Source organism: Apus apus, chromosome 13 (genome assembly GCF_020740795.1).
Source record: "Apus apus isolate bApuApu2 chromosome 13, bApuApu2.pri.cur, whole genome shotgun sequence".
Classification (NCBI taxonomy): domain Eukaryota; kingdom Metazoa; phylum Chordata; class Aves; order Apodiformes; family Apodidae; genus Apus; species Apus apus.
Window position 1 is genome coordinate 17,769,775 of NC_067294.1, and position 242,865 is coordinate 18,012,639.

Here is a 242,865-nt window from a genome sequence, read left to right on the forward strand (position 1 = left end):
GGATGAAATGCCTCAGAAATGCCTATTCCTGTAAATGTTATTGATCAGAGAACTATTTTTACAGCTAAGATGCTTGGCAGGGCCCTCTCCATGAAGGGTGATGATTCTGCCATCGCTTGCTGATGCTCCTTCTGGAAGCATCTCCTCCTGTGTCACCTGCCAGTGCCTGAGCTGAGGCTCCTTCCTTCTCCTCAGCTCCTGGAACCCTGTAAGTTCATTCCTGGCCATGATAAAAGTACACATGGTCTGAGATCTTCTAAAGAGGGGGGATTGAAATGAGACATGAGGAAGAAACTCTTTGCTGTGAGGGTGGTGAGAGCCTGGCCCAGGTTGACCAGGGAAGCTGTGGCTGCCCCATCCCTGGCAGTGTTGAAGGGCAGGTTGGATGGGGCTTGGAGCAGCCTGGGCTGGTGGGAGGTGTCCCTGCCCATGCAGGGAGGTTGGGACTAGATGATCTTTAAGTCCCTCCCAACCCAAACCAGTCTGGGATTTCATGGTTGTCCTTCCCAAGAGCTTGCCCAAGGGTGGGATCTGAACACAAAACTGCTCTGGAGGCAGAACCTGCCTGTTCAGGGAACTGTTCTGGTTGCTGCAGCAGGCTGGGAAGCAGCACATGTCACCAGCAGCTGCTTTTCAATAACTGGCTGTATTCAGTCCTGTGGGAGTCCAAGAAGCAGAAGGTCCTGCCTAGGAAGAGGCTTCAGAGCCAACCCCGTGGTGCTGCAGGGCCCTGTGTCATGGACATGGTGATGGTCCCTTGAGACTCCTCCCAGGGAGCATCCCTACATTGTTCTGCCTCTTCCTCCTGCTGGTTGCTGTGCTTGTCACTGACGGACTCTGGCTCAGGTCAGCAGGAAATAAGTGCTTGATAGAATCCCAGGCTGGTTTGGGTTGGAAGAGACCTCAAAGATCATCCAACCCCCTGCATGGGCAGGGACACCTCCCACCAGCCCAGGCTGCTCCAAGCCCCATCCAACCTGCCCTTCAACACTGCCAGGGATGGGGCAGCCACAGCTTCCCTGGGCAACCTGGGCCAGGCTCTCCCCACCCTCACAGCCCAGAATTCCCTCCTCATGTCTAATCTAATAGGTTTGAGGTCTGTGGGACCAGAGACACCACTTCGGTGGTTGCTGCAGTTGATCTCACAAGCAGGAGCTGGTGATGGCAAAGAAGAATCTTGCTTCCTGGCAGCCCTGGTGCCTGCACGTGTGCTGCCCCTGCCCCCTTCCCTGCTGCCCCTGCCCCCTTCCCTGCTGCCCCTGCCACCAACACTTAATCAGCTTTCCTTGCTTAGAAGAGTGGTCCTGAGCATGGCACGGGTGGTGGGCTCCATCTCCAGGTACAAGCAGGACCTAACTGGGGGGGTCTCCAAGAAGATATTGTTCTGGGAAACCCTGGGACCTGTGGAGTGGGTCTGTACCCTGTCCCTGGTAACAAAAGGGGTGATGGGTTCAAACTGAGAGGGAGGAGAGAACTAAGGAAGAAATTGTTTGCAATGAGGGGGGGAGACACTGGCCCAGGTTGCCCAGAGAGGAGGTAGATGTTCCCATGCCTGGAAACATTCCAGGTCAGGTTGGACTGGGCTCTGAGCAGCCCTATCTAGTTGCAGATGTCCCAGCTCGCTGCAGGGGAGTGGGACTAGCTGGCCTTTAAAAGTCCCTTCCCACCCAAACCAGGCTGTGATTCTGGGTACAGAACCAGAGAAACCAGCGCTCTGCAAGGTGAGGACTTTCCCATGGGCATCTTGGTCCCTTCTGGATTTATTTCCCAGCCATTTGCATGTGGCTGGCTGGGAAATAACATCCAGAGGATTTCCAGCACCTGCACTCCCTGCTGGCTGAGCTCCCAACACCTTCTGTACCTCCTGCTTCTCTGAGCAGCTTTTCCCACGAGCAGCTCCGAGGCACAAAGTTCTTGGATCAGAACTGGTCCCAACAAAGGTGAGATCCTTGCTGTGGCTTTGGGGATGGGGGTTTGGGTCTTGGCTCTTTCCAACTCAGGCAGCTTGGGCTCCTTCCTGTGGCTCCATCCCCCAGATTTGTGGGGATGTTTTTATTTCTCACGGCTGCACTGCCCGGGGTGGTGGAGGAAAGAGCCATGGCTGGAAGGTGCTGATGTGATGCCTGGCAGGAAGGACAGGGATTGTTGTGTCCTGGTGGTGCTGAGTCAGTGTCCTTGGAGGAAGGAAAGCAGAGGCAGGAGCAGGATGTGGGCTGCAGATGTATCCGTCCCTTGCACAGAGGATGAAGGCTCTGGCTGCTGCTCCCCTGTGCTCTGCTCTTTGCCCCACCTTGGCCAACATTTACCTTCCTCTGACATCCAGTGCCACCTCCAGGATGACTCCATTCCACCCAGGGCTGAGCCAGCCCTGCTGTGCTCCAGGTCACTCCAGGTGCCTTTGCCCCCTGCTCAGTCTTTAAACAGCTTGAAATGATGGGTCCAAACTCAGCTTTTTCTCTCCTTTTAGAGGCTGGAGCTGGTTGGATCCTTCCTGTCCTGCTCCATCCCTTACCAAGATACTGCAAGAATAATCATAATTTAAAAAAAAGGAAATAGAGGGTAATGCTTGGGGGGTGTTTATACCCAGACCTCTGACATCAGCCCATGTGAGGGTGGGGGTGAGCAAGGTTCATAGGATCATGGGATGGTTTGAGTGGGAAAGACCTTGAAGATCATCTAGATCCACCCCCCTGCATGGGCAGGGACACCTCCCACCAGCCCAGGCTGCTCCAAGCCCCATCCAACCTGCCCTTCAACACTGCCAGGGATGGGGCAGCCACAGCTTCCCTGGGCAACCTGGGCCAGGCTCTCACCACCCTCACAGCAAAGAATTTCCTCCTCATGTCTCACCTCAATCTCCCTCTTCCAGTTTTGATCCATCCCCCCTTGTCCTCTCACTCCCTCCCTTGTCCCAAGTCCTTCCCCAAGCTTTGCCCTTGGTCTGAGCACACAGACCATCCAGGAGCAGAAAGGACCATATTTCCTGGGAGATCTTCAGCTGAGGGAGCACTGAGATGTGCCTGAAGTGACTTCCCTGGATCTGAGCAGGGAGGATCCACACTGCTGGCATCTTCAGAGGAGGGATGTCTGGAGTTCTGGTGACAGTTGCAGGGTAGAAACTCTGCTCCTGCTTAAAGCAAATATTTTAGGAATGTCCTTCTGTCTTTTTATGTTTTGTTGTGTGGTTTTTTTCTCTTTTAGTGTCTGCTGAGAACTCCAAGAAAAGCTGGAGCAGGACAGAAGTGCAGCTGGGGAATGTGCAGTGTAGGATTCAGGACTCTCCAGCCAACACAGAGGAGAGTGACAAATCTGTGGGCAAAAAAAAAAGGACAATGTCCTTTTGCTTTTAGGAAGAAACACGTTTCAAAGTGGAAGGTGAGCTGTGGCTGAAGGGATTCATGGGTGGCAGCAAAGTGTGGAGAGGGAGGGAAAGGGTCCCTGATGTGGGAAAAGGCTTTTTGGTTGTGGTGTGGACCGTGGAGGACTCCTCTGCAACTGGGAGGGATCCTGCAGAGCTTTTTGCTGTCGTCAGGGGATCTCTGACATTCTGAGCCTTCTTGACAGATGCACATTCCTTCTTTTGGCCTTTGGGGCAGGAGGTGTGAGGCCCAAACCCTGAGCCAGGGAGGCTGGATTCACCTCAGCCTGGTGATGGTGGTGCCTTGGAGCAGAGAGGAACCACAGACAGAGCTGGATGTTGCCATGCTTGGTGGTCTGATGCTCACTCTGATGTTTTCACATGATGGTTGTTTATGGTCCTTGATTTCTGGGGTTTGCACCTTTCTTAGGGATGCCAAGTTACAAGGAACAAGGAACCTCTGGATGGAATGGAGCCAGGACCTTCTGTTTGACCCCCAGGAAATGGCTGCTGGCACCTTCTTCCTGGGACTGAGCAACTTCAGAAATAAGTTCCTGGTGAGCAAGATGTCCTTTCCTCTTCTTATTCTTAACTGTTTCCTTCACTGCTCAGACTGCCATGCTTCTTACCCCCCCTCTTCCACAGAGGGATGTTAATTGTGTGGTTTTCCCCCCACCCCCTCCATCCTGCAGCCCCTCAGCAGTTGTTTCTCCTGTTCTCCAGGAAGCTGTCAAGGAGAATCAGAAGCAGCACGAAGCAGGTGATACATGGTGCACAGCTGGCAAAGGAGGAGACAGGAGCAGAGAGAGCAGCTGAGACATGAGTGCAGGTATGAGGTGCAACTGGGTGCTTGGGAGAGCTGGAGTTTTGGACTGAATCTTTGAGTGGTTTGGGGTGGAAGGGACCTTAAAGATCATCCAGTTCCAAACACCAGGCAGGGACACCTCCCACCAGCCCAGGTTGCTCCAAGCCCCATCCAACCTGCCCTTCAACACTGCCAGGGATGGGGCAGCCACAGCTTCCCTGGGCAACCTGGGCCAGGCTCTCACCACCCTCACAGCAAAGAATTTCCTCCTCATGTCTCACCCAAATCTCCCTCTTCCAGTTTTAATCCATCCCCCTCATCCCAGCCCTCCCTGCCCTTGTCCCCAGTCCCTCCCCAGCTTTCCTGGAGCCCCTTCAGGCACTGGAAGCTGCTCTAAGGTCTCCCTGGAGCCTTCTCTTCTCCAGGCTGAACACCCCAACTCTCCCAGCCTGGCTCCAGAGCAGAGCTGCTCCAGCCCTGGGATCATCTCCGTGGCCTGAAGTGCCTGCACAGCCCTGCTCATACCTTGTGTGGAGAGCTAGAGGCAAAGAGAGGGATTCTGTGGAGCTGCATCCCCAGGGCTGCAGGCTGGGGCCAGCATGGGCAGCTCTGCTCTGCTGAGAGGGTGAGTCCTGAGAGCAGCAATCTGCAGATTTCCCTGCAGAGCTTTACACTGGGCTGTTGTAACCAGACCCACCTGGACCAATAAACCCATCTTCAGTGATGTGCAAAGCTACTGAGAGGCTGGGAACCTTGCCAGGCCTGAGGGCCACCTCGAGAGGGCTTGTGCCTGTATGAAATGCAGCAGGTTGCATGTCCCACCAGAAGCCTGTGCTGCCTGGCACTGCTGTGGCCCTGCTCTCCATCTCCTCCCTTGTTTTCTTGGGAGGCCTGGTGGGTATGAGCCACAGAGCTCTTCTGCTCCCTTCCCAAAAAGCAGCCCAGCTCTGTTGGTGCAGCAGTCTGGTATTGGGCTCCTCTCTGCCAACCACACATGTTTCCAATTTATTTGTAAACACGTTGTAAAAGGGGGAGGGAGATGGTCCATGGATTAAAACTGAAAGAGGGGTGATTTAGATGAGGCATTAGGAGGAAATCCTTTGCTGTGAGGGTGGTGAGAGCCTGGCCCAGGTTGCCCAGGGAAGCTGTGGCTGCCCCATCCCTGGCAGTGTTGAAGGGCAGGTTGGATGGGGCTTGGAGCAGCCTGGGCTGGTGGGAGGTGTCCCTGCCTGGTGTTTGGAACTGGATGATCTTTAAGGTCCCTCCAACCCAAACTGTTCTGTGATATAAACAGTCTGATGACCTTTCCCAGCGCTGTACCCTGAACCTGGGAGCACCAAAACCAGTGGGACAACCTCTGTGGGGTCACCTTGAGATGGTTGTGATGCCCCAGGTTCCTCAGGCTGTGCCCTTACCCCTGAGTGAATCCTACAACAGCAGTGAAGGATTTGGGGAGCAGAAGGGGCCTGACACCCCTCCCTTGGCCAGATGAATGGCAAAGCCACCTTCTCATGTCACTGCTGTCCCCTTTCCAACACGGGTGTAGATCCAACCATCTCCCTTTGTAACAAAACTGCCATTTCCTTCACCTTTTTCCCCCATTCCATTAGGACTTTGATGACTTTAAGGCAGGAATTCTCCTGACCTGCTGCTACTGCAGGCGCAGCCCCTGCTGCCCCCAGCAGTGACAAGTGACCCCTCTCAGCAGTGGGGTTTGAATTCAACCTTCTGCTTGGCCCAGGAGGTTAATGTGGCTCTGAGAACACCCTGTGCTGTCCCCACAGCGTGGCCTTTCTCCCTCAGGCTGCTCCCTGCTGCCAGACACATTCTTCACTTCCAACATATGGACTCAATTACTGTCCCTCTCCCATCATTTCCTGCCTCTTTGCCTTTCCTGCAACACATCCCCTCCTCCTGGCAGCTTGAACTCCCGTGGTGAGATGCTCTGCAAGGCTCTCACATTCCTCCCTGCCTCCCTCCCACTGCTTTGCTGCCTCTGACGGGGTGATCCTGATCCAGAGAAGGCTGCAGACCCCCCCACTGTCCCTAGAGCAGAGCTCAGGAACCTCCAGGGCTTGGCTTCCCACAGCAAAACTAGCCAGCCCCCTGAGTGCAGGTCCCAGCTCCCCCGGGTGGAGATCCCCACCCTGCCCCAGCATCGTTCCTACATCACCCTGTAGTTCTCAGCCAAGGCTTTAGGCTTTTTTTTTCCCTCTTCCCTTTTGAGGCTGGTGCCTTTCTGAGCCTCCATGCTTGGAAAGGAGCATCCAGCCACTCTGGGTTTCTCCTGTTGGCTTCTTTCCTGGGCATCATGTCCTGCAGAAAAGCCCCATGGCCCACAGCTTCTGCCTTCTCCATCAGTGCTCCTCTCCAGCCCTGCTCTGGGGGAGCCCTGGGTCCCTGTTGCTTTGGGGTGCTGGGAGTTTCACAGCAATCTGGGCTGATTGGAGGGGCAGGGGGAGATGGAAACAGTTAAATCACACAAAGGAACCAGCTAATGATTCCCAGCCCCTCGCTGGCAGGTCTCAGCTTTCGGAAGGGGGTCTGGCCAGCAGCTGTGCCAGCAATTGTAGCTCCAAAAGCATGTTTTCTTTCTGTGTCAGCTTTCATCCCTGGCCCCTCTGGATTCCCCTGGCTCCCACGGATGCCAGAGTTTCCAGGGCTCCTGCTGCTACGAGGCCCTGTGACTGTTTTCCTCCAACGATGGAGTTAGATCATGGAGGGGATGAGGAAGGCACTGTTCCCTCCCTGCCTGCTTCCTGCCCCATCCTTCCCCAAGGATCCAAGAGATGCAGCAGCTCTTGCAAATGGAAAGAAAAGCTGCAGCTTCTGCACCTTTGGACCCTGGAGCAGCTTGGGGTGAAGCTCGGGGCAAGATCCAACAAGTATCTGTGGCTGAGCAGCTTCACCTGCAGGAGCCTGGTGGTGTCATAAGACTGACATGGTTAAATAGATGTGGCCTTTATATATAGTATAATCATAATAATCCATGTTATAATAAGCCTGGCTGCTCTGTGTCCAGGTTCTGGCATCTAAGGTCACCGAGCCCCAGCAACAGCCACATGAGAACTGGTTTTCCCTGTGGCTGTGGTTTGTGGGCTGGTGTTCAGTTCTTTCCCAGCCCACTGCCCCCCCAAGGAGCAGGAATTCCTGGGGACCTCCGGAGTGCCAGGGCCCTGCTGCCCAGTTCCCAGGGAGCCCCTTGCGTGACCCCAGACTAACTCGGCGCTGCTTTTCCTGCCCACAGCAGGAGCACGTCGGGGGGAGCTCTGCCCTCAGGAGCATCACCTGGAACATGTAGCACCTCCCTCCCTTCTTCCTCCTCTTCTCCTGATGCCTTTTCCTATCGCAGGCAGTGGTGGCAGCACCGAGAGGGAAAGCCTGAACTTCCCAGATCAGGTAAAGTATAAAGGAAAAGAACAAACCCAGAGGCAGTGAAAGCAGAGGTGAGGCAGGGACCCCAACTTCAGTGTCCTGGCATCCTTCCTCAGCCTTCCAGTCCCCTTGTCTGCCTCGGGCTGGGGTCAATCTGAAGTCCCCATTGGGCCACCACCCTGTCTCTTCCTTGGAGACCCTTCCCAGCAGCTCAGACACCCTCCCTGGCCTTGGCACCAGTGGGTGGGTAAGTGGAAGAAATCAGAGAGTCCTGCTGGAGCCTGTGACTTGCTGCTGCCGTTCAGACAAGCCCCCAAAGCTCCCAGAGCCCCCACGGGTGAATCTGGACTGGTTTGCTCCCAGAGGAGCACCTCAGCCAGCCAGAGTCACGGTGATGGGTGTCAACTCCCCTCCATGGAGCCCCCCTCTGACCTGTGGGGCTGTCTGCCCCCCCCTCCATCCTCACGGGCTCCTTTCACTACCCAAAAGCTGGGTCTGGTAGCCAGGCTTCCTCCCCCAGGCTGCCCTTCCCCAGCCTGCTGGTGCTGTCCCTGCCCTCTCAGCCATGTTCCAAGGGTGCTGGGTGCCCAGGGGTGCTGGGTGTTCAGGGGTGCTGGGTGTTCCACGTGTGCGGGGTGTTCCAGGAGTGCTGGGTTTTCAGGGGTGCTGGGTGCTCAGGGGTGCTGGGTGTTCCAGGGGCCCTGGGTGCCCAGGGGTGCTGGGTGTTCCAGGGGTGCTGGGTGCCCAGGGGTGCTGGGTGTTCAGGGGTGCTGGGTGTTCCACGTGTGCTGGCTGCCCAGGGGTGCTGGGTGTTCCAGGGGCACTGGATGTTCCACGTGTGCTGGGTGCCCAGGGGCGCTGGATGTTCCAGGGGTGCTGGGTGCTCAGGAATGCTGGGTGTTCCAGGGGTGCTGGGTGCCCAGGGATGCTGGGTGTCCAGGGGTGCTGGGTGTCCAGGGGTGCTGGGTGCCCAGGGGTGCTGGGTGTCCAAGGGTGCTGGGTGTTCAGGGGTGCTGGATGTTCCAGGGATGCTGGGTGTTCCAGGGGCTCTGGATGTCCAGGGGTGCTGGCTGCCCAGGGGCACTGGGTGTTCAGGGGTGCTGGGTGCCCAGGGGTGCTGGGTGTCCAGGGGTGCTGGGTGTCCAAGGGTGCTGGGTGTTCAGGGGTGCTGGGCGCCCAGGGGTGCCGGCAGGTGGCAGCGCGCGCAGGCAGCACGGGCGGGCAGGAAAGGCTCTCGCAGATGTTTAACGGGATTTTACAGCTCTGGGTTTCATCAGGAGCTTCTGTCAGGGAAACCGGCTCTGCCGACATCCCGGCCTTAACCCCCTGGGTGCCGGCAGAGGCTGCGAGCCCCGGGGAGCTCCAGTTCCAGGCTGGTGGGAGGGACCTGTGTCTGGAGCTGACAACCTCTGCCTGGCTTGGCAGGCCCGAACGGGCTGGGTTCTTTAGCTGTGGGGTTTTGGGGACCTTTGGGAACCTGCTCCTGTGCTGTTGGAGCACAAGGCTGTGGCCCCGGGGGTGTGTGTGTGGGGGTTTCCATCTTCCAGCTGAGTGTCCTGTGCTCCTGTTCCAGCTTGGAAGGCTCCACACAAAGAGGGATCAGCAGGCAAGGATGGGTGCAAGTCTCCCGGGTTCCCAGCCAGGGGGAGAAGATGTCCTGCACACCCCTGCTCCCAGCCAGGGGGAGAAGATGTCCTGCACACCCCTGCTCCCAGCCAGGGGGAGAAGATGTCCTGCACACCCCTGCTCCCAGCACGTCTCGTCCTAAGCTGCGGCAGCACCTCCCTTGGGGCTGAGGCTGGACAGGAGAGGCCAGGGGAGCTGCACTGCCCCTGGGGGGTGGCAGCAGGTGGGTCAGCCCTGCACATGGCTCCCCCGGGGGTGACATCCCCTTGTTGCTAGGCAGGGCGAGCAGCTGAGCCCGGGCTAATCTGCTTAGCGGCCTGAGCAGCATCAGGAGAGTGAAAGGGAGATTAGAGAGCAGGGCGGTGGCAGCAACCCGGGCTGCTCATTGGAGGGGAGCAAGGAGACAAATGGGCCAAGCAGAGAGGGGAGAAGAGCCTGGGGGAGATCAGCAGAGGAGCCAGCCAGGTCTCCGTCGGCAGCAGAGAGCCCAACAGCTGGGATCTCTGGGGAAGTGAAAGGCATTCGACAACATGCCCAAAAATCCCGGCAGAGCAGCCCCCACCCCCTCCTCCTCCTCGGGAGGAAGATGTTGCCAGGCAGTTTGGGTCCTAATCCGTTCCCTCCCGTCCAGAGGGGGGGAGGTGGGTGCCTCCCCACCCCCTGTCATACCCGTGGGGCATGGAAACGTTCCCTCAAAGCATCTAGACTGGAAAACGCTGGGTTTACCCTGAGAGAAACGGAGGAGCAGGATATGGAATATTTATTGTCCCCTTTCCATGAGACAAGATGCTGGTTTCTGCAGCAGAGCAGGGGGTGAGGCTGGTGCTCACAAAGCCTCCGTGAAGGAGTCCAGGTCCTGGGCTTTGTTCCCAGTTCCTGTTTCACAAGGTCTTGTGGTTTCTTTTGCAGGTGACAGACAGGACCAGAGTGATGGATGTTTTACAGGAAGCCTCCTGGGAGCAGGGGAGGGTGACAGGGTGGGTGCTGCTCACCAGGCTTTGCCACCTCTGCATTTCCTCCTGCAGGGCTGGAAAAAATAAATGGTGCCTGCTATTGCTACTTGGTGTTTGTTCCCTCCTCTCAGCTGTCAAGGAAACCATGGCATGGTTCACATACCCAGCTGGTATTGCTGCACTTGCTGACGTGTTCCATCCTTTTCATCTACATCCAAAATAGCTTCTCCAGCCCTCTCTGCTGGCTCACACAGCTCCTTTCACTGTGCTCTCCCCCCTCTTCTTCTGCCCGGTGATGGGGACTGGGACACCAGACTTTCCCAGAATCATAAAAATCACAGAACAGTTTGGGTTGGAAGGGACTCCTTGTCAAACCTGACACCTCCAGGGAGGCATTCCTGCTCTCTGAGCAACCTGTTCTGGTGTTTCACCCCCCTGATCGTAAACATTTCTTCCTTATTTTTCATCCAGATCTCCCCTCTTCTGGTTTAGAGCCATCACCCCTCGTCCTGTCACTGCAGACCCTGCAAAAAAGTCTTCACTCAGGCTCAGGAGGCAGAATTGTGCCTTTTAAGTGTCATCAAAACTGGACTGGATACACTTCTCCAGAAAGACTCACAGGGATGGGACAAGCTGAGGTGGTAGTGGGATCTACAGGGATACCCCCAGCTACAGGAAAAGAGAGAGATGGGGCTTGTACCATGGTAGGGGTGGAAGGGAGAGAGATCAGGAAGGTCTGGAAAAGGAGGCAGCTTGGAAGTAGGTTCAGAGATGATGTGGTTTGAGGAGATAAGAGTGTGAAGGAGATCTTAGAGCAGCTTATGTGCTGCTGGAAGGCCCTGAATGGGAGACTCTGGGTACAGGAGATGTGATGGGCTCAGGGTGGAAAAGAAAACAGAGGAAAACAAGACCCAAAGTGGGATGGAGGACACGTGGTGCTGAATCAGAGGTGGCTGCAAGCCAGTGACCAGATGAGAAGAGTGGGGCAGGAAGTTCAGCCAAGCATTTGGAAAAAGAAAACCCGTGTAAAGATGTAAAAAAGACGAAGCTACAACTTTTTTTGTTTCAAATACAGGAGGAGCTGGGTCAGGAGAAGCATGGAGAGAAGCCTCCAACTCAGGTTCAGCAGCCTGGGGTGGCACTGGGGTGTTGGCTCATCTTGTACCTGCAGGAAGGGGCAGGGATTGGGAGGAACAGCCTGCTCTGCCCCTTGGTCTCAGCAGGGTCCAAGGCTGAGGTGTGGTTAGTACAGCTCTGCAGCCCCACAAGCCCCTGGTGCCCACCTGGGAATGTGTCTGGGGGCTGTTGGACTTGCAGGATGTCTGTGTTCCCCCACGAGTGACAGGACCACAGCCATGAGCAGCTCCACGGGTGCTCCTAGGCCACCTCAGCTGCTGGTGACATGCCCTGTGTCCCCTTGACATCTCCCTGACTTGGCTTCACCCTTCAGGCCCTTCCCTTAGGTCTGCTCTGGTGGCAGGAAGCTCTGCTGCCGTGACCCAAACCCGGGGGGCACTCACAGCCACCTCAGACCCAGCTGCCCAGGCAGGGGGGGTTTCCCTGCCCACAGCTACAAAAACAAGAGGCCCTGACTCTCTGCCTGCAGGGCCCAAGGGCTGGGGGGGGGGTCTCTGACCCCTTTTTTCCTAGAAGGTGGTTTCTGTTCAGTGTGGCATCCATGTGGTCCTGTTGTGGTTTCACCTTGGGGAAGGGGGGGGCAGCTAAACACCCCCAGCCACGAAGCAGCTGAACAGATGGGAAGTGGGGAATGAATTCCTCCCTTTCCTTTGCTTGCAGGCTCAGCTGCTGCTTCCCCTCTTCCACTGCCTTTATCTCAACCCTTCTGACCTGAGGGGAGGTGGAGCTGCCCACCAGGGTCCTCAGCAGGTCCCAAAGCCTGTGCTGGTTTCACCATGGCCACACTCTGCTCTGCCAGCCTGGATTTGCAGAGGACCCTGCTGGATCCAACGTTTTTCCAAACCCTTGTCCCCGGGAGCCTCCTGCCTGCTGCTGTGCAGTCCCCGGGAGCTTTTCCCAGCGGGATGTGTGGTGCTTCTCCAGCTGTCAGGACATTTCTCCATCCCCTGTCACGGCTGCCGAGGAGCAGGGGTGGGAGCTCAGCCTGAGCCTTGTCAGCTCTGATCTCCAGCTCCCCTCCTGCCCAGGCAGCTGGTGGCAATTCAGCCACGAGCAGCTCTATTCATGCAGTCTCAAGGAATGGGAAAAACCACCAGGCTTCTGCTTAACAGCTTAAAAGGGGGGGGGGCAAGGTCAGTGAAAGGGGAGCAGAGTGAGAAAGGCATGGGGAACTCAGCAGGGCACACAGACACACACAAGAGCTCAAAGTCCTTCTCCAGCCCGGCCCAGCACTTGTCCTACCCCCAGAGCTTCAGCCAGAGGGTTCCAAATTGGTTTGTGGTTGGAGTGACTCAACCAGTGTCCTTTTCTGTCACCCCGACGTCACCCGTGTGCCGTCTGCTCCCGGCCAGGCAGCAGGGTGCCAGCAGGAAATCCATTGGGAACCCATCCCTCCCTCCCCGAGCTCCCTGAGGCCCCGAGATTCCAAAGGGAAGAGCGAGGGTTGAGCCAGGCTGGGTGCAAGGGGTTGCTCAGCCTGGAGAAGAGAAGGCTCCAGGGAGACCTGAGAGCACCTGCCAGTGCCTGAAGGGGCTCCAGGAAAGCTGGGGAGGGGCTTGGGACAGGGAGGGAGAGGACAAGGGGCAATGGTTTCAAGCTGGAAGAGGGGAGATTTAGGGGAGATAAGGAAGAAATTCTTGAGTGTGAGGGTGGTGAGAGCCTGGCCCAGGTTGCCCAGGGAAGCTGTGGCTGCCCCATCCCTGGCAGTGTTGAAGGGCAGGTTGGATGGGGCTTGGAGCAGCCTGGGCTGGTGGGAGGTGTCCCTGCCCATGCAGGGGGTTGGATCCTGATGATCTTTTAGGTCCCTTCCAAGCTGAACCAGTCTGTGATTCTTCTTCCTCACACAGGATGAAGCAGGGATGCACAGAGCAGAGACATCTTCCCCATTGTCCCATTGCTCAGGCTGCTCCTGGTTTGTGGGGGATGATGATGATGGTCACCTAACCCCCAGCCTAGGCCAGGCTGCAGCCTTTGCCACTGGGTGCAGTCATCACACCAGGCAAAAACCTGCATGTCCCAGGTAGGAGGCAGCAATTTCTGAGCCTTCCTGGAATGTTTTTGCCAGTTCCCCATAAAGCCACTGCAATCCCAGGTCAGGTCTGCTGGGGATGACCAAAAACTGGCATCTTTGGGCATGGGTCTCTAGCCTTGGTCAAGCCATAACTACTCATTGCTCAAAATACTCTTAATGTTTGGTAGCTCCAGAGTTTTCCTTTTCCCTGCTGCTGATGGCATGAGATGGCAGTTGATAAAACCCACCTGGATTTCCAAAGAGGTCTCCTAAAGGAGCTAAGAGGCCATGGGAGGAGTGGGGAGGTTCCTGCCTGCCTGCCAACCCCTCCTCTAACAGGCTGAAAAGGCAGAGAGCAAAATACATCAGGAGGAGAGCGAAGAGCAGGAATATTCCTGACAATATTTCAGTAGGAAAAAAACCAAAGGCCGTGGAGAGCTGGAGAAAGAGCTCACCTGGTGCTTGGTGGTTTGCAGCACCTCGGAGGGGTTGTCTTTGCTTCTGTGTCTTTCCCTTTTACCTCCAGGAGCTGGAGGATGCTCCCAGCTCATCACAAACCCCAACATTTCCATCCAATGTCTAGGAATCTCTGGGAAAGGAAGGAAAAGCAACCCTACCCATGGCTTTTATATTTCATTTCATTTCATTTTCTGTGCTGAGCTGCCTGCAGCTGGGGCTCCCCTGCCTGCAGAGGGACATGACAAGCTGGGAAAGGTGCAGAGGGAGGCAGCAGGGATGGTTGGTTTGACCCGGGGCTGCTTAAACCCCAGAAAAGGGGGGTGAAATGACAAGCTGGAGATGTTTGTGTCTCTTCCACAAGAAGAGGGGAGGGATTTCAGCTTCACAGCTCTTCCCTGCACAGGGTGTTGGGGGGGGGGGAGGGGGGGGGGAGTTGACAGGGGTTGAAAGAAAGCAACGGGATGTGTTTATAGGAGGAACAGGTGGGAGGATGTGAGAAGATTCACTGGTTGAGGAAGATGAGAGTGTTGGCGGGGGTGAGAGGGAATATTTGGGATCTGTGAGGAGTGGAGGGAGGAAGGGAGGGAAGGAAGGAAGGAAGGAAGGAAGGAAGGAAGGAAGGAAGGAAGGAAGGAAGGAAGGAAGGAAGGAAGGAAGGAAGGAAGGAAGGAAGGAAGGAAGGAAGGAAGGAAGGAAGGAAGGAAGGAAGGAAGGAAGGAAGGAAGGAAGGAAGGAAGGAAGGAAGGAAGGAAGGAAGGAAGGAAGGAAGGAAGGAAGGAAGGAAGGAAGGAAGGAAGGAGGCTGCTGGGGTGGTGCTGGGTGCTGAGAAGAGGTTCAGCCGGGAGGAGGAGCAGGATGGCTCTGCCCGGGGGAAGGGAGAAGCTGGTGCTGCGGGTTGGGGCTCAGGAGAGGGGGACGCGGGAGAGCCCTGGGGGGCTGCGGGGTCAGCGGGGGTGGCAGAGGAAGGAGGACAAGAGGTGCATTGAGCCCGGGCTCCTGCTCTCAGCCCTGTAGCTGCGCTCCGGTCCAGCTGGCGGGAGGGAGGGGACATCGCTCTGCTTTCTGCGGGAGCCCCGAGGGGATCAGAGCGCAGAGCCCGGCAGCTCTGAATGCTGCCTGTGTTGGCTGCACAAACCCAACGCTTCTTCATCCCCGAAATGCTTCGTCCCCACAGGCTGCCAGACCACAAACGGGGGGGGGGGGGGACCCGAGACCATCCGGAGGGGCTGAGCCAGCAACAGCAGCACCCACGCAGGCTGCACACACCAGGGTCCTGCAACCACAAACACCCACCCTGCCCAGGGGACATCTTGCTAGCAGAGCTGGAAGGGGACAGGAATCACAGAATCACAGAATCTTGGGGGTTGGAAGGGACCTGGAAAGATCATCCAGCCCAGCCCCCCTGCCAGAGCAGGGGCACCCAGAGCACAGCACACAGGAACGTGTCCAGGGGGGTGGAATGTCTGCAGAGAAGGAGACTCCACAGCCTCTCTGGGCAGCCTGGCCCAGGGCTCTGTCACCCTCACAGGAAAGAAATTCTTCCTGATATTCCCATGGAACCTCCTGTGCTCCAGTTTGCACCCACTGCCCCTTGTCCTGTCACTGGACATCACTGAACAAAGCCTGGCTCTGTCCTCCTGACACTGCCCTTTACACATCTGTAACCATGGGTGAGGTCTCCCCTCAGCCTCCTCTTCTCCAAGCTCAAGAGCCCCAGCTCCCTCAGCCTTTCCTCAGCAGGGAGGTGTTCCACTCCCTCCAGCATCTCTGTGGCTCTGCCCTGGCCTCTTTCCAGCAGTTCCCTGTCCTGCTGGAACTGAGGGGCCCAGAACTGGACACCATATTCCAGATGTGGCCTCACCAGGGCAGATGGTTGGTGTCTGGATTTGGAGGCTGTGGGTCCCTTCCCAGCCAGGTTCTGCTTGTGATCTGAGTCAGCTGTGCAGAGGGGCTGTCCTGTCCTTCACCTCTGCACAGCTCACGTTTCTCTTGCTCTTCTGGTTTGGACATGAGGGACAGACACATAAATGATGGCTCCTGCCCACTGTGCTGCTGGTGAAAGAGGCTTTGCATGGAGCAGGGAGAGGCAGCAGGGAGAGGTGAAGGGCATTTTCAGGGCACAGAAAGGGTGAGAGGGGTGCTGGGTTTGCCATAGGTATTTAGCAGAGTCCCCAAAATGCTTTTAAATCCTGCTCAGGAACCTTTAGTTGGTCTCTGCACCCTTTCACATGCCTGCTCCTTGGTATTTCAGGAGCCTGAGCTGACAGCAGGAAAGATTTTCAGTCCTGAAAGAGTTAATTCCTCCTGCCTGCAGCGTCTGGGCAGTAATTCAGCTGCTGCTTTATATTCCTGAGCCCTTTACACTCCCTCCCTTCTGCCCTCCCCTCCCAGTCACGAGAAGAAATGCATCTTCCCAGGCTCTGAGGCAGGAGCTGGTGAGACAGCAGCAGTCCCTGCCCCAGCAGGTCCCTGCCTGTGCCCTTCTCCTCCCAGGGCCCTGGTGGTGTCTGCTCTAATTCGGGGCTTTCAGCTTGAGCTGGATGAGCTCAGCCCTTAAGCTATAAAGGTTTCTTAAGGGCAGGCACTGCCTGGGCCTCCATACTGGGACACCAGCACCAGCCCTGGCTGGAAGGCAACACCAGGCTTAGATGGATAAGGCCAAAGCTGGGAGCCCTGGGCGGGGGGCTCTGAGGGGCTGGAATCCCCTGCCAGCACAGCCCCACAAGAGCCTGGTGGGCAGTAGCTTCCTTGCACTCTTGCTGTCCTCTCCCATGGGGGGCACAGGGGCCTCTAGGGGAGGTGATGTCCCCTGGGTGGAAGGTGGGGAGTCCCATTTGGGTCCAGGTGCTGCCCATAGGGGAGCTGGGCCTGCTCTCTGGGCTTGGGGGGGAATGCAAACAGAGGTTTGAAGCCTTAATGTGGTGGGTTTTGCAGCCCTGAACCTTGTGGTGGGAACTCCTTGGTTCCCCCATGTCCTACTCCATGGTTCCCCAGTGTTTCGAGGTCAGAGAGCTCCTCCAGCCCAGCTGGCCTCTGTCCCCAAGGAAGATGGTCTGTACCAGAGCTGGCCTGGGGTGCCTCTCCCCCTTGTTTTTAACAGCACCTTGTTCTCAGAACCAGGCAAGACCAGCAAAGCTGAGGAGATCAAGGCATCCTTGAGGAGACCACAGAGATCATCAGCTGCTTGAGCTGGATGTTACCCCTGGACAAAGGCAGAAAACTGCTGGACCTGTGGGGGCTTCAGTGAGTAAAACACAATTCCCCTCTGGGGTCTGGACATGGTTATGAAGGGCAATTTAATTCCCTTCTTGCTCTTGGGACCATTTGTGCCAGTTTGGTGGTGTTTCAGCTCTCTTGTCCATCTTCTGGCCTGTCCTTGTAGACAACTGAAGAGTCAAAGGTTTGAGCCAAGGTGGAGGGGACATCATCTGGAGCAGATGGCAGGAAGGCAGGGGCAGAGGGTGGAGCCACAGCCCCGTGGCCCTGGGAAGGCTGAGGGAGTCAAAAAAGGGCGTGTAGGACACTTCAGGCATGTGTTCCTCTGCCTTCTCCATGCCTGGGGCATCACCAGGCTCCTCACAGAGCTGAGAGCTGGGTTCCCCTCACACCAGACCCTGGTCCAGGCTGGCCAGGGCAGGGGGGGAGTCCCCATCCCTGGAGGGGTTTCCAAGCCCTGGAGATGGTGCTGAGGGACGTGGGGCAGGGGTGGCCTTGGCAGGGCTGGGGGAAGGGTTGGACTTGATGGTCTGAAAGTTCTTTTCCAACCAAAAGTGGTTCCATGAGTCTGTGACCAGGGTGGGCTCTGCCAGGCTGAGGGCTGGGAGCACAGAGAGGAGCTGCCTCTGCAGCCAAGTGCCCAGGGCTGTGCTCAGCAGCCCCAGGAAGCTGCAAAATGAAAGAGAAATGGGGACATGAGCTGCACCTGGGCCAGCCTGGAGCTTTGCCCAAGAGTTTTGCTTCTCCTCTAACAGTTCCCTTAACAAAAATCCTTTTTTTCTTGGCTTTGCAGCTGTGGGCAAGTGATGTTCTGGTGGCCCCAAGTTGCCATGGCAGTTTGGATGTACAAGAGATGGGAAAACAAACGTTATTTTTGGTGCAAAAGAGAAAAATAAAATAAAAATAAAATGCAATCTTGACTTTCTTTGCTTCCATAATGGAACTTCAGTGGTGCAAAGATGAACCTGGAGCCTGGTGGCCACTGAGCAGGGACCTGGGCTGGGCTGGGGAGCTGGAGCAGCCTTGTCCTGCTGGTGGGCTGGGCCCTGCCACCATATCCCAGGAGGAGGCTGCAAGTCCTGTCCCCTGCACAGAAGATCCACCTTGGCAAACCTGGTCTGGTTTGGAGTGGGCTCTGAGTGGTGGAGCTGTCACCCCTGCCCAAATGTCACCCTGGGGGTGGGAAGCTGGTGGGGGCAGGAGCCACCTTCAGTGTCCAGACACTTGCCATGATGGATGCTCCCCAGTAAGCAGAGCCCAGGTCACACTGCTCCAGCCGTTCTTGTCCCCAGGGGTGTCCATGCCCATGTGGCAGCTCTGTGCCAGCAGTGTCCCTCCTGGTGACACCAGGGGTCCTCCTGCCCTTGCTCTCATGTGAGCAGCACCAGCCTGGCCAAGTTTAGAGGTCGATCCAGCCAGAAGTGGGCAGGGCTGCAGATCCCTGCTGGCTGCTGGGATGAAGGTCTGGTGCTCCCAGATGGCCACGTTGGAGGGACAAATGCTTTGTCACATGCTGGTGGCCCTGGCTTGGTGACACGGGTGGAGTTTGTCCTTCAGACTGGTTCTGTGGCTTGGGCTGGAGCTGGGGGTGGAAGGCTGCATCCTTCACGTGTGGACAACCCAGCTGGGGTTGCTCCTCATCCTGGGGCCAAATGCAGACTGGAGCAGCCCTTCTGCTGCTGAGGTCGTGCTGGCATCTCATGGTAGGTTCCCCACTGAGCACCTGAATGCTCCCTGTGGCCAAACCCCACCCCCACCTGCCACCACGGGTTTGGAAAAAGGGTGATGGGACATCACCAGGGGGTCCTTGGTGTCCCTTGGAGCTGGTCCAGCCCTTCTAGCTGCAGCCACCTCCCACCAGCACCTCCTCCTCACCCTCAGCCCTCTCCCATGCCTTTCCCTTCCCCCACAGGCCCACTCGTGTGGGGGGGACACGTCCACCAGCCAGGCCTGCGCCCCAAAATCCCCCTGTCTTTCCCAACCCCCTTTCCCTCTTCCAGGTGCCCCCGTTGCTGCAGCAGGTGTGGGATGGGGACAGCTGATGGCGCTGGCTCCACGGGGCTTTTGGGAGCTGGTCCCCATGGACACGGACACAGAGGGAGCTGCTGGGATATTTGCAGAACGAGGACAGGGACCTGATTATTGCCCTAGTTTGTGTCAAACCTCAGCTCTTTTTTATTATTTAATTTGTTAATTTTTTTTAGCAGCCTTTTGATGAGCTCGGCAATGACAAGTTGCTAATTGGGGAGTGGGAGGCCCCAAACTGGGGGAGCGGGGCAGGGAGTGGGGGCTCCTGGGGTGCCCCACGGCTCAATCCACCCGTGTTGTCCTGGGAAAAATGGGGGAGGAAGAAAGAGCTGGGATAAAATAATGCTCTGAACCTGGCACTGGGCCTGACCAGAGGGACCAGGGAAGGGAGCCCAGCTGGGCTGGGGTGGCCTCTCTGGGATCAGCCAGGGGGTGGGGACACCCCAAAGCTCAGCAAAAGGGCCAGCAGGGACCTTGTGGGGTTCCTCAGGGAGAGGTGCCCCAGCACCCAGGGCTGGGGGAGGACACCTGGATCCCACCACCCTGGGACACCCACCAGCAGGGCAGCAGGCTCCACGGGTTTTTTTTTTTCCTTCCAAACCCCCTGATGTTCTTATTGATGGAGAAATTCCCTGCAGGTCCTGCCGGGCTCACACCTGCTCTGCCGAGCACGGACTGAACCAGAATTTGAAAAAGGATGGGGTAGGGGTGGAAAATCCCTGGGTTTAAAGTCTTCTCTTGCTTTATTAACAGTACAAAAATTGTTGTCTTCCCACATCCCAGGGGCTGCCTCCTGCACCCCCACTTTGGGGCCCATGTGGGCAGAGGGAGCCAGCCCAGCCCCCCCCCCCCCCCATCTGACACCCCTTCCCCACACACCCCCTTTCCCAACCCCCCTCCCCAGACTCTGCCCTTCACAAAGCAGCTTTGTCTGCCTCTTCCTCTTCCTCTCCTCCCATCTGGCTGCTCTCCCTTCCCTGGCACCCATTCCATCTCCCTCTGCAGCACAAGGACCCTCCTGCTCTGTTTCCCTCCGGAGAGGGGGGGGTCCAAGCCCCCCTGTTGCCCCATTGCAGCTTGTGGGGACACCCCTGGCCCTGCTCCAGAGATGATGGGGATGATGGCAGAGTCCCCACGTCACCAGCCCTGGCACCCATCTACATTCTGGGGACTGGTCGTGCAGCTGCCACCAGGGTGAGGGGTGGGTGCTGCCTCCTGAACCCCTCTGGAGCTGGAATGGCATGGGGAGGGGGGGAGACTTTCCCTCTGGCACAGCTTCACCAGCTGCTTTCTGTTCCATGAGCTCTGTCATAGAAACAGACAATCCCAGACTTGTTCTGGTTGGAAAAGACCTTTCAGACCATCAAGTCTTACCGTTCCCCCAGCCCTGCCCAGGCCACCCCTGCCCCATGTCCCTCAGCACCATCTCCAGGGCTTGGAAACCCCTCCAGGGATGGAGACTGCCCCCCTGCCCTGGGCAGCCTGGGCCAGGGCCTGACAACCCTTCCATGAAGATCTTGTTCCCAATATCCAATCTCAACCTCCCCTGAGCAACTTGAGGCTGTTTCCTCTTGTTCTGCTGCTTGTTCCTTGGGAAAAGAGACTGACACCAAGAGGTGTCTGCCAAAACCCCACATGTTGTGAGCCCTGTAAGAGAAGAGGGGAGGTCCCTGGGACGTTTCTGTGCTCCCCCATCCAAAACAGGCAGCACCTTCCAAACCTTGGCAGCAGGATGTCCATGTCACTGGGCCACCCACATCCCTGCACAGGGAACATGCCCCATCAAGGCCACCTTCACTCCCCTTCCTGCTCCCAGCCACCCCATTGAGGCCCTGGGTGGTACAGCTCAGCATCCCTGCTCGCTGGAGTGGAGAGGGTCCCAAAACCTCCTCCCCACCCTGAGCACATCCCCTTTTGGCAGCCCCTTCCCGCTGCCACGTGTGCTGCCAGGGGGACACGATGGCCACGAGGGGCTTGTCTGGACTGGTTTTGTTTGCCTGAGGGTTTCCCAAAGTGCTGCCTCTGCCCAAAACCCTTGGGGGCTGACGGGGGGTCCATCCCCAAGGGAATCAGCCCTGCCTGGCTCTGTGTCCCCAGACACCCCCTGGGGGCAGGTCTGGGGGTCCAGCCCTGGGCTCCAGGGGGTACAGAGGGTGTCCCTGCCTGCAGAGGCAGCGTCAGACCCAGGGACCCAGCGTGTGGGCTGGTTCCTCCCCCCTGGGGACAGTGGCCCTGCCAGGTGCCACCCACAGCATCTCAGGGGCCACCACAAGTTCCAGTGGAGCGTGTGGGCTCCAGGGGTGGGGAGGACTGCAGTGTCCCCTTGGAGCTGAGCCCCTCCAGCCACACGGTGGCCTGGTGGCAGTGCCCACAGCACCTCCCTGGCTTGCCTCCATCCTGCCTGGCCTCCCCATCCTCCCCCCTGTCCAGTTCCATGACTTCAGGTCTTGGCTGCAGTTGCTGTTGGGTCCCCAGGGCCAGGCCAAGCTCCTCCATCACCAGCACAGCTGAGGAGAGAGCTCTGCCCCGTGGGGGAGGAGGGACAGACAGACAGACAGCAGGCCCCAAGCAGCTCATGCCACTGCCTGGCAGAGACCACCACAGGGTCACCAAAAGGTGAAATCCCACCCCACCCTATTTTGCCTGGTCTCCTGCAGCTGAGGGCTGGCCTGGCTCCTCAGAGTGATGGAGGAGCTCTTGGCAGCCACCAAGTGCCCTCCCACCACCTTTGCCTTCGCTGCAGTCACAAGAGTTCAGCCAGTTTTAGTCTGTTCCTGCACATCGGGCTGAAGCTGTTTGGAAAAGCAATCAATCCAATAAATCCAAGTGGATTTATGGAGCAGGAAGGATGGTGAAATACCTCTCGTTCCACCCTGGGAATGTCAGGCTGGGAGAGCAGCAAGCTGCTTCCAGGGAAATCGAGTCCCAGGGGATCTTGTGGTGAGGGGCTGGTGGGGAACTGGGTGGCCATGGCTGGGGGAAGGACTCCCCCCCAATCCCACTCTGGGATGGACCTCCCACTCCTCTCCCATTTGCACCCACTGCCCCGACGAGGCCCTTTTTGACCTTTCCTATCCCGAGCACCAGGATTTTGAAGAGCTTTTTGTTGGGATTGGCTGCCCCTCTCTCCCCGATGTGTTTATTGGAGAAGCCTCCCCAGTGCTGCCAGCTCCCAGGGGTTCCTTTTGCTCCAGGCAGGCTCACAATCCTGCTGCAGGCTCAGAATCCAGCTGCAGGCTCAGAATCCTGCTGCAGGCTCTTGGCACTGCACCAGGTCCTGCCTAGCCCTGCAGCTCCCAGTGTCAGACCCAGGGTGACCTCCCAGCTCCCTTCAGGAACCCCGAAGGAGAGGGCAAGAGGGAGTTGGGTGAAAATTCAGCTTTTGGGGTGTTTTTTTCCACATTCCCCCCCCCCCCCCCCACTTCAACTCATTGCTGGGTGAGGTCATGGCTGGAGGAGCTGCCTGGTGGGACTCAGGCCATGACCACAGCCCATGCCAAGGAGCACGTCAGCGAGCAGGGTGCCAGCCCCACCCAGCCCTCCCCAGGGCCCAGCCACCCCGAGCCAGCTCAGAGCTCACACATCTAATGGAAAAACTGGGTTGGCTCAATCCCATTTTGTTGTTGTTGTTGTTGATGATGTTTTGCTTGGGTTTTCAAGGTCAACCGGCCCCCCAAAAAGTGACTGCTGCTCACAAGGACCCTCGAGCTGGTGACACAGGGTCACCACAGCATCCACAGCATCCGCAGGCTCCAGCCCTGCCAGGAGCTGGCAGTGAGGTGGGACAGTTCCTGGGGGAACAGGCTGCAGACCTGGTGTGACTGGTCCCTGCACCACCAAGGTCTTCCAGTTGAGCTGCCTACAGAGGAGCCCAGGGCTGCCCTGGTCCCATGGATGTACCTGGGAGGGTGACAAGGGACAGCAGGAAGGGGGGACGAGGAACTGAGTCCCCCCTCAAGGAGGGGGGAGGAAGGAGATGGAGAATCAGGGGGAAGCAGCAGCAGGAGAGGACCAGGGTGGAGAAGGTTATGAGCCCCTTCTGGCTGTTGAGGAATGTTCAGAGCACCTCAGCACAGCCCCTTGCCTGCTTCATACCCTGGCCCAGCCCTCTCTGCTGGGCTGGACCACCTCAAAGTTTGCTGGTGAATACAGGTGCAGACCCCCCCCACACACCCCTGGGTTGGGGGAGAGGGGGAACACAGCCCCTCAGGCCCCACCAGGCACACGGGCTGCAGCCCACAGAGCCCCTCAGTCCCCCCTACAGCTGGAGCTGGAAACCCCCCTGACCTGCTCACTCGCTCCCATCCCCCATCCAGGATCATCCCCTCCTTTCCAAGGTGAAGTTTCCCCTCCTGGGAGCGATGCCTCCAACCCCCCCAGGGTGTCTCAGCCCGAGGGGCTGCTGGGGGCTCCATCTTGTCACCCTCTTTGCATCCCTCCCGGCAGGGCTGTGACTCAGCCCCTCCTCCTGCAGCTTCTCCATCGGCTCACCGTGCTGCCACCAGCATCTTCCCACTCCCCGGTGTCCCTGCTAATCAGCACGGCTGACCGAGTTCCCTTCCTCAAGCGCTTAACTGGGCAGGTCTGCAGCTCCGCGCCTTTCCCTTCCCGCTCCTCGCGGTGCCCTGGGGAGATGTCCGTGCACCAGAGAGAGGGGATGCAAGGAAAGGAAAAGCGCATCCTCCTCCTGGCGCTGACACCAGCAGATGGGGACACGGGGACACCGCGGGCCGCAGGGCTCCCGAAGCTCCACAAAGCCTCTTTGCTCCCTACCCCTGGTGGGGCTTGACCATCCCCATCTCCTCCCTCCCGCAGCCCCCAGCGCCCGGCTGGCATCACTGGCAGGGTGGGCAGCAGTGCCCAGTGCCCTGAGACCATCTCACCCTGGCTAGGGGGGGGTTGCTGGGGACGGCCCCCCGGGTGGCACCTGGATGGGAGTCCAGGGCAGAGCCACAGAGATGCTGGAGGGAGTGGAACATCTCCCTGCTGAGGAAAGGCTGAGGGAGCTGGGGCTCTTGAGCTTGGAGAAGAGGAGGCTGAGGGGAGACCTCACCCATGGTTACAGATGTGTAAAGGGCAGTGTCAGGAGGACAGAGCCAGGCTTTGTTCAGTGATGTCCAGTGACAGGACAAGGGGCAGTGGGTGCAAACTGGAGCACAGGAGGTTCCATGGGAACATCAGGAAGAACTTCTTTCCTGTGAGGGTGGCAGAGCCCTGGGACAGGCTGCCCAGAGAGGCTGTGGAGTCTCCTTCTCTGCAGACATTCCACCCCCCCTGGACACGTTCCTGTGTGATGTGCTCTGGGTGCCCCTGCTCTGGCAGGGGGGTTGGACTGGATGATCTTTCCAGGTCCCTTCCAACCCCTGTGATTCTGCGATTCTATGATTCTGCTCCTCACCGGTGCCGGGTCGATGTGGTTGATCCCCATCATTGTCCCTCTGGAGCTGCCCCTCCAGGTGTCCCAGCACAGGAGGAACGGTGGCCCCGGGGCTGGGGACAGAGGGCACAGCGTGACAGGGGCCACACAGCACCAGGACCCTGCCTTGTCACCGCCCGGACCAAACCACCTCCCCCCCCGTGCTCTGGTCGGCAGCCCCTCCCGTGTGTGCATGTGTGTGTGTCTGCACACGTGTGCGTGCACATGGACACACGTGTGTGTGAGCAGGGCTGGCCCCATGGGGGGGGGGGGCAGAGGGTTGGGTCTCAGGGCTACAGGGGATTTTTTTGGGGGGGAGGGAGGGTGGATTTCCAGGGGTCTCTGGGGGAGTGCAGCAGGACTGGGGGGAGGTGCCTCTTTGTGGGGTGCAGGAAGATTTGGGTCTGTTGGTCTGTAAAGGGGTTCGGGGGGTGGTCTCTGGGTGTGAGGGAAGTCTCTGGGGGGTTTGGGGGGGCAGGGAGGGGCGGGGTGGGGGGTGTCGGAGGCCGTGTAGCTGCAGCCCAGACGGAGGCACCGGAGGGGGGGCAGGAGATGAGGGAGAGGGTCCGTGCCTTGGGCTCCTGGAGCTCCTGCCAGCTGCTAACACGGGGAGCAGACACCCCCGCACCTCCCCAGCCCCCTCCCCGGGCTGTGTGTGGATCTTTCTGTCTGTCTGTTCCTCTCTTGAGGCTGCTCCGCTCCCGCTCCCCCCTCCACATCCCCCCCCCCCCGCACACACACACACATCTGGGCAACAGCCGCTTATTTTTCCCTCCGCGGTTGCGACACTTCGAGTCACGGGACGTTCCCCCCCGGAGTGTCACAACCCCCTGAAGGGACAGGGCGGGGGCTCAGGAACAACCCATGTCCACCCCCCAAGCACAGAGAGGGGAGCCCGGGCACCCCCAAAAGCAAATCGCACCGGGGCTGCTGGTGATGGGTGAGCAGATTCCCCTAGAACTGGGGGAGGGTGGTTGGATCCCCCCGGGGCTGGGAAAGGGCTTCTGGATCCCCCAGGGATTGAGGAAGGGTGATCAGATCCCCTCGGGATTCACAGAATCACAGAATCCCCAAGGCCGGAAAAGACCTCTCAGATCATCAAGTCCAGCCCATGACCAACACCACCACATCTCCAGACCATGGCACTAAGTGTCACATCCAGCCTTTCCTGGGATGGTGCCTCCACCTCTGCCCTGGGCAGTCCATCCCAATGTCTGATCACCCTCTCCATGAGGAAGTGCTTCCTGATATCCAACCTAACCCTCCCCTGGAGCAGCTTCAGGCCAGGCCCTCTTGTCCTGTCACAAGGTGCCTGGGAGAAGAGTCCAACCCCACCTGAGCACAACCTCCCTTCAGGTAGTAGATTGATAAAGGGAGGACTTGCTAATGATGAGAAGGATGATTAGATCCCCTAGGGACTGAGGAAGGGTGACAGGATCTCTCCAGGATTGAGGAAGGGCAATCAGATCCCCTCGGGGGCTGTAGCCACGGATACTTGTTCTCTTTGGTGGGATGTGCCAGGACCTGCCCTGCCCTTCCCCAGAAACACCAGCCAGGAGCACACCAGTGCCACCCATGTCACCCATGGCCATGTCACCCTGTGCCCAAAGGCCTGGGGGACCCGAGGACAGGGATGCCCCAAGAAGGGGCTCCTGCTGCCAGAGCCACCTCCCCACCAGCAGCCTCACCACAGCAGCAGCATCGGGATGGACAAGCCCCCCTCCTCCCCCCCTCTTCCCATCACAATAAAACACCATTTCTTCAGAAGAAACCGTTTTATTATTTTTTTTTTTTCCCAAAGAAAAAAAAGCAATATAAATATTAGAGTATAAAACTTGCGTGTAACACATCGACGTTGGTCTATATGGGTATAAGAAGGATATAAGCATATATATAATATATAAGTATAATTCAATATTAGACACATTGAAAGGGCAAACGTGGTTTCATTTCACGTACACTCGGAGCACAGACCACATGGAAAAGAAGATAGAGAGGAAATGGAAAATACTGGTGTCCACGAGTTAGTTACCAAAGATTAAAAATAACACGCCACTAAATGCACGACACTCAACTAGGCTACCTCAGATTGCAGGTTAAAAAGAAATATAAAGACTACGATTCAGCTACGGCATTTCTAGAGGGGTGGGAGGGGGGCAGGTGGCAGCTGCAGGGGACAGGGGACAGGGTGGGAACCCTCCCAGCGCAGCCAGTGCAGAAGGTGACTGGATCCAGGATGAAAACAAGGTGGCTGCTCCTGCTGCCCTGGGTTTGGGGAGTTGGGGGGGTCGTGGGGGGGGGGGCTGCTGCCATGGCCCAGAGGGCTGGATCTTGGGTGAGTTACGTGTTAGTGATTAAAAAGGGGAATAAAACAACACACAACCCCTGGGAAAGCTGGCGTGGTCCCTTCCTGGCCACCCTGCAGCTCCCCACTACTCCCCCCTGGCTACACGACCTGCTCCCCCCCCACACACACACCTCCCTGGGGAGGACATGGAACTGCTTTTGATGAAGCTGATCTGGTGCAAGGGTGATGGGCACCTGGAGAAACTCCATTCCTCATCCTTCGATTCCCTCTGTGCAGAAGAAAGCCCAAAGCCAGTGGGAAGGAGCAATCACCTCCTCCGGGCTGGCCCGGTGTGGTCCCACACAATGTCCCCCCCCTTGTCACCCCATCCCACTGGCTTTGCAGCTTCACCCTGTACTCATTTCCAGCTCTCGGGTCCCTCCTGCAGGCTCGGTCCCCAAGTGCCACCAAACCAACTGTCACTTCCTCAGTCACCAACTCTGCACCAAATCCACGTGCTGGCAGCTCCATGGATCTCAGCCCGTTGGCTGAGACCCCCGAACAACCCCCATTTCCTGGGGTCCAGACCCCAACTAAGAAGCCACGAGTCTCCCAATCCCGTCGTGACCCATCCCACCCTACTTTTCCCCCCCCACCCCACCCCCCCAACCCTGGGCAGCCCCAGCTGGGCTGCACTCACCCCACACTGCGTGGGCATGTGGGGGCTGCTCGTGGGGCTCAACTGTGCGAGTGCAGGGGTGGGGGTGAAGGCTGAACATGCAGACACGGTGTGCAGGGCAGGGACACACTGTCCCCTCTGCCCCTCGTAGGGGGACTGGGCCAGATGGCCACCTGGCCGCAGGGGAACGAGACTCTCTTAGCTTGAATTCCAGAAGAACAAGGACTGTACATATAAATATTTACTGCAAGGGAGGGATGAGATGTGTCTGCTCTTCGGAGACCCCTAGAACCCCCCGGGCAGCCGCCGTGCACCTCGGCAGGCTTCTCATTGCATTCCTTACCCCTCAAACATCACAAGGGTTGTTTTTCTTTTCTCTCTCTTATTTCAGGCCATCAGTGGTTGTACTTTAAAGAAGACAAAAAAAACAATGTTTAGGGTGCAGCTTTGCCATATTCCCTTTGACTCATGCAAAACAAACACTATATTTTTTCTGGGGAACAGGTAAGCAGGAACTGAAGCACTCCCTACCAACTTCTCAGCAACAAAACCATCACTATAATCAACTGGGGAAGTGGGTTTTACCAACGGGAAGTTTCAGAGCAAAGATCTGGGCTCTAAGCTAGGAACTGCCTTTCCCTTTCCAAAAAGAAATCAAAAGAATGATTGAAGGTCTATAAATTAAAAGATCCACATTAAAACTATTTACACTGGGCAAAACTGAGCACAAGCCTTGTGCCTTCCTCAGACCATCTGGAAGCAAATCAGATCCAAAGAGGTGGCAGAAAACCTTCTGCCCTTGCATATTCTAATACCCGAGGGATCGTATAAAACATGAGCAAGTATTCACAGGGCACTTGTTTGCTTTCAGTTCAGCTCCCAGGTTGGTTTGCATCACGAGATCTAACAGCAGCAGGACCCCTGCTCCTAGCTCTGATGATGACAAGATACATTCGCAGGTTTCCTACTTTTTGCGTCACCGAAATTAACACTAATAATTCAAAACAACCCAACAAACAATCAATTGACATTCGTCCTCCGGCCTGGGCTGTGGTTTTGGGGGAGGGGGGTGGGGAGTGCTGGAGCCGGCTGCCCTGTAGTTCTAAGGTCTCCTTCTCTACTTCTTCTCCTTCTTCCCGGATTTCTTCTTGTTGCCCCCGGAGGGGTTGGTGGCCTTGGCGTCGCGTTTGCCGGCGGCGTTGGTGAGGGTGGCGGTGCTGCCCGGGATGTAAACGTTCTGCCGGTAATCGGGGACGTGCTGCAGGGTGAACTGGGGGCCGTAGCGGGCGCTCAGCCCCATGGTGCCCGTCCCGCCGCCCAGGGTCGAGTTGGCATCAGCAGCTTCTGTGGGAGGGGAAGGGGGAAGAGAAGCTGTTGGTGGCGGTCAGAGCTCCCCCCACGAAAAGCCCCGACGGCACCAAAAGGTGCTCACCAGCCCAGGGTGTCAAACCTGGACCTTGGTGTCACAGAATCACAGAACAGTTTGGGTTGGAAGGGACCTTAAAGATCATCCAGTTCCAACCCCCTGCATGGGCAGGGACACCTCCCACCAGCCCAGGTTGCTCCAAGCCCCATCCAACCTGCCCTTCAACACTGCCAGGGATGGGGCAGCCACAGCTTCCCTGGGCAACCTGGGCCAGGCTCTCACCACCCTCACAGCCAAGAATTTCCTCCTCATGTCACCTCAATCTCCCTCTTCCAGTTTTAATCCCTTCCCCCTTGTCCTCTCCCTCCCTGCCCTTGTCCCACGTCCCTCCCCAGCTTTCCTGGAGCCCCTTCAGGCACTAGAAGGTGCTCTCAGGTCTCCCTGATCACCAACCTTCACCCCCACCCCTCACTGCCCTCCGGTGCCATCACTCCACAGATCAGCTCTAACTCGTGTGCAGGGGAACACGGCTCCGAAACCCCTTCTTTCCATCTCACACCATCGGATTGGGGGCTGGAAGCTGCCCAGGGCAGGAGGGCAACCTCTGCCCAGCCCCGGGCAGCGATGGGGCTGCGTGTCCCTCCCGGCGCCTTCTGCTCTGCCCCGCACAAAAACATCCCCCCCCGTCCCCCCCTTTTCTAGAGCCACCCATGACAAACATTCTGCTGAGCCACGACCATTAACAACGCATTCGGGGACATCCAATATGATTCTTCTTCTTCTTCTATTATTATTATTATTATTATTATTATTATTATTATTATTATTATTATTATTAGTAATATTAATATTATATAATATAGTATATATTATATAATATATTATATATTATATATAATATATTATATTAATATATAATATAATATATAATATATTATGTATTATATAATATATATTTTATATATAATATATATATTATTTATAATTATATAATATTTAATTATATAGTATATATAATTATATAATAATCATTAGTAATAATTATTATATAATTATTATATATTATAATTATTATATATACTATATACATTATATACATACATATATATGTATATATGTATATACATACATATATATACATACATATATACATATATATACATTATATATACTATATACTATATAATATATAATTATATAATAATTATTATTAATAATAATTATTATATATATTAATATTATATATACTATATAATATATTATATAAGATATAATATATACTATATAATATATAATATCAATAATATCAATAATAATAATAATAATAATAATAATAATAATAATAATAATAATAATAATAATAATAATAATAATAATAATAATTTTCCTCCCCATTTCAAACCCTGCCCCCCGTGCCTCCCCAGCCGGGTTCATTCAGGGAGCAAAGCACACGAGATGAGGCAGAAAAAAAAAAATCCCCTCCCCTGCAATACCCCAAAATGGCTCTAGGAAGCCGAGCACGAAGGAAATCGATGCTAAATCTGATGCTCCGGATCCGCGAGCAGGGGGGAGGGGAAGGAAAATTCATCCCTGCCGCGCTGCAAAGCTCCAGCACCGAGAGAGCAAGCGTGGAGGTGGGGAAGGGAGCCGGGCCCACCCCCCCCCTTATCCTCCATCCCCCATCCCCCCCCGGGTTGCTGGAGGGTAGAGACCAGATGGAGACAGGATGGATGGAGAAAGGAGGAGAAATGAGCACCGGGGGGAGGAGGGGGTTGGAGAGCAGGGCAGGAGCGGTGCTGCTGCCGTGAGCTGCTGCCTGATCTGCCCCGGTGCGACCACCCGTGCACGGCTCAGGGGGGTGTCCTTGCCCAGCCCTGCTCAGGAATGGTTTGCCAAAGCCCTGCCTCTGCCCTGGGTGCTGCGGATCCCATCTCAGCCTTTGCACTGCTCGGCGTGTGTGGCTGCGGAGGGTGAAGAGACCCAGCAAGGGCACCCGGAGGGCCCGAGGGAGAGTCCAGGGCTGCTCCTCCCTCCTTCCTCACGCTGGGAGACTGAGGGAACACAGGAAAACCAGCAGCAGAAAACCTGGGCTGGTCCCCTCGTGTTCCTCCTCGCTCCAGACCAAAATCCGTGCACACCTCCCTGTTGCCTCAGCCTCCCCCCCGAGCAGAGGGGGCTCAGCCAGTCAGAAAGCTCCACAAAAAGCTGGGCCCCATCCCACCAACCCCCTGAAATGTCACTGCGTGCACATCCCCTGGCAGAGGGCGGAAGGATGAAGCAGCTGCACGTTGAAAAGCTCCAGCTGCTGCTGGACAGGCAGAGGAAAACACACAGCACAGGCAGGATATTGTGCACCAAGGTCCAGGGACACACAGGGCGGTGTCCAAACCCGGGGTGGGAAATACCATTTGGCTTTTCTGCTATGGAAGCATCCACCAGCAGGAGGATTGTTCTATAGTCCCTATTAAATAAGTCCCAGACCTGGTGGAGCTTTGAGGACCTTGCTCTGGAACAGGGCTGGAGGAGATGGGCAGATAAAATCATAGAATCACAGAAAGGTTTGGGTTGGAAGGGACCTTAAAGATCATCTAGATCCAACCCCCCTGCATGGGCAGGGACACCTCCCACCAGCCCAGGCTGCTCCAAGCCCCATCCAACCTGCCCTTCAACACTGCCAGGGATGGGGCAGCCACAGCTTCCCTGGGCAACCTGGGCCAGGCTCTCACCACCCTCACAGCAAAGAATTTCCTCCTCATGTCTCACCCAAATCTCCCCTCTTCCAATTTAAAGCCATTCCCCTCGTCCCATCCCTCCCTGCCCTTGCCCCAAGCCCCTCCCCAGCTTTCCTGGAGCCCCTTCAGGCACTGGAAGGTGCTCTCAGGTCTCCCTGGAGCCTTCTCTTCTCCAGGCTGAACACCCCAACTCTCCCAGCCTGGCTCCAGAGCAGAGCTGCTCCAGCCCTCCCATCATCTCCGGGGCCTCCTCTGGACTCACTCCAGGAGCTCCATGTTTTTTCAGGAGCTTGTTTCATTACCAACTAACTCAATCCCAGCCCCTTCGGGGTGTCAGAAACGGGGAGGGGATGGTTGGAGATGTGTTGTCAGGCCAGGCTGTAGCCAGGGACCTGCTCACAGGGGACTGTGGCCTCTGGCAGTGGTAGAGATTTTTTTTTCTGGGCTCTCCCAGCTGGAAACATCCCAGCTAGGAGCTTGGGCACCTTCTCCTGGGTGCCTCTGATCTGCTTTCCCTCTGGACCATCCCAGCTGCAGCAGCACCCAGGACAACTGGTCCCCAGGAACTGGTTTGCAGTCACAGCACAGCTTCCATGGGGGGGGGGGGAAAACTGCCTGTGAAGTTCCCAGCCTGCTGTTTGGTGCAGGGTAAAGAGCAAAGGGTTGTTTCTAGGTAACAGGGACATTCAGGCTGAAAAGAAGAGAGAACAGGGACAATAAAGGTTTATAAATGGGCACCGAGCTGCTCTTGCCAAGCAGAGCCCTTCAGCTCTTGTTGCTGGAAAGGTGACACAGCCTGTACCAGCAGCCAGCCACCATCCCCAGCAGTCCTGAGGAGGGAAAGAAAAACCCCAAGAATTTGGTCTTTGGCAGAAATAACCAGCTAGTGGCTCCATCACCCTCCTCAGCAGAGGGGAGGAGAGGCCAACAGGAGCCAGCCCATGAGCACCAGCTGCTGCAGCTGCTGGTGGAGCTTCCAGGAGAACCCAACACAGCATGTCTGCCCCTGCCTGCAGGAGCTGGGGGCAAGGACCTCCTCGGGCTGCCTTTCTGTCTGCTCTCCCACCATCTCGTGGCACCCCCATACATTCTCACTGGAAGCCAGAGTATTTTAAGGACAGGACGTCTGCCCTGCAGTGTCTGGTGTCCTGGAGCATCTGTGCTGCCTGGTCTGTCTGAGCAGCTGCCTCTGTCCCTTCAGATGGCTCAAAACACTGGCTTTTCTTGTTGTTCCCAGCTCCAGAGGAGGCCTCTGGGGAGACCTTAGAGCACCTTCCAGTACCTGAAGAGGCTACAGGAAAGCTGGGGAAGGAATGTTTCCAAGGGCAGGGAGTGAGAGGACAAGGGGGGATGGATTAAAACTGGAAGCATCAAAGGAGCTTCTGGTGCAGACTCAAGCATGGGAGTGATGCCCTTCAAGTCAGCATTGGCTGCTCCATGCAGGAGCAGCTCACACACAGAGTGGATGAGCAAAAGGCACAGTGCCATTGTCACCTGGGTCACTGTGTCCCACCTGCCACCCCAGACCACCAACAGAGCTCAGCAGAGATAAGGATCATTTAAATGGCCAGGAAACATTACTCTAGGATGGGCAGCACAAAGATTAAGGGGCAATTAGCACCGCCCCTAATCAAAGCCTGCTCCAATTAACACTGTTAGCTTAATGAGTGAGAGCTTGAAAGAAGGGAACAGAGGGCAGGGGGGGCATGGAAACACAGTGCTGGTTGAAACAGTTTGTGCTGTGTCTCCATCTACCCATCCACCCATCCACCCACCCATCCACGCATCCACCTATCCATCCATCTACCTATCCACCCATCTACCCATCCACCCATCCATCCATCCATCCATCCATCCATCCATCCACCCATCCATCCACCCATCCACCTATCCATCCATCTACCTATCCACCCATCTACCCATCCATCCATCCATCCATCCATCCATCCATCCATCCATCCACCCATCCACCTATCCACCCACCCATCCACCCATCCACCTATCCATCCATCCATCCATCTACCTATCCACCCATCCATCCATCCATCCATCCATCCATCCATCCATCCATCCATCCACCCATCCATCCACCCATCCACCTATCCACCCACCCATCCACCCATCCACCTATCCATCCATCCACCCATCCACCTATCCATCCATCCATCCATCTACCTATCCACCCATCTACCCATCCACCCATCCACCCACCCATCCATCCATCCATCCATCCATCCATCCATCCATCCATCCATCCATCCATCCACCCATCTACCTACCCATCCACCCATCCACCTATCCACCCACCCATCCACCCATCCACCCATCCACCTATCCATCCATCCACCCATCTACCTATCCATCCATCCATCCACCCATCCACCCATCCACCCATCCATCCATCCATCCATCCATCCATCCATCCATCCATCCACCCATCTACCTACCCATCCACCCATCCACCCACCCACCCATCCACCCATCCACCCACCCATCCATCCATCCCTCCATCCATCCACCCACCCAGTGCAGCAAAGGACCAGCAAGGGCAAGAAGAGCGTGCAGTGCAGGGAGCCCCCCCCTCCCTGGGAAAGCCCCTTCCTAGGGGGTGGATCTGATTCAAATGAAGCCCCTGGGCAGACTGAAGCCGTGGGAGAGGTTAAGGGCTGGTTGAGACCTGTGGACTGGGGAAGATTTGCTGCAACAGGGGCCGGGGGCTACAGGGAAGTTGGTGCTTAACCTGGAAGGGACCTGCTCAGCCCTCAGACCCTGGGGGCTGCTGGAGAGCTGGTCAGAACAACATCTTGATTTGTGAGCAAGGAAACCGGATCCGGAGGCACAGGGTGATAATATCCACATGCATTCCCAGAGGCTGTTTTTCCATGGACCTTTTTTTTTTTTTGGAGCAGAGACACATTTTCACATTGTTTCTTCCCCTTGAGTGTAAACAAGTCCCTTGGCCAAGACCTTGGTCCCCTTCCCTGGCTGGGGCTGCTGTCTCCAGGCTGCCTGGAGGCTGCAGAGCAGCAAAGTTCAGCTGCAGCAGCTTTCCAAGAAAGCAACACCAAAGCCTTCCCTCCTCCCCCAGATTCCTTCTCTCCCAAAAGCTCAAAGGAAACATCCCAAGCATTTTGCAGAGTGTTTTATGGCTGTGTTGTTGCTTCTATTTTTAAATCAAGAGGGGAAAAGACTTGGAGGTATTTATAAATAAAGGCTGCATGAAAACCAGGCTCTTTATCCTTACCCTGTGCAGTGATAATTGCACTTCTCTTCTACAAAGCCATGGGGACAGTGGGTGTGTGGGAACACCCCTCTCTGCCCACACAGCAGAGCCATAAACCAGAACAAACCAACCCAAAATGACTCCAGACTAAGCCATGGTGCTTAAAACTGCCAAGAGCCAGCAGCAGCTGGGAGAGAAGCCCACAGCTGGGTGGAGGGACCCAGCGTGATAAGGAGATCACACCAGTGTCTCTGGACACAGGGTTTGTTGGGGATCCTGAGTCAGGCAGTTCCTGTGTCCCTGAACAGCCTCTAGTCACCTGCAAATCTCCAGGCTTCCTCCCCCCTCACCTTACAGCAAGCTGCAACACAGCAAATCCTTCATCTACCTTCTGGAAACCAACTCTTTCATAGAACCACAACCACATCACGAGCCAGATAAGGTCCTGTCCAGTACCCAGATAACACGGGGGGGTGGAAGAGGAACCCCTGTTCCTGCTGCTGGTGCCTACCTGGCACCTCCTCTGCTTCAATCCTTCCTAACCCCTCTCCCCTGTAACAGGCAGCACTGCTTTCCCACCAGCAGCTGTGGCAGAAGGACCTTTGAAGCCACCCCAGCTCACTCAGAAACACAAGTCCCACCAGCAGCTTATCTAGCACCCGAGGTGGGGTCTTCCCACACGTCATGGAAACCAACCATTTGCTGAGGCCAGGATCATGGCTTGGAGCATCTCCGTGTCAAACTGGTTGTTGGGCCAGGCTCCACCTTCCTCTCCATTCTGGGAGCTATGGGAAAAGAAAAAAAAACAACAAAGAAGGTTACTAGAGCTTGTTCAGGAGTCAGAGAGCATGAGAAGCCAAGGCTGGGGGTTTGCTCCCTGGTGAGGAGGAGTTTGCAGGCTTTAAATCCTACTATTAAATAACACTCAAGAGTCAAGACACTTTCAGAGGTCTCCATCCCTCTCCAGGCTTTTGAAGAATAACTACAAATACCAAAGGCACTTGAGGGCTCCGTGGTGCTTCCAGCTTCCACCTAACTCCTGCTGACTTCAGATACAGCACCTCCTCATCTCAAAATCCCACCAATAAAATGTGACATCACAGGAAATGCTGGTCTTAGAGCCCGGAGATCATAGAATCATAGAATGGCTTGTGTTGGAAGGGACCTTAAAGATCACCCAGTTCCAACACCCCCTGCATGGGCAGGGACACCTCCCACCAGCCCAGGTTGCTCCAAGCCCCATCCAACCTGCCCTTCAACACTGCCAGGGATGGGGCAGCCACAGCTTCCCTGGGCAACCTGGGCCAGGCTCTCACCACCCTCACAGCAAAGAATCTCCTGGCACCTTTTACACAATCAGACCCTCTGTTCCTCTGGCAGACCATGGGAGTGGATGAACCTTTCCAGCTGCTTCAGGCTACAACTCTGCTCTGCAGCTTCATTCCTAAGATGGAGGGTGAGAAAACCCTGTGGTGTGTTGGGCTTTGGGTTCAGCATGGAGCCAGCTGCCCAGCACCACAAAACCTGCTCTGAAGGGAGGCCAAGAGCAGCCACCAGCTCTGCAGAGCCAGCAGGGAACAGTCCTGGAGAGCCTGGAGCAACACGGAGAGGAGAGAAGGGAGGTGGGTACCCATCCTGGTTCCCTGGGGCTGGCTGACGGAGGGGCTGAGCTCCACCAGTCTGCCTGGGAAACCTCTGGGGATGCCACCAGGCTTTGATAAAGGAGTTTTTGTGACTGAGGTAACAATCTGCAGTCTGTGCTCAGGCTCACAAGCCCTGCATTCATGTTTGCCAGGTGCCAGCTGAGCTCAGCCACTGCTCACTGGTGGGGGCACTTCCCCTTTGGACAGGTCAGGGCTGGGCTCCCAGAGCCCTCCAGACCCTCCCCACTTCCAGCAGAGAGACCTAAACTTCTCACCAGCTTCCTGGGTCCCCCTCTGCTCTGACCCTAAGTGCCCACATCACTCAGCCCACCAATGCCCCTCTCCCAGCTCTTCACCACCCACAGCTCTTGCTGCCCACTGGGGTGCCAGGCTCTGCCCAGGAGCTGTGGGCTGGCTTGCTTGGGACCAGGGCTGCCCCTCTCTTACAGCTGGAAGCTCTTCAGAAGTAAGATGGGGCTGTTTGAAAGCCCTTCCCCTTGAAGAGAGCTGAGCCTGTTCCTCAGACAAGTGGTCAAACCCCCAGGCACGGAGGTCCCAGCCCTCACACCAGGAGCTGCCAGAGCCAGCAGCCCTGCTCAGAGCCCAAAGCCCAGCTCAGACATACTGAAGCAGCCAAGATCTCCCCCAGCTTTGGGGTCTCCTGCCAGCAGCTCCATGCCTGAGCACTCAGCACCCCACATGCTGCAAATGCCAGTGTGGGCACTGCTGGTGCCAACTCAGCAGCACGTGCTGGGTGGCAGATGGGTCCTTCACCACCATCCCGAGCATCCTGCTGCCCAAGTGTCCCCACCAGCTGTGCCTGCTGCAGCCCTCACACACAGGACAGGCTCAATATGGCCATTCTGGAAACGGGATGGATCCCAGGCACATCCTTGAAGGTTGTATCTGCTGTGGTGACCTTGAAGTGTGGGCAGGTGCTGCCCCAGCTGCATCACAGCTCTGCAAGGAGGGAAGCCCTGAAGGCACATGAGCTTTCTGTGTCCTCCCTGTGCAAGGAAGAAAAACTGGAGATGCACAGGATGGGTAAGGGTGTCCATGGGCCCCACGTGGCCCTGCTTGGTCACACAGCTTGGTATGGATCCAGTGAGGGGAGCATGTGGGCAAATTCCCTTTGAAACACAGGATCACAGAATCATAGAATAGTTTTGGTTGGAAAAGACCTTTCAGATCATTGAGTCCAACCATTCACCCAACTCTGTGGAGTATTGTGCTAACCCATGTCCCTCAGCACCACATCTCCAGGGCTTGGAAACCCCTCCAGGGATGGGGACTCCCCCCCTGCCCTGGGCAGCCTGGGCCAGGCCCTGACAACCCTTGCCAAGAAGAAATTGTTCCCAAGATCCAATCTCAACCTGCCTTGGGCAACTTGAGGCCACTTCCTCTGGTCCTGTCCCTTGTTCCTGGGGAGCAGAGCCCGACCCCCCCTGGCTCCAACCTCCTCTCAGGCAGCTGCAGAGCCAGCAGGTCTCCCCTCACCTCCTGGTCTCCAGGCTGGACACCCCCAGCTCCCTCAGCTGCTCCTCACACTTGTGCTCCAGCCCCTTCCCCAGCTCCCTTGCCCTTCCCTGGACACGCTCCAGCCCCTCCATGTCCTTCTTGTCCCCAGGGGCCCAGAACTGACCCAGGATTTGAGGTGATCCGAGTGTAAGGATGTGTGTATGGACACTCCCAAGTTCTCTGCAGAAAATCTGGTCTCAAGCAACTTGCCCTTGTGCCAGGACCACCCATCCTGACCCTTCTGGTACCAGCTGCCTGGTCCATCCCCAGGCAGGTGCAGGGCTCTGCTCTCCCACCAGTTCACCCACAGAGGATGCAAACAACCCCCTAAGGTAGCAGAGGCTGCCCTGGAATGACCCTGCCAGCAGCACCACTCCTGAGATACCTGCTGTCTGCTGCAAGCCAGGGCATCCCAAAAACTATTTATATCCATCCTCGGCACTGTGGGTGGTGGCACAGTTTCAAGAAGGCCAGAAGCAAGGCTTGCAAATTGATTTCAGAGCTTGTGTGATGGCTGTGCTGAGGCTGGTGCTGCTGCCCTGCCTCGTGTTGTGCCAGCCAGCATGCAGACATGCCCTGGCAGTGGGGACACTCTGGGACAGCCCTGGGGCTGCAGTGACCTGTTAATGTCACAAGCAGGGCTGGAAATAAAGCCCTGGGCTAGATCCAATAAAGGACTTAGGAACCTAAACCCATTGGAAACCACAACCCATTCAGCTGCCAGTTAACCCCAGCAACTCCTTTTCCCCCCTGCTGTCCCCCCACGGCAACTGAGGGAGGTTCCCAGGTTTTTCAGGGTTGCAGGAAAGCTGCCCAGGAACATCCCAGAGCTTTCCAGCCACTGCTCCAGGATCTGGGGGCTGCCCTGGCATGTGGATGGGATCTGGGGAGAGGGAAAGGGAAAGTACAAGGAAGGACCAAGTCCATCTTCATTTATCTTTGTAAAAATTGCAACATTCCAGAGGTTTGAACTCTGTTTTGAAATCAGAGGCCCAGGTTCAACTCCCTCTTTAACATGGCAGTGCCAGCATCATGTTTTCCACCTCCTGAAAGACTCTTCTCTCCCATCCCTCCTTTGGGTGATGGACTGAAGCTCCTCCTGCCTTGGTCAAAGCCATGCCATGCCTGCATGCCCTAGGACAGCGGGAAGGCATGGAAGGAAAGGCCCATCCTACTGCCAGGGCATTCACCTTGGAGCTGGCACCAAGACCCCCAACCTCACGGAGCTCCTAATCAGGTCCTCCTGCTCCCCCCCCACCATGGCCCTTGGCCCCAGGGCTGCACAGGCACAAGCAGGAGCTCTGGCCACCACCAGCAGCCAACTTGCCAGGGGAATCTGGTGTTGGAAAGGGGGGGGAACGGGCTGTAGTTAGTCCCTGCAGCCTGAGGGGGGCTGAGCAGCACAGCCCAACCCCTCTGGTGCACAGCCCAAGAGGAGCAGCTGTACCTGGAACAGGGAATCATCGGATGGTTTGAGTTGGAGGAGACCTTAGAAGTCATTCAGATCCAACCCCCTGCATGGGCAGGGACACCTCCCACCAGTCCAGGCTGCTCCAAGCCCCATCCAACCTGCCCTTCAACACTGCCAGGGATGGGGCAGCCACAGCTTCTCTGGGCAACCTGGCCCAGGCTCTCACCACCCTCACACTCCACAATTCCCTCCTCATGTCTCACCTAAATCTCCCTTCTTCCAGTTTTCATCCCTTCCCCCTGCTCCCATCCCTCCCTGCCCTTGTCCCAAGTCCCTCCCCAACTTTCTTGGAGCCCCTTCAGGCACTGGAAGGTGCTCTCAGGTCTCCCTGGAGCCTTCTCTTCTCCAGGCTGAACACCCCAACTCTCCCAGCCTGGCTCCAGAGCAGAGCTGCTCCAGCCTTCCCATCATCTCCAGGGCCTCCTCTGGACTGAGTCCTGTCTTGTTGCAACATGTGCCCATTGCCCCTCTCACTGTGCACCTCTGAAGACAGCAACAAGACCCTTCTCCTAGCTCTCACTCCTCCAACCTGAAGGGACCCTCAGCCTCTCCTCCCCTGCCTCAGGCTCCAGCCTTCGGATCATTTTGGTGGCCCCCATATGTTCATGTCTTTGCTGCAGTGGGGAGCCCAAAACCAGGCATGATGCTCCCAGCATGGTCCCCTAAGTGCCAAACTGAGGGCAACCATCCCTTCCCATGACCTGCTGACTACCATCTTACCAGTACAACCCAGTCAACTGTGGATCTTCACCACAGTCAGGGTTCACTGGTGACTCACGTTCAACCTGCTGCCCCCCCCAGCTACTTTTCTGCAAACCTCCTGCACTCAGCATTCCCAATTTCTGCACGAACAGCCCCAAAGCTGTGTGCCTGCTCCCCACCACACCAGGCAGGAAAGCTATTTTAGAAAACCCCTTAGGGCTGCAAAACCCTGGTATTGAGCTCACTTCTCCAAGCAGGAAATTCAAATGCCTCAATTACTCACAGCACAATCATCCAGAATTCAGAGGCACATTTAAAAAAATAAATAAATAAACAAAAATGTGCTGTCATCTTAAAATGCCCCCAAAATAACTTCTTGTGTTGGAAATAAAGGCACTCAGCTGATGACCAGATCTGGATGTCTTCCACCAGGCTGGAGCCGTGAATCAGAGCTGTGAATCACCCACCCACCCCAGGGCAGCCTGCCCTGCTCCCCCCTCCTGGGGTGGGGGCAGATTTGGGGACCCCCCTCCCAACCCCCCAGCCCTGCTCCCTGCTCAGCCACAACCTTGGGTGCTGCTGGGGGGTTGGGGGGGTTGCTGGTTCCTATGGAAATGACTCCAAGGACTCGCTGGTTTTAATACAAAAACGCTGTTGATTAAATAGGGCTGTGTTGGTGGGTTTTTTTTTTTCTGAAACCCCATCCCCCACAGGATAGATTGAATTTATTTCTTTTTTTTTTTTTTTTTCCCTCTGTTCAATTCTACTCCACACTTCAAAGCTCAGCAAAGAGCTGGCTTGCATTTTTGGGAACATTTCCAGTGTAGCTAGGACTGGAAAGGAGGGAACAAACCCACGCTGGAGACAAACGCAGGGAAGCAGCAGCTTAGGGGGGGGTTCTGGGATGGTGGGCAAGGAGCACTGGGACAAGGACAGGTCCTCCAGGACCTGCAAACACCCCCATTAAACCTAGCTCCTTGAAAATCAGGGAATGCTGAAACAAAAGCCTTTTCCTTGAACCCTTGACACGGCCCCCCAGTGAAGCTGCCCCAGGACCCAGGGCTCGCAGCAGGACCCGTCTGGAGCAGCACAGGGTGGACCTTGCTCTTTGCTGACCAGCTCCTTTGCAGCCCCCCCCCCACTCCCAGCCACCATATCCCTTTTGAACTTCCCTTCCGAGCTCCGAATTATTCATTTCCTTGCGGGGTTGCTATGGAGCTCGTCTCCATGGCAGCCGAAGGGCTCGCAAACATTTCGTTGCACAACTGCCCGATGGAGGCTGGAAAAAAAAAAATTGTTTTCCTCCTTCTGCAGCTGGGAAGAGGAGCCACAGCAGTGCCACAACAAACCGAAGGAGGTTTTTCGTGCTGTCAGAGCCCCGGGGGCTGGGGAGGACAGCCCAGCCCTCTGTGGATGACACCCCGGCACCCCCGGGGGTGTCTGGGGGCAGTGGCTGGGATGTGCTTTCCTGGGATACCCTCAGTATCCTCCCTCCTGTCTCATTTGGGGTTTTCTGGCTCCTATCGCAGCGTTTCCCCCCAACCCCCCCAACCCCCCCAACTAGCACTGCTCCCACCTCCCGGTACCAGCTGCTCCCAGGCTTCCCCCGTCCAAAGAGGAGGTGACTGGGGTTTGTTTCTCCTCTCAGCCTCCTCCCATTTCATTCCCGTTTGCTCCTGGTTGCTGCTCCCACTCTCCCATCACCTCCCCCAGCAGCCTGGCTGGGACAAACACTCCGTCTCCCCCCCCACACCCCAGCTCCCAGGCTGGTATCTTCAAGCCCGTTCCTCCAGCCCCATCCCCAGGCAGCCCTTGGTGCGTCCCCCCGGGCTGCTCCCCTTGCCCGAACCCCCCTGCGCTGCCGTTTCCCCTCTCCCAGCTTCCTCTGGGCCCTCCCTGCCCCCCCCTGCCTCCCACAAACAGCTCCAGCCGGAGGCAGCAGCAGAAATAAAACCTCAGCCTGCGCGTTTCTCAGCTGGCACAAGGACAAGGAGGAGGGGACGGATCCGTCCCTGCCGGGGCTGAGCCTCTGCCCCGCTCCAGGCGTGCTGTGGGGACAAGCCCCACGGCTGAGGATGCAGCCCCAGGGCCAGAACCCCTCTGTCCCACCGCCTCTGAGAAACCAGAACCAGCTCCCCAGGTTGCCACGATCCCTTTCACAGCTTCCACCAACCGCCTCCTCTCCTCCTCAGCGAGGATGCTGCTCGCCCTTCCCCCGCGCTCCCCTGGCTCCACATTCCCTGCTGCTCCTCTGATGCAATTCCGAGGGCTGGAGAAGCCTGGACGAGGCCCAGCTTTTAAGATCATGCCTTTGCAAAGCCAGGATTGAAAAATGTTAACAGGCAAGGAGGGGGGAAGATTTACAGCCTCCCGAAGCACCAGCAAGTCTGATGAACCCAAGTGAAAGGTCCTGCACCTGGAGCAGGGCAATCCCCAGCACAGACACAGGTTGGGCAGAGAATGGGTTGAAAACAGCCCTGAGAAGGACCTGGGGGTGCTGGGTGATGAGAAGCTCACCATGACCCAGCACCATGTGCTGGAGCCCAGAAACCACCCGTGTCCTGGGCTGTGTCACCAGCAGAGTGACCAGCAGGGCCAGGGAGGGGATTATCCCCTCTGCTCTGCTCTGCTGAGACCCCCTGCAGGGCTGGGAACAGCTCTGGGGTCCCCAGCACAGGAAGGACATGGAGCTGTTGGAGAGAGGCCAGAGAAGGGCCACCAAGATGATCCCAGGGCTGGAGCAGCTCTGCTCTGGAGACAGGCTGGGAGAGTTGGGGTGTTCAGCCTGGAGAAGAGAAGGCTCCAGGGAGACCTGAGAGCACCTTCCAGTGCCTGAAGGGGCTCCAGGAAAGCTGGAGAGGGACTTGGGACAAGGGCAGGGAGGGAGAGGACAAGGGGGGATGGATAAAAATTGGAAGAGGGGAGATTGAGGTTGGAGATGAGGAGGAAATCCTTTGCTGTGAGGGTGGTGAGAGCCTGGCCCAGGTTGCCCAGGGAAGCTGTGGCTGCCCCATCCCTGGCAGTGTTGAAGGGCAGGTTGGATGCGGCTTGGAGCAGCCTGGGCTGGTGGGAGGTGTCCCTGCCCATGCAGGGGGGTTGGAACTGGATGGTCTTTAAGGTCCCTTCCCACCCAAACCCATCAGGGATTCTATGATTCCGAGTCCTTACTTCCAGCCAGCAGTGCTGCTGGGACACTCCCCTGCCAGGAAGAGGCAAAACAAAAGGCCACAATGTCTCAAAAAGTAGGACAAGGGGCAGTGCCCCCCCATCCCAGGGATTTTTCCAGCCCTCCAGGTTGAGCTGGAGCTGAAACCAATATTGTTTCACCCAGCCCATCCTGCTGCCATCGCTGCCCCAAACATGCTGGGAGGGATATTTTGAGAAATTCTTTTTAAAGTTGATTGTGCTTATTTTTTCAGATCCCTGTGCCCCTGCAGCAGCCGTGGCACGTGCTCAGCTGCCCAGGAAGCAGATGGAGAGAGAAAAATTAAACTTACACATGTAACACCTGCTAAATGACCTAAAATAGCATTTCTGTGCATAACACTGGGATGACGAAATCTGTGGTATTTTGGGCTCTTTCCAGAACAAGAAATACATCCCATCACTAGGATATTTCCCTTTCTCCATCAAAGACTCTCCAGCTTTCATCCCACCTGGCAGGATCTGGATAACTCAGACTTCAAGGACTGTGACAAATGCAGATAAAGGGATTATTGGGCCAGGATGGTCAATTAGGGAAGGAAACACGTAGCTGAAGAGGTGATCTAGAAAGGAGCCCAAATACTGAATCTGCTGAGTTTGTGGCTGTTAGTAGACAAAAGGATGAACCCTGCAAGCAGGAGTGCTCACAGGAATCATGCAGGGCACAGGGGATCAGCTCTGTGGTCTCCTAGCTGAGGAAGGGTTGGTGAGGTGGGACCAGGACACATCACTGCAAAACCTTCAGCTTCCAGGCCCAGGGTCAGCTAAGTTCCACAGGGAGAAGTGAAAGGAGAGCAGTTAACCAGGGAACACCCTTGCTCCCAACATCAGAACTGCTCCTGCCTGGCCCAGCACCCTAAATCCACTCCAGAATTGCACCATGGGGTTGCAGCCCGTGCTCAGAGCAAAGCCAGGCTCAGAGCAGCCTCCTAAGGCTTTGCAGGAACATTTACTCTGCAGCATTCGATAGGAAACCACAGTCACAGAAACACTGTGGTGGAAAAAGACCTTTAAGACCATCAAGCCCAACTGTTCCCCCAGCCCTGCCCAGGCCACCACTGCCCCATGTCCCTCAGCACCATCTCCAGGGCTTGGAAACCCCTCCAGGGATGGGGACTCCCCCCCTGCCCTGGGCAGCCTGGGCCAGGCTCTGGTGTGAAGAAGAAATTTCCATGAAGAAATTGTTCCAAATATCCAACTTAAACCTCCCCTGGGCAACTTGAGGCCATTTCCTCTGGTCCCATCCCTTGTTCCTGGGGAGCAGAGCCCGACCCCCCCCAGCTCCAACCTCCTCTCAGGCAGCTGCAGAGCCAGCAGGTCTCCCCTCACCTCCTTGTCTCCAGGCTGGACACCCCCAGCTCCCTCAGCTGCTCCTCCTAAGACATGAACTTGCTGTAGTGGGCACAGAGATCACAGACATGGCCAGAGAGCTGGAACAGCTCTGCTGTGGAGGGAGGCTGAGAGAGTTGGGGTTGTTCATCCCAGGAGAACAGGAAGCTCCAGGGAGACCTCACTGAAGCTTTTCAGTACATAAAAGGAAATTAAAAGAGAGATGGGGAAATACTTTTTTACCAGGGCCTGCAGGGATAGGACGAGGGGCAACAGTTTTAACCTGGAAGGGGGGAGATTGAGGTGAGACATGAGGAGGAAATTCTGGGCTGAGAGGGTGGTGAGAGCCTGGCCCAGGTTGCCCAGGGAAGCTGTGGCTGCCCCATCCCTGGCAGTGTTGAAGGGCAGGTTGGATGGGGCTTGGAGCAGCCTGGGCTGGTGGGAGGTGTCCCTGCCCATGCAGGAACTAGATGATCTTTAAGGTTCCTCCAACACAAACTGTTTGATGATTCTGTGACTCTATGAAAAAGTGCCAGAACATCTCAGTGGGGCATGACAGGGACAGAAAGGTCACAGCCACGATGCCCTGGCTCTGCAGCCCAGTGGTAGCACTGGAGGGGAAGGGACAGGACTGCTGCAGCCTGCAGCTTGGCCAGGGTTCTCCCTGGAAGAATGAGCAGGAGGTAAATCCACCAGCCCCCACCCCAACAACCCCCCTGCTGCTCCTGAGCATGTGCTTTGCTACACACTGGCTACTGTGTCCACTACAAGGGTACACAAACTTGCAATGTCAATTCCTGGGGCGGGGGTGGGGGTCTGGGGGGGAGTTACAACACCCCCAGACACCCCTGTGGCTGCTGGGTTAGCAAATATTTGGGTTGTTTGGGTTTTTTTTTTAGGAAGGAGGTGGTAAAGGCTGCATCTGTGGGCAGCTGTTTTTCTGCTGTGTATCTGCCCCCGTGCTGCCTAATCCCAGGGACATTTGTGTCTCTCTCAGTCCCTGTCCCTTTCTGCTGCCTGCTCTGGGGTGGCCCACCCAGACACACACACACATGGGGTCCCCTTGGCCAGAGCATGTCCTGGGAAATGGGAGTGCTTTCATCATGCAGGACCTCCTGACCACCAGAAGCCCCCTGAGCTGCACCCACCCTTTGGCAGCACCTACATGCTCTGAGCCCCAAGAATGCTCCCAAGAGCTTTAAGGACTACTCCTGGGACACCTTTTATCCCTTCCCTGTCCCCCACCACACAAAGGCAGACTGCCATTCATCCAGTGAGCCCAACTTTTGGGACTCAGGTGTGAAAATGGCATAAAGAATGAAAAGAAACACAGAACCCCTCCTTTCCTCCACAGCTCTGCTGTGGGCCCTGCTGCAGTATCTCACTGTCAGAGCCAAACTCTTGCTGCTGTCCCCCCCCTTCCTGCCTCAGCACAGCCAGGGATGGCCAGGGTCAGACAAGGCAGCCCTGGTGCTGTTTAACAGATGAGTGAAGGGAACATCACTCTAGGCTGTGCTCAGCCTAGAGCTTTGGAAAGTATCAACACAGGGAGATTCAGGACTGGGGAAAGTACAGGAGGTGTGAAATGGCATGCTCTGTCTTCTTTGCAGGCTTTGCTTCTCCCTCCCCAGGGGATTCCCACAGTGCTCCCCACCTCTTTGTGAGCCCCACACCACAGTTCTGGGGTTCCTCCTGCCTGGGATCTCCTTCCAGCCTGCCCACACAGCCACCAGACTGTCCTCACTCCTCCCACGAGCTGCCCAGGACATGCCAGCTCTTCCTAAGCAGGGATGGCTCAGCCTCCTGTGCCCACCTGTGAGCAGCATGGAGCCCTCCCCACTCCTTCAGGAAAGAAATCCTGACTTGAACCCTGGGTTTTCCTGCACAAACCATCACACAGAGATCAAAACAACACATCAGGCAAGTCCCATGACCCTGCAGGGCACACACCCTGTCGCTGTTGCTTTGGCAACTAGTGAAGAAGCAGCAGGACGGGTCCCTCCCAGCAGCCCCCATCCCTGCAGTCTCTCCCCACACATCCCCCCTCCCAGGGAATCCCCATGCTGATGATCCCACAGGAATGCCCAGCAACACCACTGGACTGCCTGTCTCCTCCACATTGGAGAAATCAGTGTAATCTCCTTGACAGCCACTGATCTGATTTGTCTGGGAACAGCATCTGCTGCTCAGTATCCTTCTCTAGTCCATTCCATTTGCCCAGAGACAAGACGGGTGCTTTTTGTTTGGTTGGGTTTTTTTAGAAAACAAAATACAAACAACACTAAATGAATTAATCCATCTTCCTGTTTCTCCCAAACAAGATTATTTGAGAATCACTCTGCTCAGGTCTGACTCCCTCCCGCACTTTCAGAGGCTATTGTCTGAGCTCTTAATTCCTGAGCATGTGCACCAGGGCTCTCCTGTGCCTCAGAACAAAGAATAAATTCTCTTTGTTGTCCTGGAACAGATACATATGAGATCAAGAAAGAGTCTCAGCTTGTTGAGCTTTCCCTCAGTTTGCCTAGTTCCAGGTGCTCAGAGACATGTGGGATTTCACAGAACCACAGAATATCAGGGGTTGGAAGGGGCCTCCTAAGATCATCAAGTCCAACCCCCCTGCCAGAGCAGGACCAAAACTAGGGCAGGTCACTCAGAAAGGCATCCAGGCAGGTCTGGAAAGTCTCCAGAGAAGGACACTCCACAATCTCACTGGGCAGCCTGTCCCAGGGCTCTGTCACCCTCACAGCAAAGAAGTTCTGCCTCATGTTGAGGTGGAACCTCCTGGGCTCCAGTTTGAATCCATTGCCCCTCGTCCTGTCCCAGAGCTTGTCCTGCCTTCTTGATGCCCTCATGTCTTGATAGACATTCATTAGATCCCCCCTCAGTCTTCTCCTCTCTAGACCAAACAGCCCCAGGTCTCTCAGCCTTTCCTCATCAGGCAGGTGTTCCAGTCCCTTCATCATCCTCGTAGCCTCCCTTGGACTCTCTCCAGTAGATCCCTGTCCCTCTGGAACTGGGGAGCCCAGAACTGGACACAACACTCCAAGTGAGGTCTCACCAGGGTGAGTAGAGGGGGAGAAGAACCTCCCTTGATCTGCTGGACACACTCCTCCTGATGCACCCCAAGACACCACTGGCCTTCTTGGCCACAAGGGCACATGGCTGTCCCATGGATAACTTGTTGTCTACCAGGTCCTTCTCCACTGAGCTGCTCTCTAGCACATCACCTCCTCGCCTGTACTGGTGCATTTTGTTACTCCTTCCCAGGTGCAGGATTTGTTTTTGTGGGCAGGGCTATGCTGAGAAGACACAGGATTGTCCCTTCTCCACCTCTCATGGAGGCAGCAAAGGAGAAACCACAACCTGGTTTAAGTCTGCATCCTGGCTTAGGGTCCATGCTGGACTCCCTCCTGGATCCTTTCAAACCACTGGTCTAAGCTGCCTTGGCTTTATTGCTATTTAACTTGAGCCAGACAAATGCAGGCAAGAGCACATCCCTTTTGATGTTTTCTTTTCATTTAAGAGGTGGCCTGTGCTGAAGAGGCTGGTCTGTCACCAGGAGGCACAGTTGTGTGTGAGCTAACCTGGGAGAGAGCAACAGCAGGCAGGGCTCAGGCAGCTGCCCTTGCACCCTCTAACACCTCTACTACCAACCAGAGCCTGGGGAATTCCCACTCCAGACATCAAAACGTTGTGAAGAGCATGGGAAGAGCACAGTGGGGAGCAGAGGGCTCTCCAGAATTTGCCTGTTTGATCACCAGAGCCATGTCAGGCTCACTGAACACAGGGGAGCACTTGGTGTCCCCATCCTTCAGCACTGCAACACAGGCTTGGAATAAAAGCAGCTCCTGTGATTTTAACTTAAAGCAGGATAAAAGAAACAGGAGAGGGGAAAAAAAAATCAGCAGGAGCTGTTTCATTGCCAATGTGGAGCCTGCACGTGGGCAGGCAGGGAAAACCAGCAGGAATGGAAACCCACAGAGTTAGCTCAGCACCAGCCTGGGCCTGGGCAAAGCTTCTCTGCAAACCTGGGGTCAGCCCAGGCAGCCCCTCTGGGAGCTGGGAAGCCAGTCACAGCAGACCCTGGTACCAGCCACCTGGGGTGGTTTCAGGGACTGCCCTGGGCAACCAGGTCACAGACCATCAGGAGTAACATCACGGCTGATGCACGAGAACCCACATGTTGGGCGAGTAACAGAGCCTGAGGCTGCCTTTCCTCTCTCCTCCCACCCCACATGCTGCTGCTCCCACTTGAGGCACTGGGAAGGGGCTGGAGCTTGTGAAGAGCTTCAGGCAGAGGCTGAGGTGAGGATCACTGTTGCATGACCTGAGAAAAGGTCCCTGTCCTTGAGTTAAGTAGGTCTGAACCACATCAGCTCAGTGCCTTGAAGAGCTCCAGCATGATGCTAGAAGAAGGAGCAATAGAGCTTGCTCTGGTGGGGCTCATTTACTCACTGCTTGTAACACAACTATTACAGCAGCTCTGGTGCACTCCTACATTAACAGAGCTTTGCTAATTGCCATCTGAGCTAGAGCACAAATGGTTAGACTGATCTTTCTTGATTAAAATGTTGTCAGTGATGGGGAATTCAACAGACCTCTGAGAAAACTGCTCCAGCAATAGCCTTATTTTAAAGTCCATGGCTGGTTTCTGGAAGGAATGCTTTAGCTACTTTACATCAAACCCTCACTCCATTTTAGCTTTGTCAGCTGGAAGAGCCTAGGAACAATGTTTAATCACCACAACAAGTTGGTTATAACAGCCTCTTAATTTCCTGCTAAGCTAAATTATCAAGCCAGAGCCAGAGAAAGTCTCATACACAACCAGCTGCTGCAGATGTTTAACTACAAGCTCCCACACCAAAATCTGGGACTCAGTGCTCCCCGTGGCACCACTGAAACCTCCACAGGAGCTGTCTGAGTGATCACTGGGATTGACAGAGCACAGAGGCATCTCTCTTCTGCAGGGAAACAGTGCCTGACCCAGCCAGCCAAGGAAGCACAGCATCCAAATTTACTCCTGGTTGCTCCAAGGTTATAGGCTTTGGCTGTGCCCCAAAATGTATCATCTTTTCACACATAAACAGTCCTGGAGCCAGTCTCCTCATACACAATAACCTCTGCTTGGGGTATTCGGTGAGGAAGGTGGACTCCCAGTTTAAGTCCTTTCTGACCCTGATGCTACTCAAGGAAGTTCACCCTCTGAAGAGGATCCTGGTCCCTGCTTATGAACCAGGAGGGAAGATGGGAGAGGTGATGGGCACCTGCTCAACCTTTTCATATCACTGGCGACCAAGAAAAGCACATCTTGTTGGGCCAGAGATAAGAGAGAGGTACTTCCTTGGGAGGCAGGTCTCTGCCCTGCTCCAGGGCTTCCTAGCTTTGTGACATCACACACAAACTGGCAAAACTTCAACCATGGTTTTGATAGAAAGACCAGACTTTTGGAGACATCCTTCCAGTGAGACTTCTGACCTATTATTAGGTTTAATTTCTTCTTCCTTGGTCTCCCTCTGCCCAGTTGCCCAGCTCCAATGGGAAGCTTGTAGAAGGCTCCTCACCTTGCTGAACCACCCTGTGTTGGTGATGTCACTTCACAAGGAATGCAAGAAAGGTTCCAAACTCCCCCATAAGTGGAGTTGGTTCCAGGGTTCCCAACCCTGATTCAGCCAGAGTGGCCCACAGGAGATAGCACATACAGTGGCATTTCATGAGGCACCTGCTCCTGCTGAGTTAGATGTGGCTGGGACACATTTCTCTAGCAGGTTCTCGGGGGACCTGAGGTTCATCCACTCAACTTCTGGCAGCCACAGGGGCTTACAGAGTGGTTTAGTTGAAGTGCTTAAGCCAGAGCAGATAATACACTTCAGCAGCACAGAGCCTGAGGCTGCACGGCTGGTAAAGGCACTGGCCTTCATGCAGGGACATGAATCAAGATCTCACCCAAAACCTAGTCTAAATGCTCGAAATATGCTTTAGAGAAGAAGACTTCCTCTGTGAAGCATATTTTCCAGTCCTTTAACCATTTCACAACTTCACCTGGATTCCCCCCCTGTTCCTGACTGTCCTCCTTGAGCTGAGGACACCAAAACCCAACACACCATTGCAAACAACAGCTCTCACACCCCCACCCAACCAAGCTGACCCAGAAGCAGCCCTATTTCTGACTCCTTGGCTCGACAATTCTAACAATGACAGGGAGCACCCCTGTCCTCAGAGCTGCCAATCAAGAACATTCCAGCACTGGAAGTTGCATGCAAAGGAAAGGAACCTTCCCCAGACACATGGAGAAAGAGGCACTTACCCACTGGTTCCAGGTCTCTGGGTCTGAGAGAAGCGCCAGTCTGTGTTGGGCTGAGCTTGCTGCAGAGAAAACAGAAGAGTTTTAATACCTCCATTCTTGTCTTTGAAAATGAAAGTGAACTGATCCTGGATTATTTCAGCCTGGAATATCAGTGTCTTCTTTCCAAGTAAAACAAATCCATTAGAAGAAAAAGAAAGCTTCCCCCGCCCCCTTTCTTGAGTATTTCTGAACCAGCAGGAATGCTAAAAAGCATGACAAAAAACTGTTCAGTGAATAATCTTCCAAAGCAGCTCAGGAAACCAGGCTGTGAAAGAAATGAAGCATGAAATAAACTGATAAGGGCAGAGGCAATGGTACCAGAGCAATGAGCTTGGGGGAGTGTGGGGGTGGCAGAGTTAATTGATACTGAGAAAGATGCTCTTAATGCCAGAAGGTAAAACGATAACAGACCTTGCTAATCTGTCTTCCTTCTGCCCTTAAAAAGGCCTGCCTGAGATCTTGATTTCACACATTGTATCTGAATGACTTTTCCTAAGTGCTGAGACCTCAGAGCACTACAATATTTTTCTGTTTGCAGAGTCAAGAATAAACTTCCGAGAGCAAAAGAAAAAGGCATCATTTGTTTGGGAGACACGATGAACTCGGGACACAGCAGAACCCTTTGTAACTTCATTAATAAGCCCCCGTATCACTTTCTGCCCGTGTTATTTCACCATCAGACAATGGACATTTTGTAAATAAGGAAGGACATGAAGCAGGCTCGTATATTCCTGTTTGAATCAGGCCTTTGTGAAGAGCACCAAACAGCAGAACTCTGTCCTGTCTGGAAGACACATACTTCCGAAAATCATAATCTGCTTAATTAACTCCAGGATGATAAGATGCTACCTGGAAAGGCCAACACTTCTCTCGGTCACCTTAGGAATGAACAGTTCCTAGTCCATGGAGTGGAACATCAGTTTTATAGGATTATTCTGCTTGTACATGCAATTACTGAGGAAAAGTGAAGGCGGGTACAGCTGACCTAGATTTTAATTTAGTAGATGCGATTTCACTCATTTCTCCACAGCTTTGATGACTCTGATGAAAGAATATGGTAGAATTAATTACTCCCCTACAACACAGGCCTCACTGGTACACTTGCTGCATGCAAACCAAGCTGTTTAAACACTTGCCCTCCAGATTTCAGATACATTTTTGCACACACAGACACACAACCCCGTGCTAAATGAGCCCTTTCCAATCTGTATTTTGAACTCCTGTCACAATTACCACTTTCAAATTTAGGGCAGGTGTTTCTGACACAAGATTGCTTTGCTTTTTATATCCCAAAGTAATAAAAGCTACAGCTAAACACAGTCACCTACATCCATATTTAGCCATCTAAGTGCAAGTGGCTGGAGTTTTCCAAGCACGCCCCTGCCTCAGTCTCTGCAAGCCCAAGGGCACGTAAGGTCACCAGGATCTTTGCAAAAAATGTCACTGTGATCTACAGTGAATTCAGCCCCTCACTCAAAATGACCAAGCTGGAAAATGATCCCCTGCCAAGGCACAATCAGTAATTAATAACACCTGAGGGTTAAGAAGTAATTTCTACAGAGCACCTCTGAAACAGAGCAAAAGAAACACCAACAAACTTTGCTGTCAGATCCCCTCCTCCCATGTCAGGGATCGTTTGCCGTGCAGAATAAAGGGGTTAAATGAGATCAAGAAGTTTAAACACCCAAACCCCATGTTCCTGACCATGCTACGAATCACTTTTACAAAAGAGAACGAACGAGGCCAAGGAAAAACTCTTCACTTCTACAAACACACAGTCTTTGGTTTTATAGTGCTGCCCGGCCCCTTCCCCCACCTCCATCACACCAGCCAAAGCTTTCACCTGCCACCTCCCAGGAGGTGATGGGGACACGCGTTCCCTCAAGGCACCTTCCTACTTGGAAGGACAGACAGAGAACAGCCAACTGGCTCGGATATTATGGACTGTATTACAGGACAGTAAGAAACACCCCCATCTTACCCCATCGCAGGGACTCGCTAAGGTGCTGGTCACCTGCTCATAGGCAGCCACGGTCTCCGCAGTGCTAGAATGGCTGAAAGGTTTTACAAAGAGGAAATCGCTCTGGTCAGACATGGGTGAGAAACAAGAGGTGTAGTTCTGTGCTTGGGAGGTCAAGCCTGCTCCTCCCACATCCAGGTACTTGATGAAGCCATCTGGCTTCATCTGCCCGCGGAAATGGGAAGCGGGTTTGCGGCCAGTCCCTCGGCAGCAACCAGCAAAGGTCCAGCTGGCAGTGCCAGCTTTGAGACACCGGGCAACCACCAGAGCTAACACGACACAGGACACGAGGGAAATGGACACCAGGGAGATGATGAGATAAAGCGTTAGGTTGGTATCCTTGGGAGAAGATTTGGGGAGGTCCAAGGACTTGGCGAATTCCTGCATGCTGTCTTCCTCTGGAGAAAGGACTATTACCACGGAGGCCGAGAGGGACGGTGTCCCATTGTCCCTCACTTCAACCACCAGCCTGTGGGGATCTTCTGACTCCCTGAGAGCCTGTGCAACCCTTATCTCTCCAGAGCGGCGTTCCACTTGGAAAGGCAAAGCCTCAGCACTCTCCTGCAGTTGGTAGGACAGCCAAGCATTATGGCCACTATCAGCATCAACAGCTACAATTTTGGTGACCAGATAGCCAGGTTCTGCCAAGGCCGGGATGGTTTGGTGGAAGGCAGAGCCCTTGGGGACTGGGGGGTAGACAATGGTAGGGGCATTGTCGTTCTCATCCAGGACAAACACATGGACCACAGCAGTGCTACTCAGCGCAGGAGACCCAGCATCCTTCACTTCCACAGGCACCTGGAACACCTTGTCCTGCTCATAGTCCAGAGCTCTCGTAGTGTAGATGGTGCCATTATCCTGGTCTATCCGGAAGTAGGTTGAGATGGGTACCTCCTGCATCCCGTTGTCCAAGATGGAGTAAGACAGCTTGGCATTGCTACCTTCATCAGGATCAAACACTGACACTGAAAAGACAGAAGTTCCAGGAAGGGAGTTTTCCTGAACATGAGCTGTATCAAAAGGGCTGGAGAAATTTGGTGCATTGTCATTCACGTCAGCAATTCGGAGGTAAAAGGTCTTTTGTGTGGCCCTCTGTGGGAACCCTGAATCCACAGCCCTCACTGTGATGTTGTATCCACTGGCCTTCTCCCGATCAAGGGGACCATTTGTGACCAGGGAGAAATGCTCCTTAAAAGATGACACCAGTTTAAAGGGGAGCTCTTTCGTGATCTGCAGGCGGACCTGCCCGTTGTCACCAGAGTCGCTGTCCTTCACACCAATGAGGGCAATCACAGTGCCCGGGGTTGCATCCTCCTGCACTGGGCTGGAGAGAGAGGTCAGCACAATCTCTGGGCTGTTATCATTGATATCAATTAATTCCACTCGCAGGTGACAGTGTCCTTCCATGGCTGGGGATCCCTTGTCCCTGGCTCGAACCGCAATCTCGTAAGCACTGGATTCCTCATAATCCAGAGGAGCTTTGGTTCTGATCTCCCCTGTCCGAGGGTCTAAGGAGAACAGCTTGGTGAATTTACCAGGTGCATTATTGCTAACTTTGAAAGAATATTCCACGTCCCCGTTGGGACCTTCATCCAGATCAGTGACATTCAGTTTGGTGACCAGAGTGCCCACGGGCACGTTCTCCTCCAGATGTACCTTGGATATGGGTGGGTCGCAGACAGGAGGGTTGTCATTTGCATCCAGGACATGGATGGTGACCTTGGCTGTGCCAGACTTCACTGGATTCCCTCCATCCAGGGCTGTCAGCGTCAGGTGATGAACAGCCACTTTCTCTCTATCCAACGCTTTTTCAAGTACAATCTCAGGCATTTTAACACCATCTCCTCTCACGTTGATGCTCAGGGCAAAATGCTGACTGGGGCTGAGCTCATAGGTGGAGATGGAGTTGGAGCCCATATCTGGGTCTTCTGCTACCTCCAGGGGTAGCCGAGTCCCAGGGTTGGCTACCTCAGTGATCTCCAAGACCACCTCTGGCTTGGGGAACTGAGGCGCGTTGTCATTGACGTCGAGGACATCCACCTCGACCCGGTGGAGCTGAAGGGGATGCTCCATAACGAGTTGGAGGTGCAGGGAGCACGTGGGGCTCTGCCCACACAGTGCCTCCCGGTCCAGCCTGCTGTCGAGGAGCAGCATGCCTGCTGCAAGGTCCACCTTGAAGTGCCTCTGCCCACCCTCGCTCACCAGGCGCAGGTTGCGGGTGGCCAAGCTCCGCAAATCCACCCCAAGGTCTTTGGCCAGGTCGCCCACCCAGGAGCCCGGCTCCCGGTCCTCGGGCACGGAATAACGGAGCTGGGAGCTGCCGGGAGCCGGCAGGCAGGAGAAGGCTGCGAGCAGCAGCGGCAGCTGCCACGGCAAACTCCGTCCCCGGATCATCCCGTGCCGGGGGTTGCGAGCGGAGCGGCGCGGAGCGGCGCGGAGCGGCGGCGGGTCCGTGCAGCCTCCCCCGCCTGCCCCCGGGGAGCCGCCGGTGCGCCGGAACCCCCGCGGCCCCGGGGGGGTCCGAGAGGTGTGCGCAGGCACCGGGAGGAAGCCGGAGCAGGGCAGGGAAGGATGAAGGGGGGCGGGGGTGGGGGGGGGGAAGGAAGGGGGACGATCACAAACCGGCCGGCTGAGCCGCTCCTCGGCAAGCAAAAAGCACACAAAGTCAGCGAGCTGAGGGGATGGACCGAGTGACAGTTTTACGTCTCTCCACAGCCCCCTCCTCCTCCTCCTCCCCCTCCTTTTTCTCCCTCCTCCTCCCCCTCTCCCTTCTCCACCGCCTTTCCCAAAATACGCACAGCGTAGCACCCCCCCCCCCCACACACACACACACCCGCCACTCCATCCCCGCAGCGCCGGGAGGGCTCCGGGGGCTCCCAGCAGCGGGAACCCCCCCCCGCCCCCCACCTTCCCCGTCCACCCGGCTGCCGGGAACGGGGACCGGCGGTCACCCCCTTCCCAAAACCGGCTGCGCGGGGGGAGTTGCCGAGCCCGAGGGCTGCGGTCAGGCTGGGGGACACGCTCCTGAGCTCACCTCGCTGCGGGTGGGATCCGGCGGGTTGGCTGCACCCGCCGAGGGTTTCACAAACATGAACTCGCTGATGTCCGAGACCGGCGAAAAGCAGGAGCGGTAACGCGGGGCGGGGGGGGGCCGTGGCGGTCACCTGGACGCCCATCACCGTGTCCCCTTGCTTTGGTTCATAGTGCAAATGCCCAAAAATGTGGCTGGGAGGGGGCTGAAGGGTGTTTACGCTCTCCACGCAGCAGCCCTGGTTGGCAGAAGAGCCCTTCCGGAGGCACCGCACGCCCAGCACGGCCAGTCCCACCAGCGAGACCGTGGAGATGAGCACCAGGGACACAATCAGATAAAGGGTAACCGTGGGTAAGCCCCCCATATCGGTGGCCCGAGCCTCGGAGCCCTGCAAAGCCTCTGGACCCTTCTCCTCCACGAGAACCACCAGCATGATGGCTGCGGAGAGGGGTGGGTCCCCAGCATCCCGGACCACCACCTGCAGTTCATGTGCAGAGGGATCCGTCTCCTGCAGGACCCGAGTGATCCGGACCTCCCCGGAGCGCAGGGCCACGCTGAAAAGCCCCGGGTCTGTGGCTTCCACGAGGTGGTAGGAGAGCCAGGCATTGAGCCCCGAGTCCGCATCTATTGCCATCACCTTGGTGATGAGAGCAGGAGGGGTGATGGAAGGGGAGATTCGGAACTGGGTAGCAGAGTCCTCCCCGGCCCTGGGGAAATGCACCTGTGGGGCATTGTCATTCTGGTCCACTATGAAAACATGAACCAGTGTCCTGTTCCTCAGGGCCGGGGAGCCACCATCAGAGACCTCTACATGGAACTGGAGATAAGTGGTTTGCTCATAGTCAAAAGGAAGTTTGGCAGAGACCTGCCCACTTGTGGGATGTATGGAGAGGTAGCGAGTCGGATCCAGGCCTGGATCTGTCCCACCAGCTCGCAGGATGGAGTAGGAGAGGCGGGAATTCTGCTCTGAATCCGGGTCAGTAGCAGAAACTGTAACCAGCATACTGCCCACAGGGTTGTTTTCTGCCACCAGCACCTCATAGGATGCTTGCTCAAATTGGGGCACGTTGTCATTGACATCTGCCAGAGTGATTGGCAAAGTGGTGTAGCGGGAGAGTGGGGGACTGCCCAGGTCCGAGGCAGAGATGGTGACATTGTAGTAGGCAACATGCTCCCGGTCCAAACGGGTGCTGGTTAGCAGTGAGTACTGGTGCTCGTAGTCCTTACGCAGCCGGAAGGGAAGATCTGGAGGCACGTGGCACTGGACCTTGCCCTGATCACCAGAGTCCCTGTCTCTGACGTGTATCACGGCCACCACTGTGCCTGGGGGTGCATCCTCACTCAGGGAGCTGGAGAAGGAGGTAAGAATGACCTCAGGGGCGTTGTCATTCACATCGGTGATTTCCACCAACACGCTGCAGTGCTCCTCCATCGTGGGTGATCCCATGTCCTTGGCCTCCACTTCAATCTCATACACTGTTGCCTCCTCAAAGTCCAGGTTACCCTGGACACGAATCTCCCCAGTTTGCTCATCGATGGCGAAGATCTGGCGTAGGGCAGCTGAGTTGTGACTGCTGAGGGAGTAGCGGATGTCTCCGTTGGGCCCTTCATCCACGTCGGTGGCATTTAACTTCACCACGAGGGTGCCCAGTGGTGAGTTCTCCACCAAGCGGGCTCCATATGATGGTCTGTCAAAGACAGGGTGGTTGTCGTTGGCATCCAGGACCTGAATAGTAATGCGTATCTTACTGGACTGAGGAGGAGAACCCCCGTCTTCAGCAGTCAGAACCAGATGGTGGAAAGCTCTGAGCTCTCGATCCAGGGCCTTCTCCAGCACCAGCTCAGGGAATTTGCCACCATCTGTGCGTGCCTTCACATTGAGGTTGAAGTTCTCGTTGGCACTCAGGTGATAGGTCTGCAAGGTGTTGGTGCCCACATCGGGGTCCTGGGCAGGCTGGATGGGGAAGCGGGCACCCAGGGAGGCCAGCTCGTAGATGCGCAAGGAAACCTCATCACTGGGGAACTCCGGGGGGTTGTCATTGACATCCAGGATCTCCACCTCAATGCGATAAAACTCCACCGGGTTCTCGATGGCAAGTTTCAGGTGGAGGAAGCAGCGGGGGTTCTGCCCACAGAGCTGCTCCCGGTCTATCCGCTCGCTGACCATTATCACCCCGGTGTTCACATTGACGGAGAAGTACTGGGAATCCGAATCGGACAGTACCTGCAGGTTGGCTGCCGCCAGTTTCCCCACATCAGTGCCCAGGTCCTTCGCAATATTGCCCACGAAGGCGCCCCGGGTGAGCTCCTCCGGGATGCTGTACCGGATCTGAGCCGAGGAGCTGTGCAAGAACAAACAGAAGGAGAAGACACGCGGCAGTCCCAGGGACCGGCCAGCCTTCCCTACCCTCGGCATCCTGGCCGGGTGGGCGGCCGGGGAGCGATGCCCTCCGCGCTGCGGGGCCGCGCTCAGCGCTCGCCGCTCCCATTCATTGTTTGGGGCGGACACGGTTTGAGGGGGGGGGGAGTTGAGGGGGGGGGCTCCGGGTCTCCGCGCAACCGCCTCGCCATTGGCTCCGAGAGCCGCTCCGCTCCTCCAATCGCCGCGCTCCTTCCTCAGGACAGCAACACCGGCGCCAATCGTAACCCGACGGTCGTTGCCGCGCGGCGCGAACCGACGGCGCTTCCCCGAGCGGCGGCCGCGGCCCCGCACCCCCCCGCGCAGAGCGGGACCGGCCCCGAGGAGCCGAGCGAGCCCCTGTCCCCGCCCCTGGGCTCTCACCTGGCCGGAGTCCCGCAGGGTACCGGTAGCCGAGAGGAAAGCCCTGGTTTCCCTCGGGAGGGTGGCGGGGGGTGGGCAGGGCCGCAGGAAGGTGAAGTCGCTGCGTTCAGAGTCGGGGGAGAAGCAGGTGCTGTAGCACTGGGACTGGGAGTCGGTGGGTCGCAAGGTGACCTCCATGTACTTCAGGGTGCCATCGGAGCTGAGCTGGAGCTTGGGGCTGGAGTGCTTGAAGAAGTCCCGGGAGGGCGACTCGCTGAGCCAGCAGCAGCAGTAGGGGGAGGCAGCGGCACGGCCTCTTCGACGGAGGCACCGGGCAGCCAGGACGGTGACAGTGGCAAGTGCCACAGTGCTAACAGCTGCCAGCGCGATGATCAGGTAGAGGGTCAGGTCTGGCTTCTCCTTGGCACCAGCCAGGAAATCCCGAGGGTTGTAGGTTTCTTCCAGGGCCGTCTCCTCCAGGGCCACAGCAATGGTGACAGTGGTGGAGAGTGGTGGATCACCATTGTCTGTCACCTGGATGACAAGCTGCTGTGCTGCCACGTCGGTGTCCCGGAGGGCACGTGCCGTCCGCACCTCCCCAGTGTACAGTGACACGTGGAACAAGGAGGGGTCAGTGGACTGTGGCAGCAGTCGGTACGAGAGCCAGGCGTTGTGCCCAGCATCCGCATCCACTGCTGTCACCTTGGTGACCAGGTAGCCCGGTGGGACTGACAGTGGGACCCTCTGAGGTGCTGGGACATCGCTGTCGCTGGCAGGGTGCAGGATGGTGGGGGGGTGGTCATTCTGGTCCAGCACAAAGATGTAGACGGTAACATTGGCATGGAGTGGGGGGGACCCTGAGTCCCGCACAGCCACAGAGACTGGCAGAACTTGCAGCAGCTCAAAGTCAAAGGTGCGCTGAGCGTAGAGGTTGCCATTGTCAGGGTTGATGTGGACAAAGGAAGAGGTAGGGGCACCCTGAACTTGGCTGCTCTCTATGGAGTAAACGAGACGGGAGTTATCCCCATCATCAGGGTCTGAGGCAGAGACAGTGCACAGCAGTGAGCCAGGTGGGTTGTTCTCTGGGAGGAAGGCATCGTAGGAGGGCTGCAAGAAGTGTGGAGGGTTGTCATTCACATCAGATATGTTGAGGAGCAGTGTGAGCGTTGTGGTGAGGGCAGGAGACCCACCATCCTGGGCAATCAGCTCCACTACATACTGTGAGGTGGACTCTCGGTCCAGGCTCTCCCGGGTGACCAGGGAGAAGTGGTTCTGAAGGGACTTGATGGTGAAAGGCACATTGGGGGAGATCTCCAAGCTCACATCCCCATTGGCCCCTGCATCTCGGTCCCGTACGTTGAAGAGCCCAATGACAGTCGCTGGTGGGGTGTCTTCTGGCACTGGGTTCAGTAGGGAGGTGAGCAGCACCTCTGGGGGGTTGTCATTGACATCCACCACTTCCACCTGTAGCACACAGTGGCCCTCCATCTCTGGGACCCCTCCATCGTGGACTCGCACGTAGATCTCATAGGAAGCTGACTCCTCAAAGTCCAGGGCCCCCTTCACCCGGACCTCACCGCTGCGGGGATCCAGGGTAAAGAGCCTTCGGACCGAGTCGGAGGTTTGAACCCCAAAGGAGTACTGTGTCTCCCCATTGGGACCCTCATCGGGGTCAGACGCGTTGAGCTGGAGGAGCAGGGCCCCCACAGGTGTGTTTTCCAGGACTTGCACCTTGTATGTGGAGCGGTCAAAGGTGGGTGCATTGTCATTGACATCCAGCACCAAGACCGTTATCTGCGCTGTGCCCGAGCGGGGTGGGCTTCCCCCATCCATGGCCGTCAGCACCAGCTGCAGTTCTGGCTGCTCTTCCCTGTCCAGGGCACGCTCCAGCACCAGCTCCGGGAAGAGTTTGCCATCCTGCTGCTGCTTGACGTCCAGGGAGAAGTGGGAGTTGGGGCTCAGCCGGTAGAAGCCCACAGCATTGGTGCCCACATCAGGGTCCTGCGCGCTCTCCAGGGGGAAGCGCGTGGCCACCGTGGCAGACTCGGCGACCCGCAGGGAGCGGTGAGCAGTGGAGAAGCTCGGGGAGTTGTCATTCAGGTCCAGGATCTCCACTTCCAGGCGGAAGAGCTGCAGGGGGTTCTCTGCCACCACCTGCACCGACAGCACACAGCTGGCAGCTGCTCCACACAGACGCTCCCGGTCCAGCTGCTGGCTCACCACCAGCTCACCACTGTCCAGGCGCACGGCGAAGTGGCTCAGGCTCTCCTCTGAGCCCAGGCGCAGCCTACGACCCGGCAACTCCTCCACCTTCAAGCCCAGGTCCCGGGCCACATTCCCCACCACGGTTCCCACCTCTGATTCCTCAACTACCGAGTAGCGGATCTGCCCGGAGACCCAGCCCCAGAGCGAAAACAAACTCAGTACTTGCCATTTCCAGGCGGGTCGCTGGAGGCTGACACTCTCCATGTCCGTGCGCGTCCGGCCCGGGACGCAGCAGGTACTGGGGAGCTGCTAAAAAATCCCTGGATCTCTCTTCCACGGCTTGGAAAACAGCTCCGGGGCTCCGGCAGGCAGCAGCTCCGGCTGTCAGCCTCCGAGCAGAGGGGGTGGGCTGGGGGAGGGGAACTGAATCACAGGCCCAGCGCGGAGGTGGAAAGGAGGGGGGGGGGGGGCAAATCTGCTCCCCCCCCCCAGCTTCAGATCAGCGCCCAATTGGCCGAGAGCTCCATCCCCTCTCATCCAGCACTGGCTCCCTGGAGCTGGGGGAAGCAGGGGCCTGAGCCCGCATCAGTGGGGCTGCCACCCCCGGCCTCCCCTTCGCCAGCCTGAGTCACTTGCTCCGACAGCTCTCTTCCCGTTCGCAGGGAAACTGCACGTCCTGGCAGCCTGGAAGCTTAGGTACAAGCCCTCCCTGTGAGCTCCCCCTTCCACAATGGTGGCTTCACATCGCGCCCACAGACAAAGGGCAGCTGTCATGAGCGCGGGCTAAAGGACTTTTCATGCCTGATGAAAAGGTGCTTGTTAGAGCCCCGAGGTGCCAGGGGCTCTTCTCCCACCTCTTTTCTCCCCCCTCAGCTAATGCTTTGGCTGCTGCCTGGACCCCAGCATTGCCTCTTTAAGTGAGGCATCACTGCCACCAGTACCACCATGAGCTGCGCCCACCCCTCTCAGCCCCCTGTGGGTGTTGGAGGCAGAAGGTGGGAAAACAGAGATGAGTGAACCATTCAAAGCTGGAACCAAATTGCTCCCCACTCACAGCAGGCTGATGCCCCTTCCCCACCCTGAGACAAGAAAAGGATCAGTCTTCACAGTACCCGAGTCACTGCAAACACACAGCCACCAAGCCCACTAGACTGCCACCAGCTCACAACATCAGGTCAGGAGATCAGAGTGGGAAGGAGGCCTGAGCCTGCCTCCTGGCAGACACACATACTGAGATTCTGCAGCAGACACAGGTTTGTAGGCAAGTGATTCCCAGAGGCCAGAAGCAGGGGGCTCAGCTTCCCCAGGGGGAAGCAAAGCAGTCATGTCCCTCTCTTCCCATCCTGGAGGATGGTGGCAAGCTGCAGGGTGTTAGCTCGGTTCACATCCCTGCAGAAGCCTGGTGCAGTCATGCCCTGCAGTCCTGTCCTTGGTGCACAGCACTCTGACCTCCTTTGGGTGCATGCAGACCCTGTGGGCTGAGGTCCACAGCGGTGTGACAGGCAGGGGAGCCAGCTCCTGCCGGACACCCTGCCCATCCCCACCACCCAGGCAGCACAAGGGAACCTGGGGGAATAGGCGAGAGAGGCTGGGGGCACCCGTGCCTGGCAGGGTGGACCGTGTCCCTGTCACCGTCCACCCTGGACGAGGTAAGAACCGGTAGCGGTGCTGCCATCGGGGGCCTCCCTCCCCTCTGCAGCCCCCCTTGCCCGTTCCATGAGCCACGGGGTGGGACCATCATGCTGCCTGTCAGGGAGAGACGGAGCAAGGAACCTCATGATTGGCGCAAAACACCGCCTGGGTCCCACCTACTGCCTGCTCCAGGAGAAGGGAGAGGCAATTCTTAAAGAGACAAGCCAGGAAAATGCTGCACAAGTGGATTTCCTAGCACCCAGAAACCCGGACCTGTTTGGATGTACTCATTCCCTAAGGGCTTCCCACAGTTTCACCAGCAGGAAGCTGTCACAGTAACCTTGACTGCGGGATGTACCCTGTCCACACTCCAGGCAGGGCCCCAGGCAGCTCAGTCAGGTGACAGACATTGCCACCGGCAACATGGGGTGCTGCACCCCTGGGAATGGGTTTGGTGCTGCTGCAGTGCCTCAGCAGAAGCACCCTGTGAAGCTCACACAGTCTAGGTGAATCCATGCAGTGTCCCGAGGTGACTCAGTCACCAGGGAACTGGAGCAAGGGATGGGCTTCACATGGGGGATTCTGCTGCTGCTTGGGTCTGCCAAAGCCCAGGATGAGGGTGGCAAGGCAGGAAGGGTATGGGTTGTCTAGGATGGATAAGAATATGTTCCCGTTCCAGGGGGCAAGAGCTTATGCTGTGGAAAGGCTCTGACCCATATGACCCAGGGAGCTGAGAGATCACTGGAGATCCTTCAGGGCAAGATCCCTCATGGCAGGACACATCACCTGCCACAGATGGGACCAACACCATCCCCACTGCATTGGTTTTGGGGTCTGGGTGTTGCCCTGCAGAGCAAAGAGGTGTGAGGCCTTTGCAGGCTTGATACAGTCTGTGGCATTAGGCTGGATCTTCTGTCACAAGAAAGACTGAAAATCCAGGGCCCAGTGCCAGCCCAGCTGGATTCTCACTGCCAGTGCCTTTCCAGTGTAGTACTGAGGAGTATGAGAGAGCCATGGCTAGGATTCGGGCTTCCTGCCTGCTTGTTATCACCTCCTTCTATCCCCACTCTCAAACCATTTACTGTCCCATCCCCAGAGGCATCTTGCCAGGACCCTTTAATAGAGGGGACATCCCTGTCCCCAGCTGTAGCATGACTCACAACCGCAGAGGAGCATTTGCTCCTGCAGCTGCTGCAGCCATTCCCACCTGCCACAGACCAGAAATGCTGAGTCTGAGCAGCAACGCAAGGCGGGGGGGGGGGGCAGGGAGGGAAGACATAAAATAAGTCTGGGAGGTTTCTGCCTCTGCCTATGATTTGGCCACAGCAAACAGGCAGCACACGCAGCCCCACACCCGTGCACAGCTCACTTCCTCACTGCACCTCACTTCCTTCTGCTCCAAGGAGCCCATCACTCCTACTCACAGCCTGCCAGGACCATTACCAGCACCAACCATCTTGGAAATCCATCAGATCCCCTCCCTGCTTCTGCTGGATCCACCACCCAGCCTCGCCTCTGAGGATCAAAGCATTCCTGTAATGGAAAGCTCTCAAATTGAGATGCACAATTCCCACCGGGGGAGAAGCACAGAAGCTGCCTGAGATGCACAGACGCCTCCCTGGCTGCAGCCAGGACACCAGGCATCACCCAGAGATAGCATCTTACGAACCGTGCGGGGCTTGTTACGAGGTTGTTAAACAACACCTGGATGGAGGACTCACCGTGCTGCTCAGAGCCACAGCCCAGCTCAGTGGAGCCCTGCAAATGTCTGCAATCCCACCCTGAAGCAAACATAATCACAAAGCTTCCATGGAAACAGAACCATCGGGCATCAAACATCGGGACTGCTCTGTGACCAGGATCTGTTAGAAGCACCAGCACCATCCTTCAGCTTCACATATTACACTGTGGGAAATTATGATGAGCCACAGGCAGCTGGTGGCTCCCAGCCCCATTTGCACCATCACCTCCCCAGCCCACACCAGAGCAGGACGCAAAGAGGCCACGTTCCCCTCCCAGTGCCTGACCCCACAACTGCCCCCCTCGGCTCTCATTTTGCAAGTGGAAGAAAATACCAGTAGCAGCAAACATTCTGCCAAGGATTTGCAAGTGGTTGCAAGCTGACCTCGGCCTCCACCGGTTACTCACACAAGGCACAGCCAAAACTGCATCAGAAAGATGTATGTTTGACAACTTGAGCAAACTGACTCACTTGGTCCTGGCTCACCACAGTGCAAATATCATCGACACTCAGGATGGCTCATTTGACCCTGAAGAAGACCTAATCAGCTACAGCTAACCCCTTGTCAGAGACTTGGCACGACCGGACACCCACCCAAGCCCAAATCCACTACCATATGTGTCTGGTATAAAGGAACCACGACTCTGCCTGGCACTGGGACAGGCCAAGGAAGAAGCTACGTTACCTCAGCAGGCGTGGGAAGCCGGCTGGCAGTGCCCACGATCTGGTGGTACAGCCCTGGCTCACCATTCCTCATGGTGCTCTGGCGGCTCCCTAGGGGGCTGGAGGTGAAGGGCTTTTTAGACAGGAGATCACTCTGGCGAGAGTCCGTGGTAAGATAGACCTGGTGGTAGAAGTTGGGTGGTGTGTAGCCACCCCGCACGGCGTCAATGTGGTGGAAGGGCCCTGGTGTCCTGTACAAAGTGCTCCTGGAGGTGTTGTACATCTCCTTTGATTGTCTCCACTTGTAGCACTTGAAGATGCCCACTGATAACATGGAGATGAAGAAAGCTGCTGACACCAAAATCACAGCCAGGATGAGATAGAAAGTCACATGCCTTCTGGGATCGTTGGCAGGTGTCATGTCAGTGAGATCAGTGAGCACCTCCTTGATCATCTCAGCCACAGAGATGGAGACAGTGGCACTGCTGGACAGCACAGGCTCCCCATGGTCTTTCAGCAAGATGACTAGTGTGTGCTGGGGAGCATCATCCTCCCGGAGCTGGCGGGCTGTGAAGATCTCCCCACTGTGTAGCCCAACTGAGAAGAGGCTGGTGTCAGTGGCCTGCAAGAGGGTATAGGAGATCCAGGCATTGTACCCTGCATCTGCATCCACTGCCACCACCTTGGTGACCATGTGCCCGGCAGGAGTGCCTGGTGCCACCACATCAGTATAAGTGGCAGTGGTGTTGGGAAGAGGGTACAGCACAGTTGGAGCATTGTCATTGAGGTCAGTGACAAACACACTGACTGAAACATTAGTGGCCAGAGGTGGAGAGCCACCATCCTGGACCTGCACCATCATGCTGAACTCCACCTGGTCCTCATGGTCCAGGGAAGTGAGCAGGTAGAGGGTGCCATTCTCCTGGTTGATGGAGAAGAGGTGGCCTACAGTGGGGTCACTCTGAAAGAGAGTATAGGAGAGATGGGCATTGCGCCCAAGGTCCGGGTCTGTGGCGCTCACATTAAGGATGGGAATGCCAGGCACATTGTTCTCCAGCACATACACATCGTAGGACTCCTGGGAATACTTGGGTGCATTGTCATTGACATCTGACACCTGCACCAGGATATGTTTTACTGCAGACAAAGATGGTGACCCCGAGTCCTTGGCTGTGATAGTGATGTTATATTCCGACTCCTTTTCCCGGTCCAGGGCTCCTTTTGTTTTCAACGTGTAGTAGTTTTTGAGAGAGGAGCTGAGCATGAACGGGATCCCAGGAGAAATGAAGCAGTTCACCAGACCGTTGTCATGGGAGTCCAAGTCTGTTACACTCAGCAGAGCTACAACTGTCCCAGGGGCTGCATCTTCAGGCACGGGGCTGTACACCGAAGTCACTGTCACCTCTGGAGCGTTGTCATTCACATCCACAACTTCCACCAGCACTTTGCAATGGGCCACACCAGGAACGACACCCTTGTCTTTAGCCTGTAAGTAAATCTCGTACAGCTTCGTTTCCTCGTAGTCCAGCTGCCCTTTGACCCTCAACTCCCCTGTGGCTGAGTTGAGAGCAAAGAGTTCTCGTACCTTGGCAGGCGTGTGGCTGCTGAAGGAATAGACGATGTCTCCGTTGGGCCCATCATCCAGATCATATGCACTGATCCTGGCGACCAGGGTACCACTGGGCGTGTTCTCCCTCACACTTGCCTTGTAGCTTGACTGGTTGAAGACCGGGGTGTTATCATTGGCGTCCACGATGTCAATGTGGATCTGCACATGGGCTGACCGAGGCGGGCTGCCTCCATCCAGCGCGGTCAAGACCAAGCGCAGCTCCTGTTGCTCCTCCCTGTCCAGCTCCTTCTCTAGCACTAGCTCCGCGTACTTGCTGCCATCCACCCTGGTCTGCACGTCGAGGGCAAAGTGCGGGTTGGCGCTGAGCTGGTAGGTCTGCAAAGAGTTAATCCCCACATCGGGGTCTTGCGCGCTCTCTAGCGGGAAGCGCGCTCCGGCCGCCACCGACTCGCTGATTTCCAACTTCGCCTGGCTGTTGGGAAAAACCGGGTCGTTGTCATTGATGTCCTGGATCTCCACAGTGCCGCTGTACAGCTCCAACGGGTTTTCCACCACTATCTCAAAGCTGAGGGAGCAGGGGGAGAGCGCTCCGCAGAGCTCCTCCCGGTCTATCCGCTCGCTCACTAGCAGAGCGCCGCTCGTCAGATCCACCCCGAAGTACTTCTTGTTGCCGCCGGACACCACCCGCAACCGGCGCTCCGGCAGCCGCCCGAGGTCCAGAGCCAGGTCGGCTACCACGTTCCCCACCGCCGAGCCTCTCTGCGCCTCCTCGGGAATCGCATAGCGAATGGCGGCGGAAACCCAGTCGGAAACGCCGAACAAAAGCAAGAGGCTCAGTACCTGCCCCGTCGTCACCCCGCGGCTCCTTACAGCAACGCCGTTCATCGCACAGGACAGCCGCGCTCCCCGCTTCCCCCCCCCGGCCCCAGCTAAAAATCCTCAGCTCGCCCCGTCATGCCGCTGCCCAAGCCGGGAAGCGGCGACCGGCGGGGAAAGGGGCATCGCTTTGCGGGCTCCGCCGTGACTCACTCCCCGGCTCTCTCTGAGACCGTCTGCGCCTCATCCCGGCTCCGAGCGGGGCCGGGCCGCCAGATCCCCCCCGCTCCATCATTGGCCGACAGCGGCACACAGAGTTCCGGCCAATAACTGCACAGAGCGCGGGGCTACCGGAGCCCCGCGGGGCTACCGGAACCCCGCCGAGCACCGCCCGGAGGGAGCGCGGCCACCACAGCCCCAAGGCAGTGGGGCTCAAGCCGGCTGACCCTGAAGGAAGAGCACAGCCCCGCCAAAAACCTAGCGACAAGGACAGCCGGGCTGGGAGAGCCCTGGCAGGGGCAGCGTAGATGGGACACGCGTGCGGGCAGGAAGGTACAAGAGTTGAAGCAAGAGGATGACGCCAAAAGGGGCGAGACAGAAACAGGGTGGGGGTGTCCCCCACGAAAACCTCGTTGGAAAGAGGCAGCGAGAGCAAAGAGGGAAGGTGGAGGGGGCGGGAAGGGAGGTGGGGAGGGTCGCCCGGGGCACGCAGTGAGCCGGAGAGAGTCAGCCCCGGCACAACGCGCCAGCTCCGAGTGTCCCTCGGGTCGCCCGCCCTCCCACCCAAGTGGGATGTCAGCGCCTTCCTAACATCGCGACGTCGCGCCTCTGTGTGCCACCAAAGCAGCGTCGCCGGCAAAAACCGAGGCGGATTCCGCGCTGCCGTGTTACGAGCAGCTCCTCCAGCCGCAGCACACATTGCCCCCCGGGGCAGCTCCTGCCTCAGGGCTCCCAGGAGCACGGCCCCTCCCGCTCCCCACCGCCACCACTCTCCCAGCAGGCATCTTCCCCGACATATCCTAGAAAATCCCAGTCTAATGCGCCCTCTTGCACTCGCCACCTCCCAGCTTGCTCCCCAGTACTTGCTTCCACCAACCAGGCGCAGGGAAATCATGGGCTGTGTCGTGCTGCCTGGCCCAGGGGCGGAGCAGTTCCCGTTCCCGTGCAGGTCCCGGCACTGCGCAGATCACAGCCCCGGCAGCGCCTGGGCGACAAGCAGCCAGATCCCGGGCTGCCTGCCTGCGTTCGGGGTTGTTGCTGAAGGCAACAACTCGCGATACGTCGGCTTTTCCGACGTTTCGAGCGCCCACACAGCTGAAACGACCGCAATTTCGGCGTTCGTCTCCCGTCACCCGCGCAACTACTCTGCGCAATGGGAAGGGAGCGCCAGGAGCCCTGTCAAAACCTGTTAACAGCCGTGAGCACACGGGATCCACCCAGAAAGCCAATATGTGAAGAGAAAAGGATATCAAACGTGTCGGCACAGTCTTTCCTCTCTGCATGTTCAGTTATTTCCTTTCCTACCGAAAAATCGTTGCTGAAATAGATCAGAGCTGCTTATCATTTCCATCATTTTAATCACAGGAAGGGATAGAAGTACGGGCTTTACACCGAGAACACCTTATCGATTGCAATAGGATCTCATTCTGGAGTAATTTGAAGACTGAGAAGGAATACGATATGCTTCACCCCCCCGCAGCTGCATCGTGCACGTAAGTACAAACGGTTGTGATTCTCTGGTCTGGAGAGCTTCTGCAGCAGCCCCTGCCTGCAGGCTCGCCGTGCTGACAGCGGATTTCATTTCTCACAGGCTCTCACGCAAACAAATCCCAATTACCTTTCTCTCTTTACATATAATCTAAAAAGAAGAAAACCCACGGCTCCCTTCGAGATAAATCTTCAAACAGCCTTCAGCCACTTTTTTTTTTCTCTGAAATAGGCTCTGAGGCTTTTTTTCCCCCAGCCACCGCCCACTTAATGTCTTTCCTAAACCATGTTTACTGAGCAATTTCTCTAACGTTCATATAAAGACTGTTTATTAAAGAGTTTATGAGTCCACACAAAACCTGTGTCCAGAGTATCTTGTCCACTTAATCCCAGCAGCAGTAGGATGGCCAAGCAGCGGACAGCTAAGTACAGAGAAGTCGGGAAAGGCATGGAAGACTGAACATTTCCGTCTCCCAGATTTCGACTGATCTGGGGACATTACGACTCTCTCACTTTGACTGGAAACCCGAATATTAAAGGTGACTCCTCAGAGCTCCTGAAAGCACCGTTTAGTGGGAGAGGAGGGGAAACGTGGGATAGCTAAGGGGAAAGGCGCCTTTCCCCTGCGCCTGGAATTCATTCCAAACCCTCAGCCAGAGCCAGTCTGGCGCTATTCCCGGCTCTGCCGGGGCTCCAGGAAAGCCGGTGGCAGCAGACGACTCAAAGCACTTTCCGTTAAGTTCCGGGCTCGGAGCTGCAGTGAGGCACCAGCTCCGGCTTCCCAGGCGAAGGGGAAATGTTAAGCCACGGATGTACCCAGTATTTCCGTTTTGAGAGGCTCAGAGTGGGAAAGAACAGAGCTGGAAGGGAGAACAGAGGACTACACGGACGTTGTCCACGCTGAGTGAACAGCTCGGGATAGATCACACATCACTACCACAGGAAAGAAGAGACAATAAACGAAGTAGTCATTGACCAAGATGAAAGGATTGTCTCAAATTAGGACCCCATGACACTTTTGCCCCTGCTCCACCCCATGTCCACACCACCCACCCCAGCTCAGCACCTGGAGTAGGTCAGACAGCAGTACTGACAAAAGAGTGGCTTCTAGAGTGCAACGAACAATTCCTGGATAAAACCGGGCAGGTAAAAGGGAAGACTCAAGATCACACACTCCCAACCCCCGAGCTATTGAGCGGTGCGCGCGGACACGACGTTGAGCTCTGCTAGTTCCCCAGTGATCCCTGGTGAAAGAGCAAGAGAAGAGAACGAATTCTCTCAAGTCCACAGAAAGGGACCCCGGGACAGAAGCTCACCTGTGCCGAGTTCCCAGGGCTGGGAGGGTCCTTCCCGGAGCGAGTACCTAATCTAGAAGATTCCCCGGCCAGGAGTCGGTCAGACAGCGCTACCGTCCCTGGTCTCAGAAATGTGAAGTCCTTCTGGCCCGGCTCGGAGGCTAAACACACCTCGTAGGAGTAGGGCAAGGGCAGCGTGCTGCTGCAGTAGTTGTACGGTGCTTTTGAGCCCAGGCTGGAATATAGTTCCTTATCAGAAGTTACAAAAATAGGAGGACTCCTCGAACGCCGGCATTTAAAGAATATAAAAATGACTGTCACAACGAATAACAAGGACACGGCCGCGAGCGCCACCACAAGTATGATGTTTAGATCAGACGTCAGCTCGGACACAGAGTCTCTGTCGCTCAACTCCGGCAGCGCCTCCTGCAAGCTCTCGGCCAGCACCACGTGCAGCGTGGCCGTGGCCGACAGCGCCGGCTGCCCGTGGTCCTTCACCACGGCCACCAGCCGCTGCTTGGCCGCGTCCCGCTCCGACACGGCCCGCGCCGTGCGCACCTCGCCGCTGTGCAGCCCCACGCGGAACAGCGCCGGCTCCGCCGCCGCCACCAGCTCGTACGACAGCCACGCGTTGCGCCCCGCGTCCGCGTCCACCGCCACCACCTTGGCCACCAGGTAGCCGGCCTCGGCCGAGCGCGGCACCACCTCGAACGGCGCCGCCGCCGCCCCGCCCGCCTCCCCCGGGCCCGCCGCCGGCCACAGCACCCGCGGCGCGTTGTCGTTGCGGTCCAGCACGAAGACGCGCACCGTGGCCGTCGAGCTCCGCGCCGGCGCCCCCGCCGTCCTGCGCCCGCACCGCCACCGCGAACTCGCGGCACTGCTCGTAGTCGAACGAGCGCTGCGCGTACACCGCGCCGCTCCGCGCCTCCACCGACACGTAGGGCGCCGCGCCCGCGCTGCCGCCCGCCAGCCAGTAGCTCACGCGCCCGTTGGCGCCCGCGTCCGCGTCCCGCGCGCGCACGCGCAGCACCGCCGCGCCCGCCGCGTTGTTCTCCGCCACGTAGGCGCTGTAGGCCGCCTCCTCGAACACCGGCGCGTTGTCGTTCACGTCCGACACCTCCAGCACCAGCGCCGCGCGGCTCCACAGCGACGGGCTGCCCCGGTCCCTGCCCACCACCCACACGCGGTGCTCCGCCGCCTGCTCCCGGTCCAGCGCGCTCGCCGTCACCACCTTGTACGAGCCGCCCGACGACGCCACCAGCGACAGCGGCGCCTCGCCCGACAGCTCCAGCCACACGGCGCCGTTCTCGCCCGAGTCCGGGTCGGTCACCTTCACCAGCGCCACCACCGTGCCGACTGCCGCGTCCTCGGGCACCGGGCTCGACACCGACAGTATCGTGATTTCGGGGGCGTTGTCGTTCATGTCCACTACTTCCACCTCCACCTTACAGTGAGCCGTGCGCCCGCCGCCGTCCCTCGCCTCCACCAGCAGCGTGTAGCCTCGAGTGTCCTCAAAGTCCAACGTCTCCTTCAGAGCGATAGTGCCGCTCTCCGCGTCCACCACGAACTTCTCAAGCACCTTGGCCGGCATTTTCCCGAAGCCGTAGGTGATGCGCGCGTTGCTGCCGGCGTCGGCGTCCGAGGCGGAGACGTTCAGCACCGTGGATCCCGACGGCGCGTCCTCCCGCACGCTCACCCGGTACCGGTCCTGCGCGAACACGGGCGCGTTGTCGTTGGCGTCCGTGACGTTGATGCAGAGCTGGGCGGTGCCGCTGCGGGGCGGGTCGCCGCCGTCCAGCGCCGTCAGCACCAGCCGCAGGCTCTGCTCGCTCTCCCGATCCAGCGCTCGGCGCAGCACCAGCTCCGCGAACTTGCTCCCGTCCTCGCTCTCCTTCACCTCCACCGCCAAGTATTTGTTGTCCTCCAGCTCGTAGCCCTGCAGCGCGTTGCTGCCCACGTCCGGGTCTTCTGCCACGCCCAAGGCAAAGCGGGCGCCGGGAGGGGTCAATTCGCTGATCTCAAGCTGGAAATTATCTTGCAGGAAGCGCGGTGCGTTGTCGTTGACGTCGTGGATGTCGACCTGGACGTGGAAGACGTTGAGCGGGTTGTGCAGCAGCGCCTCGAAGCTGACGGAGCAGGACGCCGCCTCGCCGCACATCTCCTCCCGGTCCAGCCGCTCGCTCACGTACAGCTGCCCGCTCTCCCCGCTCACGCCGAAGTATTGCTTCTCGGCGCTGAGCCGCAGCTTGCGTGCCGGCAGCTCCGCCGGGCTCAGCCCCAGGTCCCGCGCCAGCGGCCCCACCAGCGAGCCTCTGCCCAGCTCCTCGGGGATGGCGTAGCGGATCCGCTCCGGCGCCGCCCGGCAGCACAAGCCCAGCAGCAGCAAGGCGGCCAGCAGCACTCGCCCGCCTGCTCGCCGCCGCCTCGGCCTCTGCCTGCCCGCCATGCTCGCCAGCGCTCGCCGCGCTCCTCCCTCCTGCCGCTGCCCTCGCTCGCTCCCTGCCAGCCCCTCTCCGCAGCCCGCGCAGGGGCCGCCGGACGGCAGCGAGCTCGGCGCCGCCTCGGACGCCGCTGCTCTCGCCTCTCTCTGCTGCCCGTGCCGCTGCCGCTCTGCCCGGCGCCGGCCGAGCGAGCAGCCTGCGGGGGCAGGACGCTGCGGCGGCTGCGGCTGCGGCTCCAGCGCCGCTCCTTGTCGGCCAACAGCGGCACCCGGAGGCGCCGCCACGACACCGCAGCCGCTCCCCGCGCCCCCAGCCTCGCTGCCGGCAGCTGCCGCGAGTCGGCGCCGTCCGCCTCCGAAATGCTCCAGTCGCACTCCGGTCCGGACAGATTTCTCATTCCCTCTATACGCGCGAACCAAGGCGCTCTGATCACCAGTGGAAATCAGGATTCTGTCTGGGAACGTGTACCCGAGCGGTGGAGGAGCGCGCAGACAGTGTGCAGCAGAGCGGCGATCAGTACAGGTAAGTACAGCCGGGTATGTTGTACAGCCGATGTCTGACATTCTCACAGCTGCGGGTTGTCTTTCCTCGGCTGTTTTCTGCCATTTCTACGAGCTCCGAGAAGCATCGGCTACGAAGTACCTCGCAGGATAAGCTGTGGTAGAATTGCAGCTCCAGAGCCGTCACTTCCTTTGAGGAGATACATGTTTGTACCCTTTTTATTTCCTGTACCTCTGGTACTGAATCTCTGGGAGAACACGTCAAGCCTCACTCTCTACAAGACCACTATCAACATATGCTGCTAGTCTTAGAAATCACGGAGATCACCACAGCATCTTGCTCTAAAACTGTGAACACAAACCTACTAAAACATATTTTTTTTCAAATACCGCTTCTTTCAGTCAATGAGGTAAGTTCGTTCTCAGAACATAAAAGTTCCCGAGAGCCTCAGATACTTCAATTACTAATGGGCTATTTCGAAAATTGGAAAGAGGAGCTGTTTGCAACGTGTGAGCTGCTTTTCCCAGGCCAGTCGGGACTTCCAGGGAAAAGAAAAAAAAAGTCAACCAACACAAAACCACAAGAACCAAATGTGGACTGTTCTTCAAAAGAAGAAAAGGCAGAATGTCAGCCCCACAGAAGGCAGTTTGCCCGTGATACAAACACAGCGACGTGCACTTTGGATCCGTCCAAACTTCAGGTGTGGGCTGGTCTGACAATGGAAAGAGTAAAACCCTTTTCCTTGAGAATAAAGTAGCTCAGTTCCTGATGCTCCTCAGGGCCTGTTTGCACACTGACACCACCTCTCAGCAACGCTCAAAGGAAAGAGCGGAAATCAAGACCTTGTAGAAACCGACAGACCTTAGCTGGTCACCACGGGGAGAAGGGGGCACACTGTGACCCACTGAATTCTTTCAAGCTCTACACAGGGGTTGGGAACTACAGGTACTGCAGATTTTCTCAACACTCCTGTTGCTCCAAACAAGAAACAGCTCCATGGATGACCCATGCTTGTTCACAGGGTCTTGCTGATAACTCAGTTCCCAGTTATGTCCTCACACTGCTCCCTCAAAACATAATCCCTCAAAAACACCCCTCACGTATTCACCCTCCTTTGGCAGAAGAGACCACAAAGTTCCAGTGGGAACAGGTTTCTCATGGCCAGCAGGGTCTTTCCAGCTGCAGTGGGACTCTGGATGTGCTCACCGACTGAGAAAACTTCTCTAACCACTGTCACTGTTAAGGTAACACTGCTCTGACAGTTTGTCTCGATTGTGAACACTAAAACATCAATTTTAAACACCGAGCATGTAAAAATTAAGCCCTGCTGCACGAGTCAATGATATGAAACAAGCCAGGATTTCTTGCCATTTCTTGAAGTGTCGTGTCATCTGCAACACATTCCTGAAGAAACTGCCACAATATTGTCTACTTTCTAGCACTTCTCCCATAGTTTGAAGGCCTTATAGACTATAATAGTGCAACATCCAGTCTGGAAACATGGAGTTCTTCCACTTCACTCCATCTTTGGAAGGGCACAGCAGTGGCTCAACACCGAGGTTGTCAAGCACTGCTCACATACTGACGTGTGCTTCATAATTTAACACGTATCAACAATGAAGTTTGCTCCTCTTCCATCCACTTCCTCTCTGGAGGGAGTTCCCTCCTGGAGCTCCCTTTGACCCGAACAAGGAAATTCCCACAAACAACAAGAAATTTACCAAAACAGCTGGGAATTGTCTCTCGGTTGAAGAAGTGCCTCTAGCATGGGAAACACACAGCATCCTGGCACCCAAGGTTGAGGCAGCTGTCACCACCGGCTGAGGAACACGCTGTGCAAGGAACTTCCACAAAAGACGAGCACTAAAGCAGGCACAGGCACCTCTATGTCCATTCCAAACCATGGCTTACATTCACCCTGAATCATGGCTGGTAATGAAAAAGATGTGTAGCAAGGGTGATAATTCAGTGAACCAAAGACGGGCTTGAAAAAAAAATCTCACTTAACGCGCTGTTCATGATTAAAACTATTATGTATTTCTAATAGATCCATCACACGGGTCAAACTGGTTGCCCTGCCTGGTCAGGAGCACAGAAGGAGAAGATGAACTGTCTAATCATTAGCACTATAGGAATAGTAGTTCCCACTTCCTCACACACGGCCCTCAGCGACCATCAAGAATGAAGGACACAAGAGCAAGGGCTGCTACACGCGCGAGCAAGAAATTACACAAAAGTAGCAGAAAGGCTGCATACAAGGGACGAATTATTTATCTGCAACGACAGGTTATACACGGGGCTGCTAACGCTCCATTTCTGATCCTACTCAAACACAATTGCTGCCAATTGATGCCGGGCCCTGCTCGTACAGCAAACGGCCATTTGCTATCAACGCATCCATTCAGAAGAGCTAATGCTGACTGGAAAATTAGTACTAAACATGCCAGGGGACGGAATGAGAAACGATCTGGGAGCTGATTACACCACAAAACCCAGCTCTAACGAAATTCCAGCTACCAGCTGACTCCCTTCTCCTGCCTTGTTGCCATTGATCATCATCACTTGACAGACTCCACGGAAAGAAAAGGTGCACAGACAACGTCTGCTTACCATACATAATATTTGATTTCTTAGCATGTGAATGTGACAAACAAGAGCATTTCTACCAGTACCACTGTAAGGAAACATGTCTATGAAAGTCTTTCTCTTCACAGCTGTAAACATGAAAGGCACGTTAGGACACTCAGACAAATGGAAAAGGTAAGATCTTCCACCATCATGAGAGACAAAGGCACATCTCCTCATCAGCACAACCTGCCTTTGACAGGGACATCATTAAGGTGTTACTTAGGCACTCAATACATAGTTTGCTCTTCCTAAGGCTCCCATTACGGTATTTGTCAGAAGTACATACTTAAGCTGTTAGTTTAGAACCGATAAGGACGTGCAGACACAGAAAAAGAACCTCCCAGGTCTCCCAAAACACCTGGAGTAACCTGAATCTCTCCTCTCCCCATCTCGTAAGACTCCTGCCATTGTGCATACTTTCAAGCCAAGGCAAATCCACTACCCTTATGAATTAGTTTGCCTTAAAAGATTGAAAATCAGCAAAATACACCTCGAGGTTCCTGCAATTGCCCTTCACACACAGCCACCTAAACACCTATAAAATACAACTTTTACTATCTTATTTCATATTTATGAACTGCAAACAGACACCGTCAAGGGACCAGTTCTTGCCCAGCCCCTTCCACGACCCGAGGGAAAAAGATGGCAGCATAAACCAATATAAATACATTTCATTCCTCGCCACGTTTTCATGGAGAAACAGGAAAGCTGAGAAGAGCGGAAACCACAAGTAGAAAAATTAAACACCAGGGCATTAATGCTCCGACTCTGATACTAATGAAACACAATCGGTTCAGGAAGGTACCGTGCACTCCTAATAGTGCAGACCGCCCTTTGTTAACACTGCAACACTTCCGTGCAGAAGAGCTAATGACGGCAGGAAACCCGTTATGACAAACGGCCTGACACGGACTAAGAACAAAAAGCTCCGCTCTAACGAAGCCCTACCGACCAGCAGCGTCCAAGTTCATGCCGCCCGCACCAGCGGTTCCGCTGAGCAACCGCCCGACGGTCCCTTCCTCTGCAGCAAGAGCGGCCCACAAAGAGCGCGCTGCTGAGCAACGCTCCGAATTGCCCGTTAACGAAAGAACCTCCCCACGGCAAAAGGGCGGAAACCTAGGGACAGGGAGGCGAAGGAAGAGAGGAGCAAGGAGGGTCAGAGGCACTCACCGGGGGGGGCAGCAGCAGCGGCGGGGTCGGCGCCGGCAGGGTCCTCCCCGAGCAGCGGCGCGGGCTCGGCGGGCGGCGGGCGGGCCGGGAGGGTGTCGCAGCAGCTGCCGCCCGACAAGCCGAGCTGGCTCTTGCGCGAGTCGGCGGTGAGCGACACCTCGTGCGAGTAGGAGTGCAGGAAGGCGCGGACGCCGTCGATGCCCACGAAGTGCGAGGCCGGCACGCCGCGCAAGGCGCCGCTGCCCGCCGCCAGCAGCTGCGAGCGCCGCCAGCGCCGCAGGCGCAGCGCCAGCAGCAGCAGCAGGAAGGCGAGGAAGAGGCACGACACGGCCGCCACGGCCACCACCAGCCACCGCGTCAGCCTGCCGGCCGGCTCGCCCGGCGCCGCCGCTGCCGCGCTGCCCAGCTCCGACAGCAGCTCGGCCACGCTCTCGGCCAGCACCACCGTCAGCGTGGCCGTGGCCGACAGCGCCGGCCGCCCGTGGTCCTTCACCACCACCACCAGGCTCTGCCGCGCCGCGTCGCGGGCCAGCGGGAAGCGCGCCGTGCGCACCTCGCCGCTGTGCAGCCCCACGCGGAACAGCCCCGGCTCCGTCGCCTTGGCCAGCTCGTACGACAGCCACGCGTTCTGCCCCGCGTCCGCGTCCACCGCCACCACCTTGGCCACCAGCGCCCCGGGCTCCGCCGACCGCGGCGCCAGCTCCACGCCCGCCCACCCCGACCCCGACGCCGCCGCCGCCGCCGGCGGGTACAGCACCTGCGGCGCGTTGTCGTTCTCGTCCACGATCTCCAGCCGCACCGACACGTTGCTGCTCAGCGCCGGCGCGCCGCCGTCCTCCGCCACCACCCACAGCCCCACCTCGCGCACCTCCTCGTAGTCGAAGGAGCGCAGCGCGTACAGCGCGCCCGTCTCCGCCTGCACCGACACGTACGACGACAGCGCCGAGCCCCGCACACGCCCCTCCCGCAGCCGGTAGCGCACGCGCGCGTTCTGCCCCCAGTCCGCGTCCGCCGCCCGCACCCGCAGCACCAGCGCGCCCGCCGCGTTGTTCTCGGCCAGCCGCGCGCTGTACCGCGCCTCCGCGAACACCGGCGCGTTGTCGTTCACGTCCAGCACCCGCAGCGCCAGCACCGCGCTGCTCCGCAGCGACGGCGACCCGCCGTCCGCCGCCCGCACCGTCACGTTGTACTGCGGCACCTCCTCGCGGTCCAGCTCCCGCGTCGTCACCACGCGGTAGTAATTCTCAAGCGACTTCTCCAGCCGGAACGGGACGCCGGCGGCCAGCGAGCAGCGCACCTCGCCGTTGGCGCCCGAGTCCCGGTCCTGCACGTGCAGCAGGGCCACCACGGTCCCCGACGGGGCGTCCTCCGAGATCTCGCTCAGCGCCGACGACACCGTGAGTTCGGGAGCGTTGTCGTTGATATCTGTCAAGGTGATGGAGATTTTGGCTGTGTCGAAAAGACCCCCGCCGTCTCTTGCTTGCACCTCTAGTTCGTAGGAGTCTGCTTCCTCAAAGTCCATGCTCTGCATCAGCGTGATCGCTCCCGTCTCGGAGTCTAACTGGAAAATCTGCGAGGCTTTCTCTGTGATTTTCTTGAACGAGTATTTAACGTGGCCGTTCGTGCCGTCGTCGGCGTCGGTGGCCGTGAGGGTGAGGAGGGTGGAGCCCACGGGCACGTCCTCCGCCACGCGCACCGTGTACTCCGCCGCGCTGAACACGGGCGCGTTGTCGTTCGCGTCCAGCACCGCCACGCGGATCCGCGCCGTGCCCGTCCGCGCCGGCTCGCCGCCGTCGCTCGCCCTCAGCACCAGCTCGTGAAACGCCGCCTCCTCCCGGTCCAGCGCCTTCGCCAGCACCAGCTCGGGACGCTGATCCCCGCCGGGGCCCGCCTGCACGGCCAGCGAGAAGTGCTCGTCGCCGCTCAGCTCGTAGCTCTGCAGAGAATTACGTCCCACATCCGGGTCGTGAGCCTCCGCCAGGGGAAACCGGGACCCGGGGGCTGTCGTCTCGCTTATTATCTCCTCCAGCTCAATTTCCTTGAAGCTGGGCGCATTGTCGTTAATGTCCGTGATTTCCACTTCGACTCCATAAACCTTCATGTCCCCCTCCGCTATCAGCTCACACCGCAGCACGCATTGCTGCGCACTCTCGCACAGCTGCTCCCGGTCTATCCTCTCCGCCGTCACCAAATGTCCCGTCTTCCCGTGCAGAGCGAAATACTGCGTCCTACCTCTGTCTATGATGCGCACGCCGCGGTCGCGGAGCGCCGGCAGGTCCAGCGCCAGGTCCTTGGCCACGTCGCCCACGAACGAGCCCTTGGGCATCTCCTCGGCAACCGAGTAGCGCAGCTGCCCCCACGCCGCCTCCCACGCCGCCACCAGCACGCCCCACAGCAGGGCTCGCTCCCGCCGGCCCCAGCGCCTCCCCGCCATTGCCCGCAGCTCCGCCGCACACACCGCCAAGCCTGCTCCCGACACCGCTCCGCTCCCGCCTGGACGCTCCCGCCGGCCCCTCCGCCTCGCCGCACCACGGCTCCGCACCGGGGGACGCTCGCAGACCGCCCGGCCGCCGAGCCAGCCAGCGAGCGAGCGAGCGAGCCGGGACGCAGCGGGCGGGGCTGCCTGCAGCGCTCCGGCCTTCCTCTCGCTCCTCCTCGGTCAGCAGCGGCGCCCGCAGCCTCCTCCCGGCACTGCAGCCACCGAGCGCTGCCCAGCGCTGCCCGCCCCAGCGCTCCCCGGCAGCTCGGCCACACACATCCCACCGCTCGGGGAAAACCACTCCCAATGCTGAGAGATATGTATCTCGCAATGCCGATTTCTATGTCAAAGAAAATAGAATATGTAGAATACCTGGAGACTTATCCCACTACTCCCAAAGCACAATCCCTGTAGCTCCTGGAATTACTTCTTCCTCTCTCTGCACACCTAAAGTGTCTCATACAGCCCCATTAAATCCCCACATAGAGACCAACAGAACAGAACAGTATTGAAGAACCTGCCCGAAATGGACACTGGTGATTGCCTGCAATGACTTTCTCTTATCCCTGCTTTTCCTTTTAACGGTTCCTTTTGCTTCTATCACACTAATAAAATGACGGGCTGATAGAGATTCACGTAAAGTAAAATATTGCATCTCATTTGAAGGTAAAGAATATTACGTGTCTCTTCCCACAGTTGAAAACCACTCTCCCCAGCACCGATTTCAGTAACAATCGTGGCAGAATTACTACTATACGTACAGGAAAAGAAGTAAAAAGTGGAAATAAATTAAACCGTGATATTCAGACACACACCCACCCAGAACCTTCCATATTCTCAGTCTCAACATTTTCCAGATTCTCAGAAGCTTCCTTCTGGCGAAAATCTTCTGCTTTGTTCCCCAAAGACTTAAGGGAAAATATGTTTGTGAGTACAGCAAGAATAACAGCAGGTACGCCTGTTTTCCCAACAGTCCTGTTTTCTGAACAGTAATTTACATCGGAGGATGCAAGGAATGATTCCAAGAAGCCACTGAGATAACGGCTACAACTATTAAATTGTTGGAACATCTAAAAATGCAGCTAATGCTGAGAACCTTCATCTTGGTAGGATACAATTTCACGAAAGCACAGTAGGACGGCAGAAAACAAGCACCGCTGCACACCCTGATCTATGCGGACCGTTTGTCAAAGTGGAAATGGCCTTCATTCAAGTGCCTAATGGCTGACATTTGCATTTCTATCTCCTCAGAATGGGTACAGACCTCCTCTGCTAGCACAGACACCCTAAAGAACTGTTGCAAAAAGAGGCTGAGAGACCGAATTCCTCGGTGCAGTATTGCCCCCTTCAAGACCATCAAATGGGTTCAAGCACCTCTCTTTGGGAAAGGCAGATAGAAATATTAAATAACTCCGAAATACAAAAGGCGAGGGTTTTCTTTCTCTCCTTTAGATCTCATTCAACACCTGCATTTATGTTGGAAACGCTGAGCAGAAAGGGTAAAAGCAGAGAACTACCGCACAGGACGGAAGCAATTGAAAAGAGAACTAACTGCACTGAGCAGGAATGCCCGGACAGATAACTCGACCCGCTGGGGTTTCCATTTCTGCAGAAGGCTTTCCGCAAATGACGGGCGACTGGCTCCTTCGTCTTACACGAACAACCCCTGAGTCCTCCTTTCATGGAGAAAACACGCACGTTTCAGGAAGGACAAACTCTCCGACATCAAGCGACAATCCCATTTCCCCGATTCCATCACGCAGAACCAGCAGATCTCATTCTACACGGGAAGGATTCGCCTTCGCCCTGACTGACAAACTCTTTTAGACAACACGAGTGTGGAAGAGAAAACCTGACTCTCTGATCAACAATAACTGAAAAGTGCCACGGCCAACTGCCTGCTTTAGGGAGAGGCAGTCACCGCGCTCTTTCACTCACTCCCGCAGACACGCACCAGCGCTCCCCAGCCACCCCACCCGCGTAAAACCCCACCCGTGAAACAGACAACCCAGAGGACCAAAAATGCAAGAAGAGAAGACACACCTGTCAGGAAGGAAAAACTCTCCAAATTCAAGCGTCAATATCATTATGCCAACTCCGTCACACAACAGATATCGTAATAGCGAGTTCACAAGAGTTGAAGACAAAAAACTCTGAGCTCAACCTGAACCTGTCATCACCGATAAACTGGAAAGTGCCCCAGAGAACTGCCTGCTGTAAGGGAAAAACAGTCACCCCGCTCTTTCGCTCACTCCCACGTTCAGCGCCATCAAACAAGTCTAATCACCACTCTTGAAGAAAGGGGGTTAGGAAAAGACGACACATCTTGCTTGCTTAGGTGTTGTGTGTTTGGGATCCCATTCTGCACCGTCACCCGTTTATGAAACTGCAGGAAATTGCACGACAGGAGGAAGTCAGGGAACTAAGAGGAGAAAGCAATGATAAGTAACTGCACAAAATCAGGCCTGAATACAATGGATCCACTCTATAATGCTGACTACTCTGCAACACGGTCTTCATCCAAACGATGAGAGGAGATGAGAGGGCACAAGACGGAAGATGAGAACATTCACTAGAGAGAAACAGTCTGTAACTGCCCATTCATTGCATGGAGAAAACACGCCCGTTTCCAGAAAGGAAACGCTCTTCATCACCAAGAGTCAATTCCACTTTTCAACAAACGACTGCAGAGAACAAGTCCAGCTGCACCTCCTGCTCTATGCGGGCCATTTGTAAAGGTTCAAAGAGCTTGAATTCAAGTGCCTAATTGCTTCATTTGCATATCTATGCCATCAGAATGGGTAGAGACCTCCTCTGGAAACACCGGCAGTCACAACAACAATAGATCCCTGCACAGGGAAACTGCCTCCACAAGTTCAGCCGCCCCGCTCGGACATTTCTGCAGAAGCCTCTCCCCAAAAACGGGCGACTCTCTCCTCCTTCATCTGAGAGGAGCAATCAGTAACTTAACCCTTCCTGGAGAGAACACGCACGTTTCAGGAAGGAAAAACTCTCCAACACCAAACGACAATCCCGTTTCCCCAAATCCAACAGGCAGAACCAGCAGATCTCATTCTACACAGGACACACTCCCCTCCCCATTACTGACATTTCCCCTTTTAGTCAACACAAGACAAAACCTCTCAGCTCAACCTGAACCCGTCATCACACATAAACTGAAGACTGCCGCGGCGAGCTGCCTGCTCTGACTGGAATAGAGACAGTCCGGTTGTACGTTCCCTCTCGGACACACGCACCAGCGCTCCCCAGCCACCCCACCCGAGGAACACGCACCCCAGGGTTCAAAAGGACTGAAGAAAAAGAGCCTCTCCCCAAAAATGGGCGACACTCTCCTCCTTCATCTGAGAGGAGCAATCAGGAACCTAACCATTCCTGGAGAAAACACGAACGTTTCAAGAAGGAAAACTCTCCCGTACAAAATGACAATTCCGTTTCGCCAACTTTATCACGCAGAATCAGCAGATCTAATTCTACATAGGAAGGATTCACCTTCCCCATTACTGACACAACTCGCACCCGCGCTTCCCAGCCACCCCAGCCCGGGGGGTCTGAAAAGGAGCTCTGCTTTAAATATCTCATAGGGAACACGGTGTAAATTATCTTTACCGAAAGGAGGGACTGAAATCAGACATGTAAAGTGTGAAAACGGTGCGATCAATCCAACCTCGCCAGAATCATATACTTGGCTCCCCGCAAACTGCTGGGAAAATGGCTTTGAGAGTAACGCAAGAACAACACCAGGTACGCCTGGTTTCCTGATGTTCCTCAGGAGACAATGCCTACATCATCGAAGTGCTGGAACACTTCAACATGCAGCTCATCCTGAGGAAGGAAGAGCATCGGGGCGGCAGTTGCCCTTTTTAATAGAACATTCATGTAGCGTTTCTAGAGTTTCTACACAATCGTGCTGAATTCAGCAGACAGAAGGACTATGAAGGGCCTCTCTTGTCAGATGTCAAGATGTAAAGTATCATACCTTCTTTAATTATTCAACAATGATTCAGCTAAATCCTTTACATTTCATCTTGGTAAGAAACGCTTTAAACACAGTTCTGTAAAACGGCAGAAGAGATTCCAGCTGCACCTCCTGCTGCAGTCGGCCCGTTTGTAAATGTGTAAATGGCCTTTATTCATGGCCCTAATGGCTCTCATTTGCATATCTACGTCCTCGGATTGGTTACAGACCGCTCCTGGTAGCTCAGACACCCACAAGAACAAGAAAAAAGGGGCTGAAAAAGAGACCTCCTCGGTTCAGTATTTCCCCTTTCAAACGTTCAAGCACCTGGTTTGTTCAGGGCTTATTGGTTGTTTTTGAGACCCCATTCTACACCCTCATCCGTTTATAAAAGGCTGAGCAGGAACTGGTCACAAATAAGGGAACTGAGGGAACTGACACACAGGAGAAAGAAGATAGAAATAACTACACAACGAACTCAGAAATAACTATCTGCAAAAAACTTATCCTCCCCAATAAGTGATTCAAACGTCAATCCGATTTCTCCAGACTCCGTCTCACACAGCAAAAAGATCTCGTTCTACTCAGGGAGTTAACACTCAAAACCTTCTCGCTACAGAGAAACTGAAGAGTGACAAGACGAACTGCCTGCTTTAGGGAAAGGCAGTCACCGCGCTCTTTCACTCACTCCCGGAGACACGCACCAGCGCTCCCCAGCCACCCCACCCGCGTAAAAACCCCACCCGTGAAACAGACAACCCAGAGGACCAAAAATGCAAGAAGAGAAGACACACCTGTCAGGAAGGAAAAACTCTCCAACATTAAGCATCAATATAATTATGCCAACTCTGTCCCACAGCAGATAGCATCATAGCGAGCTCAAAAGAGTTGAAGACAAAAAACTCTGAGCTCAACCTGAACCTGTCATCACCGATAAACTGGAAAGTGCCCCAGAGAACTGCCTGCTGTAAGGGAAAAACAGTCACCCCGCTCTTTCGCTCACTCCCACGTTCAGCGCCATCAAACAAGTCTAATCACCACTCTTGAAGAAAGGGGGTTAGGAAAAGACGACACATCTTGCTTGCTTAGGTGTTGTGTGTTTGGGATCCCGTTCTACACCGTCACCCGTTTATGAAACTGCAGGAGATTGCACGACAGGAGGAAGTCAGGGAACTAACAGGAGAAAGCAATGATAAGTAACTGCACAAAATCAGGCCTGAATACAATGGATCCACTCTATAATGCTGACTACTCTGCAACACGGTCTTCATCCAAACGATGAGAGGAGATGAGAGGGCACAAGACGGAAGATGAGAACATTGACTAGGGAGAAACAGTCTGTAACTGCCCATTGCACGGAGAAAACACGCCCGTTTCCAGAAAGGAAACGCTCTTCATCACCAAGAGGCAATTCCACTTTTCAACAAACGACTGCAGAGAACAAGTCCAGCTGCACCTCCTGCTCTATGCCGGCCATATATAAAGGTTCAAAGAGCCTGAATTCAAGTGCCTAATTGCTTCATTTGCATATCTATGCCATCAGAATGGGTAGAGACCTCCTCTGGAAACACCGGCAGACAACAATAGATCCCTGCACAGGGAAACTGCCTCCACAAGTTCAGCAGCCCCGCTCGGACATTTCTGCAGAAGCCTCTCCCCAAAAACGGGCGACACTCTCCTCCTTCATCTGAGAGGAGCAATCAGTAACTTAAACCCTTCCTGGAGAAAACACGCACGTTTCAGGAAGGAAAAACTCTCCAACACCAAACGACAATCCCGTTTCCCCAAATCCAACAGGCAGAACCAGCAGATCTCATTCTACACAGGACACACTCCCCTCCCCATTACTGACATTTCCCCTTTTAGTCAACACAAGACAAAACCTCTCAGCTCAACCTGAACCCGTCATCACAGATAAACTGAAGACTGCCGCGGCGAGCTGCCTGCTCTGACTGGAATAGAGACAGTCCGGTTTTATATTCCCTCCCGGACACACGCACCAGCGCTCCCCAGCCACCCCACCCGAGGAACACGCACCCCAGGGTTCAAAAGGACTGAAGAAAAAGAGCCTCTCCCCAAAAATGGGCGACACTCTCCTCCTTCACCTGAGAGGAGCAATCAGGAACCTAACCATTCCTGGAGAAAACACGAACGTTTCAAGAAGGAAAACTCTCCCGTACAAAATGACAATTCCGTTTCGCCAACTTTATCACGTAGAATCAGCAGATCTAATTCTACATAGGAAGGATTCACCTTCCCCATTACTGACACAACTCGCACCCGCGTTTCCCAGCCACCCCACCCCGGGGGGCCTGAAAAGGAGCTCTGCTTTAAATATCTCATAGGGAACACGGTGTAAATTATCTTTACCGAAAGGAGGGACTGAAATCAGACATGTAAAGTGTGAAAACGGTGCGATCAATCCAACCTCGCCAGAATCATATACTTGGCTCCCCGCAAACTGCTGGGAAAATGGCTTTGAGAGTAAAGCAAGAACGACACCAGGTACGCCTGGTTTCCTGATGTTCCTCGGGAGACAATGCCTACATCATCGAAGTGCTGGAACACTTCAACATGCAGCTCATCCTGAGGAAGGAAGAGCAACGGAGCGGCCGTTGCCCTTTTTAATAGAACATTCATGTAGCGTTTCTGGAGTTTCTACACAATCGCACTGAATTCAGCAGATACAAGGACTATGAAGGGCCTCTCTTGTCAGATGTCAAGATGTAAAGTATCATAGCTTGTTTAATTATTCAACAATGATTCAGCTAAATCCTTTACATTTCATCTTGGTAGGAAACCCTTTAAACACAGTTCTGTAAAACGCCAGAAGAGATTCCAGCTGCACCTCCTGCTGCAGTCGGCCCGTTTGTAAATGTGCAAATGGCCTTTATTCAAGGGCCTAATGGCTCTCATTTCCATATCTATGTCCTCGGATTGGTTAGAGACCGCTCCTGGTAGCTCAGACACCCATAACAACAACAAAAAAAAGGGGCTGAGAAACAGAGCTCCTCGGTTCAGTATTTCCCCTTTCAAACGTTCAAGCACCTGGTTTGTTCAGGGCTTATTGCTTGTTTTTGAGACCCCATTCTACACCCTCATCCGTTTATAAAAGGCTGAGCAGGAACTGGTCACAAATAAGGGAACTGAGGGAACTGACACACAGGAGAAAGAAGAGAGAAATAACTACACAACGAGCTTGGAAATAACTATCTGCATAAAATTTATCTTCCCCAGTAAGTGACTCAAAGGTCAATCCCATTTCTCCAGACTCCGTCTCACATAGCAAGGAGATCTCGTTTTACTCAGGGAGTTCACACCCAGAGATAAAAACCCCTCGCTGCAGAGAAACTGAAGAGTGCCAAGACGAACTTAGGGAAAGGCAGTCACCCCGCTCCTTCACTCACTCACTCCCGGAGACACGCACCAGCGCTCCCCAGCCACCCCACCCGCGGAACAGACAACCCGGGGGGCCAGAAGGAGAAGAGCGAGAGCGCGCGGGCTCACACACCTGCGGTGCGTCGGGGCGGGCGGGCGGCTCTCCCGGTCCGGCGCTGCTGCTCGGGCTCCGCTCCCCGCACGCCTCCCCGCCGAGCAGCTCCTCCGCGGCCAGGCTGGGCAGCGGCGGCGGCTGCAGCCAAGCGGCCTCGGGCAGGCCGCGGCCCGGCGCCACGCACACGTTGTAGGAGTAGGGCAAGGTGCCCTCGCAGAAGTCGGCCGGGAAGGCGGCGCCGGCCACCGAGAAGCGCTGCGCGCCCAGGCAGCGCAGCACGGCGGGCGGCCCGGCCCGGCGCAGCCGCGCCAGCACGGCCAGCGCCACGCTCAGCACGAAGAGCGCGGACAGCAGCGCCAGCGCCAGCACCAGGTAGAACTGCAGCTCCGCCGGCGACTCGGCGCCCGCCGCCCGCTCGCTCAGCTCCGGCAGCGCCTCCTGCAAGCTCTCGGCCAGCACCACGTGCAGCGTGGCCGTGGCCGACAGCGCCGGCTGCCCGTGGTCCTTCACCACGGCCACCAGCCGCTGCTTGGCCGCGTCCCGCTCCGACACGGCCCGCGCCGTGCGCACCTCGCCGCTGTGCAGCCCCACGCGGAACAGCGCCGGCTCCGCCGCCGCCACCAGCTCGTACGACAGCCACGCGTTGCGCCCCGCGTCCGCGTCCACCGCCACCACCTTGGCCACCAGGTAGCCGGCCTCGGCCGAGCGCGGCACCACCTCGAACGGCGCCGCCGCCGCCCCCCCCCCCACCCCCCGGCCCGCCGCCGGCCACAGCACCCGCGGCGCGTTGTCGTTGCGGTCCAGCACGAAGACGCGCACCGTGGCCGTCGAGCTCCGCGCCGGCGCCCCGCCGTCCTGCGCCCGCACCGCCACCGCGAACTCGCGGCACTGCTCGTAGTCGAACGAGCGCTGCGCGTACACCGCGCCGCTCCGCGCCTCCACCGACACGTAGGGCGCCGCGCCCGCGCTGCCGCCCGCCAGCCAGTAGCTCACGCGCCCGTTGGCGCCCGCGTCCGCGTCCCGCGCGCGCACGCGCAGCACCGCCGCGCCCGCCGCGTTGTTCTCCGCCACGTAGGCGCTGTAGGCCGCCTCCTCGAACACCGGCGCGTTGTCGTTCACGTCCGACACCTCCAGCACCAGCGCCGCGCGGCTCCACAGCGACGGGCTGCCCCGGTCCCTGCCCACCACCCACACGCGGTGCTCCGCCGCCTGCTCCCGGTCCAGCGCGCTCGCCGTCACCACCTTGTACGAGCCGCCCGACGACGCCACCAGCGACAGCGGCGCCTCGCCCGACAGCTCCAGCCGCACGGCGCCGTTCTCGCCGGAGTCTCTGTCCCGCACTCTCACCAGGGCCACCACCGTGCCGACTGGAGCGTCCTCGGGCACGGGACTCGACACCGACGTAAATGTCACCTCGGGCGCGTTATCGTTAACGTCCAGCACCTCCACCTCCACTTCACAGTGTGCCACCAGACCACCGCCATCCTTCGCTTCTACGGCCAGGCTGAACGCGCGCGAGTCCTCAAAGTCCAACGTCTCCTGCAGCGTGATGGTGCCGCTCTCCGCGTCCACCACGAACTTCTCAAGCACCTTGGCCGGCGTTTCCCCGAAGCCGTACGTGATGCGCGCGTTGCTGCCGGCGTCGGCGTCCCAGGCGGAGACGTTCAGCACCGTGGATCTCGGCGGCGCGTCCTCCCGCACGCTCACCCGGTACCGGTCCTGCGCGAACACGGGCGCGTTGTCGTTGGCGTCCGTGACGTTGATGCAGAGCTGGGCGGTGCCGCTGCGGGGCGGGTCGCCGCCGTCCAGCGCCGTCAGCACCAGCCGCAGGCTCTGCTCGCTCTCCCGATCCAGCGCTCGGCGCAGCACCAGCTCCGCGAATTTCCTGCCGTCCTGCTTCTCCTTCACCTCCACGGCGAAGTATTTGTTGTCCTCCAGCTCGTAGCCCTGCAGCGCGTTGCTGCCCACGTCTGGGTCTTCTGCCATGCCCAAGTAAAAATGAGCGCCGGGAGAAGTCAACTCGTTGATCTCCAGCTGGAAACTGTCACGCAGGAAGCGCGGTGCGTTGTCGTTGACGTCGTGGATGTCGACCTGGACGTGGAAGACGTTGAGCGGGTTGTGCAGCAGCGCCTCGAAGCTGACGGAGCAGGACGCCGCCTCGCCGCACATCTCCTCCCGGTCCAGCCGCTCGCTCACGTACAGCTGCCCGCTCTCCCCGCTCACGCCGAAGTATTGCTTCTCGGCGCTGAGCCGCAGCTTGCGTGCCGGCAGCTCCGCCGGGCTCAGCCCCAGGTCCCGCGCCAGCGGCCCCACCAGCGAGCCTCTGCCCAGCTCCTCGGGGATGGCGTAGCGGATCCGCTCCGGCGCCGCCCGGCAGCACAAGCCCAGCAGCAGCAAGGCGGCCAGCAGCACTCGCCCGCCTGCTCGCCGCCGCCTCGGCCTCTGCCTGCCCGCCATGCTCGCCAGCGCTCGCCGCGCTCCTCCCTCCTGCCGCTGCCCTCGCTCGCTCCCTGCCAGCCCCTCTCCGCAGCCCGCGCAGGGGCCGCCGGACGGCAGCGAGCTCGGCGCCGCCTCGGACGCCGCTGCTCTCGCCTCTCTCTGCTGCCCGTGCCGCTGCCGCTCTGCCCGGCGCCGGCCGAGCGAGCAGCCTGCGGGGGCAGGACGCTGCGGCGGCTGCGGCTGCGGCTCCAGCGCCGCTCCTTGTCGGCCAACAGCGGCACCCGGAGGCGCCGCCACGACACCGCAGCCGCCTGATGGCCGCGCTCGGGGGCCCGGGCTGGCAGCGGGGGGCGCGGCTCTTCCCGCCTCTCCGCTCTCGCTGCCGGTGGAATCTGGAAGCTCCTACGGCCTTGGGTACGTGCCTGAGCCCCAAGGCTTTAATCTGAGATTATCAGAGGCCTGATATATGAGATATATCAGGTGATATATCAGAGACCGAACTGGCAACGGGGGCCTCTTCCTGCCTCTGGGGTCTCACTTCTCTTGGAATCCAGAAGCTCATACGTGCTTGCTTATGTGCTTGAGCCCCAAGATGTTTAAATCCGAGATGCGCTGTCAGGTGCTTTTAGCCTATGTCCTTGAGTCACAATGAATAGCGAGAAGCATAAATTCATGGCAGAGTAAAAGGGAAACAAACTGTCCTGCCCTTCATAACATCTGTGAGAGCAGTCCCGAATTTTAGAGCTGGTTTTCAGGTTTTTTTCTCTTCTCTTTCCATCCCTGGGACGAATACCAAAAAGGAAGTATTAGTGTTCTAGTCTGTTCTGCATTTCTTCCTTTTGCTCTTCTAAGTCCAATGTTTGTCCCGTTGATGGTTTTTATTTTAGGGAGAAGAATGAGACTGACGTCACCTCAAGGTCAATCTCTATATCTCTATGGCTAAAGTAGCAGAATAACTGGCCTGAGAATGAGACATTTTACAGTCACATTGAGTCTTCCAGAGATGCACAGAACCATTTGTGTTTGAAGGGACATTTAAAGATCACCTAATCCACCTCTCTGGGATCGACAAGGACATCCTTCACTTGACCAAACTGCTCAAAGCCCCATCCAGCCTCTCAGCATAGAATCATAGAGTGGTTTGGTTTCGAAAGGACTTTAAAGATCATCCAGTTTCAACCCCCTTGCATGGGCAGGGACATGTCCCACTAGATCAGGTTGGTCAGGGACTAATCCAACCTGGCCTTTCGCCTTTCTGGGGATGAGGCTTCCACAACTCCACTGGGCCACCTGTTCCAGTGTCTCAGCACTTCGTTGTTGCAATAAATCCAATCAGGAGTAGGGCCAAATAACGACACGACGACTAATATGATCTTGCATATCGTTCCCATCTATTGTTAGTTCAGTTACTCCTTATATACCTTAAGTTACTGTCCACGTAGCTGTGCATGTGGACAGATACCTTATGTGATTGGCTAAAGATCACTGTTCATGTGGCAAACTTTACTTTGCTATTGCTTAGGCATCACGTTATGACTTTATTCATCACATTAGGCCTTTATGCATTCTAAGCACTAAATAGATACATTCTGTAGTCTTCTCATCCTTGGATGCCCAAAGAAGATACATTTCCTCAGGTTCCAAAGGCTAAAGACAATTCTGGCTTTAAAGAAGAACAATGACTAGTTTCATACTCTGCTGCTACAGCAAAGATTGTTAAATTCTCCCAAGCTCACAAAATCAGTCCCCGCTGTATGAGAAAATCTTCCACAACTGGCTGTATTAAACATTCCTCCACACTTCATAATGAAGAATTTCCTCCTAGTGTCTCACCTAAATCCCTCTTCTTTCAGTTTTAGTCAATTAACTCTTGTCCTCTCACTACAAGCCCTGGTAGAATGTCCCTCCCCAGCTTTCCTGGAGCCCCTTCAGGCACTGGAAGGTGCTCTAAGTCTCCCAGGAGCCTTCTCTGCTCCAGGCTGAACAGCCTCAACTCTCTCAGCCTGTCCTCATAGGAGAGGTGCTCTAGCCCTTGGATCATCTTCGTGGCCCTTCTCTGGACTTTCTTCATGAGCTCCATCTCCTTCTTATGTTGAGGGCTCCAGAACTGGACTCAGTACTGCAGATGGGGTCTCACAGAAGCTGAGTAAAGCTGGAGAATCACCTCCCTGGCCCTGCTGGCCACACTTCTTTTGATGCGGCCCAGGACGTGGTTGGTTGCTGGACTCTGGTGCACAGTGCTGGCCCATCTTGAGCTTCTTGTCCACCATCAATCCCAAGTCCTCTTCTGGCCTCTCTCTTATCCATTCTCCACCCAGACGGTATGTGTGCTTGGGATTGCCCCAACCCAGGAGCAGGACCTTGCACTTGGCCTGGTTGAATTTCAGGCAGTTTTCTTGTCAAGGTCCTTCTTGATGGCATCCCTTCCCTCCAGCGTGTTGACCTCAGTACACAGTTGATAGTCATAAGCAACCTTGCTGAAGGTGCACTCAGTGCCACTGTCCGTGGCACCAACAAAGATGTTGAAGTGCACCAGTCCAAGTACCAACCACTTAGAGATATCACTGGTCACATCAAACCATCCCATTTGTCACCCACCAGAACCCCCAAGGCCTTCTCTACAGGGCTTCTCTCAAGACCCATCATGTGTATTGAAATTGGACGTTGCTCATACTGAGGTGCAGGAGCTTTCACTGGTCCTTGTTGAACTTCATGAGGTTCACTTGATGTTCATGAAGTTCACTTGAGTCCACTTCTCCAGGCTGTCCCTGTCCCTCCAGAGGGCATCCCCTCCATCAAGCTACTCAACAGCACCACTCAACTTCTTGTCATCTCAAACCTGCTGAGGGTGCACTCAACCTGTCTGTGTCACTGAAGAAGATAATACTGAGATATATTAATAGTATTGGTGTAAGTACGAACCCCTGATGTTCCACATGTTACTGGTTTCCCTTGGACACTGGGCAATTGACTAAAACTCTTCTGGCACTTCCTTCTCCACTCTGCCAGCTCCACCTAACATTCCTCTTCTCAAACCTGTATCTCTCCACTTGAGTGGCTGCCATTTTGGGGGTGAATGTGTGGGGGACACTCTGCATGTGTTCTCCCTACAACCCCCCAGGCTGTTCATGGGAGCCGTGGCTGGGCTGGCTGGCCACTCTGCACTTGGAGGACTGCAGCAGAGATGGGTTTGCTTCCTTTCCCTACAGCCAAGTGTGCCTGGGTGAGCACAGTGTCTAGGAAAGCCTTCCTCTCTACAGCTCTCAGCATCACAGGTGTGCACGGGAACTGCCCCTGCACCCAGACTCTGGGAACACAAGTGACCTTCTCCATTTGAGCAGACACCCCGAGGTCAGTCCCATGACAACAAGCAAGGAGAGTGTCAGGAACATAGGAAATTAATGGATATAGTGGAATAATGCTCCTCAGGCCAAACCTCCTGAGCAGAATGAACTCAACCATCACGGCACTCTATTAGGCACATGGTTGTGTTGGCAGCAAGCAAGGACATGTCCATCTGGTCTTCTACAGCCCCTCAACAGAGCTCCCTTGTCTTCTCTCACCACTGTTCTCTCAAGAAACAGAAGAATTCTGAAGCACAGAAATGATAAACGGCCACAGGAGAAGTGGAGCAGCCATTCAGCAGAAACTGGGTCATCAAACTCACACAAATTCAAAGGCACCATTGCCTTTAGGGACAGTGAAGCTACAATCCTAACATGAGTGGCACGGGCCTTGACACCAGTAAGATTTCATTCAGAAGTATATTAGGGCAACAGAAGTATATCAGAGGCCTGGTTTAGAACAGGAGAAGCAACGAGGAAGGAACATGAAACCTACAGAAGTGAAGGCATCAGAGCTTGTCAGCTGTAGTAGGCACACAAGAAGGGCACCTACTGGGTGAAAAGTACACGTGAGGATCGCACAGGAGTTCACACCAAAGACCACAGTTCTCCAAGGAAATTCCTTGGACAACAAGAAATTAAAAAAGCACAGAATGACAACACCTGCCTTTCAGACCCTTCAGGCTGTACCACAGTGAACTCTCCCACCTGCCCTGTCTCTGTGCACTCACAATGCTTCAGTGTGCTCCAGCATCACACAACAGCAAAGTTTACTTGGCAGACAGACAGCACTGAGAGGAATGTTGCACACACATCTCCTCCTTATGGAAAACAAGGATCACCACATGGATGCAGGCAGACACTGCTCTGCTCATCACACTCAGGTGAAGAAACGTAACACGTTCCAAAAGGCATCAGTGATACCCAGCTCAGTCCAAGACTCAGGCAGCAGTACCAGCTCAAAGACACCATCATGCACATGGGCAATTTGGGAGCTACAGGACTCTGCAAGCATTGACTCAATGTTTCTGGCTAAGCCAAAGAACCCCCATCCACAGGAAGAGCTGCATCCGGCTTGGCAGGGCATAACATGAGTAACTTTCTCACACATACATCAAGTAACAGGCCCCAAGTACAGAAATTCCTGACTAAAATACCCTCTCATTCCCTACATTCCCACCAGTCAACAGACACAGTAAAGCAGGAAAAGAAAAACAAAACATAAATCAGACAGGCAAGGCAGCAGTTGAAGACAAAGTGTTCTCAGCGAAACTCACTAGGAAGTCTTCTTTGTCTTCACTACAGGTGCTGAAATTCATCCCTGAGAGAACCTAGAATTCAATATTTTAAGATGCAAGTGCCACCCACCACCTTATTCGGGACTACAAGTAGGAAGGTTGATTTTATAAAAGCGTCTTCAGCTCTGAGCGAGTTGTCTCTCCTGTGTGGCCTGCTCATCTGCCATATAAATGAAGCCGCAAGTTACAGCGTCTAAAGCTTCTGAGACAGTACAGCAAGTTCACTTTCATCTCAGCTTCTACCGCAATCATCAGGTGACTGAGACTGTAGCCTTTGCTGTAGAACAAAACTCCATTTCGAATGCAAAAGCACTCACCAGAAATGGAGAAGATGAACCTTGACCTCCCAGGCAAAAGGCCTGCTACAAAGTCTTAACTTCAATGATGAAGAAACTCTACACTCCTCCAGGGAGAAAGAGATGGGTAAAATAAGTTTCTAACAGGAATTATAAGCTGTTCTACACAAGCATCATCAATCTGCATGAACACTTGCTCCACAAAACTTTTTGATCAGAGGACTATGATTCCCTCTCAGGACAGGGAAACCGGGATCTCAGCATGAATGGCACAGGCCTTGGCACCAGCCATGAAATCAAACCAGCCCCACACAAAACCATGTTCACCCACCTGCTTGCAGGGTTCTAGGCCAGCCCCTCACCCTCCTTGCTCTGCATTCACTGCTTTCAGTTGAACCATGGACAATATCCAACTGTTGGTTATTTGTCAGACCCAGGCAAAAGAGCATTTCATTCAGGGACCCACCAGGGAAGCAGAAGTTCATCAAGATCTTGCCCTTGGCACCTGAACACCTTGGAGATGTGGATGTAAACTGCTCCCCCAGTGTGATAATTCCAGGAGATCTTTTAGTGCTTTCAGCTTTGCCAGGTACAATGAGACCCAGCTTTAATCCTCAACAGAAACATCCCAGGAATGGAAATCCAGGGAACAGTATGAACCAGAGCTTCCCCTTTCAGGGTGTGTCAGTTGCAGTAGGCACACAACAAAAAGGTAACAAGTTGCTGACAAGTCCACAGGAGGCTCACACACAACCTCACACCACAATGTGCCACAAACTAGCAATAGAAAAAGGAAACTGCTTGGAACCACAGCTCTGGGCCTCATCTGAAAACTAGGACAAATGGAACTGTTACACCTTTCTTTAAGCCACTTCTGGCTCCACCACAGGAACATCTTCCACCTGCCTTGTCTCTATAAAGACAGAATTCTTCACCCTGCCAAAACACCACAGTAAAGCTCCTTCAACACTTAAAAAAAATATTGCACACACAGCTCAGAACTCAAGCACTTCAACAAGATGGATGCAAAGAGAGTTTTCTGCTCCTCCCATAGACCTTGAACACCAAAGCTTCTAACAGCCATCATGCAAGGCGCAGGTATCCAAGCTGAAAAGGCAACACCAGCCTTCTTCAGCACATGGGCAACTTGGAAGATCCATTGCACTACCACACTAATGCAAATTGCACATCTAGGCCTAATGCACAGGACTCCTCACGCAACAGGAAAGTGATGATCCCACAACGCGGCCAGCTGGAGTTCCAGCAATGCAATATGCAAATATCAGACCCTTCAGGCTCTTTTGATCCAGTCCAGCAACGAGCCCTGGGAATGAACAAAACACATGGCATGTCTGCACTGGCACCTCTTCACACCCAGCACCTCTGAGATTCTCCTCCAACCCTTCACATACTGCACGCTTGTCAATGATCTTCATAATTTACAGAAAGACTCCACCAAGAGAAAATCACACAGACAACTCCTTTACAATCAAAATGTACGGGGCTTCTCACCTCCTCAGTGTGACACTGGAATAGCCTTTCTTCCAGTATCAATTCAAGGAAATCCAACTATGAAAGTGTTTCCTATGAAAACCAGCAAGGCAAGTTAAAACCAAGAAGGATTATAACATTCTTACAGCACTTGAATAGATACATAAGGAAATATTTTCTAGGGAATGAAAAGACTGTTGGCTCCTCCCCAGGCTCCCATAAGGACACGTGTCCAAGGTACACAATTCAGCAGTTACTTGAGAACATCACAATAACCTGCAAAACACACAAGGCCAACATCCCAGGGATCCCAAGAGAGCAGAACAATGTGTCCTAGGGCAAATGTACTTGGAAAGATGAAACTCAAGTTGCATGAAAGAACAGCTGGGCACTGACCAGGGAAAGGAGAAAATAATCTCTCCTGTACATAAACAGCACCTCGTAAAGAGCTCCCAGAGTGCAAAAAGGGCCCTCTCTTCTCCTGCCTTCCACACCAGCTGCTGAAAACTACAGCAAAAGCCCTGAATGAGAAAAAGACACCAACACAAGAGTCTCTGTCCATAGGCCTCGATTACCTGCTCCCACCGAAGAAAGGCAGCGGGAAGAGGAGCACAAAGACTGTCAGGGAAGGGAGGACACACTGAACCTTTACAGCTTCCTTGCAGCCTTTTCAAATTCTACCACAGCAAACTTTTCCACCTGCCCTGCCTCTGTAAAGACACATCTCTTCACCCTGCCCAAATATTACCCAACAGGAAACCTCCCTCCACACACAGGCACCGCCAAATGAAGTGTTGTGAACACAAAACTTCTCAGACCTCAAGCACTGCAACAGAGGTGGGTGCAAAGAGGGTTTTCTGCTCCTCCCATTGATTCTGAAGAAACACCAAAGGTTCTAACAACCATCATTCAAGTCCCACTCATTGTTCAAAGGCAACATCAGCTTTCTTCAGCAAAAGAACAACTTGGATTTACATCTAGGCCTAACACCCACCATTCACATACCTCCCAACTCAACAGGAACGTAAAGTGACCAACCCACAACGTGGCCAGTTGCAGCCCAAACAAGGTGATATGCCACAATCAGAGAACTTTAGGCTCCTTTGGTCTAGTCCAGCAATGATCCCTGGGATTGAACAAAATACGTGTCATGTCTCCACTGGTATCTCCTCACACACAGCACTCTGAAATCCTTCACATATTGTGTGGGGGTGAACGACCTTCATAAGACACAGACAGATGCCATCAACAGAAACTGCACAGACAACCTCCCCTCTACCATAAAACATAAATAGCTCCTCACCACGTGAACGTGATCATAAGATTCTTACTGCACTTAGAGAAGATACAAAAAATACGGTTATTCAATAGGTAATTAAAACACAGTTGGCTCCATTCTTAGCTCCCATTATGGCCTATGTCACAGGTTCATAATTCAGCTGTTAAGAGAACATCACAATAACCTGCAAATACACACGAGGCACCTCCCAGCGATGCAAACACAGCAGAAGAAAGTGACTTCAGCAAACGTACTTGGAAAGATGAAACTCATATTGCAAGAAACTAGAGCTGAACTAGAGCTGACCAGGAAACTGAGCAATCCATATCAATTTTGTAAGCCATGTCTCTTCGAGCTCAGCTGCACCCCTTCAAAACTTCCATCCTGTTCTTTGACCCTCATAATGTGCAAGAACATTTTATAAGGTTCCCCAGAACCTTACCGGCCCACCCCGAGGAAAAGCCAGCGGGAAAACAGCACAAAGACCGTGAGGGAAGGGAAGGCAGGAGGGGGCGGCCAGAGGCACTCACCGGGGGGGCAGCAGCAGCGGCGGGGTCGGCGCCGGCAGGGTCCTCCCCGAGCAGCGGCGCGGGCTCGGCGGGCGGCGGGCGGGCCGGGAGGGTGTCGCAGCAGCTGCCGCCCGACAAGCCGAGCTGGCTCTTGCGCGAGTCGGCGGTGAGCGACACCTCGTGCGAGTAGGAGTGCAGGAAGGCGCGGACGCCGTCGATGCCCACGAAGTGCGAGGCCGGCACGCCGCGCAAGGTGCCGCTGCCCGCCGCCAGCAGCTGCGAGCGCCGCCAGCGCCGCAGGCGCAGCGCCAGCAGCAGCAGCAGGAAGGCGACGAAGAGGCACGACACGGCCGCCACGGCCACCACCAGCCACCGCGTCAGCCTGCCGGCCGGCTCGCCCGGCGCCGCCGCTGCCGCGCTGCCCAGCTCCGACAGCAGCTCGGCCACGCTCTCGGCCAGCACCACCGTCAGCGTGGCCGTGGCCGACAGCGCCGGCCGCCCGTGGTCCTTCACCACCACCACCAGGCTCTGCCGCGCCGCGTCGCGGGCCAGCGGGAAGCGCGCCGTGCGCACCTCGCCGCTGTGCAGCCCCACGCGGAACAGCCCCGGCTCCGTCGCCTTGGCCAGCTCGTACGACAGCCACGCGTTCTGCCCCGCGTCCGCGTCCACCGCCACCACCTTGGCCACCAGCGCCCCGGGCTCCGCCGACCGCGGCGCCAGCTCCACGCCCGCCCACCCCCACCCCCACGCCCCCCCCCCCCGCCGCCGCGGGTACAGCACCTGCGGCGCGTTGTCGTTCTCGTCCACGATCTCCAGCCGCACCGACACGTTGCTGCTCAGCGCCGGCGCGCCGCCGTCCTCCGCCACCACCCACAGCCCCACCTCGCGCACCTCCTCGTAGTCGAAGGAGCGCAGCGCGTACAGCGCGCCCGTCTCCGCCTGCACCGACACGTACGACGACAGCGGCGAGCCCCGCACACGCCCCTCCCGCAGCCGGTAGCGCACGCGCGCGTTCTGCCCCCAGTCCGCGTCCGCCGCCCGCACCCGCAGCACCAGCGCGCCCGCCGCGTTGTTCTCGGCCAGCCGCGCGCTGTACCGCGCCTCCGCGAACACCGGCGCGTTGTCGTTCACGTCCAGCACCCGCAGCGCCAGCACCGCGCTGCTCCGCAGCGACGGCGACCCGCCGTCCGCCGCCCGCACCGTCACGTTGTACTGCGGCACCTCCTCGCGGTCCAGCTCCCGCGTCGTTTCCACGCTGTAGTAGCTGCCCCGTGAGCTCCGCAGCCGGAACGGGACGCCGGCGGCCAGCGAGCAGCGCACCTCGCCGTTGGCGCCCGAGTCCCGGTCCTGCACGTGCAGCAGGGCCACCACGGTCCCCGACGGGGCGTCCTCCGAGATCTCGCTCAGCGCCGACGACACTGTGAGTTCGGGAGCGTTGTCGTTTACATCTGACACGGTGATGGAGACTTTCGCCGTGTCGAAAAGCTCTCCTCCATCTCTTGCCTGCACCTCGAGTTCATGTGAAGAGATTTCCTCAAAGTCTAAGTAGTCCTTAAGGGAAATGTCTCCTGTGTCTGAGTTAAGGTAAAAAATTTCGGATGCACGGTCTGAAATTTTATGGAAACTGTATGTGACGTGGCCGTTCGTGCCGTCGTCGGCGTCGGTGGCCGTGAGGGTGAGGAGGGTGGAGCCCACGGACACGTCCTCCGCCACGCGCACCGTGTACTCCGCCGCGCTGAACACGGGCGCGTTGTCGTTCGCGTCCAGCACCGCCACGCGGATCCGCGCCGTGCCCGTCCGCGCCGGCTCGCCGCCGTCGCTCGCCCTCAGCACCAGCTCGTGAAACGCCGCCTCCTCCCGGTCCAGCGCCTTCGCCAGCACCAGCTCGGGACGCTGATCCCCGCCGGGGCCCGCCTGCACGGCCAGCGAGAAGTGCTCGTCGCCGCTCAGCTCGTAGCTCTGCAGAGAATTACGTCCCACGTCTCGGTCTTGCGCATCCCGGAGGGGAAACCGGGACCCCGGGGCTGTTATCTCGCTTATTCTCAGTTCCGTTTCTGCCTCCCGGAAGCTGGGCGCGTTGTCGTTAATGTCTGTGACCTCCACTTCGATTTCATAAACCTTCATTTCCCCCTCCGCTATCAGCTCACACCGCAGCACGCATTGCTGCGCACTCTCGCACAGCTGCTCCCGGTCTATCCTCTCCGCCGTCACCAAATGTCCCGAATTCCCGTGCAGAGCGAAATACTGCGTCCTACCTCTGTCTATGATGCGCAGGCCGCGGTCGCGGAGCGCCGGCAGGTCCAGCGCCAGGTCCTTGGCCACGTCGCCCACGAACGAGCCCTTGGGCATCTCCTCGGCAACCGAGTAGCGCAGCTGCCCCCACGCCGCCTCCCACGCCGCCACCAGCACGCCCCACAGCAGGGCTCGCTCCCGCCGGCCCCAGCGCCTCCCCGCCATTGCCCGCAGCTCCGCCGCACACACCGCCAAGCCTGCTCCCGACACCGCTCCGCTCCCGCCTGGACGCTCCCGCCGGCCCCTCCGCCTCGCCGCACCACGGCTCCGCACCGGGGGACGCTCGCACACCGCCCGGCCGCCGAGCCAGCCAGCGAGCGAGCGAGCGAGCCGGGACGCAGCGGGCGGGGCTGCCTGCAGCGCTCCGGCCTTCCTCTCGCTCCTCCTCGGTCAGCAGCGGCGCCCGCAGCCTCCTCCCGGCACTGCAGCCACCGAGCGCTGCCCAGCGCTGCCCGCCCCAGCGCTCCCCGGCAGCTCGGCCACACACATCCCACCGCTCGTGGAAAACCACTCCCAATGCTGAGAGATATGTATCTCCCAATGCCGATTTCTATGTCAAAGAAAACAGAATATGTAGGATATTTCGAGACTTATCCCACTACTCCCAAAGCACAATCCTTATCACGACCTGGACAGCTCCTGTAGCTCCTGGAATTACTTCTTCCTCTCTCTGCACACCTAAAGTGTCTCATATAGCCCCATTAAATCCCCACATGCAGACTAATACAACAGAACAGTATTGAAGAACCTGCCCGAAATGCACACTGGTGATTGCCTGCGATGACTTTCTCTTATCCCTGCTTTTCTTTTTTAACGGTTCCTTTTGCTTCTATCACACTAATAAAATGAGGGGTGATGGAGATACATGTAAAGTAAAATATTGCATCTCATTTGAAAGTAAAGAATATGACGTGTCTTTTCCCACAGTTGAAAACCACTCTCGCCAGCGCCGATCTCAGTAACAATCATGGTTGAATTCCTACTATACGTGCAGAAAAATAAATACAAAAGTGAAATGAAATGAAACCGTGACAAACACCCACCCAGAACCTTCCAGATTCTCAGTCTCAACATTTTCCAGATTCTCAGAAGCTTTCGCCTGGCCAGAATCTTCTGCTTTGCTCCCCAAAGACTGCAGGGAAAATTTATTTGCGGGTACAGTAAGAATAACAGCAGGTACGCCTGTTTTCCCAACAGTCCTGTTTTCTGAACAGTAATTTAGATCGGAGGATGCAAGGCATGATTCAAAGAAGCCACTGAGGTAACGGCTACAACTATTACATTGTTGGAACGTCTATAAAATGCAGCTAATGCTGAGAATCTTCATCTTGGTAGGATACAATTTCACGCAAGCACAGTAGGACGGCAGAAAACAAGCACCGCTGCACACCCTGATCTATGCGGACCGTTTGTCAAAGTGGAAATGGCCTTCATTCAAGTGCCTAATGGCTGTCATTTGCATCTCTATCTCCTCAGAATGGGTACAGACCTCCTCTGCCAGCACAGACACCCTAAAGAACTGCTGCAAAAAGAGGCTGAGAGACCGAATTCCTCGGTGCAGTATTGCCCCCTTCAAGACCATCAAATGGGTTCAAGCACCTCTCTTTGGGAAAGGCAGATAGAAATATTAAATAACTCCGAAATACAAAAGGCGAGGGTTTTCTTTCTCTCCTTTAGATCTCATTCAACACCTGCATTTCTGTTGGAAACGCTGAGCAGAAAGGGTAAAAGCAGAGAACTACCGCACAGGACGGAAGCAATTGAAAAGAGAACTAACTGCACTGAGCAGGAATGCCCGGACAGATAACTCGACCCGCTGGGGTTTCCATTTCTGCAGAAGGCTTTCCGCAAATGACGGGCGACTGGCTCCTTCGTCTTACACGAACAACCCCTAAGTCCTCCTTTCATGGAGAAAACACGCACGTTTCAGGAAGGACAAACTCTCCGACATCAAGCGACAATCCCATTTCCCCGATTCCATCACGCAGAACCAGCAGATCTCATTCTACACGGGAAGGATTCGCCTTCGCCCTGACTGACAAACTCTTTTAGACAACACGAGTGTGGAAGAGAAAACCTGACCCTCTGATCAACAATAAACTGAAAAGTGCCACGGAGACCTGCCTGCTTTAGGGAAAGGCAGTCACCGCGCTCTTTCACTCACTCCCGCAGACACGCACCAGCGCTCCCCAGCCACCCCACCCGCGTAAAACCCCACCCGTGAAACAGACAACCCAGAGGACCAAAAATGCAAGAAGAGAAGAAAAGACACACCTGTCAGGAAGGAAAAACTCTCCAAAATCAAGCGTCAATATCATTATGGCAACTCCGTCACACAGCAGATATCGTAATAGCGAGTTCACAAGAGTTGAAGACAAAAACCTCTGAGCTCAACCTGAACCTGTCATCACCGATAAACTGGAAAGTGCCCCAGAGAACTGCCTGCTGTAAGGGAAAAACAGTCACCCCGCTCTTTCGCTCACTCCCACGTTCAGCGCCATCAAACAAGTCTAATCACCACTCTTGAAGAAAAAAGGGGTTAGGAAAAGACGACACATCTTGCTTGCTTAGGTGTTGTGTGTTTGGGATCCCGTTCTACACCGTCACCCGTTCATGAAACTGCAGGAGATTGCACGACAGGAGGAAGTCAGGGAACTAACAGGAGAAAGCAATGATAAGTAACTGCACAAAATCAGGCCTGAATACAATGGATCCACTCTATAATGCTGACTACTCTGCAACACGGTCTTCATCCAAACGATGAGAGGAGATGGGAGGGCACACGGCGGAAAATGAGAACATTGACTAGGGAGAAACAGTCTGTAACTGCCCATTGCATGGAGAAAACACGCCCGTTTCCAGAAAGGAAACGCTCTTCATCACCAAGAGGCAATTCCACTTTTCAACAAACGACTGCAGAGAACAAGTCCAGCTGCACCTCCTGCTCTATGCGGGCCATTTGTAAAGGTTCTAAGAGCCTGAATTCAAGTGCCTAATTGCTTCATTTGCATATCTATGCCATCAGAATGGGTAGAGACCTCCTCTGGAAACACCGGCAGACACAACAACAATAGATCCCTGCACAGGGAAACTGCCTCCACAAGTTCAGCAGCCCCGCTCGGACATTTCTGCAGAAGCCTCTCCCCAAAATTGGGCGACGCTCTCCTCCTTCATCTGAGAGGAGCAATCAGGAACCTAACCATTCCTGGAGAAAACACGCACGTTTCAGGAAGGAAAAACTCTCCAACACCAAACGACAATCCCCTTTTAGTCAACACAAGACAAAACCTCTCAGCTCAACCTGAACCCGTCATCACAGATAAACTGAAGACTGCCGCGGCGAGCTGCCTGCTCTGACGGGAATAGAGACAGTCCGGTTGTACGTTCCCTCTCGGACACACGCACCAGCGCTCCCCAGCCACCCCACCCGCGGAACACGCACCTCAGGGTACAAAAGGATTGAAGAAAAAGAGCCTCTCCCCAAAAACGGGCGACACTCTCCTCCTTCATCTGAGAGGAGCAATCAGGAACCTAACCATTCCTGGAGAAAACACGAACGTTTCAAGAAGGAAAACTCTCCCGTACTAAATGACAATTCCGTTTCGCCAACTTTATCACGCAGAATCAGCAGATCTAATTCTACATAGGAAGGATTCACCTTCCCCATTACTGACACAACTCGCACCCGCGCTTCCCAGCCACCCCACCCCGGGGGGCCTGAAAAGGAGCTCTGCTTTAAATATCTCATAGGGAACACGGTGTAAATTATCTTTACCAAAAGGAGGGACTGAAATCAGACATGTAAAGTATGAACAAGGTGCGATTAATCCAACCTCGCCAGAATCATATACATGGCTCCCCGCAAACTGCTGGGAAAATGGCTTTGAGAGTAACGCAAGAACAACACCAGGTACGCCTGGTTTCCTGATGTTCCTCAGGAGACAATGCCTACATCATCGAAGTGCTGGAACACTTCAACATGCAGCTCATCCTGAGGAAGGAAGAGCAATGGAGCGGCCGTTGCCCTTTTTAATAGAACATTCATGTAGCGTTTCTGGAGTTTCTACACAATCGCACTGAATTCAGCAGACAGAAGGACTATGAAGGGCCTCTCTTGTCAGATGTCAAGATGTAAAGTATCATAGCTTGTTTAATTATTCAACAATGATTCAGCTAAATCCTTTACATTTCATCTTGGAAGGAAACCCTTTAAACACAGTTCTGTAAAACGGCAGAAGAGATTCCAGCTGCACCTCCTGCTGCAGGCGGCCCCTGAGAAACAGAGCTCCTCGGTTCAGTATTTCCCCTTTCAAACGTTCAAGCACCTGGTTTGTTCAGGGCTTATTGCTTGTTTTTCAGACCCCATTCTACACCCTCATCCGTTTATAAAAGGCTGAGCAGGAACTGGTCACAAATAAGGGAACTCAGGGAACTGACACACAGCAGAAAGAAGAGAGAAATAATTACACAACGAACTCGGAAATAACTATCTGCATAAAATTTATCCTCCCCAATAAGTGATTCAAAGTTCATTCCCATTTATCCAGACTCCGTCACGCACAGCAAGCAGATCTCGTTCTACTCAGGGAGTTCACACTCAAAAACCTCTCGCTACAGAGAAACTGAAGATTGCCAAGACGAACTGCCTGCTTTAGGGAAAGGCAGTCACCCCGCTCCTTCACTCACTCACTCCCGGAGACACGCACCAGCGCTCCCCAGCCACCCCACCCGCGGAACACACAACCCAGGGGGCCAGAAGGAGAAGAGCGAGAGCGCGCGGGCTCACACACCTGCGGTGCGTCGGGGCGGGCGGGCGGCTCTCCCGGTCCGGCGCTGCTGCTCGGGCTCCGCTCCCCGCACGCCTCCCCGCCGAGCAGCTCCTCCGCGGCCAGGCTGGGCAGCGGCGGCGGCTGCAGCCAAGCGGCCTCGGGCAGGCCGCGGCCCGGCGCCACGCACACGTTGTAGGAGTAGGGCAAGGTGCCCTCGCAGAAGTCGGCCGGGAAGGCGGCGCCGGCCACCGAGAAGCGCTGCGCGCCCAGGCAGCGCAGCACGGCGGGCGGCCCGGCCCGGCGCAGCCGCGCCAGCACGGCCAGCGCCACGCTCAGCACGAAGAGCGCGGACAGCAGCGCCAGCGCCAGCACCAGGTAGAACTGCAGCTCCGCCGGCGACTCGGCGCCCGCCGCCCGCTCGCTCAGCTCCGGCAGCGCCTCCTGCAAGCTCTCGGCCAGCACCACGTGCAGCGTGGCCGTGGCCGACAGCGCCGGCTGCCCGTGGTCCTTCACCACGGCCACCAGCCGCTGCTTGGCCGCGTCCCGCTCCGACACGGCCCGCGCCGTGCGCACCTCGCCGCTGTGCAGCCCCACGCGGAACAGCGCCGGCTCCGCCGCCGCCACCAGCTCGTACGACAGCCACGCGTTGCGCCCCGCGTCCGCGTCCACCGCCACCACCTTGGCCACCAGGTAGCCGGCCTCGGCCGAGCGCGGCACCACCTCGAACGGCGCCGCCGCCGCCCCGCCCGCCTCCCCCGGGCCCGCCGCCGGCCACAGCACCCGCGGCGCGTTGTCGTTGCGGTCCAGCACGAAGACGCGCACCGTGGCCGTCGAGCTCCGCGCCGGCGCCCCGCCGTCCTGCGCCCGCACCGCCACCGCGAACTCGCGGCACTGCTCGTAGTCGAACGAGCGCTGCGCGTACACCGCGCCGCTCCGCGCCTCCACCGACACGTAGGGCGCCGCGCCCGCGCTGCCGCCCGCCAGCCAGTAGCTCACGCGCCCGTTGGCGCCCGCGTCCGCGTCCCGCGCGCGCACGCGCAGCACCGCCGCGCCCGCCGCGTTGTTCTCCGCCACGTAGGCGCTGTAGGCCGCCTCCTCGAACACCGGCGCGTTGTCGTTCACGTCCGACACCTCCAGCACCAGCGCCGCGCGGCTCCACAGCGACGGGCTGCCCCGGTCCCTGCCCACCACCCACACGCGGTGCTCCGCCGCCTGCTCCCGGTCCAGCGCGCTCGCCGTCACCACCTTGTACGAGCCGCCCGACGACGCCACCAGCGACAGCGGCGCCTCGCCCGACAGCTCCAGCCACACGGCGCCGTTCTCGCCCGAGTCCGGGTCGGTCACCTTCACCAGGGCCACCACCGTGCCGACTGCCGCGTCCTCGGGCACCGGGCTCGACACCGACAGCACCGTGATTTCGGGCGCGTTGTCGTTCTCGTCCGTGATTTCTATTTCCACTTCACAGTGTGCCACCAGCCCGCCGCCGTCCCTCGCCTCCAGGCCGAAGCTGTACTTGCTCTTCTCCTCGAAATCGAGGGCTCCCGCCGTCCTCACCTCGCCGCTCTCGCTGTCGACGCTGAACAACGCTCGCACGCCCTCCGGGACGTTCCCGAAGCCGTAGGACACCCGCGCGTTGGAGCCCGCGTCCGCGTCCGTGGCTCGCACGTGCAGCACTAACGACCCCACCGGTACATTCTCCCGCACTCGTGCTTCGTAGACGCTTTTAGTGAACACGGGCGCGTTGTCGTTGGCGTCGGTGACGTTGACGAGAATCTGGACAGTCCCGGACCTCGCGGGGTCTCCGCCATCCACCGCCGTCAGCACCAGCTGAAAGGAGCTCTGCTCCTCACGGTCCAGAGCTCTCTCCAGCACTAATTCCGGCTGCTTCTTCCCTCCCGAGCTCTCCTTCAAAGCCAGAGAGAAGGACGGGTTGCTAGTGAGCTGGTAGGTCAGCAGCGCGTTGCTGCCCACGTCCGGGTCTCGCGCCGTCTCCAGCGGAAAACGCGCCCCGGGAAGTGTCCATTCACCGATCTCGAGGCCGAGAGCAGCCTTGCTGAAGGCCGGGTCGTTGTCGTTGACGTCGTGGATGTCGACCTGGACGTGGAAGACGTTGAGCGGGTTGTGCAGCAGCGCCTCGAAGCTGACGGAGCAGGACGCCGCCTCGCCGCACATCTCCTCCCGGTCCAGCCGCTCGCTCACGTACAGCTGCCCGCTCTCCCCGCTCACGCCGAAGTATTGCTTCTCGGCGCTGAGCCGCAGCTTGCGTGCCGGCAGCTCCGCCGGGCTCAGCCCCAGGTCCCGCGCCAGCGGCCCCACCAGCGAGCCTCTGCCCAGCTCCTCGGGGATGGCGTAGCGGATCCGCTCCGGCGCCGCCCGGCAGCACAAGCCCAGCAGCAGCAAGGCGGCCAGCAGCACTCGCCCGCCTGCTCGCCGCCGCCTCGGCCTCTGCCTGCCCGCCATGCTCGCCAGCGCTCGCCGCGCTCCTCCCTCCTGCCGCTGCCCTCGCTCGCTCCCTGCCAGCCCCTCTCCGCAGCCCGCGCAGGGGCCGCCGGACGGCAGCGAGCTCGGCGCCGCCTCGGACGCCGCTGCTCTCGCCTCTCTCTGCTGCCCGTGCCGCTGCCGCTCTGCCCGGCGCCGGCCGAGCGAGCAGCCTGCGGGGGCAGGACGCTGCGGCGGCTGCGGCTGCGGCTCCAGCGCCGCTCCTTGTCGGCCAACAGCGGCACCCGGAGGCGCCGCCACGACACCGCAGCCGCCTGATGGCCGCGCTCGGGGGCCCGGGCTGGCAGCGGGGGGCGCGGCTCTTCCCGCCCCTCCGCTCTCGCTGCCGGTGGAATCAGAAATCGCAGAAGCGATTGATTATTGCGAACTCAAAAACGTTGAAATCTGAGACGCGCTGTCAGGTGCTTCTAGGTCACCTCCTTGAGTCGCAATGAATATCTGAAGGAAATATTCGCAGCAGAGCAATTAGGAACGGAAACGAGCTCCTCTTAATCATTTCTGGAGGGCGCCAAAGGACCAGTACGGAATTTCAGAGCTGCGAAGACTCTCTTTTTCTTCTTTCCTTACACGGGACAAATACCAAGAAGGAAGTATTAGTGCTGGAGTAATCAATTAGTAATTGAAAACAGAACGGAGCAAAAAGTAACTTTAGCCCTTTCTTGTTGGCCAGGAGAAGGGTTTCCATCTTCTCTGCATTTCATCCTTTAGTAGGTCATGGAAGACTCTGATGTTTGTGTCACTGTTTTTCTTGTAGGGAGAACATTTACATTGTCTATTACAACACCCCAGTATGATCTTGCATTACACATTAGGCCTTTACGCATTATAAGCACTAAATAGATACATTCTGTAGTCTTCTCATCCATCTTCTCATCCTTGGATGCCCAAAGAAGATACATTTCCTCAGGTTCCCAAGGCTAAAGTCAATCCTGGCTTTAAAGAAGAACAATGACTAGTTTCATACTCTGCTGCTACAGCAAGGATTGTTAAATTCTCCCAAGCTCACAAAATCATCAATCACAAAATCAGTCCCCGCTGCATGAGAAATCCTTCCACAACCAGCTGTATTAAAAATTCCTCCACACTTCATAAGGAAGAATTTCCTCCTAGTGTCTCACCTAAATCCCCCCTCTTTCAGTTTTAGTCGATTAACTCTTGTCCTCTCACTATAAGGCCTTGTGGAATGTCCCTCCCCAGCTTTCCTGGAGCCCCTTCAGGCACTGGAAGGTGCTCTAAGTCTCCCAGGAGCCTTCTCTTCTCCAGCCTCAACTCTCTCAGCCTGTCCTCACAGGAGAGGTGCTCTAGCCCTTGGATCATCTTTGTGGCCCTTCTCTGGACTTTCTTCATGAGCTCCATGTCCTTATGTTGGGGGCTCCAGAACTGGACTCAGTACTGCAGATGGGGTCACATGGAAGCTGAGTAAAGCTGGAGAATCACCTCCCTGGCCCTGCTGGCCACGCTTCTTTGATGCGGCCCAGGACGTGGTTGGTTGCTGGACTCTGGTGCACAGTGCTGGCCCATCTTGAGCTTCTTGTCCACCATCACTCCCAAGCCCTCTTCTGGACTCTCTCTTATCCATTCTCCACCCAGACAGTATGTGTGCTTGGGATTGCCCTGACCCAGGAGCAGGACCTTGCACTTGGCCTGGTTGAATTTCAGGCAGTTTTCTTGTCAAGGTCCTTCTTGATGGCATCCCTTCCCTCCAGCGTGTTGACCTCAGCACACAGTTCAGAGTCATAAGCAACCTTGCTGAAGCTGCACTCAGTGCCGCTATCCGTGGCACCAACAAAGATGTTGAAGTGTACCAGTCCAAGTACCAGCCTCTTGGGAATACCACTGGTCACATCAAACCATCCCATTTGTCACTCACCAGAACCCCCAAGACTTTCTCCACAGGGCTTCTCTCAAGACCCATCATGTGTACTGAAACTGGGCATTGCTCATACTCAGGTGCAGGAGCTTTCACTGGTCCTTGTTGAACTTCATGAGGTTCACTGGAGTCCACTTCTCCAGGCTGTCCCTGTGCCTCCAGAGGGCATCCCCTCCATCAAGCTACTCAACAGCACCACTCAACTTGTTGTCATTGCAAACCTGCTGAGGGTGCACTCAACCTGTCTGTGTCACTGAAGAAGATAATACTGAGATATATTCATGGTATTGATGCAAGTACGAACCCCTGATGTTCCACATGTTACTGGTTTCCACTCAGACACTGGGCAATTGACTAAAACTCTTAGGACACTGCCTTCTCCATGCAGCCAGCTCCACCTAACATTCCTCCTCTCAAACTCACATCTCTCCAATTGAGTGGCTGCCATTTTGGGGGTGAATGTGTGGGGGACACTCTGCATGAGTTCTCCCTCTAACCCCCCAGTCTGTTCATGGGAGCCGTGGCTGGGCTGGCTGGCCACTCTATACTTGGAGGACTGCAGCAGAGATGGGTTTGCTTCCTTTCCCTACAGCCAAGTGTGCCTGGGTGAGCACAGTGTCTAGGAAAACCTTCCTCTCTACAGCTCTCAGCATCAAAGGTGTGCACGGGAACTGCCCCTGCACCCAGACACTGGGAACACAAGTGACCTTCCCCATTTGAGCAGACACCCCGAGGTCAGTCCCATGACAACAAGCAAGGAGAGTGTCAGGAACATAGGAAATGAATGGATATAGTGGAATAATGCTCCTCAGGCCAAACCTCCTGAGCAGAATGAACTCAACCATCACAGTACTCCATTAGGCACATGGTTGTGTTGGCAGCAAGCAAGGACATGTCCATCTGGTCTTCTACAGCCCCTCAACAGAGCTCTCTTTTCTTCTCTCACCACTGTTCTCTCAAGAAACAGAGGAATTCTGAAGCACAGAAATGATAAACGGCCACAGGAGAAGTGGAGCAGCCATTCAGCAGAAACTGGGTCATCAAACTCACACAAATTCAAAGGCACCATTGCCTTTAGGGACAGTGAAGCTACAATCCTAACATGAGTGACACAGGCCTTGACACCAGTAAGATTTCATTCAGAAGTATTTTGGGGCAACAGAAGTATATCAGAGGCCTGGTTTAGAACAGGAGAAGCAACGAGGAAGGAACATGAAACCTACAGAAGTGAAGGCATCAGAGCTTGTCAGCTGTAGTAGGCACACAAGAAGAGTACCTACTGGGTAGAAAGTACACGGGAGGATCCCCTACATTCTCACCAGTCTTAATACCAACATCAGCACTTACTTCATAGGAACAAGAGCCTTCAGTATCACCTGAAGGTTGGTCAAGGCTGCAACAATCTTAATACAACCAGGATGGAACTCTACACCACAGTCTTACAAGGACATATCTGATAAAATTGTATTTCACTTAGAAAATACTAAAAATAGCAACCCTGAAGCATGTTTGCACTTCCAGAGCCATTGCTTGCAGAATTGTTAAGAGATTGTCATCCCCTTTCATGATGTGGAGAAAAAGGGCTTGGTGTGAGGAGATGAGGCCTTGACATTAGGAGCGATATTAAGGCACCACCCAGCCAGATGGAGCATACAACCCTCTTTTCCTGCTTCCAGGCCAGTCTCTCACTGACCTTCCACCAATTTGTCACCATGTGAAGACAACAAGCAAGAGCATTCCTTCAAGCAACATTTTCAGACACATTATCACACACACACAGGCCCAGCCTTACCACACCATGACAAGCAAGGCAAGAATGTCACCACTGCTCACAGGGAGCAGCAGGCAATAGGGAAGGAAACTGCAGAACATACAGCTTGGCCTGCTGGAGTCCAAGCAAAGGTCATGTTCCAAACTAAGGCACCTTCAGACTGAAGTCTGCTGAGCTCACTCAGGGTGCTGAGCAGAATCAAGTGGGTGGCCATCCCACAGAGAAGGTCGTCAAACTCATGACTGAGAGAGAATCTAGTCTCATCTTTTATCACATTCACTGTTCCACAGAGATGTGGCTTCTGCTGAGGTCATGTTTCCCTCTGTTGCCCCTGGCAATAACAGAACACAAAGATACCCTCACATCTCCTGCCTTTTACACCTGCTGCAGCATCAGCAAGAGGCACTAACACACAACACGTTGCCTAACAAAACTCTGCTGATCATTACAAGTGAACCCACAGACACAGTAGAGCAGGAAAAGATAAACAAAACATAAAGGAGACAAGCACAGCCAGGAAGCAGGAGAAGCTAAAAGTGTTCTCAGAGAAACAAACCTGGAAGTCTTCTTGGTCTTCACTTCAGGCACTCAAATTCAACTCCCAGAGCACCTGGAAGTCATTCTTTTAGGATTCAAGGGCCACCCACAATCTTACTCAGGACTACAAGTGGAGGGGATCATTCTATGGAAGAGTCATCACCTCTCAGCAAGTTGTCTCTAACCTGTGGCCTTCCCATCACCCACAAATATGAAAGGGTAAGTGTAAAGTCTAGTCAAGGGTCTCCTTCTCAAGCTAAGTCTTCTGAGAAGTTACAAGGTCTCTGTAATCTTCTGCTTCATTTTAGCTTCTACCACAATCTGCAGGTGACTAACAGCTTGCCATCTGCATGTAAGTCTTTGCTGTAGAACAATATTCCATTTCAAATGAAAAATCACTCTCCAAAAATGAGGAAGATGATCCTGAACCTCCCAGGAAAAAAAGGCCTGATACAAAATCTAATTTCAATGAAGAAGAAACTCCACACTCTTCCAGGGAGATAGAGTTGGATAAAGGAAGTTTGTCACAGGAATTACAAGCTGTCCTACCCAAGCAGCATCAATCTCCATGCTCACTTCTTCCACAAAGACTTTTGATCAGACGACTATGATTCCCTTTCAGGACAGGGAAACCAGGATCACAGCATGAATGGCACAGGCCTTGGCACCAGCCATGAAATCAAACCATTACCCCCACACAAAACCATGTTCACTCACCTGTTTGCAGGGTTCTAGGCCAGCCCCTCACCCTCCTTGCTCTGCATTCACTGCTTTCAGTTGAACCATGGACAATATCCAACTGTTGGTTATTTGTCAGCCCCAGGCAAAAGAGCATTTCATTCAGGGACCCACCAGGGAAGCAGAAGTTCATCAAAGTCTCTCCCTTGGCAGCTGAACACCTTGGAGCTATGGATGGAAACTGCTCCCCCAAACTGATAATTCCAGGAGATCTTTTAGTGCTTTCAGCTTTGCCAGGCACAATGAGGCCCAGCTCAGCTCCCTGACAAAAACAAGGCCAGAATGGGAACCCCAGCAACGTGTATGAACCAGAGCTTCCCCTTTCAGGGTGTGTCAGTTGCAGCAGGCACACAACAAAAAGGTAACAAGTTGCTGACAAGTCCACAGGAGGCTCACACACAACCTCCCACCACAATGTGCCACAAAGTAATTGATCTGGACAATAAAAAAAGGAAACTGCTTGGAACCACAGCTCGGGGCCTCATCTGAAAACTAGGACAAATGGAACTGTTACACCTTTCTTTTAGCCATTTCAGTCTCCACCACAGGAACATCTTCCACCTGCCTTGTCTCTGTAAAGACAGAACTCTTCACCCTGCCAAAACACAAAAGGAAATGTCCTCCAATATTTCAAACAAATATTGCACACACAGCTCAGAACTCAAGCACTTCAACAAGATGGGTGCAAAGAGAGTTTTCTGCTCCTCCCATAGACCTTGAACACCAAAACTTCTAACAGCCATCATGCAAGGCGCAGGTATCCAAGCTGAAAAGGCAACACCAGCCTTCTTCAGCACATGGGCAACTTGGAAGATCCATTGCACTACCACACTAATGCAAATTGCACATCTAGGCCTAATGCACAGGACTCCTCACGCAACAGGAAAGTGATGATCCCACAACGTGGCCAGCTGGAGTTCCAGCAATGCAATATGCAAATATCAGACCCTTCAGGCTCTTTTGATCCAGTCCAGCAAGGAGCCCTGGGAATGAACAAAACACATGGCATGTCTGCACTGGCACCTCTTGACACCCAGCACCTCTGAGATTCTCCTCCAACCCTTCACATACTGCACGCTTGTCAATGACCTTCATAATTTACAGAAAGACTCCACCAAGAGAAAATCACACAGACAACTCCTTTACAATCAAAATGTACGGGGCTTCTCACCTGCTCAGTGTGACACTGGAAGAGCCTTTCTTCCAGTATCAATTCAAGGAAATCCAAATATGAAAGTGTTTCCTATGAAAACCAGCAAGGCAAGAAGTTAAAACGAGAAAGGATCATAACATTCCTATGGCACTTGGAGTAGATACATAAGGAAATATTTTCTAGGGAACGAAAAGACTGTTGGCTCCTCCCCAGGCTCCCATAAGGACACGTGTCCAAGGTACACATTCAGCAGGTACTTGAGAACATCACAATAACCTGCACAAAACACAAGGTCAACATCCCAGGGATCCCAAGAGAGCAGAACAATATGTCCTAGGGCAAATGTACTTGGAAAGATGAAACTCAAGTTGCATGAAAGAACAGCTGGGCACTGACCAGGGAAAGGAGAAAATAATCTCTCGTGTACATAAACAGCACCTCGTAAAGAGCTCCCAGAGTGCAAATATCCTGCCCTTCATGATTTGCAAAGTTTTATTTAATCAGCATTATTTGAAAGAACTTCTTATCACAAGAACAGTTCCCAAGGACCACTTCCCTGTAACCTGCACCAGGATCAGGACATGGGGGTGTAGCGGAAGAGAGAGAACATTTTCTGAGAGGTTTGAAATTACAGAAATTACACAAATGTAGACACGCTGCTTCTGCTACGTTTACATCTAGTTACACCTACTTCCCAAAACAGGACAGAAGAGCAAAGGGCCCTCACTTCTCCTGCCTTCCTACTACAGCAAAAGCCCTGAATGAGCAAAAGACACCAACACAAGAGTCTCTGTCCATAGGCCTCGATTACCTGCTCCCACCAAGGAAAGGCAGTGGGAAGAGAAGCACAAAGACTGTCAGGGAAGGGAGGATTTCAAATTCTACCACAGCAAACTTTTCCACCTGCCCTGCCTCTGTAAAGACACATCTCTTCACCCTGCCCAAATATTACCCAACAGGAAACCTCCCTCCACACACAGGCACCACTGAATGAAGTGTTGTGAACACAAGACTTCTCAGACCTCAAGCACTGCAACAGAGGTGGGTGCAAAGAGAGTTTTCTGCTCCTCCCGTAGATTCTGAAGAAACACCAAGGGTTCTAACAACCGTCATTCAAGTCCCACTCACTGCTCAAAGGCAACATCAGCTTTCTTCAGCAAAAGAACAACTTGGATTTACATCTAGGCCTAACACCCACCATTCACATAAGTCCCAACTCAACAGGAACGTAAACTGACCAACCCACAACGCGGCCAAACAAGGTGATATGCCACAATTAGACAAATTTAGGCTCCTTTGGTCTAGACCAGCAATGATCCCTGGGATTGAACAAAACACAGGTCATGTCTCCACTGGTATCTCCTCACACACAGCACGCTGAAATCCTTCACATATTGTGTGGGGGTGAACGATCTTCATAACACACAGACAGATGCCATCAACAGAAACTGCACAGACAACCTCCCCTCTACCATAAAACATAAATAGCTCCTCACCACGTGTACGTGATCATAAGATTCCTTCTGCACTTAGAGAAGATAAAAAACTACAGTTATTCAATAGGCAATTAAAACACGGTTGGCTCCATTCTTAGCTCCCATTATGGCCTATGTCACAAGTTCATAATTCAGCTGTTAAGAGAACATCACAATAACCTGCAAATACACACGAGGCACCTCCCAGTGATGCAAACACAGCAGAAGAAAGTGACTTAAGCAAACGTACTTGGAAAGATGAAACTCGTATTGCAAGAAATTAGAGCTGAACTAGAGCTGACCAGGAAACTGAGCAATCCATATCAGTTTTGTAAGCCATGTCTCTTCGAGCTCAGCTGCACCCCTTCAAAACTTCCATCCTGTTCTTTAACCCTCATAATTTGCAAGAACATCTTATAAGGTTTCCCAAAACCTTAGCACCCCACCCCGAGGAAAGGCAGCGGGAAAACAGCACAAAGACCGTGAGGGACAGGAAGGCAGGAGGGGGCGGCCAGAGGCACTCACCGGGGGGGCAGCAGCAGCGGCGGGGTCGGCGCCGGCAGGGTCCTCCCCGAGCAGCGGCGCGGGCTCGGCGGGCGGCGGGCGGGCCGGGAGGGTGTCGCAGCAGCTGCCGCCCGACAAGCCGAGCTGGCTCTTGCGCGAGTCGGCGGTGAGCGACACCTCGTGCGAGTAGGAGTGCAGGAAGGCGCGGACGCCGTCGATGCCCACGAAGTGCGAGGCCGGCACGCCGCGCAAGGCGCCGCTGCCCGCCGCCAGCAGCTGCGAGCGCCGCCAGCGCCGCAGGCGCAGCGCCAGCAGCAGCAGCAGGAAGGCGACGAAGAGGCACGACACGGCCGCCACGGCCACCACCAGCCACCGCGTCAGCCTGCCGGCCGGCTCGCCCGACGCCGCCGCTGCCGCGCTGCCCAGCTCCGACAGCAGCTCGGCCACGCTCTCGGCCAGCACCACCGTCAGCGTGGCCGTGGCCGACAGCGCCGGCCGCCCGTGGTCCTTCACCACCACCACCAGGCTCTGCCGCGCCGCGTCGCGGGCCAGCGGGAAGCGCGCCGTGCGCACCTCGCCGCTGTGCAGCCCCACGCGGAACAGCCCCGGCTCCGTCGCCTTGGCCAGCTCGTACGACAGCCACGCGTTCTGCCCCGCGTCCGCGTCCACCGCCACCACCTTGGCCACCAGCGCCCCGGGCTCCGCCGACCGCGGCGCCAGCTCCACGCCCGCCCACCCCGACCCCGACGCCGCCGCCGCCGGCGGGTACAGCACCTGCGGCGCGTTGTCGTTCTCGTCCACGATCTCCAGCCGCACCGACACGTTGCTGCTCAGCGCCGGCGCGCCGCCGTCCTCCGCCACCACCCACAGCCCCACCTCGCGCACCTCCTCGTAGTCGAAGGAGCGCAGCGCGTACAGCGCGCCCGTCTCCGCCTGCACCGACACGTACGACGACAGCGCCGAGCCCCGCACACGCCCCTCCCGCAGCCGGTAGCGCACGCGCGCGTTCTGCCCCCAGTCCGCGTCCGCCGCCCGCACCCGCAGCACCAGCGCGCCCGCCGCGTTGTTCTCGGCCAGCCGCGCGCTGTACCGCGCCTCCGCGAACACCGGCGCGTTGTCGTTCACGTCCAGCACCCGCAGCGCCAGCACCGCGCTGCTCCGCAGCGACGGCGACCCGCCGTCCGCCGCCCGCACCGTCACGTTGTACTGCGGCACCTCCTCGCGGTCCAGCTCCCGCGTCGTCACCACGCGGTAGTAATTCTCAAGCGACTTCTCCAGCCGGAACGGGACGCCGGCGGCCAGCGAGCAGCGCACCTCGCCGTTGGCGCCCGAGTCCCGGTCCTGCACGTGCAGCAGGGCCACCACGGTCCCCGACGGGAGCGTCCTCCGAGATCTCGCTCAGCGCCGACGACACTGTGAGTTCGGGCGCGTTGTCGTTGACGTCTGTCACGGTGATTGCGACCTTTGCCGTGTCGGAAAGATCCCCGCCATCATGTGCCTGCACGTTCAGTTCGTAGGAGTCTGCTTCCTCAAAGTCCAGGCTCCGCACCAAAATTATCTCTCCAGTCTCGGAGTGTAACTGGAAAATCTGCGAGGCTTTCTCTGTGATTTTCTTGAACGAGTATTTGACGTGGCCGTTCGTGCCGGCGTCGGCGTCGGTGGCCGTGAGGGTGAGGAGGGTGGAGCCCACGGGCACGTCCTCCGCCACGCGCACCGTGTACTCCGCCGCGCTGAACACGGGCGCGTTGTCGTTCGCGTCCAGCACCGCCACGCGGATCCGCGCCGTGCCCGTCCGCGCCGGCTCGCCGCCGTCGCTCGCCCTCAGCACCAGCTCGTGAAACGCCGCCTCCTCCCGGTCCAGCGCCTTCGCCAGCACCAGCTCCGGCCACTGATCCCCACCGGGGCCCGCCTGCACGGCCAGCGAGAAGTGCTCGTCGCCGCTCAGCTCGTAGCTCTGCAGAGAATTACGTCCCACGTCCGGGTCCTGCGCATCTCGGAGGGGAAACCGGGACCCCGGGGCTGTAGTCTCGCTTATTCTTAGTTCCGTTTCTGCCTCTCGGAAGCTGGGCGCGTTGTCGTTAATGTCTGTGACCTCCACTTCGATTTCATAAACCTTCATGTCCCCCTCCGCTATCAGCTCACACCGCAGCACGCATTGCTGCGCACTCTCGCACAGCTGCTCCCGGTCTATCCTCTCCGCCGTCACCAAATGTCCCGAGTTCCCGTGCAGAGCGAAATACTGCGTCCTACCTCTGTCTATGATGCGCACGCCGCGGTCGCGGAGCGCCGGCAGGTCCAGCGCCAGGTCCTTGGCCACGTCGCCCACGAACGAGCCCTTGGGCATCTCCTCGGCAACCGAGTAGCGCAGCTGCCCCCACGCCGCCTCCCACGCCGCCACCAGCACGCCCCACAGCAGGGCTCGCTCCCGCCGGCCCCAGCGCCTCCCCGCCATTGCCCGCAGCTCCGCCGCCCGCACCGCCGCTCCTGCTCCCGACACCGCTCCGCTCCCGCCTGGACGCTCCCGCCGGCCCCTCCGCCTCGCCGCACCACGGCTCCGCACCGGGGGACGCTCGCACACCGCCCGGCCGCCGAGCCAGCCAGCGAGCGAGCGAGCGAGAGAGCCGGGACGCAGCGGGCGGGGCTGCCTGCAGCGCTCCGGCCTTCCTCTCGCTCCTCCTCGGTCAGCAGCGGCGCCCGCAGCCTCCTCCCGGCACTGCAGCCACCGAGCGCTGCCCAGCGCTGCCCGCCCCAGCGCTCCCCGGCAGCTCGGCCACACACATCCCACCGCTCGGGGAAAACCACTCCCAATGCCCACTTATGTGAAAACTACATTGTTTTTCTGAACTGAAAAAAAACAGAAGCCTTGTCCCATTATCCAAAACCACAGGCTCCAGCACGAACCGATAGGCTTTTTGTAGCTGTCCAGCTTTACAGACTTCATACTTCTTCAGGCTTTCGGGGCACATGAAGCGTCATGAACAATACGGCAATAGTTCCGAAACTCGACCAACGCCACAAGGTGGCAATGAAGCTCCTGAGGCACAGCCCGTCAGTCTTGACTGTGTTCCTTTTCCACTACAGCTTTTGATTTTGGGGTGTTTTTTTCTTTCACGTTTGATTTTTTTTTTCTTGCCTTTATTTTTGATCCTTTTTGTTGTTGTTGTTTAGGGTTTTGGGATTTTTTTCGTTTGTTTTTAAACCGCTGTAAAAAAGACAGATCAGTATCGAGAGGTGAAGTAAAAGCTGTAAGTTCTCCACACTCAGTTTCCTTTCCTTGTCCAGCATAAAAAAAAGAACATTTTTCCCAAGGGGTTTTTGTTCAGACGTCAATTGGGAGAAAGCATCCAAAAGTCACAACTTACCACTCATGCTTGAATGACTGGCACACAGATAGAAGAAGAAAGGTTGAAAAGTCAAAAGAAATTAAAAGGTTGGTCTAAAATTTAAACCAGCCACCCCACCCGCGGAAAAACAACTCGCAGTGGCGATTTATATGTCAAAGAAAATATAATAGATAGCATATCTCGAGACTTATCCCAGCACTCCCAAAGCAGAATCCCTATCACGACCTGGACAGCTCCTGTAGCTCCTGGAATTACTACTTCGTCTCTCTGCAGACCTGAAGTGTCTTTACACATCCTCATTAGATCCCCACATCCCGACCAATAGAACGGAGCAGCAAATAAGAACCTCTCCGAAATGGACACTGGTGATTCCCCGCACTGGATTTCTCTAATCAGTGCTTTTGTTTTTAACTGTTACTGTTGCTTCTATCACACTGGTAAAATGACGGGCTGACGGGGATACATCCAAAGGAAAATACTATATCTCATTTGAAGGTAAAGAATATTATGTATCTTTTCCCACAGTTGAAAACCACTCTCCCCACCACTGACTTCAGTAACAATCGTGATTGAATTCCTAGTATACGTACTGGAAAAGAAATACAGAAGTGAAAAAAATAAAAACGTGATATTCAGACACACACCCGCCGAGAACCAGATATATCAGGGCCATTCATGCAACCTGCAAGGACTTTATACAAAAAACGATGTAAATCAGCATCTCCACGGCAGTTGACTGAGACGAGACATTTAAATGCTGAACAAGGTGGGATTCATATCACAGAATTGTCAAGAGCTGGGAAACCTCTAGAGGACATCGAGGGCAACTCCCTCGCTTAAGCAGGAGCGCCCAGAGCACGTTCCACAAGACTACATCCAGGGGGATGTATCTCCAGGGAGTCTCTCCAAGGAAAGGCAACTCTGCAATCTCCCTGGGTAGCATGTCCCAGAGCTTGGTCAGAATCTTCCAGATTCTCAGAAGCTTCCGCCTGGCCAGAATCTTCTGCTTTGCTCCCCAAAGACTGCAGGGAAAATATGTTTGCGAGTATAACAAGAATAACAGCAGGTACGCCTGTTTTCCCAACAGTCCTGTTTTCTGAACAGTAATTTAGATCGGAGGATGCAAGGAATGGTTCAAAGAAGCCATTGAGATAACGGCTACAACTATTAAATTGTTGGAACATCTAAAAATGCAGCTAATGCTGAGAACCTTCATCTTGGTAGGATACAATTTCTCGAAAGCACAGTAGGACGGCAGAAAACAAGCACCGCTGCACACCCTGATCTATGCGGACCGTTTGTCAAAGTGGAAATGGCCTTCATTCAAGTGCCTAATGGCTGTCATTTGCATATCTATCTCCTCAGAATGGGTAGAGACCTCCTCTGCCAACACAGACACCCTAAAGAACTGCTGCAAAAAGAGGCTGAGAGACCGAATTCCTCGGTGCAGTATTGCCCCCTTCAAGACCACCAAATGGGTTCAAGCACCTCTCTTTGGGAAAGGCACCTAGGAAAAGTAAATAACTTTGAAATACGAAAGGCGAGGGTTTTCTTTCTCTCCTTTAGATCTCATTCAACACCTGCATTTATGTTGGAAACGCTGAGCAGAAAGGGTAAAAGCAGAGAACTACCGCACAGGACGGAAGCAATTGAAAAGAGAACTAACTGCACTGAGCAGGAATGCCCGGACAGATAACTCGACCCGCTGGGGTTTCCATTTCTGCAGAAGGCTTTCCGCAAATGACGGGCGACTGGCTCCCTCGTCTTACACGAACAACCCCTAAGTCCTCCTTTCATGGAGAAAACACGCACGTTTCAGGAAGGACAAACTCTCCGACATCAAGCGACAATCCCATTTCCCCGATTCCATCACGCAGAACCAGCAGATCTCATTCTACACGGGAAGGATTCGCCTTCGCCCTGACTGACAAACTCTTTTAGACAACACGAGTGTTGAAGAGAAAACCTGACCCTCTGATCAACAATAACTGAAAAGTGCCACGGCGAACTGCCTGCTTTAGGGAAAGGAAGTCACCCCGCTCTTTCGCTCACTCCCACGTTCAGCGCCATCAAACAAGTCTAATCACCACTCTTGAAGAAAGGGGGTTAGGAAAAGACGACACATCTTGCTTGCTTAGGTGTTGTGTGTTTGGGATCCCGTTCTACACCGTCACCCGTTTATGAAACTGCAGGAGATTGCACGACAGGAGGAAGTCAGGGAACTAACAGGAGAAAGCAATGATAAGTAACTGCACAAAATCAGGCCTGAATACAATGGATCCACTCTATAATGCTGACTACTCTGCAACACGGTCTTCATCCAAACGATGAGAGGAGATGAGAGGGCACAAGACGGAAGATGAGAACATTGACTAGGGAGAAACAGTCTGTAACTGCCCATTCATTGCACGGAGAAAACACGCCCGTTTCCAGAAAGGAAACGCTCTTCATCACCAAGAGGCAATTCCACTTTTCAACAAACGACTGCAGAGAACAAGTCCAGCTGCACCTCCTGCTCTATGCGGGCCATTTGTAAAGGTTCTAAGAGCCTGAATTCAAGTGCCTAATTGCTTCATTTGCATATCTATGCCATCAGAATGGGTAGAGACCTCCTCTGGAAACACCGGCAGACACAACAACAATAGATCCCTGCACAGGGAAACTGCCTCCACAAGTTCAGCCGCCCCGCTCGGACATTTCTGCAGAAGCCTCTCCCCAAAAACGGGCGACACTCTCCTCGTTCACCTGAGAGAAGCAATCAGTTACTTAACCCTTCCTGGAGAAAACACGCACGTTTCAGGAAGGAAAAACTCTCCAACACCAAACGACAATCCCCTGTTAGTCAACACAAGACAAAACCTCTCAGCTCAACCTGATCCTGTCATCACAGATAAACTGAAGACTGCCGCGGCGAGCTGCCTGCTCTGACGGGAATAGAGACAGTCCGGTTTTACGTTCCCTCTCGGACACACGCACCAGCGCTCCCCAGCCACCCCACCCGAGGAACACGCACCCCAGGGTTCAAAAAGACTGAAGAAAAAGAGCCTCTCCCCAAAAATGGGCGACACTCTCCTCTTTCATCTGAGAGGAGCAATCAGGAACCTAACCATTCCTGGAGAAAACACGAACGTTTCAAGAAGGAAAACTCTCCCGTACAAAATGACAATTCCGTTTCGCAAACTTTATCACGCAGAATCAGCAGATCTAATTCTACATAGGAAGGATTCACCTTCCCCATTACTGACACAACTCGCACCCGCGCTTCCCAGCCACCCCACCCCGGGGGGGCTGAAAAGGAGCTCTGCTTTAAATATCTCATAGGGAACACGGTGTAGATTATCTTTACCAAAAGGAGGGACTGATATCAGACATGTAAAGTGTGAACAAGGTGCGATTAATCCAACCTCGCCAGAATCATATACTTGGCTTCTCGCAAACTGCTGGGAAAATGGCTTTGAGAGTAACGCAAGAACAACACCAGGTACGCCTGGTTTCCTGATGTTCCTCAGGAGACAATGCCTGCATCATCGAAGTGCTGGAACACTTCAACATGCAGCTCATACTGAGAAGGGAAGAGCAACGGAGCGGCCGTTGCCCTTTTTAACAGACCACATTCATGTAGCGTTTCTGGAGTTTCTACACAGTCGCACTGAATTCAGCACACAGAAGGACTATGAAGGGCCTCTCTTGTCAGATGTCAAGACATAAAGTATCATCACTTGTTTAATTATTCAACAATGATTCAGCTAAATCCTTTACATTTCAGCTTGGTAGGAAACCCTTTAAACACAGTTCTGTAAAACGGCAGAAGAGATTCCAGCTGCACCTCCTGCTGCAGGCGGCCCGTTTGTAAATGTGCAAATGGCCTTTATTCAAGGGCCTAATGGCTCTCATTTGCATATCTATGTCCTCGGATTGGTTAGAGACCGCTCCTGGTAGCTCAGACACCCATAAAAAGAACAAAAAAAGGGGCTGAGAAACAGAGCTCCTCGGTTCAGTATTTCCCCTTTCAAACGTTCAAGCACCTGGTTTGTTCAGGGCTTATTGCTTATTTTTGAGACCCCATTCTACACCCTCATCCGTTTATAAAAGGCTGAGCAGGAACTGGTCACAAATAAGGGAACTGAGGGAACTGACACACAGGAGAAAGAAGAGAGAAATAACTACACAACGAGCTCGGAAATAACTATCTGCATAAAATTTATCCTCCCCAAGAAGTGATTCAAGAGTCAATCCGATTTCTCCAGACTCCGTCTCACACAGCAAAAAGATCTCGTTCTGCTCAGGGAGTTCACGCCCAGAGATAAAAACCTCTCGCTACAGAGAAACTGAAGAGTGCCAAGACGAACTTAGGGAAAGGCAGTCACCCCGCTCCTTCACTCACTCCCGGAGACACGCACCAGCGCTCCCCAGCCACCCCACCCGCGGAACACACAACCCAGGGGGCCAGAAGGAGAAGAGCGAGAGCGCGCGGGCTCACACACCTGCGGTGCGTCGGGGCGGGCGGGCGGCTCTCCCGGTCCGGCGCTGCTGCTCGGGCTCCGCTCCCCGCACGCCTCCCCGCCGAGCAGCTCCTCCGCGGCCAGGCTGGGCAGCGGCGGCGGCTGCAGCCAAGCGGCCTCGGGCAGGCCGCGGCCCGGCGCCACGCACACGTTGTAGGAGTAGGGCAAGGTGCCCTCGCAGAAGTCGGCCGGGAAGGCGGCGCCGGCCACCGAGAAGCGCTGCGCGCCCAGGCAGCGCAGCACGGCGGGCGGCCCGGCCCGGCGCAGCCGCGCCAGCACGGCCAGCGCCACGCTCAGCACGAAGAGCGCGGACAGCAGCGCCAGCGCCAGCACCAGGTAGAACTGCAGCTCCGCCGGCGACTCGGCGCCCGCCGCCCGCTCGCTCAGCTCCGGCAGCGCCTCCTGCAAGCTCTCGGCCAGCACCACGTGCAGCGTGGCCGTGGCCGACAGCGCCGGCTGCCCGTGGTCCTTCACCACGGCCACCAGCCGCTGCTTGGCCGCGTCCCGCTCCGACACGGCCCGCGCCGTGCGCACCTCGCCGCTGTGCAGCCCCACGCGGAACAGCGCCGGCTCCGCCGCCGCCACCAGCTCGTACGACAGCCACGCGTTGCGCCCCGCGTCCGCGTCCACCGCCACCACCTTGGCCACCAGGTAGCCGGCCTCGGCCGAGCGCGGCACCACCTCGAACGGCGCCGCCGCCGCCCCCCCCCCCTCCCCCGGGCCCGCCGCCGGCCACAGCACCCGCGGCGCGTTGTCGTTGCGGTCCAGCACGAAGACGCGCACCGTGGCCGTCGAGCTCCGCGCCGGCGCCCCGCCGTCCTGCGCCCGCACCGCCACCGCGAACTCGCGGCACTGCTCGTAGTCGAACGAGCGCTGCGCGTACACCGCGCCGCTCCGCGCCTCCACCGACACGTAGGGCGCCGCGCCCGCGCTGCCGCCCGCCAGCCAGTAGCTCACGCGCCCGTTGGCGCCCGCGTCCGCGTCCCGCGCGCGCACGCGCAGCACCGCCGCGCCCGCCGCGTTGTTCTCCGCCACGTAGGCGCTGTAGGCCGCCTCCTCGAACACCGGCGCGTTGTCGTTCACGTCCGACACCTCCAGCACCAGCGCCGCGCGGCTCCACAGCGACGGGCTGCCCCGGTCCCTGCCCACCACCCACACGCGGTGCTCCGCCGCCTGCTCCCGGTCCAGCGCGCTCGCCGTCACCACCTTGTACGAGCCGCCCGACGACGCCACCAGCGACAGCGGCGCCTCGCCCGACAGCTCCAGCCACACGGCGCCGTTCTCGCCCGAGTCCGGGTCGGTCACCTTCACCAGGGCCACCACCGTGCCGACTGCCGCGTCCTCGGGCACCGGGCTCGACACCGACAGCACCGTGATTTCGGGCGCGTTGTCGTTCTCGTCCGTGATTTCTATTTCCACTTCACAGTGTGCCACCAGCCCGCCGCCGTCCCTCGCCTCCAGGCCGAAGCTGTACTTGCTCTTCTCCTCGAAATCGAGGGCTCCCGCCGTCCTCACCTCGCCGCTCTCGCTGTCGACGCTGAACAACGCTCGCACGCCCTCCGGGACGTTCCCGAAGCCGTAGGACACCCGCGCGTTGGAGCCCGCGTCCGCGTCCGTGGCTCGCACGTGCAGCACTAACGACCCCACCGGTACATTCTCCCGCACTCGTGCTTCGTAGACCCTTTTAGTGAACACGGGCGCGTTGTCGTTGGCGTCGGTGACGTTGACGAGAATCTGGACAGTCCCGGACCTCGCGGGGTCTCCGCCATCCAGCGCCGTCAGCACCAGCTGAAAGGAGCTCTGCTCCTCACGGTCCAGAGCTCTCTCCAGCACTAGTTCCGGCTGCTTCTTCCCTCCCGAGCTCTCCTTCAAAGCCAGAGAGAAGGACGGGTTGCTAGAGAGCTGGTAGGTCAGCAGCGCGTTGCTGCCCACGTCCGGGTCTCGCGCCGTCTCCAGCGGAAAACGCGCCCCGGGAAGTGTCAGCTCTGGGATCTCGAGGCCGAGAGCAGCCTTGCTGAAGGCCGGGTCGTTGTCGTTGACGTCGTGGATGTCGACCTGGACGTGGAAGACGTTGAGCGGGTTGTGCAGCAGCGCCTCGAAGCTGACGGAGCAGGACGCCGCCTCGCCGCACATCTCCTCCCGGTCCAGCCGCTCGCTCACGTACAGCTGCCCGCTCTCCCCGCTCACGCCGAAGTATTGCTTCTCGGCGCTGAGCCGCAGCTTGCGTGCCGGCAGCTCCGCCGGGCTCAGCCCCAGGTCCCGCGCCAGCGGCCCCACCAGCGAGCCTCTGCCCAGCTCCTCGGGGATGGCGTAGCGGATCCGCTCCGGCGCCGCCCGGCAGCACAAGCCCAGCAGCAGCAAGGCGGCCAGCAGCACTCGCCCGCCTGCTCGCCGCCGCCTCGGCCTCTGCCTGCCCGCCATGCTCGCCAGCGCTCGCCGCGCTCCTCCCTCCTGCCGCTGCCCTCGCTCGCTCCCTGCCAGCCCCTCTCCGCAGCCCGCGCAGGGGCCGCCGGACGGCAGCGAGCTCGGCGCCGCCTCGGACGCCGCTGCTCTCGCCTCTCTCTGCTGCCCGTGCCGCTGCCGCTCTGCCCGGCGCCGGCCGAGCGAGCAGCCTGCGGGGGCAGGACGCTGCGGCGGCTGCGGCTGCGGCTCCAGCGCCGCTCCTTGTCGGCCAACAGCGGCACCCGGAGGCGCCGCCACGACACCGCAGCCGCCTGATGGCCGCGCTCGGGGGCCCGGGCTGGCAGCGGGGGGCGCGGCTCTTCCCGCCTCCCCGGTCTCGCTGCCGGTGGAATCTGGAAGCTCCTACGGGCTTGGGTACGTGCCTGAGCCCCAAGGCTTTAATCTGAGATGCGCTGTTGTGCTTTGTCCTGTCATGACATGTCAGGGTAAGAACTCTCTCCATCTCTTTTAGAAGCCCCCTTTAAACATCGAGAGGCTGCAGTAAGGTCTCCCTGGAGCCTTCTCTTCTCCAGGCTGTGAGACCTCAAGTCCTTCAGCCCTTCCTCATAGCAGAGATGTTCCAGTTCTTTGCCTGTTTTCACCTCCTACTCTGGTACTACTGCAACAGATTTATGTTTTTTTCAATGACACCCCAAGAACTGCATGCACTATTCCAGGTGAGGTCTTATGAAAGCAGAGTTGAAGTGCAGAATCCCCTCCCACAACCTGCTGCTGGCCACACTACTGCTGATGCAGCCCAGGGTACAATTGGTTTGCTGGGTTCCAAGCACACACAGCCAACTCACGTCCCATTTGTCACCCCCCAGAAACCCCAAGGCCTTCTCCACAGGGCTTCCCTCAAGACCCACAAGGTGTACAAGCTGTCCCTGTCCCTCCAGAGGTCATCCTCTCCATCAAGATACTCAACGACAGCACTCAACTTGTTGTCATTGCAAACCAGCTGAGGGTGCACTCAACCTGTCTGTGTCACTAAAGAAGATAATACTGAGATATATTAACAGTATTGGTGTAAGTACGAACCCCTGATGTTCCACATGTTACTGGTTTCCACTTGGACACTCGGCAATTGAATAAAACTCTTAGGACACTGCCTTCTCCATGCTGCCAGCTCCACCTAACATTCCTCCTCTCAAACCCATATCTCTCCAATTGAGTTGCTGCACTTTAGGGGGTGAATGTGTGGGGGACACTCTGCATGAGTTCTCCCTCTAACCCCCCAGTCTGTTCATGGGAGCCGTGGCTGGGCTGGCTGGCCACTCTGCACTTGGAGGACTGCAGCAGAGATGGGTTTGCTTCCTTTCCCTACAGCCAAGAGTGCCTGGGTGAGCACACAGTATGAAATCCTCTCCAGCAATGCCATGGTGCCCCTGGGTGGCATCACATCCCTTGAGCAAATCAATGACAGCCTTTAGCTTAGTGTGATCTGCAAACCTGCTGAGGATGCACTCAACCCCACTGTCTCTGTAATTGATATTACTGAGATATATAAAGAGTATTGGTGCAAGGATGAGCCCTTGAGGGACATCACGTGTCAGTGGCTTCCACTTGGACACTGAGCCATTGACTAGAACCCTTTGGCTGTGGCCACCCAGCCAGTTCCCTCTACATCCAACAGTCCACCTCTCAAACCCACATCTCTCCAATCGGGTGGGCCCCATGGTTTGAGGAACACTCAATCAAGACACATCACATGTTCCAGAGGGCATAACCAATATGCAGCTGCAAAATCCAGTTGTTTGTATCAGCTCAAAGACACCACTGTGCACATGAGGAATTTGGGAGATAACTGACCCTGAAGCCATTGAGGCAATGTTTATGTCTACACCAAACAGTCCCCATAGTCACCACAACATCTTGGTCTAAAGCTGTGAACACAAACCTATTGAAACCTTTTTTTTCAAATACCGCTTCTTTCGGTCATCCAGGTAAGTTTGTTCTCAGAACATAGAAGTTCCCGTGAGCCTCGGATACTTCAATTACTAATGGGCTATGTCGAAAATCGGAAAGAGGAGCTGTTTGCAACGTGTGAGCTGCTTTTCCCAGGCCACTCAGGACTTCCAGGGGAAAAAAAAAAACAACAAAAGTCAACCAACACAAAACCACAAGAACCAAATGTGGACTGTTCTTCCAAAGAAGAAAAGGCAGAATGTCAGCCCCACAGAAGGCAGTTTGCCCGTGACACAAACACAGCGACGTGCACTTTGGATCCGTAAACAGGAAACTTCAGGTGTGGGCTGGTCTGACAATGGAAAGAGTAAAACTCTTTTGCTTGAGGAAAAGTAGCTCAGTTCCTGATGCTCCTCAGGGCCTGTTTGCACAGTGACACCAGCTCTCAGCAACGCTCAAAGGCAAGAGCAGAAATCAAGACCTTGTAGAAACCGACAGACCTTAGCTGGTCACCACGGGGAGAAGGGGGCACACGGTGACCCAATGAATTTCCTGTTTGATGTGCTCTAGGTGACCCTGCTCTGGCAGGGGGGTTGGACTAGATGATCTTTCGAGGTCCCTTCCAACCCCTAGGATTCTGTGATTCTGTGAATTCTTTCAAGCTCTACACAGACCACGGGGTTGGGAACTACAGGTACTGCAGATTTTCTCAGTGCTCCTCTTGCTCCAAACAAGAAACAGCTCCATGGATGACCAATGCTTGTTCACAGGGTCTTGCTGATAACTCAGCTCCCAGTTATGTTCTCATGCTGCTCCCTCAAAACATAATCCCTCAAAAACACCCCTCGCGTATTCACTCCCGTTTGGCAGAAGAGAACACAAAGTTCCAGTGGGAACAGGTTTCTCATGGCCAGCAGGGTCTTTCCAGCTGCAGTGAGACTCTGGATGTGCTCACCGACTGAGAAAACAACTTCTCTAACCACTGTCACTGTTAAGGTAACACTGCCCTGACAGTTTGTTTTGATTGTAAACGGTAAAATATCGAGTTTAAAAATGTAGCATGTAAAATTAAGCGCTGCTGCACGAGAGTCAACAATATGAAACAAGCTGTAATGTGACACAGAATCACAGAATCATGGAACTATTCAGGTTGGAAAAGCTCCTTGGGTCACCAAGTCCAACCATCATCCCTACTCTACAAAGTTCTCCCCTAAACTACGTCCACCAACACCACATCCAAACGACCCTTCAACACATCCAGGGATGGTGACTCCACCACCTCCCTGGGCAGCCTGTTCCAGTGTCTGACCACTCGTGCTGTGAAAAAATTGTTCCTACTCTCCAGTCTAATCCTCCCCTGTTGCAGCTTGAAGCCCTTCCCTCTTCTGTCACTGATTACCTGTGAGAAGAGACCAGCACCAACCTCTCTACAATGACCTTTCAGGCAGTTGTAGAGACTGATGAGGTCTCCCCTCAGCTTCCTCTTCCTCAAACTAAACATTCCCAGCTCCCTCAAGCGTTCTTCGTTGGATTTATTCTCCAGCCCTTCACCAGCTTCCTTGCCCTCCTCTGTCCTCGCTCCAGCACCTTGACATCTCTCTTGAACTAAGGTGCCCAAAACTGGACACACCAGGGCTGAGCACAAGGGGACCATCACCTCTCTGCTTCTGCTGGTCACATTATTTCTAATCCAAGCCAGGATGCCATTGGCTTTCTTGGCCACCTGGGCACAGTGCTGGCTCATGTTCAGCTGCTTGTCAATGAGAACCCCAGGTCCTTTCCTACCAGACACTTTCTAGCCACACTTCCCCAAGCCTGGAGCGTTGCCTGGGGTTGCTGTGGCCCAAGAGCAGGACCTGGCAGTTGGCCTTGTTGAAGCCCAGACCATTAACATTAGCCCAATGATCCAATCTATCCAAGTCTCTCTGTAGAGCCTCCCTATCCTCATGCAGATCAACACCCAGCTTGGTGTCATCTGCAAACTCACTGACAATACACTTGATGTCCTTATCAAGATCATCAATCAAGACGTTAAACAGAAACAGTCCCAACACTGAGCCCTGAGGAACACCACTTGTGACCAGCTCCAGCTGGATTGGACTCCATTCATCACCATAAAAAGCACAAATTAATGACAACCTGACATTTCCTGAAACCTCCCCTCTCCCGCATGGTTGCCACTGGTCCATCATCACTTGCATTGAAAGAAAAGCTGCTCAGACAACTTCTACTTACCATGCATAATATTTGATTTCTCAGCATGTGGATGTGACAAACAAGAACATTTCTACCAGTAACACTGTAAGGAAACATGTCTGTGAAAGTCTTTCTCTTCACAGCTGTAAATATGAAAGGCACGTTAGGACAGTCAGACAAATAGAACAGGGCTTCTGTCCTCATCAGAGGCAAAGGCCCACCTTGAGATCATTACAAGGACCAAAACTGGAAGTTAAAACCTGTACAAAGGAAAGGAACAGAACATACACCTTGGGTACATCATTAAGTTGTTAAGTAGGCAGTCAATACCCAGTTTGCTCTTCCCAAGGCTCCCATTACGGTACTTGTCACAAGTACATAATGAAGCTTTTGGTTCAGAACTGATAAGGACACGTCAACACAGAAGAAGAACTCCCCAAGACTCCTAGCTGGAGTAACTTGTCTATCAAAATATTTTTTGAAGAAGAAATTCACATTGCATCATGCTATAGATGGGCACTGAACACGGAAAGGAGCAAAAAAATATCTCTTGGTCCTTCAACAGCCACTCAAAAACAGCTCCACAGCTTTCACCTCCAACCCTTCACACTTTGCACCGTGTTTTATAACCCTCCAAATTTGCAAGTACACGTCATGAAGCAGATATTTTTCCAGACCATTTATCTTCAGCAAGCATCAGGATCACCCACGGAACTCACAGGGATATCTTTGCATCTCTGGACTGAGATGAAAATATCAAACATCAAGGTAAAGAAGAATAGGTTCTCCAGAAGAGACTGGGTCAGTGAAAAGCGTGTAACACAATAACAACGTGATAAAACACAAAGCTCTGCTCTAAGGAAACTCCAACAATTCAGACCCTGCCTGGGGTTGTTAGACATTCACAATACAGAAACACGTGTAATCAAGAGCCAACTGCCTAGGCCGTTTCTCTTCAATATGCACCAGCATCACACCACGGACTTCACACAGATTTCTTCACATCTCTGGACTAAGACATGTCCTCAGAGAAGAACCATCGAGGTTCCAAATGGAAAAGAGAAGCAGAGGTGTGATCTCTCTCTCTTTACATATTCCTCTGCACCTTTAATATCTCCCCTCCAGCCCCGCTGTGGCTCCTACCATTGTATGTACTTTCAAGCCAAAGCACATCCAGCTCCCTTATAAACAAGACAACCTTAAAAGATGGGAGAATCAGCAAAATACATCTCCAGTTTCCTCCAGTCACCCCTTTACACTCAGCCACACAAATAAGACTTCCTCAAATTATCACAACTATTATTATCCTCTTCCATCTTTCTAAGCAACAAACATCATCAAGGGACCAGTTGTTGCCCAGAACTTCCAACACCATGGGCACAAAGGTGGCAGCACAGACAAACACAAATGCATGTCATTGCTAACAACGTTATCATGGAGAAACAAAAAGGCTGAGAAGAGGAGAATCCATGAGCAGCGAAATGACAGGGGGGACCATTAACGCTCCGTTTCTGATCCCTCTCAAACACAACGAGTGCTGGGAAAGTACCAGAGCCTGCTAATAATGCAAGTTGCCCTTTGTTAATACTGCAAGGCACCTGTACAGAAGGGGCAATTTCCAAAGGCAAACGTTGAAAGAAATGATCTGATAGGGACTGAGAAGAACAAGCTCCATTCTGATGAACCTCCAGCCAGCAGCAACCTCACTTCTCCTGCCTCCCACACCAAAGATAACGACAAGCAAGGAACCCACATTCAGCCCCTGCAGCAAGAGCCGCCCGCACACAGAGAAGAAGAACCCTCCCCTTGGCAGGAACAGGGCTGTGCAGGGACAGGGCAGGGAAGTGGCAAAAGAGGGGTCGTGAAGCAAGACTTTGCAGACAGACAGCACTGAGAGGAATGTTGCACACACATCTCCTCCTTATGGAAAACAAGGATCACCACATGGATGCAGGCACAGCCACTGCTCTGCTCATCACACCCAGCTGAAGAAACGTAACACGTTCCAAAGGGCATCAGTGATACCCAGCTCAGTCCAAGACTCAGGCAGCAGTACCAGCTCAAAGACACCATTGTGCACATGGGCAATTTGGGAGCTACAGGACTCTACAACCATTGATTCAATGTTTCTGTCTAAGCCAAAGAACCCCCATTCACAGAAAGAGCTGCATCCAGCTTGGCAGGGCATAACATGAGTAACTTTCTCACACATACATCAAGTAACAGGCCCAAGCACAGAAATTCCTGATTAAAATAACCTCCCATTGCCTACATTCCCACCAATCTACAGATAGAGTAGAGCAGGAAGAGAAAAAACAAAATATAAATCAGACAGGCAAGGCAAGGAAGCAGTTGAAGACAAAGTGTTCTCAGCGAAACCCACTAGGAAGTCTTCTTGGTCTTCACTACGGGTAGTGAATTTCATCCCTGAGAGAACCTGGAAGTCATTATCTTAAGATGCAAGTGCCACCCACCACCCTACTCTGGACTAAAAAATATGAAGGTTGATTTTATGAAAGAGTCTTCAGCTCTCAGCAAGTTGTCTCTCCTGTGTGGCCTGCTCATCTCCCATAAAAATGAAGCCATAAATTCAAGCACCTCACCATGGGCCGCTTTGTCAATCTAAGTCTTCTAAGACTTCACTTCCAGGTCTGCTTCATCTTAGCTTCTATCACAATCATCAGGTGACTGTGACAAATACAAGTCTTTGCTGTAGAACAATATTCCATCTCAAATGGAAAAGCACTATCCAGAAATGGAGAACACGAACCTTGACCTCCCAGGAAACAAAGGCCTGACACAAAGTCTAATTTCAATGAAGAAGAAACTCTACACTATTCCAGGGAGACAGAGGTGGGTAATGTAAGTTTCTCACAGGAATTACAAGCTGTCCTACCCAAGCAGCATCAATCTCCATGCACACTTCCTCCACAAAGACTTTTTGATCAGAGGACTGTGATTCCTTTTCAGGACAGGGAAACCAGGATCTCAGCATGAATGGCACAGGCCTTGGCACCAGCCATGAAATCAAACCAGCCCCACACAAAACCATGTTCACCCACCTGTTTGCAGGGTTCTAGGCCAGCCCCTCAGCCTCCTTGCTCTTCATTCACTGCTTTCAGTTGAACCATGGACAATATCCAACAATATCTAAAAACAAGGCCAGAATGGGAATCCCAGCAAAGTGTATGAACCAGAGCTTCCCCTTTCAGGGTGTGTCAGTTGCAGCAGGCACACAACAAAAAGGTAACAAGTTGCTGACAAGTCCACAGGAGGCTCACACACAACCTCACACCACAATGTGCCACAAAGTAATTGATCTGGACAATAAAAAAAGGAAACTGCTTGGAACCACAGCTCTGGGCCTCATCTGAAAACTAGGACAAATGGAACTGTTACACCTTTCTTTTAGCCATTTCTGGCTCCACCACAGGAACATCTTCCACCTGCCTCGTCTCTGTAAAGACAGAACTTTTCACCCTGCCAAAACACAACAGGAAAGCTCCTTCGACATTTCAAACAAATGCTGCACACACAGCTCAGAACTCAAGCACTTCAACAAGATGGATGCAAAGAGAGTTTTCTGCTCCTCCCACAGACCTTGAACACCAAAGCTTCTAACAGCCATCATGCAAGGCGCAGGTATCCCAGCTGAAAAGGCAACACCAGCCTTCTTCAGCACATGGGCAACTTGGAAGATCCATTGCACTACCACACTAATGCAAATTGCACATCTAGGCCTAATGCACAGGACTCCTCACGCAACAGGAAAGTGATGATCCCACAACGTGGCCAGCTGGAGTTCCAGCAATGCAATATGCAAATATCAGACCCCTTCAGGCTCTTTTGATCCAGTCCAGCAAGGAGCCCTGGGAATGAACAAAACACATGGCATGTCTGCACTGGCACCTCTTGACACACAGCACCTCTGAGATTCTCCTCCAACCCTTCACATACTGCACGCTTGTCAATGACCTTCATAATTTACAGAAAGACTCCACCAAGAGAAAATCACACAGACAACTTCTTTACAATCAAAATGTACAGGGCTTCTCACCTTCTCAGTGTGACACTGGAAGAGCCTTTCTTCCAGTATCAATTCAAGGAAATCCAACTATGAAAGTGTTTCCTATGAAAACCAGCAAGGCAAGTTAAAACCAAGAAGGATTATAACATTCTTACAGCACTTGAATAGATACATAAGGAAATATTTTCTAGGGAATGAAAAGACTGTTGGCTCCTCCCCAGGCTCCCATAAGGACACGTGTCCAAGGTACACAATTCAGCAGGTACTTGAGAACATCAAAATAAGCTGCAAAACAAACAAGGCCAACGTCCCAGGGATCCCAAGAGAGCAGAACAATATGTCCTAGGGCAAATGTACTTGGAAAGATGAAACTCAAGTTGCATGAAAGAACAGCTGGGCACTGACCAGGGAAAGGAGAAAATAATCTCTCCTGTACATAAACAGCACCTCATAAAGAGCTTCCACAGTGCAAATATCCTGCCCTTCATGATTTGCAAAGTTTTATTTAATCAGCATTATTTGAAAGAACTTCTTATCACAAGAACAGTTCCCAAGGACCACTTCCCTGTAACCTGCACCAGGATCAGGACATGGGGGTGTAGCGGAAGAGAGAGAACATTTTCTGAGAGGTTTGAAATTACAAAAATTACACAAATGTAGACACGCTGCTTCTGCTACGTTTACATCCAGTTAAACCTACTTCCCAAAACAGGAGAGAACAGCAAAGGGCCCTCACTTCTCCTGCCTTCCACACCAGCTGCTGAAAACTACAGCAAAAGCCCTGAATGAGCAACAGGCTCCAACACAAGAGACTCTGTCCATAGGCCTCGATTACCTGCTCCCACCGAGGAAAGGAAGTGGGAACAGAAGCACAAAGACTGTCAGGGAAGGGAGGATTTCAAATTCTACCACAGCAAACTTCCCCACCTGCCCTGCCTCTGTAAAATCAGATCTCTTCACCCTGCCCAAATATTACCCAACAGGAAACCTCCCTCCACACACAGGCACCGCCAAATGAAGGGTTGTGAACACAAGACTTCTCAGACCTCAAGCACTGCAACAGAGGTGGGTGCAAAGAGGGTTTTCTGCTCCTCCCATTGATTCTGAAGAAACACCAAAGGTTCTAACAACCATCATTCAAGTCCCACTCATTGTTCAAAGGCAACATCAGCTTTCTTCAGCAAAAGAACAACTTGGATTTACATCTAGGCCTAACACCCACCATTCACATACCTCCCAACTCAACAGGAACGTAAAGTGACCAACCCACAACGTGGCCAAACAAGGTGATATGCCACAATTAGAGAACTTTAGGCTCCTTTGGTCTACTCCAGCAATGATCCCTGGGGTTGAACAAAATACGTGTCAGGTCTCCAGTGGTACCTCCTAACACACACAGCACGCTGAAATCCTTCACATACTCTGTGGGTGTGAATGATCTTCATAACACATAGACAGATGCCATCAACAGAAACTGCACAGACAACCTCCCCTTTACCATAAAACATAAATAGCTTTTCACCATGTGAACGTGATCATAAGATTCTTACTGCACTTAGAGAAGATACAAAAAATGCAGGTATTCAATAGGTAATTAAAACACAGTTGGCTCCATTCTTAGCTCCCATTATGGCCTATGTCACAGGTACATAATTCAGCTGTTAAGAGAACATCACAATAACCTGCAAATACACACGAGGCATCTCCCAGCGATGCAAACACAGCAGAAGGAAGTGACTTCAGCAAACGTACTTGGAAAGATGAAACTCAGCTTGCAAGAAACTAGAGCTGAACTAGAGCTGACCAGGAAACTGAGCAATCCATATCGATTTTGTAAGCCATGTCTCTTCGAGCTCAGCTACAGTCCTTCAAAACTTCCATCCTGTTCTTTAACCCTCATAATGTGCAGGAACATCTTATAAGGTCTCCCAGAACCTTAGCACCCCGCCCCGAGGAAAAGGCAGCAGGAAGAGGAGCACAAAGACTGTGAGGGAAGCGAAGGCAGGAGGGGGCGGGCAGAGGCACTCACCGGGGGGGCAGCAGCAGCGGCGGGGTCGGCGCCGGCAGGGTCCTCCCCGAGCAGCGGCGCGGGCTCGGCGGGCGGCGGGCGGGCCGGGAGGGTGTCGCAGCAGCTGCCGCCCGACAAGCCGAGCTGGCTCTTGCGCGAGTCGGCGGTGAGCGACACCTCGTGCGAGTAGGAGTGCAGGAAGGCGCGGACGCCGTCGATGCCCACGAAGTGCGAGGCCGGCACGCCGCGCAAGGCGCCGCTGCCCGCCGCCAGCAGCTGCGAGCGCCGCCAGCGCCGCAGGCGCAGCGCCAGCAGCAGCAGCAGGAAGGCGAGGAAGAGGCACGACACGGCCGCCACGGCCACCACCAGCCACCGCGTCAGCCTGCCGGCCGGCTCGCCCGGCGCCGCCGCTGCCGCGCTGCCCAGCTCCGACAGCAGCTCGGCCACGCTCTCGGCCAGCACCACCGTCAGCGTGGCCGTGGCCGACAGCGCCGGCCGCCCGTGGTCCTTCACCACCACCACCAGGCTCTGCCGCGCCGCGTCGCGGGCCAGCGGGAAGCGCGCCGTGCGCACCTCGCCGCTGTGCAGCCCCACGCGGAACAGCCCCGGCTCCGTCGCCTTGGCCAGCTCGTACGACAGCCACGCGTTCTGCCCCGCGTCCGCGTCCACCGCCACCACCTTGGCCACCAGCGCCCCGGGCTCCGCCGACCGCGGCGCCAGCTCCACGCCCGCCCACCCCGACCCCGACGCCCCCGCCGCCGCCGCCGCCGCCGGCGGGTACAGCACCTGCGGCGCGTTGTCGTTCTCGTCCACGATCTCCAGCCGCACCGACACGTTGCTGCTCAGCGCCGGCGCGCCGCCGTCCTCCGCCACCACCCACAGCCCCACCTCGCGCACCTCCTCGTAGTCGAAGGAGCGCAGCGCGTACAGCGCGCCCGTCTCCGCCTGCACCGACACGTACGACGACAGCGCCGAGCCCCGCACACGCCCCTCCCGCAGCCGGTAGCGCACGCGCGCGTTCTGCCCCCAGTCCGCGTCCGCCGCCCGCACCCGCAGCACCAGCGCGCCCGCCGCGTTGTTCTCGGCCAGCCGCGCGCTGTACCGCGCCTCCGCGAACACCGGCGCGTTGTCGTTCACGTCCAGCACCCGCAGCGCCAGCACCGCGCTGCTCCGCAGCGACGGCGACCCGCCGTCCGCCGCCCGCACCGTCACGTTGTACTGCGGCACCTCCTCGCGGTCCAGCTCCCGCGTCGTCACCACGCGGTAGTAATTCTCAAGCGACTTCTCCAGCCGGAACGGGACGCCGGCGGCCAGCGAGCAGCGCACCTCGCCGTTGGCGCCCGAGTCCCGGTCCTGCACGTGCAGCAGGGCCACCACGGTCCCCGACGGGGCGTCCTCCGAGATCTCGCTCAGCGCCGACGACACTGTGAGTTCGGGAGCGTTGTCGTTGACGTCTGTCACGGTGATTGAGACCTTTGCAGCGTCGGAAAGACCTCCGCCGTCTCTTGCTTGCACCTCAAGTTCGTAGGAGTCTGCATCCTCAAAGTCCAGGCTCCGCACCAAAATTATCTCTCCAGTCTCGGAGTGTAACTGGAAAATCTGCGAGGCTTTCTCTGTGATTTTCTTGAACGAGTATTTGACGTGGCCGTTCGTGCCGTCGTCGGCGTCGGTGGCCGTGAGGGTGAGGAGGGTGGAGCCCACGGGCACGTCCTCCGCCACGCGCACCGTGTACTCCGCCGCGCTGAACACGGGCGCGTTGTCGTTCGCGTCCAGCACCGCCACGCGGATCCGCGCCGTGCCCGTCCGCGCCGGCTCGCCGCCGTCGCTCGCCCTCAGCACCAGCTCGTGAAACGCCGCCTCCTCCCGGTCCAGCGCCTTCGCCAGCACCAGCTCGGGACGCTGATCCCCGCCGGGGCCCGCCTGCACGGCCAGCGAGAAGTGCTCGTCGCCGCTCAGCTCGTAGCTCTGCAGAGAATTACGCCCCACGTCGGGGTCTTGAGCCTCCGCCAGGGGAAACCGGGATCCCGGGGCTGTCGTCTCGCTTATTATCTCCTCCAATTCTATTTCCTTGAAACTGGGTGCATTGTCGTTAATGTCTGTGACCTCCACTTCGATTGCATAAACCTTCATGTCCCCCTCCGCTATCAGCTCACACCGCAGCACGCATTGCTGCGCACTCTCGCACAGCTGCTCCCGGTCTATCCTCTCCGCCGTCACCAAATGTCCCGAATTCCCGTGCAGAGCGAAATACTGCGTCCTACCTCTGTCTATGATGCGCACGCCGCGGTCGCGGAGCGCCGGCAGGTCCAGCGCCAGGTCCTTGGCCACGTCGCCCACGAACGAGCCCTTGGGCATCTCCTCGGCAACCGAGTAGCGCAGCTGCCCCCACGCCGCCTCCCACGCCGCCACCAGCACGCCCCACAGCAGGGCTCGCTCCCGCCGGCCCCAGCGCCTCCCCGCCATTGCCCGCAGCTCCGCCGCCCGCACCGCCAAGCCTGCTCCCGACACCGCTCCGCTCCCGCCTGGACGCTCCCGCCGGCCCCTCCGCCTCGCCGCACCACGGCTCCGCACCGGGGGACGCTCGCACACCGCCCGGCCGCCGAGCCAGCCAGCGAGCGAGCGAGCGAGCCGGGACGCAGCGGGCGGGGCTGCCTGCAGCGCTCCGGCCTTCCTCTCGCTCCTCCTCGGTCAGCAGCGGCGCCCGCAGCCTCCTCCCGGCACTGCAGCCACCGAGCGCTGCCCAGCGCGGCCCGCCCCAGCGCTCCCCGGCAGCTCGGCCACACACATCCCACCGCTCGGGGAAAACCACTCCCAATGCTGAGAGATATGTATCTCGCAATGCCGATTTCTATGTCAAAGAAAATAGAATATGTAGGATATTTCGAGACTTATCCCACTACTCCCAAAGCACAATCCCTATCACGACCTGGACACCTCCTGTAGCTCCTGGAATTACTTCTTCCTCTCTCTGCACACCTAGAGTGTCTCACACATCCCCATTAGATCCCTACATCCCGACCAATACAGCGGAGCAGTAATGAAGAACCTGCCCGAAATGGACACTGGTGATTGCCTGCAATGACTTTCTCTTATCCCTGCTTTTCCTTTTCACGGTTCCTTTTGCTTCTATCACACTAATAAAATGACGGGCTGATAGAGATTCTTATAAAGTAAGATATTGCATCTCATTTGAAGGTAAAGAATATTACGTGTCTTTTCCCACAGTTGAAAACCACTCTCCCCAGCACCGATTTCAGTAACAATCATGGTTGAATTCCTAGTACACGTACAGGAAAAGAAGTAAAAAGTGAAAATAAATAAAACCGTGATATTCAGACACACACCCACCCAGAACCTTCCAGATTCTCAGTCTCAACATTATCTGGATTCTCAGAAGCTTCCTTCTGGCCAGAATCTTCTGCTTTGCTCCCCAAAGACTGCAGGGAAAAATTATTTGCGAGTACAGCAAGAATAACAGCAGGTACGCCTGTTTTCCCATCAGTCCTGTACTCTGAACAGTAATTTAGATCGGAGGATGCACGGAATGATTCAAAGAAGCCACTGAGACAACGGCTACAACTATTACATTGTTGGAACATGTAATAATGCAGCTAATGCTGAGAATCTTCATCTTGGTAGGATACAATTTCACGAAAGCACAGTAGGACGGCAGAAAACAAGCACCGCTGCACACCCTGATCTATGCGGACCGTTTGTCAAAGTGGAAATGGCCTTCATTCAAGTGCCTAATGGCTCTCATTTGCATCTCTATCTCCTCAGAATGGGTACAGACCTCCTCTGCTAGCACAGACACCCTAAAGAACTGTTGCAAAAAGAGGCTGAGAGACCGAATTCCTCGGTGCAGTATTGCCCCCTTCAAGACCACCAAATGGCTTCAGGCACCTCTCTTTGGGAAAGGCACCTAGGAAAATTAAATAACTCTGAAATACGAAAGGGGAGGGTTTTCTTTCTCTCCTTTAGATCTCATTCAACACCTGCATTTCTGTTGGAAACGCTGAGCAGAAAGGGTAAAAACAGAGAACTACCGCACAGGAAGGAAGCAACTGAAAAGAGAACTAACTGCACTGAGCAGGAATGCCCGGACAGATAACTCGACCCACTGGGGTTTCCATTTCTGCAGAAGGCTTTCCGCAAATGACGGGCGACTGGCTCCTTCGTCTTACACGAACAATCCCTAAGTCCTCCTTTCATGGAGAAAACACGCCCGTTTCCAGAAAGGAAACGCTCTTCATCACCAAGAGGCAATTCCACTTTTCAACAAACGACTGCAGAGAACAAGTCCAGCTGCACCTCCTGCTCTATGCCGGCCATTTGTAAAGGTTCAAAGAGCCTGAATTCAAGTGCCTAATTGCTTCATTTGCATATCTATGCCATCAGAATGGGTAGAGACCTCCTCTGGAAACACCGGCAGACACAACAACAATAGATCCCTGCACAGGGAAACTGCCTCCACAAGTTCAGCAGCCCCGCTCGGACATTTCTGCAGAAGCCTCTCCCCAAAAACGGGCGACACTCTCCTCCTTCACCTGAGAGGAGCAATCAGTAACTTAACCCTTCCTGGAGAAAACACGCACGTTTCAGGAAGGAAAAACTCTCCAACACCAAACGACAATCCCGTTTCCCCAAATCCAACAGGCAGAACCAGGAGATCTCATTCTACACAGGACACACTCCCCTCCCCATTACTGACATTTCCCCTTTTAGTCAACACAAGACAAAACCTCTCAGCTCAACCTGAACCTGTCATCACAGATAAACTGAAGACTGCCGCGGCGAGCTGCCTGCTCTGACTGGAATAGAGACAGTCCGGTTGTACGTTCCGTCTCGGACACACGCACCAGCGCTCCCCAGCCACCCCACCCGCGGAACACGCACCCCAGGGTTCAAAAGGACTGAAGAAAAAGAGCCTCTCCCCAAAAATGGGCGACACTCTCCTCCTTCATTTGAGAGGAGCAATCAGGAACCTAACCACTCCTGGAGAAAACACGAACGTTTCAAGAAGGAAAACTCTCCCGTACGAAATGACAATTCCGTTTCGCCAGCTTTATCACGTAGAATCAGCAGATCTAATTCTACATAGGAAGGATTCACCTTCCCCATTACTGACACAACTCGCACCCGCGTTTCCCAGCCACCCCATCCCGGGGGGTCTGAAAAGGAGCTCTGCTTTAAATATCTCATAGGGAACACGGTGTAAATTATCTTTACCGAAAGGAGGGACTGAAATCAGACATGTAAAGTGTGAACAAAGTGCGATTAATCCAACCTCGCCAGAATCATATACTTGGCTTCCACGCAAACTGCTGGGAAAATGGCTTTGAGAGTAACGCAAGAACGACACCAGGTACGCCTGGTTTCCTGATGTTCCTCAGGAGACAATGCCTACATCATCGAAGTGCTGGAACACTTCAACATGCAGCTCATACTGAGAAGGGAAGATCAACGGAGCGGCAGTTGCCCTTTTTAATAGAACATTCATGTAGCGTTTCTGGAGTTTCTACACAGTCGCACTGAATTCGGCAGATAGAAGGACTATGAAGGGCCTCTCTTGTCAGATGTCAAGATGTAAAGTATCATAGCTTGTTTAATTATTCAACAATGATTCAGCTAAATCCTTTACATTTCAGCTTGGTAGGAAACCCTTTAAACGCAGTTCTGTAAAACGGCAGAAGAGATTCCAGCTGCACCTCCTGCTGCAGGCGGCCCGTTTGTAAATGTGTAAATGGCCTTTATTCAAGGGCCTAATGGGTCTCATTTGCATATCTATGTCCTCGGATTCGTTAGAGACCGCTCCTGGTAGCTCAGACACCGACAAGAACAAGAAAAAAGGGGCTGAGAAAGACAGCTCCTCGGTTCAGTATTTCCCCTTTCAAACGTTCAAGCACCTGGTTTGTTCAGGGCTTATTGCTTGTTTTTCAGACCCCATTCTACACCCTCATCCGTTTATAAAAGGCTGAGCAGGAACTGGTCACAAATAAGGGAACTGAGGGAACTGACACACAGGAGAAAGAAGAGAGAAATAACTACACAACGAACTCGGAAATAACTATCTGCATAAAATTTATCCTCCCCAATAAGTAATTCAAAGTTCATTCCCATTTCTCCAGACTCCGTCACGCACAGCAAGCAGATCTCGTTCTACTCAGGGAGTTCACACTCAAAAACCTCTCGCTACAGAGAAACTGAAGAGTGCCAAGACGAACTGCCTGCTTAAGGGAAAGGCAGTCACCCCGCTCCTTCACTCACTCACTCCCGGAGACACGCACCAGCGCTCCCCAGCCACCCCACCCGCGGAACAGACAACCCAGGGGGCCAGAAGGAGAAGAGCGAGAGCGCGCGGGCTCACAGACCTGCGGTGCGTCGGGGCGGGCGGGCGGCTCTCCCGGTCCGGCGCTGCTGCTCGGGCTCCGCTCCCCGCACGCCTCCCCGCCGAGCAGCTCCTCCGCGGCCAGGCTGGGCAGCGGCGGCGGCTGCAGCCAAGCGGCCTCGGGCAGGCCGCGGCCCGGCGCCACGCACACGTTGTAGGAGTAGGGCAAGGTGCCCTCGCAGAAGTCGGCCGGGAAGGCGGCGCCGGCCACCGAGAAGCGCTGCGCGCCCAGGCAGCGCAGCACGGCGGGCGGCCCGGCCCGGCGCAGCCGCGCCAGCACGGCCAGCGCCACGCTCAGCACGAAGAGCGCGGACAGCAGCGCCAGCGCCAGCACCAGGTAGAACTGCAGCTCCGCCGGCGACTCGGCGCCCGCCGCCCGCTCGCTCAGCTCCGGCAGCGCCTCCTGCAAGCTCTCGGCCAGCACCACGTGCAGCGTGGCCGTGGCCGACAGCGCCGGCTGCCCGTGGTCCTTCACCACGGCCACCAGCCGCTGCTTGGCCGCGTCCCGCTCCGACACGGCCCGCGCCGTGCGCACCTCGCCGCTGTGCAGCCCCACGCGGAACAGCGCCGGCTCCGCCGCCGCCACCAGCTCGTACGACAGCCACGCGTTGCGCCCCGCGTCCGCGTCCACCGCCACCACCTTGGCCACCAGGTAGCCGGCCTCGGCCGAGCGCGGCACCACCTCGAACGGCGCCGCCGCCGCCCCGCCCGCCTCCCCCGGGCCCGCCGCCGGCCACAGCACCCGCGGCGCGTTGTCGTTGCGGTCCAGCACGAAGACGCGCACCGTGGCCGTCGAGCTCCGCGCCGGCGCCCCGCCGTCCTGCGCCCGCACCGCCACCGCGAACTCGCGGCACTGCTCGTAGTCGAACGAGCGCTGCGCGTACACCGCGCCGCTCCGCGCCTCCACCGACACGTAGGGCGCCGCGCCCGCGCTGCCGCCCGCCAGCCAGTAGCTCACGCGCCCGTTGGCGCCCGCGTCCGCGTCCCGCGCGCGCACGCGCAGCACCGCCGCGCCCGCCGCGTTGTTCTCCGCCACGTAGGCGCTGTAGGCCGCCTCCTCGAACACCGGCGCGTTGTCGTTCACGTCCGACACCTCCAGCACCAGCGCCGCGCGGCTCCACAGCGACGGGCTGCCCCGGTCCCTGCCCACCACCCACACGCGGTGCTCCGCCGCCTGCTCCCGGTCCAGCGCGCTCGCCGTCACCACCTTGTACGAGCCGCCCGACGACGCCACCAGCGACAGCGGCGCCTCGCCCGACAGCTCCAGCCACACGGCGCCGTTCTCGCCCGAGTCCGGGTCGGTCACCTTCACCAGCGCCACCACCGTGCCGACTGCCGCGTCCTCGGGCACCGGGCTCGACACCGACAGCACCGTGATTTCGGGCGCATTGTCGTTTACATCAGTTACGTCTATCTGGACCGTGCAGTGTGCCACCAGCCCGCCGCCGTCCCTCGCCTCCAGGCCGAAGCTGTACTTGCTCTTCTCCTCGAAATCGAGGGCTCCCGCCGTCCTCACCTCGCCGCTCTCGCTGTCGACGCTGAACAACGCTCGCACGCCCTCCGGGACGTTCCCGAAGCCGTAGGACACCCGCGCGTTGGAGCCCGCGTCCGCATCCGTGGCTCGCACCTGCAGCACTAACGATCCCACCGGTACATTCTCCCTCACTCGTGCTTCGTAGACTCTTTTAGTGAACACGGGCGCGTTGTCGTTGGCGTCGGTGACGTTGATGAGGATCTGGACAGTCCCGGACCTCGCGGGGTCTCCACCATCCAGCGCCGTCAGCACCAGCTGAAAGGAGCTCTGCTCCTCACGGTCCAGAGCTCTCTCCAGCACTAATTCTGGCTCTTTCCTTCCATCTGGACCCTCATTCAAAGCCAGAGAGAAGGACGGGTTGCTAGAGAGCTGGTAGGTCAGCAGCGCGTTGCTGCCCACGTCCGGGTCTCGCGCCGTCTCCAGCGGAAAACGCGTCCCGGCAGATGTGAATTCGTTGATCTCGAGGCCGAGAGCAGCCTTGCTGAAGGCCGGGTCGTTGTCGTTGACGTCGTGGATGTCGACCTGGACGTGGAAGACGTTGAGCGGGTTGTGCAGCAGCGCCTCGAAGCTGACGGAGCAGGACGCCGCCTCGCCGCACATCTCCTCCCGGTCCAGCCGCTCGCTCACGTACAGCTGCCCGCTCTCCCCGCTCACGCCGAAGTATTGCTTCTCGGCGCTGAGCCGCAGCTTGCGTGCCGGCAGCTCCGCCGGGCTCAGCCCCAGGTCCCGCGCCAGCGGCCCCACCAGCGAGCCTCTGCCCAGCTCCTCGGGGATGGCGTAGCGGATCCGCTCCGGCGCCGCCCGGCAGCACAAGCCCAGCAGCAGCAAGGCGGCCAGCAGCACTCGCCCGCCTGCTCGCCGCCGCCTCGGCCTCTGCCTGCCCGCCATGCTCGCCAGCGCTCGCCGCGCTCCTCCCTCCTGCCGCTGCCCTCGCTCGCTCCCTGCCAGCCCCTCTCCGCAGCCCGCGCAGGGGCCGCCGGACGGCAGCGAGCTCGGCGCCGCCTCGGACGCCGCTGCTCTCGCCTCTCTCTGCTGCCCGTGCCGCTGCCGCTCTGCCCGGCGCCGGCCGAGCGAGCAGCCTGCGGGGGCAGGACGCTGCGGCGGCTGCGGCTGCGGCTCCAGCGCCGCTCCTTGTCGGCCAACAGCGGCACCCGGAGGCGCCGCCACGACACCGCAGCCGCCTGATGGCCGCGCTCGGGGGCCCGGGCTGGCAGCGGGGGGCGCGGCTCTTCCCGCCTCTCCGCTCTCGCTGCCGGTGGAATCAGAAATCGCAGAAGCGATTGATTATTGCGAACTCAAAAACGTTGAAAGCTGAGACGCGCTGTCAGGTGCTTCTAGGTCACCTCCTTGAGTCGCAATGAATATCTGAAGGAAATATTCGCAGCAGAGCAATTAGGAAAGGAAACGAGCTCCTCTTAATCATTTCTGGAGGGCGCCAAAGGACCAGTACGGAATTTCAGAGCTGCGAAGACTCTCTTTTTCTTCTTTCCTTACACGGGACAAATACCAAGAAGGAAGTATTAGTGCTGGAGTAATCAATTAGTAATTGAAAACAGAACGGAGCAAAAAGTAACTTTAGCCCTTTCTTGTTGGCCAGGAGAAGGGTTTCCATCTTCTCTGCATTTCATCCTTTAGTAGGTCATGGAAGACTATGATGTTTGTGTCACTGTTTTTCTTGTAGGGAGAACATTTACATTGTCTATTACAACACCCCAGTATGATCTTGCATTACACATTAGGCCTTTATGCATTATAAGCACTAAATAGATACATTCTGTAGTCTTCTCATCCATCTTCTCATCCTTGGATGCCCAAAGAAGATACATTTCCTCAGGTTCCCAAGGCTAAAGACAATCCTGGCTTTAAAGAAGAACAATGACTAGTTTCATACTCTGCTGCTACAGCAAGGATTGTTAAATTCTCCCAAGCTCACAAAATCATCAATCACAAAATCAGTCCCCGCTGCATGAGAAATCCTTCCACAACCAGCTGTATTAAAAATTCCTCCACACTTCATAAGGAAGAATTTCCTCCTAGTGTCTCACCTAAATCCCCCCTCTTTCAGTTTTAGTCGATTAACTCTTGTCCTCTTACTATAAGGCCTTGTGGAATGTCCCTCCCCAGCTTTCCTGGAGCCCCTTCAGGCACTGGAAGGTGCTCTAAGTCTCCCAGGAGCCTTCTCTTCTCCAGCCTCAACTCTCTCTGCCTGTCCTCACAGGAGAGGTGCTCTAGCCCTTGGATCATCTTTCTGGCCCTTCTCTGGACTTTCTTCATGAGCTCCATGTCCTTCATATATTTGGGGCCCTGCTAGCCACGCTTCTTTGATGCAGCCCAGGACATGGTTGGTTGCTGGACTCTGGTGCACAGTGCTGGCCCATCTTGAGCTTCTTGTCCACCATCACTCCCAAGTCCTCTTCTGGACTCTCTCTTATCCATTCTCCACCCAGACAGTATGTGTGCTTGGGATTGCCCTGACCCAGGAGCAGGACCTTGCACTTGGCCTGGTTGAATTTCAGGCAGTTTTCTTGTCAAGGTCCTTCTTGATGGCATCCCTTCCCTCCAGCGTGTTGACCTCAGCACACAGTTCAGAGTCATAAGCAACCTTGCTGAAGGTGCACTCAGTGCCACTGTCCGTGGCACCAACAAAGATGTTGAAGTGTACCAGTCCAAGTACCAGCCTCTTGGGAATACCACTGGTCACATCAAACCATCCCATTTGTCACCCACCAGAACCCCCAAGACTTTCTCCACAGGGCTTCTCTCAAGACCCATCATGTGTACTGAAACTGGGCATTGCTCATACTGAGGTGCAGGAGCTTTCACTGGTCCTTGTTGAACTTCATGAGGTTCACTGGAGTCCACTTCTCCAGGCTGTCCCTGTCCCTCCAGAGGGCATCCCCTCCATCAAGCTACTCAACAGCACCACTCAACTTCTTGTCATTGCAAACCTGCTGAGGGTGCACTCAACCTGTCTGTGTCACTGAAGAAGATAATACTGAGATATATTCATGGCATTGGTGCAAGTACGAACCCCTGATGTTCCACATGTTACTGGTTTCCACTCAGACACTGGGCAATTGACTAAAACTCTTAGGACACTGCCTTCTCCATGCAGCCAGCTCCACCTAACATTCCTCCTCTCAAACTCGCATCTCTCCAATTGAGTGGCTGCCATTTAGGGGGTGAATGTGTGGGGGACACTCTGCATGAGTTCTCCCTACAACCCCCCAGGCTGTTCATGGGAGCCGTGGCTGGGCTGGCTGGCCACTCTGCACTTGGAGGACTGCAGCAGAGATGGGTTTGCTTCCTTTCCCTACAGCCAAGTGTGCCTGGGTGAGCACAGTGTCTAGGAAAGCCTTCCTCTCTACAGCTCTCAGCATCAAAGGTGTGCACGGGAACTGCCCCTGCACCCAGACACTGGGAACACAAGTGACCTTCCCCATTTGAGCAGACACCCCGAGGTCAGCCCATGACAACAAGCAAGGAGAGTGTCAGGAACACAGGAAATGAATGGATATAGTAGAATAATGCTCCTCAGGCCAAACCTCCTGAGCAGAATGAACTCAACCATCACGGTACTCCAGTAGGCACATGGTTGTGTTAGCAGCAAGCAACGACATGTCCATCTGGTCTTCTACAGCCCCTCAACAGAGCTCTCTTTTCTTCTCTCACCACTGTTCTCTCAAGAAACAGAAGAATTTTGAAGCACAGAAATGATAAACGGCCACAGGAGAAGTGGAGCAGCCATTCAGCAGAAACTGGCTCATCAAACTCACACAAATTCAAAGGCACCATTGCCTTTAGGGACAGTGAAGCTACAATCCTAACATGAGTGGCACAGGCCTTGACACCAGTAAGATTTCATTCAGAAATATTTAAGGGCAACAGAAGTATATCAGAGGCCTGGTTTAGAACAGGAGAAGCAACAAGGAAGGAACATGAAACCTACAGAAGTGAAGGCATCAGAGCTTGTCAGCTGTAGTAGGCACACAAGAAGAGTACCTACTGGGTAGAAAGTACACGGGAGGATCCCCTGCATTCTCACCAGTCTTAATACCAACATCAGCACTTACTTCATAGGAACAAGAGCCTTCAGTATCACCTGAAGGTTGGTCAAGGCTGCAACAATCTTAATACAACCAGGATGGAACTCTACACCACAGTCTTACAAGGACATATCTAATAAAATTGTATTTCACTTAGAAAATACTAAAAATAGCAACCCTGAAGCATGTTTGCACTTCCAGAGCCATTGCTTGCAGAATTGTTAAGAGATTGTCATCCCCTTTCATGATGTGGAGAAAAAGGGCTTGGTGTGAGGAGATGAGGCCTTGACATTAGGAGTGATATTAAGGCACCACCCAGGCAGATGGAGCATACAACCCTCTTTTCCTGCTTCCAGGCCAGTCTCTCACTGACCTTCCACCAATTTGTCACCATGTGAAGACAACAAGCAAGAGCGTTTCTTCAAGCAACATTTTCAGACACATTATCACACACACACAGGCCCAGCCTTACCACACCATGACAAGCAAGGCAAGAATGTCACCACTGCTCACAGGGAGCAGCAGGCAATAGGGAAGGAAACTGCAAAACATACAGCTTGGCCTGCTGGAGTCCAAGCAAAGGTCATGTTCCAAACTAAGGCACCTTCAGACTGAAGTCTGCTGAGCTCACTCAGGGTGCTGAGTAGAATCAAGTGGGTGGCCATCCAACAGAGAAGGTTGTCAAACTCATGACTGAGGGAGAATCTAGTCTCATCTTTTATCACATTCACTGTTCCACAGAGATGTGGCTTCTGCTGAGGTCATGTTTCCCTCTGTTGCCCCTGGCAATAACAGAACACAAAGACACCCTCACATCTCCTGCCTTTCACACCTGCTGCAGCATCAGCAAGAGGCACTAACACACAACATGTTGCCTAACAAAACTCTGCTGATCATTACATGTAAACCCACAGACACAGTAGAGCAGGAAAAGAAAAACAAAACATAAAGGAGACAAGCATGGCAAGGAAGCAGGAGAAGCTAAAAGTGTTCTCAGAGAAACACACCTGGAAGTCTTCTTGGTCTTAACTTCAGGCACTCAAATTCAACTCCCAGAGCACCTGGAAGTCATTCTTTTAGGATTCAAGGGCCACCCACAATCTTACTCAGGACTACAAATGGAGGGGATCATTCTATGGAAGAGTCATCACCTCTCAGCAAGTTGTCTCTAACCTGTGGCCTTCCCATCACCCACAAATATGAAAGGGTCAGTGTAAAGTCTAGTCAAGGGTCTCCTTCTCAAGCTAAGTCTTCTGAGAAGTTACAAGGTCTCTGTAATCTTCTGCTTCTTTTTAGCTTCTACCACAATCTGCAGGTGACTAATGGCTTGCCATGTGCATGTAAGTCTTTGCTGTAGAACAATATTCCATTTCAAATGAAAAATCACTCTCCAAAAATGGGGAAGATGATCCTGAACCTGCCAGGAAACAAAGGCCTGATACAAAATCTAATTTCAATGAAGAAGAAACTCCACTCTCTTCCAGGGACATAGAGTTGGATATAGGAAGTTTGTCACAGTAATTACAAGCTGTCCTACCCAAGCAGCATCAATCTCCATGCACACTTCTTCCACAAACGCTTTTTGATCAGAGGACTATGATTCCCTTTCAGGACAGGGAAACCAGGATCACAGCATGAATGGCACAGGCCTTGGCACCAGCCATGAAATCAAACCCTTACCCCCACACAAAACCATGTTCACCCACCTGCTTACAGGGTTCTAGGCCAGCACCTCACCCTCCTTGCTCTGCATTCACTGCTTTCAGTTGAACCATGGACAATATCCAACTGTTGGTTATTTGTCAGACCCAGGCAAAAGAGCATTTCATTCAGGGACCCACCAGGGAAGCAGAAGTTCATCAAAGTCTTTCCCTTGGCAGCTGAACACCTTGGAGCTATGGATGGAAACTGCTCCCCCAGCCTGATAATTCCAGGAGATCTTTTAGTGCTTTCAGCTTTGCCAGGCACAATGAGACCCAGCTCAGCTCCCTGACAAAAACAAGGCCAGAACGGGAATCCCAGCAAAGTGTATGAACCAGAGCTTCCCCTTTCAGGGTGTGTCGGTTGCAGTAGGCACACAACAAAAAGGTAACAAGTTGCTGACAAGTCCACAGGAGGCTCACACACAACCTCACACCACAATGTGCCACAAAGTAATTGATCTGGACAATAAAAAAAGGAAACTGCTTGGAACCACAGCTCTGGGCCTCATCTGAAAACTAGGACAAATGGAACTGTTACACCTTTCTTTTAGCCATTTCTGGCTCCACCACAGGAACATCTTCCACCTGCCTCATCTCTGTAAAGACAGAACTCTTCACCCTGCCAAAACACAACAGGAAAGCTCCTTCAACACTTCAAACAAATGCTGCACACACAGCTCAGAACTCAAGCACTTCAACAAGATGGGTGCAAAGAGAGTTTTCTGCTCCTCCCATAGACTTTGAACACCAAAGCTTCTAACAGCCATCATGCAAGGCGCAGGTATCCAAGCTGAAAAGGCAACACCAGCCTTCTTCAGCACATGGGCAACTTGGAAGATCCATTGCACTACCACACTAATGCAAATTGCACATCTAGGCCTAATGCACAGGACTCCTCACGCAACAGGAAAGTGATGATCCCACAACGTGGCCAGCTGGAGTTCCAGCAATGCAATATGCAAATATCAGACCCTTCAGGCTCTTTTGATCCAGTCCAGCACTGAGCCCTGGGAATGAACAAAACACATGGCATGTCTGCACTGGCACCTCTTCACACCCAGCACCTCTGAGATTCTCCTCCAACCCTTCACATACTGCACGCTTGTCAATGATCTTCATAATTTACAGAAAGACTCCACCAAGAGAAAATCACACAGACAACTTCTTTACAATCAAAATGTACAGGGCTTCTCACCTACTCAGTGTGACACTGGAAGAGCCTTTCTTCCAGTATCAATTCAAGGAAATCCAACTATGAAAGTGTTTCCTATGAAAACCAGCAAGGCAAGTTAAAACCAAGAAGGATTATAACATTCTTACAGCACTTGAATAGATACATAAGGAAATATTTTCTAGGGAATGAAAAGACTGTTGGCTCCTCCCCAGGCTCCCATCAGGACACGTGTCCAAGGTACACATTCAGCAGGTACTTGAGAACATCACAATAACCTGCAAAACACACAAGGCCAACATCCCAGGGATCCCAAGAGAGCAGAACAATGTGTCCTAGGGCAAATGTACTTGGAAAGATGAAACTCAAGTTGCATAAAAGAACAGCTGGGCACTGACCAGGGAAAGAAGAAAAAAATCTCTTGTGTACATAAACAGCACCTCGTAAAGAGCTTCCTCAGTGCAAATATCCTGCCCTTCATGATTTGCAAAGTTTTATTTAATCAGCATTATTTGAAAGAACTTCTTATCACAAGAACAGTTCCCAAGGACCACTTCCCTGTAACCTGCACCAGAATCAGGACATGGGGATGTACCAAAAGAGAGAGAACATTTTCTGAGAGGTTTGAAATTACAGAAATTACACAAATGTAGACACGCTGCTTCTGCTACGTTTACATCTAGTTACACCTACTTCCCAAAACAGGACAGAAGAGCAAAGGGCCCTCACTTCTCCTGCCTTGCACACCAGCTGCTGAAAACTACAGCAAAAGCCCTGAATGGGCAAAAGACACCAACACAAGAGTCTCTGTCCATAGGCCTCGATTACCTGCTCCCACCGAGGAAAGGCAGCGGTAAGAGAAGCACAAAGACTGTCAGGGAAGGGAGGATTTCAAATTCTACCACAGCAAACTTTTCCACCTGCCCTGCCTCTGTAAAGACAGATCTCTTCACCCTGCCCAAATATTACCCAACAGGAAACCTCCCTCCACACACAGGCACCGCCAAATGAAGTGTTGTGAACACAAGACTTCTCAGACCTCAAGCACTGCAACAGAGGTGGGTGCAAAGAGAGTTTTCTGCTCCTCCCATAGATTCTGAAGAAACACCAAAGGTTCTAACAACCATCATTCAAGTCCCACTCATTGCTCAAACGCAACATCAGCTTTCTTCAGCAAAAGAACAACTTGGATTTACATCTAGGCCTAACACCCACCATTCACATACCTCCCAACTCAACAGGAACGTAAACTGACCAACCCACAACGTGGCCAGTTGCAGCCCAAACAAGGTGATATGCCACAATTAGAGAACTTTAGGCTCCTTTGGTCTAGTCCAGCAATGATCCCTGGGGTTGAACAAAACACATGTCATGTCTCCAGTGGTACCTCCTAACACACAGCACGCTGAAATCCTTCACATATTGTGTGTGGGTGAACGATCTTCATAACACACAGATGCCATCAACAGAAACTGCACAGACAACCTCCCCTCTACCATAAAACACAAATAGCTCCTCACCATGTGAACGTGATCATAAGATTCTTACTGAACTTAGAGAAGATACAAAAAATTCAGGTATTCAATAGGTAATTAAAACACGGTTGGCTCCATTCTTAGCTCCCATTATGGCCTATGTCACAGGTACATAATTCAGCTGTTAAGAGAACATCACAATAACCTGCAAATACACACGAGGCACCTCCCAGCGATGCAAACACAGCAGAAGAAAGTGACTTAAGCAAACGTACTTGGAAAGATGAAACTCATATTGCAAGAAACTAGAGCTGAACTAGAGCTGACCAGGAAACTGAGCAATCCATATCAATTTTGTAAGCCATGTCTCTTCAAGCTCAGCTGCACCTCTTCAAAACTTCTATCCTGATCTGTAACCCTCATCATTTGCAAGAACATCTTACAAGGTTTCCCAGAACTTTAGCACCCCGCCTCGAGGAAAGGCAGAGGGAAAACAGCACAAAGACAGTGAGGGAAGGGAAGGCAGGAGGGGGCGGGCAGAGGCACTCACCGGGGGGGCAGCAGCAGCGGCGGGGTCGGCGCCGGCAGGGTCCTCCCCGAGCAGCGGCGCGGGCTCGGCGGGCGGCGGGCGGGCCGGGAGGGTGTCGCAGCAGCTGCCGCCCGACAAGCCGAGCTGGCTCTTGCGCGAGTCGGCGGTGAGCGACACCTCGTGCGAGTAGGAGTGCAGGAAGGCGCGGACGCCGTCGATGCCCACGAAGTGCGAGGCCGGCACGCCGCGCAAGGCGCCGCTGCCCGCCGCCAGCAGCTGCGAGCGCCGCCAGCGCCGCAGGCGCAGCGCCAGCAGCAGCAGCAGGAAGGCGAGGAAGAGGCACGACACGGCCGCCACGGCCACCACCAGCCACCGCGTCAGCCTGCCGGCCGGCTCGCCCGGCGCCGCCGCTGCCGCGCTGCCCAGCTCCGACAGCAGCTCGGCCACGCTCTCGGCCAGCACCACCGTCAGCGTGGCCGTGGCCGACAGCGCCGGCCGCCCGTGGTCCTTCACCACCACCACCAGGCTCTGCCGCGCCGCGTCGCGGGCCAGCGGGAAGCGCGCCGTGCGCACCTCGCCGCTGTGCAGCCCCACGCGGAACAGCCCCGGCTCCGTCGCCTTGGCCAGCTCGTACGACAGCCACGCGTTCTGCCCCGCGTCCGCGTCCACCGCCACCACCTTGGCCACCAGCGCCCCGGGCTCCGCCGACCGCGGCGCCAGCTCCACGCCCGCCCACCCCGACCCCGACGCCGCCGCCGGCGGGTACAGCACCTGCGGCGCGTTGTCGTTCTCGTCCACGATCTCCAGCCGCACCGACACGTTGCTGCTCAGCGCCGGCGCGCCGCCGTCCTCCGCCACCACCCACAGCCCCACCTCGCGCACCTCCTCGTAGTCGAAGGAGCGCAGCGCGTACAGCGCGCCCGTCTCCGCCTGCACCGACACGTACGACGACAGCGCCGAGCCCCGCACACGCCCCTCCCGCAGCCGGTAGCGCACGCGCGCGTTCTGCCCCCAGTCCGCGTCCGCCGCCCGCACCCGCAGCACCAGCGCGCCCGCCGCGTTGTTCTCGGCCAGCCGCGCGCTGTACCGCGCCTCCGCGAACACCGGCGCGTTGTCGTTCACGTCCAGCACCCGCAGCGCCAGCACCGCGCTGCTCCGCAGCGACGGCGACCCGCCGTCCGCCGCCCGCACCGTCACGTTGTACTGCGGCACCTCCTCGCGGTCCAGCTCCCGCGTCGTCACCACGCGGTAGTAATTCTCAAGCGACTTCTCCAGCCGGAACGGGACGCCGGCGGCCAGCGAGCAGCGCACCTCGCCGTTGGCGCCCGAGTCCCGGTCCTGCACGTGCAGCAGGGCCACCACGGTCCCCGACGGGGCGTCCTCCGAGATCTCGCTCAGCGCCGAACGGACCGAAATCTGAGGCGCGTTGTCGTTTACATCTGACACGGTGATTGAAACTTTCGCCGTGTCGGAAAGACCCCCGCCGTCTCTTGCTTGCACCTCAAGTTGGTAGGAGTGTGCTTCCTCAAAGTCCAGGCTCTGCATCAGAGTGACTGCTCCCGTCTCGGAGTCTAACTGGAAAATCTGCGAGGATTTCTCTGTAATTTTCTTAAACGAGTATTTGACGTGGCCGTTCATGCCGTCGTCGGCGTCGGTGGCCGTGAGGGTGAGGAGGGTGGAGCCCACGGACACGTCCTCCGCCACGCGCACCGTGTACTCCGCCGCGCTGAACACGGGCGCGTTGTCGTTCGCGTCCAGCACAACCACGCGGATCCGCGCCGTGCCCGTCCGCGCCGGCTCGCCGCCGTCGCTCGCCCTCAGCACCAGCTCGTGAAACGCCGCCTCCTCCCGGTCCAGCGCCTTCGCCAGCACCAGCTCGGGACGCTGATCCCCGTCGGGGCCCGCCTGCACGGCCAGCGAGAAGTGCTCGTCGCCGCTCAGCTCGTAGCTCTGCAGAGAATTACGCCCCACGTCCGGGTCGTCAGCCTCCGCCAGGGGAAACCGGGATCCCGGAGCTGTCGTCTCGCTTATTATCTCCTCCAACTCTATTTCCTTGAAACTGGGCGCATTGTCGTTAATGTCCGTGATTTCCACTTCGACTCCATAAACCTTCATGTCCCCCTCCGCTATCAGCTCACACCGCAGCACGCATTGCTGCGCACTCTCGCACAGCTGCTCCCGGTCTATCCTCTCCGCCGTCACCAAATGTCCCGAATTCCCGTGCAGAGCGAAATACTGCGTCCTACCTTCGGAGACAAGGCGCACGCCGCGGTCGCGGAGCGCCGGCAGGTCCAGCGCCAGGTCCTTGGCCACGTCGCCCACGAACGAGCCCTTGGGCATCTCCTCGGCAACCGAGTAGCGCAGCTGCCCCCACGCCGCCTCCCACGCCGCCACCAGCACGCCCCACAGCAGGGCTCGCTCCCGCCGGCCCCAGCGCCTCCCCGCCATTGCCCGCAGCTCCGCCGCACACACCGCCAAGCCTGCTCCCGACACCGCTCCGCTCCCGCCTGGACGCTCCCGCCGGCCCCTCCGCCTCGCCGCACCACGGCTCCGCACCGGGGGACGCTCGCACACCGCCCGGCCGCCGAGCCAGCCAGCGAGCGAGCGAGCGAGCCGGGACGCAGCGGGCGGGGCTGCCTGCAGCGCTCCGGCCTTCCTCTCGCTCCTCCTCGGTCAGCAGCGGCGCCCGCAGCCTCCTCCCGGCACTGCAGCCACCGAGCGCTGCCCAGCGCTGCCCGCCCCAGCGCTCCCCGGCAGCTCGGCCACACACATCCCACCGCTCGGGGAAAACCACTCGGAATGCCGATTTCTATGTCAAAGAAAACAGAATATGTAGGATATTTCGAGACTTAACCCACTACTCCCAAAGCACAATCCTTATCACGACCTGGACAGCTCCTGTAGCTCCTGGAATTACTTCTTCCTCTCTCTGCACACCTAAAGTGTCTCATACAGCCCCATTAAATCCCCACATGCAGACTAATACAACAGAACAGTATTGAAGAACCTGCCCGAAATGGACACTGGTGATTGCCTGCGATGACTTTCTCTTATCCCTGCTTTTCCTTTTAACGGTTCCTTTTGCTTCTATCACACTAATAAAATGACGGGCTGATAGAGATTCTTATAAAGTAAAATATTGCATCTCATTTGAAGGTAAAGAATATTACGTGTCTTTTCCCACAGTTGAAAACCACTCTCCCCAGCACCGATTTCAGTAACAATCATGGTTGAATTCCTAGTACACGTACAGGAAAAGAAGTAAAAAGTGAAAATAAATAAAACCGTGATATTCAGACACACACCCACCCAGAACCTTCCAGATTCTCAGTCTCAACATTATCTGGATTCTCAGAGGCTTCCTTCTGGCCAGAATCTTCTGCTTTGCTCCCCAAAGACTGCAGGGAAAATTTATTTGCGAGTACAGCAAGAATAACAGCAGGTACGCCTGTTTTCCCATCAGTCCTGTTTTCTGAACAGTAATTTAGATCGGAGGATGCAAGGAAAGATTCAAAGAAGCCAGTGAGATAACGGCTACAACTATTAAATTGTTGAAACATCTAAAAATGCAGCTAATACTGAGAATCTTCATCTTGGTAGGATACAATTTCTCGAAAGCACAGTAGGACGGCAGAAAACAAGCACCGCTGCACACCCTGATCTATGCGGACCGTTTGTCAAAGTGGAAATGGCCTTCATTCAAGTGCCTAATGGCTGTCATTTGCATCTCTATCTCCTCAGAATGGGTACAGACCTCCTCTGCTAGCACAGACACCCTAAAGAACTGTTGCAAAAAGAGGCTGAGAGACCGAATTCCTCGGTGCAGTATTGCCCCCTTCAAGACCACCAAATGGCTTCAGGCACCTCTCTTTGGGAAAGGCACCTAGGAAAATTAAATAACTCTGAAATACGAAAGGGGAGGGTTTTCTTTCTCTCCTTTAGATCTCATTCAACACCTGCATTTCTGTTGGAAACGCTGAGCAGAAAGGGTAAAAACAGAGAACTACCGCACAGGAAGGAAGCAATTGAAAAGAGAACTAACTGCACTGAGCAGGAATGCCCGGACAGATAACTCGACCCGCTGGGGTTTCCATTTCTGCAGAAGGCTTTCCGCAAATGACGGGCGACTGGCTCCTTCGTCTTACACGAACAATCCCTAAGTCCTCCTTTCATGGAGAAAACACGCCCGTTTCCAGAAAGGAAACGCTCTTCATCACCAAGAGGCAATTCCACTTTTCAACAAACGACTGCAGAGAACAAGTCCAGCTGCACCTCCTGCTCTATGCGGGCCATTTGTAAAGGTTCAAAGAGCCTGAATTCAAGTCACTAATTGCTTCATTTCCATATCTATGCCATCAGAATGGGTAGAGACCTCCTCTGGAAACACCGGCAGACAACAAAAGATCCCTGCACAGGGAAACTGCCTCCACAAGTTCAGCCGCCCCGCTCGGACATTTCTGCAGAAGCCTCTCCCCAAAAACGGGCGACACTCTCCTCCTTCACCTGAGAGGAGCAATCAGTAACTTAACCCTTCATAGAGATAACACGCACGTTTCAGGAAGGAAAAACTCTCCAACACCAAACGACAATCCCGTTTCCCCAAATCCAACAGGCAGAACCAGCAGATCTCATTCTACACAGGACACACTCCCCTCCCCATTACTGACATTGCCCCTTTTAGTCAACACAAGACAAAACCTCTCAGCTCAACCTGAACCCGTCATCACACATAAACTGAAGACTGCCGCGGCGAGCTGCCTGCTCTGACGGGAATAGAGACAGTCCGGTTTTACGTTCCCTCTCGGACACACGCACCAGCGCTCCCCAGCCACCCCACCCGAGGAACACGCACCCCAGGGTTCAAAAGGACTGAAGAAAAAGAGCCTCTCCCCAAAAACGGGCGACACTCTCCTCCTTCATCTGAGAGGAGCAATCAGGAACCTAACCATTCCTGGAGAAAACACGAACGTTTCAAGAAGGAAAACTCTCCCGTACAAAATGACAATTCCGTTTCGCCAACTTTATCACGTAGAATCAGCAGATCTAATTCTACATAGGAAGGATTCACCTTCCCCATTACTGACACAACTCGCACCCGCGCTTCCCAGCCACCCCACACCGGGGAGCGTGAAAAAGAGCTCTGCTTTAAATATCTCATAGGGAACACGGTGTAAATTTTTACCAAAAGGAGGGACTGAAATCAGACATGTAAAATGTGATCAAGGTGGCATTAATCCAACCTCGCCAGAATCATACTTGGCTCCCCGCAAACTGCTGGGAAAATGGCTTTGAGAGTAACGCAAGAACAACACCAGGTACGCCTGGTTTCCTGATGTTCCTCAGGAGACAATGCCTACATCATCGAAGTGCTGGAACACTTCAACATGCAGCTCATCCTGAGGAAGGAAGAGCAATGGAGCGGCAGTTGCCCTTTTTAATAGAACATTCATGTAGCGTTTCTGGAGTTTCTACACAATCGCACTGAATTCGGCAGATACAAGGACTATGAAGGGCCTCTCTTGTCAGATGTCAAGATGTAAAGTATCATACCTTCTTTAATTATTCAACAATGATTCAGCTAAATCCTTTACATTTCATCTTGGTAGGAAACCCTTTAAACACAGTTCTGTAAAACGGCAGAAGAGATTCCAGCTGCACCTCCTGCTGCAGGCGGCCCGTTTGTAATTGTGCAAATGGCCTTTATTCATGGGCCTAATGGCTCTCATTTGCATATCTGTGTCCTCGGATTGGTTAGAGACCGCTCCTGGTAGCTCAGACACCCACAAGAACAAGAAAAAAGGGGCTGAAAAAGAGAGCTCCTCGGTTCAGTATTTCCCCTTTCAAACGTTCAAGCACCTGCTTTGTTCAGGGCTTATTGCTTGTTTTTGAGACCCCATTCTACACCCTCATCCGTTTATAAAAGGCTGAGCAGGAACTGGTCACAAATAATGGAAGTGAGGGAACTGACACACAGGAGAAAGAAGATAGAAATAACTACACAACGAACTCAGAAATAACTATCTGCATAAAATTTATCCTCCCCAATAAGTGATTCAAACGTCAATCCGATTTCTCCAGACTCCGTCTCACACAGCAAGCAGATCTCGTTCTACTCAGGGAGTTAACACTCAAAACCTTCTCGCTACAGAGAAACTGAAGAGTGACAAGACGAACTGCCTGCTTTGGGGAAAGGCAGTCACCCCGCTCCTTCACTCACTCACTCCCGGAGACACGCACCAGCGCTCCCCAGCCACCCCACCCGCGGAACACACAACCCAGGGGGCCAGAAGGAGAAGAGCGAGAGCGCGCGGGCTCACAGACCTGCGGTGCGTCGGGGCGGGCGGGCGGCTCTCCCGGTCCGGCGCTGCTGCTCGGGCTCCGCTCCCCGCACGCCTCCCCGCCGAGCAGCTCCTCCGCGGCCAGGCTGGGCAGCGGCGGCGGCTGCAGCCAAGCGGCCTCGGGCAGGCCGCGGCCCGGCGCCACGCACACGTTGTAGGAGTAGGGCAAGGTGCCCTCGCAGAAGTCGGCCGGGAAGGCGGCGCCGGCCACCGAGAAGCGCTGCGCGCCCAGGCAGCGCAGCACGGCGGGCGGCCCGGCCCGGCGCAGCCGCGCCAGCACGGCCAGCGCCACGCTCAGCACGAAGAGCGCGGACAGCAGCGCCAGCGCCAGCACCAGGTAGAACTGCAGCTCCGCCGGCGACTCGGCGCCCGCCGCCCGCTCGCTCAGCTCCGGCAGCGCCTCCTGCAAGCTCTCGGCCAGCACCACGTGCAGCGTGGCCGTGGCCGACAGCGCCGGCTGCCCGTGGTCCTTCACCACGGCCACCAGCCGCTGCTTGGCCGCGTCCCGCTCCGACACGGCCCGCGCCGTGCGCACCTCGCCGCTGTGCAGCCCCACGCGGAACAGCGCCGGCTCCGCCGCCGCCACCAGCTCGTACGACAGCCACGCGTTGCGCCCCGCGTCCGCGTCCACCGCCACCACCTTGGCCACCAGGTAGCCGGCCTCGGCCGAGCGCGGCACCACCTCGAACGGCGCCGCCGCCGCCCCCCCCGCCACCCCCCGGCCCGCCGCCGGCCACAGCACCCGCGGCGCGTTGTCGTTGCGGTCCAGCACGAAGACGCGCACCGTGGCCGTCGAGCTCCGCGCCGGCGCCCCGCCGTCCTGCGCCCGCACCGCCACCGCGAACTCGCGGCACTGCTCGTAGTCGAACGAGCGCTGCGCGTACACCGCGCCGCTCCGCGCCTCCACCGACACGTAGGGCGCCGCGCCCGCGCTGCCGCCCGCCAGCCAGTAGCTCACGCGCCCGTTGGCGCCCGCGTCCGCGTCCCGCGCGCGCACGCGCAGCACCGCCGCGCCCGCCGCGTTGTTCTCCGCCACGTAGGCGCTGTAGGCCGCCTCCTCGAACACCGGCGCGTTGTCGTTCACGTCCGACACCTCCAGCACCAGCGCCGCGCGGCTCCACAGCGACGGGCTGCCCCGGTCCCTGCCCACCACCCACACGCGGTGCTCCGCCGCCTGCTCCCGGTCCAGCGCGCTCGCCGTCACCACCTTGTACGAGCCGCCCGACGACGCCACCAGCGACAGCGGCGCCTCGCCCGACAGCTCCAGCCGCACGGCGCCGTTCTCGCCCGAGTCCGGGTCAGTCACCTTCACCAGCGCCACCACCGTGCCGACTGCCGCGTCCTCGGGCACCGGGCTCGACACCGACAGGACCGTGATTTCGGGCGCGTTGTCGTTCACGTCAGTTACGTCCACCTCCACCTTACAGTGAGCCGTGAGCCCGCCGCCGTCCCTCGCCTCCACCAGCAGCGTGTAGCCTCGCGTGTCCTCAAAGTCCAATGTCTCTTTCAGAGCGATAGTGCCGCTCTCCGCGTCCACCACGAACTTCTCAAGCACCTTGGCCGGCGTTTCCCCGAAGCCGTAGGTGATGCGCGCGTTGCTGCCGGCGTCGGCGTCCCAGGCGGAGACGTTCAGCACCGTGGATCCCGGCAGCGCGTCCTCCCGCACGCTCACCCGGTACCGGTCCTGCGCGAACACGGGCGCGTTGTCGTTGGCGTCCGTGACGTTGATGCAGAGCTGGGCGGTGCCGCTGCGGGGCGGGTCGCCGCCGTCCAGCGCCGTCAGCACCAGCCGCAGGCTCTGCTCGCTCTCCCGATCCAGCGCTCGGCGCAGCACCAGCTCCGCGAACTTGCTCCCGTCCTCGCTCTCCTTCATTTCTACCGCGAAGTATTTGTTGTCCTCCAGCTCGTAGCCCTGCAGCGCGTTGCTGCCCACGTCCGGGTCTTCTGCCACGCCCAAGGCAAAGCGGGAGCCGGGAGAAGTGAACTCGTTGATCTCCAGCTGGAAACTGTCACGCAGGAAGCGCGGTGCGTTGTCGTTGACGTCGTGGATGTCGACCTGGACGTGGAAGACGTTGAGCGGGTTGTGCAGCAGCGCCTCGAAGCTGACGGAGCAGGACGCCGCCTCGCCGCACATCTCCTCCCGGTCCAGCCGCTCGCTCACGTACAGCTGCCCGCTCTCCCCGCTCACGCCGAAGTATTGCTTCTCGGCGCTGAGCCGCAGCTTGCGTGCCGGCAGCTCCGCCGGGCTCAGCCCCAGGTCCCGCGCCAGCGGCCCCACCAGCGAGCCTCTGCCCAGCTCCTCGGGGATGGCGTAGCGGATCCGCTCCGGCGCCGCCCGGCAGCACAAGCCCAGCAGCAGCAAGGCGGCCAGCAGCACTCGCCCGCCTGCTCGCCGCCGCCTCGGCCTCTGCCTGCCCGCCATGCTCGCCAGCGCTCGCCGCGCTCCTCCCTCCTGCCGCTGCCCTCGCTCGCTCCCTGCCAGCCCCTCTCCGCAGCCCGCGCAGGGGCCGCCGGACGGCAGCGAGCTCGGCGCCGCCTCGGACGCCGCTGCTCTCGCCTCTCTCTGCTGCCCGTGCCGCTGCCGCTCTGCCCGGCGCCGGCCGAGCGAGCAGCCTGCGGGGGCAGGACGCTGCGGCGGCTGCGGCTGCGGCTCCAGCGCCGCTCCTTGTCGGCCAACAGCGGCACCCGGAGGCGCCGCCACGACACCGCAGCCGCCTGATGGCCGCGCTCGGGGGCCCGGGCTGGCAGCGGGGGGCGCGGCTCTTCCCGCCTCTCCGCTCTCGCTGCCGGTGGAATCTGGAAGCTCCTACGGGCTTGGGTACGTGCCTGAGCCCCAAGGCTTTAATCTGAGATGCGCTGTTGTGCTTTGTCCTGTCATGACATGTCATGGTAAGAACTCTCTCCATCTCTTTATGAAGCCCCCTTTAAACATCGAGAGGCTGCAGTAAGGTCTCCCTGGATCCTTCTCTTCTCCAGGCTGTGACACCTCAAGTCCTTCAGCCCTTCCTCATAGCAGAGATGTTCCGGTTCTTTGCCTGTTTTCATCTCCTTCTCTGGTACTACTGCTACAGATTTATGTTTTTTTCAATGACACCCCATGAACTGCATGCACTATTCCAGGTGAGGTCTTACAATGAAAGCAGAGTTGAAGTGTAGAATCACCTTCCACAACCTGCTGCTGGCCACACTACTGCTGATGCAGCCCAGGATACAACTGGTTTGCTGGGTTTCAAGCACACACAGCCAACTCACGTCCCATTTGTCACCCACCAGAACCCCCAAGGCCTTCTCCACAGGGCTTCACTCAAGACCCACAAGGTGTACAGGCTGTCCCTGTCCCTCCAGAGGGCATCCTCTCCATCAAGCTACTCAACAGCACCACTCAACTTCTTGTCATCGCAAACCTGCTGAGGGTGCACTCAACCTGTCTGTGTCACTGAAGAAGATAATACTGAGATATATTAACAGTATTGGTGTAAGTACAAACCCCTGATATTCCACATGTTACTGGTTTCCAGTTGGACACTGGGCAATTGACTAAAACTCTTAGGACACTGCCTTCTCCATGCTGCCAGCTCCACCTAACATTCCTCCTCTCAAACCCTTATCTCTCCAATTGAGTCGCTGCCATTTTGGGGGTGAATGTGTGGGGGACACTCTGCATGAGTTCTCCCTACAACCCCCCAGGCTGTTCATGGGAGCCGTGGCTGGGCTGGCTGGCCACTCTGCACTTGGAGGACTGCAGCAGAGATGGGTTTGCTTCCTTTCCCTACAGCTAAGTGTGCCTGGGTGAGCACACCGTGACAATGAAATCCTTCCTCTCTAGCAATGCCATGGACCCCCTGGGTGGCATCACATCCCTTGAGCATCAATGACAGCCTTTAGCTTAGTGTGATCTGCAAACCTGCTGAGGATGCACTCAACCCCACTGTCTCTGTAATTGATATTACTGAGATATATAAAGAGTATTGGTGCAAGGATGAGCCCTTGACGGACACCACGTGTCAGTGGCTTCCACTTGGACACTGAGCCATTGAGTAGAACCCTTTGGCTGTGGCCACCCAGCCAGTTCCCTCTACATCCAACAGTCCACCTCTCAAACCCACATCTCTCCAATCGGGTGGGCCGCATGGTTTGGGGAACACTCAATCAAGACACATCACAAGTTCCAGAGGGCATAACCAACATGCAGCTGCAAGATCCAGTTGTTTGTATCAGCTCAAAGACACCACTGTGCACATGAGGAATTTGGGAGATAACTGACCCTGAAGCCATTGAGACAATGTTTATGTCTACACCAAACAGTCCCCATAGTCACCACAACATCTTGCTCTAAAACTGTGAACACAAACCTATTAAACCCCTTTTTTTTCAAATACCGCTTCTTTCGGTCATCCAGGTAAGTTCGTTCTCAGAACATAGAAGTTCCTGTGAGCCTCGGATACTTCAATTACTAATGGGCTATTTCGAAAATCGGAAAGAGGAGCTGTTTGCAACGTGTGAGCTGCTTTTCCCAGGCCAGTCGGGACTTCCAGTGGAAAAAAAAAAAAGTCAACCAACACAAAACCACAAGAACCAAATGTGGACTGTTCTTCAAAAGAAGAAAAGGCAGAATGTCAGCCCCACAGAAGGCAGTTTGCCCGTGACACAAACACAGCGACATGCACTTTGGATCCGTAAACAGGAAACTTCAGGTGTGGGCTGGTCTGACAATGGAAAGAGTAAAACTCTTTTGCTTGAGGAAAAGTAGCTCAGTTCCTGATGCTCCTCAGGGCCTGTTTGCACAGTGACACCAGCTCTCAGCAACGCTCAAAGGCAAGAGCGGAAATCAAGACCTTGTAGAAACCGACAGACCTTAGCTGGTCACCATGGGGAGAAGGGGGCACACGGTGACCCAATGAATTTCCTGTTTGATGTGTTCTAGGTGACCCTGCTCTGGCAGGGGGATGGACTAGATGATCTTTCGAGGTCCCTTCCAACCCCTAGGATTCTGTGATTCTGTGATTCTGTGAATTCTTTCAAGCTCTACACAGACCACGGGGTTGGGAACTACAGGTACCGCAGATTTTCTCACCTCTCCTGTTGCTCCAAACAAGAAACAGCTCAAAAACACCCCTCGCGTATTCACCCTCCTTTGGCAGAAGAGACGACAAATTTCCAGTGGGAACAAGTTTCTCACGGCCAGCAGGGTCTTTCCAGCTGCAGTGAGATTCTGGATGTGCTCACCGACTGGTGAGGAGCACAGAAGGAGAAAACAACTTCTCTAACCACTGTCACTGTTAAGGTAACACTGCCCTGACAGTTTGTTTTGATTGTAAACGGTAAAACATCGAGTTTAAAAATGTAGCATGTGAAATTAAGCGCTGCTGCACGAGAGTCAACAATACGAAACAAGCTGTAATGTGACACAGAATCACAGAATCATGGAACTATTCAGGTTGGAAAAGCTCCTTGGGTCACCGAGTCCAACCATCATCCCTACTCTACAAAGTTCTCCCCTAAACCACGTCCACCAACACCACATCCAAACGACCCTTCAACACATCCAGGGATGGTGACTCCACCACCTCCCTGGGCAGCCTGTTCCAGTGTCTGACCACTCGTGCTGTGAAAAAATTGTTCCTACTCTCCAGTCTAATCCTCCCCTGTTGCAGCTTGAAGCCCTTCCCTCTTCTGTCACTGATTACCTGTGAGAAGAGACCAGCACCAACCTCTCTACAATGACCTTTCAGGCAGTTGTAGAGACTGATGAGGTCTCCCCTCAGCTTCCTCTTCCTCAAACTAAACATTCCCAGCTCCTTCAAGCGTTCTTCGTTGGATTTCTTCTCCAGGCCCTTCACCAGCTTCCTTGCCCTCCTCTGTCCTCGCTCCAGCACCTTGAGATCTCTCTTGAATTAAGGTGCCCAAGACTGGACACAACACTCCAGGTGTGGCCTCACCAGGGCTGAGCACAAGGGGACCATCACCTCTCTGCTTCTGCTGGTCACATTATTTCTAATACAAGCCAGAATGCCATTGGCTTTCTTGGCCACCTGGGCACAGTGCTGGCTCATGTTCAGCTGCTGGTCAATGAGAACCCCCAGGTCCTTTCCTACCAGACACTTTCTAGCCACACTTCCCCAAGCCTGGAGCGTTACCTGTGGTTGCTGTAGCCCAAGAACAGGACCCGGCAGTTGGCCTTGTTGAAGCCCAAACCATTAACATTAGCCCAATGATCCAATCTATCCAAGTCTCTCTGTAGAGCCTCCCTATCCTCATGCAGATCAACACCCAGCTTGGTGTCATCTGCAAACTCACTGACAATACACTTGATGTCCTTATCAAGATCATCAATCAAGATGTTAAACAGAAACAGTCCCAACACTGAGCCCTGAGGAACACCACTTGTGACCAGCTCCAGCTGGATTGGACTCCATTCATCACCATAAAAAGCACAAATTAATGACAACCTGACATTTCCTGAAACCTCCCCTCTCCCGCATGGTTGCCACTGGTCCATCATCACTTGCATTGAAAGAAAAGCTGCTCAGACAACTTCTACTTACCATGCATAATATTTGATTTCTCAGCATGTGGATGTGACAAACAAGAACATTTCTACCAGTAACACTGTAAGGAAACATGTCTGTGAAAGTCTTTCTCTTCACAGCTGTAAATATGAAAGGCACGTTAGGACAGTCAGACAAATAGAACAGGGCTTCTGTCCTCATCAGAGGCAAAGGCCCACCTTGAGATCATTACAATGACCAAAACTGGAAGTTAAAACCTGTACAAAGGAAAGGAACAGAACATACACCTTGGGTACATCATTAAGTTGTTAAGTAGGCAGTCAATACACAGTTTGCTCTTCCCAAGGCTCCCATTACGGTACTTGTCACAAGTACATAATGAAGCTTTTGGTTCAGAACTGATAAGGACACGTCAACACAGAAGAAGAACTCCCCAAGACTCCTAGCTGGAGTAACTTGTCTATCAAAATATTTTTTGAAGAAGAAATTCACATTGCATCATGCTATAGATGGGCACTGAACACGGAAAGGAGCAAAAAAATATCTCTTGGTCCTTCAACAGCCACTCAAAAACAGCTCCACAGCTTTCACCTCCAACCCTTCACACTTTGCACCGTGTTTTATAACCCTCCAAATTTGCAAGTACACGTCATGAAGCAGATATTTTTCCAGACCATTTATCTTCAGCAAGCATCAGGATCACCCACGGAACTCACAGGGATATCTTTGCATCTCTGGACTGAGATGAAAATATCAAACATCAAGGTAAAGAAGAATAGGTTCTCCAGAAGAGACTGGGTCAGTGAAAAGCGTGTAACACAATAACAACGTGATAAAACACAAAGCTCTGCTCTAAGGAAACTCCAACAATTCAGACCCTGCCTGGGGTTGTTAGACATTCACAATACAGAAACACGTGTAATCAAGAGCCAACTGCCTAGGCTGTTTCTCTTCAGTATGCACCAGCATCACACCACGGACTTCACACAGATTTCTTCACATCTCTGGACTAAGACATGTCCTCAGAGAAGAACCATCGAGGTTCCAAATGGAAAAGACAAGCAGAGGTGTGATCTCTCTCTCTTTACATATTCCTCTGCACCTTTAATATCTCCCCTCCAGCCCCGCTGTGGCTCCTACCATTGTATGTACTTTCAAGCCAAAGCACATCCAGCTCCATTACAAACAAGACAACCTTAAAAGATGGGAGAATCAGCAAAATACATCTCCAGTTTCCTCCAGTCACCCCTTTACACTCAGCCACCCAAATAAGACTTCCTCAAATTATCACAACTATTATTATCCTCTTTCATCTTTTAAGCAACAAACATCATCAAGGGACCAGTTGTTGCCCAGAACTTCCAACACCATGGACACAAAGGTGGCAGCACAGACAAACACAAATGCATGTCATTGCTAACAACGTTATCATGGAGAAACAAAAAGGCTGAGAAGAGGAGAATCCATGAGCAGCGAAATGACAGGGGGGACCATTAACGCTCCGTTTCTGATCCCTCTCAAACACAACGAGTGCTGGGAAAGTACCAGAGCCTGCTAATAATGCAAGTTGCCCTTTGTTAATACTGCAAGGCACCTGTACAGAAGGGGCAATTTCCAAAGGCAAACGTTGAAAGAAATGATCTGATAGGGACTGAGAAGAACAAGCTCCGGTCTGATGAACCTCCAGCCAGCAGCAACCTCACTTCTCCTGCCTCCCACACCAAAGATAACGACGAGCAAGGAACCCACATTCAGCCCCTGCAGCAAGAGCCACCCGCACACAGAGAAGAAGAACCCTCCCCTTGGCAGGAACAGGGCTGTGCAGGGACAGGGCAGGGAAGTGGCAAAAGAGGGGTCGTGAAGCAGGACTGCAGACAGACAGCACTGAGAGGAATGTTGCACACACATCTCCTCCTCATGGAAAACAAGGATCACCATATGGATGCAGGCACAGACACTGCTCTGCTCATCACACCCAGCTGAAGAAACGTAACACGTTCCAAAGGGCATCAGTGATACCCAGCTCAGTCCAAGACTCAGGCAGCAGTACCAGCTCAAAGACACCATTGTGCACATGGACAATTTGGGAGCTACAGGACTCTACAACCATTGATTCAATGTTTCGGTCTAAGCCAAAGAACCCCCATCCACAGGAAGAGCTGCATCCAGCTTGGCAGGGCAGAACATGAGTAACTTCCTCACACACACATCAAGTAACAGGCCCAAGCACAGAAATTCCTGATTAAAATACCCTCCCATTGCCTACATTCCCACCAATCTACAGATAGAGTAGAGCAGGAAGAGAAAAAACAAAATATAAATCAGACAGGCAAGGCAAGGAAGCAGTTGAAGACAAAGTGTTCTCAGCGAAACCCACTAGGAAGTCTTCTTGGTCTTCACTACGGGTAGTGAATTTAATCCCTGAGAGAACCTGGAAGTCATTATCTTAAGATGCAAGTGCCACCCACCACCCTACTCTGGACTAAAAAATATGAAGGTTGATTTTATGAAAGAGTCTTCAGCTCTCAGCAAGTTGTCTCTCCTGTGTGGCCTGCTCATCTCCCATAAAAATGAAGCCATAAATTCAAGCACCTCACCATGGGCCGCTTTGTCAATCTAAGTCTTCTGAGACTTCACTTCCAGGTCTGCTTCATCTTAGCTTCTATCACAGTCATCAGGTGACTGTGACAAATACAAGTCTTTCCTGTAGAACAATATTCCATCTCAAATGGAAAAGCACTATCCAGAAGTGGAGAACACGAACCTTGACCTCCCAGGAAACAAAGGCCTGATACAAACTCTAATTTCAATGAAGAAGAAACTCTACACTATTCCAGGGAGACAGAGGTGGGTAATGTAAGTTTCTCACAGGAATTACAAGCTGTCATACCCAAGCAGCATCAATCTCCATGCACACTTCCTCCACAAAGACTTTTTGATCAGAGGACTGTGATTCCTTTTCAGGACAGGGAAACCAGGATCTCAGCATGAATGGCACAGGCCTTGGCACCAGCCATGAAATCAAACCAGCCCCACACAAAACCATGTTAACCCACCTGCTTGCAGGGTTCTAGGCCAGCACCTCACCCTCCTTGCTCTGCATTCACTGCTTTCAGTTGAACCATGGACAATATCCAACTGTTGGTTATTTGTCAGCCCCAGGCAAAAGAGCATTTCATTCAGGGACCCACCAGGGAAGCAGAAGTTCATCAAAGTCTTTCCCTTGGCAGCTGAACACCTTGGAGCTATGGATGGAAACTGCTTCCCCAGCCTGATACTTACAGGAGATCTTTTAGTGCTTTCAGCATTGCCAGGACAATGAGGCCCAGCTCAGCTCCTTCACAAAAACAAGGCCAGAACGGGAATCCCAGGGAAGTGTATGAACCAGAGCTTCTCCTTTCAGGGTGTGTCAGTTGCAGTAGGTACACAACAAAGGTACAAGTCCACAGGAGGCTCACACACAACCTCACACCACAGACCATGTGCCACAAAGTAATTGATCTGGACAATAAAAAGAGGACAAAATGCATGGAACCACAGCTGTGGGCCTTACCTGAAAACCAGGACACACTGAACCTTTACAGCTTCCTTGCAGCCTTTTCAAATTCTACCACAGCAAACTTTTCCACCTGCCCTGCCTCTGTAAAGACAAGTCTCTTCACCCTGCCCAAATGTTACCCAACAGGAAACCTCCCTCCACACACAGGCACCACTGAATGAAGTGTTGTGAACACAAGACTTCTCAGACCTCAAGCACTGCAACAGAGGTGGGTGCAAAGAGAGTTTTCCGCTCCTCCCATAGATTCTGAAGAAACACCAAAGGTTCTAACAACCATCATTCAAGTCCCACTCATTGCTCAAAGGCAACATCAGCAAAAGCACAACTTGCAAGATCCACTACACTACCAAAATTTACATCTAAGCCTAATAACCACCATTCACATAACTCCCAACTCAACAGGAACGTAAAGTGACCAACCCACAACGTGGCCAGTTGCAGCCCAAACAAGGTGATATGCCACAATTAGAGAACTTTAGGCTCCTTTGGTCTAGTCCAGCAATGATCCCTGGGATTGAACAAAACACAGGTCATGTCTCCACTGGTATCTCCTCACACACAGCACGCTGAAATCCTTCACATATTGTGTGGGGGTGAATGATCTTCATAACACACAGACAGATGCCATCAACAGAAACTGCACAGACAACCTCCCCTTTACCATAAAACACAAATAGCTCCTCACCACGTGTACGTGATCATAAGATTCTTACTGCACTTAGAGAAGATACAAAAAATTCAGGTATTGCACAGGTAATTAAAACACGGTTGGCTCCATTCTTAGCTCCCAGTATGGCAAATGTTACAGGAACATAATTCAGCTGTTAAGAGAACATCACAATAACCTGCAAATACACACAAGGCCAACGTCCCAGGGATCCCAAGAGAGCAGAACAATATGTTCTAGGGCAAATGTACTTGGAAAGATGAAACTCACATTGCATGAAACTACAGTTGGGCATTGACCAAGGAAAGAAATTCTTATCACAAGAACAATTCCCAAGAACCACTTCCCTCTAACCTGCACCAGGATCAGGACATAGGGATGTACCAGAAGAAAGAGAACATTTTCTGAGAGGTTTGAAATCACAGAAATTACACAAATGTAGACACGCTGCTTCTGCTACATTTACATCCAGTTACACCTACTTCCCAAAACAGGACAGAACACCAAAGGGCCCTCAGTTCTCCTGCCTTGCACACCAGCTGCTGAAAACTACAGCTAAAGCCCTGAATGAGCAAAAGGCTCCAACACAAGAGTCTCTGTCCATAGGACTCGATTACCTGCTCCCACCGAGGAAAGGCAGCGGGAAGAGGAGCACAAAGACCGTGAGGGAAGGGAAGGCAGGAGGGGGCGGCCAGAGGCACTCACCGGGGGGGCAGCAGCAGCGGCGGGGTCGGCGCCGGCAGGGTCCTCCCCGAGCAGCGGCGCGGGCTCGGCGGGCGGCGGGCGGGCCGGGAGGGTGTCGCAGCAGCTGCCGCCCGACAAGCCGAGCTGGCTCTTGCGCGAGTCGGCGGTGAGCGACACCTCGTGCGAGTAGGAGTGCAGGAAGGCGCGGACGCCGTCGATGCCCACGAAGTGCGAGGCCGGCACGCCGCGCAAGGCGCCGCTGCCCGCCGCCAGCAGCTGCGAGCGCCGCCAGCGCCGCAGGCGCAGCGCCAGCAGCAGCAGCAGGAAGGCGAGGAAGAGGCACGACACGGCCGCCACGGCCACCACCAGCCACCGCGTCAGCCTGCCGGCCGGCTCGCCCGGCGCCGCCGCTGCCGCGCTGCCCAGCTCCGACAGCAGCTCGGCCACGCTCTCGGCCAGCACCACCGTCAGCGTGGCCGTGGCCGACAGCGCCGGCCGCCCGTGGTCCTTCACCACCACCACCAGGCTCTGCCGCGCCGCGTCGCGGGCCAGCGGGAAGCGCGCCGTGCGCACCTCGCCGCTGTGCAGCCCCACGCGGAACAGCCCCGGCTCCGTCGCCTTGGCCAGCTCGTACGACAGCCACGCGTTCTGCCCCGCGTCCGCGTCCACCGCCACCACCTTGGCCACCAGCGCCCCGGGCTCCGCCGACCGCGGCGCCAGCTCCACGCCCGCCCACCCCGACCCCGACGCCGCCGCCGGCGGGTACAGCACCTGCGGCGCGTTGTCGTTCTCGTCCACGATCTCCAGCCGCACCGACACGTTGCTGCTCAGCGCCGGCGCGCCGCCGTCCTCCGCCACCACCCACAGCCCCACCTCGCGCACCTCCTCGTAGTCGAAGGAGCGCAGCGCGTACAGCGCGCCCGTCTCCGCCTGCACCGACACGTACGACGACAGCGGCGAGCCCCGCACACGCCCCTCCCGCAGCCGGTAGCGCACGCGCGCGTTCTGCCCCCAGTCCGCGTCCGCCGCCCGCACCCGCAGCACCAGCGCGCCCGCCGCGTTGTTCTCGGCCAGCCGCGCGCTGTACCGCGCCTCCGCGAACACCGGCGCGTTGTCGTTCACGTCCAGCACCCGCAGCGCCAGCACCGCGCTGCTCCGCAGCGACGGCGACCCGCCGTCCGCCGCCCGCACCGTCACGTTGTACTGCGGCACCTCCTCGCGGTCCAGCTCCCGCGTCGTCACCACGCGGTAGTAATTCTCAAGCGACTTCTCCAGCCGGAACGGGACGCCGGCGGCCAGCGAGCAGCGCACCTCGCCGTTGGCGCCCGAGTCCCGGTCCTGCACGTGCAGCAGGGCCACCACGGTCCCCGACGGGGCATCCTCCGAGATCTCGCTCAGCGCCGAAAGGACCGAAATCTGGGGCGCGTTGTCGTTGACGTCTGACACGGTGATGGAGATTATCGTGGTGTCAAAGAGGTCCCCGCCGTCTCTTGCTTGCACTTCCAGATAGTAGGAGTTTGCTTCCTCAAAGTCCAGGCTCTGCATCAGAGTGACTGCTCCCGACTCGGAGTGTAACTGGAAAATCTGCGAGGCTTTCTCTGTGATTTTCTTGAACGAGTATTTGACGTGGCCGTTCGTGCCGGCGTCGGCGTCGGTGGCCGTGAGGGTGAGGAGGGTGGAGCCCACGGGCACGTCCTCCGCCACGCGCACCGTGTACTCCGCCGCGCTGAACACGGGCGCGTTGTCGTTCGCGTCCAGCACCGCCACGCGGATCCGCGCCGTGCCCGTCCGCGCCGGCTCGCCGCCGTCGCTCGCCCTCAGCACCAGCTCGTGAAACGCCGCCTCCTCCCGGTCCAGCGCCTTCGCCAGCACCAGCTCGGGACGCTGATCCCCGCCGGGGCCCGCCTGCACGGCCAGCGAGAAGTGCTCGTCGCCGCTCAGCTCGTAGCTCTGCAGAGAATTACGCCCCACGTCCGGGTCGTCAGCCTCCGCCAGGGGAAAACGCCACCCCGGAGTTGTTGTCTCGCTCATTCTCAGTTCCGTTTCTGCCTCTCGGAAGCTGGGCGCGTTGTCGTTAATGTCTGTGATTTCCACTTCGATTTCATAGAACTTCATGTCCCCCTCCGCTATCAGCTCACACCGCAGCACGCATTGCTGCGCACTCTCGCACAGCTGCTCCCGGTCTATCCTCTCCGCCGTCACCAAATGTCCCGAATTCCCGTGCAGAGCGAAATACTGCGTCCTACCTCTGTCTATGATGCGCACGCCGCGGTCGCGGAGCGCCGGCAGGTCCAGCGCCAGGTCCTTGGCCACGTCGCCCACGAACGAGCCCTTGGGCATCTCCTCGGCAACCGAGTAGCGCAGCTGCCCCCACGCCGCCTCCCACGCCGCCACCAGCACGCCCCACAGCAGGGCTCGCTCCCGCCGGCCCCAGCGCCTCCCCGCCATTGCCCGCAGCTCCGCCGCACACACCGCCAAGCCTGCTCCCGACACCGCTCCGCTCCCGCCTGGACGCTCCCGCCGGCCCCTCCGCCTCGCCGCACCACGGCTCCGCACCGGGGGACGCTCGCACACCGCCCGGCCGCCGAGCCAGCCAGCGAGCGAGCGAGGGAGCCGGGACGCAGCGGGCGGGGCTGCCTGCAGCGCTCCGGCCTTCCTCTCGCTCCTCCTCGGTCAGCAGCGGCGCCCGCAGCCTCCTCCCGGCACTGCAGCCACCGAGCGCTGCCCAGCGCTGCCCGCCCCAGCGCTCCCCGGCAGCTCGGCCACACACATCCCACCGCTCGGGAAAAACCACTCCCAATGCTGAGAGAGATGTATCTCCCAATGCCGATTTCTATGTCAAAGAAAACAGAATACGTAGAATACTTGGAGACTTAACCCACTACTCCCAAAGCACAATCCCTATCACGAGCTGGACAGCTCCTGTAGCTCCTGGAATTACTTCTTCCTCTCTCTGCACACCTAGAGTGTCTCATACAGCCCCATTAAATCCCCACATAGAGACCAACAGAACCTGCGCGAAATGGACACTGGTGATTGCCTGCAATGACTTTCTCTTATCCCTGCTTTTTCTTTTAACGGTCCCTTTTGCTTCTATCACACCAATAAAATGACGGGCTGATAGAGATTCACGTAAAGTAAAATATTGCATCTCATTTGAAGGTAAAGAATATTACGTGTCTTTTCCCACAGTTGAAAACCACTCTCCCCAGCACCGATTTCAGTAACAATCATGGTTGAATTACTAGTATACGTACAAGAGAAGAAGTAAAAAGTGAAAATAAATAAAACCGTGATATTCAGACACCTCAGATATTCAGAACCTTCTAGATTCTCAGTCTCAACATTTTCCAGATTCTCAGAAGCTTCCTTCTGGCCAGAATCTTCTGCTTTGCTCCCCAAAGACTGCAGGGAAAATGTTTGTGAGTACAGCAAGAATAACAGCAGGTACGCCTGTTTTCCCAACAGTCCTGTTTTCCGAACAGTAATTTAGATCGGAGGATGCAAGGAATGATACAAAGAAGCCACTGAGATAACAGCTACAACTATTAAATTGTTGGACCATCTTTAAATGCAGCTAATGCTGAGAATCTTCATCTTGGTAGGATACAATTTCACGCAAGCACAGTAGGACGGCAGAAAACAAGCACCGCTGCACACCCTGATCTATGCGGACCGTTTGTCAAAGTGGAAATGGCCTTCATTCAAGTGCCTAATGGCTGTCATTTGCATCTCTATCTCCTCAGAATGGGTACAGACCTCCTCTGCTAGCACAGACACCCTAAAGAACTGTTGCAAAAAGAGGCTGAGAGACCGAATTCCTCGGTGCAGTATTGCCCCCTTCAAGACCACCAAATGGGTTCAAGCACCTCTCTTTGGGAAAGGCAGATAGAAATATTAAATAACTCCGAAATACAAAAGGCGAGGGTTTTCTTTCTCTCCTTTAGATCTCATTCAACACCTGCATTTCTGTTGGAAACGCTGAGCAGAAAGGGTAAAAGCAGAGAACTACCGCACAGGACGGAAGCAATTGAAAAGAGAACTAACTGCACTGAGCAGGAATGCCCAGACAGATAACTCGACCCGCTGGGGTTTCCATTTCTGCAGAAGGCTTTCCGCAAATGACGGGCGACTGGCTCCTTCGTCTTGCAGAAACAATCCCTAAGTCCTCCTTTCATGGAGAAAACACGCACGTTTCAGGAAGGACAAACTCTCCGACATCAAGCGACAATCCCATTTCCCCGATTCCATCACGCAGAACCAGCAGATCTCATTCTACACGGGAAGGATTCGCCTTCGCCCTGACTGACAAACTCTTTTAGACAACACGAGTGTGGAAGAGAAAACCTGACCCTCTGATCAACAATAACTGAAAAGTGCCACGGCGAACTGCCTGCTTTAGGGAAAGGCAGTCACCCCGATGCCCGGAACATTGACATAAATCCTCTGCCGCACGAATAAAAGGACGCGTGAATAGCAAGATAGAGCTGAAGTTAAATCCTGTTTCTCGGTTTCTTGGAAGCAATATTCCCAATGTTTTCCCATTTGTTCAAAACCATCCCTACCACAAATTCCAAAGCAATCATGTTTGAATTGCTAAAACATAGATATCAAAAGAAATAAAACGTGAAAATAAAACATGGCTCTGAAACAATAAGAGTCATTCAGACACAGGTGTGGCGAATCAAAGGTATGAGGCTCAGTATCTATAGCGGCAGGAACTCTGCTTTAAATATCTCACAGGGAACACGGTGTAAATTATGTTTACCAAAAGGAGGAACTGAAATCAGACATGTAAAGTGTGAAAAAGGTGCGATTAATCCCACCTCGCCAGAATCATATACTTGGCTCCCCGCAAACTGCTGGGAAAATGGCTTTGAGAGTAAAGCAAGAACAACACCAGGTACGCCTGGTTTCCTGATGTTCCTCAGGAGACAAAGACTACATCATCGAAGTGCTGGAACACTTCAACATGCAGCTCATACTGAGAAGGGAAGAGCATCGGGGCGGCAGTTGCCCTTTTTAATAGAACATTCATGTAGCGTTTCTAGAGTTTCTACACAATCGCACTGAATTCGGCAGACAGAAGGACTATGAAGGGCCTCTCTTGTCAGATGTCAAGATGTAAAGTATCATACCTTCTTTAATTATTCAACAATGATTCAGCTAAATCCTTTACATTTCAGCTTGGTAGGAAACCCTTTAAACACAGTTCTGTAAAACGGCAGAAGAGATTCCAGCTGCACCTCCTGCTGCAGGCGGCCCGTTTGTAAATGTGCAAATGGCCTTTCTTCAAGGGCCTAATGGCTCTCATTTGCATATCTATATCCTCGGATTGGTTAGAGACCGATCCTGGTAGCTCAGACACCCACAAGAACAAGAAAAAAGGGGCTGAAAAAGAGACCTCCTCGGTTCAGTATTTCCCCTTTCAAACGTTCAAGCACCTGGTTTGTTCAGGGCTTATTGGTTGTTTTTGAGACCCCATTCTACACCCTCATCCGTTTATAAAAGGCTGAGCAGGAACTGGTCACAAATAAGGGAACTCAGGGAACTGACACACAGGAGAAAGAAGAGAGAAATAACTACACAACGAACTTGGAAATAACTATCTGCATAAAACTTATCCTCCCCAAGAAGTGATTCAAACGTCAATCCGATTTCTCCAGACTCCGTCTCACACAGCAAAAAGATCTCGTTCTACTCAGGGAGTTAACACTCAAAACCTTCTCGCTACAGAGAAACTGAAGAGTGACAAGACGAACTGCCTGCTTTAGGGAAAGGCAGTCACCGCGCTCTTTCACTCACTCCCGCAGACATGCACCAGCGCTCCCCAGCCACCCCACCCGCGTAAAAACCCCACCCGTGAAACAGACAACCCAGAGGACCAAAAACGCAAGAAGAGAAGAAAAGACACACCTGTCAGGAAGGAAAAACTCTCCAACATTAAGCATCAATATAATTATGCCAACTCTGTCACACAGCAGATAGCATCATAGCGAGCTCAAAAGAGTTGAAGACAAAAAACTCTGAGCTCAACCTGAACCTGTCATCACCGATAAACTGGAAAGTGCCCCAGAGAACTGCCTGCTGTAAGGGAAAAACAGTCACCCCGCTCTTTCGCTCACTCCCACGTTCAGCGCCATCAAACAAGTCTAATCACCACTCTTGATGAAAGGGGGTTAGGAAAAGACGACACATCTTGCTTGCTTAGGTGTTGTGTGTTTGGGATCCCGTTCTGCACCGTCACCCGTTTATGAAACTGCAGGAGATTGCACGACAGGAGGAAGTCAGGGAACTAACAGGAGAAAGCAATGATAAGTAACTGCACAAAATCAGGCCTGAATACAATGGATCCACTCTATAATGCTGACTACTCTGCAACACGGTCTTCATCCAAACGATGAGAGGAGATAGGAGGGCACACGGCGGAAAATGAAAACATTGAGTAGGGAGAAACAGTCTGTAACTGCCCATTCATTGCATGGAGAAAACACGCCCGTTTCCAGAAAGGAAACGCTCTCCGTCACCAAGAGTCAATTCCACGTTTCAACAAACGACTGCAGAGAACAAGTCCAGCTGCACCTCCTGCTCTATGCGGGCCATTTGTAAAGGTTCAAAGAGCCTGAACTCAACTGCCTAATTGCTGTCATTTGCAGATGTATTATCTCAGAATGGGTAGAGACCTCCTCTGGAAACACCGGCAGACACAACAACAATAGATCCCTGCACAGGGAAACTGCCTCCAGAAGTTCAGCCGCCCCGCTAGGACATTTCTGCAGAAGCCTCTCCCCAAAAACGGGCGACACTCTCCTCCTTCACCTGAGAGGAGCAATCAGGAACCTAACCATTCCTGGAGAAAACACGAACGTTTCAAGAAGGAAAACTCTCCCGTACAAAATGACAATTGCGTTTCGCCAACTTTATCACGCAGAATCAGCAGATCTAATTCTACATAGGAAGGATTCACCTTCCCCATTACTGACACAACTCGCACCCGCGTTTCCCAGCCACCCCACCCCGGGGGGTCTGAAAAGGAGCTCTGCTTTAAATATCTCATAGGGAACTCAGTGTAAATTATCTTTACCAAAAGGAGGGACTGAAATCAGACATGTAAAGTGTGAAAACGGTGCGATCAATCCAACCTCGCCAGAATCATATACTTGGCTCCCCGCAAACTGCTGGGAAAATGGCTTTGAGAGTAACGCAAGAACAACACCAGGTACGCCTGGTTTCATGATGTTCCTCAGGAGACAATGCCTACATCATCGAAGTGCTGGAACACTTCAACATGCAGCTCATACTGAGGAAGGAAGAGCAATGGAGCGGCAGTTGCCCTTTTTAATAGACCACATTCATGTAGCGTTTCTGGAGTTTCTACACAGTCGCACTGAATTCGGCAGATACAAGGACTATGAAGGACCTCTCTTGTCAGATGTCAAGACATAAAGTATCATCACTTGTTTAATTGTTTAACAGTGATTCACCTAAATTCTTTACATTTCGTTTTTGTAGGAAACCTTTTCAACACAGTTCCGTAAAACGGCAGAAGAGATTCCGGCTGCACCTCCTGCTGCAGGCGGCCCGTTTGTAAATGTGCAAATGGCCTTTATTCAAGGGCCTAATGGCTCTCATTTGCATATCTATGTCCTCGGATTGGTTAGAGACCGCTCCTGGTAGCTCAGACACCGACAAGAACAAGAAAAAAGGGGCTGAGAAAGAGAGCTCCTCGGTTCAGTATTTCCCCTTTCAAACGTTCAAGCACCTGGTTTGTTCAGGGCTTAGTGATTGTTTTTCAGACCCCGTTCTACACCCTCATCCGTTTATAAAAGGCTGAGCAGGAACTGGTCACAAATAAGGGAACTCAGGGAACTGACACACAGGAGAAAGAAGAGAGAAATAACTACACAACGAGCTCGGAAATAACTATCTGCATAAAATTTATCCTCCCCAATAAGTAATTCAAGAGTCAATCCGATTTCTCCAGACTCCGTCTCACACAGCAAAAATATCTCGTTCTGCTCAGGGAGTTCACACCCAGAGATAAAAACCCCTCGCTGCAGAGAAACTGAAGAGTGCCAAGACGAACTTAGGGAAAGGCAGTCACCCCGCTCCTTCACTCACTCCCGGAGACACGCACCAGCGCTCCCCAGCCACCCCACCCGCGGAACACACAACCCAGGGGGCCAGAAGGAGAAGAGCGAGAGCGCGCGGGCTCACAGACCTGCGGTGCGTCGGGGCGGGCGGGCGGCTCTCCCGGTCCGGCGCTGCTGCTCGGGCTCCGCTCCCCGCACGCCTCCCCGCCGAGCAGCTCCTCCGCGGCCAGGCTGGGCAGCGGCGGCGGCTGCAGCCAAGCGGCCTCGGGCAGGCCGCGGCCCGGCGCCACGCACACGTTGTAGGAGTAGGGCAAGGTGCCCTCGCAGAAGTCGGCCGGGAAGGCGGCGCCGGCCACCGAGAAGCGCTGCGCGCCCAGGCAGCGCAGCACGGCGGGCGGCCCGGCCCGGCGCAGCCGCGCCAGCACGGCCAGCGCCACGCTCAGCACGAAGAGCGCGGACAGCAGCGCCAGCGCCAGCACCAGGTAGAACTGCAGCTCCGCCGGCGACTCGGCGCCCGCCGCCCGCTCGCTCAGCTCCGGCAGCGCCTCCTGCAAGCTCTCGGCCAGCACCACGTGCAGCGTGGCCGTGGCCGACAGCGCCGGCTGCCCGTGGTCCTTCACCACGGCCACCAGCCGCTGCTTGGCCGCGTCCCGCTCCGACACGGCCCGCGCCGTGCGCACCTCGCCGCTGTGCAGCCCCACGCGGAACAGCGCCGGCTCCGCCGCCGCCACCAGCTCGTACGACAGCCACGCGTTGCGCCCCGCGTCCGCGTCCACCGCCACCACCTTGGCCACCAGGTAGCCGGCCTCGGCCGAGCGCGGCACCACCTCGAACGGCGCCGCCGCCGCCCCGCCCGCCTCCCCCGGGCCCGCCGCCGGCCACAGCACCCGCGGCGCGTTGTCGTTGCGGTCCAGCACGAAGACGCGCACCGTGGCCGTCGAGCTCCGCGCCGGCGCCCCCGCCGTCCTGCGCCCGCACCGCCACCGCGAACTCGCGGCACTGCTCGTAGTCGAACGAGCGCTGCGCGTACACCGCGCCGCTCCGCGCCTCCACCGACACGTAGGGCGCCGCGCCCGCGCTGCCGCCCGCCAGCCAGTAGCTCACGCGCCCGTTGGCGCCCGCGTCCGCGTCCCGCGCGCGCACGCGCAGCACCGCCGCGCCCGCCGCGTTGTTCTCCGCCACGTAGGCGCTGTAGGCCGCCTCCTCGAACACCGGCGCGTTGTCGTTCACGTCCGACACCTCCAGCACCAGCGCCGCGCGGCTCCACAGCGACGGGCTGCCCCGGTCCCTGCCCACCACCCACACGCGGTGCTCCGCCGCCTGCTCCCGGTCCAGCGCGCTCGCCGTCACCACCTTGTACGAGCCGCCCGACGACGCCACCAGCGACAGCGGCGCCTCGCCCGACAGCTCCAGCCACACGGCGCCGTTCTCGCCCGAGTCCGGGTCGGTCACCTTCACCAGCGCCACCACCGTGCCGACTGCCGCGTCCTCGGGCACCGGGCTCGACACCGACAGGACCGTGATTTCGGGCGCGTTGTCGTTCAAGTCAGTTACGTCCACCTCCACCTTACAGTGAGCCGTGAGCCCGCCGCCGTCCCTCGCCTCCACCAGCAGCGTGTAGCCTCGCGTGTCCTCAAAGTCCAATGTCTCTTTCAGAGCGATAGTGCCGCTCTCCGCGTCCACCACGAACTTCTCAAGCACCTTGGCCGGCATTTCCCCGAAGCCGTAGGTGATGTGCGCGTTGCTGCCGGCGTCGGCGTCCCAGGCGGAGACGTTCAGCACCGTGAATCCCGGCGGCGCGTCCTCTCGCACGCTCACCCGGTACCGGTCCTGCGCGAACACGGGCGCGTTGTCGTTGGCGTCCGTGACGTTGATGCAGAGCTGGGCGGTGCCGCTGCGGGGCGGGTCGCCGCCGTCCAGCGCCGTCAGCACCAGTCGCAGGCTCTGCTCGCTCTCCCGATCCAGCGCTCGGCGCAGCACCAGCTCCGCGAACTTGCTCCCGTCCTCGCTCTCCTTCACATCCACTGCCAAGTATTTGTTGTCCTCCAGCTCGTAGCCCTGCAGTGCGTTGCTGCCCACGTCCGGATCTTCTGCCACGCCCAAGGCAAAGCGGGTGCCGGGAGGGGTCAATTCGCTGATCTCCAGCTGGAAATTGTCACGCAAGAAGCGCGGTGCGTTGTCGTTGACGTCGTGGATGTCGACCTGGACGTGGAAGACGTTGAGCGGGTTGTGCAGCAGCGCCTCGAAGGTGACGGAGCAGGACGCCGCCTCGCCGCACATCTCCTCCCGGTCCAGCCGCTCGCTCACGTACAGCTGCCCGCTCTCCCCGCTCACGCCGAAGTATTGCTTCTCGGCGCTGAGCCGCAGCTTGCGTGCCGGCAGCTCCGCCGGGCTCAGCCCCAGGTCCCGCGCCAGCGGCCCCACCAGCGAGCCTCTGCCCAGCTCCTCGGGGATGGCGTAGCGGATCCGCTCCGGCGCCGCCCGGCAGCACAAGCCCAGCAGCAGCAAGGCGGCCAGCAGCACTCGCCCGCCTGCTCGCCGCCGCCTCGGCCTCTGCCTGCCCGCCATGCTCGCCAGCGCTCGCCGCGCTCCTCCCTCCTGCCGCTGCCCTCGCTCGCTCCCTGCCAGCCCCTCTCCGCAGCCCGCGCAGGGGCCGCCGGACGGCAGCGAGCTCGGCGCCGCCTCGGACGCCGCTGCTCTCGCCTCTCTCTGCTGCCCGTGCCGCTGCCGCTCTGCCCGGCGCCGGCCGAGCGAGCAGCCTGCGGGGGGCAGGACGCTGCGGCGGCTGCGGCTGCGGCTCCAGCGCCGCTCCTTGTCGGCCAACAGCGGCACCCGGAGGCGCCGCCACGACACCGCAGCCGCCTGATGGCCGCGCTCGGGGGCCCGGGCTGGCAGCGGGGGGCGCGGCTCTTCCCGCCCCTCCGCTCTCGCTGCCGGTGGAATCAGAAATCGCAGAAGCGATTGATTATTGCGAACTCAAAAACGTTGAAATCTGAGACGCGCTGTCAGGTGCTTCTAGGTCACCTCCTTGAGTCGCAATGAATATCTGAAGGAAATATTCGCAGCAGAGCAATTAGGAAAGGAAACGAGCTCCTCTTAATCATTTCTGGAGGGCGCCAAAGGACCAGTACGGAATTTCAGAGCTGCGAAGACTCTCTTTTTCTTCTTTCCTTACACGGGACAAATACCAAGAAGGAAGTACTAGTGCTGGAGTAATCAATTAGTAATTGAAAACAGAATGGAGCAAAAAGTAACTTTAGCCCTTTCTTGTTGCCCAGGAAAAGGGTTTCCATCTTCTCTGCATTTCATCCTTTAGTAGGTCATGGAAGACTCTGATGTTTGTGTCACTGTTTTTCTTGTAGGGAGAACATTTACATTGTCTATTACAACACCCCAGTATGATCTTGCATTACACATTAGGCCTTTATGCATTATAAGCACTAAATAGATACATTCTGTAGTCTTCTCATCCATCTTCTCATCCTTGGATGCCCAAAGAAGATACATTTCCTCAGGTTCCCAAGGCTAAAGACAGTCCTGGCTTTAACGAAGAACAATGACTAGGTTCATACTCTGCTGCTACAGCAAGGATTGTTAAATTCTCCCAAGCTCACAAAATCATGTCCCCGCTGTATGAGAAAATCTTCCACAACTGGCTGTATTAAACATTCCTCCACACTTCATAAGGAAGAATTTCCTCCTAGTGTCTCACCTAAATCCCCCCTCTTTCAGTTTTAGTCCAGTAACTCTTGTCCTCTCACTACAAGGCCTTGTGGAATGTCCCACCCCAGCTTTCCTGGAGCCCCTTCAGGCACTGGAAGGTGCTCTAACTCTCCCAGGAGCCTTCTCTTCTCCAGGCTGAACAGCCTCAACTCTCTCAGCCTGTCCTCATAGGAGAGGTGCCCTAGCCCTTGGATCATCTTTGTGGCCCTTCTCTGGACTTTCTTCATGAGCTCCATGTCCTTCATATATTTGGAGCCCTGCTGGCCACACTTCTTTGATGCAGCCCAGGACATGGTTGGTTGCTGGACTCTGGGGCACAGTGCTGGCCCATCTTGAGCTTCTTGTCTACCATCACTCCCAAGTCCTCTTCTGGACTCTCTCTTATCCATTCTCCACCCAGACAGTATGTGTGCTTGTGATTGCCCTGACCCAGGAGCAGAACCTTGCACTTGGCCTGGTTGAATTTCAGGCAGTTTTCTTGTCAAGGTCCTTCTTGATGGCATCCCTTCCCTCCAGCGTGTTGACCTCAGCACACAGTTCAGAGTCATAAGCAACCTTGCTGAAGGTGCACTCAGTGCCACTGTCCGTGGCACCAACAAAGATGTTGAAGTGTACCAGTCCAAGTACCAGCCTCTTGGGAATACCACTGGTCACATCAAACCATCCCATTTGTCACCCACCAGAACCCCCAAGGCTTTCTCCACAGGGCTTCTCTCAAGACCCATCATGTGTACTGAAACTGGGCATTGCTCATACTGAGGTGCAGGAGCTTTCACTGGTCCTTGTTGAACTTCATGAGGTTCACTGGAGTCCACTTCTCCAGGCTGTCCCTGTCCCTCCAGAGGGCATCCCCTCCATCAAGCTACTCAACAGCACTACTCAACTTCTCATCATCGCAAACCTGCTGAGGGTGCACTCAACCTGTCTGTGCCACTGAAGAAGTTAATACTGAGATATATTAATGGTATTGGTGCAAGTACGAACCCCTGATGTTCCACATGTTACTGGTTTCCCTTGGACACTGGGCAATTGACTAAAACTCTTAGGACACTGCCTTCTCCATGCAGCCAGCTCCACCTAACATTCCTCCTCTCAAACTCGCATCTCTCCAATTGAGTCGCTGCCATTTAGGGGGTGAATGTGTGGGGGACACTCTGCATGAGTTCTCCCTACAACCCCCCAGGCTGTTCATGGGAGCCGTGGCTGGGCTGGCTGGCCACTCTGCACTTGGAGGACTGCAGCAGAGGTGGGTTTGCTTCCTTTCCCTACAGCCAAGTGTGCCTGGGTGAGCACAGTGTCTAGGAAAGCCTTCCTCTCTACAGCTCTCAGCATCAAAGGTGTGCACGGGAACTGCCCCTGCACCCAGACACTGGGAACACAAGTGACCTTCCCCATTTGAGCAGACACCCCGAGGTCAGCCCATGACAACAAGCAAGGAGAGTGTCAGGAACATAGGAAATTAATGGATATAGTTTAATAATGCTCCTCAGGCCAAACCTCCTGAGCAGAATGAACTCAACCACCACGGTACTCCAGTAGGCACATGGTTGTGTTAGCAGCAAGCAACGACATGTCCATCTGGTCTTCTACAGCCCCTCAACAGAGCTCTCTTTTCTTCTCTCACCACTGTTCTCTCAAGAAACAGAAGAATTCTGAAGCACAGAAATGATAAACGGCCACAGGAGAAATGGAGCAGCCATTCAGCAGAAACTGGCTCATCAAACTCACACAAATTCAAAGGCACCATTGCCTTTAGGGACAGTGAAGCTACAATCCTAACCTGAGTGGCACAGGCCTTGACACCAGTAAGATTTCATTCAGAAGTATTTTGGGGCAACAGAAGTATATCAGAGGCCTGGTTTAGAACAGGAGAAGCAATGAGGAAGGAACATGAAACCTAGAGAAGTGAAGGCATCAGAGCTTGTCAACTGTAGTAGGCACACAAGAAGAGTACCTACTGGGTAGAAAGTACACGGGAGGATCCCCTGCATTCTCACCAGTCTTAATACCAACATCAGCACTTACTTCATAGGAACAAGAGCCTTCAGTATCACCTGAAGGTTGGTCAAGGCTGCAACAATCTTAATACAACCAAGATGGAACTCTACACCACAGTCTTACAAGAACATATCTGATAAAATTGTATTTCACTTAGAAAATACTAAAAATAGCAACCCTGAAGCATGTTTGCACTTCCAGAGCCATTGCTTGCAGAATTGTTAAGAGATTGTCATCCCCTTTCATGATGTGGAGAAAAAGGGCTTGGTGTGAGTAGCTGAGGCCTTGACATTAGGAGTGATATTAAGGCACCACCCAGCCAGATGGAGCATACAACCCTCTTTTCCTGCTTCCAGGCCAGTCTCTCACTGACCTTCCACCAATTTGTCACCATGTGAAGACAACAAGCAAGAGCATTCCTTCAAGCAACATTTTCAGACACATTATCACACACACACAGGCCCAGCCTTACCACACCATGACAAGCAAGGCAAGAATGTCACCACTGCTCACAGGGAGCAGCAGGCAATAGGGAAGGAAACTGCAGAACATACAGCTTGGCCTGCTAAAGTCCAAGCAAAGGTCATGTTCCAAACTAAGGCACCTTCAGACTGAAGTCTGCTGAGCTCACTCAGGGTGCTGAGTAGAATCAAGTGGGTGGCCATCCAACAGAGAAGGTTGTCAAACTCATGACTGAGGGAGAATCTAGTCTCATCTTTTATCACATTCATTGTTCCACAGAGATGTGGCTTCTGCTGAGGTCATGTTTCCCTCTGTTGCCCCTGGCAATAACAGAACACAAAGACACCCTCACATCTCCTGCCTTTCACACCTGCTGCAGCATCAGCAAGAGGCACTAACACACAACACGTTGCCTAACAAAACTCTGCTGATCATTACAAGTAAACCCACAGACACAGTAGAGCAGGAAAAGAAAAACAAAACATAAAGGAGACAAGCACAGCAAGGAAGCAGGAGAAGCTAAAAGTGTTCTCAGAGAAACACACCTGGAAGTCTTCTTGGTCTTCACTGCAGGCACTCAAATTCAACTCCCAGAGCACCTGGAAGTCATTCTTTTAGGATGCAAGGGCCACCCACAATCTTACTCAGGACTACAAGTGGAGGGGATCATTCTATGGAAGAGTCACCACCTCTCAGCAAGTTGTCTCTAATCTGTGGCCTTCCAACCACCCACAAATATGAAAGGGTCAGTGTAAACACTTGTCAAGGGTCTCTTTCTCAGCTAAGTCTTCTGAGAAGTTACAAGTTCTCTGTAACCTTCTGCTTCATTTTAGCTTCTACCACAATCTGCAGGTGACTAACGGCTTGCCATGTGCATGTAAGTCTTTGCTGTAGAACAATATTCCATTTCAAATGAAAAATCACTCTCCAAAAACGGGGAAGATGATCCTGAAGCTCCCAGGAAACAAAGGCCTGATACAAAATCTAATTTCAATGAAAAAGAAACTCCACGCTGTTCCAGGGAGATAGAGTTGGATGAAGGAAGTTTGTCACAGGAATTACAAGCTGTCCTACCCAAGCAGCATCAATCTCCATGCACACTTCCTCCACAAACACTTTTTGATCAGAGGACTATGATTCCCTTTCAGGACAGGGAAACCAGGATCTCAGCATGAATGGCACAGGCCTTGGCACCAGCCATGAAATCAAACCATTACCCCCACACAAAACCATGTTCACCAACCTGATTGCAGGGTTCTAGGCCAGCCCCTCACCCTCCTTGCTCTGCATTCACTGCTTTCAGTTGAACATTGGACAATATCCAACTGTTGGTTATTTGTCAGCCCCAGGCAAAAGAGCATTTCATTCAGGGACCCTCCAGGGAAGCAGAAGTTCATCAAAGTCTTTCCCTTGGCAGCTGAACACCTTGGAGCTATGGATGGAAACTGCTCCCCCAGCCTGATAATTCCAGGAGATCTTTCAGTGCTTTCAGCTTTGCCAGGCACAATGAGGCCCAGCTCAGCTCCCTGACAAAAACAAGGCCAGAACCGGAATCCCAGGGAAGTGTATGAACCAGAGCTTCCCCTTTCAGGGTGTGTCGGTTGCAGTAGGCACACAACAAAAAGGTAACAAGTTGCTGACAAGTCCACAGGAGGCTCACACACAACCTCCCACCACAATGTGCCACAAAGTAATTGATCTGGACAATAAAAAAAGCAAACTGCTTGGAACCACAGCTCTGGGCCTCATCTGAAAACTAGGACAAATGGAACTGTTACACCCTTCTTTTAGCCATTTCTGGCTCCATCACAGGAACTTCTTCCACCTGCCTCATATCTGTAAAGACAGAACTCTTCACCCTGCCAAAACACAACAGGAAATGTCCTCCAACATTTCAAACAAGTATTGCACACACAGCTCAGAACTCAAGCACTTCAACAAGATGGGTGCAAAGAGAGTTTTCTGCTCCTCCCACAGACCTTGAACACCAAAGCTTCTAACAGCCATCATGCAAGGCGCAGGTATCCAAGCTGAAAAGGCAACACCAGCCTTCTTCAGCACATGGGCAACTTGGAAGATCCATTGCACTACCACACTAATGCAAACTGCACATCTAGGCCTAATGCACAGGACTCCTCACGCAACAGGAAAGTGATGATCCCACAACGTGGCCAGCTGGAGTTCCAGCAATGCAATATGCAAATATCAGACCCTTCAGGCTCTTTTGATCCAGTCCAGCACTGAGCCCTGGGAATGAACAAAACACATGGCATGTCTGCACTGGCACCTCTTCACACCCAGCACCTCTGAGATTCTCCTCCAACCCTTCACATACTGCACGCTTGTCAATGATCTTCATAATTTACAGAAAGACTCCACCAAGAGAAAATCACACAGACAACTCCTTTACAATCAAAATGTACGGGGCTTCTCACCTCCTCAGTGTGACACTGGAAGAGCCTTTCTTCCAGTATCAATTCAAGGAAATCCAACTATAAAAGTGTTTCCTATGAAAACCAGCAAGGCAAGAAGTTAAAACGAGAAAGAATCGTAACATTCTTATGGCACTTGGAGTAGATACATAAGGAAATATTTTCTAGGGAATGAAAAGACTGTTGGCTCCTCCCCAGGCTCCCATCAGGACACGTGTCCAAGGTACACAATTCAGCAGGTACTTGAGAACATCACAGTAACTTGCAAACACACAAGGCCAACGTCCCAGGGATCCCAAGAGAGCAGAACAATGTGTCCTAGGGCAAATGTACTTGGAAAGATGAAACTCAAGTCGCATAAAACTACAGTTGGGCACTGACCAGGGAAAGGAGAAAATAATGTCTCATGTACATAAACAGCACCTCGTAAAGAGCTTCCACAGTGCAAATATCCTGCCCTTCATGATTTGCAAAGTTTTATTTAATCAGCATTATTTGAAAGAACTTCTTATCACAAGAACAGTTCCCAAGGACCACGTCCCTGTAACCTGCACCAGGATCAGGACATGGGGGTGTAGCAGAAGAGAGAGAACATTTTCTGAGAGGTTTGAAATCACAGAAAGTACACAAATGTAGACACGCTGCTTCTGCTACGTTTACATCTAGTTACACCTACTTCCCAAAACAGGACAGAAGAGCAAAGGGCCCTCACTTCTCCTGCCTTCCACACCAGCTGCTGAAAACTACAGCAAAAGCCCTGAATGAGCAACAGGCTCCAACACAAGAGTCTCTGTCCATAGGCCTCGATTACCTGCTCCCACCAAGGAAAGGCAGCGGGAAGAGGAGCACAAAGACTGTCAGGGAAGGGAGGCTTTTCAAATTCTACCACAGCAAACTTTTCCACCTGCCCTGCCTCTGTAAAGACAGATCTCTTCACTCTGCCCAAATATTACCCAACGGGAAACCTCCCTCCACACACAGGCACCACTGAATGAAGTGTTGTGAACACAAGACTTCTCAGACCTCAAGCACTGCAACAGAGGTGGGTGCAAAGAGAGTTTTCTGCTCCTCCCGTAGATTCTGAAGAAACACCAATGGTTCTGACAACCATCATTCAAGTCCCACTCATTGCTCAAAGGCAACATCAGCTTTCTTCAGCAAAAGAACAACTTGGATTTACATCTAGGCCTAACACCCACCATTCACATACCTCCCAACTCAACAGGAACGTAAAGTGACCAACCCACAACGTGGCCAAACAAGGTGATATGCCACAATTAGAGAACTTTAGGCTCCTTTGGTCTAGTCCAGCAATGATCCCTGGGATTGAACAAAACACAGGTCATGTCTCCACTGGTATCTCCTCACACACAGCACGCTGAAATCCTTCACATATTGTGTGGGGGTAAATGATCTTCATAACACACAGACAGATGCCATCAACAGAAACTGTGACAAATACAAGTCTTTCCTGTAGAACAATATTCCATCTCCAATGGAAAAGCACTATGCAGAAATGGAGAACACTAACCTTGACCTCCCAGGAAACAAAGGCCTGATACAAAATCTAATTTCAATGAAGAAGAAACTCTACACTATTCCAGGGAGACAGAGGTGGGTAATGTAAGTTTCTCACAGGAATTACAAGCTGTCCTACCCAAGCAGCATCAATCTCCATGCACACTTCCTCCACAAAGACGTTTTGATCAGAGGACTGTGATTCCTTTTCAGGAGAGGGAAACCAGGATCTCAGCATGAATGGCACAGGCCTTGGCACCAGCCATGAAATCAAACCAGCCCCACACAAAACCATGTTCACCCACCTGCTTGCAGGGTTCTAGGCCAGCCCCTCACCCTGCTTGCTCTGCATTCACTGCTTTCAGTTGAACCATGGACAATATCCAACTGTTGGTTATTTGTCAGCCCCAGGCAAAAGAGCATTTCATTCAGGGACCCATCAGGGAAGCATAAGTTCATCAAGGTCTTTCCCTTGGCAGCTGAACACCTTGGAGCTATGGATGGAAAGTGCTCCCCCAGCCTGATAATTCCAGGAGATCTTTTAGTGCTTTCAGCATTGCCAGGACAATGAGGCCCAGCTCAGCTCCCTGACAAAAACAAGGCCAGAACGGGAATCCCAGGGAAGTGTATGAACCAGAGCTTCCCCTTTCAGGGTGTATCAGTTGCAGTAGGCACACAACAAAGGTAACAAGTCCACAGGAGGCTCACACACAACCTCACACCACAGACCATGTGCCACAAAGTAACTGATCTGGACAATAAGAAGAGGACAAAATGCATGGAACCACAGCTGTGGGCGTTATCTGAAAACCAGGACACACTGAACCTTTACAGCTTCCTTGCAGCCTTTTCAAATTCTACCACAGCAAACTTTTCCACCTGCCCTGCCTCTGTAAAGGCAGATGTCTTCACCCTGCCCAACTGTTACCCAACAGGAAACCTCCCTCCACACACAGGCACCACTGAATGAAGTGTTGTGAACACAAAACTTCTCAGACCTCAAGCACTGCAACAGAGGTGGGTGCAAAGAGAGTTTTCTGCTCCTCCCATAGATTCTGAAGAAACACCAAAGATTCTAACAACCATCATTCAAGTCCCACTCATTGCTCAAAGGCAACATCAGCTTTCTTCAGCAAAAGAGCAACTTGGATTTACATCTAGGCCTAACACCCACCATTCACATAACTCCCAACTCAACAGGAACGTAAAGTGACCAACCCACAACGTGGCCAAACAAGTGATATGCCACAATTAGAGAACTTTAGGCTCCTTTGGTCTAGTCCAGCAATGATCCCTGGGATTGAACAAAACACAGGTCATGTCTCCACTGGTATCTCCTCACACACAGCACGCTGAAATCCTTCACATATTGTGTGGGGGTGAATGATCTTCATAACACACAGACAGATGCCATCAACAGAAACTGCACAGACAACCTCCCCTTTACCATAAAACATAAATAGCTCCTCACCACGTGTACGTGATCATAAGATTCTTACTGCACTTAGAGAAGATACAAAAAATTCAGGTATTGCACAGGTAATTAAAACACGGTTGGCTCCATTCTTAGCTCCCAGTATGGCAAATGTTACAGGAACATAATTCAGCTGTTCAGAGAACATCACAATAACCTGCAAACACAAAAGGCCAACGTCCCAGGGATCCCAAGAGAGCAGAACATGGTGTCCTAGGGCAAATGTACTTGGAAAGATGAAACTCACGTTGCATGAAACTACAATTGGGCATTGACCAGGGAAAGAAGCAAATCATGTCTCTTTTGTACATAAACAGCACTTCATGAAGAGCTCCCACAGTGCAAATATCCTGCCCTTCATGGTTTGCACAGTTTTATTTAACCAGCATTATTTGAAAGAAGTTCTTATGAAAACAACAATTCCCAAGGACCACTTCCCTGTAACCAACACCAGGATCAGGACATGGGGGTGTACCGGAAGGGAGAGAACATTTTCTGAGAGGTTTGAAATCACAGAAATTACACAAATGTAGACAGGCTGCTTCTGCTACGTTTACATCTAGTTACACCTACTTCCCAAAACAGGACAGAACACCAAAGGGCCCTCACTTCTCCTGCCTTGCACACCAGCTGCTGAAAACTACAGGAAAAACCCCTAATGAGCAAAAGGCTCCAACACAAGAGTCTCTAAGCACAGGCTTGGATTACCTGGCCCAGCGAGGAAAGGCAGCGGGAAGAGGAGCACAAAGACCGTGAGGGAAGGGAAGGCAGGAGGGGGCGGGCAGAGGCACTCACCGGGGGGGCAGCAGCAGCGGCGGGGTCGGCGCCGGCAGGGTCCTCCCCGAGCAGCGGCGCGGGCTCGGCGGGCGGCGGGCGGGCCGGGAGGGTGTCGCAGCAGCTGCCGCCCGACAAGCCGAGCTGGCTCTTGCGCGAGTCGGCGGTGAGCGACACCTCGTGCGAGTAGGAGTGCAGGAAGGCGCGGACGCCGTCGATGCCCACGAAGTGCGAGGCCGGCACGCCGCGCAAGGCGCCGCTGCCCGCCGCCAGCAGCTGCGAGCGCCGCCAGCGCCGCAGGCGCAGCGCCAGCAGCAGCAGCAGGAAGGCGAGGAAGAGGCACGACACGGCCGCCACGGCCACCACCAGCCACCGCGTCAGCCTGCCGGCCGGCTCGCCCGGCGCCGCCGCTGCCGCGCTGCCCAGCTCCGACAGCAGCTCGGCCACGCTCTCGGCCAGCACCACCGTCAGCGTGGCCGTGGCCGACAGCGCCGGCCGCCCGTGGTCCTTCACCACCACCACCAGGCTCTGCCGCGCCGCGTCGCGGGCCAGCGGGAAGCGCGCCGTGCGCACCTCGCCGCTGTGCAGCCCCACGCGGAACAGCCCCGGCTCCGTCGCCTTGGCCAGCTCGTACGACAGCCACGCGTTCTGCCCCGCGTCCGCGTCCACCGCCACCACCTTGGCCACCAGCGCCCCGGGCTCCGCCGACCGCGGCGCCAGCTCCACGCCCGCCCACCCCGACCCCGCCGCCCCCGCCGCCGCCGCCGCCGGCGGGTACAGCACCTGCGGCGCGTTGTCGTTCTCGTCCACGATCTCCAGCCGCACCGACACGTTGCTGCTCAGCGCCGGCGCGCCGCCGTCCTCCGCCACCACCCACAGCCCCACCTCGCGCACCTCCTCGTAGTCGAAGGAGCGCAGCGCGTACAGCGCGCCCGTCTCCGCCTGCACCGACACGTACGACGACAGCGCCGAGCCCCGCACACGCCCCTCCCGCAGCCGGTAGCGCACGCGCGCGTTCTGCCCCCAGTCCGCGTCCGCCGCCCGCACCCGCAGCACCAGCGCGCCCGCCGCGTTGTTCTCGGCCAGCCGCGCGCTGTACCGCGCCTCCGCGAACACCGGCGCGTTGTCGTTCACGTCCAGCACCCGCAGCGCCAGCACCGCGCTGCTCCGCAGCGACGGCGACCCGCCGTCCGCCGCCCGCACCGTCACGTTGTACTGCGGCACCTCCTCGCGGTCCAGCTCCCGCGTCGTCACCACGCGGTAGTAATTCTCAAGCGACTTCTCCAGCCGGAACGGGACGCCGGCGGCCAGCGAGCAGCGCACCTCGCCGTTGGCGCCCGAGTCCCGGTCCTGCACGTGCAGCAGGGCCACCACGGTCCCCGACGGGGCGTCCTCCGAGATCTCGCTCAGCGCCGAACGGACCGAAATCTGAGGCGCGTTGTCGTTTACATCTGACACGGTGATTGAAACTTTCGCCGTGTCGGAAAGACCCCCGCCGTCTCTTGCTTGCACCTCAAGTTGGTAGGAGTGTGCTTCCTCAAAGTCCAGGCTCTGCATCAGAGTGACTGCTCCCGTCTCGGAGTCTAACTGGAAAATCTGCGAGGATTTCTCTGTAATTTTCTTAAACGAGTATTTGACGTGGCCGTTCATGCCGTCGTCGGCGTCGGTGGCCGTGAGGGTGAGGAGGGTGGAGCCCACGGACACGTCCTCCGCCACGCGCACCGTGTACTCCGCCGCGCTGAACACGGGCGCGTTGTCGTTCGCGTCCAGCACCGCCACGCGGATCCGCGCCGTGCCCGTCCGCGCCGGCTCGCCGCCGTCGCTCGCCCTCAGCACCAGCTCGTGAAACGCCGCCTCCTCCCGGTCCAGCGCCTTCGCCAGCACCAGCTCGGGACGCTGATCCCCGCCGGGGCCCGCCTGCACGGCCAGCGAGAAGTGCTCGTCGCCGCTCAGCTCGTAGCTCTGCAGAGAATTACGTCCCACGTCCGGGTCTTGCGCATCCCGGAGGGGAAACCGGGACCCCGGGGCTGTCATCTCGCTCATTCTCAGTTCCGTTTCTGCCTCTCGGAAGCTGGGCGCGTTGTCGTTAATGTCTGTGATTTCCACTTCGATTCCATAAACCTTCATGTCCCCCTCCGCTATCAGCTCACACCGCAGCACGCATTGCTGCGCACTCTCGCACAGCTGCTCCCGGTCTATCCTCTCCGCCGTCACCAAATGTCCCGAATTCCCGTGCAGAGCGAAATACTGCGTCCTACCTTCGGAGACAAGGCGCACGCCGCGGTCGCGGAGCGCCGGCAGGTCCAGCGCCAGGTCCTTGGCCACGTCGCCCACGAACGAGCCCTTGGGCATCTCCTCGGCAACCGAGTAGCGCAGCTGCCCCCACGCCGCCTCCCACGCCGCCACCAGCACGCCCCACAGCAGGGCTCGCTCCCGCCGGCCCCAGCGCCTCCCCGCCATTGCCCGCAGCTCCGCCGCCCGCACCGCCGCTCCTGCTCCCGACACCGCTCCGCTCCCGCCTGGACGCTCCCGCCGGCCCCTCCGCCTCGCCGCACCACGGCTCCGCACCGGGGGACGCTCGCACACCGCCCGGCCGCCGAGCCAGCCAGCGAGCGAGCGAGCGAGAGAGCCGGGACGCAGCGGGCGGGGCTGCCTGCAGCGCTCCGGCCTTCCTCTCGCTCCTCCTCGGTCAGCAGCGGCGCCCGCAGCCTCCTCCCGGCACTGCAGCCACCGAGCGCTGCCCAGCGCTGCCCGCCCCAGCGCTCCCCGGCAGCTCGGCCACACACATCCCACCGCTCGGGGAAAACCACTCCCAATGCTGAGAGATATGTATCTCGCAATGCCGATTTCTATGTCAAAGAAAATAGAATATGTCGGATATTTCGAGACTTATCCCACTACTCCCAAAGCACAATCCCTATCACGACCTGGACAGCTCCTGTAGCGCCTGGAATTACTTCTTCACCTCGCTGGAGACCTAATGTGTCTCATACAGCCCCATTAAATCCCCACATACCGACCAATAGACCAGAACACTATTGAAGAACCTGTCCGAAATGGACACTGGTGATTGCCTGCAATGACTTGCTCTTATCCCTGCTTTTCCTTTTTAACGGTTCCTTTTGCTTCTATCACACCAATAAAATGACGGGCTGATGGAGATACATGTAAAGTAAAATATTGCATCTCATTTGAAGGTAAAGAATATTACGTGTCTTTTTCCACAGTTGAAAACCACTCTCCCCAGCACCGATTTCAGTAACAATCATGGTTGAATTCCTAGTATACGTACAGGAAAAGAAATACAAAAGTGAAAATAAATAAAACCGTGATATTCAGACACACATCCACCCAGAACCTTCCAGATTCTCAATCTCAACATTTTCCAGATTCTCAGAAGCTTCCTTCTGGCCAGAATTTTCCACTTTGCTCCCCGCAGAGTGCAGGGAAAATGTATTTGCGAGTACAGCAAGAATAACAGCAGGTACGCCTGTTTTACCAACAGTCCTGTTTTCTGAACAGTAATTTAGATCGGAGGATGCAAGGAAAGATTCAAAGAAGCCAGTGAGATAACGGCTACAACTATTAAATTGTTGAAACATCTAAAAATGCAGCTAATACTGAGAATCTTCATCTTGGTAGGATACAATTTCACGCAAGCACAGTAGGACGGCAGAAAACAAGCACCGCTGCACACCCTGATCTATGCGGACCGTTTTTGTCAAAGTGGAAATGGCCTTCATTCAAGTGCCTAATGGCTGTCATTTGCATATCTATCTCCTCAGAATGCGTAGAGACCTCCTCTGCCAGCACAGACACCCTAAAGAACTGTTGCAAAAAGAGGCTGAGAGACCGAATTCCTCGGTGCAGTATTGCCCCCTTCAAGACCACCAAATGGGTTCAAGCACCTCTCTTTGGGAAAGGCAGATAGAAATATTAAATAACTCCGAAATACAAAAGGCGAGGGTTTTCTTTCTCTCCTTTAGATCTCATTCAACACCTGCATTTCTGTTGGAAACGCTGAGCAGAAAGGGTAAAAGCAGAGAACTACCGCACAGGACGGAAGCAATTGAAAAGAGAACTAACTGCACTGAGCAGGAATGCCCGGACAGATAACTCGACCCGCTGGGGTTTCCATTTCTGCAGAAGGCTTTCCGCAAATCACGGGCGACTGGCTCCTTCGTCTTACACGAACAATCCCTAAGTCCTCCTTTCATGGAGAAAACACGCACGTTTCAGGAAGGACAAACTCTCCGACATCAAGCGACAATCCCATTTCTCCGATTCCGTCACGAAGAACCAGCAGATCTCATTCTACACGGGAAGGATTCGCCTTCGCCCTGACTGACAAACTCTTTTAGACAACACGAGTGTTGAAGAGAAAACCTGACCCTCTGATCAACAATAACTGAAAAGTGCCACGGCGAACTGCCTGGTTTAGGGAGAGGCAGTCACCGCGCTCTTTCACTCACTCCCGCAGACACGCACCAGCGCTCCCCAGCCACCCCACCCGCGTAAAACCCCACCCGTGAAACAGACAACCCAGAGGACCAAAAATGCAAGAAGAGAAGAAAAGACACACCTGTCAGGAAGGAAAAACTCTCCAACATTAAGCATCAATATCATTATGCCAACTCTGTCACACAGCAGATACCATCATAGCGAGCTCACAAGAGTTGAAGACAAAAAACTCTGAGCTCAACCTGAACCTGTCATCACCGATAAACTGGAAAGTGCCCCAGAGAACTGCCTGCTGTAAGGGAAAAACAGTCACCCCGCTCTTTCGCTCACTCCCACGTTCAGCGCCATCAAACAAGTCTAATCACCACTCTTGAAGAAAGGGGGTTAGGAAAAGACGACACATCTTGCTTGCTAAGGTGTTGTGTGTTTGGGATCCCATTCTACACCGTCACCCGTTTATGAAACTGCAGGAGATTGCATGACAGGAGGAAGTCAGGGAACTAACAGGAGAAAGCAATGATAAGAAACTGCACAAAATCAGGCCTGAATACAATGGATCCACTCTATAATGCTGACTACTCTGCAACACGGTCTTCATCCAAACGATGAGAGGAGATGAGAGGGCACACGGCGGAAAATGAAAACATTGAGTAGGGAGAAACAGTCTGTAACTGCCCATTCATTGCATGGAGAAAACACGCCCGTTTCCAGAAAGGAAACGTTCTCTGTCACCAAGAGTCAATTCCACTTTTCAACAAACGACTGCAGAGAACAAGTCCAGCTGCACCTCCTGCTCTATGCGGGCCATTTGTAAAGGTTCAAAGAGCCTGAACTCAAGTGCCTAATTGCTGTCATTTGCATATGTATTATCTCAGAATGGGTAGAGACCTCCTCTGGAAACACCGGCAGACACAACAACAATAGATCCCTGCACAGGGAAACTGCCTCCGCAAGTTCAGCCGCCCCGCTCGGACATTTCTGCAGAAGCCTCTCCCCAAAAACGGGCGACACTCTCCTCCTTCACCTGAGAGGAGCAATCAGGAACCTAACCATTCCTGGAGAAAACACGAACGTTTCGAGAAGGAAAACTCTCCCGTACAAAATGACAATTCCGTTTCGCCAACTTTATCACGTAGAATCAGCAGATCTAAGTCTACATAGGAAGGATTCACCTTCCCCATTACTGACACAACTCGCACCCGCGCTTCCCAGCCACCCCACCCCGGGGGGCCTGAAAAGGAGCTCTGCTTTAAATATCTCACAGGGAACACGGTGTAAATTATCTTTACCGAAAGGAGGGACTGAAATCAGACATCTAAAGTCTGAACAGGTGGGATTAATCCAACCTCGCCAGAATCATATACTTGGCTCCCCGCAAACTGCGGGGAAAATGGCTTTGAGAGTAACGCAAGAACAACACCAGGTACGCCTGGTTTCCTGATGTTCCTCAGGAGACAAAGACTACATCATCCAAGTGCTGGAACACTTGAACTTGCAGCTCATACTGAGAAGGGAAGAGCATCGGGGCGGCAGTTGCGCACTGAATTCGGCAGACAGAAGGACTATGAAGGGCCTCTCTTGTCAGATGTCAAGATGTAAAGTATCATCACTTTTTTAATTATTCAACAATGATTCAGCTAAAACCTTTAAATTTCATCTTGGTAAGAAACGCTTTAAACACAGTTCTGTAAAACGGCAGAAGAGATTCCAGCTGCACCTCCTGCTGCAGGCGGCCCGTTTGTAAATGTGCAAATGGCCTTTATTCAAGGGCCTAATGGCTCTCATTTGCATATCTATGTCCTCGGATTGGTTAGAGACCGCTCCTGGTACCTCAGACACCCATAACAAGAACAAAAAAAAAGGGGCTGAGAAAGAGACCTCCTCGGTTCAGTATTTCCCCTTTCAAACGTTCAAGAACCTGATTTGTTCAGGGCTTATTGCTTGTTTTTCAGACCCCATTCTACACCCTCATCCGTTTATAAAAGACTGAGCAGGAACTGGTCACAAATAAGGGAACTGAGGGAACTGACACATAGGAGAAAGAAGAGAGAAATAACTGCACAACGAACTCGGAAATAACTATCTGCATACAATTTATCCTCCCCATGAAGTGATTCAAAGTTCATTCCCATTTCTCCAGACTCCGTCACGCACAGCAAGGAGATCTCGTTCTACTCAGGGAGTTCACACTCAAAAACCTCTCGCTACAGAGAAACTGAAGAGTGCCAAGACGTACTTAGGGAAAGGCAGTCACCCCGCTCCTTCACTCACTCACTCCCGGAGACACGCACCAGCGCTCCCCAGCCACCCCACCCGCGGAACACACAACCCAGGGGGCCAGAAGGAGAAGAGCGAGAGCGCGCGGGCTCACACACCTGCGGTGCGTCGGGGCGGGCGGGCGGCTCTCCCGGTCCGGCGCTGCTGCTCGGGCTCCGCTCCCCGCACGCCTCCCCGCCGAGCAGCTCCTCCGCGGCCAGGCTGGGCAGCGGCGGCGGCTGCAGCCAAGCGGCCTCGGGCAGGCCGCGGCCCGGCGCCACGCACACGTTGTAGGAGTAGGGCAAGGTGCCCTCGCAGAAGTCGGCCGGGAAGGCGGCGCCGGCCACCGAGAAGCGCTGCGCGCCCAGGCAGCGCAGCACGGCGGGCGGCCCGGCCCGGCGCAGCCGCGCCAGCACGGCCAGCGCCACGCTCAGCACGAAGAGCGCGGACAGCAGCGCCAGCGCCAGCACCAGGTAGAACTGCAGCTCCGCCGGCGACTCGGCGCCCGCCGCCCGCTCGCTCAGCTCCGGCAGCGCCTCCTGCAAGCTCTCGGCCAGCACCACGTGCAGCGTGGCCGTGGCCGACAGCGCCGGCTGCCCGTGGTCCTTCACCACGGCCACCAGCCGCTGCTTGGCCGCGTCCCGCTCCGACACGGCCCGCGCCGTGCGCACCTCGCCGCTGTGCAGCCCCACGCGGAACAGCGCCGGCTCCGCCGCCGCCACCAGCTCGTACGACAGCCACGCGTTGCGCCCCGCGTCCGCGTCCACCGCCACCACCTTGGCCACCAGGTAGCCGGCCTCGGCCGAGCGCGGCACCACCTCGAACGGCGCCGCCGCCGCCCCGCCCGCCTCCCCCGGGCCCGCCGCCGGCCACAGCACCCGCGGCGCGTTGTCGTTGCGGTCCAGCACGAAGACGCGCACCGTGGCCGTCGAGCTCCGCGCCGGCGCCCCGCCGTCCTGCGCCCGCACCGCCACCGCGAACTCGCGGCACTGCTCGTAGTCGAACGAGCGCTGCGCGTACACCGCGCCGCTCCGCGCCTCCACCGACACGTAGGGCGCCGCGCCCGCGCTGCCGCCCGCCAGCCAGTAGCTCACGCGCCCGTTGGCGCCCGCGTCCGCGTCCCGCGCGCGCACGCGCAGCACCGCCGCGCCCGCCGCGTTGTTCTCCGCCACGTAGGCGCTGTAGGCCGCCTCCTCGAACACCGGCGCGTTGTCGTTCACGTCCGACACCTCCAGCACCAGCGCCGCGCGGCTCCACAGCGACGGGCTGCCCCGGTCCCTGCCCACCACCCACACGCGGTGCTCCGCCGCCTGCTCCCGGTCCAGCGCGCTCGCCGTCACCACCTTGTACGAGCCGCCCGACGACGCCACCAGCGACAGCGGCGCCTCGCCCGACAGCTCCAGCCACACGGCGCCGTTCTCGCCCGAGTCCGGGTCGGTCACCTTCACCAGCGCCACCACCGTGCCGACTGCCGCGTCCTCAGGCACCGGGCTCGACACCGACAGTATCGTGATTTCGGGCGCGTTGTCGTTCACGTCAGATACGTCTATCTGCACCGTGCAGTGTGCTACCAGCCCGCCGCCGTCCTTCGCTTCTACGGCCAGGCTGAACGCGCGCGAGTCCTCAAAGTCCAACGTCTCCTGCAGCGTGATGGTCCCGCTCTCCGCGTCCACCACGAACTTCTCAAGCACCTTGGCCGGCATTTTCCCGAAGCCGTAGGTGATGCGCGCGTTGCTGACGGCGTCGGCGTCCCAGGCGGAGACGTTCAGCACCGTGGATCCCGGCGGCGCGTCCTCCCGCACGCTCACCCGGTACCGGTCCTGCGCGAACACGGGCGCGTTGTCGTTGGCGTCCGTGACGTTGATGCAGAGCTGGGCGGTGCCGCTGCGGGGCGGGTCGCCGCCGTCCAGCGCCGTCAGCACCAGCCGCAGGCTCTGCTCGCTCTCCCGATCCAGCGCTCGGCGCAGCACCAGCTCCGCGAACTTGCTCCCGTCCTCCTTCTCCTTCACCTCCACGGCCAAGTATTTGTTGTCCTCCAGCTCGTAGCCCTGCAGCGCGTTGCTGCCCACGTCCGGGTCTTCTGCCATGCCCAAGTAAAAACGGGCGCCGGGAGAAGTGAACTCGTTGATCTCCAAGTGGAAATTATCTTGCAGGAAGCGCGGTGCGTTGTCGTTGACGTCGTGGATGTCGACCTGGACGTGGAAGACGTTGAGCGGGTTGTGCAGCAGCGCCTCGAAGCTGACGGAGCAGGACGCCGCCTCGCCGCACATCTCCTCCCGGTCCAGCCGCTCGCTCACGTACAGCTGCCCGCTCTCCCCGCTCACGCCGAAGTATTGCTTCTCGGCGCTGAGCCGCAGCTTGCGTGCCGGCAGCTCCGCCGGGCTCAGCCCCAGGTCCCGCGCCAGCGGCCCCACCAGCGAGCCTCTGCCCAGCTCCTCGGGGATGGCGTAGCGGATCCGCTCCGGCGCCGCCCGGCAGCACAAGCCCAGCAGCAGCAAGGCGGCCAGCAGCACTCGCCCGCCTGCTCGCCGCCGCCTCGGCCTCTGCCTGCCCGCCATGCTCGCCAGCGCTCGCCGCGCTCCTCCCTCCTGCCGCTGCCCTCGCTCGCTCCCTGCCAGCCCCTCTCCGCAGCCCGCGCAGGGGCCGCCGGACGGCAGCGAGCTCGGCGCCGCCTCGGACGCCGCTGCTCTCGCCTCTCTCTGCTGCCCGTGCCGCTGCCGCTCTGCCCGGCGCCGGCCGAGCGAGCAGCCTGCGGGGGCAGGACGCTGCGGCGGCTGCGGCTGCGGCTCCAGCGCCGCTCCTTGTCGGCCAACAGCGGCACCCGGAGGCGCCGCCACGACACCGCAGCCGCCTGATGGCCGCGCTCGGGGGCCCGGGCTGGCAGCGGGGGGCGCGGCTCTTCCCGCCTCTCCGCTCTCGCTGCCGGTGGAATCTGAAAGCTCCTACGGCCTTGGGTACGTGCCTGAGCCCCAAGGCTTTAATCTGAGATGCGCTGTTGTGCTTTGTCCTGTCATGACAGATCATGGCAAGAACTCTCTCCATCTCTTTTAGAAGCCCCCTTTAAACATCGAGCAGCTGCAGTAAGGTCTCCCTGGAGCCTTCTCTTCTCCAGGCTGTGAGACCTCAAGTCCTTCAGCCCTTCCTCATAGCAGAGATGTTCCAGGTCTTTGCCTGTTTTCACCTCCTTCTCTGGTACTACTGCAACAGATTTATGTTTTTTTCAATGACACCCCAAGAACTGCATGCACTATTCCAGGTGAGGTCTTATGAAAGCAGAGTTGAAGTGTAGAACCCCCTCCCACAACCTGCTGCTGGCCACACTACTGCTGATGCAGCCCAGGGTACAATTGGTTGGCTGGGTTCCAAGCACACACAGCCAACTCATGTCCCATTTGTCACCCACCAGAACCCCCAAGGCCTTCTCCACAGGGCTTCACTCAAGACCCACAAGGAGTACAGGCTGTCCCTGTCCCTCCAGAGGGCATCCCCTCCATCAAGCTACTCAACGACACCACTCAACTTCTTGTCATCGCAAACCTGCTGAGGGTGCACTCAACCTGTCTGTGTCACTGAAGAAGATAATACTGAGATATATTAACAGTATTGGTGCAAGTACAAACCCCTGATGTTCCACATGTTACTGGTTTCCACTTGGACACTGGGCAATTGACTAAAAGTCTTAGGACACTGCTTTCTCCATGCAGCCAGCTCCACCTAACATTCCTCCTCTCAAACCCATATCTCTCCAATTGAGTGGCTGCCATTTTGGGGGTGAATGTGTGGGGGACACTCTGCATGAGTTCTCCCTCTAACCCCCCAGTCTGTTCATGGGAGCCGTGGCTGGGCTGGCTGGCCACTCTGCACTTGGAGGACTGCAGCAGAGATGGGTTTGCTTCCTTTCCCTACAGCCAAGTGTGCCTGGGTGAGCACACCGTGACTATGAAATCCTTCCTCTCTAGCAATGCCATGGTGTCCCTGGGTGGCATCACATCCCTTGAGCAAATCAGTGACAGCCTTTAGTTTAGTGTGATCTACAAACCTGCTGAGGGTGCACTCAATCCCACTGTCTCTGTAATTGATATTACTGAGATATATAAAGAGTATTGGTGCAAGGATGAGCCCTTGAGGGACACCACGTGTGACTGGCTTCCACTTGGACACTGAGCCATTGACTAGAACCCTTTGGCTGTGGCCACCCAGCCAGTTCCCTCTACATCCAACAGTCCACCTCTCAAACCCACATCTTTACAATCGGGTGGGCCCCATGGCTTGGGAACACTCAATCAAGACACATCACAAGTTCCAGAGGGCATAACCAACATGCAGCTGCAAGATCCAGTTGTTTGTATCAGCTCAAAGACACCGCTGTGCACATGAGGAATTCGGGAGATAACTGACCCTGAAGCCATTGAGACAATGTTTATGTCTACACCAAACAGTCCCCATAGTCACCACAACATCTTGCTCTAAAACTGTGAACACAAACCTATTAAACCCCTTTTTTTTCAAATACCGCTTCTTTCGGTCATCCAGGTAAGTTCGTTCTCAGAACATAGAAGTTCCCGAGAGCCTCGGATACTTCAATTACTAATGGGCTATTTCAAAAACCAGAAAGAGGAGCTGTTTGCAACGTGTGAGCTGCTTTTCCCAGGCCAGTCGGGACTTCCAGGGGAAAAAAAAAAAAGTCAACCAACACAAAACCACAAGAACCAAATGTGGACTGTTCTTCAAAAGAAGAAAAGGCAGAATGTCAGCCCCACAGAAGGCAGTTTGCCCGTGACACAAACACAGCGACATGCACTTTGGATCCGTAAACAGGAAACTTCAGGTGTGGGCTGGTCTGACAATGGAAAGAGTAAAACTCTTTTGCTTGAGGAAAAGTAGCTCAGTTCCTGATGCTCCTCAGGGCCTGTTTGCACACTGACACCAGCTCTCAGCAACACTCAAAGGAAAGAGCGGAAATCAAGACCTTGTAGAAACCAACAGACCTTAGCTGGTCACCACGGGGAGAAGGGGGCACACGGTGACCCAATGAATTTCCTGTTTGATGTGCTCTAGGTGACCCTGCTCTGGCAGGGGGGTTGGACTAGATGATCTTTCGAGGTCCCTTCCAACCCCTAGGATTCTGTGATTCTGTGAATTCTTTCAAGCTCTACACAGACCACGGGGTTGGGAACTACAGGTACCGCAGATTTTCTCAACGCTCCTGTTGCTCCAAACAAGAAACAGCTCCATGGATGACCCATGCTTGTTCACAGGGTCTTGCTGATAACTCAGTTCCCAGTTATGTCCTCACTCTGCTCCCTCAAAACATAATCCCTCAAAAACACCCCTCGCGTATTCACCCTCCTTTGGCAGAAGAGACGACAAAGTTCCAGTGGGAACAGGTTTCTCAAGGCCAGCAGGGTCTTTCCAGCCGCAGTGAGACTCTGGATGTGCTCACCGACTGAGAAAACAACTTCTCTAACCACTGTCACTGTTAAGGTAACACTGCCCTGACAGTTTGTCTCGAATGTGAACACTAAAACATCAATTTTAAACATGTAGCAGGTAAAAAGTAAGCGCTGCTGCACGAGAGTCAACAATATGAAACAAGCTGTATGGTGACACAGAATCACAAAATCATGAAACTATTCAGGTTGGAAAAGCTCCTTGGGTCACCGAGTCCAACCATCATCCCTACTCTACAAAGTTCTCCCCTAAACTACGTCCACCAACACCACATCCAAACGACCCTTCAACACATCCAGGAATGGTGACTCCACCACCTCCCTGGGCAGCCTGTTCCAGTGTCTGACCACTCGTGCTGTGAAAAAATTGTTCCTACTCTCCAGTCTAATCCTCCCCTGTTGCAGCTTGAAGCCCTTCCCTCTTCTTCTGTCACTGATTACCTGTGAGAAGAGACCAGCACCAACCTCTCTACAATGACCTTTCAGGCAGTTGTAGAGACTGATGAGGTCTCCCCTCAGCTTCCTCTTCCTCAAACTAAACATTCCCAGCTCCTTCAAGCGTTCTTCGTTGGATTTCTTCTCCAGGCCCTTCACCAGCTTCCTTGCCCTCCTCTGTCCTTGCTCCAGCACCTCGACATCTCTCTTGAACTAAGGTGCCCAAAACTGGAGACAACACTCCAGGTGTGGCCTCACCAGGGCTGAGCACAAGGGGACCATCACCTCTCTGCTTCTGCTGGTCACATTATTTCTAATCCAAGCCAGAATGCCACTGGCTTTCTTGGCCACCTGGGCACAGTGCTGGCTCATGTTCAGCTGCTTGTCAATGAGAACCCCCAGGTCCTTTCCTGCCAGACACTTTCTAGCCACACTTCCCCAAGCCTGGAGCGTTGCCTGGGGTTGTTGTGGCCCAAGAGCAGGACCCGGCAGTTGGCCTTGTTGAAGCCTAGACCACTAACATTAGCCCAACAATCCCATCTATCCAAGTCTCTCTGTAGAGCCTCCCTACCCTCATGCAGATCAACACCCAGCTTGGTGTCATCTGCAAACTCACTGACAATACACTTGATGTCCTTATCAAGATCATCAATCAAGATGTTAAACAGAAACAGTCCCAACACTGAGCCCTGAGGAACACCACTTGTGACCAGCTCCAGCTGGATTGGACTCCATTGAGCACCATAATAAGCACAAATTAATGACAACTTGACAGTTCCTGAAACCTCCCCTCTCCCACATGGTTGCCACTGGTCCATCATCACTTGCATTGAAAGAAAAGCTGCACAGACAACTTCTACTTACCATGCATAACATTTGATTTCTCAGCATGTGGATGTGACAAACAAGAATGTTTCTACCAGTAACACTGTAAGGAAACATGTCTGTGAAAGTCTTTCTCTTCACAGCTGTAAATATGAAAGGCACGTTAGGACAGTCAGACAAACAGAACAGGGCTTCTGTCCTCATCAGAGGCAAAGGCCCACCTTGAGATCATTACAATGACCAAAACTGGAAGCTAAAACCTGTACAAAGAAAGGAACAGAACATACACCTTGGGTACATCATTGAGTTGTTAAGTAGGCAGCCAATACACAGTTTGCTCTTCCCAAGGCTCCCATTACGGTACTTGTCACAAGTACATAATGAAGCTTTTGGTTCAGAACTGATAAGGACACGTCAACACAGAAGAAGAACTCCCCAAGACTCCTAGCTGGAGTAACTTGTCTATCAAAATATTTTTTGAAGAAGAAATTGACATTGCATCATGCTACAGATGGGCACTGAACACGGAAAGGAAGAAAAAAATATCTCTTGGTCCTTCAACAGCCACTCAAAAACAGCTCCACAGCTTTCACCTCCAACCCTTCACACTTTGGACTGTGTTTTATAACCCTCCGAATTTGCAAGTACACGTCATGAAGTAGATATTTTTGCAGACCAGGTGATAGGTCTTATGATGAAAGCAGAGTTGAAGTGTAGAATCCCCTCCCACAACCTGCTGCTGGCCACACTCAGTTGCACTCACTGCAGTGACACTCAGTTCAGTGTTTTTATATCACCCCAAGGTCAATGTGTATAGCTCTGAGCTAAGACAGCACTCATCTTTCCTCCTGCTAAGATACCTTTATGATTTCCTCTCTGATGCAGCAAATTCATTATCTTCCATCTTCAGGCAGGAAGGGCTCATGATGGAAAGCACAAAGCCACATCGAGTGTTGCACAGAGCCACAGAATTATTTGAGCTGAAAGGAACATACTAAGATCATCTGGTCCACCCGTCTGCCATGGGCAAGGGACATCCTTCACTAGACCAGGTTGCTCAAAGCAACATTGAACTTATTCTTGGACTTCTCCTATGATGGTGCATCCACAGCTTCTCTGGGCAACTTGCTCCAGAGTCTCACCACACTTATCAGAAAAAAAAAAAATTAAGTCCAGTCTCACCCTCCCCTCAAAACTCTGTCTGTCCAACTGAGCAGCCAGCATGGTTTGGGGAACCATGGAGTGGACACCCTGCATGCGTGCTCCCACTGAGCCCCCAGTCTGTTCATGGAAGCCATGGCTGGGCTGGCTGGCCACTCTGCACTTGGAGGACTGCAGCAGAGATGGGTTTGCTTCCTTTCCCTACAGCCAAGTGTGCCTGGGTGAGCACAGTGTCTAGGAAAGCCTTCCTCTCTACAGCTCTCAGCATCAAAGGTGTGCACGGGAACTGCCCCTGCACCCAGACACTGGGAACACAAGTGACCTTCCCCATTTGAGCAGACACCCCGAGGTCAGTCCCATGACAACAAGCAAGGAGAGTGTCAGGAACATAGGAAATGAATGGATATAGTGGAATAATGCTCCTCAGGCCAAACCTCCTGAGCAGAATGAACTCAACCACCACGGTACTCCAGTAGGCACATGGTTGTGTTAGCAGCAAGCAAGGACATGTCCATCTGGTCTTCTACAGCCCCTCAACAGAGCTCTCTTTTCATCTCTCACCACTGTTCTCTCAAGAAACAGAAGAATTCTGAAGCACAGAAATGATAAATGGCCACAGGAGAAGTGGAGCAGCCATTCAGCAGAAACTGGGTCATCAAACTCACACAAATTCAAAGGCACCATTGCCTTTAGGGACAGTGAAGCTACAATCCTAACATGAGTGGCACAGGCCTTGACACCAAAAAGATTTCATTCAGAAGTATTTTGGGGCAACAGAAGTATATCAGAGGCCTGGTTTAGAACAGGAGAAGCAACGAGGAAGGAACATGAAACCTAGAGAAGTGAAGGCATCAGAGCTTGTCAGCTGTAGCAGGCACACAAGAAGAGTACATACTGGGTAGAAAGTACACGGGAGGATCCCCTACATTCTCACCAGTCTTAATACCAACATCAGCACTTACTTCATAGGAACAAGAGCCTTCAGTATCACCTGAAGGTTGGTCAAGGCTGCAACAATCTTAATACAACCAGGATGGAACTCTACACCACAGTCTTACAAGGACATATCTGATAAATTTGTATTTCACTTAGAAAATACTAAAAATAGCAACCCTGAAGCATGTTTGCACTTCCAGAGCCATTGCTTGCAGAATTGTTAAGAGATTGTCATCCCCTTTCATGATGTGGAGAAAAAGGGCTTGGTGTGAGGAGATGAGGCCTTGACATTAGGAGTGATATTAAGGCACCACCCAGCCAGATGGAGCATACAACCCTCTTTTCCTGCTTCCAGGCCAGTCTCTCACTGACCTTCCACCAATTTGTCACCATGTGAAGACAACAAGCAAGAGCATTCCTTCAAGCAACATTTTCAGACACATTATCACACACACACAGGCCCAGCCTTACCACACCATGACAAGCAAGGCAAGAATGTCACCACTGCTCACAGGGAGCAGCAGGCAATAGGGAAGGAAACTGCAGAACATACACCTTGGCCTGCTAAAGTCCAAGCAAAGGTCATGTTCCAAACTAAGGCACCTTCAGACTGAAGTCTGCTGAGCTCACTCAGGGTGCTGAGTAGAATCAAGTGGGTGGCCATCCAACAGAGAAGGCTGTCAAACTCATGACTGAGGGAGAATCTAGTCTCATCTTTTATCACATTCACTGTTCCACAGAGATGTGGCTTCTGCTGAGGTCATGTTTCCCTCTATTGCCCCTGGCAATAACAGAACACAAAGACACCCTCACATCTCCTGCCTTTCACACCTGCTGCAGCATCAGCAAGAGGCACTAACACACAACACGTTGCCTAACAAAACTCTGCTGATCATTACAAGTAAACCCACAGACACAGTAGAGCAGGAAAAGAAAAACAAAACATAAAGGAGACAAGCACAGCAAGGAAGCAGGAGAAGCCAAAAGTGTTCTCAGAGAAACACACCTGGAAGTCTTCTTGGTCTTCACTTCAGGCACTCAAAGTCAACTCCCAGAGCACCTGGAAGTCATTCTTTTAGGATGCAAGGGCCACCCACAATCTTACTCAAGACTACAAGTGGAGGGGATCATTCTATGGAAGAGTCATCAGCTCTCAGCAATTTGTCTCTATTCTGTGGCCTTCCCACCACCCACAAATATGAAAGGGTCAGTGTAAACTCTTGTCAAGGGTTTCTTTCTCAAGCTAAGTCTTCTGAGAAGTTACAAGGTCTCTGTAATCTTCTGCTTCATTTTAGCTTCTACCACAATCTGCAGGTGACTAATGGCTTGCCATGTGCATGTAAGTCTTTGCTGTAGAACAATATTCCATTTCAAATGAAAAATCACTCTCCAAAAATGGGTAAGATGATCCTAAATCTCCCAGGAAACAAAGGCCTGATACAAAATCTAATTTCAATGAAGAAGAAACTCCACGCTCTTCCAGGGAGATAGAGTTGGATAAAGGAAGTTTGTCGCAGTAATTACAAGCTGTCCTACCCAAGCAGCATCAATCTCCATGCACACTTCTTCCACAAACACTTTTTGATCAGAGGACTGTGATTCCCTTTCAGGACAGGGAAACCAGGATCACAGCATGAATGGCACAGGCCTTAGCACCAGCCATGAAATCAGACCAGCCCCACACAAAACCATGTTCACCCACCTGTTTGCAGGGTTCTAGCCCAGCCCCTCACCCTCCTTGCTCTGCATTCACTGCTTTCAGTTGAACCATGGACAATATCCAACTGTTGGTTATTTGTCAGCCCCAGGCAAAAGAGCATTTCATTCAGGGACCCACCAGGGAAGCAGAAGTTCATCAAAGTCTTTCCCTTGGCAGCTGAACACCTTGGAGCTATGGATGGAAACTGCTCCCCCAGCCTGATAATTCCAGGAGATCTTTTAGTGCTTTCAGCTTTGCCAGGCACAATGAGGCCCAGCTCAGCTCCCTGACAAAAACAAGGCCAGAACGGGAATCCCAGGAAGTGTATGAACCAGAGCTTCCCCTTTCAGGGTGTGTCAGTTGCAGTAGGCACACAACAAAAAGGTAACAAGTTGCTGACAAGTCCACAGGAGGCTCACACACAACCTCCCACCACAATGTGCCACAAAGTAATTGATCTGGACAATAAAAAAAGCAAACTGCTTGGAACCACAGCTCTGGGCCTCATCTGAAAACTAGGACAAATGGAACTGTTACACCTTTCTTTTAGCCATTTCTGGCTCCATCACAGGAACTTCTTCCACCTGCGTCATATCTGTAAAGACAGAACTCTTCACCCTGCCAAAACACAACAGGAAATGTCCTCCAACATTTCAAACAAGTATTGCACACACAGCTCAGAACTCAAGCACTTCAACAAGATGGGTGCAAAGAGAGTTTTCTGCTCCTCCCACAGACCTTGAACACCAAAGCTTCTAACAGCCATCATGCAAGGCGCAGGTATCCAAGCTGAAAAGGCAACACCAGCCTTCTTCAGCACATGGGCAACTTGGAAGATCCATTGCACTACCACACTAATGCAAATTGCACATCTAGGCCTAATGCACAGGACTCCTCACGCAACAGGAAAGTGATGATCCCACAACGTGGCCAGCTGGAGTTCCAGCAATGCAATATGCAAATATCAGACCCTTCAGGCTCTTTTGATCCAGTCCAGCAACGAGCCCTGGGAATGAACAAAACACATGGCATGTCTGCACTGGCACCTCTTGACACACAGCACCTCTGAGATTCTCCTCCAACCCTTCACATACTGCACGCTTGTCAATGACCTTCATAATTTACAGAAAGACTCCACCAAGAGAAAATCACACAGACAACTCCTTTACAACCAAAATGTACGGGGCTTCTCACCTCCTCGGTGTGACACTGGAAGAGCCTTTCTTCCAGTATCAATTCAAGGAAATCCAACTATGAAAGTGTTTCCTATGAAAACCAGCAAGGCAAGAAGTTAAAACGAGAAAGGATCGTAATATTCTTATGGCACTTGGAGTAGATACATAAGGAAATATTTTCTAGGGAATGAAAAGACTGTTGGCTCGTCCCCAGGCTCCCATAAGGACACGTGTCCAAGGTACACAATTCAGCAGGTACTTGAGAACATCACAGTAACTTGCAAACACACAAGGCCAACATCCCAGGGATCCCAAGAGAGCAGAACAATGTGTCCTAGGGCAAATGTACTTGGAAAGATGAAACTCAAGTCGCATAAAACTGCAGTTGGGCACTGACCAGGGAAAGGAGAAAATAATCTCTCATGTACATAAACAGCACCTCGTAAAGAGCTTCCACAGTGCAAATATCCTGCCCTTCATGATTTGCAAAGTTTTATTTAATCAGCATTATTTGAAAGAACTTCTTATCGCAAGAACAGTTCCCAAGGACCACTTCCCTGTAACCTGCACCAGGATCAGGACATGGGGGTGTAGCAGAAGAGAGAGAACATTTTCTGAGAGGTTTGAAATTACAGAAATTACACAAATGTAGACACGCTGCTTCTGCTACGTTTACATCTAGTTACACCTACTTCCCAAAACAGGACAGAAGAGCAAAGGGCCCTCACTTCTCCTGCCTTCCACACCAGCTGCTGAAAACTACAGCAAAAGCCCTGAATGAGAAAAAGACACCAACACAAGAGTCTCTGTCCATAGGCCTCGATTACCTGCTCCCACCGAGGAAAGGCAGCGGGAAGAGAAGCACAAAGACTGTCAGGGAAGGGAGGCTTTTCAAATTCTACCACAGCAAACTTTTCAACCTGCCCTGCCTCTGTAAAATCAGATCTCTTCACCCTGCCCAAATATTACCCAACAGGAAACCTCCCTCCACACACAGGCACTACTAAATGAAGTGTTGTGAACACAAGACTTCTCAGACCTCAAGCACTGCAACAGAGGTGGGTGCAAAGAGACTTTTCTACTCCTCCCGTTGATTCTGAAGAAACACCAATGGTTCTGACAACCATCATTCAAGTCCCACTCATTGCTCAAAGGCAACATCAGTTTTCTTCAGCAAAAGAACAATTTGGATTTACATCTAGGCCTAACACCCACCATTCACATAACTCCCAACTCAACAGGAACGTAAAGTGACCAACCCACAACGTGGCCAGTTGCAGCCCAAACAAGGTGATATGCCACAGTTAGAGAACTTTAGGCTCCTTTGGTCTAGTCCAGCAATGATCCCTGGGATTGAACAAAACACAGGTCATGTCTCCACTGGTATCTCCTCACACACAGCACGCTGAAATCCTTCACATATTGTGTGGGGGTGAACGATCTTCATAACACACAGACAGATGCCATCAACAGAAACTGCACAGACAACCTCCCCTCTACCATAAAACATAAATAGCTCCTCAACACGTGTACGTGATCATAAGATTTTTACTGCACTTACAGTAGATAAAAAAATTCAGGTATTGCACAGGTAATTAAAACACGGTTGGCTCCATTCTTAGCTCCCAGTATGGCAAATGTTACAGGAACATAATTCAGCTGTTAAGAGAACATCACAATAACCTGCAAACACACAAGGCCAACGTCCCAGGGATCCCAAGAGAGCAGAACAATGTGTCCTAGGGCAAATGTACTTCGAAAGATGAAAATAATGTTGCATGAAACTGCAGTTGGGCATTGACCAGGGAAAGAAGCAAATCATGTCTCTTTTGTACATAAACAGCACTTCATGAAGGGCTCCCACAGTGCAAATATCCTACCCTTCATGACCTGCACAGTTTTATTTAACCAGCATTATTTGAAAGAACTTCTTATCACAGGAAGAATTCCCAAGGACCACTTCCCTGTAACCTACACCAGGATCAGGACATGGGGGTGTACCAGAAGGGAGAGAACATTTTCTGAGAATTTTGAAATCACAGAAATTACACAAATGTAGACACGCTGCTTCTGCTACGTTTACATCTAGTTACACCTACTTCCCAAAACAGGACAGAAGAGCAAAAGGCCCTCACTTCTCCTGCCTTGCACACCAGCTGCTGAAAACTACAGCAAAAGCCCTGAATGAGCAAAGAGTCCCTAAGCACAGGCTTCGATTACCTGCCCCCACCGAGGAAAGGCAGCGGGAAGAGGAGCACAAAGACCGTGAGGGAAGGGAAGGCAGGAGGGGGCGGCCAGAGGCACTCACCGGGGGGGCAGCAGCAGCGGCGGGGTCGGCGCCGGCAGGGTCCTCCCCGAGCAGCGGCGCGGGCTCGGCGGGCGGCGGGCGGGCCGGGAGGGTGTCGCAGCAGCTGCCGCCCGACAAGCCGAGCTGGCTCTTGCGCGAGTCGGCGGTGAGCGACACCTCGTGCGAGTAGGAGTGCAGGAAGGCGCGGACGCCGTCGATGCCCACGAAGTGCGAGGCCGGCACGCCGCGCAAGGCGCCGCTGCCCGCCGCCAGCAGCTGCGAGCGCCGCCAGCGCCGCAGGCGCAGCGCCAGCAGCAGCAGCAGGAAGGCGACGAAGAGGCACGACACGGCCGCCACGGCCACCACCAGCCACCGCGTCAGCCTGCCGGCCGGCTCGCCCGGCGCCGCCGCTGCCGCGCTGCCCAGCTCCGACAGCAGCTCGGCCACGCTCTCGGCCAGCACCACCGTCAGCGTGGCCGTGGCCGACAGCGCCGGCCGCCCGTGGTCCTTCACCACCACCACCAGGCTCTGCCGCGCCGCGTCGCGGGCCAGCGGGAAGCGCGCCGTGCGCACCTCGCCGCTGTGCAGCCCCACGCGGAACAGCCCCGGCTCCGTCGCCTTGGCCAGCTCGTACGACAGCCACGCGTTCTGCCCCGCGTCCGCGTCCACCGCCACCACCTTGGCCACCAGCGCCCCGGGCTCCGCCGACCGCGGCGCCAGCTCCACGCCCGCCCACCCCGACCCCGCCGCCCCCGCCGCCGCCGGCGGGTACAGCACCTGCGGCGCGTTGTCGTTCTCGTCCACGATCTCCAGCCGCACCGACACGTTGCTGCTCAGCGCCGGCGCGCCGCCGTCCTCCGCCACCACCCACAGCCCCACCTCGCGCACCTCCTCGTAGTCGAAGGAGCGCAGCGCGTACAGCGCGCCCGTCTCCGCCTGCACCGACACGTACGACGACAGCGCCGAGCCCCGCACACGCCCCTCCCGCAGCCGGTAGCGCACGCGCGCGTTCTGCCCCCAGTCCGCGTCCGCCGCCCGCACCCGCAGCACCAGCGCGCCCGCCGCGTTGTTCTCGGCCAGCCGCGCGCTGTACCGCGCCTCCGCGAACACCGGCGCGTTGTCGTTCACGTCCAGCACCCGCAGCGCCAGCACCGCGCTGCTCCGCAGCGACGGCGACCCGCCGTCCGCCGCCCGCACCGTCACGTTGTACTGCGGCACCTCCTCGCGGTCCAGCTCCCGCGTCGTCACCACGCGGTAGTAATTCTCAAGCGACTTCTCCAGCCGGAACGGGACGCCGGCGGCCAGCGAGCAGCGCACCTCGCCGTTGGCGCCCGAGTCCCGGTCCTGCACGTGCAGCAGGGCCACCACGGTCCCCGACGGGGCGTCCTCCGAGATCTCGCTCAGCGCCGACGACACTGTGAGTTCGGGCGCGTTGTCGTTGACGTCTGTCACGGTGATTGAGACTTTCGCCGTGTCGGAAAGGTCCCCGCCGTCATATGCCTGAACCTCCAGTTCATACAAGTCTCCTTCCTCAAAGTCCAGGCTCTGCACCAAAATGATCGCTCCCGACTCGGAGTCTAACTGGAAAATCTGCGAGGCTTTCTCTGTGATTTTCTTGAACGAGTATTTGACGTGGCCGTTCATGCCGTCGTCGGCGTCGGTGGCCGTGAGGGTGAGGAGGGTGGAACCCACGGGCACGTCCTCCGCCACGCGCACCGTGTACTCCGCCGCGCTGAACACGGGCGCGTTGTCGTTCGCGTCCAGCACCGCCACGCGGATCCGCGCCGTGCCCGTCCGCGCCGGCTCGCCGCCGTCGCTCGCCCTCAGCACCAGCTCGTGAAACGCCGCCTCCTCCCGGTCCAGCGCCTTCGCCAGCACCAGCTCGGGACGCTGATCCCCGCCGGGGCCCGCCTGCACGGCCAGCGAGAAGTGCTCGTCGCCGCTCAGCTCGTAGCTCTGCAGAGAATTACGTCCCACGTCCGGGTCTTGCGCATCCCGGAGGGGAAACCGGGACCCCGGGGCTGTCATCTCGCTCATTCTCAGTTGAGTTTCTGCCTCTCGGAAGCTGGGCGCGTTATCGTTAATGTCCGTGATTTCCACTTCGATTCCATAAACCTTCATGTCCCCCTCCGCTATCAGCTCACACCGCAGCACGCATTGCTGCGCACTCTCGCACAGCTGCTCCCGGTCTATCCTCTCCGCCGTCACCAAATGTCCCGAGTTCCCGTGCAGAGCGAAATACTGCGTCCTACCTCTGTCTATGATGCGCACGCCGCGGTCGCGGAGCGCCGGCAGGTCCAGCGCCAGGTCCTTGGCCACGTCGCCCACGAACGAGCCCTTGGGCATCTCCTCGGCAACCGAGTAGCGCAGCTGCCCCCACGCCGCCTCCCACGCCGCCACCAGCACGCCCCACAGCAGGGCTCGCTCCCGCCGGCCCCAGCGCCTCCCCGCCATTGCCCGCAGCTCCGCCGCACACACCGCCAAGCCTGCTCCCGACACCGCTCCGCTCCCGCCTGGACGCTCCCGCCGGCCCCTCCGCCTCGCCGCACCACGGCTCCGCACCGGGGGACGCTCGCACACCGCCCGGCCGCCGAGCCAGCCAGCGAGCGAGCGAGCGAGCGAGCCGGGACGCAGCGGGCGGGGCTGCCTGCAGCGCTCCGGCCTTCCTCTCGCTCCTCCTCGGTCAGCAGCGGCGCCCGCAGCCTCCTCCCGGCACTGCAGCCACCGAGCGCTGCCCAGCGCTGCCCGCCCCAGCGCTCCCCGGCAGCTCGGCCACACACATCCCACCGCTCGGGGAAAAACACTCCCAATGCCCACCTATGTGAAAACTACATTGTTTTTCTGAACTGAAAAAAAACAGAAGCCTTGTCCCATTATCCAAAACCACAGGCTCCAGCACGAACCGATAGGCTTTTTGTAGCTGTCCAGCTTTACAGACTTCATACTTCTTCAGGCTTTCGGGGCACATGAAGCGTCATGAACAATACGGCAATAGTTCCGAAACTCGAGCAGCGCCACAAGGCGGCAATGAAGCTCCTGAGGCACAGCCCGTCAGTCTTGACTGTGTTCCTTTTCCACTACAGCTTTTGATTTTGGGGCGGTTTCTGTTTCATGTTTGATTTTTTCTTGCTTTTTTGGTCCTTTTTGTCCTTATTGTTTGGTTTTGCTGCCCATAAACGGGCTACACTCTCCTCCTTTATCTGAGAGGAGCAATCAGTAACTTAACCCTTCCTGGAGAAAACACGCACGTTTCAGGAAGGAAAAACTCTCCAACACCAAACGACAATCCCATTTCCCCAAACCCAACACGCAGAACCAGCAAATCTCATTCTACACAGGACACATTCGCCTTTCCCGTTACTGACACTGTCGCTTGAAGATAAAAGAAGGTTTGAAGAGAAAACCTCTCAGCTCAACCTGAACCCGTCATCACCGCTAAACTGAACCGTGATTTTCAGACACGCACCCGGGGAGAACCACAAGTATCAGGCTCGTTAACGCCAGCAGAAGGAGTTCTGCTTTAAATACTAGAACACGGTGTAAATCCATTCCAGCACCACTGAGACGCGATATATAAAAGCTGAACAAGACCAGAATCCGCGGGGAAAACGGCTTTGCGAGTACAGCAAGAATAACAACACGGACGCCTATTTTTCGGATGTTCCTCTTTTCTGAACAGTAATACTGAACAGGAGAACAATGGAATGCTTCAGTGACACCACTAAGACAACGCCTAAATCTTTTAACGGTTGGAACACCTCAAGATGCAGCCAATAGTGAAAAAGCGACCAGAAGGCAGATTTTTTTAAGGGGTAGATTGATTTAGGGTTTCTTTAGTTTATATACTATTACACTTAAACAATTAATTCAACAGTTGGAACGATTACCAAGTGACTGTCATTTTGCTTAAACGAAGGTAGAAAGCACTGCAACTTGTTAATAAAGTACTTAATCCGTGGATCTTCCTCTTGGTCCTCTGTTCAACAAATGACAAGTGAGAACAAGTCCAGCTGAACCTCCTGCTCTAAGCGGGCCATTTGTAAAGGTGCAAAGGATCTGAATTCAAGTGCCTAATTGCTGTCATTTGCATATGTATTACCTCAGAATGGGTAGAGACCTCCTCTGGAAACACCGGCAGACACAACAACAAGAGATCCCTGCACAGGGAAACTGCCTCCACAAGTTCAGCCGCCCCACTCGGACATTTCTGCAGAAGCCTCTCCCCAAAAATGGGCGACACTCTCCTCCTTCACCTGAGAGGAGAAATCAGTAACTTAACCCTTCCTGGAAAAAACACGCACGTGTCAGGAAGGAAAAACTCTTCAACACCAAACGACAATCCCGTTTCCCCAAATCCAACAGGCAGAACCAGCAGATCTCATTCTACACAGGACACACTCCCCTCCCCATTACTGACATTTCCCCTTTTAGTCAACACAAGAAAAAGCCTCTCAGCTCAACCTGAACCTGTCATCACAGATAAACTGAAGACTGCCGCGGCGAGCTGCCTGCTCTGACGGGAATAGAGACAGTCCGGTTTTACATTACATAAAATTTATTTGCGGGTACAGCAAGAATAACAGCAGGTACGCCTGTTTTCCCAACAGTCCTATTTTCTGAACAGTAATTTACATCGGAGGATGCAAGGAATGATTCAAAGAAGCCACTGAGATAAAGGCTACAACTATTACATTGTTGGAACATCTAAAAATGCAGCTAATGCTGAGAACCTTCATCTTGGTAGGATACAATTTCACGAAAGCACAGTAGGACGGCAGAAAACAAGCACCGCTGCACACCCTGATCTATGCGGACCGTTTGTCAAAGTGGAAATGGCCTTCATTCAAGTGCCTAATGGCTGTCATTTGCATATCTATCTCCTTAGAATGCGTAGAGACCTCCTCTGCTAGCACAGACACCCTAAAGAACTGTTGCAAAAAGAGGCTGAGAGACCGAATTCCTCGGTGCAGTATTGCCCCATTAAAGACCACCGAATAGGTTCAAGCACCACTCTTTGGGAAAGGCACCTAGGAAAATTAAATAACTCTGAAATACGAAAGGCGAGGGTTTTCTTTCTCTCCTTTAGATCTCATTCAACACCTGCATTTCTGTTGGAAACGCTGAGCAGAAAGGGTAAAAGCAGAGAACTACCGCACAGGACGGAAGCAATTGAAAAGAGAACTAACTGCACTGAGCAACAATGCCCGGACAGATAACTCGACCCGCTGGGGTTTCCATTTCTGCAGAAGGCTTTCCGCAAATGACGGGCGACTGGCTCCTTCGTCTTACACGAACAATCCCTAAGTCCTCCTTTCATGGAGAAAACACGCCCGTTTCCAGAAAGGAAACGCTCTTCATCACCAAGAGGCAATTCCACTTTTCAACAAACGACTGCAGAGAACAAGTCCAGCTGCACCTCCTGCTCTATGCCGGCCATTTGTAAAGGTTCAAAGAGCCTGAATACAAGTGCCTAATTGCTTTCATTTGCATATCTATGCCATCAGAATGGGTAGAGACCTCCTCTGGAAACACCGGCAGACACAACAACAATAGATCCCTGCACAGGGAAACTGCCTCCACAAGTTCAGCCGTCCCGCTCGGATATTTCTGCAGAAGCCTCTCCCCAAAAACGGGCGACACTCTCCTCCTTCAACTGAGAGGAGCAATCAGTAACTTAACCCTTCCTGGAGAAAACACGCACGTTTCAGGAAGGAAAAACTCTCCAACACCAAACGACAATCCCGTTTCCCCAAATCCAACACGCAGAACCAGCAGATCTCATTCTACACAGGACACACTCCCCTCCCCATTACTGACATTTCCCCTTTTAGTCAACACAAGACAAAACCTCTCAGCTCAACCTGAACCCGTCATCACAGATAAACTGAAGACTGCCGCGGCGAGCTGCCTGCTCTGACGGGAATAGAGACAGTCCGTTTTTACGTTCCCTCTCGGACACACGCACCAGCGCTCCCCAGCCACCCCACCCGAGGAACACGCACCCCAGGGTTCAAAAGGACTGAAGAAAAAGAGCCTCTCCCCAAAAATGGGCGACACTCTCCTCCTTCATCTGAGAGGAGCAATCAGGAACCTAACAATTCCTGGAGAAAACACGAACGTTTCAAGAAGGAAAACTCTCCCGTACAAAATGACAATTCCGTTTCGCCAACTTTATCACGTAGAATCAGCAGATCTAATTCTACATAGGAAGGATTCACCTTCCCCATTACTGACACAACTCGCACCCGCGCTTCCCAGCCACCCCACACCGGGGAGCGTGAAAAAGAGCTCTGCTTTAAATATCTCATAGGGAACACGGTGTAAATTTTTACCAAAAGGAGGGACTGAAATCAGACATGTAAAATGTGATCAAGGTGGCATTAATCCAACCTCGCCAGAATCATACTTGGCTCCCCGCAAACTGCTCGGAAAATGGCTTTGAGAGTAACGCAAGAACAACATCAGGTACGCCTGGTTTCCTGATGTTCCTCAGGAGACAATGCCTACATCATCGAAGTGCTGGAACACTTCAACATGCAGCTCATCCTGAGGAAGGAAGAGCAATGGAGCGGCAGTTGCCCTTTTTAATAGAACATTCATGTAGCGTTTCTAGAGTTTCTACACAATCGCACTGAATTCGGCAGACAGAAGGACTATGAAGGGCCTCTCTTGTCAGATGTCAAGATGTAAAGTATCATACCTTCTTTAATTATTCAACAATGATTCAGCTAAATCCTTTACATTTCATCTTGGTAGGAAACCCTTTAAACACAGTTCTGTAAAACGGCAGAAGAGATTCCAGCTGCACCTCCTGCTGCAGGCGGCCCGTTTGTAATTGTGCAAATGGCCTTTATTCAAGGGCCTAATGGCTCTCATTTCCATATCTGTGTCCTCGGATTGGTTAGAGACCGCTCCTGGTAGCTCAGACACCCACAAGAACAAGAAAAAAGGGGCTGAGAAAGAGAGCTCCTCGGTTCAGTATTTCCCCTTTCAAACGTTCAAGCACCTGCTTTGTTCAGGGCTTATTGCTTGTTTTTGAGACCCCATTCTACACCCTCATCCGTTTATAAAAGGCTGAGCAGGAACTGGTCACAAATAATGGAAGTGAGGGAACTGACACACAGGAGAAAGAAGATAGAAATAACTACACAACGAACTCGGAAATAACTATCTGCATAAAACTTATCCTCCCCAAGAAGTGATTCAAACGTCAATCCGATTTCTCCAGACTCCGTCTCACACAGCAAGCAGATCTCGTTCTACTCAGGGAGTTAACACTCAAAACCTTCTCGCTACAGAGAAACTGAAGAGTGCCAAGACGAACTGCCTGCTTTGGGGAAAGGCAGTCACCCCGCTCCTTCACTCACTCACTCCCGGAGACACGCACCAGCGCTCCCCAGCCACCCCACCCACGGAACAGACAACCCAGGGGGCCAGAAGGAGAAGAGCGAGAGCGCGCGGGCTCACACACCTGCGGTGCGTCGGGGCGGGCGGGCGGCTCTCCCGGTCCGGCGCTGCTGCTCGGGCTCCGCTCCCCGCACGCCTCCCCGCCGAGCAGCTCCTCCGCGGCCAGGCTGGGCAGCGGCGGCGGCTGCAGCCAAGCGGCCTCGGGCAGGCCGCGGCCCGGCGCCACGCACACGTTGTAGGAGTAGGGCAAGGTGCCCTCGCAGAAGTCGGCCGGGAAGGCGGCGCCGGCCACCGAGAAGCGCTGCGCGCCCAGGCAGCGCAGCACGGCGGGCGGCCCGGCCCGGCGCAGCCGCGCCAGCACGGCCAGCGCCACGCTCAGCACGAAGAGCGCGGACAGCAGCGCCAGCGCCAGCACCAGGTAGAACTGCAGCTCCGCCGGCGACTCGGCGCCCGCCGCCCGCTCGCTCAGCTCCGGCAGCGCCTCCTGCAAGCTCTCGGCCAGCACCACGTGCAGCGTGGCCGTGGCCGACAGCGCCGGCTGCCCGTGGTCCTTCACCACGGCCACCAGCCGCTGCTTGGCCGCGTCCCGCTCCGACACGGCCCGCGCCGTGCGCACCTCGCCGCTGTGCAGCCCCACGCGGAACAGCGCCGGCTCCGCCGCCGCCACCAGCTCGTACGACAGCCACGCGTTGCGCCCCGCGTCCGCGTCCACCGCCACCACCTTGGCCACCAGGTAGCCGGCCTCGGCCGAGCGCGGCACCACCTCGAACGGCGCCGCCGCCGCCCCCCCCGCCTCCCCCGGGCCCGCCGCCGGCCACAGCACCCGCGGCGCGTTGTCGTTGCGGTCCAGCACGAAGACGCGCACCGTGGCCGTCGAGCTCCGCGCCGGCGCCCCGCCGTCCTGCGCCCGCACCGCCACCGCGAACTCGCGGCACTGCTCGTAGTCGAACGAGCGCTGCGCGTACACCGCGCCGCTCCGCGCCTCCACCGACACGTAGGGCGCCGCGCCCGCGCTGCCGCCCGCCAGCCAGTAGCTCACGCGCCCGTTGGCGCCCGCGTCCGCGTCCCGCGCGCGCACGCGCAGCACCGCCGCGCCCGCCGCGTTGTTCTCCGCCACGTACGCGCTGTAGGCCGCCTCCTCGAACACCGGCGCGTTGTCGTTCACGTCCGACACCTCCAGCACCAGCGCCGCGCGGCTCCACAGCGACGGGCTGCCCCGGTCCCTGCCCACCACCCACACGCGGTGCTCCGCCGCCTGCTCCCGGTCCAGCGCGCTCGCCGTCACCACCTTGTACGAGCCGCCCGACGACGCCACCAGCGACAGCGGCGCCTCGCCCGACAGCTCCAGCCACACGGCGCCGTTCTCGCCCGAGTCCGGGTCGGTCACCTTCACCAGCGCCACCACCGTGCCGACTGCCGCGTCCTCGGGCACCGGGCTCGACACCGACAGCACCGTGATTTCGGGCGCGTTGTCGTTCTCGTCCGTGATTTCTATTTCCACTTCACAGTGTGCCACCAGCCCGCCGCCGTCCCTCGCCTCCAGGCCGAAGCTGTACTTGCTCTTCTCCTCGAAATCGAGGGCTCCCGCCGTCCTCACCTCGCCGCTCTCGCTGTCGACGCTGAACAACGCTCGCACGCCCTCCGGGACGTTCCCGAAGCCGTAGGACACCCGCGCGTTGGAGCCCGCGTCCGCATCCGTGGCTCGCACCTGCAGCACCACGGACCCCACCGGTACATTCTCCCGCACTCGCTCCTCGTAGATGCTTTTACTGAACATGGGCGCGTTGTCGTTGGCGTCGGTGACGTTGACGAGAATCTGGACAGTCCCGGACCTCGCGGGGTCTCCGCCATCCACCGCCGTCAGCACCAGCTGAAAGGAGCTCTGCTCCTCACGGTCCAGAGCTCTCTCCAGCACTAGTTCCGGCTGCTTCTTCCCTCCCGAGCTCTCCTTCAAAGCCAGAGAGAAGGACGGGCTGCTAGTGAGCTGGTAGGTCAGCAGCGCGTTGCTGCCCACGTCCGGGTCTCGCGCCGTCTCCAGCGGAAAACGCGCCCCGGGAAGTGTCAGCTCTGGGATCTCGAGGCCGAGAGCAGCCTTGCTGAAGGCCGGGTCGTTGTCGTTGACGTCGTGGATGTCGACCTGGACGTGGAAGACGTTGAGCGGGTTGTGCAGCAGCGCCTCGAAGCTGACGGAGCAGGACGCCGCCTCGCCGCACATCTCCTCCCGGTCCAGCCGCTCGCTCACGTACAGCTGCCCGCTCTCCCCGCTCACGCCGAAGTATTGCTTCTCGGCGCTGAGCCGCAGCTTGCGTGCCGGCAGCTCCGCCGGGCTCAGCCCCAGGTCCCGCGCCAGCGGCCCCACCAGCGAGCCTCTGCCCAGCTCCTCGGGGATGGCGTAGCGGATCCGCTCCGGCGCCGCCCGGCAGCACAAGCCCAGCAGCAGCAAGGCGGCCAGCAGCACTCGCCCGCCTGCTCGCCGCCGCCTCGGCCTCTGCCTGCCCGCCATGCTCGCCAGCGCTCGCCGCGCTCCTCCCTCCTGCCGCTGCCCTCGCTCGCTCCCTGCCAGCCCCTCTCCGCAGCCCGCGCAGGGGCCGCCGGACGGCAGCGAGCTCGGCGCCGCCTCGGACGCCGCTGCTCTCGCCTCTCTCTGCTGCCCGTGCCGCTGCCGCTCTGCCCGGCGCCGGCCGAGCGAGCAGCCTGCGGGGGCAGGACGCTGCGGCGGCTGCGGCTGCGGCTCCAGCGCCGCTCCTTGTCGGCCAACAGCGGCACCCGGAGGCGCCGCCACGACACCGCAGCCGCCTGATGGCCGCGCTCGGGGGCCCGGGCTGGCAGCGGGGGGCGCGGCTCTTCCCGCCTCTCCGCTCTCGCTGCCGGTGGAATCTGGAAGCTCCTACGGCCTTGGGTACGTGCCTGAGCCCCAAGGCTTTAATCTGAGATGCGCTGTTGTGATTTGTCCTGTCATGACAGATCTCCAGGCTGTGAGACCTCAAGTCCTTCAGCCGTTCCTCATAGCAGAGATCTTCCAGTTCTTTGCCTGTTTTCACCTCCTTCTCTGGTACTACTATAACAGATTTATGTTTTTTTCAATGACACCCCAAGAACTGCATGCACTATTCCAGGTGAGGTCTTATGAAAGTAGAGTTGAAGTGCAGAATCCCCTCCCACAACCTGCTGCTGGCCACACTACTGCTAATGCAGCCCAGGATACAATTGGTTTGCTGGGTTCCGAGCACACACAGCCAACTCAAGTCCCATTTGTCACCCACCAGAACCCCCAAGGTCTTCTCCACAGGGCTTCACTCAAGACCCACAAGGTGTACAGGCTGTCCCTGTCCCTCCAGAGGGCATCCCCTCCATCAAGCTACTCAACAGCACCACTCAACTTCTTGTCATCGCAAACCTGCTGAGGGTGCACTCAACCTGTCTGTGCCACTGAAGAAGATAATACTGAGATATATTAACAGTATTGGTGCAAGTACAAACCCCTGATGTTCCACATGTTACTGGTTTCCAGTTGGACACTGGGCAATTGACTAAAAGTCTTAGGGAACTGCCTTCTCCACGCAGCCAGCTCCACCTAACATTCCTCCTCTCAAACCCATATCTCTCCAATTGAGTGGCTGCCATTTAGGGGGTGAATGTGTGGGGGACACTCTGCATGAGTTCTCCCTCTAACCCCCCAGTCTGTTCATGGGAGCCGTGGCTGGGCTGGCTGGCCACTCTGCACTTGGAGGACTGCAGCAGAGGTGGGTTTGCTTCCTTTCCCTACAGCCAAGTGTGCCTGGGTGAGCACACCGTGACTATGAAATCCTTCCTCTCCAGCAATGCCATGGTGCCCCTGGGTGGCATCACATCCCTTAAGCAAATCAATGACAGCCTTTAGCTTAGTGTGATCTGCAAACCTGCTGAGGATGCACTCAACCCCACTGTCTCTGTAATTGATATTACTGAGATATATAAAGAGTATTGGTGCAAGGATGAGCCCTTGACGGACACCACGTGTCAGTGGCTTCCACTTGGACACTGAGCCATTGAGTAGAACTCTTTGGCTGTGGCCACCCAGCCAGTTCCCTCTACATCCAACAGTCCACCTCTCAAACCCACATCTCTCCAATCGGGTGGGCCCCATGGTTTGGGGAACACTCAATCAAGACACATCACAAGTTCCAGATGGAATAACCAATATGCAGCTGCAAGATCCAGTTGTTCGTATCAGCTCAAAGACACCACTGTGCACATGAGGAATTCGGGAGATAACTGACCCTGAAGCCATTGAGACAATGTTTATGTCTACACCAAATAGTCCCCATAGTCACCACAACATCTTGCTCTAAAACTGTGAACACAAACCTATTAAACCCTTTTTTTTCAAATACCGCTTCTTTCGGTCATCCAGGTAAGTTTGTTCTCAGAACATAGAAGTTCCCGTGAGCCTCGGATACTTCAATTACTAATGGGCTATTTCGCAAATCGGAAAGAGGAGCTGTTTGCAACGTGTGAGCTGCTTTTCCCAGGCCAGTCGGGACTTCCAGGGGAAAAAAAAAAAAGTCAACCAATACAAAACCACAAGAACCAAATGTGGACTGTTCTTCAAAAGAAGAAAAGGCAGATCCGTCCACAGAAAACTTCAGGTGTGGGCTGGTCTGACAATGGAAAGAGTAAAACTCTTTTGCTTGAGGAAAAGTACCCCAGTTCCTGATGCTCCTCAGGGCCTGTTTGCACACTGACACCAGCTCTCAGCAACGCTCAAAGGAAAGAGCGGAAATCAAGACCTTGTAGAAACCGACAGACCTTAGCTGGTCACCACGGGGAGAAGGGGGCACACGGTGACCCACTGAATTTCCTGCGTGATGTGCTCTAGGTGACCCTGCTCTGGCAGGGGGGTTGGACTAGATGATCTTTCGAGGTCCCTTCCAACCCCTAGGATTCTGTGATTCTGTGATGCTGTGAATTCTTTCAAGCTCTACACAGACCACGGGGTTGGGAACTACAGGTACCGCAGATTTTCTCAACGCTCCTGTTGCTCCAAACAAGAAACAGCTCCATGGATGACCCATACTTGTTCACAGGTCTTGCTGATAACTCAGCTCCCAGTTATGTCCTCATGCTGCTCCCTCAAAACATAATCCCTCAAAAACACCCCTCGCGTATTCACTCCCGTTTGGCAGAAGAGAACACAAAGTTCCAGTGGGAACAGGTTTCTCAAGGCCAGCAGGGTCTTTCCAGCCGCAGTGAGACTCTGGATGTGCTCACCGACTGAGAAAACAACTTCTCTAACCACTGTCACTGTTAAGGTAACACTGCCCTGACAGTTTGTTTTGATTGTAAACGGTAAAATATCGAGTTTAAAAATGTAGCATGTAAAATTAAGCGCTGCTGCACGAGAGTCAACAATATGAAACAAGCTGTAATGTGACACAGAATCACAGAATCATGGAACTATTCAGGTTGGAAAAGCTCCTTGGGTCACCAAGTCCAACCATCATCCCTACTCTACAAAGTTCTCCCCTAAACTACGTCCACCAACACCACATCCAAACGACCCTTCAACACATCCAGGGATGGTGACTCCACCACCTCCCTGGGCAGCCTGTTCCAGTGTCTGACCACTCGTGCTGTGAAAAAATTGTTCCTACTCTCCAGTCTAATCCTCCCCTGTTGCAGCTTGAAGCCCTTCCCTCTTCTTCTGTCACTGATTACCTGTGAGAAGAGACCAGCACCAACCTCTCTACAATGACCTTTCAGGCAGTTGTAGAGACTGATGAGGTCTCCCCTCAGCTTCCTCTTCCTCAAACTAAACATTCCCAGCTCCCTCAAGCGTTCTTCGTTGGATTTATTCTCCAGCCCTTCACCAGCTTCCTTGCCCTCCTCTGTCCTCGCTCCAGCACCTCGACATCTCTCTTGAACTAAGGTGCCCAAAACTGGACACACCAGGGCTGAGCACAAGGGGACCATCACCTCTCTGCTTCTGCTGGTCACATTATTTCTAATCCAAGCCAGGATGCCATTGGCTTTCTTGGCCACCTGGGCACAGTGCTGGCTCATGTTCAGCTGCTGGTCAATGAGAACCCCAGGTCCTTTCCTACCAGACACTTTCTAGCCACACTTCCCCAAGCCTGGAGCGTTGCCTGGGGTTGCTGTGGCCCAAGAGCAGGACCTGGCAGTTGGCCTTGTTGAAGCCCAGACCATTAACATTAGCCCAACAATCCAATCTATCCAAGTCTCTCTGTAGAGCCTCCCTATCCTCATGCAGATCAACACCCAGCTTGGTGTCATCTGCAAACTCACTGACAATACACTTGATGTCCTTATCAAGATCATCAATCAAGACGTTAAACAGAAACAGTCCCAACACTGAGCCCTGAGGAACACCACTTGTGACCAGCTCCAGCTGGATTGGACTCCATTGAGCACCATAAAAAGCACAAATTAATGACAACTTGACAGTTCCTGAAACCTCCCCTCTCCCGCATGGTTGCCACTGGTCCATCATCACTTGCATCGAAAGAAAAGCTGCACAGACAACTTCTACTTACCATGCATAATATTTGATTTCTCAGCATGTGGATGTGACAAACAAGAACATTTCTACCAGTAACACTGCAAGGAAACATGTCTGTGAAAGTCTTTCTCTTCACAGCTGTAAATATGAAAGGCACGTTAGGACAGTCAGACAAATAGAACAGGGCTTCTGTCCTCATCAGAGGCAAAGGCCCACCTTGAGATCATTACAATGACCAAAACTGGAAGTTAAAACCTGTACAAAGAAAGGAACAGAACATACACCTTGGGTACATCATTAAGTTGTTAAGTAGGCAGTCAATACACAGTTTGCTCTTCCCAAGGCTCCCATTATGGCATTTGTCACAAGTACATAATGAAGCTTTTGGTTCAGAACTGATAAGGACACGTCAACACAGAAGAAGAACTCCCCAAGACTCCTAGCTGGAGTAACTTGTCTATCAAAATATTTTTTGAAGAAGAAATTCACATTGCATCATGCTACAGATGGGCACTGAACGCAGAAAGGAGCAAAAAAATATCTCTTGGTCCTTCAACAGCCACTCAAAAACAGCTCCACAGCTTTCACCTCCAACCCTTCACGCTTTGCACCGTGTTTTATAACCCTCAGAATTTCAAGTACACGTCATGAAGCAGATATTTTTCCAGACCATTTATCTTCAGCAAGCATCAGGATCACCCACGGAACTCACAGGGATATCTTTGCATCTCTGGACTGAGATGAAAATATATTTCTGTGATCAGTGCAAGTCAGAGAAAAAAAAAATCAAACATCAAGGTAAAGAAGAATAGGTTCTCCAGAAGAGACTGTGTCAGTGAAAAGCGTGTAACAGAATAACAACGTGATAAAACACAAAGCTCTGCTCTAAGGAAACTCCAACAATTCAGGCCCTGCCTGGGGTTGTTAGACATTCACAATACAGAAACACGTGTAATCAAGAGCCAACTGCCTAGGCTGTTTCTCTTCAATATGCACCAGCATCACACCACGGACTTCACACAGATTTCTTCACATCTCTGGACTAAGACATGTCCTCAGAGAAGAACCATCGAGGTTCCAAATGGAAAAGACAAGCAGAGGTGTGATTTCTCTCTCTTTACATATTCCTCTGCACCTTTAATATCTCCCCTCCAGCCCCGCTGTGGCTCCTACCATTGTATGTACTTTCAAGCCAAAGCACATCCAGCTCCATTACAAACAAGACAACCTTAAAAGATGGGAGAATCAGCAAAATACATCTCCAGTTTCCTCCAGTCACCCCTTTACACTCAGCCACCCAAATAAGACTTCCTCAAATTATCACAACTATTATTATCCTCTTTCATCTTTTAAGCAACAAACATCATCAAGGGACCAGTTGTTGCCCAGAACTTCCAACACCATGGGCACAAAGGTGGCAGCACAGACAAACACAAATGCATTTCATTGCTAACAACGTTATCATGGAGAAACAAAAAGGCTGAGAAGAGGAGAATCCATGAGCAGCAAAATGACAGGTGGGACCATTAACGCTCCGTTTCTGATCCCTCTCAAACACAACGAGTGCTGGGAAAGTACCAGAGCCTGCTAATAATGCAAGTTGCCCTTTGTTAATACTGCAAGGCACCTGTACAGAAGGGGCAATTTCCAAAGGCAAACGTTGAAAGAAATGATCTGATAGGGACTGAGAAGAACAAGCTCCGTTCTGATGAACCTCCAGCCAGCAGCAACCTCACTTCTCCTGCCTCCCACACCAAAGATAACGACGAGCAACGAACCCACATTCAGCCCCCGCAGCAAGAGCCACCCGCACACAGAGAAGAAGAACCCTCCCCTTGGCAGGAACGGGGCTGTGCAGGGACAGGGCAGGGAAGTGGCAAAAGAGGGGTCGTGAAGCAAGACTTTGCAGACAGACAGCACTGAGAGGAATGTTGCACACACATCTCCTCCTTATGGAAAACAAGGATCACCACATGGATGCAGGCACAGACACTGCTCTGCTCATCACACCCAGCTGAAGAAACATAACACGTTCCAAAGGGCATCAGTGATACCCAGCTCAGTCCAAGACTCAGGCAGCAGTACCAGCTCAAAGACACCATCGTGCACATGGGCAATTTGGGAGCTACAGGACTCTACAACCATTGATTCAATGTTTCTGTCTAAGCCAAAGAATCCCCATCCACAGGAAGAGCTGCATCCAGCTTGGCAGGGCATAACATGAGTAACTTCCTCACACATACATCAAGTAACAGGCCTCAAGCACAGAAATTCATGACTAAAGTACCCTCCCATTCCCTACATTCCCACCAATCTACAGATACAGTAGAGCAGGAAGAGAAAAAACAAAATATAAATCAGACAGGCAAGGCAAGGAAGCAGTTGAAGACAAAGTGTTCTCAGCGAAACCCACTAGGAAGTCTTCTTGGTCTTCACTACGGGTAGTGAATTTCATTCCTGAGAGAACCTGGAAGTCATTATCTTAAGATGCAAGTGCCACCCACCACCCTACTGTGGACAAAAAAATATGAAGGTTGATTTTATGAAAGCGTCTTCAGCTCTCAGCAAGTTGTCTCTCCTGTGTGGCCTGCTCATCTCCCATAAAAATGAAGCCATAAATTCAAGCACCTCACCATGGGCCTCTTTGTCAATCTAAGTCTTCTGAGACTTCACTTCCAGGTCTGCTTCATCTTAGCTTCTATCACAATCATCAGGTGACTGTGACAAATACAAGTCTTTGCTGTAGAACAATATTCCATCTCCAATGGAAAAGCACTATCCAGAAATGGAGAACATGAACCTTGACCTCCCAGGAAACAAAGGCCTGATATGAAAGGGTCAGTGTAAACTTCTTGTCAAGGGTCTCTTTCTCAAGGTAAGTCTTCTAAGAAGTTACAAGGTCTCTGTAATCTTCTGCTTCATTTTAGCTTCTACCACAATCTGCAGGTGACTAACGGCTTGCCATGTGCATGTAAGTCTTTGCTGTAGAACAATATTCCATTTCTAATGAAAAATCACTCTCCAAAACTGGGAAAGATGATCCTGAACCTGCCAGGAAACAAAGGCCTGATACAAAATCTAATTTCAATGAAGAAGAAACTCCACGCTGTTCCAGGGAGATAGAGTTGGATGAAGGAAGTTTGTCACAGGAATTACAAGCTGTCCTACCCAAGCAGCATCAATCTCCATGCACACTTCCTCCACAAACACTTTTTGATCAGAGGACTATGATTCCCTTTCAGGACAGGGAAACCACGATCACAGCATGAATGGCACAGGCCTTGGCACCAGCCATGAAATCAGACCATTACCCCCATACAAAACCATGTTCACCAACCTGTTTGCAGGGTTCTAGCCCAGCCCCTCACCCTCCTTGCTCTGCATTCACAGCTTTCAGTTGAACATTGGACAATATCCAACTGTTGGTTATTTGTCAGCCCCAGGCAAAAGAGCATTTCATTCAGGGACCCTCCAGGGAAGCAGAAGTTCATCAAAGTCTTTCCCTTGGCAGCTGAACACCTTGGAGCTATGGATGGAAACTGCTCCCCCAGCCTGATAATTCCAGGAGATCTTTTAGTGCTTTCAGCTTTGCCAGGCACAATGAGGCCCAGCTCAGCTCCCTGACAAAAACAAGGCCAGAACGGGAATCCCAGGGAAGTGTATGAACCAGAGCTTCCCCTTTCAGGGTGTGTCGTTTGCAGCAGGCACACAACAAAAAGGTAACAAGTTGCTGACAAGTCCACAGGAGGCTCACACACAACCTCCCACCACAATGTGCCACAAAGTAATTGATCCGGACAATAAAAAAAGCAAACTGCTTGGAACCACAGCTCTGGGCCTCATCTGAAAACTAGGACAAATGGAACTCTTACACCCTTCTTTTAGCCATTTCTGGCTCCATCACAGGAACATCTTCCACCTGCCTCATATCTGTAAAGACAGAACTCTTCACCCTGCCAAAACACAACAGGAAATGTCCTCCAACATTTCAAACAAGTATTGCACACACAGCTCAGAACTCAAGCACTTCAACAAGATGGGTGCAAAGAGAGTTTTCTGCTCCTCCCACAGACCTTGAACACCAAAGCTTCTAACAGCCATCATGCAAGGCGCAGGTATCCAAGCTGAAAAGGCAACACCAGCCTTCTTCAGCACATGGGCAACTTGGAAGATCCATTGCACTACCACACTAATGCAAATTGCACATCTAGGCCTAATGCACAGGACTCCTCACGCAACAGGAAAGTGATGATCCCACAACGTGGCCAGCTGGAGTTCCAGCAATGCAATATGCAAATATCAGACCCTTCAGGCTCTTTTGATCCAGTCCAGCAAGGAGCCCTGGGAATGAACAAAACGCATGGCATGTCTGCACTGGCACCTCTTCACACCCAGCACCTCTGAGATTCTCCTCCAACCCTTCACATACTGCACGCTTGTCAATGACCTTCATAATTTACAGAAAGACTCCACCAAGAGAAAATCACACAGACAACTCCTTTACAATCAAAATGTACGGGGCTTCTCACCTCCTCAGTGTGACACTGGAAGAGCCTTTCTTCCAGTATCAATTCAAGGAAATCCAACTATGAAAGTGTTTCCTATGAAAACCAGCAAGGCAAGAAGTTAAAATGAGAAAGGATCATAACATTCTTATGGCACTTGGAGTAGATACATAAGGAAATATTTTCTAGGGAATGAAAAGACTGTTGGCTCCTCCCCAGGCTCCCATAAGGACACGTGTCCAAGGTACACAATTCAGCAGGTACTTGAGAACATCACAGTAACTTGCAAACACACAAGGCCAACATCCCAGGGATCCCAAGAGAGCAGAACAATGTGTCCTAGGGCAAATGTACTTGGAAAGATGAAACTCAAGTCGCATAAAACTACAGTTGGGCACTGACCAGGGAAAGGAGAAAATAATCTCTCATGTACATAAACAGCACCTCGTAAAGAGCTTCCACAGTGCAAATATCCTGCCCTTCATGATTTGCAAAGTTTTATTTAATCAGCATTATTTGAAAGAACTTCTTATCACAAGAACAGTTCCCAAGGACCACTTCCCTGTAACCTGCACCAGGATCAGGACATGGGGGTGTAGCGGAAGAGAGAGAACATTTTCTGAGAGGTTTGAAATCACAGAAAGTACACAAATGTAGACACGCTGCTTCTGCTACGTTTACATCTAGTTACACCTACTTCCCAAAACAGGACAGAAGAGCAAAGGGCCCTCACTTCTCCTGCCTTCCACACCAGCTGCTGAAAACTACAGCAAAAGCCCTGAATGAGCAAAAGACACCAACACAAGAGTCTCTGTCCATAGGCCTCGATTACCTGCTCCCACCGAGGAAAGGCAGTGGGAAGAGGAGCACAAAGACTGTCAGGGAAGGGAGGATTTCAAATTCTACCACAGCAAACTTCCCCACCTGCCCTGCCTCTGTAAAATCAGATCTCTTCACCCTGCCCAAATATTACCCAACAGGAAACCTCCCTCCACACACAGGCACCACTGAATGAAGTGCTGTGAACACAAGACTTCTCAGACCTCAAGCACTGCAACAGAGGTGGGTGCAAAGAGAGTTTTCTGCTCCTCCCATAGATTCTGAAGAAACACCAAAGGTTCTAACAACCATCATTCAAGTCCCACTCATTGCTCAAAGGCAACATCAGCTTTCTTCAGCAAAAGAACAACTTGGATTTACATCTAGGCCTAACACCCACCATTCACATAACTCCCAACTCAACAGGAACGTAAAGTGACCAACCCACAACGTGGCCAAACAAGGTGATATGCCACAGTTAGAGAACTTTAGGCTCCTTTGGTCTAGTCCAGCAATGATCCCTGGGGTTGAACAAAACACGTCATGTCTCCACTGGTATCTCCTCACACACAGCACGCTGAAATCCTTCACATATTGTGTGGGGGTGAACGATCTTCATAACACACAGACAGATGCCATCAACAGAAACTGCACAGACAACCTCCCCTCTACCATAAAACATAAATAGCTCCTCGCCACGTGTACGTGATCATAAGATTCCTTCTGCACTTAGAGAAGATAAAAAACTACAGTTATTCAATAGGTAATTAAAACACGGTTGGCTCCATTCTTAGCTCCCATTATGGCATATGTCACAGGTACATAATTCAGCTGTTAAGAGAACATCACAATAACCTGCAAATACACACGAGGCACCTCCCAGCGATGCAAACACAGCAGAAGAATGTGACTTAAGCAAACGTACTTGGAAAGATGAAACTCATATTGCAAGAAACTAGAGCTGAACTAGAGCTGACCAGGAAACTGAACAATCCATATCAATTTTGTAAGCCATATATTTCGAGTTCAGCTGCACCCCTTCAAAACTTCCATCCTGTTCTTTGACCCTCATAATGTGCAAGAACATTTTATAAGGTTCCCCAGAACCTTACCGGCCCACCCCGACGAAAAGGCAGCGGGAAAACAGCACAAAGACCGTGAGGGATGAGAAGGCAGGAGGGGGCGGGCAGAGACACTCACCGGGGGGGCAGCAGCAGCGGCGGGGTCGGCGCCGGCAGGGTCCTCCCCGAGCAGCGGCGCGGGCTCGGCGGGCGGCGGGCGGGCCGGGAGGGTGTCGCAGCAGCTGCCGCCCGACAAGCCGAGCTGGCTCTTGCGCGAGTCGGCGGTGAGCGACACCTCGTGCGAGTAGGAGTGCAGGAAGGCGCGGACGCCGTCGATGCCCACGAAGTGCGAGGCCGGCACGCCGCGCAAGGCGCCGCTGCCCGCCGCCAGCAGCTGCGAGCGCCGCCAGCGCCGCAGGCGCAGCGCCAGCAGCAGCAGCAGGAAGGCGAGGAAGAGGCACGACACGGCCGCCACGGCCACCACCAGCCACCGCGTCAGCCTGCCGGCCGGCTCGCCCGGCGCCGCCGCTGCCGCGCTGCCCAGCTCCGACAGCAGCTCGGCCACGCTCTCGGCCAGCACCACCGTCAGCGTGGCCGTGGCCGACAGCGCCGGCCGCCCGTGGTCCTTCACCACCACCACCAGGCTCTGCCGCGCCGCGTCGCGGGCCAGCGGGAAGCGCGCCGTGCGCACCTCGCCGCTGTGCAGCCCCACGCGGAACAGCCCCGGCTCCGTCGCCTTGGCCAGCTCGTACGACAGCCACGCGTTCTGCCCCGCGTCCGCGTCCACCGCCACCACCTTGGCCACCAGCGCCCCGGGCTCCGCCGACCGCGGCGCCAGCTCCACGCCCGCCCACCCCGACCCCGACGCCCCCGACGCCGCCGCCGCCGCCGGCGGGTACAGCACCTGCGGCGCGTTGTCGTTCTCGTCCACGATCTCCAGCCGCACCGACACGTTGCTGCTCAGCGCCGGCGCGCCGCCGTCCTCCGCCACCACCCACAGCCCCACCTAGCGCACCTCCTCGTAGTCGAAGGAGCGCAGCGCGTACAGCGCGCCCGTCTCCGCCTGCACCGACACGTACGACGACAGCGCCGAGCCCCGCACACGCCCCTCCCGCAGCCGGTAGCGCACGCGCGCGTTCTGCCCCCAGTCCGCGTCCGCCGCCCGCACCCGCAGCACCAGCGCGCCCGCCGCGTTGTTCTCGGCCAGCCGCGCGCTGTACCGCGCCTCCGCGAACACCGGCGCGTTGTCGTTCACGTCCAGCACCCGCAGCGCCAGCACCGCGCTGCTCCGCAGCGACGGCGACCCGCCGTCCGCCGCCCGCACCGTCACGTTGTACTGCGGCACCTCCTCGCGGTCCAGCTCCCGCGTCGTCACCACGCGGTAGTAATTCTCAAGCGACTTCTCCAGCCGGAACGGGACGCCGGCGGCCAGCGAGCAGCGCACCTCGCCGTTGGCGCCCGAGTCCCGGTCCTGCACGTGCAGCAGGGCCACCACGGTCCCCGACGGGGCGTCCTCCGAGATCTCGCTCAGCGCCGACGACACCGTGAGTTCGGGAGCGTTGTCGTTGATATCTGTCAAGGTGATGGAGATTTTGGCTGTGTCGAAAAGACCCCCGCCGTCTCTTGCTTGCACCTCTAGTTCGTAGGAGTCTGCTTCCTCAAAGTCCATGCTCTGCATCAGCGTGATCGCTCCCGTCTCGGAGTCTAACTGGAAAATCTGCGAGGCTTTCTCTGTGATTTTCTTGAACGAGTATTTAACGTGGCCGTTCGTGCCGTCGTCGGCGTCGGTGGCCGTGAGGGTGAGGAGGGTGGAGCCCACGGGCACGTCCTCCGCCACGCGCACCGTGTACTCCGCCGCGCTGAACACGGGCGCGTTGTCGTTCGCGTCCAGCACCGCCACGCGGATCCGCGCCGTGCCCGTCCGCGCCGGCTCGCCGCCGTCGCTCGCCCTCAGCACCAGCTCGTGAAACGCCGCCTCCTCCCGGTCCAGCGCCTTCGCCAGCACCAGCTCGGGACGCTGATCCCCGCCGGGGCCCGCCTGCACGGCCAGCGAGAAGTGCTCGTCGCCGCTCAGCTCGTAGCTCTGCAGAGAATTACGTCCCACATCCGGGTCGTGAGCCTCCGCCAGGGGAAACCGGGACCCGGGGGCTGTCGTCTCGCTTATTATCTCCTCCAGCTCAATTTCCTTGAAGCTGGGCGCATTGTCGTTAATGTCCGTGATTTCCACTTCGACTCCATAAACCTTCATGTCCCCCTCCGCTATCAGCTCACACCGCAGCACGCATTGCTGCGCACTCTCGCACAGCTGCTCCCGGTCTATCCTCTCCGCCGTCACCAAATGTCCCGTCTTCCCGTGCAGAGCGAAATACTGCGTCCTACCTCTGTCTATGATGCGCACGCCGCGGTCGCGGAGCGCCGGCAGGTCCAGCGCCAGGTCCTTGGCCACGTCGCCCACGAACGAGCCCTTGGGCATCTCCTCGGCAACCGAGTAGCGCAGCTGCCCCCACGCCGCCTCCCACGCCGCCACCAGCACGCCCCACAGCAGGGCTCGCTCCCGCCGGCCCCAGCGCCTCCCCGCCATTGCCCGCAGCTCCGCCGCACACACCGCCAAGCCTGCTCCCGACACCGCTCCGCTCCCGCCTGGACGCTCCCGCCGGCCCCTCCGCCTCGCCGCACCACGGCTCCGCACCGGGGGACGCTCGCACACCGCCCGGCCGCCGAGCCAGCCAGCGAGCGAGCGAGCGAGCGAGCCGGGACGCAGCGGGCGGGGCTGCCTGCAGCGCTCCGGCCTTCCTCTCGCTCCTCCTCGGTCAGCAGCGGCGCCCGCAGCCTCCTCCCGGCACTGCAGCCACCGAGCGCTGCCCAGCGCTGCCCGCCCCAGCGCTCCCCGGCAGCTCGGCCACACACATCCCACCGCTCGGGGAAAACCACTCCCAATGCTGAGAGATATGTATCTCGCAATGCCGATTTCTATGTCAAAGAAAATAGAATATGGAGGATATTTCGAGACTTATCCCACTACTCGCAAAGCACAATCCTTATCACGACCTGGACAGCTCCTGTAGCTCCTGGAATTACTTCTTCACCTCGCTGGAGACCTAATGTGTCTCATACAGCCCCATTAAATCCCCACATACCGACCAATAGACCAGAACACTATTGAAGAACCTGTCCGAAATGGACACTGGTGATTGCCTGCAATTACTTTCTCATATCCCTGTTTTTCCTTTTTAACGGTCCCTTTTGCTTCTATCATACCAATAAAACGACGGGCTGATGGAGATACACGTAAAGTAAAATATTGCATCTCATTAGAAGGTAAAGAATATGACGTGTCTTTTCCCACAGTTGAAAACCACTCTCCCCAGCACCGATTTCAGTAACAATCATGGTTGAATTCCTAGTACACGTACAGGAAAAGAAATACAAATGTGAAAAGAAATAAAAACGTGATATTCAGACACACACCCACCCAGAACCTTTCAGATTCTCAGTCTCAATATTTTCCAGATTCTCAGAAGCTTCCGCCTGGCCAGAATCTTCCGCTTTGCTCCCCAAAGACTGCAGGGAAACTTTATTTGCGAGTACAGCAAGAATAACAGCAGGTACGCCTGTTTTACCAACAGTCCTATTTTCTGAACAGTAATTTAGATCGGAGGATGCAAGGCATGATACAAAGAAGCCACTGAGATAACGGTACAACTATTACATTGTTGGAACGTCTATAAAATGCAGCTAATGCTAAGAATCTTCATCTTGGCAGGATACAATTTCTCGAAAGCACAGTAGGACGGCAGAAAACAAGCACCGCTGCACACCCTGATCTATGCGGACCGTTTGTCAAAGTGGAAATGGCCTTCATTCAAGTGCCTAATGGCTGTCATTTGCATCTCTATCTCCTCAGAATGGGTACAGACCTCCTCTGCTAGCACAGACACCCTAAAGAACTGTTGCAAAAAGAGGCTGAGAGACCGAATTCCTTGGTGCAGTATTGCCCCCTTCAAGACCATCAAATGGGTTCAAGCACCTCTCTTTGGGAAAGGCAGCTAGTAAAAGCAAATAACTCCGAAACACAAAAGGCGAGGGTTTTCTTTCTCTCCTTTAGATCTCATTCAACACCTGCATTTCTGTTGGAAACGCTGAGCAGAAAGGGTAAAAACAGAGAACTACCGCACAGGACGGAAGCAATTGAAAAGAGAACTAACTGCACTGAGCAGGAATGCCCGGACAGATAACTCGACCCGCTGGGGTTTCCATTTCTGCAGAAGGCTTTCCGCAAATCACGGGCGACTGGCTCCTTCGTCTTACACGAACAACCCCTAAGTCCTCCTTTCATGGAGAAAACATGCACGTTTCAGGAAGGACAAACTCTCCGACATCAAGCGACAATCTTATTTTCCCGATTCCATCACGCAGAACCAGCAGATCTCATTCTACACGGGAAGAATTCGCCTTCGCCCTGACTGACAAACTCTTTTAGACAACACGAGTGTGGAAGAGAAAACCTGACCCTCTTATCAACAATAACTGAAAAGTGCCACGGCGAACTGCCTGCTTTAGGGAAAGGCAGTCACCGCGCTCTTTCACTCACTCCCGCAGACACGCACCAGCGCTCCCCAGCCACCCCACCCGCGTAAAACCCCACCCGTGAAACAGACAACCCAGAGGACCAAAAACGCAAGAAGAGAAGAAAAGACACACCTGTCAGGAAGGAAAAACTCTCCAACATTAAGCATCAATATAATTATGCCAACTCTGTCACACAGCAGATAGCATCATAGCGAGCTCAAAAGAGTTGAAGACAAAAAACTCTGAGCTCAACCTGAACCTGTCATCACCGATAAACTGGAAAGTGCCCCAGAGAACTGCCTGCTGTAAGGGAAAAACAGTCACCCCGCTCTTTCGCTCACTCCCAGGTTCAGCGCCATCAAACAAGTCTAATCACCTCTCTTGAAGAAAGGGGGTTAGGAAAAGACAACACATCTTGCTTGCTAAGGTGTTGTGTGTTTGGGATCCCGTTCTACACCGTCACCCGTTTATGAAACTGCAGGAGATTGCACGACAGGAGGAAGTCAGGGAACTAAGAGGAGAAAGCAATGATAAGTAACTGCACAAAATCAGGCCTGAATACAATGGATCCACTCTATAATGCTGACTACTCTGCAACACGGTCTTCATCCAAACGATGAGAGGAGATAGGAGGGCACACGGCGGAAAATGAGAACATTGAGTAGGGAGAAACAGTCTGTAACTGTCCATTCATTGCATGGAGAAAACACGCCCGTTTCCAGAAAGGAAACGCTCTCCGTCACCAAGAGTCAATTCCGCGTTTCAACAAACGACTGCAGAGAACAAGTCCAGCTGCACCTCCTGCTCTATGCCGGCCATTTGTAAAGGTTCAAAGAGCCTGAACTCAACTGCCTAATTGCTGTCATTTGCAGATGTATTATCTCAGAATGGGTAGAGACCTCCTCTGGAAACACCGGCAGACACAACAACAATAGATCCCTGCACAGGGAAACTGCCTCCAGAAGTTCAGCCGCCCCCGCTAGGACATTTCTGCAGAAGCCTCTCCCCAAAAACGGGCGACACTCTCCTCCTTCACCTGAGAGGAGCAATCAGGAACCTAACCATTCCTGGAGAAAACACGAACGTTTCAAGAAGGAAAACTCTCCCGTACAAAATGACAATTGCGTTTCGCCAACTTTATCACGCAGAATCAGCAGATCTAATTCTACATAGGAAGGATTCACCTTCCCCATTACTGACACAACTCGCACCCGCGCTTCCCAGCCACCCCACCCCGGGGGGCCTGAAAAGGAGCTCTGCTTTAAATATCTCATAGGGAACACGGTGTAAATTATCTTTACCGAAAGGAGGGACTGAAATCAGACATGTAAAGTGTGAAAACGGTGCGATTAATCCAACCTCGCCAGAATCATATACTTGGCTCCCCGCAAACTGCTGGGAAAATGGCTTTGAGAGTAAAGCAGGAACAACACCAGGTACGCCTGGTTTCCTGATGTTCCTCAGGAGACAATGCCTGCATCATCGAAGTGCTGGAACACTTCAACGTGCAGCTCATCCTGAGGAAGGAAGAGCATCGGGGCGGCAGTTGCCCTTTTTAATAGAACATTCATGTAGCGTTTCTGGAGTTTCTACACAGTCGCAGTGAATTCGGCAGATACAAGGACTATGAAGGGCCTCTCTTGTCAGATGTCAAGACATAAAGTATCATCACTTGTTTAATTGTTTAACAGTGATTCACCTAAATTCTTTACATTTCGTTTTGGTAGGAAACCTTTTCAACACAGTTCTGTAAAACGGCAGAAGAGATTCCAGCTGCACCTCCTGCTGCAGGCGGCCCGTTTGTAAATGTGCAAATGGCCTTTATTCAAGGGCCTAATGGCTCTCATTTGCATATCTATGTCCTCGGATTGGTTAGAGACCGCTCCTGGTAGCTCAGACACCGACAAGAACAAGAAAAAAGGGGCTGAGAAAGAGAGCTCCTCGGTTCAGTATTTCCCCTTTCAAACCTTCAAGCACCTGGTTTGTTCAGGGCTTAGTGATTGTTTTTCAGACCCCATTCTACACCCTCATCCGTTTATAAAAGGCTGAGCAGGTCACAAATAAGGGAACTCAGGGAACTGACACACAGGAGAAAGAAGAGAGAAATAACTACACAACGAGCTCGGAAATAACTATCTGCATAAAATTTATCCTCCCCAATAAGTGATTCAAGAGTCAATCCGATTTCTCCAGACTCCGTCTCACACAGCAAAAAGATCTCGTTCTGCTCAGGGAGTTCACGCCCAGAGATAAAAACCTCTCGCTACAGAGAAACTGAAGAGTGCCAAGACGAACTTAGGGAAAGGCAGTCACCCCGCTCCTTCACTCACTCCCGGAGACACGCACCAGCGCTCCCCAGCCACCCCACCCGCGGAACACACAACCCAGGGGGCCAGAAGGAGAAGAGCGAGAGCGCGCGGGCTCACAGACCTGCGGTGCGTCGGGGCGGGCGGGCGGCTCTCCCGGTCCGGCGCTGCTGCTCGGGCTCCGCTCCCCGCACGCCTCCCCGCCGAGCAGCTCCTCCGCGGCCAGGCTGGGCAGCGGCGGCGGCTGCAGCCAAGCGGCCTCGGGCAGGCCGCGGCCCGGCGCCACGCACACGTTGTAGGAGTAGGGCAAGGTGCCCTCGCAGAAGTCGGCCGGGAAGGCGGCGCCGGCCACCGAGAAGCGCTGCGCGCCCAGGCAGCGCAGCACGGCGGGCGGCCCGGCCCGGCGCAGCCGCGCCAGCACGGCCAGCGCCACGCTCAGCACGAAGAGCGCGGACAGCAGCGCCAGCGCCAGCACCAGGTAGAACTGCAGCTCCGCCGGCGACTCGGCGCCCGCCGCCCGCTCGCTCAGCTCCGGCAGCGCCTCCTGCAAGCTCTCGGCCAGCACCACGTGCAGCGTGGCCGTGGCCGACAGCGCCGGCTGCCCGTGGTCCTTCACCACGGCCACCAGCCGCTGCTTGGCCGCGTCCCGCTCCGACACGGCCCGCGCCGTGCGCACCTCGCCGCTGTGCAGCCCCACGCGGAACAGCGCCGGCTCCGCCGCCGCCACCAGCTCGTACGACAGCCACGCGTTGCGCCCCGCGTCCGCGTCCACCGCCACCACCTTGGCCACCAGGTAGCCGGCCTCGGCCGAGCGCGGCACCACCTCGAACGGCGCCGCCGCCGCCCCGCCCGCCTCCCCCGGGCCCGCCGCCGGCCACAGCACCCGCGGCGCGTTGTCGTTGCGGTCCAGCACGAAGACGCGCACCGTGGCCGTCGAGCTCCGCGCCGGCGCCCCGCCGTCCTGCGCCCGCACCGCCACCGCGAACTCGCGGCACTGCTCGTAGTCGAACGAGCGCTGCGCGTACACCGCGCCGCTCCGCGCCTCCACCGACACGTAGGGCGCCGCGCCCGCGCTGCCGCCCGCCAGCCAGTAGCTCACGCGCCCGTTGGCGCCCGCGTCCGCGTCCCGCGCGCGCACGCGCAGCACCGCCGCGCCCGCCGCGTTGTTCTCCGCCACGTAGGCGCTGTAGGCCGCCTCCTCGAACACCGGCGCGTTGTCGTTCACGTCCGACACCTCCAGCACCAGCGCCGCGCGGCTCCACAGCGACGGGCTGCCCCGGTCCCTGCCCACCACCCACACGCGGTGCTCCGCCGCCTGCTCCCGGTCCAGCGCGCTCGCCGTCACCACCTTGTACGAGCCGCCCGACGACGCCACCAGCGACAGCGGCGCCTCGCCCGACAGCTCCAGCCACACGGCGCCGTTCTCGCCCGAGTCCGGGTCGGTCACCTTCACCAGCGCCACCACCGTGCCGACTGCCGCGTCCTCGGGCACCGGGCTCGACACCGACAGGACCGTGATTTCGGGCGCGTTGTCGTTCTCGTCCGTGATTTCTATTTCCACTTCACAGTGTGCCACCAGCCCGCCGCCGTCCCTCGCCTCCAGGCCGAAGCTGTACTTGCTCTTCTCCTCGAAATCGAGGGCTCCCGCCGTCCTCACCTCGCCGCTCTCGCTGTCGACGCTGAACAACGCTCGCACGCCCTCCGGGACGTTCCCGAAGCCGTAGGACACCCGCGCGTTGGAGCCCGCGTCCGCATCCGTGGCTCGCACCTGCAGCACCACGGATCCCACCGGTACATTCTCCCGCACTCGCTCCTCGTAGATGCTTTTAGTGAACACGGGCGCGTTGTCGTTGGCGTCGGTGACGTTGATGAGAATCTGGACAGTCCCGGACCTCGCGGGGTCTCCGCCATCCACCGCCGTCAGCACCAGCTGAAAGGAGCTCTGCTCCTCACGGTCCAGAGCTCTCTCCAGCACTAGTTCCGGCTGCTTCTTCCCTCCCGGGCTCTCCTTCAAAGCCAGAGAGAAGGACGGGTTGCTAGAGAGCTGGTAGGTCAGCAACGCGTTGCTGCCCACGTCCGGGTCTCGCGCCGTCTCCAGCGGAAAACGCGTCCCGGCAGATGTGAATTCGTTGATCTCGAGGCCGAGAGCAGCCTTGCTGAAGGCCGGGTCGTTGTCGTTGACGTCGTGGATGTCGACCTGGACGTGGAAGACGTTGAGCGGGTTGTGCAGCAGCGCCTCGAAGCTGACGGAGCAGGACGCCGCCTCGCCGCACATCTCCTCCCGGTCCAGCCGCTCGCTCACGTACAGCTGCCCGCTCTCCCCGCTCACGCCGAAGTATTGCTTCTCGGCGCTGAGCCGCAGCTTGCGTGCCGGCAGCTCCGCCGGGCTCAGCCCCAGGTCCCGCGCCAGCGGCCCCACCAGCGAGCCTCTGCCCAGCTCCTCGGGGATGGCGTAGCGGATCCGCTCCGGCGCCGCCCGGCAGCACAAGCCCAGCAGCAGCAAGGCGGCCAGCAGCACTCGCCCGCCTGCTCGCCGCCGCCTCGGCCTCTGCCTGCCCGCCATGCTCGCCAGCGCTCGCCGCGCTCCTCCCTCCTGCCGCTGCCCTCGCTCGCTCCCTGCCAGCCCCTCTCCGCAGCCCGCGCAGGGGCCGCCGGACGGCAGCGAGCTCGGCGCCGCCTCGGACGCCGCTGCTCTCGCCTCTCTCTGCTGCCCGTGCCGCTGCCGCTCTGCCCGGCGCCGGCCGAGCGAGCAGCCTGCGGGGGCAGGACGCTGCGGCGGCTGCGGCTGCGGCTCCAGCGCCGCTCCTTGTCGGCCAACAGCGGCACCCGGAGGCGCCGCCACGACACCGCAGCCGCCTGATGGCCGCGCTCGGGGGCCCGGGCTGGCAGCGGGGGGCGCGGCTCTTCCCGCCTCTCCGCTCTCCCTGCCGGTGGAATCTGGAAGCTCCTACGGCCTTGGGTACGTGCCTGAGCCCCAAGGCTTTAATCTGAGATGCGCTGTTGTGCTTTGTCCTGTCATGACTGATCATGGTAAGAACTCTCTCCATCTCTTTATGAAGCCCCCTTTAAACATCGAGCAGCTGCAGTAAGGTCTCCCTGGAGCCTTCTCTTCTCCAGGCTGTGAGACCTCAAGTCCTTCAGCCCTTCCTCATAGCAGAGATGTTCCAGTTCTTTGCCTGTTTTCACCTCCTACTCTGGTACTACTGCAACAGATTTATGTTTTTTTCAATGACACCCCAAGAACTGCATGCACTATTCCAGGTGAGGTCTTATGAAAGCAGAGTTGAAGTGCAGAATCCCCTCCCACAACCTGCTGCTGGCCACACTACTGCTGATGCAGCCCAGGGTACAATTGGTTTGCTGGGTTCCAAGCACACACAGCCAACTCACGTCCCATTTGTCACCCCCCAGAAACCCCAAGGCCTTCTCCACAGGGCTTCCCTCAAGACCCACAAGGTGTACAAGCTGTCCCTGTCCCTCCAGAGGTCATCCTCTCCATCAAGATACTCAACGACAGCACTCAACTTGTTGTCATTGCAAACCAGCTGAGGGTGCACTCAACCTGTCTGTGTCACTAAAGAAGATAATACTGAGATATATTAACAGTATTGGTGTAAGTACGAACCCCTGATGTTCCACATGTTACTGGTTTCCACTTGGACACTCGGCAATTGAATAAAACTCTTAGGACACTGCCTTCTCCATGCTGCCAGCTCCACCTAACATTCCTCCTCTCAAACCCATATCTCTCCAATTGAGTTGCTGCACTTTAGGGGGTGAATGTGTGGGGGACACTCTGCATGAGTTCTCCCTCTAACCCCCCAGTCTGTTCATGGGAGCCGTGGCTGGGCTGGCTGGCCACTCTGCACTTGGAGGACTGCAGCAGAGATGGGTTTGCTTCCTTTCCCTACAGCCAAGTGTGCCTGGGTGAGCACACAGTATGAAATCCTCTCCAGCAATGCCATGGTGCCCCTGGGTGGCATCACATCCCTTGAGCAAATCAATGACAGCCTTTAGTTTAGTGTGATCTGCAAACCTGCTGAGGATGCACTCAACCCCACTGTCTCTGTAATTGATATTACTGAGATATATAAAGAGTATTGGTGCAAGGATGAGCCCTTGAGGGACATCACGTGTCAGTGGCTTCCACTTGGACACTGAGCCATTGACTAGAACCCTTTGGCTGTGGCCACCCAGCCAGTTCCCTCTACATCCAACAGTCCACCTCTCAAACCC

At 55.2% G+C, this 242,865-nt stretch overlaps 2 protein-coding genes and 1 long non-coding RNA gene across 28 annotated transcripts in view; 1 reads left to right on the forward strand and 2 right to left on the reverse strand.

Annotated features, from left to right (window-relative positions):
• Positions 1–10,205, forward strand: part of LOC127389915 (uncharacterized) — an 18,312-nt gene extending 8,107 nt beyond the window's left edge. For 3 of the 6 annotated variants that reach the window (XR_007890756.1, XR_007890758.1, XR_007890761.1), the window contains 6 exons: positions 3,202–3,375; positions 3,789–3,915; positions 4,082–4,187; positions 7,411–7,562; positions 9,112–9,387; positions 10,074–10,205. This is a non-coding gene — a long non-coding RNA (uncharacterized LOC127389915). Of the gene's footprint in view, positions 1–1,173; positions 1,941–2,873; positions 3,113–3,201; positions 3,376–3,788; positions 3,916–4,081; positions 4,188–7,410; positions 7,563–7,654; positions 7,786–9,111; positions 9,388–10,073 lie in introns of those variants that run through there. The other 3 variants (XR_007890759.1, XR_007890760.1, XR_007890757.1) reach the window with 3 other exon arrangements.
• A 15,935-nt stretch (positions 10,206–26,140) lies between these two features.
• Positions 26,141–241,438, reverse strand: LOC127389887 (protocadherin gamma-A4-like). 21 transcript variants are annotated; one of them, XM_051630825.1, is made up of 5 exons: positions 234,134–234,344; positions 153,319–154,793; positions 50,843–50,901; positions 35,368–35,456; positions 26,141–28,694 (listed from the first exon to the last, which is right to left on the reverse strand). In XM_051630825.1, the coding sequence occupies exons 1-5, from the start codon at positions 234,333–234,335 to the stop codon at positions 28,468–28,470; spliced, it is 2,052 nt and encodes a 683-aa protein (XP_051486785.1). In that variant the 5' UTR covers positions 234,336–234,344; the 3' UTR covers positions 26,141–28,467. The 21 variants fall into 21 exon arrangements, with proteins under 21 accessions (XP_051486785.1, XP_051486783.1, XP_051486782.1 ...); XM_051630823.1 differs by lacking the exon at positions 153,319–154,793 and adding an exon at positions 191,562–193,036; XM_051630822.1 differs by lacking the exons at positions 153,319–154,793; positions 234,134–234,344 and adding exons at positions 171,076–172,363; positions 220,646–221,619.
• On the reverse strand, positions 97,294–100,927 carry LOC127390002 (protocadherin gamma-A10-like). The gene is made up of 3 exons (XM_051631115.1): positions 100,884–100,927; positions 97,688–100,340; positions 97,294–97,317 (listed from the first exon to the last, which is right to left on the reverse strand). The coding sequence occupies exons 1-3, from the start codon at positions 100,925–100,927 to the stop codon at positions 97,294–97,296; spliced, it is 2,721 nt and encodes a 906-aa protein (XP_051487075.1).
• Positions 241,439–242,865: the final 1,427 nt, after the last annotated feature.

What these genes read in the sequence shown, in the direction of transcription:
- LOC127389887 (XM_051630818.1), bottom strand. Translation starts at nt 67,389, where the DNA reads ATGAACGGCGTTGCTGTAAGGAGCCGCGGGGTGACGACGGGGCAGGTA. An exon ending in GGCTTCCCACGCCTGCTGAG is followed by an intron (nt 50,902 to 64,956) that starts GTAACGTAGCTT and finishes TTTTCTCTGCAG; the next exon opens with CAAGCTCAGCCCAACACAGA. An exon ending in GATCCTGGCCTCAGCAAATG is followed by an intron (nt 28,695 to 35,367) that starts GTTGGTTTCCAT and finishes CCCCTCCCACAG; the next exon opens with AAGCTGCTGATGCCAACTCG.
- LOC127390002 (XM_051631115.1), bottom strand. Translation starts at nt 100,927, where the DNA reads ATGATTGTTACTGAGATCGGCGCTGGCGAGAGTGGTTTTCAACT. An exon ending in GGCGAGAGTGGTTTTCAACT is followed by an intron (nt 100,341 to 100,883) that starts GTGGGAAAAGAC and finishes CTGACCGAGGAG; the next exon opens with GAGCGAGAGGAAGGCCGGAG. An exon ending in CCGCTGCTGCTGCCCCCCCG is followed by an intron (nt 97,318 to 97,687) that starts GTGAGTGCCTCT and finishes TTCTCTTAACAG; the next exon opens with CTGAATTATGAACCTGTGAC.